We start from the raw sequence: 248,128 nt of genomic DNA on the forward strand, positions 1-248,128 counted from the left end.
AACTGTCCAGAGACCTAGGATTGAACCACACATGACTTGAAAAAAGGGGGGGAAAAGTCAATGAATTTATTCCTAATGATATCCTGCTATACTCACAGGTCATTGCCTAGTCTGATTGTCATTAGAGAGGCTTCACCCAGCAACTGATGTAACAGATGCATAGACACAGCCAAACATTAAGCAGATCTAGAGAAATACCGTGGAAGATGGAGAGGAACCATTGTGGAAGCTAGAGGGGCCAAGAACACCACTAGAAAACCCACAGAGTAAACTGACCTGGGCTCATGGAGCCTCTCAGAGACTGAACCACCAACCAGAGAACTTGCATGGGACTGATCTGGGCCCTTTGCGCATGTGCTACAGTGTAGCTTGGTCTTCTTCTGGGACTCCTGGCAGAGGAAGCAACAGCTATCTCTGACTCTTTTTTCCTACTGGGCTTGCTGCAACTTGATATGCCATGGCTGGCAGATATACACAGGAGGCTTGCCCTTTTCTGAAGGGAGAGGAGAGGGAAAGAATGGGGGAGTTTGGGGGAGGGACTGGGAAGAGAGAAGAAAGGGAAGGGAAACTGTGATTGGGTTGGAAAAAAATTAATTTATTGATTAATTAATAGAAAAGTGTATCTGGCATATTGGCACAGCCATATCTGATGGGTATGGCAAAAGTCACAAAGATCCAGCAAAGCTGAGCCACATGATGGCTGCCATGCCAATTTTGTTTTTGATCTCCACATGTTGCATACTTGGGGGGGCTTTTGATATTTGTACAACTTTGAGATATTTGGATTGATGGGAAATTTCTTATGAATCATTTATTCCTTCTTCTAGGAGTACTGCTTCTAAGTTTCTCCAGGAAAATCCTGAGCATACTATCCCTCCCTCTTTTAGGGAGATATCCTGATCTACTTGAAGGACTTCCTTATATGCCTTGTAGATTGTGACACATATAAAGAAGTCAGAGATCTCTTTATGAGGCTATGAGATATTCTTAAAACATCTGCCCTTGTACTTACTCAGGAACAAGATAATCAAAGCAAAGTAAAGTTTAAAAGGTCAGAAAGATTCAGTAGGCTAGAGGAGTTGACCCAAGATCAGATTAGAATTTTCTTCCTGTTATACATTCAGGAAATTATATGGTATATAAAGCAAAAAAGTTAGATTAGCTAAAGTTGCCTCTACCCTACACAGGGACTTGCATTGATGAGCAAAGGATAGCATGGAAAGATGATAAAAGAATAAATGATGATCAAAGATAAAATGAGGTATCAGAACCACCCTTTGTTAGAAAAGTTAACTCATTCAGAGCCATATGATGTTGTATGACCAAGGAACAAAAGAATACCAAGATTAGATATATAAACAAATTCTATGAAGATGTAAACTGTAAGCATTGTATTATGCCAGAAATTGACTAATAAATGTAGCAGATTTGGTCTGAAGATTTTTCTTGGGCATTCTGACCAGTAAGAATTAATACATTGTTTGATACATGGCAATCTGCATAAGCTGGCTTGGAAATTTTCTTCTGTCTAGTGTCCTTGAAGCTACAAGAGCTACCAGCCTGAGAACATGCTGCCATATACCTCTAGGTTCTTAAAAATTAAGTTATGGATTTGATGAATGAAATGATTATAAAAGGTAACTCTGTTCATCAATGATGACTAAACTTGAGGGAAAAATGATTGTAAAAGGTAACTCTGTTCTATCACAGTTTACAATGATGACTAAACTTATGACCCTAGATGTACAAGATAAAAAATTAAATATGTGTCTGGAAACAAAAATTATATGATCTATGCTTTGGAACTATATCTGCTTACTGAATTCTGTATAAATAAAGATGCACTCTGACTGCTAGTTAGTCATGCTACAGGATTCTTGCTACTACCATGGCCTGGCTCACTGCTTTTCTAGTCTACTCCTTGCCTGCACTTTGAAACCTATCAAACACTATGGAATACTTCCAGCAGAATATAGTAAGCAGTTATCTTTACTATTGAAAAAAGAAGAAGAAGGAGAGAAACAGCTTCTCAACCCAACTAATGATAGTATATAATGTTGATTAAAATGAATAGAATATTCACCCTTAATTCCTATCTCAAAACCACACTAAAATAACTACCTACATAAATCAGTTGAGAAAATGCTATAAAAAGTCCTAGTAAATATAGAGGCACATTAACTGTATGCCAGAAGCACCAAGGAAATTCTCAGCATCAAGAGGGTATCTATATAATCCTAATCCCATTGCTTGTCTTCTAAAGAATTCAGTAGAAGCAAGAGGTTGGTCACACTGGAATTCGAACAGAAGTTCTATGTGTGTGAGCCCAACAGCTATGTGTATGAGCCCAACTATATTACTTCTTACTTCCATATCTACATCCCACAGGATTTGCTCACAGTTGTTCTCAGAACTGCTACTGTTAAAGAACAACTATTACAAGAAACTCTAGATCATCTAGAGACTAAAGCACTCTATAGTGAACCCACAGCCCTGGATCTCTCAACAACTGTGGAGCATTGACAATATAAATCGATAATAGATAGGAATAATATTTTCTGCCATTTGTATGAATTTAAAAGACTATGTCATAACCTCTGAAAGATCCATTGTGTACATGAGCAAAATGATCTTTTTTTGTGGTCTATGTAGTGTACACAAAAATCACCAGATATGTGAAATTATATGGACATTCAAATTCAAAAGAGGGCAAGAACAGCAGTCAAGCTAGTTAATTTTCCTTATAAGGCCCTTGTTTGTTAAACACAAATCAATGTCTCATTATAAGAGTCAAGCTAATATTGGCAGCAGAAGATAAGCATACAAAGGGAAAATCCCAAGGCTTGAGAAACTACATAGAAAACAATACAGTAATCAAATTAAATCTTCAGTGAGGCAGAAATCAGCAGATTGAAGAGAATAAACTGATTGATAATCATTATAAACTTATAGAGTGTTACTCTAAGCCATATAATCTTCCAGACACAGTGGTTATATTATAAATGAAATTGATTATTGGTGGAAGCATTAAGGCAACTCTATGTAGTTAAAAGGGAGGTTTATTTTGTGGGGTAACTTACAAGTAAAGGGATAGGTTACAGGGTCCAGGAAAGGTGTAGTGCAGTCCAGCAGTGTTCTCTGGAGAACTCTTCTCCATCTATCTCCAGCCTCCAGGATCCAGGAACCAAAAGAACCGGCACATCCAGATCTGGGTCTTAAGGACTACGCTCTAGGCCCCACCTCATAGGTGTGATGGTTACCAGAAGCCTCAATGAGGGTAGTACTTCCAGGACAAAGCTGGAACAGCTACCCACTACAATTGATGTCACCTTTTCTTTTTCTAAAGTCTTTTACATTCTAACAAGGAGAGATAGACATATACACGTTGCAAAATTAAACACTAACCAGATTAAAATTGGAGATTATGACAGATAAACAAAAAGATAAAGAAAACAAGGAGCAAAGACAATGGCAAAGAGCAGTTGTTTGGTCAAGAAGGGCAACACTAGACTTGACATTGTTGAAGACCTAATGTGTGCCTTCTGAGGCTTAGTCATAAATGACATTGCAGCTTCAGTCTCGATTTCCTAGATAGCTACTCACTGTGGGGATGGACTGCTGCCATAGCATGAGGATAATGAACCAGTATATGAAAAGACTGTCATGAAATAATAATATAGTCTTTGACTAGTAGGTAGCAGTGGCTTCTTACACATAGAAGAATCAGTTTGGGATGCGAATGCATCAGGCTTAATAAACATTTGTGGTGGCTGCCGCCCGAGTCAACCTCATAAAAAACAGAAATAGAAATCACGATGAAGGTATCTTCAAATTTTGAGTCTAAAGAAGCTTACCTGTGAAACATAATTGACATTTTAGTGTTTAAACCTTAAACTGTGGAAGAATTTGTTCTTTACCAGCAGATAACTGAGACGCATGCAGCTATCCAGGGAAGAGTATTCGCAAGCGAGCACAGCAAGCCCAGGGCTCGGATAGGGGAAGCATGTATGATGTGGTTCAAGAGGAATGACATCTGCATGGTTGAACTTGAGTCAGCAAAAAAAAAAATCAGAAAAATACGAGGTAAGTGAGAAAACAAGCACAAGATGGAATAATGCTATAAAGGTCTTTCCACTTACATATAAAATCAATATAATGTTGTACCTTTGATGATATTCACTCTGTCATGGGAAATCCACCAAGAAAACAATGACTAAAGCTGGAAGTAGAGAGAGAGAAGGTAAGGGGCGACTGAACCACCCTGGCATGAATTTATAGTATCATGTACTAGTGGCTAATGAATGGTGTTAAAAAGTAGGTAAATAATGTATGCAAATTTAAGAAAAATAAAAAAAATAGATGAGGTGGAGGAATAAATGAGAGGATGGATCAGGGATACCTTCTAGCTTTACATAGATTGAGAAATGATCTGAAAAACACCATGCAACGAAAATGTATGATATTGCACAAGAAAATTATAGTGCAGTGTAGTAAAATACTTACATTGTAGAAAAGGTCAAGTGCTTCTACAATGTGGTTAAGTTTGACTGCACGCTGAATATGTATGTGTAGACCCATGGGTGGGTTCTGCTTTCACCTTTGGTCAGAAAGGCTCCTTTTTTTTTTTCTTTTCAGTGAGTGGTAGTTAATGTAGAGATGTATAACATGTTAAAATGTCAAATGCAAGTAGCTCTGAGTGCTCACCTGTGAGTAGATCATCTATATCAACTTTCCACCACCCAATGTTCAGGGAACTTCGTAAAAGAGGCAAAAGAATGTAAGAGACATTAAATAGGGAGGAGAGCTTTGGAATGCTTTCTTCTGGACATGACATGATGGTTGTATGTGTCAACTCAGAGTACCTGTGATTACCTGCACAAGACTGAGCCAGTCAAAATTTCAATAAGGACAGGAGTGGTCCTGAGACCTCATCCTATAGGAATGGCTACTGCAGTTGTGGTTTCTAAGGGTGACAGTCACTCTCCTTTGAGGATATGGCTGCTGGTAATTAATGCTCCTGAGGACAGCCACCCATGTGCATATGTGCAGCATTCATTGTGTTTGGAGGGTTATTACTAACAATGAAAAAGAAAACTTGAAGTTGGGATAAAAAAAAAAAGTCTGCAGGAAACCATGACCATGCCTAAACAGTGACTTTGAAATCTTCAAAAAGATGACAGGATCCTACAATGATGATTCCACATGGACTATGATAAAGCCATTAAGCCTATTAACACCATGGAAAAATCGACTTTGGACTACAAACTGGTCAGAACAATTTCGAGAGGACTAGTTGAGATGATCCAGCCTGACAGACTACTCAAACAAGGACTTGAAACAAGCCCTGAACTTTCCTATTATGCAGAGACTGGACAAACGATACAGGACTTGATGATTAACCCCAAAATTTTCTTTTCAAGATTCCCTAAAGATATCTTCACCCCTAGAAAGCAAAAAGAAAAAGAGAATATAGATATGAGGTAGATCATCGAATCTACTCTGAGAAAAAAGATAAAGAAATAATAGGATAAATAGGTGGATCATTGAATCTACACTGAAGAAAAAGGGGAAGATATAAAAATGACAAAAGGCAGACTACTGAATCTATTATGAAAAGAAAAAAGAGAGACTATGGATATGATAAGATAAAAAGGGAGATTATGGAATCTACTTTTTAAAAGGAACTACTTGTTTTAAATAAGATAAGTAATGAAAATTTTTTGGTCTGAGTTTATCAGGTGTTACTGGACATTGTTAATATATATAATGGAGTTTTTTTGTCTGGATCTGTCAAATGTTAATGGACTAGACATTGTTAATGTAATCTTGACTGTATATTGCATATACTTATTGAAGATAGTTTTTCTTGTATTAGTTATAAGCTTTTTTAATTTTAGACAAAAAGAGAGGAAATGTGGTGGTATTGTGTTCCCCAAAATATTGTGTACTCTAATAAATTTATCTGGGGTCAGAGAACAGACAGCCACTAAATACAAAGGCTAGAAAATGGTGGCACTCACACCTTTAATCCTAGCATTCCAGAGATAGAAATCCCTCTGGATCTCTGTGAGTTCAAGGCCACATTGGAAATAGCCAAGCATGGTGACACACACCTTTAATCCCAGAAAGCCAGCCTTTAATCCCAGGGAGTGGTGGTAGAAAGCAAAAAGATATATAAGGCGTGAGGACCAGAAACTAGAAGTTTTTTGGCTGGTTAAGCATTTGGCCTGGTTAAGCTTCAGGCTTTTGAGCAGTAATTCAGCTGAGACCCATTCCAGATGAGGACTCAGAGGCCTCCAGTCTGAGGAGACAAGACCAGCTGAGGATCCAGCGAGGTGAGATAGTTGTGGCTTGTTCTGTCTCTCTGATCTACCAGCATGGACCCCAATAACTCGCCTCAGGTTTGATTTTATTAATAAGAACGTTTAAGATTCCTGCTACAGGGATGGGTATCAGGTAAGGTACAATAGAGGCCATTAGAAGAAGTAGCAGTGGGTGACTATGAGAAAAAATACATGTACTATTCCAAATGTTAGAAAATGATTTTTAAGATCCTTCGAGGTGTCTTCAGCAATAAAGTCTTACTGTCAAGTTCTAGGGAACAACCAAGAGCATTGTCAGTAGCTTACTCTGTTGCAAGTAGATAGTCTATGGGATTTCACTGGCCAACAAATTCTAACAGATTTCTGATACTGGGCTTTTTATTTGTTAGCCTGTGGCCTAATAGGGGCATTATTGTCTCACTATAGGGTAACTCCACTTAAATTGTGTGTGTGTGTGTGTGTGTGTGTGTGTGTGTGTGTGTGTGTGTGTGTGCACATACATGCAAGTGTATATTTGTCTGTGTGTTGTGTGGTTGGAAGACAACTTGCAGGAGTCCATTTGCCTGTTCTCTCCTACTCTGTAGTTTCTGGTATCAAACTCAAGTCATCAGGTTTGGGAACAAGTACAATTACCCACTAAGCCTTCTTGTTAACTTTTGGTTATTAAAAAAAAAAATCAGAATGATTTTGTGAGAAATATGTCAGGAAAATGCAGAAGAATATTATGAAATTACTAAGAAAAAATTCTTAAACAACAAAGCACGAGACAGGTCAAGGCTAAATTAAAAACAAATGCAAATTCAAATACTCATTTAAAAACTTCTTATTCAAAAAAACAAAAGCAAGAGATTACTGAATGTGAAATAGTAGATTCAAATCAGATTATTTTTAATCAATAAAGTACCGGTTGAAGATTGCAAGTCCAGATAAACTTTTGAAATTGAAGGGGAAATAACAGCATTTTCTGAGTCAGAAGCTTGCCTTCACAAGTTCCTATCAGAGGGCTGCTAGAGAATATTTTTAATCAAAAATAGGTTAAGACGATGATTAAGAAGTTGATTAAGCATTTTATGTCAATAGATGTACTCTACTCATGCATTCAAATACAAGGTAGTGCTTCGTCAGCAAAAAGTAGAAGCCTGTTGTCGAGGCCTGGCGTGCTAATGTTGCAGCTTTTCCTAATGCACACCAGCAAGCCTTTGAGCCGTTTTCAGCCCTGACCTTGCTTCACCGTGCAGTGCACTTTGTGGACGTATTCCTCCAAAACATGCTGTGCCCAGAATTATAAGTTTTGCTTTCAAATTCAGACCTAATGAAGTTATACAAGACATGCATGCAAACTTTGGTCCAGCTATCCTTTCCTCGGGATTTTAAAAGAGTCACATTTTATAAGCTAATAAAATATATTTAGGAAGAAAATGTGGTGATATATATATATATATATATATATATATATATATATATGTATATATATACATACACACATATGATAGAAGTAATTTTAAAGTAAGGTTTCTAGAATACACCATTACCTATCTTTAAAATGCAAAATAAATCCTTACAAGTTTAATTATAATGTAAATAAGATAATTCTATATGTTAGCTGTGAAATATAAATATTGGGGATCAAATGTTTTCTTGGATACCCAATAGCATATAAAATGTTAATACCTACAACAACCAAATTCTAAAATAAGTAGGAGTAACTAGTATAAGATATGTTTACACAGAATGTCAAAACATCATTAAACATGTTAAAATATAAATGAAGTGAGAGAGACATTCTATTTTGAGGTAAAAAAAAGAAATGGGATGCTACAAATGTGTATATTTTCCAAAACCTATCACTGAATATGATATGCCAATTAAAAGTCCCAAATAATAAATTTTGAACTTTTAAAAAATAATTTTATCTGAGAAAACCAATTGTTTTCCTTGTGTGTTCTGCACAGACAAGGCTGTATTTAGCAAAGCCTTAGACTATATTTCATACTAAACAAAGAATACACTGAGCAAGTGAACGACTTTAACTATTGTTAATAAACTACATTTCTTGACAGGCCTAATGTTTTATATTTATTGTAAGATTACTAATTTGGCAATTTGAATTTCAAAATTTAATGAGCATATATGTATTTTTGAACTACAATTACAAATAATGAATAAAGAAAAATCACTTGGCCAAAGTTCAAATTTTAGTGTTTCACAAGCTAGAAGTAGGTCATACATTGACATGCTCAGACACTTCTCAATTTTAGGACCTTTAAATGCATTTCCTCACTTAGTCTTTACATCAGCATTATGAAATACATATACCAATCATCCCTTGAGAAAATTAAAGCTCAGGGGAATTAATAACCAGATATACTGAATTACTTTCTGGTAAACATATTCAATCTGGTCTCATTGTTTTGGTATTTTTATTTTAATCTTCTGAGTCATTTTTACCATTCCTATTTAAGTGTGGCTATTTCTAGTATGCCCATTCTTCTCTTTCCTGGGTCTGTCCATTCTCATTTTGGTTTACTTCCTAAATATTAGCAACTTTTAATTAGTTAGACTACTTATGTAAATACATATCCATTCATGTTTGGAAGCCTTGTGCTTGTGCAAATATTATTTCAGATCTGCTTCTAGTTTGTTTATTTGTGAAATTTCAGGAGCCCCTGATCCTGGCCCAGTTTTCGAGTTGAAGATTTACAAATTTGCTCTGGAACCACCCAGGATATGTGTACTATCGCTCTATTCTCATCTCTGGATTTCCAACTTCTCTACAGTGACATTCCTCTTTAAAGTCAAGAATGAGAGTCCCTTACTGATGTCTGGAAAGAGAAGAGGAGAGGAAGGTTGTGGGAGATGTGCAGGGGTTACTTGTGGCTGTGCCACATTCCTTCTTGCACTTCTTCAAAGGATTCAGTCTGTCCATCCCTCTACAAGACACTGCAGACATTCAACCCCTATAACCCTTAGCCACAGCATCCATTCACCATTTCACACTAGTTTCATAGCTGATTTCACAAAGATATGAATATAGTGCTTAATTACTTTAAGGGCAAATAAATATTCAACTGTTTAAGTAAAGCACATTTACACATATTTGCAAGAGACCTTCTTCTCCGCTTCCCCAAATAAACTGGGTCCCAATGACCCATATTCCTCTCTTGTTCTTGGCTTTTGTTATTGGGGGAAAGGGCTAAGAGCCATTTTTCTCTGCTTTCACCTCTTTGTCTTAAGATTCCCACCTAAACATATTGTACGTCTTCCCTTTCTTTTTCTTCCTTGGTGTCTGCTTCCTTTCTAAAGGGGTGAGTCCTCCTCTTTTGTTATCTCTGACATTAGCTACCCTTCCATTTCTCATATGTAGTCTTGGCTAATCATGGCAGACTTTGTATGATTTTGATGCATGTAAAGATATATGTCAAGCAGGAATAGTGGACTATTTTCATGTGTGTGATTCCTTGGTTAGTTCAGAACACCATAAGTGGTTATAACAGAAATGGGATTTAAGAGATCAAATTATGGAGTATCCATTAAGTTGATCGACTGTAACTTGGAGTTATAATGCACAAAATTTTTCTGTAGTCAGCATTCCTGTAAACCAGGGGCTGTGTTGTTAATCATGAAATAAAGCACAAAGTTTAAACTGAAATCTGGTAATTTATGAAAACCCTCCTTCCCACCTGTAAATTCTATGTAAAAAAAAAACATGAAATTGACTTTAAAGGTAAGATCAGTCAAACTGTGGTATGGCAGTTTCTAAGAATGAATATGTTCTAAAATGTGGTTAAACTCCATGCCAATAAAGAAAGATTGTTAAAATTCTGGAAAAAATATTGACCTAGGAATGAAGTTATTCTCAATATTTAGACATTATTTAGTCAAGATTTTAATCTGTAAAACACATATTATGTTATCTCATACCCATTACTATGTGACCATTCTTGTAGTGGGTAGCCATTCCAGCTTTGATCTGGAAGTTCCAAGCCCCATTGAGGCTTCAACAATTGTCACACCTACAAGGCAGGGCCAAGGGAGGTGGCGAGAGACCCGAGATCTGGATGGGCCAGCGTGCTCTCTATTTCTGGACCCTAGACGGTGGAAGTTGACTGAGCAGAGCTTCAGAGAACACTGCTGGACTGTGATACATCTTCCCCAGACCCCGCGACCTACCTACCTATCCCTTCATTTGTAAGTTACCCACTAAATAAATCTTCCTTTTTACTATGTGGAGTGGCCTTAATAATTTCACCAATACATTCTAAGTGGCAAATAATTCATTATCTCTGTGTATCAGTCCCCAGAAATTATACTGTTGTTTTGTTTTGCATTTGAGGGAACCAAGACATGGAAAACTTGTTCTTGTCATTGGATTTCAGAGTTGGGATTAAAGTTACTCAAGCTCACTCCAAAATCTAGGTTTGCCGTAAAATGAAATGTACTTTCAGAATTTTAAGACAAGAACAACTATATTAACAAGAATGATGGACTCCACTAATAACTAACATGAATCCAAGAAACAGCAGAAAAATGTTATTTGCAAGTCCAAGATAAATATCCACGCAGATAAAAAAAATAAAGACCTGATTATATAGATATACACGCAAGTATAAATATGTCTGTATATTATGCACACCTTCTATCTCCTAGCTGTTTTACTACTAAAGCCTGTCACCCAAGTAGCAGTAATTATATCTGTTGGCTCAGTTTTCATTTTGTCAGTGATACCACTGTCAAAAACACCGGATGAAGGACTTCCTGATGAAATGTTTGATTGATGGGTGAGTATGTTATCTTCTTGTAATTTCAGCAAGCTAATTCAAACTCATTGTATCACATTTTAGACCTCTCATCTACATTCTGGCTTCTAGTAATTATGAATAATCAATGTAATTACTTGTTTTAAAGAAAAATTGATGCTTATTAAACATTCTGAGGATGTATTAAACTTGAACACATTTTTCCAAATACTCGTGTGGCCAGGGCAGTGTCGTTTCCTTCTCATACAATCTACCCTGGCTTATCCACCCCCCCAATTTCATATATTTCCACTATATAAGTAGTAAATTTCTTATTATCTGCTTTGTTCCTGTGAACGAATTATTTAAAAAGCATAAGAAGAGATATGTGTGTTTCCATACACCCTTATTCTCTTCTACATCACATAGAAAATTGGAAATTTGATTTTTTTAAACTTCTTTTCTTTCCATAACAATATTTTTTGGAAATTAAAACATGTTAGTTCTAGAAAATCTTGTCTTTTCTTGCTCATATAATATTACCACACACATGTGTCATAATGTATCTATCTGCCCTTGCATTATGACAATTTAGGCCCTTTCTGGTATTGAGCAATAATTATGATGGAAATAGCCTGGAATACACTTTTATATTGTTAGAAGTCTATTTTCAAAGTGATTCAAAGTGTAATGGGTTGATGGGTGGCTTCAAAACAATATACCCATGTTCCAACAACCAGGACCTGTGAATGTTACTTTCAGAAAATGATCTAGTATAATTATAATTAAGGATGAATACACTTTATCCAGGTAGTCACAGACTTCCTTAGGAAGATGTATAGGGGAAGAGTCAGATAAAGTGCGAACAGAAAAGGCCTCATGCTGGTCACAGGAGCAGGGATTGATGAGGCCCATCATAGAATACTGGTGGTAACTGTGGCAGTTTGAATGTATTTGGCTCCCCTAATCTCATAGGGAGTGGCACTAGTAGGAGGTGTGGACTTGTTGGAGGAAGTGTGGTCTTGTAGGAGAAGGCTAGATAACACACACCTTTGATCTAGACCTTGAGGCTACAGGACACACCTTTAATCTGGGCCACATCTTCTGTTGGAAGTGTGTCATTGGGGAGGAGGGCTTTGAGGTCTTTTTCTCAAGCTTCACTCAGTGTGACAGTCAATAGACTTCCAGTTGCCTGCAAGATGTAGGACTCTTGGCTATTTCTCTAGCACCATGCCTGCCTGCATGTCACCGTGCTTCCTGCCTTGATGTACTGAACCTCTGAACCATAAGTGAGCTACCGCAACTAAATGTTTCCTTCATAAGAGTTGACATGGTCATGGTGTCTCTTCACAGAAATATAAACCTAACTAAGGCAGTAACTGTGGAAGAGAGGAACCATCTCTTTCCAGAATCTTCTGGAATGTGGTTCTGTTAACACTCTGATTTCAAAAGTCTGTACTTACCATCTCTTAAAATTTTTTTTCAAATAAAAATTTAAACTAAAAGACTATTGTAGATGGCATGATATTAAGATAAAGATATGACTTCAATTTTCAACAAAATATATTGTTAGTTTTTTATATTTTTACCAATTGTGACAAGAAACAAATGCTCCCTTGTTGTTTATTTAATTTTCACTTCCCTACAAATAAGGCAATGTTTTCCTCACGTATTAAAGGGGTGTTTTTCAATAAGTATCTACTTACAGCAGTGCATGGCATTTTCTAATACTTTAACCAAGGTTTTTGTCTGTTAACCCCAAGTTCTTAAGAAGTTCCTGTACATTAAGATTAACTCTTATTGTTTTGGATATGTTCTGGAAATATTAGAGTTTGCTTGGTCACTTTTGACTTTGCCCATAGCATTTTAAGTTTTGTGGGTTTTTTTTTTTTCATATTCTTCTCTTGTCAAGCTTCTAGATTTTTTGATGTACTCTTTTGAATTGATTCATAGTTAGAAAAGTGTTCCCTTCATCAGGCTAAAAGGGAATTTGCCACCAGACTCTAGTTTTCCTTCAGTGTCCTCTGTTTTCAAGTTAAATCAAAAGTATTCTTTTGTATAGCTTTGTTTCATTTTGTTGCTCTGCCTTCAAAGTAAATAGTGGAAAATGTAGGCACAGATATTTGACATGACCCTAATGCATATTCACAAATTAAAATTTTATTATTATTTCATACTGTATTTTATCTTAGGAAGGATATAAACATAGAATCACTGCCAAAAATTGAGGCCTGTGCTGGTAAGTATATAGTGTTTAATCATTCATTAATAGTCTCATCCTATGAGATACAGTTCCTTGACCAAGATCTGTTCTACTTAAGCATGATATGGCTGTCAGAATCATAGTGTCCCACAGGGATTCCTAGCAGGCACCCTGTGGTGTGGACAGACCTATAATAGAATAATCCATACTTCACTTAACTATTTGCTGTTGCTTACTTCAAATTCTAATTGTTTGGGACCATAGGTCCCTAATTTTTGCTTTGTCTTTAATCATCAAACATGCAGCAGCCCTGAATCTTAGTATAGGTATTAATATGCTCTTGTTGATAGCCTCCAAGTCTGTATCCTACAGCACCTCAGAAGAGCTGATCAGCTCCACCACTCCCTCACTTCTTAATCTCATTGACTACCCTTTCTGAGGGGATATGTATTGTCCAGTCAGTAAATTTAGTTTTCTAGAACTTGTCATCCATTGAGTACTTCACTATTTCGCTCTCACTGATTTTCTCAAACAAACAAACAAGATGTGTGCCCATAGAGCTAACACTCTGGAAATAGAGAATCTATTTTTAATATTTTAGATTATTAGCTTCTCACTCTTTTTTTTTTGTTTTTTTTTTTTTTGTTTTTTCGAGACAGGGTTTCTCTGTGTAGCTTTGCGCCTTTCCTGGAACTCACTTGGTAGTCCAGGCTGGCCTCGAACTCACAAAGATCCGCCTGACTCTGCCTCCCTGAGTGCTGGGATTAAAGGCGTGCGCCACCACCGCCCGGCTAGCTTCTTACTCTTATATTACAGAGTTTTCTCTCTACTAACTTCAAACTTCCTTTTTTTAACAAAAAAGAAAATCTTTAATTCCAGTTCAATGATGTTCTTTTGCCAAAATTAGCACAACTTTCCATACTTTTCTGCCTTGTTCTTCATGGCATCTTGGTCATTAATTCACATTCTATTTGGAAGTTTCTTGTCTATCATCTTCACACCTGTGTTGGTGTATACCTGTACACCTGATCTTCAGTCAAACAAAAAGGAGACGAAGAGGAGTTGTAGGGATAAAATCAAGAAAGAGAAAAAGGTTGTTCTGACCCAAGAGGCTTTCAGGAGCAGTGACATAAAATTGAGAGCCTTGTTCTGTTATTTTGCTATTCAAATGATTCTGGATATTTGTTGTGGATTCTGATCCCCAAAAGGGCTCTGACTGAAGATTTGAGTCAGTTGTCATTGGCTGTGTGGATGACTGGAAGTAGAACCATGATCTTGGAGCTAGAGAATCCTCACCTGGTGTTTAAGGCAGCCCCTCCCTGTCAACATCCACTGCACTACTTCAATAAAGCTGATATTTCTGTTTCTTCTTCTTCTTCTTCTTCTTCTTCTTCTTCTTCTTCTTCTTCTTCTTCTTCTTCTTCTTCTTCTTCTTCTCCTCCTCCTCCTCCTCCTCCTCCTCCTCCTCCTCCTCCTCCTTCTCTTTCTCTTCCTCCTCCTCCTCCTCCTCCTTCTTCTTTTAAGACAAAGTTTCTTCATGTAGCCCTGACTGTTGTAGAAATCAACCTGTAGACAGGCTAGCCTCGAACTCAGAGATCCACCTACTTCTGCCTCCCAAGTGCCGGGATTAAAGGCAGGTGCCACTACTGCCTGGCTCATACAATGTATTTTAATCATGATTTTCCCACCTCCAACTCCTTCTAGATCCTACCCACCACTGTACTCACCAAAGTACATGTCCTATCTTTCTCTCTTTAGAAAACAAACAGGGAAAAAGAATTAAAAAGAAACAGAAAGAAATAACACATGAAACACACACAACCCATTAAACCACAAAATCTGAAACTATAATATACAAGCAAAAGCCCAATAAGACAAAAAAAAATGCCCACCAAAAGCGTTATGAGTCAAAAGTCAACAAAATCACCATTGAGTTTGTTTTATGTCAAACATCTACTTCTGGGCACGAGGCCTAACTTTACATGTTGTTAATATACCCAGTGAGGCTCCACTGGAGTAAACTAATTTTCCCTCTGCAAATCAATGTCAATTGGAGATAGCTTCTTGGTTCGAGGAAGGATTTCATATCTACTTCCCTCTCTTAGTGCTATAATTCTATCTGGCTTGAACCTGTGATGGCCATATGCATGTTGCCACAGTTTCTGACTTCACATGTTGATTAGTGTACCTAGAAGACTCTGTTTTCTTATAGTCCTTCCACTCTGGCTCTTGCATTCTTCCCACATAGCTAACTAAAGATGAAGGCATTTCATTTAAGATTGAGTGTTTCAAAGTCTCTCACTCTTTGTCCATTGTGAATTTGTGGGTTTTTGTGTTAGTTCTGGTCTATTAAAAGAGGAAGCTTGTCTGATGATGGCTGAGTGAGGCAATGATCTGCGGGTATATCTGATGTCATTAGGAGTCATTTGATTGTTATGTTGCTTTAACAATCAGTAGGGGTGAAGGCTCTTGTCAGGCACCACCTTGACTTCTCCATGTTCAATAAGATGAAAATTCATATCTGAGGTAAGAGTTTTAGACACAAAAATGTATAATAATTGCTTTTGAATATTTTGAAATAATTAAGAGTTAGAAAAAAACAATTATCAGAGCTTCAGGAAAATGATGATCATCGAGGACAATATATGTGTGGTCATATTTCGGAAGCTCAAAGTAAAGAGGTCCATTTTAAACATTATAATTTTTCTTTAATAATGTTATGAGAATTTAAGGAGTCAATAAATATTATGAGTGTAGTCCAAATTTTCCCTCACTAGAAATGTCCAAACTGAAGATTAAGATTTAGAAATCCACAATAATCATTGCCAAGAATATCATTATAAAAGGATGACACTGGAATGTGTCTTACAGGATCTACTCTACTTCCAAAATTCTATAAAGGCACAGTGCAAATTTGATGTTATATTTCCATACTGTAGGTTAGTCACAGAACCAAGGCAGAAATGCTGCCTCAGAGTGTTCCACAAGGCTGGAGTGGTATGCATTTGTAAGGAACAGAGAACAGAGATGGCAAGCACAAACACTGGTTAATCTTAGTCCTTAATGTCAAAAGCTGTTCTGACAGCCCAGCTATAAAGTCTGCCAGAGCACTCAGCTCTCGTGTGAGGAAATAGCCTGGGGTAGCATTCTTTTCTATCTGGTATAATAAAAATGTTTACATAATTTTTAAATATAAAGGTAATATAAACCAATACCCCAAATCCCATAAAAGCAGATGGAAAAGAATTTCTGATCATTCCCACACAAATTACTTTGTTAGCCTGGCATTTTTAACTTTAATACTTTTTTATTTATCTGTTTTTCATGGCTACATGTTCTCACATATATGCACAATTCACATATATGTATAAATGCGCTATGTACATATATATGAATTTAAGTAAAAGGTTATATTTGCACACATAGGTTTATATGTTTTTGCATCTCTGTTACTATTTTTCTATATGCTCTTACACTATGTAGTAGTTCTCTACTTCCTTAAGGGAGTTACCAAAGAATTTTGGTAAGGACGTAACATTCTTAACAGAATATAAATTTTTTAAGGAAGCCAAAATATAGTGTAGCTTATCTTTTGTGTAAAACAACTTTCCTGTGTACATCTTCAATCCCATTTTTAACTTCAGACCATTCTCCCACCCTAGAGAGCAAAAGGCTGGTCTTTCCTCTACATTATTCCCATCTGAACAAAATTCAAGGTAGAGAAATTTTAACTCAGAACCTTTGACAATATCTTGAAGTATATCAATTTTTTTCATGGTGGGCCATCGGTTTCCCTTGCATGGTGATACATGGGTACATTATTTATTTTGATAAATCAGATTTGTAAGTGAATATAAAATATTCCACTTTAATGGCAATGTACATTGAAGACTCATATAAAATGCTTGCGATTTTTTTTTCCAGGGGGATCTGGAGGAATCCTTTTCTTCAAGAGATGTGTTTATTTTGTTGGATTATTTTAAGCTTTATAATTAATCCCTTACTATATGGAAGCAAGGAAAGCAGAGAAGTTGCCTGTGGTGAATGTAAGTGCAAGCCCTAGAGGAAGAGCTGTGATCATTAAGAACACAGAGATGTAGCCAAGGAAATATTGAAAAAAGAGGGGGCAATAACATAATTTTTAAAATATTTATTTTAGCTTTAGTTACTAGAATGTGTATGCATGGGGTGGTATGCAGCACCTGAGTGACAGTACCTGTGGAGGTAAGAGGTGTCAGATCCTTGGAGATGAAGTTACAGGAAGTTGTGAGCCACCAGATGTGGGTGTTGGGAAATGAACACAAGTCTCTGCAAGAAGAACACCTGCTCTTAACTGCTAAGCCATCTCTTCAGCCCCAGGATTATCTCATTTTTAATACTGTTTGTATTCCCATTTTAAATCTACAACTGGAAGTAAAATATTGAATCTTTCACAGTTCCTTAAATATTAAGTGTTGCATGTGGAAATATAAAGTCATTTTTTGACCCTATTTACTATTATATTACTTGTGTAGTCAGTGATATGATTCATAAGATTCATTTATGCTATTCAGATCTACTCTGCTACTCACTCACTGCCAGGAATTATAAATAATAGCAACACTTGCTTTAGTCTCATCTAATCATCTTTCAAAGCTTTGTGTGTTAAAGACTTACTACCCTTAACATCCTAGTAACTTTTCTACTACTGTGATGAAACACCATGAACAGGGAAAATTTTAAAAAGAAAATGTTTAACCGGAGGTCTGCTTAGTTTCATGGGGGTAGTCAATCATCATCATGCAGGATGTGTGGAGGCAGGCAGGCAGGCATATCACTGGAGCAGTAGCTGAGAGCACATATCTGATCCAGAAGTTGCAAGTAGAAAGTATGAGAATCAGACTGGACCTGGTCATTCCCAATGACACACCTCCTCCAAAAGGCCACACTTCCTTTAACAAGGTCACACCCACTCCAACAAGGCTACATCCACTCTAACAAGGGTATACCTCTTATTAATCTTTCCTAAACAGATCCACTATGAGCTCGGCATTCAAATGTATGAGCTTACATGGGCCACTCTCATTCAAACCACCACAGGGGTTTAACAGATACAAAAGTGGTGTCTGTTAGGTCTTTATGTTATTGAGGACAGGGGTTTATAAGGGGTTATGGGATGCCAGTCACCTTCTCTTCCTGCCTTTCATTTCTTTGATATGAAGGGAGGGGTTTTAATTCACCATAGCACTGTCCTACTGTGATGTATGTTCATAAAGCCAAAGCAACAGGGAATTTTCATCATATACTAGAATCTTCTGAAACTAAGTCTTTTTAAAGTTGATATGTCAGCATTTTTTAGTGATGGCTGTTGACTGAAACATTCCATAAATTAGATATTTCATAGTGAAATAATCTCTTGTGGGAACAGAAGTATTCAGGTACAAAGGAGAATTATCTGCAGTAAAGAATATTCACTATGCCTTGGGCATTGGTATCACATGACATTCTATAAGCCTATCCTCCCCACCTAGTCCTGTGAATTAAATCTAGGACCTTGTGCTGGTTAGGCGAGCAGTCTACCACTGGGGTAGAACCCCAAAACTTTTTAAACTATTTTTTTTTTAAGGCAAAGTGTCAATAAATTATCCAGGCTGTGCTTGAACTTTCTTTGTTATACAGGCGGGCCTTGAATTTGCAGTCTACTTGCCTGAGCCACCTAAGTAAGTAAGTGATGCTACATGTCTTTGCCAATAGGGTCTGCTTTGTGTGTCTATTATTCCAGCAGTTATACAAAGCAGAGGGGTGAATGAGCCAGCTTCTGCAGTATTAGGAAAAAGCTAACATGTTGATATAAAAATAACTGCTATGACTTGACTATGATTTATTGTGTGCTGAAAAGGTACATGTATTAGATGCTGGAGTCCTCAAGTCACTGTAGTGGGATCATTAACAGGAAGAGCACAAAGGAAGTTCTTAGGCAGATCATTGGGGCATGCCCTCAGAAAGTGTTAGCATAGTCCTAATAGGAGCTCCGGGAGTTGCTCCTCTTTAGCTACTCTCTCACAAAGTGAATCCTTCCACTGCTGGAATGTTTGTATCCCTGTGATATCATCAGTCACAAGTACCTTACCAAAGCTATGATACTGTCAGTGCCATGTCCTTGAGAACCTCCAGAACTATAAAACTAAACAAACACTTTTTTCCATTATAAATTACACATTTTGAATATTTTGTCATAGTAACAACAGATTAATACAAGTGTAAGAATTAGGATAGAAATCAGCACGTAATTATATAAATGCAGCATCTAGTAACTATGTTGATAGCATATGGTAAATCATGAGTTCAGAAAGAAATTTAAAAGTTAAAAATGTCAACATTAAAGAGTTCCTGCCTGCTCCTAGCTTTATTCTTTGTAAATCAGTAGGTGTATTAGTTGGATCTTCCTGTTCTCACTCTGGCTCTTTTTGTCTCTTTCCTAAGAAAAAAGGCATGCTTTTCCACATTTCTTCCTTCTCTGTCTTGAGTGGACCAGAGCTTAATCTCCTAAGATTAAGCTTTACCTTAAAGAATAAAGGGATTTTTCCAAGGAAAGAACTACGTACAATTTGAAGTTGGACAATAACAGGGTGCCTACTTGCAGATCTCAGCACTATTCTTCAGCCTAGCTTTTGTCAGTAATGAAGATGATATTTCCATTTCTTTCTGCTTAGCTGTTTTCTATTATTTTCACATATTCCAACACTTTAGTGAAGAGCACTGGAGTTAGTGAACACTTCAAAGACTTTAGGAAGTAGATAGAAGGTTTCTTGAAGAATATAGGGCTTCAGCGATGTAGATGAAAGAAATGTTAAACATCCCTGTTGTCTGAGTGTATCAGGATCTGTTGACTCCCCATGGGAGGCCTTGCCTTGGAGGAGGTGGGAATGGGGGTTGGGATGGGGGAAAGGCTGGGTGGTGGGAAGAGGGAAGGGAGGGGATCTGTGGTTGGTATGCAAAATGAATAGAAAATTTCTTAAGAAAAAAAGGGAAAAAATGTTAAACGTTAGAACTGACCAGTTTTACTGAATTGCTTTTTAATAATTTTGCCACTCACAAAAAAAAATTATTATGGGTACCTCTTTCTATTCCATTGTCAAAATAATTTTAAAGCAGTTACTTAAGCTAAGACTGCCAAGAGTGGATCCTTATGTTTTATGCAAGGCCTTCATATTCATAACGGTCAGAAACACTATTTAGGAAGATTCCTAGTCACATGTATTCTCTCAGGGTAGCTATGTATCGGATCCCCTTCTCACAAAGTGGTTGTTAAAAAGAAAAATGACATTGTCAGTGTATTTATACTTTTTCACTGTGTACCCATGCATGTATGATGTATGTGGGTGTGGGCACACCAAAGTGCATATGTCGTGGTCAGAGGACATCTTGTGGGTGTCCTTCTTTGCTTCCACCATGTGTTCCAAAGACTGAACTCAGTTCATCACGCTTGGAGGCTAGTACCTTTACCTGCTAAGCCATCTCACTGACCTGTTATCCTCTTCCTGTTTCTACTTTTCAGTCTTCTCTCCTACTCTCTACCTGGAGTTTGCCTCCACTCAGCATGACTTAGTCAACAGCTTCAGCAAGTGTGTGTGTGTGGGGGGGGGGGGTTCTAATCTATCTGCTGCTTTGATCTGCAATGTCTGTTGTCTTTTCTTTCTGAGTGTACTTCTGCTCTTCCTGCCCAGATCCTGTCACTGCCTTGTTGAGTGTTCAGGATTTCTCTCAAACTGTCTGAGTTTGTCCTCACTCAATATTTGTCACTTGAAGAAAATGTTGGAGGCTTTAATCCACTAGCATATTTTGACTGGTATATCTTATTTCAAATTTACTAAAACACAGACTGCCTGATGCCAACACTGCCTATGGAGTGAACATGGAAATGAAAGTATCTTTCTCTGTTCAGAGTTGAATAGAAAGAGTTAATTTGAGTTTAATGTTGCTTGGGTAAGGACAGCAAGCTCAGACTTCTGAATGCTGTCTCTGCTGGGATGTAACAGTCCTGTTTAGATGAGCAGTAAACAGTCCCATTCCATCAGTGGCCTGTGTGAGAGAAGAGCAAGTCTTTTTATGGACACGGTGAGACGTTGTTATGCAGAGGTAGTGATGGCTTTGTAATTACTGCTAATGTGTTTAATGTTATGTTGGATCTTAACAACTTTGTACTGTCAAAAAAATCTGTTATTCAAAGGTAGGCTGCGTTGATCGTGTGGAAAGTTTCTGGCACAGCAATAATCAACACAAGCTCTGTAAAAAGTCCAGGGAACATACCCTACCTTACCATAGTAAATACGACCTTACACAAATCATTCAAACTAAGTTGAAATTATTATCATTAGAAGGACCACACCTCACTTATCTCATAAAGGTAATTGCTTTGTATTTCTAAGGAACATATAAAAATGCAAGTTCAATAGATAGCAGTTGCCTCCACCAGGAAACTAGTTACGTTCTCCTCTGTAGTGATATGGAAAGAACTGATTGAGTGAATCTCAAAAACACAGTTTGTTCATTTTTCTTTTGTATACTTTGCCCACTTGCCCACCTACTAAAAGCCACACCTTTTCTTTCTCTCTCTCATTATAATTCAAAGGCACGTGTTTGTTTTCTAATGAGAAACAGAGAGAGCATGGATTCAGATGGCAGGAGAAACTAGAAGGAACTGGGAGGAGTTGAGGTAGGGAAAACCATAATCCAGATATATTGTATGAAAGAAATGTATTTTCAAGAAAAGAAAAGAGTTAAAATAATAAAACAAATAGAAAAAAATGCATGCAGGTATCTAAAAAAATCATAATACAATTAAGTAATACAAATAAAAACAAAGGAGCCAAGAAAAAGCACAAAACACACACACAGATGCAGATACACTTACGTTCAAACACAGAAATCCCACAAAAACACAAAATCAGAAACAATAATATATACACCAAGGACTTGCAATGTAAAAAATTAAATTAAATTAAAAAACAAAAAAGTCTTAGCAAAGCATTGTGAGACATGGAACCTCCAAAGGGCCACTGAGTTTGTTTTGTGTCATACATAGCTTTTGATTCCTTATGTGAGTTAAAACTACACTTGTCTTTATCTGATAGACCGAAAAAAGACTGTGCCGTGGTGGACGTCCAATAAGAGAAAACACACAAAGAAAAGATGGCGCCAAATTTGTGCTGCTGCCAAAGTTTCGTGGAGAATGATCCCAGAAATGGACAGCAATAGTTAAGCTACTTCTAAGCCAAAAACCTAAGATTGGAGAAAACAAGAATATAAATGAAAATTGTTCTTCCTTAAGAATGTGGAGCAAAGCAACTTTATCAGTTCAAGACAAAGACGGGTACTTTATCCTAAGAAATTTAGGTCATGTCTAGACACAATAATTTGATGAAGATCATGAGTAAGCCTATACTCAGGATTCAATTCATACGAAATAACACGCTGAAAAACAGCAAGAAACATAATTTTAACCAAAAGGGGCCAAATCCATTAATATTCTTTAGGAACCAATGTTATGTGACTTCATAAAATGATGACTGATGGGAGCAATGAATTACAATAGCTTCCTATGAAGGGATTTTCTAATACTCAACCAAATAAGAAAATATTTCAATGATATTTTTATGGTGATTGCTTAAGGAGCCTTTAGATATCCTTGACATATTTGAAAACCTGTGGGATGAATTCTGTTGAAGCTCCATGGGGAAGAACATGTACCTTTACTTATGACAATGCTTGGATTAGTATTAATGTTGATAAGCCTTGACTATGTCTAAAGCAAAGGAAAATTTAATTTTAGCCTAATTTTTAATCCAGAAGCAATGATTTAACTTTTTAATCTAAAGTGAGTGGTGATTGTTGGAATTTATAAGACATAGTACATTGGCAAGAATAAGCATAGGAGATATTTTGAAGCCAAATGGTTTTATTTTCATTGCATCTTTTTAAACCCCATCGACACTTTTGTGTGTCTAGGACCAGATGTTTTTTGTTTTTGTTTTTGTTTTTCTTTTTGGTTTTTCGAGACAGGGTTTCTCTGTGTAGCTTTGCACCTTTCCTGGGACTCACTTGGTAGCCCAGGCTGGCCTTGAACTCACAGAGATCCACCTGGCTCTGCCTCCCGAGTGCTGGGATTAAAGGCGTGAGCCACCACCGCCCAGCCTAGGGCCAGATCTTATCATAGGCAACATTTTTTTAATAGAAGATTGTGGATGTTGCAAGAAATGTTTAAAAAAAAAAAAGCAAAAAAAAGTACATAATTGCAAACAAACAAACTACAAAAAAAAAAAAAAGATGTATGAACATTGTAGTCTAGATTCTCTAAGGAAAGAAGGCAAGCCACTTGAAGTTTGTGGAGCCAACATCCTGTTACTATGATATTTTGAAACAGTCACTAAAATTCTGTTATGAGATCATATGAGCTTTAAAGTTTTGTAAATTGGAAACTAGAGGACACATTAAAATTTTTATCAAATGAAATAAGGATAAAGGGACTGCTACCAAATTGTACATGCCTATATAAAAAAACAAATGTATATTCAACTTGACCAAAAATACATACAAAAAACTTTAAATTTTTGAGGAATTTAAAAAATGAAGTTCAAGGTTACCTGAGAAAAAAGACATGGCTTTATTTTCCTCATATTTTAATGTAGCTATCAATATCTTTAAAAATAACTTCGAGTTCTTTGAACTATTTTGGATTTAACTCAAATTTCTAATCTCATTTTTACATTTTACACAGTGGTTTAATAATACAGAGTCTCAGCTCAAAGAAATTGGGAACAGATGGTGAGAATGGACTCCTTCCCATTCCTGATGTGCACTTTATTATAGTGCTTTCAAAGAATGACAGAAGACACATTCCAAAATGCACAGTAGGTGTGTGGACTGCAGCTCTAGAGAAAGGACAACTTTCTGCAGTCCACCATTAACTGTAACCACTCTTCACTCTTTGTAAATAAAACAAGTTTATATCAGTGAGATAAAGCACCAGCACAGTAAGTCTTAGCAACTAATGATCATCAATATGGAGTTTGTTAAAAACTAAAGTCTTTAATACTTTTTAAAGTATCTCATGTTTTTTTTAAAAAATATATAAGGATATGTAACACCTAATAATAAGACATTTTTTTTAAGATTTGTGACTTAAAAATAATTTGATTCATAGCAGAGTAATACTGGCTTCAGAAAATGAATTCAGTAGTATTTGTGGCCTTTGTAATTGAAAAGTTTGAGAATCAGTGGAGAATTCTGGGTTTAATTAATCTGAGCCAAGATATTTTTAGTTGGAATATTATTTTATTATGACTTCAGTCTTCTTGCTTTTTAAAGACTTGTATAACCTGTTTGTCCCAACTTGGCATTGAATTTTGATAGGTCACTTGAGTCTAGAAATTCATCCATTTCTTCAGGTTTTCCAATTTAACAGAATATAAACTTTTAAAGGGTGTTATAAAAATTTAAAAACTTCAATATTACCCATTGAAACGTCTCCATTGTCACCTCTAACGTAGTTAATTAGGGCCACTCCCTTTTCATTGGTGAGTTTGACTAAGAGTTTGTCAATCTTATTAAACTTGTCTATTTTATTTTTTAAATTAAAATATAACTACATTGTTTCTTCCCTTCCCTTTTGTCTTTACAACCCCTACCAAGACCCGCAATTAACTCTCAAATTCATAGGCTCTTTTTCTTTAATTATTATTGGTATATATACACACACACAAACACACACACACACACACACACACACATACACACACAGAGAGGCATGCAGATGTGTACACACATAAATATTCATGCACACATTTGCATGCACATATAACCATATATAGAGATATATATAGATATAGAAATATTCATAAATATTGAAATACAACCTTTCAGGTTCATTTAATGTCGCTTGTATGGATATGATTACAGGGATGACCACATGGTATGGATAACCAATTGGTGAACTCATCCTTGGGGAAGACTAAATCTCCCTCTCTCAGCATTCCTTGCTCTTAGTCTATTGGTGGAGCCCCATGAGATTTCTTGCTTCCATGTTAGTATATTTACCATTGTGGTCTTTGTTAAGGTCTTGTTTGGGCAACTATATGCTAAGGTATCATAGGTAAAGACTCCCTGTCATTTTTAAGAGAGACATTCTCACAGAAGACTTCCTGTTCTTCTGTCTCTTACAGTCTTTCTGCCACTCTTCAATAATTTCCTCTGAGTTTTAGGTTCAAAATTTATCTTGTAGATATATCTATTGAGGCTGGGCACCTTATCTTCAGTTGTTCTCTGTATTTACTTTTTTATGTTTGTGATAATCATTTTTAATTGAAAAAATTTATACAATGTATTTTGATCAAATTTTTCTGCTCCACCAATTACTCCCAGATCCTCCCAACCTCCCAGGTCTTTGCCTAGGTGGTATACCAGACACCTGCATGTTGTTGGCATTTTTTTTTTGTCTCTTTGTTCTTTTGGGGGCCCACTACCCAGCTCCTAAATAAATCACATGGAGATTTATTCTTTCTTATGAATGCCCAGTCTTAGCTTGACTTGTTTATTGCCAGCTTTTCTTAACTTAAATTATCCTATCTTTCTTTTGCCTCTGGGCTTTTACCTTTGTCTATTTCGGTATACCTTTCTTTACTTCTTACTCTGTGGCTTGCTGTATAGATGGGTGTCTGTATGATCTCCGTAATGTTTCCCTAATCACCCAACTTAATGTTCCTTTTCTCCTTCTCTAAAACAAACCATCAAACAAAAAGAAAAAACACAAATGAGGAACAAAACACACACACAAAAAACAAAACATGAAGACAAAACTGAAAATAAATAAACAAAAGACCAAGAAGACAAACTTCTAAGCAAATCAAAATGGGACGAAATGTCTACAAAAATATCGAGTTCCTTTTTTGTTAGCTAGCTACTCCTGGGCATAGAAGTACCCTGAAGTGTGGTTATTATTCACAGTGAGACTCTACTGGAGCAAACTAATTTTCCCTTTTCCATCATGAAACAGTTGCAGATTGATCACTTTTTGGTTAGGATTAGGAGCCCATACCCAATTCCCTTTCTCGGTACTGGAACACCATCTGGATAGAATCTGCACTGCCTTGTGTGTGCTTCCTTAGTCTGTGAGAGTTTATATGTGCCGTGCCTAGAAAATACTATGCCCAGGGAGTCTCCATCTCTTTGACTTTGAAGATTTTTCAGGGATCTCTTCTGCATAGATCCCTGATCTTTGAGGGAAGGACTTTGATGAAGACAACCCATTTAGGACTGAGTACTCCAAAGTCTCAATTTTCTAGTTGTGATTTTCCATATTAGTTCCCATCTACTGCAAAAAGAAGTGTCTCTGATGATGGCTGAGCAAGGCACTGATCTATGGGTATAACAGAATGCCATTAGGAATCATTTTTATTGCTGTGTTTCTTTAGCAGAAGAAGAGTACAAAGTTTTCCTATTGGCCCATGACCTTTCTAGTTTCAGGTTCTTGGCAATGCCAAGCATGGGTTCCATCTCATGGAGTGGGCTGTTAAGTCCAGTCAGTAAGTGGTTAGTTATATTTATACAGTTACATAATATTTGTGTTACTGTTACATCAGTTATCTTGCAGGCAAATCACTGTTGTAGGGAACAGGGTTTTTTAGCTGTGAGATATTGATGATTACCTTACTTATCCAGTAGTATGAAGAGCACCTTCCAGTATAATAGCAGGTTTGACTCTCCTAACTAGGCCCCAAATCAACTTCTCCATATACAGAAACTCAACAAAATGTACCTTATTTGGGGCACTGGGTGTCTTATTTGGTAGCATAAGATGTCTAGTCCAGGATATATTATATATATATATGCTTTTAGAATAGTAGATCTCCATATGGATTTTCAAATAGCCTTTGCTGTTAGTTGTCCCAGATTTCCTCCTTTTTTTTCTCTTCCATCCTTCTCCCTACTCAATATTCCTATTCTAGTTTCCCATTTGTCTATCCATAACGCTATATTCTATTTCCCCTTCCTTGGGCGATCCTCTCCTGTTCCTTAGTCCCTGACTAGGTACCTAACCTCTGTGGTTATTAGGGTTACAGCACATATTTTGAAGGCTTATGAGATTTATAATAGCTACATAGAAGAGAAAACAGACAACATTTGTGTTTTAGAGTCTGTGCTACCTCGGGAATATTTATTTTCTAGCTTCATCCTTTCACCTGCAAATTTCATAATTTCATTTTTTTATTAAAATCTATATAATGTTCCATTGTGTAAATGTACCACATTTTCACTACCCGTTTATTGATTCATGGGCAGTCATGCTGATTCAATATTGGCTGTATCAATTTGCACTCCCACCAACAATGAATAAGTGTTCCCCTTTCTCCTTGTACTGAGCTATCGTTATGAGCTGTTGTTTGTTTTATTGACCTTGGCCTTTCTGACTGGTGTAGAGGAAATTTCAAAGTAGTTTTAATTTGCATTTTAATAATTAATTTCTTTAAGTAATTATCAGCCATTTTGTTTCATATTTTAAGAACTCTCTGTTTATGTATGTACTCGATTTTCAGTTGGGTTTTTTTGCTTTTTGATATCCAGGTTTTTAGTTCTTTATATATTCTGTATACTAATCCTTTATCCGATATATAATTTGTAAAAGTCTTTTCACATTTTGTAAGGCTATCCCTTTGCCTGAATGATGGTATCCTTTGTCATGAAGATTTCACCTTCATGAGGTCACATTTATTATTTGTTAATGTTAATGCCTGTGATATCTGTGTGTTGTTCAAGCAAACCTTTCCTGTGACAATGAGTTTAAACCTGTTCTACATTTTCTCTTCTCTCAGATTCAGGGTTTCTGGTCTTATGTGGAAGTTCTTTATTTGGAGTTGAGTTTTGTGATAAATATCAATATATTTACCTTCTTTCATATTCAACATATCGGTTTAACTAACATCATTTACTGAAGATACTGTTTTTCTCTCTGGTGTGTATTTTGGTTTCTTTCTCAGAAATTGAAATAGTAATATACTATAATATAACATGAAACATTTCTTCCTTCCCTTTCTTCCCTGCAAACCCTCCTATATGCTCCTCCTCCTTGATCTCTTTCAAATTCTTAGCCTCTCTTGCTCCAGTAATTGTTGTTGCATACATATATGTATATGTGTGTATGTGTATATTTGTGTGTGTATATATATATGTATGTATATATATTCCTAACTATAAAGTTTAGAGTATATAATTTTACTTTTCTTAATGCTTTTCTTTATTTTTTTTTAAAGCTTGAGGCAATTTATTTTGTGAATAACTATTAAAACAGTTCCTGGTTCGTTTGAGATAGGTTTTCTTTTCTTTCTTTCTTTATTTTTTTTTTATTTTACAATACTATTCAGTTCTACATAACAGCCACAGATTTCCTTGTTCTCCCTCTTCCTGCCCCCCTCCCCTTCCCCCCAGCCCACCCCCCATTCCCACCACCTCAAGATCAAGGCCACCCCCGAGGACTGAGATCGACCTGATAGACTCAGTCCAGGCAGGTCCAGTCCCCTCCTCCCAGATTGAGCCAAGCGTCCCTGTATAAGTCCCAGGTTTCAAACAGCTATCTCATGCAGCGAGCCCAGGACCTGGTACCACTGCCTAGATGCCTCCCAAACAGATCAAGCCAATCGACTGTCTCACCTATTCAGAGGGCCTGATCCAGTTGGGGGCCCCTCAGCCTTTGGTTCATAGTTCATGTGTTTCCATTCATTTGGTTATTTGTCCCTGTGGTTTATCCAACCTTGGTTTCAACAATTCTCGATCATATAAACCCTCCTCTTTCTCGCTAATTAGACTCCCAGCGCTCCACCCGGGGCCTAGCCATGGATGTCTGCATCCAGATTCCTCAGTCCTTAGATGGGGTTTATGGCACAACTATTAGGGTGTTTGTTTGGCCATCCCATCACCAGAGTAGGTCAGTCCCGGCTGTCTCTCGGCCATTACCAGCAGTCTTTTGTGGGGGTATCTTTGTGGATTTCTGTGGGCCTCTTTAGCATTTTGTTTCTTCCTTTTCTCATGTGGTCTTCATTTACCATGGTCTCCTATTCCTTGTTCTCCCTCTCTGTTCTTGAACCAGCTGGGATCTCCCGCTCTTAATGCTTTTATTATTCAAGTCTTTAACTTGTTTGGTAAGTGTTATGCCAAGTATTTTGTTGTTTTTATTTTATTTTATTTCTTTTTTTATTATTTTATTTTTTATTATATTATTTTTCTTCAAAGTTTTGTGAAAGCCACTGTTTTTAGGATTATTTTCTCAGTCTGTCACTTGTATATGAGAAAGCTTCTGAACACTGTATTCTACAACATTGTCCGAAGGGTTTTTCAGCTGTAGCAGATTCCTGGTGGGGATTTCTGTGTTTTTGCTGTGGATACCATTCTATATAAATAAAACACTGATGGCCAGTGACCAGGCAGGAAGTATAGGCGGGACAAAGAGAGAGGAGAATTGGGGAAACAGGAAGAAGGAGGTGAGACACTGCAGCCACCGTCAGGACAAGCGGTTTGTGAAGACGCTGGTAAGCCACCAGCCACGTGGCAAGGTATAGATTTATAGAAATGGGTTAATTTAAGATAAAAGAACAGTTAACAAAAAGCCTGCCACGGCCATACAGTTTATAAGTGATATAAGCGTCAGAGTGATTATTTTATAAGTGGATTGTGGGACTGCGGGGCTTGGGGAACCTGGAGAGAAGCCCTCCAACAACAGTTTTTGTGTCTAAAATCATATCATCTGAATATAATGATAGTTTGACTTCTTCCTTTCATAATTATATACCTTTGAACTCCTTCAGTTTTCTTGATGCTCTAGCTAAGACTTTAAGAATTATATTAAATAGGTATGGAAAGAGTGGACATCCAGTCCTATTCCTGGTTTTAGTAGAAATGTTTGGATTTTCTCCTTGTTTAGGTTGATGTTGGCTGTGGGTTTGCTATAATTGCTTTTATTATGTTGAGGTATGTTCCTCCTATCCCTAGTCTCTCAAAGATTTTTATTATGAATTGGTGTTGGATTTTTGTCAAAAGCCTTTTCTGCTGCATCTAATGAGATAATCATGTACTTTCTATCAGAAAGGAATGGAGATGGGCTTGGAGGAAAGGCTGACAGGGGCCACAGGTAAGCACTAGGAAGATCCTGGTCTGCAGCAGGTGGTGGAGTCCCCAGAGAATGGAGGTGGAGTGGGAGCAGGGGTTCCTGCAAGCAGGTTTATATAGAACTGAAAGTAAGGATGGAAGGAGCATAAGGGAAGAACGATATTTAAAATCACCTAGTTAAGTCCCAACTGGTGTGACTACTGGGGTCCCCTGTAAAAGTATTTCTGCAGATTGGTAGCTTCGACTGGAATGGAGATGGCCTAGAAGCGTAGGTGGGAAAAAACTAAGTTGGGTTCACACCAAGAAGCAGATTCCCAAGGAAATGAAGGTTGGGTAAAAAGAGGGGCTCCTGCATGTTGGTTTATTAGTCGTTCAAGCAACCATCTCCTTTTCCTTTTTTAACCTTTTTAATAATATTTATTAATTTTATTTCTATTAGTTCTTTGAGAGTTTCATATGATGTATTTTGATCATATTCCCCCTCCACACCACTTTCACTATCAGCCCAACTTTGTGTCCTATATTTTTTTTTTTTATTCATTAAGCACAATTTTTTTGAGGGGAGGGGCAGGGAAATGTGTTGTATTCCACTGGATCTTGTTGGATTTATTGTCAGGGACAATATTCTTAAAGATAAGCCGGGCGGTGGTGGCGCACGCCTTTAATCCCAGCACTCGGGAGGCAGAGCCAGGCGGATCTCTGTGAGTTCGAGGCCAGCTTGGGCTACCAAGTGAGTTCCAGGAAAAGGTGCAAAGCTACACAGAGAAACCCTGTCTCAAAAAAAAAAAAAAAAAAAAAAAAAGATAAGTGGCCATTATTCATCCAGCAGCTAGGAATTGCCAATAGCTCCTAAACTAGAGGTGGACTTAGATGCCTACCTCCTTTTTCCATGCAGGAATTTATTTTAGCTTGAGCTTACACTATGCATGCTGTCATAATAACTTATTTATACGTGAAGCTGAATGATGTTCACTCTTCCCTGTCCTTTTCAATATAACACTTGAAGTTTTAGCTAAGTCAAAAAGACAAGCAAAGGAGGTAAATGAGATACAGAAAGAAAAGAAAGAAGTCAAATTATCCATTTTTCATTGATTATTTATATTTTTATATTTCCATTTGAGAAATTTTTGCCCATACCTTACATATTTTTTATCTACTTATTTAGGGTCTGATTTGTTCCTGTTTTAACAGTGGCTGAGGTACATCATTAAGTTTATAATTTGTGATTACTCTGTTTTTTTTTTTCAATGTGGGCACTTGTATCGTTTCAAAAAACTATCATGGTATCTCAAAGTTGTGATATTATTTTAATCCAATTATAAGATGCAATAATATCAATGATTTATTAATCATTCAATAGTTAGTTTCTCAGACTTCATGAGGTTCTACGCGTTCTCTACTTTTTCTTGCCACTGATTTCGAGTTTTATTCAGTGTTGTAGGATAGAATATAAGAAATTAAGTTAATGTTTCTGTCTGATAAGAATATAATTTTTATCCTGTTATATAATTATTTTAGAGAAATGTCCATGGGCTTCCGAGAAGAATGTATATTTTGCATGTTTGAATGCAATGCTCTATAGATGATAGTTTAAGTAGAGTTCATGATCTCTGGTATCATTTAAGTATGTATTTCCTTTTCTTCAAAGCTGAACACCTAACCTAGGACCACACTGAGTTAAATTCCCAGCCCTTCAGATATATGATTTATATAAGTTATTCTTAAAAGTTATATGGAAGCACAAAAGACCCATAATAGACAAGACAACCCTTAGCAAAATAAAAACTAAAAAAAAAAAAAAAAAAATGGTGCACGAGGCCAAACATAGTTTCAATTGTATTACAGAAACACAGTAACCAAAAAAAAAAAATATGGTGCTGACACAGAAAGAGACATGGAGATCAATGGAACAGAATAAAGAATCTCACATAAACTCACACAGTTAGAACCATCTGATTTGACGAAGATACCAAAAATGTATGTGAGAGAAAAGACAGCCTTATCAACAAATAATGTTGGTAAAACATGATTATCTACATTTAGAAGACTGAAACTAGGTCCTCATCTCTTATGCAGTATAAACAGCAACTTTAAATGGATCCAAAGTCTTAATTTAAGACCTGAAACTCTAAAATTGAGAGAGAGAGAGAGAAATGAGAACACTCTAAGATGTTAGCATAGATCATCACTTTCTGAATAAGATTCCATCTGCTCAGGGAACAGCAGAATTTGTAAGTGGGACCTCATGAAATTTAAAGGCTATGAAGCAAAGGTCTGCAGACAGGGAAGAAAACCTTTGCTAACTATAGCTATGACAGCCATGTTTGACTGCAACACATTTCACCATTGCTAAGCTGTAGAATGAACTCATGTGTCAAACATAGGAGCAGATAAATATATATATATATAATGATATTTTAAAGCTAGAATGAATAAAGATATGTCCTTTGCAGCAAAATGATGTAGATGTGGATTATCATATTAAGCAAATTAGGTCACTTAGAAAAGCTAATAATGATGTTTCCTCCCAATTGTGGGCCATATAGATATATAAAACCTTATCTGTACAGACGAGAGTAATCTGAAGTGAAACTGTGGAGAGGAACAAAGGGGCCAAAGGAAAGGGGATAGTGGCATTAAATGGATGGTTGTGGAATATGGAGCAGAATATGCTCAAAGTAGTTTACATACTTGAGTGGATTAGATCTTATATAACCCAGAATGATATATTTCTAAAAGAATTTGAAATAGTGAGGTTAAAATTATATTACATGATTATTATTGTATATATAATTATATACTAATTTAATTGTTTTATATTTTTAAATATACTTTTGGTAGATGTACCCTATTTTAAGAAATAGTATTTTAGGAATACACATCACCAATTCATAGGTAGGAGAAAAATATAAATATATAATGCCTAAGATTGTAAAGTATTTGAATAACATACTGATCAAAAGCAATCAATATTAACATTTGACTGTCAGTAGAATAGGAAGCATTTAAACTTACACCTAGCCAGAAAAAAATTATAGTTTTTTTAAATATATTTATGACTAGACTACATTGTAATCTGTCTGCCAAAAACAAAGTTTCTGATGATGATCAGTTCTCTATGGAATATATCAGTCACTCAACATACTCCCACCAAATTCACTAGCACATGAATATTGAGATTTAATTGTGTACTTCTGTCATAGTTATTTTTTCTGGAAAGTAGAGTACAAAAGGATGAGGAGGCAGATGCACATATACAGTGAAGCCTTGGTGTGAGCACAATGGACTACTGCAAGATAATCTAGGAGGAGATCAATAAAATCACTGATCCTCATGTGATTCTTTACTGAATTCCCCATAAACATAGATAAAGTGGCCATGAAGAACTATATGTCAGTGTTATTGGGTCATATCTTGTTATAGAGACATCATAAAATATCATTTTGTATTTGAAGTATAAATATTTCCAACATATAACAACAACATTACTTTGCTTGGAAGAAACCTTTATCTTCACTTTATCAAGTAAACAAGGGTCAGCTTACAAATCCAGCTTCCTCTGGACTGAAAACTTTGGAGCAGAGCAGTGGTTTAGCGTTGAAAGCAGATCTCAGTGTGCATACTGTATAAAGCAACAGCTTGCAAAGGTTATGATTCACCTGATACAAGGAGGCTTATCTTAAACAGTTCATTGGAGACCCCACAGCCCAGAATTTCTGATTATTAAATGTTCAAATGGGACCCAAGAATCTGCAGCTCTGATGCAAATATTGATATTTTGGAGACAATATTGGAAACTCACAATATTGTATATGCTATATGCAAAAATTTTAGACAAAATTTAACAGTTTGAACTTTTTAATTACTTTTTATTTCATAATTCTTTCTGAGAGATTGCTGATAGTACACAGATGCACATATACACACACACACACACACACACACACACACACACACACACATACATACACCACCATTTGCATGTACAATGCACAGACCACTTTTCCAAGGATGATTGCCTTATGAATGTTTCTTTCGTAGATTCTTAAATTTTAAATTAAAAACTTTGAAATGCAAATTTTATGGAGAAATACACATACATATGTAAATTTTTCTTCATATATTCTTACCAATTTCAAGTAGTGTTTTCTGTCAAAGAAATTGAATTACTTTTTAGTCAAGAAAATGGTTATGTGCTGCAAAGTGATCTTCTCTCTAAAAAGATATTAGCAGAAATAATCACCTGCTTTTTACCTGGGTACAGGCTACACAACATGAAGTGTTATTCCAGATCAGCCCTACTAGTTTCTCTTTTATAAATAAGCATTCTATTAACATCTTAAGTAAAATCTTATGTAGCAGAATTCTTGTGGGTGTTGAGAGCAATTTTTGACAATGCTTAGACATGTCTTTTCATTGCAGTGAAGATCACTGTGTAAACTCAACAACCATATGAAAGATGATTGTTGATTACAATTGTAAATAGAACACACATTGAAAGATAGTCAAAAATTGTTTTTCTTACTTTATTAAATTTTAATTTTTAGTCACTGCCATTTATTCCCTAATATTGAACTCACTGTATAAATGTTGACAAGTTATTATTTATGTAACCTGTAGACATTCTATTCAGTCTTATAATTCTAAGCAAAACTATGTTATCTAAGTACAATATTTAAAGAAATACTTTACAAACTTAGAAAAAAAAGGAAGCTGAACATCTGTTTGCAAAGTATTTTTGTAGTCACTAATGGCAGAAGCACATTACTACCAGGAGACACACACAAAAGAACGGGGGAGCAGTATTTTCTCAGCTTGTTTGCATTGTGAAGCACAGTTAAACAAATAGTGCCCAGCTTTCACAGGCTCAGGAGCTCGGCCAATGACACAGCTGAGGCTGCAACTGTTTGAAAGGGATCAGTGCCTTTTGTGGGGATCTGGCTAGATGGCATTGCTTGGTTGAAAGCAAAAGTGTTCTCACTTTACCACAAACACTTTACAAGGCAGCAACTTTAGAGAGGAGTGACAAAACAAACTATTAGAAGATTAACAAGGGTCCCCACAGTCTGTCCTTTCATGAATTGCCAGGGACTCTTTCATCAAACATATTTACTGGGCTAGGAGATCTGGGATGTGTGTGTGTGTGTGTGTGTGTGTGTGTGTGTGTGTGTGTGTGTGTGTGTGTGTGTGTGTAATTGTGTGTGTATCTGTCTCTGTGTCTGTGTAAATTGGTTTTCTGTAAAGACTCCCAACAATGGAGTCAATAGTATTTTGTCAAAATTGAAAGACTCAGACTTGGAAAGAAAACAAATACTAGGAAAACTTCCATTATGCATGCCAATTAGCCATCTTGCTCACCAAATGCCAACAAGTTTCTCCTGTGAGATTTCTCAAAATCATAAAGAAATGTAGTGCAAAAGTGAAGTAAATCAATGAACAATGTACATGCAAATCCTTTCAACATTATCATTACATAAAATTACAAAACAGAATTTTCATCATGTTTTCTAATTGCAAGAAGTTTAATATGTAATTTATGCTTTCTTTCATCATTAACAGATTGAATGGACTTTTATCTGCTTTATGGTTTAGTGCAACAAAATAACCTTCAACTTTACATTCCAGTAATAAATATCAACATGCAATCGTCCATTGTATTTCAGATAAACCCATCACTAGAAAAGAGGGTCTTCATCTTTTACAGCCCCTGTAACTTTTTGACTCCTAAGAGGCATGTATTTCTGGAAGAAATATGAGAGATAATCTAAACAGACACATGGTGAGTCACTCCTAAGAAAGAGTGTGCTCTATCCCATCCACAGGGACAGTTGCAACAAAGCTGAACTACATCCAGACAGATGCCTAGCATTGCTAGCCAGATTTTTATAAAATTTAAGATTAATTTTAGTTTGCCTCCAAATTATTTTAAGAATGTGAAAGTACCTGTCATCAAGAAAAGCATGATATAGTGAAGCAGGGTATGTTTCATTTAGTGCGAGAAAGGAACATAATAGAGTCAGGACAAATGAATGTGCAGAAGTCAAGGTGGCAGCTAGCTTATCACACCCCATCTGTAGTCAGAAAACAGGTGAATGCCGTGCTCAGGTCCCTTCCTCATTTTATCCATTCCAGTTCCCTAGCCAATGGGATGATTCTGTCTATGTTTAAAGTGGGTCATTCCACCTCATTAAACAAATCTACAAATGCCCACGCAGACATGCCAGATATTTGTCTCCAAGATCATTCTATACCCTGCAAACCAGAAACTATCACATCCTCCAACTTCTTGCTCTGTTTTCTCTAATTTTTTGAAACTGGCATAACAAGTATTGCAAAATGGATGTATTAAGACCCAGAAACTTGGAGATCTAGAAAGCAGGAGCTCAAAGATAATGTGTTGTATATCTGCATTTGGCCACAAGCATGACCTCTTCATTGCTTCTTCTAGCTTCTAAAGGCTCCATGAATTTTGTGACTTGTAATTATTCCACCCTCCCACTCTGCCTTTCAAGAGCCTTATTTTAAATCTCATTGTATTTTCCTGTGTGAGACTCTCATGAAGACTTGTAAAATTCAGATTGATTTCATTCTGATCTTAATCTTGGGCCTATGAAGATCATTTTCCAAACCAAGTAATAGTCACATGTCATTCAAATTGGAGAGTATAACTATTGTTCTACCCAGTAGAGTTTTATACAGGCATTCAGAGAGTGTTCAAAGAAAACTGTATATGAGATAGAACATGAGGAGAAGATAGAAGGAAAATAACATAGTACTCATCACTTTCTCAATTCAGCAAGTTCTTACTGAGAATCTACAGTTTGCCAAGAGTGTAGCTAGGAAAGGAAATGCTAGGAACACACACAAGTCAAAACAAAACAGGAGTATGCCAGTCTTCACACATGAAGCTTCTAAATTAGTAATGAAGACAAATATTAAACACATCATTAATTTATCAAGGTTTTGAACTGAGCTGTCAAGAAGCTCATTCTAATAAACTTATCTATCTAATAATTAAGTTAATGAACTCAAATTTTCAAACTATCACAGAAATGTATACTCTAATTTATTTATTTCTCACCTACAAATTCTCGGTTCATGCTTAATACTTAAGTTTGCTTCCTGTTGTCGATTTTATGTTTGCTTTGTTTTTATTGAAATGCAAACCCAGCATGCCATACATGCTTGGCAAATATTCTACTGTGGAGCTTACTTTCTAGTCCCTACTTATTTGTTTAAAAATAGTACAGAACAGAACATGGGGCTGGAGATATGGATCAACCATTAAGAGCACTTGCTACTCTTGCACAGGACCCAATTCAGTTACCAAAACTAACAAAATGGTTCACCGTTATTTGTTATTTGTAACTCCAGTTCCAGGGGAACTGACTGATGCCTTTGTCTAACCTCTGAGATGACCAGGCATGCACATGATGCATATACATACATGCAGGCAAAACATTCATACATATAAAATAAAAGAATCTAAAAAAAAAAGATTTTTAAATACCACAGAAAAAATTTCTAAGAATGTAAAAGAAAGTTGTAAGGACATCGACAGCACCATGTTCTGATACACATTCTTAAACTTGAATGTTCATGAATTAGTTCTGCTTTGGATGAGTTGAATTTGTCAGAAGCAATTCTATTACCATTTAACATAACTAGCATTAAATACAAAAGCAAAGAAGGAACAGAGACCTTTGAAAATGATCCATCAAGGGGCTTGGAAGCAGTACTGTATTAGCATTCTAGATCAATTTGTCAAAAGTAACAATATTACATCAGTTAATACTTTCAAGTTTCTTTCAAGAAAATGGTAGAAATAGAAGCGAAAATAACATCTGGAGTTCAGTAGGCTTCCTTGGACATAGCATGACACTTGGAAATGGGCATACCCAGTTGAATCTTTAAGCTCTAACATCATGAAAGTTCGATCAGAAGCACATCTCTGTCATTTTACACATTGGGGAAATAGTAAACAAATCGCAGTCAGACTTTCTAAATCTTTGCACCTAAGGATCATCACATCTAGTTGTTACTGATGATGTTCCTTATCTTTCTAAGGATTAATTGATACAGTTAATCCCCAATGAATCCTCATTGGTCATAAGCATCTCTTTTGTCTGCTATACTGAGGCAGCCTTCTAACTTTTTTCCCAGTTTCCATCAGCAGTTTCATGGGGCTCAGATTCAACATAAATTGTTTTATTCCTCTGATTAAATATGACTAGTGGCATCTCATTGTGATTAGACTGAAATCTGAAGTGATGATCTTAGCAAGCATACTTCCTCACTTGGTTTCTCAAATCCATGCAATCATTTTCAAACCTCAGCCAAATAGTCAAACTTCATCTGCTCAAGCTGCCATCTGGGACTTTCAAAATCCCACTCATTAGCACCCCCATTCCTTGATCTGGTACTTTAACATCATGGCCCTTTGTTATAATGCAGGATTCAATGAAAATAGTATTCCATCAAGACCTTTACTGGCCTGACTACTTATAGTAGCCCTTCCTTTCCACTTCAGGCACTTCTTTTTTTAATTGTATCATATTTATTAATTTATCATTAATGTAGGTATACACATTTACACAAATGTCATGGCACATATATGGATGTGAGAGAAAAACTTGTGGGAGTCAGTTCTCTTCTTCCATAAATAGGGCCAGAGTATTAAACTCAAATTCTCAGTCTTGGTAACAATTGCCTTTACCAGCTGATGCAACTTACTAGCCATATTTTAGGTACTTCTGATTCTTTATGCTGTATTACTGGGGCAAAAATTGCTACAATATGAAAGTGTCTTGATTATTTGAATATGCTGTTTAGTTCTTTGAATCGTGATCCTAATTAGTCTTATTAATAAAAAAACAGGAGTCAGATATGGGGTAAAGCTGAAAGAATCAGAGAAGCAGAAGAACAGTCACCAGTGACTTCTTACTTCCCCCTAGTCATTCCGCCAAAAGGACTGACACTCTGTCTCTGCCCCACCTTATCACTTCCTGTTTCCTGTCTGTACAGACCTCCAGACCTCTACATTTAACTAGTGACTAGCTATGCCCTCTGATCTCCAGGCAAGTTTTATTTGTCAGAACACAAACAGAATATCATACAACAGTTCTTTTTTCTTTGTAAGAAGGTAATATCCATGAGAAAAATTCTTTTATTGTTTCTTCCCTCTGACAGCATCTAGTATCAACCATCAGACACCTAGTAAAATACTCATGTATTCCATTAAACAGTCCAAAATAGAACATGACAATAAAATCATAGAAATATGAAAACTACAGTAAGATACCCAGATGTTACTGGATATATTTATGTGCTTTGATTTTTTTAAAAAAGTAAATGCAATAAAATGGTTACTTTAAAACTAAAAATGGGGGGGGGCAGAGATCTTAGTATTTTGAAGAACTGATGTAAAGCCTTTATCTTCCTTTTTAAAACCCACTTTCCTGCATACTGAAAAATACTGCAAAATCTAATTGCCAATAATAAAGACATAAATTAAGCAGTAGTAATGTACTTATTATGAATCAATTTATAAAAGAAATATAAGGAAAATGTCTCTAATAAAATTTTAACTCACATAAACATTTAAAGATCCTAATAGCCATTCTGTAGGCTGATTCATTTTTGAGCAGTGTAGAGAAATTCTAGCATTAATATATTAATAATAGTCATTGCCTTTAATGAGGGTCATACAACTTTCTTTGAGTCAATATAATAATATTTGGGGCTTTATAGCTCAAGAAAATGATATAGGGCTCCTTGAAATTGTTCAAGTAAGTGGTGAAAAGCAAAGGCACACACTACTTTTAGAGAATTTATCAGTGTAAAATAATCATGATTATGGGGTTTTATTTATGCAGCCTTGTAACTATGGATATGCTAAATGTTACCGATTAATTCTTAGAGTTATGTTAAGTATGCTCAAAAAGATCAGTGAGTGTCCTTTGGGATCTCATGAGAAGTAAATGTCTTCTTCATTTGGCTCATCAGGTAGGAAAATATGAATACAAATCAGAGCTAACACAGAATGCTGCACCACTCCTGAGGCTCAGGAATGTGCATTTTTGTACTTTACACTTTGCAAGTCACATCACTGTAGTGGGTAGCCATTCCAGGTCGGGAATTTCCAAGCCCCATTGAGGTTTCCATAACTGTCACGCCTACAAGGTGGGGCCAAAAGAGGACCCTGAAGACCCGAGATGTGGATGCACCGCCTTTCTTGGTTCTTGGACCCTGGATGCTGGAGGTAGACAGAGAAGAGTTCTCCATAGAACACTGCCAGACTGTGCTATGTCTTCCCCAGACCCCACAACCTACCTATCCCTTCATTTGTAAGTTACGCCACTAAATAAACCTCCCTTTTAAGTACATGGAGTGGCCTTAATAATTTCACCACTACATCACATATGTTGCCTCACTTGAGCTCCATAATAATAATGGGAGTGAAACAAAGCAGTCAGTCTATTGTTGCAGTTCTGTGAATAAGAATAAATCTAGGCATTACAGATGTAACTTCATAGTTGCACATCCTGAAAGTAGACACACAGACTTTAACGAAGAGTTCAAATTTCTATCCCAACGCTCATGTCATGGTACCACCCACTTCTGTTGATCACCTTCCAGGAATACCATGAAAAAAATGAAAATACCATGCTTTGAATGACTGCTATCCAAGGAAGCATCATGACACCATGGTTCCCTGTAACAGTAGACAAATACTGACATCCAAAGCAGGAAGTGACTCTTCACTGAGGATAATGCAAACCACTCTTTCATCATCAAAATAAAGAAGAAAATGCTAATTCTGTGAAGAGAAAGCAGCTGCCAGTAGACACAGCACTCTCAGAATAAAAGAGCCAAGAGCAGCTGGAGTCTCCTCCCAGACAGCATTTTCCAGAACATACTGAAGTGAAGTACAGCTTTCTGGAGAAAGCAATTGATAGAGATCCACTATTTAACATCACATTTAGAGAGGAAAAAAAAAAACAGTGAGAAAGAGCAAGACTTTGTGTGAAGAAGACTGTAGATGTAACCAATCGTATTATTAAAATAAGAAACACAGAGCCAAGGTAAAAGAGAAAAGCCGAGAGGTCAGAGCTCAGAGATAAAATCTTACCTCCTGCAGTGCTCCTAGCTTCCCCGAGAGAGGGAGGTACTTCCTATGTCCCTGTTTAAATAATCTTTTTGTTCTGTCTTCTCATTGGTTGTAAACCCAACCACATGACTGCCTCATCACTGCCTGTAAGTACCGCCCTCCAGGTCTTAAAGGCGTATGTCTCCAATACTGGCTGTATCCCTGAACACACAGAAATCTACCTAGCTCTTCTAACCACCACGCTCTTACTATGGCTCTAATAGCTCTGACCCCAGGGCAACTTTATTTATTAACACAAAATTAAAATAACATTTCAGTACAAATAAAATATCACCACAGAAGACTATAGCTTGCTCAAGCAGATTTGGGCAAGAAAGATGTAAATCACAAAGATCAGAACACATTGTGCAATCATTTTGTGGATGCCCACAGTGAGTTTTTAAGTGATGGGATTCAGAAAGTGACATGATAACTTAGTCTGGCTGTATTGTCCATTATCTTGATTATATAGATTGTCTACCACAGAGTAATCATATGGTGAACTGTCTTAGCTTTTGGACTATTTGTATGTAAATAATAAGATATGCTAGTGATATGATTGCAGTCTACACACAAAATTTGTTTCATACAAACTTTAAACACTATATACACTGATGACAGTTTCAATTTCTCTTTATTTCAGCCTGTCATACAAGCAGGTTTGGGATTGTCTACTTGTGGCATCATGTGGGCACTCAATATCAGATTTTGAAGATTTGGGATTTTCAGAGAGGAGATGCTCACCCTGTACAACAAACTAGAAGCAACCTTCCTATCATTCTGAACTATGCTAATACGGGGAAATAAAACAAATAACTTAAGTTGTGATATGGAATACCTGTCATTGAATACAGTTGTATGAAAGTACCTTAGAGCATAGGCCCTATCACAGTTATCACTTTGGAGCCCAGATTAAGTTAAATTAATCAGCATACATACAGTATATGATCCAAAACGGATACATAAAAGGAATAATATATATTCTCTGTGTTTCTTATTAAGCAGAGCAATGTTATTCATTAAGCAGCACTCTTTACCGTGCTAGAAAAGCCATGAGGTACAATGAAGCTCTCAATAAGCATTTATTAAGGAAAGGGAACAGAAGAGGGTGCTTAGGCCTATGGGAATGATCCTGTAGGAAGAGAGGGGACGGATAGGTGGAACCTGCTTTTTATAAATTCTCCCTGTACATGCGCATATGGGCTTATATAGCTATGTCATGCATGCTCATAGATTACGTGATCATGCTGCATGCTAATAATGTGATCATGCAGTGCATGGATTACATAGGATGTAAGACCCTGGGATGACTAAGCTTCTTGCCTGACTACAGGACAGCACATGTACAGTCATGTAGCTGGGGAAGTGGCTAGAAATTCTAACACTCTGCACCTTAGGGAGGTTTCATTCTTCTACCTATGGTCATCAATTTCCCCCAAGGACAAGATTATGTGACTGTGTCTTTTCAGGCCCCCCCAAATTCCTCTAGTCCCCTTAGGTATAAATGTGACAATAATCTGGATGCTGACAAACCTCAGATTGCTGAGCTATGCTGTGTGGTTGCTATACACCTTTATAATCAGCACCTCTACATATAACTGTACTAGAAGTAATCTTTATTTGCAGATGAGCCTCTTAGCAGATACAATCCTTCATGGTACATGGTTATTTGTAACTATATCTTTATTACACCCATGAAAGATTAACTAATATTTATCAACAAAGTCTTATAGAACTAAAACAATTAATATAATATAATTCTTATATAATAAGAATTAACTTGCTTATTTTCTCCAAGAAAATATGTGCCCTAAACTTCTAAAAGTTCATTGTAGTCTACTGAATACATGAAGGAACATTAATGTAAAACCCAAAATATTTCTAGATAAGAACTCAAAATAGGAACCAGAGATTTGACTCTGAGTAAATATGTCTGCTGCTGAGCGTGATGACCTAAGTTCTTTCCCTTGGACCCACATAGTGAAGGGAAAACATGATTCCACAAACAGTTTCTTGATGTGGCATATGCATACATGCATACACACACACACATGTGAATGTACACACATACAAACACATACACTAAATAAATAATTGTAATAAAAGAATACAAATAAATAATAAAAAATAATACTAAATACCTCAAACTTGCAGTACAATTTTAAAGAAAACCTTAAAGATATTTTATCTTTCTTTCAACAAAATTAAAATTTAATAGACAACTAGAGTTTTAATTTTTTTATAATTTTAGAGAAATAACAAAATATGTATTTAATAGATTAAAATATATATATTTGATAAAGTAATTATCATAAGTAGACCTCAATATTAAATAGTTTACAAAAGAGAATAAAGAATTAATAAGTGGGAAGAATAATAATATACAAATAGTTCTGAAAAAACCTTGAAAAAATTGACAGCTCATAAGATATAAGCCATGATTATACCAGGTATCAGCATGCAGTATAGAAAATTTGAAAGTAAAAATAATAAAACACCTAGCCTCAAATACTGAAAACTGTACCCTAAAGTTTCTAAGACTAAATAATAGTCATTATAAAAAACATAGCACACATAGTAGATTGACAACATGAATGTTCTTTCTATTGCTGGTGATGGTGGTGGTTTTTCAAGACAGGCTTTCTCTGTGTAGCCCTGGCTGCCCTTGTTACTCCCTCTGTAGAACAGGCTGGCCTCAAAGTTAGAGATCTGCCCGCCTCTGCTTCCTGGGAGCTGGGAATAAAGGTGTGTGCCACCACAGCCCAGCAACATGAGAGCTTTTAATGTCAAGTGTTGTGGAATGTAACTTTAACTATGTAAAGGTGTGTTACATTTGTTTATGCTGCATTTGCTTAATTATGTAAAGATGTGTTGCTGTTCTACCTTGCCTGCCTAAAGCACCTGATTGGTCTAATAAAAAGGTAATAGATAAACAGAGGAGGGATAGGCATGGCTGGCAGGCAGAAATAATATGTAGTAGGAGGAATCTAGGCTTGAGAAAAAGAAGAGAATGAGGGAGAAAGAGAAGGATTCCTCTGGGGCTAGTCAGCCAGGCAGACACCAGACAGACATAGAAGCGGGAAAAGTAGGGCATACACAATGAAACAAAGGTAAAAAGAACCCATGAAGAGAAACTGGTTAAATTATGTAATAAGAGCTAGTGGGACAAGCATAAGACAAAACTGAGCCCTCATAACTAATAATAAGTCTCCATGTCATGATTTGGGACCTGGTTAGAGGACCAAAGAAAGCTTGCTACAGTCAAGTATTATAAATATTACAAAAAAATAAGCTAAAGTTATAATTACCTTGCCAAATAGCTAAGACTTTCATATACAGATATAATTCAAGTATTCAAGAAAAACTGAGGTAATGAATGCATAGGTAACATGAGAGCAAATTCATGAAAAAGGAATTTTGTTTAGCACTTGTATAGAAAAGCTGACTACCAAGAATAATAAGATATCTTACTGAAAATTAAAATCAAGTGTCCAACAGGTAGACTTGCAAATTTAAATGTTAATACATAGTCTCATTGATTGAAATTGTAAACAAAAGACAAATGGAAAGCAATGTAAAATTATTACATATTGCTATTCATATTTCATTCATGATTATCCACAACAAGGACATGATCTAAGACACAAGTATTTATATCCTAAATTATAGCAAGGAGCAAAACAAGAATTACATTGTATGTGTAATGTCATGTTAAATGTGAACAACTTGGCAGGAAAACAGTTGGAGGTTTTATAAATAGCACTTTATATTAACTGATTTTTGTGTGAATCAAAATACATATAGAACAATTTGCATTGCTCCAATGCATCATTTTTGTAAACATTTTCATCTGTATTGATTCTTTATTGAAGTGCATATTTTAATGTTTTCCTCATTTTTACTGAGTTATTTTATTATTACTGAAGTTTTAGAGTTCTTTATATAGTCTGAAGAATAGGCACATAGTTAGGTACTACCTCACATATGTTAAAATGCCTATCATCAAGATGAATGAAAATATCCAGCATTAAGAAAATACAGAAGATCCAACATTATTACAAGCTGTTGTTGGTAAAATAGTACAGCGACTTGAAAAAATAGTTGGACAGTTTCTTGAAGTCATTACAATATTTCCCAGCCACATTTCTGAGTTTCTACTCAAACAAATGAAACTATATATGTACAAAGGCTTGAACACTAATTCTTAGAAACACTACATTTCATAGGAAAATTTTGGTTGTTTTCATCTCCAAGAGATGAATGCATAAGACAATTGTGTTAACTTCATGCAAGTCATATACTACTCAGTAAAAGACATAAATGAACTATTTACTAACACATACAGCAGTGTAGGTGACTGTCAAAATACACTGAGATTTAAACAAAGCACATTTTATGATTCAATTATTGTAAGATTCTTTAAAATGCAAGATCATTTACAGATTTGGAAAACAGATGGGAAATGTGTGGGATAAAATGAACACGAGAGGAATGTGCAAGGCTGGAAAATAAGATTTTAAAGGGTCATGTGATTCACTTGGGGATGAGAGATATCTTCATTATGTTCATCCTGTTGACAGATTTACAAGTGCGTACATATATCAGAACAGATTATGTACATTGTACATATTTAAATTTTACTGCATGGTGTTGGTTGTATAGTATATCTTAGTTTTTTTTTCTTGTTACTTTGATGAAATCTCTGACAAAAAAAATGTCAATGGTAAAGGATTCATTTTGGCTCACAACTCAAGGATGTAATCCATCCTGGCAGGGGAATCCTGGTGCAGGACCTTGAGGTGGCTGGTCACATTACACCCAGTCAGGAAGCAGACAAGGATCTACATTTGTGCTCAGCTTACTGTCTCCTTTTCATGCAGTCCAGTATTCCATCTCAGAGAACAGTGCCACCCACAGAAGGCAGCTCTCATAGCTCAATTAACCTATTCAACATCTCACATGCATGCCCAGAGACTTGTGTTTCAGGTGACTCTCGATCTCATCACACTGAAGAATGGAATGAAACATCACAATCATTTACACCACAGTAAAGCCATTAAAACATAGAGTGTCCATGTATTTTTAAATTATTTTTCTTGATTCTGGTTATATTTGTGCCCAGATTCTTATCTGTGTCAATTAAATCCCTGGTAAATAAATTTCTTGGTGGAAACCATTCACGGAGGCAGGTTCTACCTAGGCCACCAAAGCTGAGAGTATAACCAAAAGGCTTTTTGTAGAAGCTAAGCTTAAGAGGATCAGAATATTAACATAGTGGAAATTAGAAAAAATACCCTTGGAAAAGCATATGGACATGAAAACCATGCTTAGTTACTGAAAACATAAGGAACTCTCCTGTAGAAGGCAGAGGCAAAGGCCATCCACCCAGTCAAGTCTGGAACGCCTTGTTAGATTTGAGGAGAATCTAACACTTTTTATTAGGCTTAGACAAAACAATGATGCTTGCACATGAGCTGTATAATGAATCCAATAATCAATGAAAACAGCCCTGATGCTCCTGTAATTGAGGAAAATTCTCCTAATTTGAGATAAAAAGTGTTCACATTATATAAAAAACCATGGTTTTTCTAACAAAGTTGAATTGTAGATAGGAGGAAAGACATTTGAAGACTTTCTTTTCCTACTGTGTATATAAAATAATTGCTTTTCATAAAAAGGAAAACCTCAATTTGGTGATAATGCTTAGGGATTAAGATGTTCCTGTTAATTGAATTTCTTATTTATGCAATCATTGATGACAATCAGAACTTCAGAGCTGGAAAGGACCTCAGAGATCAGTTTAGTTCAACTTCATTTTATAGATTAAGTAACAGAGGACCAAGAGGTTAAGCAAATGGCTCCGGGTGGCAGTCAACTGCTAACAGAACTGGGATTCCTTGGAAGAAATGTAACTACAACATTCTTTTTGTTCCAATGCTTATGATTAAAATCTCTGCCTAAAGTGGATTCAGCTACTTAAATGTCTTAATATGAAAATCTAGGAACAGGGGCAGTTCAACAGTAGAGTGCTTGCCTACCAGGTGGGACACTTAACATTCAACTACCACAGACAAAATATCACAAGAACTCTGAAATGATGAAGATGCCATGCCTCCATTTTCTTCTTTTCTTAATGCATTTAGGAAATATTTATAAAATACCTATTGTGTTCTGGGCATTGATTAAGTTCTGGTCATTATAAAATATAATATAAATGCATCACATAATCTAAAGGAATGACAGAAAGTAAATGTGATAAACTCTTGTGGTTCAAGGGCTTAGAAACCAATTGTATGGAGAGCCTACTACAGAGAAAATGGTTGAGACAAGTATCACCTTAATACCGGCAGTATATTAATTAGTGATATAAGAGAGAAAGGGGCAGAGACACAGAGACTGAGACCCCATAAGAAAGGAGAAAAGTCTACCAGTGGCAGAGGCTAACAGTCCAGGTACTTGGACCTCTCTATCTGTTTATCATCTATCTATCTATCTATCTATCTATCTATCTATCTATCTATCTATCTATCATCTATCTAATCTATCTCTATACAACTCTGTCTCTTAGAAGGACGTTTCATATGGCTTAAGGTAGAATAAATAAGCATATTTACTGTATCTTTTTAATTTTTAATATAATTTTATATAGGCTATATTAAATAAATTAAATTATAAATGGCTCAAACATAAAGGCCTAGAATTCCATGTAGGAAAAACCCCAAAGTTGTCCACCTGTCTATCAGCCATCCCACCCACTATGTGGCTCTGAGACTTCATTAAGCCTGATCAGAACTCCAAGTAATTACAAAAGACTGATCAACAGCTACTCTCTTCCATCAGCATCTCACCTACTGTGCGAATCTGGGAGTATATAGAATCAGGTAGGGATTCCCGGATGAAGTCTGTCCATCTGCCTACCTATTGGCCACCCTAGCCCTTATGCTCCTTCAGGACCACATGGAAAACAACCCAGAACTCCTAATGTAGACCACTGGAGCCAGTACATCTACCTTCCTGACAATCAACCTTCCGACCCACCACATTGCTCTGCAACCACATAGCATACTGAAACCTGGATGACAGATAAGGACCCCTCCCCAATCCCTGCAACCTGTCCTGCATGAACCTACCTCCACTTGAGGATGTCGAGATGTCCTCTACTCTTCTCCCACAAAGCACAGTCCATATCTACCATAGGCCCTGTCACTGCCACCCCAGAACAACCTAAAGAATCCAGTGAGCCATCCATCGACTTGTGAAGGTCATCAGGGAGAGTCTTTTAAGCCACAGAAAGTGCTTTCCTAGGCCCAGAAGTTAAGCCTATCCCTAGCTGAGCAAAGACTACTTCTGACACCCTAATCCCCTATCTTAGTAGGTTTCTATTGCTGTGATGAAACCATGGCCAAAAAAGCAAGTTGGAGAGGAAAGGATTTATTCAGCTTACACTTCCATAGCATTGTTTGTCATGCAAGGAAGTCAGGACAGGAACTCAAACAGGGCAGAAATCTGGAGGCAGAAGCTAGTGCAGAGGCCACGAAGGGGTGCTTCTTACTAGTTTGAGCCCCATGGATTGCTTAACTTTCTTTCCTTTTCTTTTCTTTCCTTTTCTATTCTTTTTTCTTTTACCTTTTTTATTAAGAGATTTTTCTATTCATTTTACATACCAACTACAGATTCCCCTATCCTCTTCCTCCTGGACCCACAGCATTCCCCCCCAAACCACCCCCTTTACTGCCTCCTCCAAGGCAAGGTCTCCCATGGGGAGTCAGCAGAGCCTGGTACCTTCTGTTGAGGCAAGTCCAAGCCCCTCCTCCCTGCACCAAGGCTGTGCAAAGTGTCTCAACATAGGTTCCAAAAAGCCTAGCCTGCTTTCTTTATTTTTTTCCTGTTTTTAGTTTTTTTATTTATTTTTCTATTATCAGCTTGATACAATATAAATTCTTGTCCTAATTGTGAAATGTTTCATTGAGGCTTGCCCAGTGAGTGAGTAAAACCAAAACTTATTATAAGCCATAGTCATCCTAGAGTCTCCCCTGCTATATATCCTCCCTGGTTCTGTGGCTTGCAGTCTGATTGTTCTTTGCTTTATATCTAGAATCCTCTTATGAATGAATGCATACTATGTTTGTCCTTCTGGGTTTGAGTTACCTCACTCAGGATGATATTTTCTAGTTCCATCCATTTGCCTGCAAATTTCATGCTGTCATTGTTTTTCTCTGCTGAGTAGTACTCCATTGTGTACATACCACATTTTCTTAATCCATTCTTCAGTTGACGGGCATCTACCTTGTTTCCAGGTTCTGTCTATTACGAATAGTGCTACTATGAACATAGTTGAGCATGTATCTTTGTGGTATGATTGAACATTCCTTGGGTATATGCCCAAGAGTGGTATGGTTGGGTCTTGAGGTAGATTGATTCCCAATTTTCTGAGAAACTGCCATACTGATTTCCACAGTGGTTATACAAGTTTACATTCCCACCAACAGTGAAGGAGTGTTCCCCTTGCTCCACATCTTGTCCAACATTGACTCTTATTAGTGTTTTTGATCAGAGCCATTCTGACAGGTATAAGGTGGTATCTTAGAGTCGTTTTGATTTGCATTTCTCTGATGATTAAGGATGTTGAGCATTTCTTTAAATGTCTTTCAGCCATTTGTGATTCTTCTTTTGAGAATTTTCTGTTTAGCTCTTCAGCCCATTTTAATTGAATTGTTCAGTATTTTAATGTCACAACGATTAATAAATGGGACCTCTTGAAACTGAGAAGCTTTTATAGAGCAAAAGACACAGTCAATAAGACAAAAAGACAGCCTACAGAATGGGAAAAGACCTTCACCAACCCCACATCTGACAGAGGACTGATATCCAAAGTATATAAAGAACTCAAGAAAATAGACATCAGAATATTGAACAAGCCTGCTTTCTTACAGAATCCAGGAACACCAACCCAGAGACAATATAATCAACAATGGGCTGGGCCATTCCCCATCAATCACTAATTAAGAATATGCACTATAGATTTGCCTGCCACCCAACCTTATAGAGGTCTTTTCTTAATTGAGGTTCCTTCCTTTTAGATGACTTTAGCTTTTATCAAGTTGACATAAAACTATTCAGCTGACCTCCATTCAACAGAGTGGCCAAGACAGAGAACCAAGCACAATTCAGGTGGCCAAAAAGCTGATAAACTGAAATAATACAAACAAAGACCCAAATTCCCACTCAACAAAGGTGAAACCAGATACATATACAAACACCATCAACAACTTAACTGCAGGTGCTTAGATACCATCACAAGACAACAGACAACATGAATAATCAGGACTATATGTCTTCCCCAGGACAATCAGCACCACAACATAATTTTCCCCAAAAAGCAGTTTAGCTGAAAGACAAGACAATTATTTAAAAACATAAATCACAAAAATGTTCAAGGAACTCAAAGAGAATATAAATGAAGACATGAAAACACAAATAACTACATGAAATAATGAAAACAATTCAAGATATGAAAAGAGAATTTAATGAAAAAGAACATCTGAAGAAAAGTCAAACTGAAATATAATGAGAAATTAACAACTCTGGATGTTAAACAACAACAGCAATCTCAAATATCTTGCCAAGATAGTGGATCAAATGGAAGAGAGAATGTCAGGTTTGGAAGACATGGTAGAAGAACTGAGTTACTCAGAAAAAGGGGGGAAGGGATGGATCGAAAAAAATCTCAGGAACACAACACTTAAAAACTCTGGGACCCTATGAAGGACAAACCTATGTATCATAGGTATAGAAGAAGGACCCCAGGCCAAAGGCACAGAAAGCATTTTCAACAAAATTATAGAAAAAAAATTCTCTAGTCTAAAAGAAGAGATGCCTGTCAAAGTATAAAAGGCATATAAAACACCAACCAGACAGAATGAAAAAAGAAATTCATTATCATATAGTAATCAAAGCACTAAAAGGACAGAACAGAGAAAAATATTGAAAACTGCAAGACAGAAAGATCAAGTCACATGCAAAGGTAAACCTACCAGACATTTTCAATGGAGACTTTGAAGTCCTAAGGAGACTGGACTGAAAGTTCTGAAAGACGACTGATGACAATGCAAATTATAATATCTAGCAAAAGTATCGATATAATCAAAAGAAAAAGTGTTCCATGATAGAAAAATATCTCATGAATTTTAGTCCACTAATCCAGCTCTAAAGCTGATACTAGAAGAGATACTTTCATTTAAAGGGAAATTAAATACACACAGCAGGCACAAGGAATAAATAATCCCACAGCAATTAACCAAAGGTAGCCTACAAAAATAACACTATCACAACAAAATAAAAGGAAATAATAAATCTTGTTCAATAAAAACTCTAAATACATACTGTTTCAACATCCCAATAAAAACTCACAAATCAACAGATTGGATGGGAAAACAGGATCCACCAGTGGAGGGGGGAGTTATTTGTTATGTTCTGTTTTTAGTCTTAATTATTTATTTTTTATAAAATTATTTTTGTTTTTGAGATTGTATTAAAATTACAACATTTCTTCCTTTCCTTTCTACCTCCAGTCCTCCATTACCCTTCTTTGTTCACTTTCCAATTCATGGCCTCTCTTTTCATTAAATGATACATGCACATATGTATATGTTTATGTCTATGTATATGTACACACACACACACACACACACACACACACACCACACACACACACACACACATATATATATATATATATATATATATATATATATATATATATCTTTCTTAGTCATTGTAATGTTTATTGTACTCTGTTCTCGGGGCTGACCATTTGTTACTGTATAACAAATTCGTATGCTCTTTCCTGGGGAAGACAATGTGTCTCTTAGTAATATTAAAAGCTACATCCATAAAGTCTCAAAGCTATGATTCCCTAAACACGAGCTGAACAAGGGTGACACCAATAGACATGCCAATGAGGACAGGGTAAAGCCCACAAGGCCTCAGCATACACCAAGAACAATAGACAACTAAGGAATGCTGAGATTTAGAGGATCCATTCTTTTGTAGCCTTCAAAAAACATGAATATGATCAGTGTATTATTCAGCCACCATTAAAGAAACTTCTCCTGCAGCAGATGGAAACAAATACAGAGAGCCAAAGTCAGACATTATGCAGAGAGAGAGGGGACAAGAAAGAGTGAAAGAGGAGGGAGAGAGAGAGAGAGAGAGACAGAGAGAGAGACAGAGAGAGACAGAGATACCTTGGAAGACACAGCTCTAAACAGGATGTCTTCATCAAATCCTTCCTCTTAGAGATCAGGGAACCTTGCGGAAGAGGAGGCAAAAATAATGTAAGAGCCAGAGGGTATGGAGGACATCAGGAGAACAAGGTCCTCTGAATCAACTGAGCAAAACTCATATGAACTCTCAGAGACTGAAAAAGCATGCACATGATTCGTACTGGTCTGCATCAGGTTCTTTATGTATGTATATATTATAGCTTTCAATTATGCAGCTCCTGAGTGTGAAAAAGTGGGTCTCTGATTCTTGTGTTCTCCTGGAGCTCTTTTTCTACTGGAGGTCTGTCTGGTCCAACTTCAATGTGATGGCTTTTGTTTTATCTTACTATATTGTATTTTGTTATATTTGGTTGTTATCCTCTAGAAGTCCATTATTTTCTTTTTTAAAACCATTTATTTATTTATTATCAAGAAAATTTTTATTCATTTTATATACCAATCATAGATTCCCCTTTTCCTTCCTCCAGCCCCTCCCACTTCCAACCCCTCCTCCATTCCCTCCTCCAAGAAGGTAAGACCTCTCATGGGGAGTCAGCAGAGCCTGGTAAATTCAGTAGAGGCAGGTCTAAGCTGAGGCCGGGAGTGGAGGGGGGCTTAGATCTACCTTTACTGAATGTACCAAGTCCATTGTTTTCTAATGAAAGACAGAAAGGGAATGGAACTGGAGGGGAGGGAAAGTGGGAAAGAACTTGGAGAAGTTGGAGGGGAAACTATTCAGTCAGGACAAGTGTATGAAAAATGAACCTATTTTTATTTAAAGGGGAAAACAAATTTAAAAAAAATGAAATACATCTCAGCATCAACAACAGATATCACCTTCAGGTAAAGTGATAGTAAACGGAATTCCAAGCATGTGGAATAAAGAAACAAGGAGGAAAGACTATCAGAATATCTAAATAAATTAAAAAAAAAAAACTTCAAACAAAAACTATGCAGATGAGATAGAAAAAGACATTTCATACTCATTAAAGGAAAACTACACCAAAAGAATAATTTATTCCTAAACATTTGCATAATAAGCACAGGGACATCTAATTTTATAAAAGAAATACTACTATATCTAAATCCACAAGTTGACCCCAAAGCAATGATAATGGATGACTTCATATCTCATTCTTACTGATAGACAGGTCATACAGACAAAAAGGAAATAGAGAAAATCTGGAGTTAAATGACATAACAAACCCAATGGATCTAACAGACATCTTGAGGACAAATTCTATACAAATACCAAAGAACATATCTTCTTCTCAGCAGCCTATGGAGCTTTCTCTAAAATTGACCACAAAGTAGGACACAAAGCAAGTCTCATCAAATTTAGAAGAATTAAAATAATATCTTGCATCCTATTGATATAAAAGAATGAAGCTGTAATCAATAGCAATAAAAATGGCAGAAAATACAAAAACTCATGGAAACAAAACAACACATTACTCAGTAAAAACTGGGTCAAGAGAAAAATCAATAAAGAAATTGTTAAATTCCTAGAATTGAAGAACATGAAAATATAACATAACAAGGTGGTCCTAAGGGGCAAGTATATTGCACTGCATGCCTATAGACAACACAACTAGTGATATCTCATATCAATAATTTAATTATGGACCTGAAGACCCTGGTAAAACAAGAGCAAACAAGAATTTAATAATACAGAAATGGAAAGAGTAATACAATGAATCAATTAAATAGAGCTAGTTTTGGGAAAGGATTAACAAAATTGACAAACATTTGGCTATATTAATCAAAAGAAGAAGAATACCCATATTAATAAAATCAGAAATTGTAGGGAAACATTCCAAAAGATATTGAGAAAATTCGGAGACTCAAAGTGTAATTTAAAAATGAACACACAACATGTCTTGGTTTACTTTCTATTGCTGTGAGAAACAGGATGAGCAAAAGCAACTTAAGGAAGAAGTAGTACTTTCATCTTACTGTTTACAGCGATGTTCAGACAGTACTCGAAGCAGGAACCTGGGATCAAGAACTGATGCAGCAGTCATGGAGGAGTGCTGCTTACTGATTTGCTCCTCATGGCTTACTCAGCCTGCTTTTTTTATACCCAGGAATAGCATAGAGTGAGCTGAGCCCCTTCAACATCAATCACTAATCAAGAAAATCCCCCCACAGACTTATCTACAGGGAAATCTGATGGAAGCAATTCTCGAGTTGAGAGTTCCTTTCCCTAGATAAATCTAGGTTGTAACAAGTCTTTCTTTGTCCTATCAGTCAGCTCCCAAATAATGACAAGGAGACATTATTAATTATGAAAGTTTGGCCTTATTGCAGGCTTGTTTTTAACTAGCTCTTATAACTTAAATTAATCCGTTTCTATTATTCTACATTCTGGCAGGTACCACCCGCCCTGCTGCTTCCTTCTTTCCTGGCATCTGTTGCACACCTGGAATATCTCCTCCTGTTTTGTCTCTCTGTCTGGAAGTCCCACCTATACCTCCTGCCTAGCTATTGGCCATTCAGCTCTTTATTAAACCAATTATAGCTATAAATCTTCACAGATTGTACAAATATCCTACAACACTATGTTATTATCATGTTGACAAAACTAACCAGCACAGAATTAAACTAGAAATTCTAAAATAAATGAATAGAGTTACAAAGATATATGACCTACCAAAAGCAAATCAAGATTGTTGTAGAATATTATTTTTAAGAAGTGTCACTTTTGTTTAAGTTGCATTTGTTTAACTCTGTGAAGCTATGTTACTTTGCCTGTCTAAAATACCTGATGATCTAATAAAGAGCTAAATGGAAAAATAGTAAGGTAGGAGAAAGGATGAGCAGAGCTGACAGGCAGAGACAATATATAGAAGGAGGAATCTGGGAAGAAAAAAAAAAGCAGGAAAAAGGAAGGAGGAGGAAATCAGGGGCCAGCCACCCATCTACACAGCAAGCCACAGAGTAAGAAATAATGAAAGGTATATAGAAATAGAGAAAGGTAAAAGCCCAAAGGCAAAAGGTAGATGGGCTAATTTAAGTTAAGCAAAGCTGGCAAGAAATAAGCCAAGCTAAGGCCAGGTATTTACAAGTAATAATAAGACTCCATGCATTTATTTGGGAGCTAGGTAGTAGACCCCCAAAGAGAAAAGGTAAAGAGATGAAGAGTAAAAGAGAAAACAACAACAACACAAGATGAAGTAAATAATTTAAATGGATTCAAAACAACCAATGAGACAGAAGCAGTATTTAAATATTCCACAACTTAAAGTATCCTGAGACCAGATGGATACAAGTGCAGAATTCTAACAAACCTTCAAATAAGAACTAACATCAATACTCCTAAAATTATTCAGTAAAGTATAAAAAGAAATAGTACTTCCAAATTCTTTTATGAATCAAGTATTAGCCCAATATTTAAAAAAAAAAAAACAGAGAAAGACACACACAAAAAAGAAAATTATAAGCTGATGTCTCTGATAGACATAGCAATTCTGAAAACAAAACAAAAACACAAACTTGCAAACACAATTCAAGAACACTTCAAAAATATTATCTACCATGATCAAGTCAGCTTTATCCCAGAGATGTAGGGATGGTTCAATATATATAAATCAATGAATGTAATACACCACACAAGCAGACTAAAGTACAAAAGCCACAGGGACACTGCAGTAGATATGGAAAAGGCCTGAGTCAAAATTCAACAACCATTCATGATAAAAGTACTGGGGACTCTAGCAATATTGTGGACATACCTCAATACAATTACAGCATTGTAGTAGAAGCCCACAACTGGCATCATGCTAAACTCAGAGAGAAACTCAAAGCATTTCCACTAAAATCTGTAACAGGAAAATGATGTCCACTCTACTCCCTCCTGTTCAATGTGGTACTTGAAGTCTTAGTTGTAGTAATATTCTGTACATAAAAGACCATAAAGATGCCACCAGAAAACCTTTGCAGCTGATAAATACACTCAGCAAGTAGCAGGTTATCAAATAAACACACATACAAAAATCAGTAGCTTTCCTATATGGAGACATCAAACACATTGTAAAGGAAACCAGAGAAACAGTAATATCCACAATAGCCTGACAACTAACAACCTATCTTGGAATATGTCTAACTAAGGAAATCAATTATTTCTATAGCAAATCCTAAATTGGTGGATCTTAACCCATGGGTCGCAAACATTTAAGGGTCAAATGACCCTTTCACAGGGGTCACCTAAGACTATTAGAAAACACAGATAATTACATTATAATTCATAACAGTAGAAAAATTAAGATTATGAAGTAGCAACAAAAAATAATTTTATGTTTGGGGGTCACCACAACATGAAGAACTGTATTAAAGGTCACAACATTAGGAAGGTTCAGAACGACTGCCCTGAATGGGCATCCATCTACTACCCCTCTCTCTACACCTTAGGGATCTTTGAAGAAGAGAGGGCAGAAAGCTTGTAAGAGCTAGAGTTGGTAGTTGACTTCAAGGAAACAGTCTTTTCTGGACTCAACAGCAATATTAAACATGAACACGGCAACTATGGTAGCGTCCACAAGACCTGTGTGAGCTCAAGCAAGACAAAGAATTCAGGTGGAGGTGGGCACCAGGTTCCACCCTTAGCTGAAAAGCTATTTGCATTTGATTGCTATTGGGGGCTGGAGGATGGTCACTTTTTCTTAAAGGTATGACCCTGGTAGGTTGACCACATCTCAGAGCAGGCCGCCTCCCAGGAGGAGTTGGGCAATAGAAATTTAAGTTGTTGCTGCTTAAAAAAAAAAAAGAGAGAGAGAGAGAGAGAACATGATGTTGCGTGGATAGAGAAGACTATCTGAAAGGGTGGATCTACGAAGTGTTAGAGAAGGAGGGTTAATATGATAAGAATGTTGTCTGAACTTCTCAGAGGATTAATAATATTCTTTTGTAAAAAAACTAAGAGGAGAATGAGTGAAAACTCTATTTCCTCTTAGCAGTAAAAGGTTAAAAACAAAAGATTTCAATGGGCACAAGATGTAAAGAGGAAAACAGTCTATCATTCGACTGAGGTGAAACTGGTTGAAAGTTAAAGGATGGTGGCTATAATAATAAATATAATTATAAACACTGCAGAATAAAAATGTTCTTAGAAATTCAAGACAGACATTTCTTTTTCTTAAAACTCCAAATATACACATTCACACAGAGACTGCATATTTGCATGTACATGCATCAAAGAGATAATTATGATAAATTACATTTATAGTCATATATATATACATATATATATATATATAACTTTATACACATAAACAGCTAAAGTTACTTATGAGAAATATTACACTTGCATTTCAAGATCCCCTTGGATGTTCATGGTCCTCTTAGAAAAATGAAAAGTATATTCCATGTTTTGAGAAAATCACAGTGTGAAATGGTAGAGCACCAAGAGAGTAGGTCCAAGTGTGGCAGAATCTCTATTAGAAACAAAAAGGAAATGAAAAAGGTGCTATAGTCTCTAATGGATACAGAAATCACTCTCCAAGTCTACCATTTGAGAAACAAAGAATCAAATGCTGAGTGCTTTTGCAAAGTCATGATTTGCTTTGTCTGGTTCTTTTTAGCAGTGATAGAAGTCTGATAGAGCAGTGAGCTACGTGGGCAGAAATCAGAGTATGCTGTGGAGTGGTCTGAGAGCAACGAAATGGTGAGTTGAGACATGTCACATTTGAACTGGGCTGTGATAAGTCCCAAGGAAACAAAACTGTTGAAAGAATGAAGTCACTTAAACTTTAATCTAAACTCACCAGGAAAGAACAGGTGTGGAGAATATGCTTAAATGCAATAGTTAAATTTATTGTGAGACTAACTCCAAAGAGTCAATTGAAAGGAGAAGAGAGTAGGATGAGCCTGGAAGAGTGAACAAAAGGATGTGCGAAACTCTATTTGGATTCAGACAAAAGTCAAAAGGGGGTTTTTAAGAGCAGGTGTTAGATCCCAGCAGGAAGGGTGGGCATGGCTATAATCTGGTTAATGGTCCAGGAAATTTAGGAAGAAAGAAAAAAATAGTAAGGTCACTCACTATTCAGAAACAGGTCTGTAGGTGGGGAAAGGGGTCCACTTAGTAGGTGGGTATTCAGAAATAAGACATTTGTACTCAGCTAAAAGGAATTAAATTATTATTTAGCCCTTCTGAAAACTGGAATTGCAGAGGTAACAATGAGTTTGATTCTGAGGTTTGTACACCAACGTTTCTGGGTACATGTGTAGCTAAGGCTAAAAGTCTCCAACTAAGGTATTGAGCTGTTCAGTAGCTCTTTCATAGCAGCATAGTGGTCTCAGAAGTGGGCTGACGACACAGAGGATGCATATGAACTCCAACACTAATGTAGGTTCTTCGAGGAGTGTAGTAAATGAGGCTGGGACAGCATCAGGTCTAGTACACTGTCAGAATTCAGGGCCTCCAATCAGTGAGTTTCTCTAGTTGTGATTGATCCTCAGTGTTGGTTGTCTGTATCTCTACCAAAGTGGTACCAAATGATTTATAGACGTTTTATATTTTCTTTCAGATGGACTTCACTACCGCATTCATCAGCACATCTGTCACATCACTTTCAAAGGCTTGTGCTATGATTAATAGAAGAGTTTGCAAAACCATAAAAGTACCAGTGCTGTCAGAGCCACTGTTGTGGGGCTGAAGAAATGGCTCTGTAGCTAAGAGCACTTGCTGTGTTTGCATAGGACCTGGGTTTGGTTCCCAATACCCACATGGTAGCTCACAACAATCTGTAACTCCAGTTCCAGGTGATCTGATATACTCTCCTGACCTCTGTGGGCATACATATATGAAGGAAAAGCATAAATATAAACTAAAAATAAAATTAGTGTTACATATGAAGGACACACGCACACACAACAAAACCAAAAAATATCTGCCTCTGAAAAGCTCAATCAGTTTCCCCTGTAAGCCACGCTGAAGTGAATGCCAACAAGTTCAAGTTGATAATCTTGAGACAATGGAATATGGTCAATCCTTTAGGATGGTTAAAAAGGAGACAGTGTATGGAGAAGGGTCTGCCATGTGGAAAGTGAAAAGAATGAGGCTGAAAAACTGCAGAAAAATATATAAGATAGAGAGGTTAAAGGTGTGTTTCCATTTTTTAATTTTTTCACATTGTAGGTCAGTATGTATTTTAAACTTTGACACATTGCACCTTTTTCTTTTTTCTCTCCTATATTACATCCTGGTCACACTTTCCCCTCCCTCCTCTCCTCCCTTCCTCTCCTCAGGTCCCCTCTCCCCCAGATTCACTTCTCTTCCTCCTTTTCCCTTCAGAAAAGAGCAGGCCTCCCAGGGATATCAACTCAACATGTTATATCAAGTTATAATAAGACTAAGCACATACCCTCATATCATGGCTGGATGAGGCAACCCATTTAAGAGGAAAAGAGTCCCCAAGGCAGACAAAAGCATCAGAGACAGCATCCTCCTTCTACCTTACCTCAAACAAAAGAGAGAAAAGAAAAGAAAAGGTGTGCTTTCTTAACATAGTTTTTTCAAGTTAACTTTATTATGAAAGGAATACATGTGAAATTTTCGCTGTGAAGTCCTCCTTATAAAGCAGATGGCAGGAGTAATTCTATTTGAGCATCATTTTGAGAAAGATTATTTAGGAAAATGGAAATTTTTTAACATCTGTATCATAAAACATAAACTCTGAGTACAGAAAAATTTAATGTATATTTTTATTTTACATTATGTAAGAACGCATGATAATTTTTCTTATTTTACAGTTCATTGTTCTTACAGATTAATACTTTATAGGTATTAGTTGTCATATCTTCTGTTTTAAACTTTTATTGGAGTATTTATAAAAATGTTCAAAAATATCCAGATTATTCATATCTTTCTCACTATTGGTATCAATTACTATCTGCAGTAAATTTTCAATTTATACTTTATGTGTTTTCAGCACAACATTTTCATAAAAGTGTTTTATAGAAAACTATTTGGAGTTTTGTGGCAGGGCCTCTCAGTGTAGCCAGACTCCTGCAATCTCCAGGTCCTGTCATTACCAGTGTGCATCAACACATCCCACCTCAGTAACTGGGTCACCCTGGGAAACATTCCGACAGAGTTTAATTCATTTATATTCTTGAATAAATAGTCTCACTTAACAGGAAAATTTCCTAACACCTCAATCTATACAATTACAAGCTGTTTCAGGAATAAGTTTACATTCTGTTAAAGCACCCTTTTTACTTTTAACTTAGTTTTGCGCACACACTTACCTCAAGGAAATACACCTTTACTATGTAGGAAAAAGAAAAACAGACAAAGCCGTCATGACTTTGAATTTCTTCTGTAGAATGAGAAATCATGAAGATAGAAGAGAATTCTCTGAGTCGGATTCTCAACAAGAAACAGATGACGTGGTCAAATCAGAGAGTTCAAACTACTCAGGCATGGGGCTAGTTGCAGACTCGGGACAGAGGGAAGCCTCAAAGCCTGTGCAGCCGCTCTGACCTAAGAATGGCAAAGTTGCAGAACAGAGCCCAGTCTAAGGGAACAGTGGGAGCAGTGCAGGGAGAGAGCTGGGGGAGGACTACCCTGAGCCCACTGCCTTCCCTCCTTGGGATCGTCTTGGGCTAGGCACAGGGGTCAGCTTGTGGCTGTGCCGCATGTTCGTTCCTTCAGACTGACAGCAGAGTGGAGCGGGGCAAGCAGGGGATGTGACGAGAGAACCCAAGGGACATGGCCAAGACTTTTCTTCTCAAGTAGTGTAAGATGTTTACATCATCAAAAATATTCAACCATGTAACTACTTGCAGCCAATAATTGCTTTGATTGAATTCTCTGTTTCACTATCATGGTTAATAGAGTCCATGATCTGGTTTAACAGAAATCTATCTCATCACCAAATCATAATCACAAAAGATAATTACACACACACACATTTTAAAAATTAATATATTCAACAGCTAGTTTCATCATTCATTCTTTCAATCATTTACATGCACTCTGCTAGTCACTAGGGATTTCAATCGAGGGAAAGTCAAGGTGTGATGAAGGAGACAAATTTAGCAAGTAATTAGAATACAATGTAAGTCAAAAGTAGTTAAAGACCTCAAAACTGGCAAACCTTTACAAAAAGCTAACTTTTGACCTGAGGCTTGAAGAAAGCCTTTCTCTGGAGAAGAATGAGAACTTTTGCGGAAGCAAGGAGAGGGTCTGGTGTATTTAGGAAACTACAGAAGCCCCAGAAGTTTGTGAGTGAGAGACAAAGACGCAGGCACGGCAGGGAAGTTGTGGCTGGGAAGCTGCAGCGGGTCCAAACAGCAAAGGCTCTGTCTCAAGAAGGCGGTGGGAGCTTTGTCCTGAGGGTAATTCTCTTGAACTTTTGCCAAAATACTAATGCAGAAACTAAAGCAGATTCTGACCCTGTGGGTCTATCAGCAACACCTGCCTCAGAAGTCGGCTCCAAACCAAAAGTAAAAGGTCAAGTATTGTACTTCATTTTAAAACGAATGAGAAATGTGTATTCTATACTTTTCTAGGCAATAATGTGAAAGAGAAGTTTTGATCTATGTAAAAATTAGTAAAATAGATACTAAGAAAATTTCGGCCATACCCAGTTTAGAAGCATCTAAAAGACCTTTGAATAATCTAAGCATTCCTCCCCAGGCGTGTGGCGAAACACCTTTGTCAAGTTCTAAAAAAGACAGAGGACCAACTAAAGTTGAAAAATGCAAATAAATATAGTAAATAAGACTTTTGGGAAAGAAATAGTTTGATGATAGGAAGGCTACCTGAGATCATATTAGACTATTAGGCTCAATATAGGGACAGTGGTGGTGTTAAAAACAAAAACAGAAACACAAACAAAAATCTGATTCCTGAAATGTAATATCTGGTGTCTTGAAACTCTGGGAAAGATGGCGGTAGGGGGTGGGCAGACGGGGAAGGGAGAGAATAATGTTTTCAGTGTTGCTAACTCAGGCAATTGGTAGATGTTTTGGGAAAGAGTAGGATTTAGAAATAAATAGTGACTACAGTGTGGAGCATATTGAACTCATATTAAGAGAAAGTTACACTGAAATTACAGCTTCTGCAGGACTAATATTAAATCAAGTATACAATTCTAAAAAGAAAGGCTTAAATGAAGAGTCAAAATTGACTACTGTTAAACTCAGTCTGGTCTGTACAGTTATCTCATGTGGTCTTCAGAATGTTAAAATCCCTTATGAACAAACATCTAAATATCTGGAGACCAACTTGAACTCGTTCTAAAATACATTATGTTCGGACAACCATGGACTAAGTCACACCATAACAAACGGCCTCCTAATGAAGGGAAGGCTTCCCTGTAAGCCTTCCTTACTTCACTGCCCATTCCAGGAGGCACAAGTACTTAATGTCAGTCTGCCTCACTCATTTGTGTCACTTTTGGGGCCCTTGGCGATATTTAAATTCAAAGCCTCTGTTCTAAAGGAATTTATTGTTTTCATAGTTGTAAAATCCCTTAAAGAACAAATCAATTGGGCAACAAAATGAGAGAAAAAAAACAAACACAGAGAATAGAGGCAAATAAGGGCAGATGGGGCAGGAGGAAGGCTGCGAAGCATACCTTCCCCTAGAAATAATTAAGAATTTGAATTTAAAAAAGAAAGTGTCAGAAAAGGATTGTGAGGATGGCCACCAAGGTAGAACTGTGCTGTGATAAAAGCCAAAGGTAGTAACATTTCCCACCAGGAAGTAAGCAGTCCCATTAAGTCAAGGGTCTATTCAAATGAATTTGGAATGGGGAGATCACTTTCTCTGAGGAAGATTGCATTATAGTTAGGAAACTGGAAAAGGATAAAGTAAATACATGTAATAAAAAAAATCTTTGAATAGGGTTTTGTTTTTTTTTATTTAGGATTTTTGGTTCACAATGCACAAAGAATCCTAAGATAATTTTTTCTAATATTTCAAGATTAAAATTGTGTAAAACACTAGAAATCTATGTCGCCAATAAGACACTTTCCTTTAAACTTGTTTGGGTATTATTTTGAGATAGGTTCTTATTCTGTAGCTTCGTCTGGCCTAGAACTCCAATTGTAGACCATGATGGCTTTAATTGAACTTTTGCCTCAGCTTCCCAAGTGCTGGGGTTTCAGGTGTGTCCAAATTTGACTTTAAATAAATCTTATTTTCTGGGTGCACATATCATAATGAGAAATTTTTGCACCAAGAGAAAAATGAAGTAGTTTATTTTGAAGCATTATTTGAAGATAAGGATGGGTGAAGACTTGAAGGGTCTTGACTTCCAGATAAGGGTATAAAGAATTTTTTTAACATATTTCTGATACAGACTTCTCATTATTTTTTGAGAGTTAAAAAATATTGAAAGCCTATGTTTTGCCAAAGAGTTATCAAATATTTTTTCTAACTTCAAGTGCCTTCCTCATATCAAGGCTGATCGTTAGTCTTATCGCATCTTGTTAGGCAGAGTTTGGTTGATATCACTGGTAGCTTTGCTTTTTTCTAAAGGGAAATGGAGGAGCAGTGGAAATGGGGGAGAGGGGATGAGGTAGGGATTTGGAGGAGGGAAAGGAGGAGAGGCTGCAGTTGGCGTATATTGTATGAGAGAAGAATAAATAAATAAAATAAAAAAAAAACAAAAACCCACTGTCCTTCCTATCTAGTGGCCTCTTACAGCACTCCCAGTGCATCCTAGTTAGGGCAGGGGGAAAATAGTCTCATTTAAAGGGAATATATAATTGAGAAGGATTTACCGAGAGGTATTTTGCAAAACTAGGTAGCTAGGAAAAGAAATGGGGCAGAAGTGTGTTCTTCATGACATGATAGCTGTACCCAACCAGGGAGCCAATGAGTCAGATACTTCAGACACATTGCCTTTCTGATGTCTTCTGGACTTTTTCTCCCGTTTTCTGAGCCCTCCTTCCTCTAGAAAATAAGCAGATACCAAATGTTGTGAACATAAAAGTTAGCCTGCCCTAACACTAAGCAAGATAGTAAGGGGAAGAAAAATATGCTCCTGTAAAAAAAAATAAGTGCATTATCCATCAGTCAGTTGCCCAAGGCCTACTTTAAAGTGTGTTCTTCAAACTAAAATGGAATGGTTATATATCCCCTACCCAGATGCCAGTCATTTTGCTTTCTTTCTATTTGAAAGACTTTCACTGTATCCATATGTTTGTAGCAGTTTGATGTACTGTATGCTTCTGTGTGGTCAGTTTTTAAATTTTTAAATTCGAAGGTTCTACCCTCTTCAGGGCCACAGGTAAGGGAAAGTGTCTTCCTTTCTCTGACTATACAAGGGTGAAAAACAAACTACCACCTGCCCTTTATATCAATTCTCCAGATATAAAAGAATTCATTAGGGTATGGAGATGTAGCTCAGTTGACAGAATGCTGGCATAGCATTCATGCAGTTCTGTGTTTGATTTCAGGCACCCAGTAAAGCAGACATTGTAGTATATACATAATCTGTACACTGGGGAGGTAAATGAAAGAGGATTGGAAGTTCAAGGTCATTTTTGGCTAGACAGTAAGTTCCAGGCCAGCCTGGGCTACATGAATCCCTATTTCAAGGATTAATTAACTAATTAATTAAATGAAATGAGTGAGAACTCTCCATTCCAACACTCTTAACATAGAGAATGCAAACAAAATTAAGAATAGAGCTCTGATTTATTCCGGAGTGTGCCCTCCCAATATACATCCTTTTGTAGTAGCCTGGCCACATAATCCCAGCTAACAATGTTTTACTACTTTTAATGCTAGGGAGCATTTAGTCAAATCTGTTCCTCCAAACCAGCTATTCAGGTTCTCTGCACTTATACAAGCACTGCAATCCTCCCACAGAATGCTCTTGCTACCTTCTGTTCCTTGTACTGAGGGAATCTTACATGCAGGGGCTGTTTGCAGGGTTTAGCCACAATCTGGATAATACTAACCATGTGAAGCCTTGCTCTAGAAATGATGAGCTGGATGCATCTTCATTTGTCACACCCCTTACACTCTTCCCTTCCTTTGTCTCTATCTTTTGTCCTTTCCTATGTATTTGATTCTCTTTCTTTTTTATTTATTAGCAGCATTTTTAACATCCAAATTTCACTTTGGGGAGTATATTCATAAATTGATTTACATGTGAGTAACTGATAGAAGCTTGATCAGAAGACAAATCCATCTTCAAAGAACCAGGTATTCTCTGAGCTATATGGAAAATTAAGGATACTCTGCCCTAAAATACTTAGCAGTTGGATGACTGCTCTGCCCACCAATCTTCATGCAAGGGTAGGTGGGGAAATACGTTTTATACTTGCCAATAGCAAGTCAACAGCTCTGTGTTTTTAAGACATTCCTTTGTTTCATACACGAAGAGAGTTCAGCCAACCTCCCCAAATCCTCGGTATCCCGTGACAGGTTTGAGCCCTAACATCCCACTTCCCCCCTCAGCTCCTGCTATACCACACTGTCTGAAAAATGACAGCTACCACCTTACAGATCTCAGCGCTCAGATAGGAATGTGAGAGATTAGTGGCAGTAGTCAGGTCAGTGACAAAGGTACAAGGAACTACATAGCACTTCAAACTTCAGGCTAAGGTTTTGACAGGATGAGAGGTGCTTTATTAAGGAGCCATGACTCTGATTGGATTATGCTTGAAACATCTACTGGAACACCTCCCCCCTTTTCAATTACCATTTTATTTTTTATGGTATCGAAAGAAAGGAAACTGTATAATTTGCTCATGTGTCAGAGGTAGTCTGCTTGTTTACTGTTAATGATAATCAAAATAGCTGACATTTAATAATGTTCTGGTAACACTTAAATCAAACTGATTATACTGGAAATCTAATAAAGGGTAACGACGGCGTTTTTTAATATGCTTCTGGCTGTTGAAGTGCTGCCAATCTGTAAAATATTTGAATTCCAAACCGCAAATGGATGTGTATTCAATTGTATAATCAAAATAGAGGAAATAAAAACACAGCTTTGACTGCACTGGCTTTTAACATTAAATTAAAGGAAAATAACTGAGAATCATAAAAATATGCTTCAATTTTAGATGTTAATTTGGGGGAATTAATATTGTCTCGTGAGCAAGATGAGTTTCCCTGATGTAATTGAATTCTTTTTGGTAATCGGGTTTCATAGGTGTGACTAAAAGCAGCTGCGAAAGCAACTGGAGTTCGTTCAGAAAGAATATTAATAGCATTCTGAAATTCTTCATTCCCATGAGGAGAACAAAACTTTAAACTAAATACTTTAAAGAATACACATTTTACATGTTTCTTTTATTAGTTATGCGAGTTGCTTATTAATCAATGTTTAACATTGTAATTACAGCTGTTTTAGTCTCACCAGATAACACAGATTAATAAATGACCTGCAACTAGTGAAGTGTACAGGAAGGGTAATGAATGCTTCCATCGGCACAGTCATTTATTAGTAATAAACAAAGAGCATGATGAAGTAGGAGAATTGCAGGGTTTCTGAATGTTGAAATCAAATTTCCAGATGAAAGCGTTTAATCATTCAGTTTTCCCTCATTTCTTTCTCTTCATGTTTGATAATGAGTTGGGATCTGCCTTTTTGGACTGTGTTAAATAGTTCATCTGAGGCTCAGTCTCTTCTATTATTTTCGAGTTTACATTGATCCAAGTTTCATTGTTATATATTAATTTCATCTAACAGTAAATCTAGTATAAATATGATTTCAACAAATTGAATTTCATACACTGAGAACAGCCCTGTGTCCAGTTCTGTAAGCTACTATGGGATTAACAGTGATCTTTCTAAAGTTTATCTTTCACATTGAATCAAATTGTCTATATTATTCTAAAAAATCCTCAAAAGCTGAAATAAAGGAAAATTATTCATCATAAAGTTTTAATTCACTGTGTTTAAAGTATGCTTTACAAATATTTTTAAGTATAACTTTATTTTAGAGTTAAATATTTAAGGTTATATTTAAAATATAACTAAACATTAAAGATGTTTGAATACTAATTTTTACCCCATGGTGTTCATAGGCATGATAATAAATGTTCCTTCTATTACTTTAATTTGGAGCTAGAGGTTAAACTGCAATTTTAAAACTGAACTTTCTAATTAGAAATGAAATCTTGCTCTCAAAGAAAACAGAAGTCTGTGTCATCACACACTTTTTGAATGTGTGATTTTTTTGGAAATTTCAAATCCCTACTTATTTTCTTTAGTTGTATTATGAGGTTTAGATCCTGAAAAAAAATGTTATAAATTCCTTCAGGTATCAGGAAGGAGTGGAAGCTAGACATTCGTAGATAAGAACTGCAGCAAATGAAACTTATGATAATTTCTCACTCAGGTGGAAAAGACCTGAGCAAGAAACTGATTCTCTTTTGATGAGGCAATGTAAATTATAGAATTTTTGAATGACCCCTGGAGTTACAATGCTTGCTAGCTGTACCCGCATGGAGTTAGTTCTCTGCTCTTGTCTCCTTGTCTAGCTCATCTAGCCTGCTGCAGAAGAAAGGTGTTTCTTCCACATAAATGAGGCAACAAACAGAGGAACTAGTTGCATATGATCAAGAAGTAATTTGGTGTTTTTCTTCTAGACCTTGTAGGGAAGAAAACAAGAGTGTCTTTAAGATTGGAGAAATAGCTTATGAAGACATTTAGTGACAAAATTATCCTGAAATACAGATGTGTTTGAGGGGAGAAAGTGATGTACTTTCATCTTGGAATGTTATTGACTCAAATTATTTTTTAAAAAAGTATGTTCTACTCTTGTGTATTTTTTCTTTTCTACACAACAGCAACAAGAACACAAATCTTGAGTTTCTTCTAGTACTCCCTGGCATTCTAAAGGACACTATGTCAGTTGTTCTTGTGACTTCCCCCTCTGAGATGCCCAACGTATTTGCACTTAGAAATTACATTTTGCTTCATTTAAAGCATCTCTGGTGTCATGTGTGTGGAGGGAGCATCAACAGGAATTGATTGAAACGAGGTTGTCATACAGCCTAGGAAAGTGCTTTCCTGCTAGGCTATATCCCATACTCTCCACACTCTCGTTTCCCCCTCTATATCTTTGATACATGATCTCATTAAGTTATCCAGTTTGGTATGGACAAACTTCATACCCAGTTATGTCTTGAACTTACCCTCTTGAGGACCTGGGATTCCAAGCCTGTGACACCAGATAGATTAGAGGATTGTGAACTGTCTTATAGTTTTTCCACATGCACCAGCTACAATAGTAACTTCTAACCAGACAGTACAGGTCTGCTTTGCTTTTCTACTGTTTCTATAAAATGCCATGGCCAAAGACAATCTGGAGAAAAGGGCTGCTTCTAGTTTACAGGGTATAGTCCATCCTTGAAGGAAGCTAAAACAGAATCTCAAAACAGGAACCTCGAAGCAGGAAATGAAGCAGAAATAATAGAGGAACACTGCTTACTACCTTGTATTCTAATACAACCCAGGACCACCAGGCCAGGGACCCACTGTCCATAGTAAGCTGTGTCCTCTCACAGAAAAAATTAATCTAGCAAACGCCCAACAATTATGTCCAGAGGCCAATCTAAATGGAGGCAATTCCTTAACTAAGGTTCTTGTGGTGGTATTGTGTTCCCCAAAATATTGTGTACTCTAATAAATTTATCTGGGGTCAGAGAACAGACAGCCACTAGATACAAAGGCTAGAAAATGGTGGCACTCACACCTTTAATCCTAGCATTCCAGAGATAGAAATCCCTCTGGATCTCTGTGAGTTCAAGGCCACATTGGAAATAGCCAAGCATGGTGACACACGCCTTTAATCCCAGAAAGCCAGCCTTTAATCCCAGGGAGTGGTGGTAGAAAGCAGAAAGATATATAAGGCGTGAGGACCAGAAACTAGAAGCATTTGGCTGGTTAAGCATTTGGCCTGGTTAAGCATTCAGGCTTTTGAGCAGCAGTTCAGCTGAGAGCCATTGGGATGAGGACACAGAAGCTTCCAGTCTGAGGAAACAGGACCAGCTGAGGAATTGGCAAGGTGAGATAGCTGTGGCTTGTTCTGTCTCTCTGATCTACCAGCATTGACCCCAATAACTGGCCTCGTGTTTGATTTTATTAATAAGAACTTTTAAGATTCCTGCTACAGGTTCTCTCTTCACAGATATTTCTAGGTCTGAGAAGGTTAACAAAAACAAACCAGCACAAGAAGAATAGTAAATATAAGACATGTCTCTTTGAAAGTTCATAAAACCCATTGCCAGTATAGCATAGGCAGCAGAGAAAAGAGATGTTTTGTTTTCTCTACACTGCTATGATACTTAAACTCAAAGGACAGAATAGGTGAGGCCTTTGGAGAATTTAAATATCTGAAAGGCCTGTAGAACTATTAGTGGCAGGGAAAAAAATAACATTAAAATTCAAATGCATGGACATTTCCTGTGTCAAACACTTTACAATGTAACAGGGCATTTTGGGGGGCAGATCAAATAACAAATGAAAGAAAAGGTATTTAATAACTATGGGCAGTTAACTGAAAAGAAAAAAATAGCAATCTGGAAAGTCAGCAAGAGTAGAAAACCCCAGACATAAGCAGTGAGACATTGCTGTGCATACAGTGTAAACAATGCAGGACAGAGAGTTGTGCATATAGATATACTTTAAGAAGTTTACTTGTATACTTTGTTCTTCATCTTTCTAGTATTTTTCAATTCATAATAAAAAAATTGCTAGTTCCTTTCTAAGAGGTAACGTTTAGTAAGAGCTAATTTTTCCTTGAAAATTCTTTATAATGTATATAAATGGAAAATATAACTTAGTAAGTTGTAGATTTCACTGGAAAAAATAATGCAGTCAATGATGTATGTATTAAATGCTTCTGGGTTCTAGCATCAGAGCCACACAAATACTGGCTCTATTAACATTTTCTAGTGATACAATTTCAACATTGACACCTACAGGACCGACTAAAAAGGTGACAAGGACTTATACATTTGGAGCCCTCCATTGTGATTTAAGGTTTCCTTGTAAGAAGTGAGTCATGAAAAGTGTACCCAAGAATTGCCTATGAACCAGTTGATAGGCTGTGGGTGGAACCTGCCATTTTCATTTAAATTGAGTTGTTCACATAAAATGATTGATTTTATATTGCTTGAATTTATCCTCAGTATAAATAAAAACTTGCAAGAAGGAGACAAAAATATTACAAACCACAGCCAAATTTATTGATTTTCAGAAAAGATGGCCAAATGGGGCCATCTACTTAGGTGAAAAGGCCACAGACTTGCTCTCTTAGTCCTGTGTGTGATGCTCTATATCAAAATGTCAGGAACCACATGAATTATAAAGAACAAATGTTTCTTTTTTTACTGACCTAGAGGCTGGGAAGTCCAAATTTAAGGCCCCAGCACAGGGTTAATAGGTGAAGCCACGCTGATTTGTTATTACCTAGTATAAGAGGCATTCATGAGGGCCAACCCAAAGAGCCAATCTCTCAATTCTGTGTCATTGAGTCAAGGTTAAGGTCTTCCATTTTGAGAGTACATGATAATCAAGACTAACTGTTGATTATAATTCAAATAAAGTTTAACAACACTCAACACTAATAAATACTGTAAATAAGACAGAAAACCCTAACTGATAAACTCAGCACAGTTATTCAAAATTCACAGTACATAGCATAATACTAAGATTATATTATAAAATACATGAATCAGACCTATTCTGTGATTGAATATTATTTTGGAGAGTGTAGTTAATGAATAGAACATAAAAGACTAGAAATTTCTTTTCATATTGGGAAAACTACTTTTTAAAAATTCTCCACTTATACAGTAAATAACTATCCAGATAATCTAAAGAGCACTAAAATATAAAGTTAAAAATATAATTTAATGCATTGCTAAATACTTTATAAACATTTAAATTTCTTTGATAATTCTCCTATAATGAAGTTAGAGAGAAGGACTGAAGCATGACTATGTCGTCCCCAAATTAAAGACTGCAAACTTGGGACTTGAAAGAAGGGTCAGCACTGGAGAGTACTGTGTTGGTTGGTGTTCATCATTTTTATTGACAACTTGCCACAACATAGAGTCATGTGGGAAAAGGGATGCTCAATTGAGGAATTGCCCAGATCAGATTGGCATGTGGTCATATCTGTAAGAAGTTGCCTTGATTGATGATTAATGTGGAAGGCTGAGCACATCGTGGGTGGCTCCAAATCTGAGCAGATGGGCCTGGGCTATGTAAGAAAGCTAGCAGAAAAGGGGAGAGAGAGGATACAAGCGAACCAATAAGTTTCATTATTGCATGGTTTCTGCTTAATTTTCTGCTTAGGTTCTAGCCCTGCTTCTCTGAGTAAATTACTGTAACCTGCAAGTATAAGCCAAATTAACCCTTTCTTCCCCAACTTGGTTTTGGTCACAAGAGAAAGCAAATTAGAACAAACACATGCTGCTCTTAGAAAGGGCCCATGTTGGTCTTCAACACTCCTATCAGGTGGTTCACAACCACCTCTATATTCAGCTCCAGGGTACCCAACACCTTTTCTCATCTCTAAAGGCATCTGCATATACCTACACATAGAAGCATACACATATACATAGTTATACACATATACATGATAAAGCAATTGAAATCTTCTTTTTCCATTAAGAGATTTTCTATTCATTTTACATACCAACTCAGATTCCCCCATCCTTCCTTCTCCCACCTTCCCAGCCCTCCCCCTACCACCCCTCATTCCCACCTCCTCCAAGGCAAGGTCTCCCATGGGGATTCAGCAGAGCCTGGTACACTCAGTTGAGGTAGGTCCAAGACACTCCTCCCTGCACCAAGGCTGTGCAAAGTGTCCCACCATAGGCACTAGGATCCAAAAAGCCGGCTCATGCACTAGGGATGGGTCCCATTCCCACTGCCTGGGGGCCCCCTAAGCAATTCAAGCTAAACAACTGTCTCACTTATCCAGAGGGCCTAGTCTAGTACCATGGGGGCTCCTCAGCTATTGGTTTACAGTTCATGTGTCTGCACTAGCTTGGCTAGTTTTCTCTGTACTTTTTTCAATCATGGTCTCGATATCTCTTGCTCATAGAATCCCTCCTCTCTCTCATGGACTGGACTCCTGGAGCTCCACCTGGGACCTGGCCATGGATCTCTGTATCTGTTTCCAGCAGTCACTGGATGAGGGTTCTATGATTACAGTTAGGGTATTTAGCCATCTGATCACCAGAGTAGGTCAGCTCAGGCACCCCCTTGACCATTGCCAGTAGTCTATAGTGGAGTCATCCTTGTGGATTCCTGGGAACTTCTCTAGCACTCTGCTTCTCCCTATTCCCATGGTGCCTTCATTTATCATGGTATCTCTTTCCTTGTTCTCCCACTCTGTTCCCATTCTAGCTCAAAACTCCCGCTCCCCTAGGCTCTCATTCCCCTGTCCCTTGCCCTCTATTACCCCCAGTTCTACCCCCAGTTTGCTCCTGTAGATCTCATTCACTTATCCATCACTGGGAGATCCTTGTGTCTTTCCTAGGGTCCTCCTTACTAGCTAGCCTCCCTAGAGCTGTGGGTTGCAGTCTGGTTATCCTTTGCTTTACATCTTGTATCCACTTATGAGTGAGTACATACTATATTTGTCCTTCTGAGTCTGGATTACCTCACTCAGGATGGTTTTTTTTCTAGTTCCATCCATTTGCCTGGGAGTTTCATGATGTCATTGTTTTTCTCTGCTGAGTAGTACTCTATTGTGTATATGTACCACATTTTCTTTATCCATTCTTCAGTATTCAGTGGAGGGCCATCTGGTTTGCTTCCAGGTTCTGGCTATTGCAAATAATGCTGGTATGAACATAGTTGAGCTTGTGGTATGATTGAGCATTCTTTGGGTATATGCCCAAGAGTGGTGTAGCTGAATCTTGAGGAAGGTTGATTCTCAATTTTCTGAGAAACCACCATACTGATTTCCAAAGTGGTTGTACAAGTTTGTATACCAACAGTATAGGAGTGTTCCCCTGCTCTGCATCCTCTCCAATATGCGGTCTTCACTAAGAGCAACAATTAATAAATGGGACCTATTGAAACTGAGAAGCTTTTGTAGGACAAAGGACACCATCAATAAGACAAAACGACAGCTTGCAGAATGGGAAAAGATCTTCACCAACTCCACATCTGACAGAGGGTTGATTTCCAGATTATATAAAGAACTCAAGAAACTAGACATCAAAATACCTAACAGTCCAATTAAAAAATGAGCTACAGAGCTAAACAGAGAATTCTCAACAGAAGAATCTCAAAAGGCCAAAAGACATTTAAGGAATTGCTCAACATCCTTAGACATCAGGAAAATGCAAAGCAAAACGACTCTGAGATACCATCTTTACCTGTCAGAATGGCTAAGATCAAAAACACTGAAATCTTCTAAAAAAATATAAACTACAACATTTTTGAAAGTGTAACACCCAGGCAAAGGAAATTATAAATCTCAGTCATCCCTCAGTATCTGCAGAGATTCCAGGATGCATAGCAACATGCTTGAAAGCTTGCATCTTTTAGGTAACATCCACTCTATTTGCATATTCCTTACACATTGACCCATATTTTTTCATCTCATGGTTTTGTCATATTTCCTGAAAAGCACATATGCTCTGTAAATAGCTGTTGCATTGTATTATTTAGAACAATGACAAGAAAACAAATATGTGTACATGTTCAATATAGATAAAAAAAATTTTGAGTTTTTCAAAGTGTGTGGTTGGGTGAACCAATAAATACATAACTGGTAGATATGGAGTATCTTGCCTGTGAGAAAAAGACCTGAACAATGAATGGAAGGAATAGATGGCAATTTTTATAAAGTTAATGCAAAGTCAAATGAAATCCCAAAAGTTTCTTTGTCTCTGTCTCTGTCTCTCTCCCTCTCTCTCTCTGTGTCTTTCTCTCTCTCTCTGTCTTTCTCTCTCTGCCTCTGTCTCTGTCTCTCTCTGTCTCTGTCTCTCTCTGTCTCTCTCTCTCTCATGTGTGTGTGTGTGTGTGTGTGTGTGTGTGGTGTATCAGCAGATATACTCATTTGTGCACAGTCAAAGGCCAGAGGTTGATGTTGTGTGCTTTTCTCTCCATGGTTCTCTGCCTTCTTTTGTATTTCTCTCTGATCCTAGAACTCACATTTCTCAGCTAGACAGGTTGGACATCAATCCCCTGAGGCATTCTATGTCTGCTTTGCTCTGTACTGGTGGGATAGCAGGCATGGTGCACCCCGCTTGTTACATGTGTACTCTGCATCTGTATTAAGGTCCTCATACTTGCACCAAAAGCACTTTATGTATTGCACTGTCTTCCTACTCCTCTAGCACAACTTTTTTTTATTTTATTTTATTTCATTTTACAATACAATTCAGTTCTACATATCAGCCACGGATTCCCTTGTTCTCCCCCCTCCCCTTTCCCCCAGCCTATCCCCCATTCCCACCTCCTCCAGGGCAAAGCCTTTCCCAAGGACTGAGATCAACCTGGTAGACTCAGTCTAGGCAGGTCCAGTCCACTCCTCCCAGACTGAGCCAAGCGTCCCTGCATAAGCCCCAGGTTTCAAACAGCCAACTCATGCAATGAGCACAGGACCCAGTCCCACTGCCTGGATGCCTCCCAAACAGATCAAGATCAAACAGATCAAACTGTCTCACCTATTCAGAGGGCCTGATCCAGTTGGGGGCCCCTCAGCCATTGGTTCATAGTTCATGTGTTTCCATTTTTTTGGCTATTTGTCCCTGTGCTTTATCCAACCTTGGTCTCAACAATTCTTGCTCATATAAACCCTCCTCTTTCTCGCTAATTGTATTCCCGGAGCTTCACCCGGGGCCTAGCCATGGATCTCTGCATCCAGTTCCCTCAGTCATTGGACGGGGTTTCTAGCATGACAATTAGGATGTTTGGCCATCTCATCACCAGAGTAGGTCAGTTCGGGCTGTCTCTTGACCATTGCTAGCAGTCTATTGTGCGGGCATCTTTGTGGATTTCTGTGGGCCTCTTTAGCACTTTGCTTCTTCCTATTCTCATGTGACCAAATTTACATGTTTACATAGTTCATAAATAACAAAATTAAGATCATAACTAATGAATTGACAAAACAAATGTTATAATACCTAGTAGATTCTTTATGAAAATTGCTTAGCAGAAAGCATTTCTAGTAAAAATGTAGTTTTGACATCAGAGGAGTAAAATGAGTCAGTGAAACAGAACAGAGAGTTTAAAAGTAGATAAATTGGAATACTCACAGTAGTGTATAGCTACACAGTCAAATACATACTCAAAGAAAATATAAACATGAAGTATGATTAATCACTATATGCAACATTTATTTTTAAGTGGCGTTAATGTTTGAATCATAAATGTAAGTAAAATTTGGAACACATTTTACATAAATAATTTATATTTGAAGAAGAATTATTACGTCATTAAGCAATAAGATGTTATGTGATTATTAAACAATTTTGTAAATCTAGGAATAGTGAGGCATGGTGGCATCCTCCTATAATCCCAGTACCTAGGTAAGTGAGGCAGGAGAACTGCTGTAAGTTTGAGGCCAGTCTAGGATATAACATAGTAAGTCCCTGTCTCAAAAAAGGGAACCGAATGCTTCTTTATAAGTGTTTGCATTACTTAGATCACTCAGTACACGTTGGATTTCATATTATTTGAAATAAATTACAACAAAAGAAGTTAACATCTTTTTTTTTTCAAATCAGCTGTGTGGCTTGGAAACCAAAACAGAAGAAAGTATAGAATGTATAAGAAAAACTATTTTAAGAATTGAAGATCTTCAGTCTTAAGAAAACTTTGATAAGTAAAGCATTGAGAAGAAATTATTGTATGAAGCAGGATACTAAGCTACAGAATGATCATTTAGATATTGCTGTCCATATTGAACTAGGCTAAGGAGTCATTCACAAGAATAAGCAATATATACAATTAATGGTAGTTTGCTCAAAGACTACCAATTTGATTGTTATCATAGTGAATTTTTTGTCAACTCTCCACAAAACTAGACATACCTAGGATGAGGGCGCCCTGAAGATTTGCCTCTGTCTATTGGCCTGTGGGCATGTCAGTTGGCCATTTTCTTGATTTTTGGTTGATATGGGAGGGTCCAGCCAATTGAGAAATGTGTCATCCTTGGGCAGATAGGTCTGAGCCATATAATAAAGGCACCTGAGGAAGCTAGGAGAGCAAGATAGTAAGCAGCATTTCTTCATGATCTCCTCCAGATTCATGCCTTGGCTTCCTTTGATGATGGACTGTATCTTGTAAGTTAAAATAAAACCTCCTCTCTAAGTTGGTTTTGATCATGGTGCTTTTCACAGAAGAAAATGCAAGCTAGAACAGAAGTTGGTACCAGTGAGTAGTTGATTGCTCCAATGGGCCTGATCATACTGTTTTGGGGGCATTTGCAACTGAAAGAGGTATTTAGTGCTTTGAGCTTAATGAACTGTTTTGTTTGTTTGTTTGTTGGTTGGTTGGTTGGTTTTTTTTTTATTTTAGATACTTCAAAGATAAACTTAAGAGAAATGAAGATGATAGTATCTGAGCTTGAGACATTTCAGAAGGATGTTTGAGAGTGATACTTTGAATTGAGATTCTGTGTTTCCTCAAGGCTGGGGCTTAAGAATCAGCTGTGATTAACAAAAGTCAGCATCACTGAAGTAAAATATTTGCTTTACTGGGATAATGGATGCTGCTTAGTTCATGCAGAAAAGTCAGCTATAATTAATAAAAGTACAGCACCATCGAGGTGAAATCTTCTGAGAAGTATTTCCTCATCAGCAGCACATGAAAGCTGTGGCCCACAGAGAGGCAACAGCTGACACTGAGCAGCTACTTGGCCCACAATGTGTAAGAGTCTCCCATACGGTGCTGGTTTGAAGGGATGAATATGCCATAGAGAATAACTGTGTCTTGTTACTCTAGCAGGGTTAGAGTTATTCTCTGTAGAACCTTCTGTCGCTATGAAAACTGGCCATCAGCGAGGAATTCTCCAGGTTAGTTCTTACTTAATTTTTCTATGCCCTATAGACAAAGTATGTGGTGTCTTCAGCAATGCCATCTTACCTAGTTCTTGATGACCAAAAATAATGGCAAAAACCTAGAGAACATTTCCCCAAGATTTATGCCTAAGTTAAAAGCTTGACATAGTACAAGTCACATCCAGTTAATGAACAGGCACCATTAATTCTAACCCTTTTATGCATTTTTTTCTAACAACAAAATGTAGAACGTAGTCAAACCTAAGATATTGGAGCTGTAGCTACTAAAACCTTTAAGAAAACTAGATGAAAGGAAATACAGAGATAGTAGAGATAATGTGTTAGAAACTTCTATACAGCAGCAACAATGGAAACTGAGAAAATAGAATTTATTGCAACAGTGTTTTAGGAATGCAACTTAAACCTCAGTAGACAGAAAAGGAACCTGATAATGGAAATATCTATTGTCTGTAGAACAATTTAATACAAAAGCAAAATATATATCAAATGCAATAAGTCCTACTGGAGATTTCATTGAAATAGTGTTTCTCCAGATTCTCTACATAGTGTACATGACAGATCACAGAGAATTCATGATTCCTTTCCCCAAAGGTTAAAAAAGCCTTTCATTACCTTTGCTTTTAAAAAGAACTAGAGAGTTTTTAATGGATTATGACTATATTCTAACAGTCCTACTATGTGTAAGCAAGGAAGTTGGGATGACTCATAAACTAGCTGATAAGCAATAAGTAAAGAGAAATTATTTACCACTTAGCTCTTTAAAAATAAAGAACCACCAACCTAGTGTAAGTATGTTGAAAATATTTCTCTGGTCAACTATGGACACATTAAGTGTGTGTGTGTGTGTGTGTGTGTGTGTGTGTGTGTGTGTGCGCGCGCGTGCGCGCGCGCTCATATGTGTCTATGTACACACATATATGCTCACCTATAGCTATGTACATATATGTATATGTACATGGAAAGTAAATCATTTCTTCTGAGGCCATGTCTCTGTGATAAGCTAAAAAGACACTGCTCTGTCCGGTGTGGGCAGGTTGTTCAAATGGGAGCATAAACTTCTCATGATCTCTTAAGATGTTTTCTTTGTAAGAACCTCAAACTTTTCCTAGCAGTTAAAGAAGGTTTGCTAATGTTATTTGACCATAAGTAGAGAAGGGCTTAGGCAAGGGCTTAGGAATTGAGCTTAATGCAATTTTAAATAAAAATATGTTTTCAACATGGTTTTAAATTAATTTTATGGTTTATCTTTTGTGTTTGTTTCTTAACTTTTTCTACTACATGTTAAGAAGAGGAACATGAGACAGTCTAATAGTGAGACCACTTTAAACACTGACAGGTAAAGTCAGACTTCCATGAGTAAGAAAGCAGATCCCTCAAACACGCCTCTGATTCTGGCCTTGAATATGTTCCTAAAACAGGTATATATATATATATATATATATATATATATATATATATATATATATATATATATATATATATATATAAAGTAATAGTACACAGTCTTTTAAGAAGGCAGTTAGGCACTGTGGTGGTTTTAATGAGAAATGTTATCCCAATGCTTCATTTGTTTGAAGACTTGCTCAGCAGTTGGTGGTGCTCTTTAGGGGGTGGTGCATCCTTATTAGAGGAAATATGTCATTGGAGGCCAGTTTTGAAATTTTATAGCTTTAGCACACATTCAGTGTACCCTCTCTGCCTTGTGCTTGCAGATGAAGTTAAGACATCAAAGCTTTCTGCTTCTGCTCCTATACCTGCCCCTGGCTGCCATGCTTTCCCCTTGCCAGGATGGCCTCTTACCCCCTTGGAAACTGTAAGCCTAAATAAAGCATTTCTTCTATAAGTCTCTTCTGGTCATGGTGTTTTATCACAGCATCAGAAAATGAACTAATATAGGCACTTACTTGAATAATATTTCTACCTCTTTCCAAAACACTATATATTTTTATTTTTAAAAAGCCTCAGAATCTATTACCTCTTACAGAAACCACATATACTTACACTAACTGTAAGCTTGTGATGTACACAACATTTGTGCATAAGTATGAATGTTTTTATGTATATAAAGGTATACAGCCAGGCTCTACTCACTAGCAGCCTTTTTGATGTGTGGAAGGGAGAAATAATCAAAATAAGTTTTTAAAAATCAATTGCGACCCATAACACCCTGATTTTGTCTAAATCTAATCCTATAGCACATCTGTCACACATCTGCCTTTTCATAGCTGGATCCTATAGCATGAAGACATTATATTGATCCCAGAAACAAGTACTACCCAGTAAAACAGGGATAGAAAGATATGGGCAGATTATAGTATCATGATTACATGGGTTATTTTACAATTGCTCACCTACTGACTTACATGGATGCTAACAGAGCATCATCAGTCTTTGTAAAGTATAGATTTTATTGCAGGCTTACCAATAAGGAAAGAGCTTACATCAAGTGTCTTAATAGGCCAGTAGCAAAGGAATTCAAGCAACTTGAGGTAAGTGGAAATAGAAGGCTAATTGGTTATAATAATGAGCTGTGTGGAATATGTGTGTGTGTGTGTGTGTGTGTGTGTGTGTGTGTGTGTGTGTGTGTGTGTATGTGTGTAACTGTGTGATAATCCTGACATGTCTGATAGCTGCTGACTGTGGCCTTCACCTATAGCTGGAGTTTTCTCCAGTCCTGCCTGGCCTACGGTCAGGACAAATCTCTCTCACCCGCCAGTCCCGCAGCTGCTCAGATCCAACTGAGTAAACACACAGAGACTTATATTGCTTACAAACTGTGTGGCCATGGCAGGCTTCTTGTTGTCTAGTTCTTATATCTTAAATTAACCCATGTCTATTAATCTATACTTTGCCACATGGCTCGTGGCTCACCAGTATCTTACATGTTGGTACTCATGGTGGCAGCTGGCAGTATACAGCCTTCCTGTTCCCCGAATTCTCTTCTCTGCTTGTCCTGCCTATACTTCCTGCCTGGCTACTGGCCAATCAGCATTTTATATATACAGAGTGATATCCACAGCATTCACCACTATGTCCACACTGCCTTTCTTATTCTTCAGGTATTCTTAATGAGGGAATTTTTGTTCCTCCACTATCTTGAGATCATTTTACATCAGGTCCTAGGGTTCTGAATCTTTGTCCTAAAAAATAAATCTATAACAGATTTTAGGAACTGGGTAATTGACATTTTAGGTTCAGTTTAAGAGCCTCCCAGTGACTGGTTCCTTTGTTCCAGTTTATCTGTGAGGCAGCCCTGGTCTTTAAATCCTTTATATAAGTGAATACATTTTCAACTAGTTTAAAATATACTGCTGTTACTGCCCAATCTTACATATTCCACATGAAACTTACTAAGTAATTACATCATTTATCTTCTGTTTCGATTCCCCATTTAGATACTAGACCCTAAGGTGAAGCCAACTGTAGAGTGTATGCCTAGTGCATGCAAGGATCTAGGTTGGATGTCTAGCACAAAATGAAGGGGAAAAAAGATAGTTCAAGAAAGTAACTTAAATTTCTGTTTTTTTAGTTTCCTCTTAGGCAACCCAGGGATAATTATACATGTTGCCTTTGATAATGTTCCAGGGCAAGAACCTTCCCTTATCTTCATGCTTCAAATTCTCATGCCTGTCTGGTGAGCTTTTGGCAAAGCTGAGCTCTTCTTTTCTTGAAATGTTTTATTCTCTTCTGGGACACCATGCTCCCCTGTTTGGTGTTTCCTTCTGCTATTTATTGACAAACTCTGAATAGTGAGAGTCTTAGGTACTTGCTGTTGTTGTTTCTCTATGTCTCGTTCAATGCATTTGTTATCATGGTTCTTTTGATTTTTCATGTAACTTTTTCCTTGATTCTGGTAAGATGTATGGCAAGCATCTCAAAGTTAATATATCTAAAATAGATACTGGAAGTCACCTCACCTGACCTGCTTTGCAAGGATTTTTCCATTCTTAGTAAACTCAACCAATTTCTCAGATAAAATAATTTATTTTTATCTTTTTACAGCCCAATACCTCCCTACATTTTACAAGTCATGTTGATTCTACTGCAAAATATTGGTTGAAATGCAAGCAGTTTCCTTCACCTCTACTGCTGTTATCTTGGTCCATGTTTCCATTATCAGTCATTGAGATGTTTTTAAAAACCCATTACCTATTTTTCACATGTTGTTTTCTCCATTATCCAAAGTCACAACTTAAAATGGGAGTCACGTTACTTCCTTATTTAGAACTTCAAATTAAGAATCCTTCCCATTTAATCAGAAACTTCTTTCTAGGCTTACAAGATTCACCTAACCTGGCCTCTTGCAATTAACCCCAAATTAGTATTAAACTCTCCTTTTCAACTTTAGTTGCACTGACATTCAGTGTGTTCTTTAAAAACTATCAACTTCGGTGACAAGGTAGAAACTTGATATGAATAGTACTGTTGACTTTGAACAATCTTTCTCTAGATTTTAGCCTAGTTACTTCCATCATTTCCTCATTCAGAATTTAACAATGAATATGACTTCCTAAAAGGATTTTTCTTGTACTTTCATTTAAGAGTTTTCCAATCAATTTTATCTTATTAACAACATTTAATTTCCAAGAATGATTCTCTGAATCTTCATTTTATAATAAACTCTTTTTTCAAAATTTGGCCCTACATGCAGAATTTAAGGTCTGTGAAGACAAAACTTATTCACTCAGTCCATTCTTCTAAAATCTATAACTGTTGTGAAAATAAAGGAGAAAGAATAAAATACAAGCAGAAATAAGAGAGCATTGAAAGGTGGAGAAGGAAGTGCAGTAACATATTTGTCTACCTAAACCTCAAATCAGTTGATATCCAGAGGCATTAGAAAATCTGCATCCCAAAGAACTTGAGATGTGTTTTAGTGATTTGCAGAATGCACCAGAAAGTAGAAATAGACAAAAGGGTAGTGTGGTGGTTTGAACAAATTCCAGTGTACCCCAAAGGGAGTCACACTATTAGGAGTTGTGGCCTTAGGAAGTATGTCACTGTGGAGGTAGGCTTTGAGATTTTATATGTGCTCAAGATACCACCGAGTGTCTCAGACCAATTCCTATTACCTGCCTATCAAGATGCACGACTCTGGGCTCCAGCACCATGTCAGCTTGCATGCCACCATGTTGCATGATGATAATGGACTAAACCTCTGAAAATGTAAGCCATCCCAATTAGATGTTTTTCCTTCATAAGAGTTGCCATGGTTATGGTGTCTCTTCACAGCAACAAAAGTTCTTACTAAGACAGAAGTTGGTACCAGGAGTGCTGTATTACTGTGATAGGCCTGTTCATGCTTTTGTTTGAAGGAATATGGACTTTGAGACTATGGTTTAGAAAACAGTTAAGTGTTTTAAGTGGTGCTTAATGGGCCATTCTAGTAAGAACATGGAACACAGTGGTTCTGAGTGTCATTTGAACTGTGGGTGCCTGGATCAAGAGGTTTCAGAGGAAAAGAATGTTAGTATATGGTCTAGATACTAAGCTTGTGTTATTTTGGAGAAGAATATGGCTGTTTTTTTCCCCTTGTCTGAAAAGTCTACCTGAGGCTAAAGTGAAGTGTTTTGGATTAATTCCGCTGGCAGAGGAAAGCTCTAAACAGCCTAGCATAGATTCTGTCATATAGTTATTAGTGGTAATTTTAATGAAGATTTAAAATGAAAAAGAGCAGGCTGAGCAAATAAAAACACAAAATGTACAGATTGAGAAAAGGGACACCAAGAAGTGGAACAGAGCCTTGTATAGACTCTGTTGGTGGTTACTAATTTTAACTCTAATGGAGATATATAATGAAAAGGAGCAAGTTGAGCAAGAAAAAAAATACAAGATGTAGAACAATTTGAGGAGAAAAGGAACAGGGGGAATGGAGATAAGTGGAATGGAGTTAAGTCCTGTTTTCAAGAAGATAAACCGATTAAGAAGTGGAATAAAGAGAGTGGTGGCCTCAGGGCAAAATCCCAGCCAGGTAAGTTTCTAACTTGTGAAAGGAAATTAAAGAAAAACTTAGAGTGATGTGAAGCTGCATGCCTTTAATCTTAGCACCCTAGAAGCAGAGGCTGGTGGATCTCTAAGTTTGAGGCCAGTCTGGACTATAGTGCAAATTCCAGAACAGTCAAGCCTAGGCAGTGAAGGAAACCATCAAAAACAGAAAGCTATTGAAGAGATAATTGAAGTATCTCTGAGTTCAAGGCCTGCCTGATCTACAGATCCAGTTTCAGGACAGCTAAGCTTAAGCAATGAAGGAAACCATTGAAAACAGAACGTTGGTGAAAATGTAACTGTATTAGGGGGTCATGTTCCTGTAGTCCAGGCTGTCAGCTGTCTTGGTCTACTCTTGCAAGATTCCCAAAAGTTGCTCGCATCCATCTACCATTTCTCAGGTACCATTATGTTCCTTCTCAGGTCTTTGATGGGATTTAAGACTAGCAGTTATAGTTACAACTTAGTATATATAATATCTTAGATAGAACATATTAAGTATTAGATTCAGGTTCTTTAGGATAGGACACCTTTGAATGATCTTTATAACATGCCATTTACCTATGCTCTATAATTCTCTGGATATTAGTATGTGTTTCTTCCTTGATATTGTTTGCATTGGTTGTAGTTACATCTTATCTAGGTCATTATCCCTCATTATTTCTGGACAATATTTGATAACCATTCCTTTGTATATAGTCTTGTATTAGTTTAGAACCTTCTTATTTAGACAAAAAGGGGGAGATGTAGTGGGTAGCCATTCCAGCTTGGATCTGGAAGTTCCAACCCCCCATTGAGACTCTGGCAACTGTCATGCCTACGAGGCAGGGCAAGGGGAGGCGCCTGGAGACCCGAGAGCTGGATGGGCCAGAGCTCTCTCTGTGCACTCTCTCTGTGCCAGGACGCTGAACGGTGAAGGTGGATTGTGCAGAACTCCGGAGAACACCGCTGGATTGCAATACACCTTCCCCAGACCCTGCGACCTACCTTTCACTTAATTTGTGAGTTACACTATTAAATAAATATCCTTTTAACTACGTGGAGTGGCCAAAATAATTTCTCCAATACGTTCCAGCCCTAATAAGCAGCAGAACTTGGCAGCTTCAGCCATGTGGTTCTGTCTTTAGAGTCAAGGGTAGAAAAAAAGGATTATAGAATCTTTCTATCTGCTAAGGAAAGGCTCTGGGGCCAGGAATGTGTCAGGGGTGTCTCTGAATGTAGGCCTAAAGAGGCCATTGTGTGAAGTTGTGATGTTGAAGTCTGGATATCCTTTGAGATCCCAAGATGCTGGAGATGCCAGAGTCATGAGGTACCTGCCAAGGAGAGCTGCTAACAGGGAGTGGAACCAGCCCAAGAGAAAGAAGTGTTTTGCAGTTACCAAAGCTGAAAGGAGTTGGAGATTTGAAGAGCTTTTTGACATCAGATGCAGAGATGTAGAGTTTGGAGTTTGCTCAGGTGATTTCCGGTTTTGCTTTGGTCCAGTATTTCTTCACTATGTTCCCTTCCCTACATTTTGGAATGGTAATGTATATCCTGTGACATTATTTTTGGAAGTATATAATTTGCTTTTTGATCTTGATTTTACAGGGGATTACAGTTAAGAGATTGCATGAATCTCAGAAGAAACTTTGGACTTTAGACTTTCAAATAAGTTTGAGTCTGTTATAGACTATGGGGACTTTTGAAGTTGGACTGAGTACATTTTTGCATTATGATCTGACTTCAAGCTTTTGGGGACCAGGGAGCTGAATGTGGTAGTTTGAAAGAAAATTCCTATCTAAAAGGAATGACACTATTAGGTGGTGTGACCTTGTTGGAGTAGGTGTGGTCTTGTTGGAGGAAATGTGTCACTGTGGAGGTGGGCTTTGAGATCTCATATATGCAAAAGATACTACCCAGTATCTCAGACTACTTCCTGTTGCCTGCCTAACATGATATAGGACTCTCAGCTCAGCTCCAGCACCATTTCTCCCTGGATACCACCATGTTGCACTATGATGATAATGGACTAAACCTCTGAAAATCTAAGCCACTGCAATTAAATGTTTTCTTTATAAGAGTTGCTATGGTCATGGTGTCTCTTTATAGCAATAAGAACCCTAACTAAGATAGGTAGTAAGTGAGTTTGCAGTAATTTAAAACTTTGCTTGCAAAATATTTTAAATGAATGGCACTGGGCCAGCTGGTGTCTGGGGGTGATGGGAGAACCAATATCTAAATCTCATATCTATAAAAAGTGGATACCAAGCTTAAATGGCAAATGTAAAATTGCCAAAATTTAGTAAAGAAATAAGGAGAAAATTTATATTATCTAATGTGAAGAACTGTGTAATCAGATGTTTCTCCCCGACCCATCAATTCCCAAATAACCACTCAAAGGCTTAATATTAATTACAAATGCTCAGCAGATAGGTCAGGCTCATTACTAGCTAACTCTTACACTTAAAGTAATCTATATTTCTTATCAATGTTTTACCACATGGCTCATAGTTTATTACCTCATTTTTTTTACTTTTTTTAAATTTTATTTTACAGTATAATTTATTTCTACATATCAGCCACAGATTCCCTTGTTCTCCTCCTCCCGCCCCCCCTCCCCTTCCCTCCTCATTCTGAGTGAGGTAACCCAGACTCAGAAAGACAAACATGGTATGTACTCACTCATAGAAGGATACTAGATGTGGAACAAGGATGACTGGACTGCTACTCACATCACCAGGAAGGTTACCTCATTTTTTATATGCCCAGCTTCCTTGGTGGCTGGCTGGCATCTCTTCTGACTCCTCCCTTCTTCATCACACCATCCTAAGTTTGATTGTCCTGCCTAACTTTATCCTGCCTTGCTATTAGCCAATCAGCTTCTTTATTAACCAATAAGACTAATATATATTCACAGTGTACAGAAGGATTATTCCACAGCAGAGTTGACAACCCATAAGAGCATAAACAAAATATTAAATTGAGCTTTACCAAAACTCCCCTTTTCCATGTACAAGATTCAGTGAAGAGAATGAAAAACTAGAGACCAGCAATCTCAAAACTCAATATTTAAGACATCCAGTAGGTAAACAGGGAAAAAAAACACAACAGAGACAGTTCACCAAACAGTATATACAGATGGCAAGATATAAAACTGAAAGTTATCACCATTATTATTCACTAGGGGTATGAAAATTAAAATCCCAATTTGAGATCACTTGATACCTACACTGAGTGGTGAGAAGTAAACAGCAATGATTGTACATGTCAACAAAGACGCAAAGAAACTGCACTTGCTGGACAGAATGTAACATGGTGACTTGAATGTACTTTGGTGATAGTTTCAATTTTTTACTTTCTGACACACCAATTATGCTATTGGGTGCTGTTGTCAACAATGCTTAGAGTCACCTGTGAAAGAAGTCTCAGCTGAAGGATTACCTAACTTAGAGTGGACTGTGGACGTGTCTGTAGGGAATTGTTTTGATGGTTAATTGATGCAGGAGGGCCCAGTTTACTGTGGGTAGCTTCATTCCCTGGGCTTCTTTAAGAAAACACGCTGCCAGGCAGTGGTGGTGCAGCCCGCCTTTAATCCCAGCAATCCAGAGGCAGAGACAGGCAGATTTCTCTGAGCTTGAGGCCAGCCTGATCTACACAGTAAATTCAGGACAGCTAGGGCTATGCAGAGAAACCCTATTTTTAACTCCCCCTGGGGGAAAAAAAAATGCCAAGCATGGGTTGGTGTGTGAGCTAGCAAGCAGCTCCTTAATGGTTTCAGTACTAAGTTCCTTCTTCAGTTCCTGCCCTGACTTCGATCATTGGTGGACCTGGAAGTATAAGACAAACAGATATTTTTTTTTTCCTTAGGTTTCCTCCTGTCAATGTTTTAATCCCAGTAAATGAAAGGAAACTATAATTTCATTTCCAGAGAAATGAAAATACATGATCCTACCCAAGCCTGTATGTTTGAACACTGCAGCAGCATTGTTTGTAATAGTCAAAGCATGGAGCACTGGGGTGCAAATCAGAGGTAGAACAGCTGCCTGGAACAGATGAGATCTTGAGTAAATCCCAAACACCCAAACAGTAACAACAAATAAACTAATGAAATTTAAAGGAAAAGATTTAAATGTCTTTAATGAGCAAGTGGGTAGACAAGTGTTTTTCAGTGTAAGTCGGTTAATTGGCTGTGGTCCATCCTTACAGTACAATGCCATTTTCCAACTGGAATAAACAATCAGCACAATAAACAACTTGCAGGAACATGAAGAATATTTATGGAATAAAACCAGCTAGTCTTAAATGTTGCATACTATAATATTTTATTTGCTTAACAGTATATTTGTAAAATTAAACAAAATAAGTAAACGTATTAGTGGTTGTCAGGAGCAAGGGACTTTGAAAAGAATGGGCAGATGTAACAAGAAGATAGCATGTGGGATCTTTGACATAAGCTATAAATTGATGGTAGTAATGAGTATATTAATCTAAACATGGGATAGAATTACACAAATGCAGACACATACCAGTATATGTGAAACTAATGACACCTGAATATTCTGGAAGTATTGTTCCAATATCGGTTTCATGTTTTTAACTCTGTACAATAATTTGATAAGATGTCAATAATGAAGGAAATTAGATGGGTTGTTGTATAGTCTCTTCTTGCATATATACGTATACATAAAATTTATTTAATGTAGTTGTATTTTTGCAATTTCTGTGCTTCCACAATTCTTCAAAAATGAAGGCTAGTTTTTACATTTTTTTTTCAAGTTTTAGAGTATTATAATCATTGTAAAAGCATAAGCCCAGGCCTCACCTCAGATGAATTCATAAGAATCCAGTGTGGAATCCCTTTAGCCTCATGGGAAAACTTGTCATGTATTCCTGTTGAACACCAACAACTGAGAGGTCATGCTTCACAGTGGTAGTTCCCTTCATGTGAGTTGTGGACCAGAAGTCTTTGCATCACTTTGAAATATGTTAGTTATGCAAACTTTCAAGCCCTGCTCCTTGTGCAAGATGTGATATAAGAAGATTTTTGGGAAACTGTGACATATACTGTCCAGTAGAAAAACCATTAGCCACATGTCATCCAAAGAACTAGAAATGTGTCTATTTATATACTTTGAAATTACAGTTTTGATATACTAGATGAGACAAAGATAATTATGAAAATAAATATACCTATTAATTTCTATTTTAATGTAGCTGTTACAAAACTTTAATTATGCGTAAAGTTCACATTGCATGTGTATTGAACAGTGGTGCTCAATAGCAATTTTCCCCAACTGTGAGTATACATTATAATGATTAAATGAATAAGTAAACCAAATGGCTGCTAATGAAGTCCTAAAAAGGTTCCTGAGGGGATTTCAATGTTCTGCCCATATGAGAATCATGGACCTAAGGGTAGTTTTGAATGCTTTCAGCCAGGATGTTTCTGAAGGTTGGGTTTGGAAAATGCACCAGAACAATGCTCATTCTAGAGGTTTCTAAAGAGCCCCTACTCTAGGGCTTTTATGAGATTTATTTTTAAGAAAATGGGGCGATAAAGAATAGTTTCTTTGAGCTAAGATCTATGCCTTTGTTATCACCCTTCACTTCTAAGTAGACCAGCTCAAATTGGGATGTGCTGCCTTGCTTCATACTGCCAGATGACTTTTTTTTAATTAATGCACTAAGCATTTATAATGAGAACTTATCCTGTTTAATTCTCCCATTTCCCTAATAATTATCTTCCCTGTTTTAATATTTATAGCTCTCTTTAAAAATGAATATACATCCTCGGATATATTTTCTCTCTTTTGAACGTTACATATTAGAGACTCTAGTAATCTGCAGATTTGAATTGTTATTACTAATGGCGCTGCCAAAAATCTTGCCTCCAGATAATCTAAATGGGAGGAAATATCTTTGCCAAATATTTCGGTAGAAGTAACCTTTCAGTGATAATGATAAATTACATGGAGAAACTAATTGAAAATTATTTATTAATTTATTCAACAACTTGGTAGTTAGTGTATATTCAAGCAGTGATGTAGGTACTACAGAACTGGCATTAAAATTCCTCTGTCTTTATAAGTCAGACCATCAGATTAGAGACACAAGAACAGTGCAAGTGAAGGTATGAAAACTGGTTAAGAACAAAAAGGACGTGAAAACTGGTAACAAACAAAAGGAACAGAGGAACCCAAGGCAAACCTGAGCAAGCAGAGGCAACTGATAGACATGAGAAAGTAATGGACAGAGGCGCCAATCATAATCTCAAAAGACAGTGGCGAACACCACACTTCCAACAGCGTAATCCTAAAAGATCAAAAGACCTCAAGTCCAAATTCTCTAAGGCTTAAAATCCCCGAATTTACAATCCTGAAAGTTTAAAACCCCAAATGTTGAAATCCTGCAAGCCGAAATCCCACAAACTGTAATTCCCGCTGAAAGAAACCGGCAAACGGCTCCAGAAGACCCATAGAAGGAATCTCTAGAAGCAAGTATTGTGTTTTCAATGTGTGCACCATTGTTACATCATGGTAGGCAGAAGGGATACTTAGAAACTGGGAAGGCGTTATTTTTGTGTGTGTCTCTGTGGGTGTTTCCAGGAGAGATTAGTGTGTGTGAGTAAACTAGGTGGGAAAGATCCACTGGATAGAACAAGAATATGAACGTATTGTCTGAGGTGAGCCATGTCTTAAGACAGAGACAGGGAGAAAAGAGCAGCCATTTACCACAGTGCAAGACTTCAAAGCTTAGCTATCATGGAAAGGGCTGTTTCTTTAGAATATGTGTTCCTATGGTGTTCCATTATAATATTCTTTTATGTGAGTTGAATTTTCTTTCAAGTTTTTTCCTCCAATTTAAATCGGCAGCACTGTCTTTTAAATTCACAATGCTATGACTTTCATTTTTACACAGTTTTTAATAATGGCAAAATGAACTGTGCGAAGACTTCGAAGTTTTAATTTATCCTATGGATTGTCTTGCAGTACACATTATTGGCTTGTGTGTAACATTGTGAATTTAGGTAGAAACTTTTTCAGTAAAGAATATATTTTTGTTGCACATCTTCAGTCTTAAGATCTCTGTTCTTTAGGCATCTGCAAATGAGGCAACAATCCAAATGTCATTTTCTGGTGTATTTGGTCAAAAGACCAGGGAAGTCTCATCCAGTAGTTTGCATGCCCCATAGTTATTATTAAGCTGATAAATACAATTAATAAGTATATGGAAATGCATTGACAATTTTTACCCTTTGACTTTTTTCAGTATGAACACATTTTACAAGTTCATCATTGTTGTATTCATGAGCTTGCTGTTGATGTGCCAGGGTATTCATGTTTAAAAACATATATGATTGCCAGTTTTGTTGTATAAAGACTTCTGAAGTGTTTTGTCTGTCATGTTTTGTTTGCCAAATAAATGAAGAAAAGGAAGACTAAAAAAAAGAGCTTGAAAAAATAGTAAAAGAAACAAAGTAAATAATGGATTAGCAATAATAATAATAATAATAATATTAGTAACACTAAGAACAGACATTTTTGTTATATTATGATAACTATAGAATGCAATTCCAAAATCTGAGGGATAACACTTCTCTGGCCTCTGGTCTCTGGCAACAAATGTTGAAAACAGTGGAAAAGAGGAACAGACTAGTTGCTAGGTTCTGAGGCCTTGAATCCAAGATTCAGGCCTTTAGCCAACACATTTTAAGCTTAGTTCTTTTATTTTCCCTTGCCATGAATACCTTTCTCAGGTATTTGGGATCATTTCAGTCTCAGTCAGATAATTCTGATCTTCTGGAACTTTGAACACTTTGAAATTCAAATGAATTTGGGTCATAGTCCTCTCCTTCCAGGAAGGTTGTTTTGTCTTAATACAAATGTGACCATTTCCTTCACAAAGGATAGCACATACCAAGTCAATGAAAACAGTGAGGCACAACCTTCTGCAGAAAGTAGATTGTTCAGAGGAGATCATGCCAATGAGTTTTCAAATTTGCAACTAGGGGGCACCATGGATGCACTTCATGCTTCGTAACAGAAACTTTTCTGCACTAAGATGCCATGTGGAATTCCCTTATTATTTAGACCTCTTCACAGAACCCTTTAAAATTAGCCAGACATTCTTGAAAATTCCAGTAGTAGTATTAAATGTGAAATATGGTTAGGATGAGAAGGAGTCTCTGATATATGCTTCAAGTTAGAGCTGTGGGATCCTTAAAAGTTGAGGATCTGTTGAAAGGTCCATGCCCAGAATACCCTTTCTGAATAGAAAGGGGGCTCGATTTCTCAGGCAAAAGATTTGCAGATAACTAGGTGGAAAGTAAGAAAGATAAATACTACAATGAGGTCGATCTGAGGTTCAAAGTCCTCAGATGTTTACTTTTAAAAATCATTGAGAGATTTTTCTGAAACATATTTTACCTTTTAAGATCCCTTTTTGAGCCTGTTCCATTATCTTGGCCTCTGCAAAATGAAGTTGGTTACATCACAATATTTTTTTATGAAGGACTTTGGTAAATATAGAGATATAAATATAGAGAGGAAACCTAAGTGTATCAATAGTGTTATATTCACATTATACATATATACACACATGTATTTCGTAATTAGTTAATTCTTAGTGTGAACTTGATTGGCCAGGACACCCAGAGGACCTGATGCCCCCTGGTGGTCACTGCATTATCACTGCTCTCCTTGACAGCTAAATATCATCTGGATAAAGACATAACAAATTTTAAGATGGGAAACCATGAAAGTGTGGAGAAGTATTTCACACTATTTCATATATGTCTTCATATCCACACTGGTGATTTATAGAAAAAAGAGTGTGAATACTGGATAGGAAGAACCTCCTCAGGCAAAATTACTTTAGAAAAAAAAAAAAACCTTATTCTTAAGAATACTAACCACATGTAAAGTGATTTTGAGTAATGTGTAACACATTTTTCTTCCAATAACCAGTTCTCTTGATATTGCTCAAACAGTGGTACTTTTAAAAACACTTGAATATTTTTATCAGAGCATTTCAATGACACCTTAGCAATATTCCTGTTATCTCTTACTAGCTAATCTTTATTAAATTAACTCAGTGATTGCAGGTGAAACATTATGATTATGATTTTTTTGAATTTTGCCATTTATCTAATACCCCAAGTGGATACAATTTCATAAAGATGCAAAGCATATTCTTGGGTTTTTGCTTGCTGAGTCTGATCCTGAGATGACAAGATGAAATAATTTTCTGTGTTTTATGTTTACATTACATGGCAAAGAAATGTTTTTCATACAGTACATAAATCATGCTGATGTAAATATATAAATGATTTTCCTAGGCAGTGGAAAAATGGTTACATTTGGATTGAAACCACAAGTTGAAAACTTGGTTTTCGCTATCTACTAACCTAGATACAGTGTTTCTTTTTTTCTTAATGATTTTCTTCTACAGATTACCCTTTCCAATTCTCTTTAAATAGTCCCTTTTCTTTGATGAATTTGCATTTGGGACAAAAGTGAGACAGAGGTGTGTCCAGAGGCAGCTCGGTGGCAATTCCTTGTTGGTGGTCAGTATTCTGTTTGCCAGCCAAGGCACAGTATGGCGCTGAGCTCTCCAGCTGTTCTCCTCTAGATGTGCACACACGAACACACAGAGCCACTTTTGTGATTAGAAAATGCATAAACCTTATTCTCTGAAGTTATTACAGTTTACTCCTAAGTATTTCTCTTTTTAAAACCCAAAGCTATTTCACAGAGGTAAAATACTAAGGTGAGTATTAGTATTGTGGAAAGCTAAAAGAAAATAACAGCTGCCTCTCTCACTTAGCAATATATGACTTAAACTGGCATTAATTTTCATGTATGTATGATTATGTGTGATTACTAGTAAATTTTAGAGAAATGATACAAAGTGAATAAAACTTCGCTATGTCCTTGTATATGAAGACAGACATTTTTCATCTTTTCATTCTGCCTTTATTAGTAGATGTTTCAAAACAGAAGATATTGAAACATGAGGTTTTAGTATTCATTCCTATGTATTTAAAGTTCATAACTTAAGTAGGTTATTTTTATCAAGAACAATGCATAATCGTTAAATAAAAACAACAAAGTTTTCAAAATTTCTGCTTTTTGGTCAAACGTGTTGATTTTATATATCATTTGGTACTGCTATTAGCAGAAAATGAGCTAATTTCTAATTCACTTTCTATATGTACATTACTTCCTAAAAATTGTTCAAGAAATAATATTCATAAAGCATACCTATCTGACTAAAATGAAGTATTTTTCAAAAGCTGTGAGAAAATTTATTATTATATTATTTTAAAACATGGACTCTTCTGTTACTGTTTAATTTCAGTAGCTTTACATGGAGGTAGACTTACACATTTTCTACTGCTTATAAAATATATTCTAATATGAATTTAATATTAAGACATACTATAAAACATTATACATTGAACATGTCCTGACTTCCTTATCAGTACACTTACATATCACTGGGTTGGTGATCCTAGAAATAAACATCTTTGTGTTGACCTTCGGGGAGAATGTCACCAGCTTGGAACAGGAGCAGTTAACCTGAAACTTTCATCTCCAAAAATAAGGGTGTGACTCTAAGTGTGCCTGTGTCTGATGGGAAGAGGGTCACACTAACAGCAGGCTCCACAATAACTTGCACTTCCCTGAGGAAACAACATGTTCCTTCTGCAGCTTCCTGGTTTAATTGGGAAGTGTTTGTATTCCTATCACTTAGTAGAAGTCATTCAATAGATGAAAGGGATATTTAAATTGTCAAGGCTATCTCGGGGACACTCTAGGAGGATGAGACCTCAGGGAAATTGTTGAAATCTTGGAAATTTTATTTTGACTATTAGAAATTGTTCAACATTTGTGAGCTTGTGATTCTGTGAGTTTTAAAGCTTAAGTGTAGAGATTTATATTTTTAATACTGAATTTGAGCTTCCAACTTTTACCCTGATTGCATCTGTCTGGCTAAATAAGGCTTCATCTTCTCTGTAACCAGTGTGTTTTGCCTAAATTGTTTTGTCTCCTTCCAAGATTAATCTATTAAGCATTTTACATTTTCTATGCATCTTTAAAGGGCACTTAAGATGCTTTTAAGCATAATTTCTAAAATATTTAATAGATCTAATGGCTAGCAATATGTAACATTTAATAAATAAACTACAGAAGTAAAGTGGAAAAGAAGGAAAGTTCATTTCTGTCTTCGGCATAATTATATCAGGCAAGTAAAAAAGCGGAAGAAAACCATAAAAACAAAAGAAAAGTGTCTGGGCCTGTTGTCTCTTAGAAGTCCCTAGTGCACACACCAGAGGACCCAGTGTACATTTCCAGAGAGGTCAGCTAGGAAGGCTTAAGTCTGAGGTCAAACTTTTTCTCCATCAGGAATAAAGGCTGATCATCAAGGAGATTTTTTTTTCCTTAAGAAAGAAATATTGAGCAATAAGAAAAAATGTTCATCTTAAATATGTGACCTATCTACTTAACGTGACCCTTGAAATACATGATTTGGCTACTACGTTTTTAAGTTTTTCATTTTACAATGTCAACCACCTTTTGCTTGCAACACTGCCTAATGGAAACCAGATTTCCCCATGCACTTATCCTTGCAGCTCGGGTTGGAGGAATTCAAGTGGAAATGTTGGTTACATTTTTAGTCTTAGCTTCCCTTCGAACGATAATTACGGAATAATTATGGACTAACTGCAGAAAATAGTAAATGTTTGTCCAAGTAGAAGGAATGGTTTTGTGAATTTAGTACCTGGTGGCTTTCTCTAAAACTCAATGTTATTTACACAGGGGAATGGGAAACGATTGGAGCGGGGCAATCTATGCAAGACCCCAGAAAATGAGAAGCATATAAGAAAAACGGCAGGGAACGTTTTTCTAAGGTCCCACTTGCCGAAGAAAGTAACTGAAGATACGGCTAGGGAAGAGGCAAGCATAAAACAAAAGACTTCCTTTCTCTAACCCCTCTTCCAGGATTTCTTTTGTCATAGGTTCTTGCAAACTCTGGCAAAAAATGGTTTGGAAGAGAACACTTTTGGTTAATTTTCTTCTACCAGAGATTGAGGGGAGTGGTAGCCAAAAATATCTCCTGAGTTGTAGAACAGAAGTTGAAACTTAAAAAAAAAAGAAAAGAAAAGAAAAAGAAAAAAGAAAGAAAGGCAAAAAACCCAGTGTTACCCAACCCGCAGAGATTGCTAACAAAAAAGTAACAGCCACTCCAAAAGCATAGGCTCAATTTCACTGTCCCGGTCGGGGTCGGTGATTGGTAGGTGAGGAAAGGCTTGTTTCGCTTCTGCCTTCTAGAAGGCGTGAGCCGCACTGCTATATACAAGAGTGTAAGTCGGGAGAGTTATTCTCGGGTTTATCCAGCTCAGTGAAGCTGCGGTAGCTAAAAGCCAAGTGCTCCGAGCTGCACGCCGCTGGCCTAACGCTACCCGTCGCCGCTTTCCCAGCATCCGAACTGGGAGGGAATCCTGGACTCGCAACCCGACTCCGCTCGGCGCTGATTGGCTCCCGCTCAGGACCCCGCCCCCGAGGTAGAGGCGGCCACTTCATAGGGACCCGCCCCCCGGCCCTGGGAATCGCCGCCTGGCAGGCGGGCTGCGTCTGCCACTCAGTTGGAGTGGCAGAGGCTCTCGGCTCCGAGCCCCGCCCCCTCCCCCCTAATTGATATTATTGGAGTGTGGAGCAAGCGGCCGGTCTGCAGTCGGAGACTTGCAGGCAGCAAACACGGTGCGAACGAACCGGAGGGGGGAGAGAAATCAAACAGCTAAGCGTGGAGCAGCCGGCCTGGGACCCAGAAGGGAGATCGATGCGACGAGCGCAACAATAACAACAATAATAACCCACTTCGGAGCAAACAGCATCTAAAGAGCTGCGACCCAACTGCAGCCTAAAATCAAACCTGCTCATGCACCATGGTTTTTCAAACTCGGTACCCTTCGTGGATTATTTTGTGCTACATCTGGCTGCTCGGCTTTGCACACATGGGGGAGGCGCAGGCTGCGAAGGAAGGTAAGGCCAGAGGAAAGCAAAGTTTGTTCTGACTTATTTATTTCTCTGTCTACCTGCACGAACCGACGGGTCCGCGGCGCTGCCGGCCGCGCCTCCGGCGCCAGGCGACCCTCCCCCGACCCCCGCCCCCTCCCCGCCGGCGGCTCGGAGCGACCAGCGGCGACCAGTCGGGACTAGTCGGGCCCTGAGCTCCGGGGGTGGTCGGGGACCGGCGCGCGCTCTGCAGCCGGGGCAGCCCGGGGGTCCGGGTTGGCGAGGCTGGCGGGGCGAGCTGGTTCTCTTGCATCCGGCGGCTCGGGTCTTCCGCTCCAGCCGCCGCGCCTGGCCATTCTTTCGCGATCGGCCTTTCGCGGGTGCCTCGGTCAGAGTTGGTTCGAAAGCTGGGGAGTGCAAGCTCGCGTCGCCCCCCCAGCTTTCCCGGAGGGGCCGAGACTTCCGAGGCTGCGAGCGCACCGGCTCCTGCCGACTCGCTCACTGCGGCGGCGGCGGCGGCGGCGGCGGCGCGGGCCTGTGGTGGGCGCTCGGCTGCCGCGCGAAACAATGCGGCCGCAAGGGGAGGCAGCACGCGCGGGGCCCCGGCTCGACCTGCCGCCGGGAGGGCTGGCCGCAGCCCGCAGCCTGCCATGAGAGGCCACCGAGTGAGAAGTCTCCAGTCACTTGGCCCAGGTCCGGTACTCCGAGAATCCGAATGGCCAGCCTTGGCGAAAGCGCTGGCCTCCGGGGACCAGTTTTGGTAAGGGAGGGGAGGTTTCTTTTGACCACAGGATACGCCTGTACGTGGGTATTTTTCCCTGCGTCTCCTTTGAACCACCGGCAAAAGGTAAAATACCTTTCGGTGCCTGTAGTTGGAGCTGGGGAAAAATAAATCCTGTCAAAGGAAGTGTTTTGCTGCTAAGCGGTCTCACAATACCGGGACCCGATCTGACAACCTGCGTATTTAATGTTGATTTTCAGATACTTTAGGGGCCTGTTCAGAGCTGTAAAGGGAGAGAGATCTGTTAGATGTAGGTCATGGTACTACTAAAGGGAGGGAGCGTATTGGTCTTCGCTTCTTCTATTTCTAAAACTTAGGATTTCACGGAGCTTTTCTTTATTCTCTTCGCCCACCCTTCTCTGTCCATTCAACATCCCCAACCCGATGCAGTATCCTACTTTGGAACAGGCTGACCTTCTGACCTCACTTTGCACATCTGCAATCTGTGTTGACGCTGAATCCATTCAGAGAAAAACGTGTCTCTGAGCTGATGGTTGTGTCTGCAGGTGGACCTGCGTCTGCTAGAGACACCCACCCACCCACCAAACACACATTTCGAGCCTCTTGACTTTGGCGATCAGAAAGAGTCACCCTGCCACCTTGTCCCGATTCCTCTGGAATAGCGGGATCTAAGGAAAAGTTTGCCCCGCACAGCGAAGCGCCGCGCGCGAGCTCTGGCAGACTCCAGCAGGAGTTTGAGCTATAAATAACAGCATCACTAGGGGGAGAGGTGCTTGCAGCCAGCAGGCCTCGCTCGCTCTCCTCCTCCGGTGCTACGTGGAGAGGGTTCTGATGCTCCAAGCCCGAGTTCTTTAGATGCAGAGGAGATGTTTAAGAGGCAGGTGGAGGGGAACGCGCCCATCTTCTCGGTGGCGACGCTCGGGGCGCTCAGGCGCAATCAGGCGATGGCGTTCCCGGAGCGCTGCTACCCGGAGGTGGCCCGCGGCATCGCCGCACCTAAGGCGCACGGCCAGCAGCGCCGCGAGCAGGTGCGCGGCTTCTGGGGCGCCTGGGGTGGGGGCCGGCCGCCCGAGTCCCCTTCCCGGCTTTCCTAACGCCGGCAGGAGTGGCTGGGGAGAGCAGAGCTAATTGCGGCTGCTGCTTTTCCTCCGACAGTACAACCGCCGCCGCGCCCTCAGAGGAGGCGCTTCCCGAAAGCCCGTCTGTTCCTCCCGACTCGTGCCCGAGCTGGGCGCCACCGGCTCCCTGGAGTCCCGGGTCTGGAAGTGTAATGGACGCTAGGTTGGCGGGCGCGGCCGTCTGGCTGCCCCGCCCCGCCCCGCCCCGCCCCGATGCTCGCTCCGGCTGCACTGGAGCCCAGCGGCTGGCCGCAGAGCCTCAGCCCCGACCCCTCGTAGCGGCCAGCTGCCCCGTGCCTTCTCCCGGAGCGGGGAGAGGCCGACTGTGTGTGGTGAGCCCAGAGGGAAGAAGCACGCGGGGGCGATTGCGTTCAACACCCCAGAGCCGCCGAATGCATCACCGGCTCGGTGGTCACCTTCCATGGCTTCTTGATTTGCTAATTTCGCTGCTAACTTGCTGGCCACCAAGTAGCCCAGGGGTAAAGGCGCAGCAGAAAAGGGTAATTGCAGTGTTTATTTCATTCTTAAAATCAACCCCAAAGGGTCACGTAGGTTTAAAATCCACTGGGTGTTGTCAGTAGAGAAGCGCCCTCCCCCACAATAAATTCCAGAAGAGAGTTGTGTGGCTTCAATTTGTTTCTTTGGGCTTGCTTCATCGCTTCATCAGGATTTAAAAAAATAAAAAATTAAAGAAAGCCTTTAAAAATTACTTTCCTTGTAATTAAGCCAAAGACTTACTGGTATTCCAAGTTAAAACATAAATTGAAATTTTACAAGTGGCGTGTGTTTTTAATTGAAAGGGAGTCAATTTTTACTCCTGACGATCCTAAATATAAAAACACTAAAACCAAGCAATTCAACCTCATGTCTTTGTACTTACCTGTTTCCAGTTACTGGGGATAACTGAGTTCTGTAAGGGAGCTGAGCGTATAGTCAATTGTTTGCTCTCTTAACATTAAAGACACTGTTTTCTTTACCTTTCAGAACACACACCTTTTAAAACTAGAATCTGAAAGTGATGTTAAGAAGTTTATGTGAGGACATATTTTTAAGTCAAAATGTGAACATTTTCCTCAGGTTGATATTAAGCATATGTAAAGAATATTCACAATGACTTCTGGACCAATAGACCATTTGTCAAAATGCTTTAGGGTCAAGTATATTGTTTTAAAGCACCAGAACTTTGTAACTCTAAAACCAGTTTGATCAGTAAGCATTTTATAAGAATAATTATCTTAAAGCAACATCTCCAATTGAAAGGATAATGTGTCATAAAAGTACCATTTTAATGAATTTTTACATTAATACTAATAATACTTTAATCACACTTTTCATAAATATTAATTATGCTTTTTGATAGTCTAAAGATGGAATACAATTGTTTGGAGAAGTCAGTTTAGAGTTTAAGCCATTTAGAGAATAGCTACTATGTTGAAATGTTTCCAGTTTAAAAAAAAAACCATATGGAAGCTGAGGCTTGACTAGCTTAAAAGCACAAGTTACAGATAACAGGAACTTGTTTCTCATGGTAACATTGTTTAACGTGGATTTAGCTTTCTAAATTCACTTTGGGAGAAGGCAAAGTGCTGTGAGTTCTTTCTTCTTTAAACATGAGATTTCAATCGTCAATAGATGATAGAAAATATTGCTGGCAGAATATTAAAAAGTAGAGCCTGGCTGAAAAGTAGTGAGGAATTCTATGTTATTATGTTCATGTCGGTATATGTTGTGAAATGTGGAGCGCTTACTGACTTCCATTGTATGTTATTATTGCACAATCACTTTATCTGATTTTAGCTTTTTACACCCACTTTCATGTTAATATTTCACTGAAAATTTATTTTTACATTTTAATTGAAGGATACCAAGTGCATGGATATTTTAATATGTTCTGCCCTCCAGAAAGTGTAATATGCTTATACAATGTGGCTATTCATTGCACCCTTCATTTATATAAATGGGTTGTCATAAAGTAATAATTTCATAAAAATTAGATTTATCTTAAAATATTTAGAGATGTGTTTAAAATTTTCTTGTAACATTTGGAAATAAAACTTTCTTTTTCAGTACTATTACTGGACTCTAAAGCACAACAAACAGAATTGGAATGGATTTCCTCTCCACCCAGTGGGGTAGGTACATTTCTCATACCATATGATCATATCTGTCTTGAGTAAGAAACTGAAGCTTCCCCCTAGGAAGACTATTCACATGCATACGTTTAAAATGTTTAAAACTTCAATATATTGTTCAGTGTTTTGTTTTCTCATGATATATTGAATTCTCAGAATATAGAAAGTATACTTAGAACTCCGGGAAATGGAAAAAAAAAAATAAACCAAACCCATGGTCTTTGAGTTCTTCCTGTGAGTGGCATCAATCATGCCTGCGCATTCAGGTTATAAATGCTAACTAATTGCAGGGAACAATCTTTTCACAAACTCACTTAAGCCTCTGCAGTTGCCTTATGTTCCTGTGTAATAATCACTGGGTAGAAACTGTGTAATTCTTTAAAACAGTATGAAACCTGTTTTCATCTTTTAAAAATAGTTCTAACATTGCCCAAAGTAGACTCCAGAGGGTAACTGAAACTGTAGGACAATATTGAGACATAAGATTTGCTGCAAAATGTTAGATTCTTAACATTTGTGTTGTGCTATCTGCTGTTAGTGATCAAAAGTGATGACAGAAATATATCCATTTTACAGCAAAATTCAGCTGCAGTAAATGTGACTGAATTAAGACTGCCCCAGTCTGAGTAGAACCTTAAATGTTTTCTTTTTTTTTTACCTTTTTCATATATTCAGAAAAGTATATTACTCAAATTTAGTTTGATATCATCTTTATGTGTCATTTCTGATGGTGAGATAGGATAAAATTTTATTTCTGATAAAGTAAATGGACTCTGAGAAAGGAAAAAAATCTATTGTAACTTAAATTTATCTTTAATGCATGAAGAAATGTGGAGTTAAAGGGGCATTAAATATCAATGAAGATATAAACACTTTCAACTGATTTTACAATGAGAACGAAAGTACAAGAACAAAATCATAGACTCAACATAGCATGAGCAGAAGTCACTTAGAGAACTTCTCATTTAATAATAAAATGAGACATCTTAAGTATGTTTGAAGTATTCAGAGTTTTTGTTAAATTAAAATTTCAGAAATTTTCTCTGAGATCATATTGTAGTTATCTTTATTGGCCATAGAAATTCTGTGAAAGTGACAAATCATTTATAAATTCAGTCTAAAAGTACACTGAATTCCTTGTATGTGAAATTGTTTCCATTAGAAAATGTACATTGTAGAAAGATATTCATGGTTAAAATAAAAAAAAAAAAACAGCTTTGCCAATGACAGATGCAACCCATTTTCTACCATCCATCAATTAAAATAAATAGATACAGAAGATGGTTTTATCTCTGAGAAGAAGTAAACTGATAAATGATTGCAGTACTTCATCCATGTAATCCACAACATGATAAATTATGACTGTCAATGTTATCTTGGACTCAAATGGGCATTTCATCAGTCTAGAGAATCTCAAGTTAAAGTCTGAATATATATATATATATATATATATATATGAATCAATAGTTCGTGTAAGAAAATATGTCCACAGCATTTTCTTTACATGACACAGACTTGCTCACATGGGTTTACATAGAGCAATATTGTTGCTGAGTAATGAGAAAATATTTTATAACATTATAATAATACCTTATAATATTTATAAAATTCATTGTCTGAATTGAGACATCTCTCAATAGTGTCATTTGTGAAATACTTTCAGTCTTAAAAAGTGTGTAATAAAAACAGTGACATAAATATCAAATAGTGAGACTATTTGCTTTTGTGGCTTTCTTGAAAAAGATCTCTTTCATGGGTAACAAAATTTATTTCTCATATCTGGAATGACATAATTACTCTTAAAATTAAATGTGTGAATTCTTCAGATTAGTCTCTCAGAATAATCAGCCTTGATTTCTCTAAGCTGAAGTCTGGTCAGAAGAGCAAGCACATTTCGCTTTGCAGCTCTTGCTTTTTGGTAGACACCATAACTGTTTCCTTCTTTTTAATAACTTCAGTTCATTTAGGAGACAAAAATCTATTTACCAGTGGAGGAATCTGAGATATTTGCCTTAGTTACATACAAATAGAATATAAACAGCTACCTCAAGAAATAAATGGAAAATATATACAGTGTTACACAGTGAAAAAAAATGTGTGCCAAGAAGCATACATGAAAATCAATTTCTTTGCTGTTTGAGGACATTTGGTAATATTAGGCTGGTATAATAAATTTGTAGTAAATACAACATGACTAATTCTTTCATGAGACATTTCTGAGTTGCAGTATTCTTCAATTCATCAGTTCTTTTAATTTTATAAGAATGATTTTAAAAATGCATGCAGTAGTTTTAAATAAATTGATACTTTGATTAGATTTTACAAGTGAAAATCATTACCCAATGTATATTATCATATTTTCCCATCTACATTTTTTGAATTAATAGTTTATCAGATGCTATAGGACTTGCGATCTAAAATACACAATATTTTACATCTGGCATTTCTAATTGGGAAAGTCAGAACAAGTCGATGACAGTTTCATTATTAATGTATCATACTGTGAGCTGGGAAAAATCACAATAATAGTAAGAGAGGACATAAAGAGCTGTTACTGAAGCCTTTAAAGCTGTTAGATATGCAGAACTTGTTTGCTATGAGCAATAAGTAATATACATGATCCAATCATCTCTGAATTTGTTGCTGATCTGCCTCCCCTTTTTTGTGAAGTAGTATAAATGAGTTCACTTGTACTACATATTGTATCAGAAGATAAATGGGCATTTTAAAACAATTCATGCATAGCTTGCTAATTTGACATATATATTTGGTTGGCTACTTAAAACAATTTGTTTCTAAGGGTGAATTTTACTGTCAAAACTACTTGATAATTATATATTGCTTTATGTACAATTTTATATATGATGCTGGAAAAATAAGTAGCTCTAGGAAATGTTTCTTTTTCAAAAGATTGCAAACTATTCCACATTATAAATTTCAACACATTGTTTCAGGTTTTTACATTCCAGTATTTTTGGAATCTTGTTCTACATGTTTGTAGGCATCTTTGTGTTTAAGAACAAAACAAACCCTTAAAATGTCAACTGACTTATCAGGAGTTCTGACTGGCATCTGTACACTTTGAGGGCTAATTTTAAGAATCATTAGCCTTAGCCTGTTAAAATTGCAGTCACACTAGAGACTACAGACTTACATATGAAAAGAGATGTTAGAACTCTCCCAGCAGATGTGAAACAATAAAATGTCCATTGTATGTCCAAATAAAAATGATGCTCTGTTCCTAAAATGCAGAGTGGGATCCTACCCTCTCTGACTTTCAGGAATCCATACTTGTGGTACTGTGCTTATTCTTCATATTATTGGGGAAATACGATTTCATTTTATTTTTATTTTTATCTTTGCTGAAAGACTAATGGACCCCCCCCTTTTTTTTAAAAAAAAATTACAGTGGGAAGAAATTAGTGGTTTGGATGAGAACTACACTCCGATAAGAACATACCAGGTGTGCCAGGTCATGGAGCCGAACCAGAACAACTGGCTGCGGACTAACTGGATTTCTAAAGGCAACGCACAAAGGATTTTTGTAGAATTGAAATTCACCTTGAGGGATTGTAATAGTCTTCCCGGAGTGCTGGGAACGTGCAAGGAAACCTTTAATTTGTACTATTATGAAACAGACTATGACACCGGCAGGAATATAAGAGAAAACCTTTACGTAAAAATAGACACCATTGCTGCAGATGAAAGTTTTACACAAGGTGACCTTGGTGAAAGAAAGATGAAGCTGAACACTGAGGTGAGAGAGATTGGACCTTTGTCCAAAAAGGGATTCTATCTTGCCTTTCAGGATGTAGGGGCTTGCATAGCATTGGTTTCTGTCAAAGTATACTACAAGAAGTGCTGGTCCATTATTGAGAACTTAGCTGTCTTTCCAGATACAGTGACTGGTTCAGAATTTTCCTCCTTAGTTGAGGTTCGTGGGACATGTGTCAGCAGTGCCGAGGAAGAGGCAGAAAATTCACCCAGGATGCATTGCAGTGCAGAAGGAGAGTGGTTAGTACCCATTGGAAAATGTATCTGCAAAGCAGGCTATCAGCAAAAAGGGGACACGTGTGAACGTAAGTAACATTTGTTATTTAAATATGAAATTTTTAGTTACCAGATACTTTATACAATGACGAATATTCAAATAAGTAAATCTTAAGCCAGTTACCAAGTTCATTTTATCTTAAAAGTCACTATTAAATAAAACAACTATGTATGGTGGTGTCTTCACTAGTGATATGCAATAAATAGCGATGACGACAACAATTGTTAGTAAATTTTATTTTTCCCGTCCAACACGTTTGCTAACCTGGAAGGAAGCAGTTGCACACTGGGCTGTGAGGTTTAAAAGGAGCAACCAGGCAAGTGGACTTCAGCCGGTGAAGGGAATGCCAGCAGGGACTCGGGAAGATAGGTTTCTTTCAGCTTCGAAGCCCTGATCCTCTGAGCTTTTAATGAGTGCAAAATTGAAGGAACAGGAACTTACAGAGAGGAACCCTATTAATGGTCAAGTATTAACAAATAGAGCACAGATATTTACAATTATCATTCAAAAGTAAGGGAAGTTTGATGCGAAATTACCATCTAATTTCATATGTCTCTGTAGTTACTTTTCTCAATGGTGCCCTTCTTTTCTGGAGTAAAGAATAAAATGGGTGTTCTTCTGATAAGTCATGCTGTAGTGGATCATATCTTGTAGAAGAGATCTGAAGTAAAGTTTGAGTTACCACAATACAGCAATTGAATTGTTCATATTTGTTTTTGAACAATAATAGTGTATATTTTCAGGAATCCTTTTACTTCTAAAACTCAGTTTTCTCTTAATTAGCATTATGTGATTAAATATTGGCCAATTTTAAAAATTCAAAATAGCAAAATGTGTACCATCTTTTGCAATGTCCTGAAAAATATACAAAATTATATGACTTATGAACATTATTTTACAAAGCATAATATAGTCTGTAAAATGACTTTTAGGTATTATTACTTAAACTGCTAAAGTAGCAGCATAACTCTGATATTTACAATGACTAGTTAGGTTAAAGATAGCTGCAGCTAGTAATTGTTATAACTATCTGCATTGTCTACTAGATACTCTGAGTACTCACCCTTCTGTTTTCTATGTACCTGTTTACTGATGTAGGTGGACTTGTCCTGTTTCACACAATGGAAAAGGGTGCCTGTGGAAAACAAATAGGTCACTTACTGTTACAGTAGTAATAATTGTGTTAGTCTAGATTCAGACTTCACATACTCGTATTCTTGGGCCTACATTTTTAGTAACATTACTATAGTAATCTCCTTCACAAAGCAAGTAGAATCCTAACAAATACTACTTTTCATTGTTTAATCTTAGTGTTTCCTGCATAGTAGCAAGCGGTCCCATGTCCCATGTGAATTACATTCTTACTTTCCAATTTTATAAGAACATTGAAAGAATAAATGATAGTTTAAAAATACTTAGATAACTGAAACAAGGAGTTGTGGTCTGCACCTTTAATTCCAGTGCTCTGGAGGCAGAGGCAGATGAATACTCAAGTTCAAGGACAGCCTGGTCTACATAGTGAGTTCCAGGCCAGTCAGAGCTCCCTTTTAAAACCCTATCTCAAAAAAAAAAAAAAAAAAGAAAAAACAGACAGTCAAAACAAAATTTATATTTCTGACAATTCATTTAGTTACAGTGTGGTTCTTTGGCTTTAAAAATGGCCATTCTAAATTGAGACCTGCTGTGAGTAGAAATTGCATGCTGAGTTTCAAAGGAATAAAAGAAAACATACACAATTAGAAATTATCAATATTCAATATGGTCTGAAATAATAATTTAAATTTAGGTGTGCTGGGTTAAATTTAACATTGCATTAAACCTATACAGATGTTACGTAACGTGCAGTTGTGTATGTCTGTTATTAAAGCGCTCTGAGGGCAGAGGCAGGAAGTGACAAGACTAAGTCCAGCTAAGTCTGCATCAGCACTCAAGGCTGTACAGTGAGATACAGTGAGACCTTGGTTTTTTAAAGAAAAAAAACTTTAAATGTTTGTTTCTTTCCTTTTGACACAGCTAGGTGATATGTTAAAAACTTACATTTATGACTCACATTGTACTCTTACTGGACACACGTTTTGGATGATAAAGCTGAACTCTTTGTGTTTTTCAGCCGTGTTTGAAGAGCTAAATCCATGATGTGGATTACCAGGACGGATATAAAGTAGTCCTTCCCCAGCACTCAATTATTATCTGCACCGTAGATAACACTGTAAAGTGAACTCTGAGCAAACGAAAGGAGCTTCTGTAGGCTTAGGTCCCATTAGCAAACACAGCATCCTCTTATGCCTCTCCCATATACTTTCCTCTTTCACTTCTCATGATAGTAGTCAGTTAGAAATTCTTTAGGATTCCATATATGCGAACTAGAACAATGGTACAAAAATTTGCCATCCTCCCTTGGCAGAATGTGATCTTCCTGAGGAAATATAATCATTTGCCCAGTGACCTACTAATCAGATGAACGGCCATGTTCTTATCCAGGAGGAGTTAGCAACAGCTACTGGAAAGTAATGTTGAGTCCAGCTGTACCAGTTATTTAAATATTTGGACAGCAACAGTACAGTTTTTTTTTTCTGTAAAATAAAAGCTAATGCTAATCATTGAATTGATGTGAGAGAAGAATTTCAGATTTGCACAATTATAAACGGGGAAGAAGTAGCAAAGCAGGAATGCATATGTACAAGGTCACAATTAATTTATCCGATAGAAGACTAGGAAATAATTTTACAGGTTCTGTTCTTTTAAGAATTAAGTTTTTTTTTTTAATGAAAAAATGAAAATGACAGTTACAATTTTTGTTTTTTTGTTTTTGGTATAATTTAGCAGGAAATATTTTAATTGTACATATTTGTATGAAGAACTTAATACATATCTCTACCTGTAGTTTACAGGTATGTTTTACCATGAGAAAAGGCCTCTATTTTTTCCAAATGACCAAAATCATTCTGCTAAACATGGTGCTATTATAAATAATTATTTTGGTTTTAAGAAATTAATACAAAATTTGAAAACCGAAATTACTGTCACCTGTGAACTCCACAGTAGTATCTAAAACTAAAGTAAAACCCATCTGCCTTTATCCCCACAAAGTCCTGACGTGTCATAGGTGGAATTGCATTTTGACAGTAGGCATTCATTCATTTCTAAAAGCACGAAGAAGGGAGATGCTTCTATACGCCCTTATATTGGCCTCATTCTAGATGAGTGACCTGTTGTTCAGGACAAAACTTTCTTAGGTTTTATGAATTGGTGACATACTTGATGAAGGAACTACGCTCATTTGCAAAAACACTCTGCTACTTGGCAGGGTTCCAGCGCATGGCTGTGAGGGTGCCTGGTTCTGGATTTGATCCAGGCTTGCCTTTATAATATTCCTCCTGTTCCCTCTCAATGATCCTGTTAGGAGTTGGAAAACAAATCCAGTCCCGTATTGAGGAACACTGATGTCTTGAGAGGGGATGCTGGCATATCCCTAGCCAAATGTGACTGATTAGCCACTTAAAGCGCTGTTTATCTGGGGGCTGTCTAGCACATCATTGTGATGCTTATTCCGGGATAATGAGAAAAGTGAGTAACTGTGCAAACTGATCACAATTTTTGTTAATTGATATAAGAGCTCATTTCTTGACCTTGAAGAAGGTAATCCTGTTTCTAAAGCCACATGTTTCTTAAATCTATGAATACATGATATATTTCACATAATTCTCTGAGTACATGAAGAAATTCTAATAATTAAATAATATAGTGTTTTAAAACAGACCTTTGCAGGTACTTTAAAATATATAATTCTGATTTCTTGTCAAATTTAACTTTTGAAAATTTGTCTTTAACTTAGAACTTGAATGAAAACTAGCCAATGTTTTTTTTCTAATTAAAGAAGACAGTCATTTAAAAATTTAGATTATAATTTTTTACAATATATGTGGGAAGGTTAGTAAAATTATATCCTGAAATGTTTTACATTTTTAATTTTTTGTATGACTTTGCTTTATGCACATGTGTAGCTGAGTTTCACCATAGATCACTGTAGGTAATTTTCATTAGATGTTTAAAAATGATGGCCCTTCACTTTCTCATTTAGTCATTTCAACTTTGCTAAGAAGCTGAATCTCTGAGATATTAAGTCAGAGAGGTTAGACGAGCATGTTGGATCTTGATATTACTTTTGTCTTTCCTCCACTATCCTACTTGCTTCTTTAAAGTCTGTTCTGGACTTCAGTGTATAGATATTAGTTGCTGCAGAACTAATCACATTTTATTTTATTGAGGGTGTCTGAATTTTTGCTTCAAAATGTTCTTTCTGGTTGAAAGCATAGAGTTTATATCATCAAAACTGTAAAAACATGATGATATTATAGAAATGTGATTTGCTTGCTGTGTTTATATTGCTTAATTACATTTTCTGAAAAGAAAAATTTAGAAATTTTCTTCTGATTATTTGAAATACAAATTCAACTGTTTGATTCATAGTTTTTATTAAGGGGATTTTATTCACATCTGTATCTTATTATTTCATTTGATAAGTTAAGAGATATTATTTTAGTGATAAATGATTTATGAACTTTTAACATATACCATTCTAGAACTTAAAACACCCATTTGACTTAAAAGCATTAACAATATTTAAAATCTGCGTTTTATGTACAGTTCTGATACTATGGCCATGCTTTAATATCACAGAGGAGTAATACAGGATTTATACCATCAATTTTCGTGATATCCAATGTGTCTTTTGAAACGTATTGTATTGCTAAGTAAATATTAAGAGAAATATACTTTGTATTACAAAGTAAATTGCTGTGATGCGGAAATTGTAGAATTCTGAAATTCTGGATCCACACCTTACCAGGTGCTTAAAGTAGGACATTCTAAACCTTAATTTCCTTAAGTTTAAATTGGGGCTAATAAAAATAGTACTTCCCTCATAGGGTTCTTGTCAGAATTGAATGAAATAATGCACGTTAAACCCTAAGAATAGTATCTGGGACATAAAAAATAATCAATGAATGTGTAGTGTTATCTTATTATTAATAATGCAGTATGATGTATTCTTGGTAAAGAAATCTTTTGGCAGTGAATGAGTGTAAATATATAGTGCAGCCCACAGCCAGTGAATTATTCTTTAACCTAGCATTGTAACTCAGATAACACAGCAGAGAGCATTTAAATAAAAAAAAAAAATAACTCTTACACAGTCATTTTCCTTTCAAACAATATATGTATTTGAAATATTGGAAGTAACTTGAGTGGCCAAAGTTAAGGCTTCACACCACAATTGAACTTGGTTATTATAATATCAGTGATCCTATATAAAAATTTTGAGTTGTCTTTTTAACAATTTTGAATGAAAACTCAAGTAAAAATTTATATACACATATTTAGGGAAAAAATAGCTGGAGCTATAAATATACCTATGATTTTGATATAGTGATATTTTGTTCTCTCTGCATTAAAGGTATCTAGAACACTAACTTTTACATATTATAATTAGCATACTTAATTATACTATAATTAATTATGATTATTAGTTATAGGAAATCATATAGTTCACACAAGATTAACTTAAATTGTGTCTTCAAAATATGGTCTTAAAACGACATTAGCTTCTGCATAAATTCTGCAACATTGGCAAATGGCAATTATTTTTTACATGATGTAAAAGGAGAAAGATTTGGGGTTTTTGGTAAAACAGCTCTTAGATTTTGTTTACTTAATTTTTAGTTAGTAATAGTCCGCAATTCACATGTACTAATTTAATAACGTAGAGAGATGTCACTGAATCATTCAGCCCAATAAACACTATTACCTAATGTGAAGAGCAATGTATATATGGAGAGAGAGAGAGAGAGAGAGAGAGAGAGAGAGAGAGAGAGAGAGAGAGAGAGAGAGAGAACTGAAATAATAACAAATTGCTTCAATAATATGTACATGATGTAGATATACATTTTATTTATCTTGTGCACCTCTGGGTATATGCTCATGTCTGTATCACTGTGGGATCAGAGGACATCTTGCTGGGGTCAGACTTCTTCCACCTCATGACCGCAGCAGGTTTAGTGCAGAGAATCCTTACCTGCTGAGCAGACTTGCTAGCTCATACACACCTTTAATGCAAAGAAACAGGATCATGGTGAGGCTGGGATGAATACCCACTATCACAGAGTGTGGAAGGCTGCTCTTTAATCAGGTTGCTGAGTCTTCAGGATCCCCAGAGTACCTGAGTAATTATGGAGGACCATCTCAGTTTTATCAGTTGCATGATCATGTTAATTGACTTTCAGAATATTTGGAAAGGTGATATAAACCTGAATATTTTCTCACATTATGATGATTTCTAGGTATTTGTTCCTATTTTCTTAAGCACACTGCATTCCAATTCGGTTTCATCTCTCTCTTTCTTTTTTTATTCCAGTTCTTCAAATGGCAGTCTGAGTGTGATGTGTGAAGTACTGATATACAGTATTCCTTTATTGTTGAGAAGCTTCATGCTCCTAATTGCCTACAGAAAATCCCTATTTTTTTTTTCAGACTGGCACTTAAATCTTTTCATCTTAACCATGGTCTTTAAAAAAAAAATATCAATGCATATGTATCATTGTTGAAGTCCTGTTTTCCTTGCCTGATACTAGTCTACTTAGCTTTAAACGTTGGTCCATTCCCCCCTTCCCCGCAATGTCCCACTATTTAATAATATCTGACCTTAAACACAAATATAGTTCTCATTGCTACTTCTGTGACCTTACTGATCACCTCCTGAAGTTCCATTCGTCCTTGAAAAAGCATTTGGGGCTCCTTCTGAGACCTTTCGTTATGACTTTTGACAGCCGGTCACACCCCACCCCTGACTGTGCCTTCCTTTTTACCATGCACTGTCCTCTCCTTCCTGGCCAGGGAATGATGAGAAAATACAAAAAAGTAATGTGCTTCGTACTCGAGGAAGTTGTTTTTATGAAAACTGTTATTTCTTATTCCTTTTCACTTTCACATTCTGTCAGTCTTTTTCTGTCTTTTTTTTTCTTTTCCAGCTTCCTCATTTCTTCTCATTAAATACAGGCCTAGCCTCCTCTTCTCTATTATCAACCTAGGGAGAAGGAAGGGGCTCTGCCAGCCTGAACAACATTTTCTAAACTAAGGTCAGAAGTGTGTTTACAGTTACTGTATACTGAAACTGTTCTAAAGGTAGATGGCTTTGCTTTCAGTTTGTATGTTTAAAATACTAGTTTGAATTAAAAAAAAACAAAAAACAAAATAAAACTCTAGAATGTATTACCTGAGCCCTGTAAATGGAAAGATATCTATAGCCCTTATTATGTGAGAATATTTCTCATAGTGAATTTTATATGTGTATTATCTCATACTTTTAATATTTTAAAATTCTTCACATTCAGAAACTTATAATACTTCTTAAAATACATAAGAAAATAGACAATTACACAGACATGTAGTGAGTACCTCCATGGTCTCCAGCTCCTTTTTTTTTTTTGTCTGTAAAAACAATCGTTGTCTATGCTTGCCAAACGTGGATAAATATTATAATATGTAAAATTAGACTCATCACAATTTCAAACTAGAACACAGGTTTTTGCTTTTCTTCGGCCTTTTCTGTTTGTACTCATAGTACCTCGAAATGTCAATTTTTCAATAAGGAGAAGAGTAAAAGTAAGTAAAATGAAATGTAATGAAAGGAAGACAAGAATATGGAGTCAATAGCTCTGTTTCAGGTTTTAGTTATATGTGCATTTAGTGTATAATTTTTTGAATATTTTAAATTAAGCTATTACTAACATATATGTGGTCTCCTGTTACATTTCTCGTAGAAGTTTAAATTGGCATGAATTTCTGACAGGCAGTGTCATAATATAAATTGATGATCTTCTGTTTAGGATGACTTCCCTATATAGGTCCTAGCCTTCTTCTCTAAGATAATTATAACTAACCTATAAAATAATTTCTTCCTAATGATTTCTGTTTGATAACCATTCTGTGTCAATAATATTTTATGAGAAATTTGACAGCTTTATAATATGTAGTTTTCTCTATGATTATAATGTATGAATCAGAGAGGAAAATATCAGAAAAATATGTTTTTATTAGCATATCAACTGAAAGGTATCTTACAAAAATTAGATTTATAGGTTGGACATGTGTCCTAGGGTATTCCTGTAAGTTAATTGTGTGAAAAGCAGATATTTTCACACATATAGAAATTAAAATAGAAGATTTATTTTTAAATGTGGAAGTGTCTCTGTGTCTGTCTGTGGGTATATTTGTGCGTGTGTCTGTGTGTGGGTATATGAACATGATTGCAGTTGCTGGTAGGGTCCAGTGGCTTCAGATCCATAGAAATTGGAGATACACATGAATGTGAACCTCTTAACATATGTGTTGGGAACTAAATGTGAGTCCTCTGCAAGGGCAGTCTGCTATTAACCACTGAGCTATTTCTTCAGCCTCATGCATATAGAATGTTTTTTAATCTAATGAAGTGTTTCTCAACCTGTGGGTTGCAACCCCTTTGGGGTCAGACAGTCCTTTTATAGGAGTCACATATTAGGTATCCTGCATATCAGATAGTTGCATTACAATCATAATTAAATTACAGTTATGAAGTATCAACAAAAATAATTTTATATTTGGGGGTCATCACAACATGAGGAACTGTATTAAAGGGTCACAGATTTAGGAAGATTGAGAACCACTGAACAAATAGTAAAAACAATTCAACCTTGAATTTAGTTCAAATTAATGATCTATAGACCTTTTTATTTCTTATCTATGATAAGAACAGTTAAAACTTATTAAGTATGCATAGGTATTTTATAGCATCATCTCAAATATCAGCATTTTCTAGGAACCAGAATTTTGTGTATTTAAATGATTTGCTATTGATGATGATATTATGTATCACTGCTGATGTCTTAAAAATTATAGCAGCTATGAAAGGACCCATAGTGTGCTATATTCTGCTTAATGTATCATCTAATTAGCTCTTAGTTTTGTACCTCACCTGTGGGGGTTTGACCCTCAGTCCTCTACTGCTCTACTGGAGCCACAAACAATAAATTGCAGGGGATTTTTGTTTGTTTTGGTTTTGTAGACAATCTAAATCTTCAGAAAGGAACCTATGATGGTTCTTAAGTACAAGAATTGATTGAATATAATATTTAGCTACATATCTGCATTTATCATTGAAGTTGAGTAACGGAAATCTATTATTAAACTTACTCTACTTAGTAAGATCATTCTTTGTAACAAAGAATAGGAGAGAAGTTGGTGTAGAAGTGGCCACTTGGAGAAGGGTATAATGTCTTGAAAGACTATATTCCTATCAGTTATGGGATAAAATAAATGTTTGTTCTGAGAAAAAAATTGATGAACTATTAGGCAAGCACAGTAAATTCCCAGTGCTTTAAATGTTCTGTGTTTATTTAAATAGCAGTTTACTGTTATTAACTGAACCACTTCCCATGTAGACAATTACACCTAATGATGTTAATGACATTAATTTAAACTAATAGCTGGGTTAAACAAATAAACCTAATGGATTCCTTAAATATTTCTTTGTGTCTTCTACTTTTAACAAGATGAAATAACGAACGTTTTATAGCTTGTCTAAGTTAGATGCCATTTTGTGAAGGTCGTCTGTCTCCTTGAAATGAAATATGAGAGAGCATATACCCTTTACTCACTCAGATAAAATACATTTTTAACATAATGTTTTTACTGATATTTTATTCTCTAGGGGCATAGTATCTTACAAGACAATTGGAATAATAAATTCTTGGAGTTTGTGTCCTGAAGATCATCAACAGTATATTAGAAGAATATATTAATAAGTGGGACAAGTAAATCTTCATGCATAGAGTTAACATTTTATTGAAGAGTGTTCCAAAGATAAAGTCACAGCTTGCTGTTGAGTTTCTTTTTCTGTTTATTTCAGGGATATACAATTTATAAGTGTATACTGCTATAAATGCATGCACATACACATACCCTCACACAGTTATATGTACATACATAAACACACATAGCTCACTTGTATCACACCAAGAGAAAATAAAATCATAACTCAACATAGTGGAACAGGAGAAAAAGATTTTTCTTTTTGGCTCATTATTAGATGTATGAATTGTTATGCACCAATTCACTAATTTAAAGTGCCAAATAGTTACATATTTTCTCCTCTGGAAATCACAACTACCAATCACAAACAAATTGAAAAAAAAAAAACTCCTGTAGAATATGCTTGAAGTAATAGATGTTTTAAGAGAAAAAAAAAAGCTACCTCAATAATATAAATCACAAAATGGAAAGTTTATAAAATAAATGTTTTCTTCATTTTCTAGCAGCTTATGTAACAGATCAGGGCTGATTAGGTCTTGGATAAAAGGGAAAGTGAATTTTATGCTTACATATTCTGCAAGTTTCCTCAGCATTTTGATCAAGAGAGGACAATGTTAGTAATTAGCACATCATTATTATTATGTCTGTTAGATGCAAATGCACTTTAAAGTAAAATCAGTGGATATCTCTTATAGTATTAGTTACCTACGCTTCAGCAGAAGCAGTTGCTCTGCCATTTATCACGAGGTTTCACACTACATGCACTTCCTCTGCAAATCCTTCAGACTTTACCCCTCAGCTCTTTCAGGTCAGAAAGGCAATTTGGCATTTGAAAAATCTCTTCCTTAAAACTGACTGTTAGAATCTATTGCTCACAACTGACCATGTAGGCATGCAGTTTCTGGTTTGCAAACAAAACTTAACCTATGCACATATACAGCCCACTCCTCTACTAAAGTTTTTAGTTTGTAACATTTATTTCATGTAAAGTTAAGTACAGGAGTTCTGTGTTGTTTTAGTTCTGGTTTCTCATTCAGTATTTTGCCCCAATAAGATAACATTACCGTTCCTAGCTCTCTATGTACAGATCATCACTGCATATGCATTCATCCTTATTTTTAGTATACCTCATTCTTCATTAAGAAAAAGTGAATGCTCCTTGATAATGTCTCCTCCCTTTGATTTTTCTTTTGTTCATTCCTGTTCTTTTCCAATGTTTTAAACTTTAGCAGTTGCTTTTAATTTCCTTACACTATCACATGGCTTAACACTTCTAAAAAATACTTCACCATTGTAAGTGTGTATGTGTACATACGTATATCTATCTATAGATATATAAAGATAGTTTCTGGGTTTTGTGAGACAGGGTCTCATTGTACAGCCGAGGTTGGCTTCGGATTGCCATGTTGCTCAGCTTTGTTTAAACTTAAGGTTTCCTGCCTCAGCCTTCCAAGAACTTGGATTATACCTATATATCACCAGGTCTTACCTTTCCTATCTATTAAATGGATAGGAACAGTAAGAGTACAACTTCCTTCCTCTTTGTGTCCTTATTTATTAGATATAAGTATATATAAATATGGCACAATTTTAGGTTTTGCTTTCCTTTTATGCCAATAATTTTGCTTATTATAACCTAATGCTGGACATGCTAGCATTTAAATAAAATAACTGGACTCAATTAATCCATATTGCTTCTGAGCTTTACAAAGTTGTGATCTAACGGTGATATATCTGTCGAGTTGTTTTTATGTTTCCTTTAAAGTGCTAGAGACTGAACTCAGAGTGCTGTATATGCTGGAAACATGCAGCATCACTGAGCTAGGGATAACTACTGAGCTAGGGATAACTACTGATCTTTGTTCTTAGATAGTCTTTTCCTGCTGCCAAGGCTGACTTCAAATTAGCAGTGACTGCTCCCTGAATGCTGGGATTGCGTCTTGTACTGTCATTCAATGCACTGTGTGCCTTTCTGCTGTGAAAAGTAGCTCACTTCTTCAGGATTCTCCTACAACCCATGACTTCTTTAAATCATTGACATCATTTTTTATTTATAAGATGTTATGATATTAAGCTTAGAAAGACAGTTTAATAAAGGAAAATAAAAATTACCATTCTATCAGCATGAGGAAAACCTTCTGTCACATGACTTCTAACTGTTTTATAACGCTAAGAAACTACCAGAATTGTTCTCTGCCCTGTCGGTTTTTGTCCCTTATGTAACAGCAGGAATGTTCTGCTGTTCTGTGCAAGCTCAGAGTCCAAATCTTCAGTAAGGTACCCTGTCAGGATGGGCAGATGAGTGCCTAATCAGCAGTGCTGTGAGCCTTCTGCTTTCTAAAGCTGTAACATCCAGCCACCACGTGTTTAAATTTGAAAGAGAAATAGATGCTAACAATGAAGATGACTTTAGTGATGAATTTAGAGGGTTTTTCTTTCCCCTGCCGAAAAGACAAAAGAAGAGTGAGTGCCTGGGAAGGGCTGAGGTTGGAACACTGACAGCTTCTTCTGGCCCTTCATTTTTGAGGCATTCTTGCCATTATATACATTTGCATAGACAGCAAACAGTGTTATTCCTTTAATAGAGTATAAATATTCAAGAGCCTGTAAATATAGCTCGTTTAAATTCATATAAGCTAGGACTCGATCACTTGTTGAAAATGAAATATGGGTGTAAACCAGCATTCACATTTAGTGTGATTTTTCTCTACTGTCGCTGCTTTAATTTTTCTTCTTTTCCTTGTTCTTATTCAAATCCTCATTCTTCCCCTCCTCCTCTTCCCATCCTTATCATTTATTTCCTAATGTATAAGAAAAAAAATAATCAGGTCACATTTCACACATGGGTAATCTGTACTAGACATAATGCACATTTATTCATATAAATTTGCAGGGCACCTTTATTTATTATTCATTGATGCCAATAGATAACTGATTGTCACTTGCTACTCAAAGTAGAATCTGATAGATTGTCGCTATTGACTGATGGACATATTCATAAGAATGTGTATTGGCAGACTCCTTTGGTCACCTGAAAACAAACAGTCAACCACCCTGTTCCATCCAAATTTGGAGATGAGAATTTAATCATCTCACCATCCTGTCTTTAAAATTTATGTATTATCGGTATCTCACTTGATTCACAAGATTTTTAGACTTTTAGCACCATAGTTATAAATTAGAGAAATGACTAATTAATTTTTTTAAGGTACACAGGTTCCTGGTGTCTGAACCACATTTTAAGGAAGAAGTTTTATCTGTTCACTATATTTTATAGAAAGACTACTATGAATAAAAATTTATAGTTGTAGGCCGGGCGTTGGTGGCGCACGCCTTTAATCCCAGCACTCGGGAGGCAGAGCCAGGCGGATCTCTGTGAGTTCGAGGCCAGCCTGGGCTACCAAGTGAGCTCCAGGAAAGGCGCAAAGCTACACAGAGAAACCCTGTCTCGAAAAACCAAAAAAAAAAAAAAAAAAAAAAAAAAAAAAAATTTATAGTTGTTTTGCATATACATACACAAAACTTTTAGAAATTTCTTGAGGAAATACTATTAAATGTAAAGAATAAAAGTGGAGAGTCTTTATGCATGCTGTGGCATTAAGAGAAATTATGCTCTTGCATTGCTCTTTGAGTAACTGTCCGTATTCTTTTGAAAGGACTGCTTCATTCTAGTGAGCATACTTATAATTCCATTTGTACTTACAGTTGATATAGAACAAAGTGTCTAGAAAAATTTAATTGGCAATTTCAATCATAATTTGCTAATTTTCTGAACATAAATGATAATACAGAATTTCAGAATCTTTTCATCTAGGCTTACTATCTTTGTTTCAAGTAATGGAAAGTGATTACATTATATTGTTTTCTGCAACCTGACAAAAAGGTTAATATGGCTTAGAATGTTAACAAAAATTTTAACATTCATCATTCTTTGTAAAATACACACTTACTATCCTATTCCACTTTATATTGAGTATCAGTATATTTATGTACGAATATACTTACTACCAAATATGTTAGGCAGAGTCTTGATAATTACACTGATTTTTCTGGAACATTGGAGCTATAACTACATTTTTTATCTAAAACAATTGTTTCTTCAAATTGGGCTCCATAAACTCTATCTGCAAAAATTCTTCATAGTCTTTACAATTGAAATTTTGAATATTAGAGGTTATGGTTATATAATTCTCTTCACATTGTTCAACTTTCAGTAACAAATTTCAACATATTAAAATTGCTCATGGCCAGAATCTCAACGCAACAAGCAATTTTTGGACCTGCTAAAACATCTTCAGTAGAAATTAAATATTGTTTTTATTTTTTTTTTTTTTTGTGGCGGGATCTGGGAAGGCTGAATTTTACAGGCACATCAAGTGGGAGAAAGCAAAAATGAATTCTAGAAATTTTGTAGAATTTTCTCAAATACATGCATTTTAAAATAGAAATGGAATTGCTGCTTTCATGAAATGACTGAAGATTTCCCCCATATATCAAATGGTTTTTTATTAAAGTTTTTATATTAGTTACTCACGAAGCGACACAAAATTTGATTATCAATTTAGAAAGGTGCTATGAGATCATCCAAGAGTTACTTTAAATAGATAAATGACTTTGATGTTATTATAATGACATTAGAAAACTGAGATACACAATTCAGTATTTTCTTGGTTGACCTAATCTTTGCTTGTCTGATTACATCCTTTCTAAAGACAGTAGAGATGCAATTAAAAACAAAAGACATCTGTGCCCAGCTTTAGCTAGCCAAAAACGGCAAGACCTTGTGTTTAAAAGGTAGAGAACCCAGTTGATGGAAATGTCTGGACTTGTTAGCACCAGTGAAGCTGAAGGCCACTGAGAAGCTCAGAGGGATATTTTGCTTTGGAGATAGAAAGAGAGGCAAACTGTGGCACTTGGGGAGGAGGTCAGCAAGAGAGATCATCCATCATCTTTCCTGGCAGCTTTCTGTCAGAATCTTGTTCTGTCTAGTGGAGGAACTAAGACTCTATGTTTGATACTGATCAATTGTCAGCCAAGTGTAAGTGAAGCTAATAGTCATTGACCCTATGCATGGCCTGTGTGTCATCTGAGAAATAATGTTATAGAATATGTCAATATGTGTGTGGTATGCAGAAGGAGAAAAAAGAGGGTAAACGGTGTTAGAAAGATAGGGAGATTGATTGATTGTATTGATCAAATAGTGAAGATTTAGCCTTCAGCTGCTCCATATCATTAGTTGACTTTTTTGACACAACTTTAGCAACTGTGTTTTCATGTTCTTATCATGACATTTCTCATAGAACTTGACCATGCTGCAGGATGACTCCTTGCTTGGGTTCCTTCTGTCTGTACATGCAATACCTAGCCACAGAGACAGGATTCAGTTTATACTAATCAAAGCTCAACATTTTGAAGATGACTCTGATTTACTGGGTCACATTTAAAACAAAGCAAAACAGAATTCTTATCATTAAAAAGTGGAGTGCTTCCCTTAAAGAACATGGAAAGGCTGTATTTTATCGATTGATTTTAAGGCAGTAAGCACTTTATTTTCTAGTTACTATTGTCTATTACTCTGTAATAGACTTGTTTTGTTGCTGAATCAAGATTTTTCATGTTTTTCTTCTTGAAGGTTATATTTTAATAACATATTTTGTGTTCTTATACTGAAGGAATTTCCATTAATACATTAAAAAGTTCTCATAAAAATGACTATTAAGATGTAGCAGCACTCATAAATACCTTTTATATGAACAATGTAAAATGGATGGTCTGTCTAGGTAACATTGCCACCAGCCTAAATCAAAAGATAGCTTTATAATAAAAAAAAATGATTTCTAAGAGAAGGTGGAGTTTCAGATTTGCAGAAAAATGTTAAATTAACATAAATACATTAAATTATCACCAAGGGTTTCTGAGTCAGGGAAGATGATTTTCTGCCCTGGTGGATTCTATGAGAAGAATCACCAGGACAGATCTGCATCTCATTGACACCAACCATGTTTGGACTGCAAATAAACAGTTGTAAAATTTTGGAATCCCCTCATCAAAATTTTTGGTTCCCCTCATCAGTCGTGTTTATTTGTACTTATTAAAGGAGTGAACATGTTTTTTGTTCTCCCGACATGAAAAGGCAGCATCTGACCAGTCAGATATTTTTCTTTCAGCTTTTTCTCAACAAGTAACTAAAATCAGATGCGATCATGCCGCTTGCTCCTGGCAGCACTCCTCGTTGGTGCCTCTGAACCTGCTCATACAAAGACACGAAACATGTGCTTACTGACTTCTTAATTCTTTCTTTTTTTAAGCTCTCAACATTCATCTCAGTTGAAGCACCCTTGAAAGTAAAATGTAATTTCACTGAGTTCTGATATTTCTCTCTCGTTAGTTGCTTATGCTGTAAAGAATTCACCAATTGTGCTTTTGGACCTGTGTATAGACCTACATTTGTGTGGCATTATTAGAATTTTATAGCTTTTTTTGTAGTAGTTCTCTTTTTTTCAGCATTTCTTTTATTTCTGAAATTATAATTTAATCACAAGCACTTCTCCTTTCTCTTTACTTCCTCCATACCCTCCCACACATCCCTGTTTGCTGTCTTTCAGATTCATAGCCTCTTTTCCCATTGGTTGTCGTATGTATATTTATATATTAATACACACACATATGTATATATTCATAAACCCATAAATACAACCTGTTCTATTGTCACTGTCTGCATGTAGAGAGTAAATTCAGTCAACAAAACAGTTACTATTTTATTTTTTTCAGTTTTTGAGACAGGGTTTCTCTGTGTCATTTTGATGCCTGCCCTGGATCTCACTCTGTAGCCCAGGCTGGCCTTGAACTCACAGAAATTCGCCTGGCTCTGCCTCCCGAGTGCTGGGATTAAAGGCGTGCTCTACCACTGTCGGGCTAAAACAGGTATTCTTGAAGTCATACCAGGACAAAAATTAACAATTTTTTTTGTCATTGTTTTTCTTTTCTTTTCTTTTCTTTCTTTTTTTTTTAGTGGAAACAACAGTAATTATTTGGTAACTGTAACTGATTTTCAAAATTTTTGAATGACAATAAGTTTGTATAGAGTCTCAGACATAAATGCAAGCAGTGCAGAAATGAGAGGCATCTTTTCTGGAGGTTTGTTGAGTAAGTAACATAGATTTTATCATCTAGCTTTCCACATAAAAATTGTAAAAGCCATTTTAAGTGTGTGTGCTCATGTATGTTTATATATGTATGTATGTATTTTTATATTAAGTTTTATATTATTTCACATGGATTTTTCTCTATTTCTTCAGAAGCATCTTAGAAAAGATTTCCATAATAGGGCACAAAAAAAGACATGTTGCTTAAGATGTTACTGCATCATGGAGTCATTAGTTAATGGATTTAGCCGGGTATTTCACAAAAGTGAAGGATTAATTTTCCTTTACGATATGTTCACTTAGATTAGTAGCACTAAGGGTTAACACATCAGTGTGTCATGTCATGCTATGGTAAAGTAAGTTGCAGCTCTGTGCCCTGCACTTATACTTCCTTTAGTCCACTCAGTACTGCTAGCTCACTATAGGGCTGTTTGGTTTGTTTCTTTGTTTTGTTTTTTAAAGTGCAGATCAATAGATAATGGTGTCAAAAAAGGCTTTTGATAGATATCCAACATTGTTTTTGCTGGACCAGTGTTGTTATCTCATGGGACTTCTTAGTTTATTCTTAGATGTGTTGTTTGGAAAAAGAAATTGGAGTCCAAGTATGATTCACGTCCTACTGTAACAATCACTTTGCTACAATGCTCCTGATTGCTAAGGCACTGAGCTCCTGAAGCCCTTGTCAGTGCTGTGGGTTTGTTCATGCTGCCTTGTGGCTGATGGCTGTGATTCGTGAAAAGGGTCAACAGAAGGTTATTAAAGATGCCTTTCAAATCCTGCAACTTCCATCTAGACTGTGATCTCCTAAGCAAGTCCTAAAATGTGTTTCCCGGATCTTTAAATTAGGTCAGACTAGAAACAAAGCGCCCTTTTCAGAAATCATTGTAACTATTAACTATTAACAAATAACGTTTTATTCTAACTGGTATTAATTCCATGATTCTGAATTGTAAGATTATTAAAATTTATTTAGAAAATCAATGTATATAAATATTAAACATATTTCCACTAGTTTGTCTTGATTTATCCTTTAAATAATTTTCTATATAATAATTGGAATAAGTTAACCTTTAATTTATCTTTTGAGCTTTTATCTTTAAGTTGTCACATAGAAAATTTATGTCATCAAAATAAACATAAGTCTGTAGAGAGCCTGCTTAGTGATGCCATGCACCAATACCTAGTACTAGAGAAATAGGAAAGGGCATGGAGAGAGAGAGAGAGAGAGAGAGAGAGAGAGAGAGAGAGAGAGAGAGAGAGAGAGAGAGAAAGAGAGAGAGAGAGAGAAGGAGGAGGAGGAGGAGTAGGAGGAGGAGGAGGAGGAGGAGGAGGAGGAATGGAGGGAGGGAGATTATCCTTGTGTTTATTGTTTTTACAATAGTAAATAATGCTGTACTGTATAGCAGATAGGTTTGACTTATTTGGATTATTAAATATGGAAAAAGTTATTTTGCATTTATGTAAAAAGGAAAAAAATAAACAATGCATTCCTTGGTGCAAATTTTTCTCTGTTCATGTATATTAAGCATGATTTCATATCTTCAAGGATATTTATGGGAAATCATGGCAAATGGATAGCATTCTGTCTTGAGTATGTTTTCATTTCTTATTTAAAAATAGAGAAAGAATGTGAGATAGATTTTGGTAGCATTGTCAACAGGGGAATAATAATTGAAGTCCCTCACCTGAAAGTGGCTGTTTCTTCTTTTGTGACAGTGGGGAGAGAGAATTAGCAGCAGTTGCCACATATCTGTAGGGATATTTTTCCCCTTCCCTGTTCAGACAGCCAGGCAAAAGTGCACACACTGAAAGGTGACCGTTCCTTTAGGGCTAGAGGGGTCATGGATTTCTGGAGAAGTCTAACTGCTGTTTGATGAAAGGAAACAGGAGGGACTTCCTCCTTCCAAACTGCAGCTCTCCAAGGTGATGTGGAGACCAGAGTTGACTCTGCATTGCTTCGTCAGCAGAGTCCTGGCTTCCACTGACATTTGCTAAAGAATCCTGTGATGGAAAGAATTAAGTGTAAAATTTGCCTGCTATGGAGAGAGCAAGAGATTGTATTTGTGTGTGCGTGTGTGTAGGTATGTGTCTGTGTGTTATATTGTACCACATATATATTTAAGTTTAGTTCATGCCATTTTATATTTAAAGAAATCTATGCTAACGCGGTCTCTTATGTTTCAAAGTTTCATCATAGAATGAATGAAAAATCAACTGAACTTCAGATTGTAGATATTTTCTGCTATGTCTGTTCTATCTGTGGAACCACAAAGATTTTAATTTTAATTTTTAAGTAGCTGGAATATAAATTGGCAAGTAATATGTTTAAAAGAAAACCATTAATTTTATTCTGTGCTCTTAATTTTTGGCTAGTTGACTAAATAACTCTCTTCCTCTCTATTTCTGTCTCACGTCCTTTCTCCTTCCTTTCTGTCATTTAAGCTTATAAATGGAAGCAGGTAGCTCATCTGCATATCGGCAGGTTCATAAATATGCAGAGCATCTCTGAGATCTGTTGGTGCTGCTGTTGTCGCCCCTTTTGACTGAGGAATCTATCCCTTGCCTTGTTCTGCCTGTCCAAAATGCCTTCCTTTAAACATCCTCCACCCGCTCCATACTCCGTCCCCCTCTGTCCTCCCTCCTAGAAGCACCGTGCTGGAGTGAGAACCACCAACATGGTGCAGTTTGTTCTGAGTAAAATCAAATTACGTTTCATCTTATGGCTGTCAGGAAGCCTGTTCCAGGTTTCTCTGTGTCTGGGTTTTCTTGTTTTTACACAGTGATGTCATTGAAACTTTCCCAGAAGATGAGGCTGGTTTCCATTCACACTTTTATAATTATAGTGACCTTTCTTTCTCTCAAGGTAGAGACACATGTTTCAGAATCTGTTCAAACCCCCAGGGAGGTAGAGCCTGGTGGAAAATTCTAGAGAGATTGCTCTCAGTAGATATACTCATATCATGTTTGTAAGGATGCTTTGGTTAGATTTAAATAGTTGCCAATAATTTAAATTATTATCAGAATTTAATGGATTTTTACTGAGGAAAAAATGCAGAAAGTGACAAGAATATAACACGTGAAGAGGTTAGGGATTCTTTTGAGTCAAACACAAGGGCATTAGCAAACATTCGATTAAAAAGACTGCCGGGAAAGATGTTTAGAATATAAAACAATTCCGTTTAGCTCAAGAAACATTTCTTCAGAGCCTTTTGTCTATAGAACACTATAATAAATGTACAGAAGGTAGATAAACTTGCATATGCATTCCTAAATTTAATGTTAACGCTGCAGACTTTTATTTTATCAGTGTCTGGAAAATTTGCCTTACAGGATCAAATGTAAAATGTAGAAAGAATAATATACTGTACACCCAAGTATTGTCAAACTCCCTAATTCTTAGATTTTGCCTCATTGTAATTAAAACTGCCCATCCTCTGTATGTGTGACTGAACTATAGGGCAGAAAGTTACAAACATAATGACAGTTAATTTCTCAATACACCTCCTGTACAAACACAAATCCATATTTTAAACAGAAACAATTTAACATACTTTTATCCATAGCCCATTTTGCAGATGCCTCAAACTCTCCTTATGCCTTAAATCCAAGATCTGGTTAGGAATCACATATTTTGGCCTCACATTTCAAAACCTGTCTTGTGTGTGTGTGTGTGTGTGTGTGTGTGTGTTTGTGTACGTGTTTGTGTGTGCTTTTGTGTGTGCTTGTGTGTGTGCTTGTTCAAGACAAGTTGTCTCTGAGGATATTCCATATACTATATCTGTTTGGCTGTCTTTCCTAATTCTTTTACTATTAGATCTAGAGGACAGTTTTGGGCAGAGACAACCCATACCTACCCAGCCACACCCTCCTTCCCTGCTTCCAACTCTTTCCATGCCACCTCTTTCTCCCAGTACTCCCTCTTGAATTCTTGACTTCTATAATTATTGTAGATGAAGTCAATTAAATGATGCTCATATTTACATGTTTTTAGAGCTGAAAATTTGGAAGTGGATAACCTATCAGGGTTCTGGTTCCTGAAGAAAGCTGATCCTCACCCTCATCAGCCGTTGATTTCCAATAGCTCTTCAAGTAGGGGTAGGGCCTTGTGAAATCTCTCCTGTCCACATTGACATGTCAACTGGTGTAGTAATTCTGCAGGTCTTGTTTAGGCAACCATATTAATATTGCTTGGGGGCAGCATCTCTGTCAAGTCTAGAGGACACTGTCTTTCAGCAAGCCTCCAGGTCCTTTGCCTATTTCTATGAGTCTCTGTGAGCCGTAAGTGTATGAATGGCATTGTAGATGCACAAGCTGGGATCTGGCACCCACAATCACTTATTCTTTCTGTGTTGAGCAGTTTTAAATGGCTGCAATTGCCTCTATTGCAAAAAAGAAGCTTCTTTGACAAGGGGTAAGAGCTACATTTACATGCAATTTTCAAAAAGAAATTCCATTTGGAGAAGATTATATTTGAGTATTTACTTTTCTTTTTGCTATTTCATAATTTGTTATTGCCACAATTTGTTATTGCCTCCTAGTAGGACTAAACTGTAGAGTATTCCAACCTTTTGTTTGTAACTTTTCCCTCCTCTGGATTGATCTTTAATACAACTTGATTTTTTTTTTTTTATGAAGGCATTGTTATAAGTAGGTATTTCGTTTCCTGGAAAGTTTTTGAAATGGCTTTCAGATTTACATTCTTATCTTAGGAAAGTAAGTAACCATTTTTTTTTTTTTCTGAACCAGAAGTAGCAGAATCAGTCTAGAATTCTGTGCCTAATTAGCCATGTGAATGAGTAAGTTACTTAGTCTCTGACAGCCTTCATTTTTTACATTTACAGTATTCCTTTCCCGAAGTTGAGTGTGGATTGAATGATCTAACATATATGTGAGAGTAACCTATGACAAGTGGACAAGAAATATGTGTGAAAATGAAATTATATTTGTAAAGCACTTAAGGACTCTTGAGCACAGGGAGAGCAATTGATAAATGTGAGCTATGATTGTTATTATTCTGAGAGTTGCTTTCAGTGTTTGTATTTTAGCAAATTTGTCTGGAAATGTTCCATAAGTCTTTTTGATATTTCCCATATACTTCCCCAGTCTATGTGATCAGTTAATCTTCCTCCCGCTGCCATTATTTATTTCCAGTCTCTGACCTAGATGAGAGACATCAACGATCTCTTAGTTATTGGTCTACATGTGCCTTGTTTCTCACCAATGTTTTTTTCTAGTCCTTTTTCTTTTTACATTTATTGATTTACTTATGTGTGTACTGCATGGTGTGTATGTATGGGTGTGTGTGTCATTCACCGGAGTCAGCTCTCTTCATCCACAGGGATGAAACTCCAGGCATTAGGCCTGCTGGCCAGTGCCTTTACCCTCTGATCCATCTTGTCAGTACCCTACTCAGACTTCTTAAATGTAAGTTAAACAGTCACTTACTCTAAATGTACCTTTTCTTTATGACATTTCCAAAGTGTTTCTTAATCTCTAATTGAAAGTCCTTTTTAACCTCCCATGCTTACCTTTTCTCTGACAGCCACTGACACCACGAATTCTTAGCGCTTTATTTCCCTCTTTTGACATTCATATGTTGGACTTTTCCTCTGGATTGTGTCATTTCTCCTGAGATTTTTCTGGTCTCATTGTTTTGTTCTCTGGTCTCTTTCCAGCAAGAACACAGTTGTGCCAGTGAGATAGACTTGCAGTTATCTTCGTTAGATTATAGGTTACTAAAGAAAAATGCTGTTTCTCTAGAGTTTTGCACTTCATATTCTTCTTATCTTACCTATTAGAAGTGGAACAGTTAAACACCTAAGTGAAGATATTTAACTAAGGAAGGAAAGTGAGGTTCCATTTTCTTATCCCCAATGCAGTGCCTACATGAAAGTTTGATGATACTAATTCAGATGATAATTTTTGAAAGCCCGTTGACTTTAAAAAGGACATTTCAATTAAATGTACAAGAATGATGGTCTGAGATGATTGTGCATCTCCATGAGGTATTTCAGACCTTTAGATCATGTCATTAAATTATATTTAGTTACATAAGAAAATGATAAAAATATTAAAGTAGTTAAAAAGAAGTTAGAAAATTCTGTGATAGTTTGAAGAAAAGATGAAAAGATACAAAGAGTATTAATGTGGCTCATGGATAGCTAGTGGGCCATATGGATTACCATGTATTTTTCTGTTGTTTTCTTTGTGGACAATGCATAAAAACATATGTCATGTACATCTCTATCCTTCCAGCTAGCCTCCTACTTATAACTTTAATTCAAAAATAGTTTCATGAAAATAAAGTGTGAAACCACTAGCCACATCCTTTCCTTGATTTTCAGTGCTGTTAGCATAAAACTTATGTGCATTTTTTGCCAGTATTGAACAAATGTGGGACACTATTGCTGTTAATAAATGCAATAGTTTTTATTGCCAGAAATATTTCAGTATACTTAAAAATACAGTTCTGAGCAATTTAGTAACTATACTATTGATATAGAGGGAATGAGCTTTGTAAAGCTAGACGTATGAGACATTTAATTATTCATGGTACATTTTTAGCTACTGGAAGGCATCAAAATTGTATTATTTAAAAACCTTACTATATAAGATATTTAAGAGTTTGTATATGTTTATAAATATATGTAACTTTTCTGTATTAATGATCTTTCAGTTGTAGCTATCAGCATATAGCTATAGCATATAGCTATAACATGCCATTATAACTTTGATATCAGTTATATTGTTTTTTTGGCACTGGATATCATTTATAAAGTAAGCCACAAATGAGCTACAGACATTTTATTAGCTTTTATATAATAATTACTAAAAGGCATTTTTCCTTAAAGAGGAGATGGGGATATGATTGCATATGACTTCTAAAAAGAAAACTTAGTGAATTATATGACATAGGTACAAATGGAAGGAACTGCAGTGTTGAAATCTTCACTGTGTATGTCATGTTGCCATATTTGGTGTATTACATATGTGTTCCTATCTGTGGCACAACTAACTTATGCTTGTCAGATATTGTATATCATAATCCCTGTCAGTCTTTGTTTCCCAAAAGTACAGATTATAACTTTTGTGATACTCCAAAAAGTCACCACGTTTTCTGGTTAGATTACTGAAAACATTTTGCATAAAGCATCACCTTTGAATTATACTTTAGAATCTAATATGATGTAGCATTTTAAAGAACACAGTAACTGTAGCCTCTTGCCTTGTTTAGCTCTATGTGCTTTTTGACCAATCAGCTTTTTCTATGCGAATATTCATGACATAGATATTATTTCAGGGTCCGAATCCTAGCAGCTTTTGCAGCACAACAATCTTGTGATTAGTAGAAGTATGGAGAAGTCTGCCCACAGCTTGTGTTTTCCCATCACCACAGCTGTTGCCCAACATGAAACTTCCGTCAGGAAAACTTTGGCTTCCGCTGATAATCTTTACAAATTTATCTCCTTATCCATTAAAAGAAATATAAACCAAATCTGAAAATATACTGCGTATGTATTCTGCACACCTCTGTTAGAATTTGTATTTTCATCAGAGCATATGTGTATAAATAACAAAATGCAAAATATCTTAGGGTACTATAACCTAATTGTAAATTTTCATTTTTATGTTGAAGTAAATTTCAACCAGAGCAAAATAAAGGCTTTCAGAAGATGGTATAGTAAGTTTCAATAGACAAAGATGAGATCCTACAAAGACGTTTTTAGGCATTGTATATATTAAGAGTGAAATGGATGGTTGCGGTTCCTGTGAGAAAAATTGTACTGCTAAAACTAAGAAAAATGATCTTTTATTTAGCCATCATCAGAGAGGGTGCCTCCTGCAGTGGATGGGAACAAATACTGAGACTCACAGCCAGACATTAGGCAGAGAGAGAGAGACCTTAGAACATGCAGCTCTAAATGGGATGTTTCCACCAAATCCCTTCACTCAGAGCTCAGGGAACCCCATAGAAGAGGGCACAGAAAGAGCATAAGAGCCAGAGGGGATGGAGGACGGCAGGAGAACAAGCCCTCTGCATCAACTGAGCAATGCTTGTAGGAACTCACAGAGACTGGAGCAACCAGCATGGCCTACAGGGGTCTGCATCAGGTCCCCTGCACATATAGTGTGGTTCTCAGTATATCGCTTTTATGGAACACCTGGATGTGTGAACGAGTGGTTCTCTGATTCTTGTACCTTCTCTTGTGGCTCTTTTATTTTTCTGTTGGCTTGTTTTGTCCAACTTCAATATGATGGTTTTTGTTTTCGCTTATTGTATTTTATGTTGTTAAAAAAATAAATACCAAAAGAAAATTGATCAGTTAGATTAAGCTCTTGTGGGTTTGCATTAGAAGACGCATCGAGAATTATTCAGGATGGCATTTACTCTGAGCTGCAGACTTGAAGAAGAATGGAAGACATGACTAGCAGTCCTGGGGAGAACCTAGTATAACCAAACTGGGGGAAAACTAAGCAAACACTCTGAAGAGGAGGGTCTTGCTGAAAACAGGAGGGAAGGGATACATTAAACTGTGTTCTTAGGAAACCGGTTCTTAGGAAAATGGTAGGATAGTGAGGGTTTCACATGACTCTAGGATTTGGAGTTTTTCATTTACTGTTCTTTTTAAGCTTGATAGTTTAGCCAAACTGCCTCCACCAGTGATGTTACTAATTCAGACTGTGTTTTCCTAGTATAATGAATGCTTAGATTTTGTCTTCTTGTGAAAGCTCATGTGTTCACAATTCTAGAACTCCTTTTTTTTTTTAATTGCCATTATTGGTACCAGTGTCTCCCTACCTAGAAGTCTCTGAATATTTTATTTTAATGTTTTAATGAAAGTTGTAAGTTACAGTTCTCTGATTAGGAGCTGAAACCCATAACTTCAGTTCTTTGTTTTAAATTAGGACATTATGATAGAATCCATCCTGAGAGATACTCAATATTATTATTAAGATTAAATTAAGTAACATGAACATGTAACTAACAGTCTTGAACAAAATAAGTAAATATTAATCTAAATATCAGGCTGTTTTTAAGCTGATATTTGAATTCCATACATGAACAGAAGCAATGAAGGGTGAAACTCCCTACCAATTGATGTTTCATTCAAACCAAGAATCTTTATGCCGGCCTTCTAGTGTAGGATTCAGACTTCTCATTGCGTCCAATAGAGAAGAAGAAAGAACTAAATTCAATTATCCATTTTTTTCCAAGATCTTAACGTTGATGACTAGATGTGTCAGTTTCTTACTGAGAAAGAGTGCAGCGATAGATGGTGACCATGTACAGTATTGGCGGTACTGCTGAAGTGTGGCTTAGGTGTGCTGAGAATTTTCCAAGGTGTTTTTGAAAATAGTATTGGTAGAGAAAAAGAACTGGGAAGACATGTCAAAATTAAATTCCAGAGCAGTTTTCCTGACACACATGGTGTAAGGAGAGCCTCATTCCATCACCTACAAAGTGCTGAAGGCAGGAGATTTCCAGGAAGCAAGGTTTAAGTGATGAGGTGGAGAGCTGGGTGCAGAGACTTTGTGTTGGTCTTGGGGAGAAAGATTATCCACTGAAGCTTCAGCAGAGTGAGGTTGAATTATTTGTATGATCCAGGAAATACTTTATTCTTTTTTCATGGGTTTAAAATATGAGATAAAGGTTTGAGAAAGACCAGTTTTAAGTAATCTTTCTAGTTTTCCATGCATTTCATTGATAGAGTATAAAGAGTTAAACACATGTTTTTAAACTGTTACTAGGAATTTGGAATAGTGTTTTTGAATACCTTTGGGGAAATCCTGGCACTCTCAAAGAAGAAAGGTGTAGAAAATAGTATTTAAAAGGGAAGAAAACATGCTTCTAAATTTGAAATAAAATGGAGGATTTCAATTTCTGACTGGAAAGTGAAATTTTTGATTCCTGGTATTTTATTCAATAAGTTGTGTCTGTTGACAGATGGACAGGCTATCAATTTATCTTGGCAATACTAAACAGAGGTACATGGCTTTGAGGATCACAGGTATTAAAACAATAACCAAAACAAACAAACAAAAAAAAACAAGCATTTTGTCAAAAGATTCTTTTTCTCTCTCATGTATTATGTCAATAGATTCAGTTTTCAATAACAATATAAGTACAGGAAGTTTCTGAGCACTTGTAACAAATTTTGATTAATTTAATTTGCAATTAACTTGCTGATTTTGTTAACTGTTGAGTTTATTATCCCAAAATACATGTGTTAACAATAACAGTTCTGACAGAAGTGGGTTTTTGTTCTGTAGAAAAATGCTTTCAGGACATATTTTGAAATGATAACAATTTTCTGAAATCATTATTTTCAGAGAAAGTAGTAATACAAAAATATCACAGAAAGTGGTGATACAAAATATCACAGAAAGTAGTGATACAAAATACACTCTTTGAAAGGCGTTTCATTTGTTCCTGCAAGTTGCCTACCTTTTCTTCTCAGCTTTTGGTTAAGGTATTCCTGGAACACCTAATAATTTACAGTAAATGTTTTTTTCTTCTTTCAAGTTAAAGATTTATAACATTGCATGTTTCTGTGCTTGGAACTATGCTGCCGAAGGCAGGTGTACAAGGAATGCCCAAAGAGGATGCATGTTCTAACGAACAGTTGTGATCCATTGAAATGAATACATACCTGCACTAAAATCTTAGAAAGCCCTGCCAGATAGTGTTTCCAAACAAGGTGTCATTGTTCTTCCAGAGGCTCCCCAAAAGTTTAGGGGCCATTGCCTGACACAGATAAAATAAATGCAAGGGAGGTGGGGACATGCAGTCACCTTCTGCAGAACGTTTAATAGCGTCAGGGAAAAATTAGGGGCCACCTGCCATGTTGAATTTTGTAAGTATGAGTGATGCAGAAGTGCTTGCCAGGACATTCATGAATAAGTTAAGAAAAAAAAAGAGGGGCTTTATATAGTAACAGAAACCTTCAAATGGAATTGGAAGACAAGGCGCTTCTTTACTGGGTGAAAGTTATCTGGTATATAGAAAGGCCCACTGAATGAAACATTTGTCCTCAAATTCCTTTTAATCTGCTCTGGGGTTCTGCCTGTTACCTCACTTGGAATAATGTGCCAATTTTGTAAGGATGAAGAGAATTTTATCCGTGTTTTGTTCCCTTTGCTTTTTGATGCAGGTTTCCTTGAATTTCACAGTGCCTGCATATTCTTAGCAGCTCCCCTTTCAGCCTATCACTTTCTTGGACCAAAGTGTAAGAATTGATATTCGCATCTACTTGATGGAGAATATTCAAGAAATGCAATCCCAGTGAGAATGCCACTTACTAATGGATATTTCTTTCCCTGGGCATCTTAAGGAATTCAGTTATAGCGTTTCAACCCTTTAGTGCTTTTCATTCTTTACCGAAATAGTTTAGAGCGTCTGCTATCTTGCACGATGGCTTATGTAGGAATATGTTGCTCCTATATTGTTAGTAGTTGTTGTTCACAACTCAGTTTTCTTAATTTACTTCAAACTATTTTCCTTCTCTATCAAAATATTGACTTTGTCTTGCAACAGTTTGGAAGTGATGTGCAGGAATCATGATGGGGTATTTATTTGGATTGGATTTGTTTTGCCTTCATTCTTAACTTCCCCAAATTTAAGGAGCAATTAGGTGGAATTGGTAATTGTAAATATTGCTGGAAACGGAACCTTTTTAATAACTAGGGCAGAGAATTCAGCTCCTCCGCTCTAAACGATAGCTTTGGTTAATCTGAGGACGTGTGCAGACTGACAGAACAAAAGTGCAGGGCTCTAAGCATAGCTTCAAAGGAAGTGTTGCTGTGCAATGTACATGAACTGGCTGCTCAAATTTGACAGAACCTCCCAATTCAGAGCATGGGTACATAACCTAAAATACGGTTACTGAGAGACTTACTGTGGCAATTTTAAGATCCCTTAGGAAGCCCTGTCCCCTTGCTGTTATCTCCTTGTAGTTCATGGAGTGACACTTGAGTGTAGTTATTAATAGCTAGCTTTTTTTCCCACTCTTGAAAGGTGTGATACATTATATAATTACCTCCCATATAAACCATTTGATTTCTCTGCAATCATTTGTCATTTCACAATAATTATTTTAAATATATTACTTAAAATAATTACTTTAAAAATCGATTTTTTTAATAAAAATGTTTTGTCTACCAACCTTACCCAAAATCCAATTTACATATGTGAAATGGGTAATTGTGCCCAGTAACAAAAGTTAATTATAACACCCTAATTTCTTAAATTGTAGTCCACTGTTGATACTTCTCTATAGGAAAAGGAGTAATTATAATGTTTTGGTCAAATTTAGAGCTGAGAATGTAAAGACTGTAAAGTTGCTTGGCAAATGGAACTGAATGGAAAAAAAAAGTTTTAGTGGAAAATGCAGCTCAGTTGTTTTGTGTGTCTTATAACCCTCTGGAGTCGACTCACATTCATGAGAATCTATATTAACAGATACTGGGCTTGCATGCTATATATCCATGTTTGGAATACACTACCAGGAAATTTTAATCTGAGAATACTTAGAAATATCACTTTCCTCCATCAGTCATATTATTATTTATGGTACTAGACATTTAATCTCAGGCGTTTCAGATGCTAGGCCAGCACCTTGCGTCTAAGCCACATCCCTGTCTCTTCTGGTGGTACTTAGAGTGATTAAATATTTGAGTATGATTTTATATTAGTTATATATGATATATGTTTGTGCTTTATCTACGTTTCAATGTAGGATGACTTGTCACCTCTTAAGCAAATGAATTTGTGCAACTACTAGAAAATTTCACCTCAGGAAGTAGATACTGGATTGTAAAATAAACATGAAACAGCATAGGATTTTGGCTCTGGTCCAGAAGCGGAATCCAGAATCCAGTATTCTATACCCTGAAGCAAGAGACTTTACTAGAACCATGAACAGACATGGAAACAGATGTCTGGTTGCTAAACCGATTTTAACTACCTATCGATATCTCACAATGGTGTAAGTTTCTTGCTCCTCTGTGCTCCCACTCTGACCTGTAGGACGCTGTGAGATCCAATTTCCTGCTGTAAGTCAAGCAGCACTCTAGGCTCCACTGGTTTGGATTTGAATCCACTGCTGTGTGATGTGCGCTTGGAAAGCTCCTATGCTTATGTGACGGGGATGTACATAGTCAGAACTGTGGTGCTCTCTCTCCAAGCACTCCGAGGGTTCTCTGCTCGTAGAATAGCCACTGTGTCTTGTCTGCTTTGCGGTCATCGGCCTGCATGGATTTTTGCATGGTTTTCTCCCTCCCCCCCCCCTTTTTTTTTCTTCCCGCTGACAGTGTCTTAAAGGCACTGATTGATTTCTCCTTCCATTGGAATAAAACAGAACTCCTGACGCGTCTCGACCCCGTTTCAGTCTGGTTTTCTTGATTCTCCTATACTTTTATTCATCTCCTGAGCCACAGCATCATGGCCTTGGGTAGGCTGGTCTTTTCATTGTCTGTGCATTTTTTCCTGTTAGTTTTTGTGTCTTTCCTTTCTTGAATATCTTTTACTTATTGTGTGGTTTCATTACACCAGAGGAAAGCCAACTACCATATTCTTGCGGTGATCCCCTTTCTTAGCACGTAATGCTTTATTAGAATTGCTTGTTTGATTGCTAAGTGTCTGCATATGGAGGACTCTCACAGCAAGAACTATGTCTGTCTTCCCCGTGTGCCTTGTTCTTAGCTTAAAGACTACAGGAGAAGCTTTATAGTATTTGTTGAATGATTAGCAAATTATTGAAACAATAAGGAATATATTTGAGTTGAGTTGTCATAATACCAGATAAAGGTATATAATGGTGAGTTTCAAAGGAATAATGGAAATTATTTAACTTGATATGGGAGGTAAAGTAGAGAATACATTGTCTGTTACTGAAAAAATGATAAATTCAAAGTTTTTTTTTATCTTGGAATTTAAAATAGAAGATAGATCTCTAAGGTAAGAGAGGTGGTGATAAAAATGGCCCTGGACTGAAAGATGGCTAAATCATCATAGTGCCTACATAGCAAACGTAAGTGCCTGAATTCAACCCCAGGAACCCATGTAGAAAAGCCAGATGTGATAGTCTGCTCATGTAATAGCAGTGCTGGGGAGGCAGAGATAGGTGGATCCTTGGGAGTCAATGTCCAGAAAGCCTAATTGGCGATTGACAAGCTTCAAGCCAATGAGAATTTCCCCTGCCCCCACTCCCAACCAAAAAAAGGGGGGATGGGTAGAAAGCACTGAAGAATGACACTGGAGTTTATTCTCTGGCTTCTACCTACATTTCTGACTAGATTTCTTTTCGGATAATCTGGGAATTTAGAAGAAAACTTGCCTTTTCTAACATTATTATGTGGGGTTTTTTTTGTTGTTGTTTATTGTTTAAATAGTTTTGAAAATTCAGCTCTATTTTCTTTGTTAGCACTGGGCTTCATTTACAAGGCATTAGCTCAGTGTTTGAAGTAAAACTGATACTCACTGGCTGTAAAGAGGATTTGTACACAATGGTACATTTGGATTCCATATATGATAATTCTTTGCTGTTCAAAGTACTTTTCTTTAGTGGTACCAGGAACAGAACCCCTTTCATGCTCCTACGCCAAAAATATGTGCAGTTACAGATGTTTCCAGGCAGGGTTAGAATTAACCCCCATAGAAACTATTTCAGTGGAAGGCTTCTCTGCTAACTTCTTTCCTGGTAATTAGAATGTAAAGCATAATTACTCCCCAGTATCATCAGGAATGTGGAATTATTAAGGATCATGCACAGCTTGTCTTAGGAAGCAGTGACACCCAAGAAAAAGAGGAGATGAAGAAAGAAGGGCAGTTAATTTGTAGATTATTTTAGAGCAGTGTTTCTCAACCCTCCTAGTGCTACGACCCTTTAATATAGTTTCTCATGTGGTGACCCTCAATCACAAAATTATTTTTGTTGCTCCTTCATAACTGCACTTTGGTACTGTTATGAATTGTAATGTAAATATATTTGGAGGTAGAGAGTTGGCAAAGGGGTCATGACCCAGAGGTTCAGAACCACTATTTTAACATTTATTTTAAAGGTAGAAGGAAGAAGTGCAGAAATATGCCTGAATATATGACTGTGGAGGGGAGGTTGGTCGGGATAGATGAGCTAAGCCGCCTCCGTGTCTCCTAAAATGTGGACCTTCTCTTGCAGATGTACCTTTATACACATGCTCTGATTTAATTTTTTCAAACCTATGGATTTAACTATCTTTTTTGTAATAAAATGATACAACTTCCTAGAAAATCAACTCTAGGTGGGGGAAGGATCTTCTGACTTATGTTCTCAAAAATTATGGTGATAAGGTGTCTTTTGGAATGATTCGTGGTAGTGTGGTTGGAAGAAGCCAGTGCTGACACTGAAAGGAGAACATGTCCCATGGTTCCTGGTGCTAATTGTGTAGCTATTATCTTGAATATGGCCCCTCTCTTTGTGTCTTGTCTTAATTTCACTATTTATAACAGAATAATGCTCCCCTTCTATCTTTTCTATTCTCCACTACATCTATTTATACTTAATCATTTCTATTGAAATTCTTGTGCATGCTAGTGAAGACAAACAACAATGGCTAAAACCCAAAAGTATTTATTTAATTATTTATCTGCCTCTTCTATCTTTGAAAGAAGAAAATGGGAGTTTTCATTTTCCTTAGTGTTTTTGAGAGAAAAAAAAATCATGTTCTCCAAAATTGTATGGAATGATCCAAATTGTTCATCTATCACTCTTAGCAAAGAAGAAACTGAGATGATTCAAACAGAAGTGGTGTTCTCACAAAAATTCATTGAATGTTTTATTTGTACTAGTTGCCTCCATCATGGTAGAGTATCTTAAGAGTTTTAAGTCTCTGAGATTGCTCCAACTTTGCTATGTTTTTTTAGCAGTGTGTAGCAAAACACATAAATTTAAACATGTGTATGGCACAATTCGTCTATTGTGGAGTAATAGAATTGTCCCACTGTCAATATAGCAGTGTATTAGGCCAACTAATTTTGGTCAGGGAAAATAAAAACTCATGAAAACAGAAGGGATAATGGGTGAACTTTCACATACTTCTTTAATTAATTTGCTATTATTGAAGGGATCCAATCCTTCAACAGGGCCTAACTCTTTAGATCTTGCTTACCCAGAGCTCACCGAAATCCTCCTGTCTCTTCCTTTTCAGTGCTGAGATTGAACGGTGTGTGCCACCAAGCCTGGCTGGTCCACTCTTTCCATAACTTTCTTGTGCCAACAGTTTTGACTTAAAGGAAAGTTTGAATATGATTGCTCCTAAAGGTTTCTGTTAACTTTGATTTTTGCCTTTTGGTATCAAAGTAAAGTATAGCAATCTGTATTATTATAATAAAATCAACTGTAATATATACTACAGAGAATGTATGTCAAAGACATATCTATCTGTATGTTTGTGTATCATAGACATTTAAATAGATATTATTGTATTGCCTCCTAAGCTATTTTGACTTTTGTTTTAATACATGCATTACCTGATGAATATGATAATCCAGAAGAGACCAGAATATTTACAGAATTTGCAATTGTCTTGAACATATAACTTTATTTAAATAGGTTCTAGATTTAGTAAAAATTAATGAGTTTGTGTTATATGTATCAGGATGAGGCCAATATATATATACATATTTGAATATTAAATTTTCTATGTGGAAAGAACAATGCTCAACTAAATATACATACACTCAGGCTATTTGGCACAGGGCCATGTAGTTAGGTGCATGAATTATTTCATAAATGAACAGAAAACTGTTTAAAAGTTGAATAATTGCATGGCAGCTAAGTGTTGAACTTAGATGACACTTTATAAGGTCAGTGTTTCATGCAGATAGTAAAAACAACACATTCTATTTAAATGACATGATTTCCTCTGAACTCTAATTTTGTGAAATATTTTATGACACTCAACATTATTTGTATAAAAAGTAGAATATAAGTCTGGGGAAATCAAAGAACTTTGCAACCTTTATTGACATCATGTCTAGACATAGTTCTTTAACATCTATGGCTTGAAAGGATTCACCCTCTACTCTATTTCTTAAGAACTTTATTTAAAATCTACTAATTTAAACTACAAAATAATCGTGTTGAGAAATGGCAGAGGGTCTGTCTGTATTCTCATAGCTCTAGAACTCTTTCTCCTCCCTACTCAAGCTGATTCACCCTTTGTCTTTGCCACTGGTATTATGTTTGCCATAGTGAGATCGATGCAGAGTGTAAAATGCCTAGTGTTGGCTTCCTTGTTTTCCCCGTAATGTCCATTCAGTCACGAAGTATTTATTTCAGAAATTACACAATTGGATTTTTTTTGCTCCAATTACATAGTACCAAATCATTCACCTCTTGGCCTTGATATATTCTGTTTCTGTAGATACTTTTATTAATTTCTGATTTCTGTATTTGCTTGAATATTGACTCAAAAATAAAATTCTTAAGTGTTTTTTAAAATCTATCCTAAAAATTTTGCCAAACCCATTCTACCCAGCATCTTCCCTGTGACAGTTTTGTACTTATACTCTATCATTGATTGTTTTTTAACCTTAACTTCTTCATCAGAGTGCTCTGTCTTAACAGCTTTTAACCTATCTTCTCTCTTCTAGGTAATACAGATGGACATTTCCAAATTTTTAGTCAGCTTTCAGATTAAAACTATTAAGATAATTTAATATACTCTCAGCTCTCTATCCATGATGCTCTTTTATAACACCATTAGTGCAGAGATAAAATAAGTCATTCTGTTCATTTCTCCTATTAATTATAGGAATGATCAATATAGTTTTCATTTGGCTATATACAGTACACATTATTGTTCTTTCCCATGAGAAAACCTGTCAGTTACTCAGGTCGCTCTGCATCTCTGGATTGGTGCTGAGCACATTGCTTTGTAGAGCTAGCCATTGCTGTCTGTGGGGTCACTAGTAATATTAGAGTTGTTTTATATACTAATTTTATGCTTTTATGCTATCCTTGTTCAAGCTTAATCCTGAAAAAGATGAAAAAGCCGGTGGACCTGTAAATAGGTTTTAGCTCACATTTTGTCATACCTGTACTGTAGGTCAGAGAGCAAATTAATTCTTTCACCACAGAGATATAATGGTAAAAATGCAAATATATAAAAGGGCAAATTGATGTATTGTGTGTTTGTGCCTATAACAAATGGTAACAAAAGATGTAATGCCCCATTGTATTTAAATTAGCCTTTGTTCACTATAATACTTGCTTTAAAGAGAGCCAGTAAGAAATAAATTTAAAGGGTTTCCATAACAAAGGGCCTCAGTGATATTTTGTAGTTTCTAATAGAAACCTTAATTATATGAATTTATTTTAATAGTGGCCTGTCTAGTTCCAAGTTTCTATTCAAAAATGAAAGTTTTATATACTTATTGTGTGACAATGCTAAGTAATCTAAAACTAGATCACTTCCCCTCACATTTGGATGTATTATATTTGTAGGAAAATAGTCTTTTTTTATGAACCCAGAGCCAAGGAAAACTGTTGCTCTCTCTTACTATTTGGCTTTTAAATAGAGCCCTGAGCCAGAGACATTCTTCTTGTTATTTACAACTCAGTTTCTCTGTCTTGATTCCTCTATTCCATGTTGAAGGGCCTGTTATATTTATCAAATTTTTTCCTTGTCACTCCCACATTTATTTATGTCACTCTATTAAATGTACTTATGGAGTCATGTTAGAAATCATGTAAGACACATGCTCTGTTGTGGCTGGCCTGGACAGTGTATCAGGAATTGTCATTGGAAACAGACCCCGGTCAGAGGGTCCCTGCCTGTGGTAGCAGAGGTCTTGTTGGCACCAGTCAGAATGTTACCTCCTAGTTCCATTGATCGGACTTATGAACTATTTGGTCAAAGGTGTCATTGAATTAGTCTTTGAAGGTATTTGGCATTGAGGTTTGTGGTAAGAATGCAGATTTCTTGCTGGGTCGAGGTTAACCAGCGTGTACTTCAGGAATGCATGGGTACATGTGTCATAATCCCACCATAGGGCTCACAGTGAAGTAGAAGACACATGCATAAAGAACTAGTTATAGCCCAGTGAATCCTGTGATTTTGGTAGTTACACAGTAAAGTCTCAGGAAAGCAGAGATTCTGCTTTTAAGTCATTGGCGATTCTCACATCCTTGACTGCTATTAATTTAAAAAAGAATGAAGCTGTCGGGAGTGCCACTTTGTGTGTCTAACATAAGTACTTTTTTTTTTTAAAGCAAGTTGAAAATAATATCTCACTTATACCTGTATTTTTTTTATTTGCAAGTTGTTGTGAATATAGAGTCCACAAGAATTGAAAAGAAATGGGTCAGGTATTTGCTAGGTGTGGAGATAAACATAGCATTTAATTACCTACTTTGAATTAATTATCTACTTTGCTACTACAGGTTCCTAAGAGTGGGACCCAGACAGAGAACACTTACTGTGTGTTCTTCATTTTGTTTTTCTCATAAATATACATGTGTATGGGTTTGTGGTCATGTTCTTTTTCTTTCTTTGCTTTTTTTTCTCTAATTTTTTAGCTAGCTCATTTTTTGCAGAGAAGAAAGAAGTATCGAGTCAAGCAACATCATTTTTTTGTAAAGATTTATTCTGCCTTTTATTTCCAGGAATTAAGGATGAGTGAACCTCTTCACCATCCTGACGCATCTTTTTCAAATGTCCTGCTTCAGGGTAAACGAATTTCTTTATGATCTCCTGAAAATTTTCCCCTGACATAACAGAAATGATTATTTATCTCTCCACATGTTCAGACAACCTTAAACTGCTTTAGGGTTATTTGCTTCACAAGGCTTAGCATTGATTCACATTTTTATAACCGACTAAATAAGGTAAACATAGACTGCACAAAAGAGCTGTAAAGATAGCTTCCATTTATGTTTTGTTTTATTCATTTTTTTGAAAGTATTCTAGCAAACAGATTATGAAAATCTCATGTTACACTGCTTTGTATCGATCTGTGGTCATTGGGAATTGCTCTCCTTTGGACTTCATATTCTGCAAGTATGTTCTGTGAATATGCATAAATGAAATATATCACGTGAGGACAAACTGTCATTGAAGAATAGTCACACAATACTGTAATTTTAGTTTTTTCTATTGAGTTAATTGTTTTCTTCAACTTAAGCAAATTACAGATGTTTGTGTTTAGGCATTTATTTCTCATTGAGTTGAAATATAAACATGAGGTAATCTGCCCTTATAGACTCTTCTGCTATTCCTGGTCACATCAAGAGCCTCTTTGAAAATAAAGCTAGTAGCTGTCAGAAATAGCTTGCTGGTTTAAATATAAGTGGTCAACTAGAGTTTTTCATGTGCTTCCGGCTTGGCTCTTTGCACTCTTTCTCACTTCATATGGATGAAACACTATGGCTTTGGCAGCAAAGGCAACTTTACTGTCTCAGTTCACCACTGAAATCAGAGATAATTCAGCAGTTGCAAAATATGCATTTTAAGGTACAGTATACATAATTTATAGACTCTATTTCCTATGCTTATTAGAATTCCAGTGCACGTAAACTCATTATCTGATTGTTCATTCCATGTGAAGCTAGTCAGTGTGGTGGTGAGTTATTTTTAGAGGTCATCATATTTGCTCTTTAAAGATATCCTTCATCTCCATTGCCTAGCACAGTAGTGGATACACAGGTGGCATGCACTAATTATTCAATCAGGGGACAAATCAGTTGGCTGTATTTGGTTAACTATTTGCATTTCTTGCTGTGCAAAATGAACATCTGGTAGAAGACATGCCTCACACTTGTCACATACATAAATTTGAATGGGATCAAACACTTGTGTAGAAATTGACGTTGCCGAATTGTAATTGTTGTCTATTTATTATGTGCTTATTCCGGCAGGCACCGTGCCTCGCCCTCTACTTCCCTCTCTCTTCTAATTCACGATGGTCTTTTAAAAGCTGACTGTTCTTTTGCACTGGAGATTAGGAAACAGGACTCCAAGAATTTGTAAAGCGCACATAGATAGCAAATGCCACAGGATCCAAACTCATAATGTGGAGGTGGTCCATGCTGAGTACTCAGCCTCCAGCCTGACGTTATGCCTGGCAAGCACTCAACCCTGAGTCAAATCCCCAGCTCAGCTGACATCTATACTGCCTTTTAGCCATGGAAACAATAATGAATGTAAAATTTATGTCAGTCATTTAAAGATTTTCAAAAATTTATTGTTTATTTATTAATTGTGTGTGTATACGTGTTGTGGCACATGTGTAGAGGTCAGAGGACAAGTTGTAGGAGTTGATTCTCTCAAGCGGTGTGGGTTCTGGGGCCTCAAACTTAGGTCTTCAAGCTTGGCTGCAAATGCCATTCCATGCTGAGCCATTTTGCTAGTCCTAAAATACAAATTTTATCTTTTGAGACATGTTTTTATGAAAACTATTATGTAATGTGTTCTGCTTTTTTTAAATCGAGGAATTCTCACTCATAAAAGTCAGATATTTTCGTGTGTAGTCTATGTCACCTTACCTTTTCTCAGTATTTTGTAATAAAATGAACAATATACCAGAATTTTTAAAATATGTGGTAGGTATTATAATGAATGTAAGAAAAATATTTGAAAGTAACCTCGACAGTAGCATAAATGCTATAGTACAGTACATTATGTCCCTGACTAGAATCCTCCCTACTATAATGAAACCTTTTTTTCAGCCTCTTGTTCACTCACATGTAGCAAAGAAAATCGTTAAGTGAATGAAATAAAGCTATGTATCCAATAAACCATATACTTAGTTACTACAGATGAATATTTGTGTTTGATAAAATAGCTGCCCTAGTTTTAGGAATTTTAGCCCATAAGAAAACCACAATAATACCGTTTTTTCTTTTAGCACAGTTACCAAATCCTGAGAGTTCCTGGTTAACTAATTTTAAACACAGGGGAGCAAAATCAGGGGGTGGGGGTGGGGTGATGGAAGAGAGGGAGGGAGGGATGGAAGGAGGGAAAGAGCCAAAGAATGTGCAGTCCTAGACTATGGCATACAGATGGTATTCAGTGGGACTCAGAATGGTAGGACATATCATTTTCAATCTTTCTTCATATGGGGTCTGATTTTTTTTCCTTTTAGTACTTTATATGATTTTTAACAAGACATTTCTGCACATTTATCTACACGAGCTGATAAGAGTATGCTGAATTTGGAAGAGGATTTTAAATAGTGACTCAGGAGAGCTAGATGTGATAGACTAGAAGACCTGATAGGCAGCCAGGGACTGTAAGGGAAACTGGTGTGTACATGCAAGACAGACCTTCTCTTCCACACTCTCCCTGAAAGGCTGAGTGAATGCCCTGCATTTACAAACCACTTTTTGTGATGTGTGTGGGGGATGTACTAGAAATATGCATGGTTTTAAAAACAGCATTTCAATTAAATCTGTGTTGAGTCACTTGCAGCTAGGTAAATGATTACTGTGCTATTCTTAAATGTTTCCAAAAAGATACGTAATGTAATAAAAACAAATCCAAACAAGACAACAAAACCCACAAATATTTAGTACATATTACTTTAGAGTTCATAACAAAGCAACAGAGGAAATTGAAACCTACTGTTAAATGACTTCCCCTCAAGTACATACTCTCATGTGGTCGAGTAAGATCTGAACACAGGTGTTTAAAATCGAATTCTCTTTTTCTGCGTCACATTACCTCTCTGTCATGGTCCAGCATTTATAAGGAAAACAAAGACGACAAAAAGAAACTAGAACATTTTAACCTCACATTTTTTTATTCTATTTTTCTAGAATAAATAATAAATAAATTCTATTTATTCTATTTTGTGATGCCCTAACTAAGATGTTATATTCTGGTAAAAGGAAGCTTAAATATTGCAACTTATCATATCCTATCCAAATCAATAATTTAATTAAAAATGCTTTACATAAGTATTTCATTTTATATCATAAATTTTATAAATTTATATTATGAAGCTTTATTTTTTTCATTTCCACCTTATAACATAAATACAATAAATATTCAATCAAATACATAAAATAAATAACAGACATACATGCACTCACTAAATCCCCTGCAATGAATTATTCTTTTCAGTCTTAAAAAAAATCTGAAATTGTTTCCAGACACTTGAGTACCTGCTTTCTCGAACAGAATATTCTTCATGGTCTCTTTTCTACATTTTTTGCAAGTTAGTTATAGGGTAATGTGGATGCTGCTTCACAGACGGTAATGTGCTCATTACATCATGTTGTTTTTATCCTCCCTGCCCGCTGTTCATTCTCAACGTGAAAAACCATAGCCTATCAGTGACAGGAGGTCTGGATTCCAGACTGACTTTTGTAATTATTCCCACTGCGGGCCTGTCAATAGGATTAAAATACAGATTCTGGATCTGTCTCTCCCAGATGAGGTCAGCACTTTGAGCAGGGGGAGGACTGTTTCTGCAGGCTGTGCTTCCCCTCTGCCTTATGGAAGCGGGGATATTAACGTGACACAAATATTTGAAAGCTCCTATGGAAACAAACTCGCTTGTCCTGAATTAAGCAAAATATCCATCTGCAATAAATAAAGTGATGGCATTCATTAGAGTGCCGACTATGTATGTACATCGCTTCTAAAATAATATTAAAGCCCAGAAAGTTTCAATTACAGAACAATCCTTTAGTTCATAATTAATAAACTCTTTGCAGCTGTGTTACTGTGGCCGGAAACATCTGCAAAGCCTCATATTTAACACACAGACACACACCGTTCCTTTAGAAAAATGTTCAATTGTGCTTAAAATCACAGGTCTAGAAATGAAGTAAGACCGGAGGAAGAGAATCTAGTTTTATTCAATTAACTCATAGGGAGATGGAGTGTGGATGATGCAGGAGAAGCAAACAACCTCTGCCTCACAAAGTAACAAGGGTAACAATGAGAATGTACATGATGTGGTCAGTAGCTCCCTCATAGCTCGCTATATTTGATGTATCCAAAGATTCTCCTGCAGCCAGGCATGGTGGTTCACGATTGTAATCCCATCATTGCAGAGGTGAACGCAGAGGACCAGAAGTCTGAGGCCACTCCAGCCTCAGCCTCTCAGTGAGTTTGAGGCTAGCCTGACCTTCATAGACCTCATCTCAAAACAAATAAATAGAAATTAAATTTAAAATACATTATAAAATCATAATTATAAATTTGGACTCTTAATTATTTCTATTACATCACAAGTTTCTATTCAGATAAGATCTAAGCTATGTAACTGTATACTGCACACTGAATGAGCATATGGGGAACGAAATCAATGATATAAGATTTTAGTAATTTGTTAGTAATTTCTTATATCTAAATATACTCTAAAATATTTGCATACAGGGTATATTTGTTGAAAAGAGTTTATATGAACAGTTAAAACAAGATTTTCCTGAAGTTTGCTTGCTGGAACATTGAGACTTGAAGTTGTATTATTATTAGACTTTTTTTTAAACCACAGCTATAATGCAATACATTATACATTATAGTTCACATACCATGTAGAACCACCGTTGAAGTTCAGAATTTAAGTTTTTGATCTAGTCACAGCCACTGCAAATTACTTTTAGGTCCTTGGCATTAGCACCAACAAGAAGCAGTTCCCACTAACAGCACTTGCTTATTGCTCCTGCTGGTGACCATAAATCTTTTCAATGTTGATATTTACCAGGTGTTTCAAAGAAATGGAGTCATCTATGTAATATGCTGTAACTTTATTCTTTTGTGTTATCAGGTATCGTGTATTATTTTTACTGTCCTCTGTGTCAGTATTTAGTGTTTTTTTTTGATGAATATATAGTATTCCATTGCATTTCATGGTAACTCTGTTTACCCATTTAAGGAATTAAATACTCATTGGCACAGTAGAGCCACTGACTCAGTTTCCCATTTATTTTCTAAAATCTGTTACTGTTTTGTTGCTAATATTCTCCTGGTAGTTTTAAAATATTTTATTGTATCTAAACACAATGTATTTAGATGATATCTACCCCAGGTCTCTATCCTCCTGGATGCCCCTTTCGAAGACCTCTCCCACCCTCGTACCTTTTTCCAGCTGCTTTTTAAATAGCCTTTCCAATTTTAGCCTCCCTCTCCAGTGTAGATGGGTTTCAATATGCCTTTACTTGCTTTACTGCAGAGGCTAATGCTGTTGTACATCCTTTTTTGTGCCTATGAGCCATTTATATATATTCTGTGAGGAAACATTTATTGTTTGTGATTGGATTAAATGTGCTTTAGTTTCCCTGTATTTATTTATTACTGTTTTTGACTGGCTTATATGTGTGTTTTAATTTTGTAATATTTCTTAAAAGTCTCATTATGCTTTTGGTAGGATCTTATTTTAAATCATGATCTTATAATTTGAGATAAGATTTTTTTTTATATTTGTCATGCATTTTACATGAACTTCCATAATTTTAGGAACAACTTAGGACCTTCAGTATGCAGGCACTGAATATTTGATTGACTTTAAAAAATGGAAATGTCCAATATGAGCAAAGTTTGTGAAAAATGAAACTGCCATAAACGAAATCTGCCACAGTTTTCCTTTTTTGATTTTATGGTATTTGCATGTGTGTGGATACCTGTGTATGTAGAAGCCAGAAATCAGTAATTACCAGCATCTTGCTGGACTGCTTTCCACATTTTTTTCTTATTTCTTCGAGACAGTGTCTCACTGAGCTTGCCAGTTTGACTGAGGTGGCTGGCCAGTATGCCTCCTGTCTCCACCTCCTGGCGTTGGGATTATAGGTGGGTGCCATCTTGCTTGGCTTTTTTTATGGAAATTCTAGGGATGAAACTCAGGCCTATATGCTTGTTCAGGAAGGCCCTAAGACCATTTCATGTAGTGAATATACATTAAGAATTTCAAACATAATAATATCTAGGTCCCAATCATGATTCAGTAACTGATTTAGTCAAGGCAATTTTTTTCAAAGCTTTTCTGATATCCAGTCAGTGGAAATCCCCCCTCCAAACATACAGATTTTCAGTCTAAATATCAAGGGTGATATCAGTCAAGTATGCCTGAGATAAAAGGTAGATGAGCCCACTCACAAGCAGGAAGTCATTCCTGACCATAGAGGATTCTTGAGTTCTGGGATTTCCTAGGACAAGATTGTATAAAGAGGGTATTTATTTATTTGTTCATTTATTCATTTAAATATTTAATTGAAATAAAATTACATCACTTTACCCACTCCCTTTCCTTTCTCCCAATTATTCTCCCTCAATTCCCTCTCCTCCCTTTTCAAGTCAATAGCTCTCTTTCCTTTGATTTTTATTCACACACATACATACATACATACACACACACACACACACACACACACACACACACAAATTCTAAATACAACCTGCTGAGTCTGTTTTGGGTGGTTGTATGTTTCAAGGCTTTTTACTCTGCTTTGGACAGCCAGTAAAAGTGCCCATCCGTGGGAAATGCTGATCTTCCTTCTCCCAGCAGCCATTAGCTCCTGGTTGTTCTTTTGTCCATGGATGGCACACCACGGATGTCCCCATTCAACTTTAACATATCCCTTGATATTGCCATTGTTCCGGTCTTGTTTATGTGCTAAATAATTAGATACATCTTTCCCCAGGTTTACATGATAGGTCATAAACTAGAAGAACCAAGCCCATCCTTATATTTGAACACTATTGTGGAATGGAGATGAGCCATTTTACCTTAATACTTAGCCTGGAGCTGAGTGAACAATGCTGAGTGTCTTTTTTTTTTTTTTTTTTTTTTGGTGGACTTAAGGAATGTTCATTTAGAGCACACATTCTTTAAAACAGAGCTACGATTGTTCTGCTCTCTGCATTAAACAGAAATCAACTCAGAGGCCAGGGCCCTCATTGCTCCAACACCTGGAATCCAGCGAAGGCAACTGTGGTAATGTGATTAGTAGGAATGTAGAAGCAGAACCAAACACAAAGCTTTAGAATCAACTTTTTAAAGTATTTTTGTGTTTGGAATTTGAGTGCATTATTATTTTTTTATGTAATTATTTTATTAATGGGAAACTAAATTGCCTTTTTGTACTTTGTTAAGGAATTTAAGTTGAAAATGTTATTTGTATGAAGTTTGTTATATAGAAGAGTATATTGTCATTAAATATAATTGAATATTAAAGTCTAGTTATGTCATGACAGCAAACAAAAGATCTTATTGTATGCCACCATAAAATTTTGCAGATATATTGTAACAGAAAATTTTTATAGTCTGGTATATGGAACTTTTCTAGACTCTTTCTTGGTCTGGTTTTATGTTTAAGCAACAGACTAAATAAGTAAAACTCACTTAGCACACAGAAATTGAATTAGGATGGTAAACTTATTTATTCATTAAAGGCCAAAGATGGAAAGATCAGTCAAAAGAATCAAGTTCAGGACTCTGCGGTAACATAGAAAACTACCATTAAAATAATAGGTGAGAGATTATTTTTAGAAAGGCAATTAAATATTTGAAACAATTTTTTTATACATAACTTCATTCCTCATGAGTCCCACACTATGCTACTTTTAAACCCATGTTCAATTACAAAATGCCAAGGCCTAAAAGAACATTAAATTTGTATGTTCATTTACTGTTTTAATTTATTCATTTATTTATTCTTCTCCCATAGATTACATCCCAACTGCAGTTTCCCCTCCCTTCTCTCCTTTCAGTCCTTCCCCGTCACTTCTCCTCTCCCCCTTCTCTGTTTCCCTTCACAAAAGAGCAGGGCCTCCCTCCCAGGGATATCAAGGAAACATGGCATAACAAGTTACAATAATGCACACCATATTCATTAAAGTCTGCTTCGAGTTCAAGTTCCATTGATCAAACTGAGCAGTAAAGCAAGGGAGGAAGCATCTCTAAGTGATTGTTTCACAGTTCCCAGGACGTTTTCCTTCTAAAATACCTTGGACATTTGCAATGTGTTTACCACTCAAGTCATCTTCCTAGTGCATGTTAGAAAACCACATGCAGTTGTAGAGAGAAAAGTTGCCAGAGGTCCTGCAAGACATTTTCTAGTAGTCAGGATATGGGATTCTCTTTCATGTCTATTCCAGAATAAGCTACTTTATAAGTTTATCTCATTGAGTGTTTGACCTTTGCCCTTTTACGTAGATATCTTATCTGAGTTTCTAATTTTGAGAACATCGGTTGCTTCCTCCCTAAGATTTTTCTATCCACTTGCTCTCTGTTATCCCAAGAGATTCAGGTTCTTCCCCCACATGCTCTTGCTTGTATTTTAATATCTTCTCCTAAAGATTTTGTACTTATTTTTAATAACTCTAAATTGATAGTTTCCTTTGAGATTAAATGAACTTAATTGCCACAACTTATAATTTTCAGGGTTACCTGCACTATAACCAAATATTACTTCAAAGGAAAAAAATATGAACCCTTTGCCAGAATTGCCTCTATTTAATTATAGCAATGCATGCATTCCATAATTGTTCAGTGCCAGAATTCATGGTAAAGTTGAGATCATTATTTAATATTTCTCATTAAAATGTTTTGTAGTATTGTTACATATACTTCCAAACTAAAAAAATGGCAATGATTTAATAGTTGTATATTAAAAACAAGATAATAAAGGTCTATTGAAAATTACTTAGAGTAACTAAAAGCCTTGAGAGCCAGCACCAAAATGAGACTCGTGTAGTGAACAACATACGGTTTTATGTGTGCAGACCTGTGTTCTAAATCCAGTTTTAACTTAGGCAAGTGGAATTATTTGAAGAATTCAGGTTACTTTTGCCTCAAAGCTGTTTTCCCATCTGTTAAAAGGGAAATAGAATGTAATGAAATTTGAAAGATGAGCAATAAGACTTTTAAATTTCTCAACGTTAGACTATTATAGATACATTCTCAACATCATGAATGTTCATGAAGAAACTCACTTTCTAATTTGGGAGCTGCTGGGGGTTTCCCTTTATTAGAAAAATGGGAGAAAAATTCTTAGAGGTTCTACTATTTAGCTTCAGTTTGCTACCTGAAAGCCTGCATCTGCTAAGTGTCAGATTGTAGTGCCACCAGTCTCCCATAGTCCTTTCACTTCCCACTACTCTCTGTTAAAAATAATAAGTGACAATACAATGTCGTGAAGAATTCTCTTTCTGACATTTCTAAATGATGATGTTTCAAGGTGTAGGTTAGGATTGAAGCTTTTTCCCACATCATCTTTTATCTTTATATACCGATAGAACATGTAACAAGATGCAGTGGGTATTTTTAAATAACAATAATAAGTAACAATTTGTGTGTGTTATCAGTTAACATCCTTTAATAGGGCACAATCAAATCTGTACTGGTTGTGAATTTTGCTATAGTTTTGTGTCGGAGGTTTTTCTTTGTGCTTGGAGTATGTAATAATCGCTACTGACAATATGTAAGGATGCATTGTCTGTCTTTGTCTAATGTAATTGTTCCCATTTTCTACTTGTATATACTGGAAAACACAATTTAGTGGAGCAGCTTCTGGGGGCAGTGGTGGATCTTATATTTACAGTGAGATTGTGGTGTTCCTGATATCTCTCTGTCGAAACATAGTGCATCTATAAATTAAATTTATATTATATAAAATACCTATCTTGTAAACAGTGTTAATTTCTTGAATCTAAATATTATGCTTTCATAAATTTCAAAGCTGCACATGAAATATTCACCATGTAGACAAAACCAAAGAAAGACAACATCTCTGAAAATTATTACACCCCAGCAGGATAGTTACCACTTTCCGCTATACAGAGAGGCAATTTTAATTAATTTTCTGATTAGCACCCAAAGAGAGCAAACTAAACCTTTAAATGAGGGATAAATTTTAGAGCTGGGTGTGGTGGCACATGCCTTTAATTTCAGCACTTGAAAGACAGAGGAAGGCTGATATCTGTGACCTCGAGGTCTGCCTGGTCTACATAGTGAGTTACAGGATAGTAAACACTGCACAGGGAGGCCCTGTTTTAAGAAACCAAAAGCAAAAACGAAATTGATGAAAAAATTTTAAAATATGTTCATTTAAAATAATACCTGAGTACTTTAAATGTTACTGAAAAAAAACACAGCTGTATCTCTAAAGAAGATTTAGTGGATATTTTATATAAAGAATGAATTGGATCTGTTTAATATATTTAATGTAGAGTACCCTCAATAATAACATTGCTGAAATAAAAAAAATTCAACTTGCAAAATTTTAATTAGGGATAAACATGAGCATCTAAAAGACCCAAGAATATTAAGTGGTGCATGGGTACCTACCTTCCATAGTTCTCTGCTCTCTGCCTAGCACAGTTGCTGGCTTCTTGAGTATAAACCGTATCGGAGCAGAGGAGAAACAAGACCATCATCCACTCCAGGCCACATCTCCCCTTCTCCCTAATGATCAGTCACCCTCCGTTCCTAGTACTTAAGTATTTTTTTTAACAAAAACATTTGTGTCATGGGTTTGGGGAGCCTGCAGTATAACTTTCATGTATTCAATTTGGAGTACCTGGAAATTTGGGGCAAGACATTTCAGCCATATGCAGATGAAAGTTTCTCTATCATTATTACTGCTATTCAGTTCCAATGTTGATGTAAACGTCCTTTGAGTTTCCTTGAATCAGTCATCCTGCTCCTCAGTGTCCTAACAGAGCACTGAGCCCAGCTGCAGGTGCAACTCTGCTGTATTGTTTGTTTGTATCATTTTGTTTTAAAGTGTGTCCTGATATTGAGCTGCTGACATCCAGTGTCTTATTTTTTGCTGACTATTCCTCGATTTATCAGTAACGGCCCAGTAGTCCTCACACTCTCACCACTTGTTTCCTTCCCAGCCTGTGGCCGCAGGTTCTACAAATCTTCCTCTCAAGATCTTCAGTGTTCTCGTTGTCCAACCCACAGCTTCTCTGACCGAGAAGGCTCCTCGAGATGTGAATGTGAAGATGGGTACTACAGAGCTCCTTCTGATCCACCATATGTCGCGTGCACAAGTAAGTTCAAGCCGGGAAATGAATGGCTCCTATTTCCTTTCCATTCATTTGCAGAACTCAGTAGAGCATCAATCACCATGGCAGGCTTTAAGTTTGAAACTTTCAGTTCTTCATATCTGTAAACTTTTCCACAAGCAGATTCAGTGAAGCAGTGTTGTTAATATAATTTCATCTCTCAAAATTAAGTCATTTAATAATGACTCTTTTATATATGGTATTTTTTAGAAATCATTACAAGTTATTGGCTGTCCAGTATAGGAAATGTGGCTAAACAGTAGTGTTTTCTGAACTATAATCTTGGTGATAAACAAAAGTCAATCTTGCACATTGCTGCTTCAATTAATGAATGTTGGAGAGGCCCACGTAAAAAGCAGTTCGACTTATTGCTGTTAGTCACTCTCAAGCATATTAGGATGAAATGTGTGTTTATTGTTATATGGTTCAAAGAAGAACTATTTAACAATCACACAACTCTTTTCCTTGAGCATGCTAACTGTTTCTATTGCTTAGAAGAAACATGTGAATGACTGCGGCAAAAGTAGATCGGCAGTGTTACCCTGGTCTTGTTCAGCATTAAATGGAATGTAAATCCTCTTGTCAACTCAGATAGCTTCTCTAGTGAAGATGTGAGAGAAATCCTGGTAGCCAACCTCTGGCTGTTCTATTTCATTCTAATATACTACATAGATGCTATCGTTGACTTTGTTTGTACACATTTTTCTTCTTCTTTTTTGCCTACTTGCTTATTTATTTTTGGCTTCCAAAGGGCCTCCCTCTGCACCACAGAACCTTATTTTCAATATCAATCAAACCACTGTAAGTTTGGAATGGAGTCCTCCGGCAGACAACGGGGGAAGAAATGATGTCACCTACAGAATATTGTGTAAACGGTGCAGTTGGGAGCAAGGAGAATGTGTTCCATGTGGAAGCAACATTGGATACATGCCCCAGCAGACGGGATTAGAGGATAACTATGTCACTGTCATGGACCTGCTTGCCCATGCGAATTACACTTTTGAAGTCGAAGCAGTAAATGGAGTGTCTGACTTAAGCCGATCCCAGCGGCTCTTCGCAGCGGTGAGCGTCACCACTGGTCAAGCAGGTATGTGCTGTGTGTCTTTACTGAGTTTTCATTAGTCAGTGGTTCTGCCTGAGTGTTTGCTAACACCACTGCACAGAAATTTATGTTGCCAGCTTATTGATTTAACTTCTACTTATTTCTCCTATTACCTGTGAAGTGACATTTATACTTACTAATAACTCCATAGTTCTGGCAAAGGAAGTAAAGGCAGAAGCATTTTAAGCCAGTTTAAACTGCTGTACTGTGAACTGTTTTTTTTTTTTTGTTTGTTTTGTTTTTTTTTTTTTTTTTGAAAGCTCAAAAAGAGGAGCGAGAAACTACAGGCCAAGACGGTCAATAGTATTTGCCCTTTTAAAATGTGGTTTGTGCTCATGATTATAATCTACATGACAGTTAAAAGTAATGGATGAGATTGTTGTGCCATCATATATTTCCTAATCAAATTTTTACCGTATAGAATATGAAGCTTGTAACAGCTGAAAACTTTGCTTTGTTAATTTGCACTAGAGTATTTTGAATTCATCAGTAGATGTGGGATCCTGTGAATGTCCCTAATTTTGTAACACATACTTAGCAAATTTAATGAGTATTTCAAAAGAAATGATAATTGTGAACTTGTAGATTAGTCTAATACTAGCTTGAATTATTTTTTCAACTGATAATTGAAATGTTTTCCTTAGTTTTTGTTACAGCTAATAGGTCCTGGAAAATGCATGTAAGGTAGTCGGAAGCTAGACATTTCTGAAACCACCAGAAAAGTCTTATTACTGGAAAACGTTTCAGAAATTGGAGCTTTTCTCAGCTGAAGCTGTTGAAAGATGCTCTGCAGTCGATATTTAGTAGATGTAGCCAAGGACTAGGTTATCACCAGTACTAAAAGTGGCCCTGCACTAGATGATGGAGTTTTGTGAACATTGCAATAAGCTTATAAGAAGGTGCTTGTGGTCTTTGGCTGACTGTCTGAAACTAATCAGCATTCTACCTAAGAAGAGCCTGATCTGGCCTTCCTTTCTCTGTTAATGTTAACACTGCATTGCCTGTTTAAATTACATCTGTACAATGACAGCTGCATATGAACTGGTGCTGCAGATTATGTGTACATTATAGTTTTTTAAATATGGTCAATGGACTGCTATTGTGCTCTGGAAATCAAACTGGGAAGGGATTAGGATATAAACTGAAACTACTTGAAGAAGAACTGTATTGTTTCTCAAACTGGCCTCTCTAAGAAGCAATCAGCAGGATGGAGTTTGGTGTGAGGAACTTGATTCAGGGTGGAGTTGAAATTAGACAGCCAGGGAAGGGAGAAGGAAAGGAAAGTGGGCAAAGGGGCAATTGAGCTGTGAGGCAGTCTGGTTGGAATCTCCTTCAGTCTCTAGGGAGTGGCCTCCATTGAATGGACTTCCATGTTATCCTTTGTGGAAATGATTTTACACTTTGGTGTTTCCCAGATATTGACTCTGAGTTTCACTAGGAAGGAATATGGTATCATTTTTCAGAGAAAAAAAAAATTCTTACGGAGGCAGGGAAGGGAGTTCTGCTTCTTGGCAGCTCCCTCAGCGGCTGGTAAAATAATTTCTTTCGTCCTTCACCAAGGGGACTGTGACCACCACATCACACCATCCATTACATAAAATTAAATCATAAAAAAAAAACAGGGGAGCAAAGTTCAGGCTGTGTTTAGAGAAAGACAGGGGTCTGGGCTGGGTCAGTAAAGGTTTCCCTGAAGGGCTAGTGGGAGCTTCCTTGTTGGAAATAAGACCTGATGCAGTGAGGAGAGCTGGGTCTGGGGAGGAAGCAAGTTGGTGTTGATGGAGTTTTAGTTTTTGTGTACCCTCCACAACACATCTTCCCTATTAATTGTAGTTTCTTCTGCTCCCTTTTCATTGAAAATACATTTTTTAACTCACATAATATATCCGATTACAGTTTCTCCTCCAAGTTTCTCTCTCCTTCCCTCACATCCAGATACACCCCCTTTCTGTTTCTCATTAGAAAACAAACAGGTTTCTGAGAAATAATAATAAAATAAAATGTAAGATAAAATAAAAAGTAATGTATTGGACAAAACAAAAGGAGAAGTGAAAGAGCCCAAGAGAAGGCATTGGATTCAGAGACCCAGTAATTTGCACACTCAGGGTGCCCCCGCCTGACTTCTCCATGTTTTGTGAGTTGTGCAGGTGTTGTCCCCAGTAATGCAGCTGTGGTGTCAGAGTGTGAAGAGCAACCTCTAGTCTTGACAACAGCCTGGGTTGTTAGAGGATACCAATGGAACCCCGTTGGCTACCAACTCTAGTAGATGAGACCTAATCCCAGGACTGAAAGCTTCCTTTGGTGAGGAGAGATGGCCAGGTGGGGCTCTGTCTCCCCCGTTCTTTAGCAATTCCTGTTAGATTGCCTTAAGCACTTCTCTAAGTATGAAGCAGCTGTTTTCTAGAGACACAAGGGTGTACCTGGGCATCAGTCAGTGTGGGGCAGACATCCTGATATCACCTATCACTGATAATTTAGTCTCTTTTCTCTCCTTTATTGGAAGTTTTATTGTACATGGGTGAATGGGTTTCATAGCACTTCTGTATCATATCTTTAAATGTTTGAGCAAATGTGCTAATGTAAAACATGAATTTAAGAATATGACTTTTAAATGATCACCAGTAAATTGTTTGACACAAATTATTGCCATTAATTATACTATCTCAGAATTTTCAAAAGCGTGTATATAATCATATCAAAGATTGTTTCTTAAATCGCTTAGTTGTATAATCTATTACATGAGACTTCTCAGGTTAAATAAAGTAAGAACTATTGAGAGAAAGAGGATCTAATAATGTGTTGTTATTATTAATTACAGAATAACTTTGAGGGATAACTTTGATAAACAGTATTATCTCTGACTGCCATTTCATTCCCTTTCTTTAAGCAAAAATAAAATTACATTCTTTAGTTTAATTAATTTCATGTTTTTCAATGCCCAGAACTGATCTCTCAGTATAAGATTTATTTCAGTGTTCCTTTAGTTTGATTTGTGATATATATGTAATGTTCCAAATAAAATATATTAGTGAGGTCATATAATATAGCATAATATATAAGCAAAGCTATACTAAAAAGATGCTAGGACAAGTCATTTTATTTAATTTTCAGAAATAGCCTTATCCACATGAATTAATGGGATTCAGCTCTAATACTTTTCTCAAATATTAACCCAAATTGTTTCTTCCCAGTGATTTAAAATGGACACAAATCAACTTACATGTCTGGTATTTAAAATAAATTATTTCCATTTATGTTGGTATATTTTTATATTTCTTGGAAATCTATAACCTTGGCTTATATTTTAAGGAAATATGCTCTTAAGAAAATATATCTTCTTGTTCTAGAACATTTACTGATTATGTAAAGAAACATTTTATTTGGCAGTCTCCAAAAGATATCATTAGTTCACCAATAGGTTAAAAAAAGCCACAAGTACAAAAGAAATTGTAAAACATGATTTAGAAAAAGTGTTAATTTTATTAAAACTTGAAGGCATGAGCACGTCTATGGCATCTACAGCAGAAGATCCAGACTCTGTCCTTTCCAAATTCTTATTTTGAAGCTTTGATCCCTAGTATGTCTGTCAGGTGATGGGGTGTACAAAGAAGAAAAAGGAAGTTAAGTCTTAACAGTAATCTGTCCCCTCACAGTCCGTGACGTTATAGGTAGTGACCCCAGAAAGTGCCCTTCCCTCCTCCTCTCCCCTCCTTCCACACCCTGGAGGACAGGCTGTAATAGTAGCAGATGGAAAGCTGTGATCTCTAAGCCTGAAAGTGAAGCCTCAACAAAACTGAACCCTGTAGGGCTTTGGTTCAGGGACTCCCAGTCTCCAGATCTGTAGGAAATGACTAAGTAAGGCTACGGTATGTTCTAGCAGACCATGCTGATTAATGTAACTATTCATCTGTGAAATAATTGGACTTCACTATAATATGCTGAAAGAAAGTATTTGTTTTCTATGAACATGAAGCTAAATAAGGCATCTGCCCCTTTGTATCCTGAGCAAACTGAGGGTTGCAGATATTTGTATTGTTTGTGTTTTTCATGCTCTAAAATGTTTGAACTTGTTTAGTGAGGAGCCCTAGGAAAAGCCAGTGACCTACAGTCATGCTTTCTTTTCTGTACACAAGACAAGTTGATTGACTTTCTAAGGAGATATGGAGGCTGTGATGTGATGGTGGCACAAAACTCCATGGAAATTAGTTATGGATTTTTGTTTCAGTTTTCAAGCTTGAAAAAGTTTGTCATATTCTTGGCAATTTTAATCTAGCAATTTACACATGATTAAGGAGTAAGTGCTGTATATAATATTCTTGTGAAATAATTTTTATAACTGTATTTTAGAGAATTAAATTTGTACCTTACTAAATTTAGACCCTTTCTTTTAAACAAATACTGGATTATTACCCTTGAGCAGTCAATAATGATAGTATTATGTAAAGTAATTCTTATATGATGTACTACCCTTAATAGAAGGTCTTTCATTTTGCTACTGAAATTTTATTGAGTCAAGGCCTTAGCCAAATTAAAGGCATCCCCTAAAACAATATTTATAAAAGAATAACCACTTCACTTTTAAATTTTAAAAGTTCATTTAATTGAGAAATAGAAATTAGGTTTCACTAAAATGTGCCTACTTGTTCTTTTCTTTTAAAGAGAAAAAAGTACAAAAATCATTTTCACTTAAGGACCTAAAGGTGCAAAAAAATATGCACGATATAATCTTTGGTAGATATCTATTGAATTTATTATCTATTTCTGGAGATACTAAACAATTAAGGGTATTAAAATAATATATTTATTAATATGTTAGTAATTCAAATACACAAATGTTTCTAGTATGAATTAATCCATAATGTACTTTTGATTATTTTTAACCAGTTATCTCAGTGATTACGATCCAGTTTACAGACAGCTTTGGTGTGGGAGTCATTAATCTGTTCTTGGGGGAGCCAAAAGCCATTTCTGTTACTAAAATATGAGCATTATACAGAGAGACATCATTTCAGATCATGAAAAGCCAGAAAATATTGCTTCATATGCTGTTTATGTGTGAATGAATGGATATACATGAACAGATGATGATGGCGATAATAAACATTTTGGTGCATGTTTTAGTAGAACATGGTTCTCCCGAGCTCCAGTTCCTATGCATTGCCCATCTCACCCATGCAAGTCATTTGAGTTCCTGAACCTACACAGTGGCATCACCTTGAGAGTGGTAGGAGGTGGTCTTTACTTTGATAAGCACTTAGTTTTTCCGTTTCAGTACCAGTCTACTGAAAGAGAGAGTAAATGTTGATTATTTTATTCCTTGCTTTGTTGGTGATGAATTGAAGCAAATTTGATTCAGACAAGCAATCTAGTGGAATGATGCAGAGCTATCCAGAAAACATCTGTACTTATCCACCAATGCAGTAGATTAGAGCTACCTAGAGAAGACATTGATTCACGAGGATCATTAACAGTTCTAACCGACTGATCCAAGTAATAGGGTAAAGGAGAGAACACTATCAAGATCTTGCTTCTCAGATCTGTCAATTATAACTACAACAGGTTGATCTTTACTTGTTTAAATCTGTTTTTTTATGACTTTGTTCTTTTAGAAGCAATGGACAGAATCAATTAAGAGGTGAAAGTTCCATTAAAAATTATCCAGCTTCCCTGCACTTCATTTACAAAGAGGTCAATCAGAAAGGGAGAGATAATTGCTCCATCCCAACAAAATTAATCCGGGACACACAGAGCAGATGATGGATGCTCTGTGACAAAATCTGTGACAGAGATGCACATATAGACCTGTAGATACTTGTCCTGTTGCAGACAAGGACCATAGAAAGAGGTGTGTGAAAAACAATTACCACAGGTTTAAGGCACGCAGATCTTAATTATCCATTGTATGTTGACATCAGATAATTAGCGTCTCAAGTTTTGAAAATATCCGGTCATTATGTTCAAGGTATAGAAGGATTCAGAACATTGAGCACAGCATCCATAAAAACAATTATATCTGATAAAAAGCAAACTGAGGTTTAGTCATTGCTGCTAATGTATTATAAAGTGTTTTTAATACTTTTAGTCACAACTATTAATTCTAGATGTGTCAGGCTATACCATATATAATTTATTGTACAGACGTGAATATAAATAACCACAGCAATATACATGTGCCAAAAAATGCTTTTAGAACTCCCAGTGTTAGGAGTTGGTAGAATAACATTACATGATGAAAATGTAAATGGAGTGGCCCCCAAGTTCCACAGCAAGGCTGCCACAGCAATGCCGTGAAGGGATGCTTTTCAGCTAGGGACTGGTAGATTCAAATTTCTTAGACGGTCGTCTGAATGAAGACAGAAGAAAATCCACTGGATCTGAACATATATTTAAGCTCTGAAAATCACTTTGCCGGGAAACTTGAGGGAGAGAACATCATAATCCTATTTCCATGGTCAGAAAGAAATACACTGTGGCATATGCAGCAGGCAAGCTCACTGGTGGCTCAACTGAATTGTAGTAGATTGCTTTTTATGCTGATTTCATACAACATTTATCAAACTGCTAAAGACTGCGACCGAAAATGGGGCTGAGTTTTGTTTGGAAAGAAATGGCTGCCGTTGTTCTTTTCTACTGCATCATCATAACCTTGTTTTCTCCTTGTTTTGACATTTCATTCTATTTTCTTACATGCCTGACATCACCAACAACCCAAATTTAGCCTCACATAAATTTTATTGTTGAGAACCCTATAATATCAGATAGAGGTCATAATAAAGGAGAAATGTTAATTTTATAAAGAAAAACTTTACGTGTATTACCATCATTTCTGTAATATGTTATCATTCTTAGGGCTGAATGCTCTAAAATCAGTATACATCTTACAGAGTGCCTTGGTTTGTAACTATACATATGTCGCTATGGACATTAATACAGCTTGTTGTTTTATAGGGTGGTTTTATTATACATTTTGTTTTTATCTTCTGTTTCTCCTCTTCTCCCATATATCATAAATTTTGCCCCATAATGCATGCACTCCTGAATTTAAATGTGGAAAGATTTTGCTACATATTTGTGTGATAGTGAATGGACTGGTTACATATCTGTATGGTAGTACATATTTGATGCTTTCTGAGCCTGATCCTCAGGAAAACATATACACACAGAAATACACACAAATAGACACCATAGTGTCATACACAAACACACACACACACACACACACACACACACACACACACACACTAAGCCAGAAATGTTTTGAAATTATTCCTGCTATTTTCTCCATTTGTTAATACTGAATAAACCTCATTTTAGTCATTTTTTTGTTTTTAAAATTTCCATAAACAAACAGAACACCATGAACATATTTCAAGACTAGGATATCGATATAATTATAAGGTATACCTGCTACACTGAATCCTGCTTTGCCAGACAAGATTCCAGCTGCCTTAAACTGCTGCCTCACTCTTGAAGTTTCATTCTTTTTTTAAATCTAAGGTGGAAATGGGTGAGTGGATTGTAATTATTTTATCCTGTGACTCTTCAATCTGTTTTCTGGACAAACCTCAGCTAATCTGCTGAAGCAGGAGCAGTTGACTTTATATTTTGCTTGGGATTAAGTTACTAATTAGGGTCCTCAGTGGATATGAAAAGCACTGTCTTCTGACAAAATGCATTGGCTGTCTGTAGAGCCTATTTCAACTTTAATCCAGGACTGGAGAGCTATAGACAGGTGGTCTGAGGATGTACTTTTATATTTTTGCCTTAAGCACCCAGATACAAGCTCGGTGATTGTGTTTCCACATTGAAATCCCCTATTGTCTGTTGGCCTCTGAAGTTTCCTACTCCTGGAACTAGAAACCAAACAAATTTATTTTTATATGTAACAACTTAGAATATATCTTCATTAGACTAAGTTAAAAATTTATATTTCACCTATTAAATTCCGATAGATTAGTGCAAAATCTATTTTGATTGCATTATGTTTTAAAATCTTGAGACATTTTTATATTGGGGACAGATTTTTGAGCATATTTACATTCAGAATTTTCAAATTGTAATTTAAATTATAAAATTTTAGAAAAGTCATACAATTATGTTTATAAAGGTGAATCAGTAGTAATTGAATTTCTTTATTTTTTGTGTATCCACGCTGAATATATATTTTTTCTTAAGAGCTGTTTTATTTATTTTTAAATTAATTGTACCATCTGCCAAATAGGTTCCTTGTACAGTATCTAGTTTGTTCTTGAAGACAAGAAAACTGTTATGTGCATTCTTGATGGATGTCACTAACAGAAAGATGCATTTATTATTTTGAGCAGGCAAATGAGTAGCATATAAAGCCATATTTTCCAATAGCTATTGCCTAATTGGACATTTTGTTTTGTGTATCCACTCTTAGGTGTATAATAAACATATCTAGGAGAATTCAACATTGAAACTAGATTTAATGTTCCTCTGGGTCATGGAAATTATCCTGCCCTTGTTATAAAACATTGTTTTTTTTTTATTGTTCTTGGGGTGTAAATAAATGTATTGACAGTAAAGAATTAACAGCACATTCAGGAAGACTTTATTTAATAATAATGATGCAAAATAGTTTTACGCCATTCGATTTATCTAATTTATAACTGTTTGATTGCCACAGCATGCCTTTCATCTGCAGGAACTGCACCCTAGGGAGTAGTCAACTTATTAATTCATCACTTGCCTTTCTTTATGGTTGCAAGTCCCATTATAGTATAAGCACAGAGTGACACTCTCTTCTGAAAGCTGCCAGCCAACTGGTTCCAGTCTAGCTGACCTTTTGTTTGTAACCATGATCCTAATGGTTTTCCTATTGGCTTCTGTTTCTCATAGATTACATTACAATCTACTCTTTTGTCTTATGGTATCTTGATGGGGACAGAACAGTCAGAGTGAACTGCACACCTGCAATTACAGAGCTTTAAAAAGAGGAAGGACCTGCCTCAAGTTAACCTGTAGGCTCTTTTTAAATGCCTTTTGATTTATCTGTCACTTGATCCATCAGCAATGAATAATTTTCATGGAAGGTGCACTTTAATTACATTCCCATTTGACTTGCATTATCAACCCCTATCTAGGTAATTAATCTCACCAAGTATCCAATTTCAGCCTTTATTGCTGGCAGGCAGACCTTCTGAATTATGTGTGCTTGAATGGGTCTTGGGTCTTTTCACCAAGCAGCCCCTGAAAGAGATCTAAGGCTCTCCAAATCCCAAAACTATGTCTTGGATTTTTTCCTCATAGATACTGTGAATAAATTATATTTTGTAACATGCATGTACATCTACAACTTATAGATTATTACAATACTTAAAATTAAGATTAAAACTAGGTCAAGTCTCCCTCCCTGGTGTACCCATACTGTTTGTCACTTTGTCACGGGAGGAAGAGTGCTAAGTTAATAAATACAGCTAACACTTGTGTCTCTCTGCTGATGTTGGGTAATAACCATCTAAACTTCAGTGGGCTATTTTACTTTGGGAATTAGGTTTTCCTGAATTAATGTGAACAGTTAGGTTGAAGATAAATCAAAATCAGAAAGACTTAAAACTATCTTTCTACTTCATACTATTGTACTCCATTTTTTACAGTTTTCCTTATTCTCAGTTTAAGTACTTGACCTTCTGCCTACCTCTGGAATTTAATTGCTAAATTTCCACATTGAATAATGCCAAAGATAATTTTGCCATTTTAGTTTATGTGTACATATATACACAGACACTCTGAAATATTCAATTGTCTTTTTTGCCCAGAAATGTTTAGACATTGACAGTTTTTAGAATTGGGAATTATGCAGTATTTTACTTCTCTATTCATTACACTTCAAGAACATGGAGAACTCTTTGGGAGTGAATCAAAGCATGGAGGAAAATAGGTTGGGTCCCTGAAAATGCCCTAAATACATGACATGATTTTAAGGGGCAGAGTTGTCTGTTGTGTGGAAGAGAAGGCCATCTGACCATCTGGCACTGAAGAGGTTAATGTGTCACTCAGGAATATACCTTGGAAGACAGAGGTTGGAGACAGTAGGGGAAGAACAGTACTTTCTCATCATATGCACAGTTATCTACAGAATACGAGCTTTGTATATTTGAAACCTTTAGTCAGGTGTGAACTTATATAAAAATTAAAAATTACGTTGCTGTCTTTACTGTGTGGGTTGGCCTCTTATTGCTTGCAGTTTATATATGGGTACAATTACAAGTTGTATAAGTTTAATGACTCTGTGTCTTTAACCTCTCTCACAGCATCGTACTTGTGTATCTCCACAAGACCATATATTATGATTATAATATCAAGTACCATACCATTAAAATATAATTTCATTTAATATTTCAATGTGTGTGTAACTTTAATCTGACCACTTTAGTTAAAACAACTGAATGCATTTAAATATATAACTTTACATTCTTAAAATATCTAATATTTCTTTATAAAAATCCTATTATTCTTAATCCAAGCATTGTTTCTCTTTTTACATTTGGGGAAAAAAAATCTCTTCTTTCCCTTAGTTCAATTGCATATTTGCTAAACCAAATACTTCTCAAGAAAAATTAATTTATTTGTTTTTACTAAATATGATTGCAATAATTATTTACAAGCTATCCAGAGGAATCATTTGCAGTTGATATTGTTCAGAATGAATCATTCTACCTGATTTACTATTATAAATTTTTCAGTAAATCATATGTAAGGCATGTGTACTCACATGTTCTCACTAATATACACACACATCTACATTAATTTGTATTACACATTTTAATAAAAAATAGTTCCCCAAAATGTAATATTACCCCATACATATCCTGATAATCAGATGTAAATGCACAATGATTTTGTAGTTTTTGTTTTTAACATGTGACCTTATGGTAATATGTTTTGGGAACTTTGAATCATGAAAGTGTTTAAATTATAAATTGCTTAAGTCTTTAAACAATTGTTTTTCTTCCCTAGAACACCATTTGAATTAGAATATGGTCATATAATTGATATTTAGAGGTAAAGGAATTGATGTTAAATAATAGAGACTCTATATACTGATTCCAAAGATTCTTAATTAGGATTTAAGAATGATTCAAGAGCCAGGAGATTTCCTTCTGAGTTATCTTCTTTTCCAATATATACCCTCTAGACATACATTTCTTCAATGGATTGTCCTGTAAAAACATGTATGACTTTTGTTATTGAGGCAATAAATATCCTCAGCTTATATTATATTCCTACAGAAAAATAAACTCAGTTTCTGTGTAGTAGTGCATTCAAGAAAAGGTAGACCACAGAGACACAGCAGACCAACTGGCTACTGGATTTATAATTATAAGTTTGTACTTCAGGTTAATCAAGTTATTTTTGAGCTTGGGCAAATAATCTAATTTATCTCATTAGTTAATCACCATGCTATATAAGCATTTATGTTATGTAATCACTTATGTGCCAGGCTGAATTTTTAAAAAGCTGTGGTATAAATGTAACTATACCAAAGCAGAATCTTGTTAAAATTAGTAAAATAATGCTGGCAATTTTATTTTTGACTAAAGTTGCTTTCACTAATCTAGTACATAATATTTTCAGTAATCTTTTAAAGAAATAATCCTTTTTAAAAAGATTCTAAGTATGCATGCATTTTATTTCAGTGATCTTGACAAGCTGTGTGACAGATGTTGAGTCTTTATGATACTGCATGTGAATGTACATATATGTGTACAAATTTTAATATTTATGTAATTTAAGATAAAGTTGATTAACCTATTTCTCTAGAAATTTGTAGTATATACCATTATCATACTATGTATAATTTGACAACAGAATACAGGAACTTTTCTACCTTTCTACTCACTTTTATTGTATTTTGAAGGATAGACAAATGGCATTTAATGATAATGATTTTACAGGAATGTCAGTAGAATCTTCTGAAGTCCATAATTTGGACTTGTTTAGATTTGTAAAGAAATATTCTTTATCTCTTTCCTTCGAACAGCAAGATAGTTCAAACTGATGTGGTTTTGATTTTATTCCTATTGAATATTCAGACAGTTAGCATCCCTGAGAAATTTTATGTATTTGCAAACATGTATATTTGAATTGAAATCCCACTCCTGGCCAGACTAAGAGAACTATTATTTGCTAGAATGCTAGTCTGGAGAGAGAATTGGATTTTGATGATTTGATTCAGATTCTCATAAGCAGAATATTCACTTTCCTAGTTCTCTTTGTATTTACAAGCTACCTAAACACTCCTCTTTCATTTAATGTATTCAATTGGTTTCTACTTGTATTAACTCTTTTTCTGTTGACCAGAATGAACACTTGAGATTGCACATTTACCTCCATGCATTTTTTTTTTTTTTTTTTTACTTTTCAGAGTGTTGATTAAGAATTAAGAAGCTAAAGTGTGTAGAGTAGGAAGAAAGAGGAAGGTTTGGATTGGACTTCCCATGTGCTCTTTAGATTAGCAAGGCATGACAAAGTCAGTGTGTTCAGATCCTCCTTTGCATAGAAAATTGCTTTCTCTGTCTTCTCCTTTACTCCTCTGGCTTGTCTTGTTGGTAGGATTTTTCCATCCGATTACATCCTTAGACTGCTCATCCCCTGCTTTCATGTTACTTGACCAGTTCTGTAGCTGGAAGTTTTCCTGTGTCCTTCCACGGTCCTGCAGCCATTCAGACCCAAGTAAACATACAGAGACATATATCAATTGTGAATTGCATAGGCATGGCCTATGACTCAATCTTCTTGCTCGTTAGCTCTTACGACGAAACTCAGCCCATTTCTATTAATCTATTTGCCGCCACATGTTCCATGGTTTTACCTCTGTGCCATTACATGTTGCTCCCTGGATGGCGGGATGGCATCTCTCTTGCCTCTCCTTTCTCCTTCTGAATCCTCCTGCCTAGCTCCATCTTGCCCTGCCATAGGCTAATGCAGCTTTATTTACCAACCAATCAGAGCAATACATATTCACAGCGTACAGAAAGACATCCCATGGCACATTTCCCCTTATTCAGTCAATTTCTTCTTCACTTTTCTTTCTTCTGCCTCACATTCCCTCTCTTCTTCCTCCTCTTTTCCTTCCTTGCTGTGTGTTTTTATAGAGAGAGCAACTAAGTGCAGAGGGAAAGGCTTATTTATCACAAAGCTGATATTCTAGTATGCCAAAAGTCCTGTGGACAGTGAACACAGGGCCAGTGTTACCAGGCAATTTGTTTCTCTTCTTTAATTTATTTTGAAATCATCATTACGAAGAGAGAATATTGAATCTGTTCTCCCCTCCTACTCTGTGTGAGTTCCAGAAATTGGACTTGGACGCCCAGACTTGGGTCCCAAGTACTCTTACTTGCTGAGCCATCTTGCTGGCCAGAATTTATTGGTTTGTGCCCTACCCCTATACCCTGTGATCTTTACTTCTTTGAGTGTCTTCCAACTTAGAACTTCATTTCTTAGATCAGTGCTAAGAATAACAGTAGGCCAGACTGTGATATTTTTATTATTTGATACGAAAAAGGAAATTTTTTACCAGCTCTTTATGAGAGAAATCTCTCACCTCCTGAACATATTTAATATAAACCTGAAAACTTAAAAAATAGCTGTTTGAGACTCTTTGAAACCAGTTTCCTATCTTTCAACTTATAAAAAATGCAATGCAACAGAATAGTCAAACTGCTTTTATATTTGGAAAAACCACTATTTTTATGAATAAAATTGGTCAAAAACTTATAGAAAAATAGGTCTCATTTCTAATCTATATTCCAAAGAATATAACTGTTCTCCTGTTACTGCCTTGTTATGGCAGTGTAAATACATTTACTTACTGAATGACCTTATGATTCTGACCTTCAGGAAATGGTGTGCAATCCTTAGAACCTTGCTTTTGGCCACTGGTAATTGCTGACATTTTTGAGCAACCTTATCTGTGAAGATCATCCTCTAGTGTTCTGTATCTCTCTCATGGGGGAAAAGTGAGTCTTTGAATTGTGCATTTGAAAACAGTATATTATATTCTGGTGTCCTAAAGATTCTTTCTGTGAGGATTTTCACTATAATGACTGTACTCCATCAAAATATAGTAAATATTAACATGAGTTCCTTTAAATTACTATTTATACTTCACTCATAGGTTTTTGTTTTCTAACTGCTTCCAACCTATACTGCTATAAGTGGCAAACCAAAGAACAGGTTAGCAGATTCAAGTCTCTTTGTTCTATCTTTCTTATGCTGTTTTTATTACTCTGAACATCCTTCCAGAATATGCTAAAAATGTGAAATTGGGAGAAGGCTACCATACAAAGCAAGAAGGTGCTTTTGTGAACCTGAGCATACTGGGGACTTGCTGGAGTGAAGCTATGCCATTCTGTTCTTACAAGGTGACAGAGTTTCCTGAGAGCTGCACATTTAGCTGCCTTTGTGGCTCTCAATGTGATGGCACCTGATGTGCAGGCCACTGTAACAAACGGCTTATGAGCAGAATCCAGAATGTTCATATATCCTCTGTATTTGCTCAGATTTCTGAAGCTGACCTCATCACACACACACACACACACACACACACACACACACACACACACACACACACACACACACACTCACACACACACACACACACACCCCACACACAAAAATGTAAGGACTGTTTCTCTGGTCATCCTTAATGGTCAAGTGTGGTGTTGTACATAAATTGTGTGACAGTTGTGCATTGTATTCTCTTATATTTTAAAGCTTTAGAGTGAATGAAAGACTTGAAAGTTTTGTTCAACATGTGAACTGGTTATCTCTTTTTAGTAGGTAACTTTAAAGTGATTTCTTTTTTTCAGTATTTTTGTGTGTGTCTTTGTGTATGTGTATCATCCACATGCATATGTGTGCACATGCATTTGGAGGCCAGAGGTCAACACTTAGTTGTCTTTCCTCGGGTGACATTCACTTTGTTTTGGGGACAAGGTGTCTTTGTCCTGGAGCTTACCCAGTACGCTAGCTTGACTGGTTAGTGAGCCCCAAGGATCTACCTGCTTCCTTTTTATTGGTCCTGGAACGCAGGATGGTGCCACTATACCTGGCCTTTTTAAGTGTGTTCTAAGAAAACACAGTCCTCATGTTTGTAGGATAAACATTTTACTGTATGGCCTACCATATATGAGTTTAAAAGGTAAATATGACATTTAAATGTCATCAAAATTTTGATGGATAGTATCTGTTTCTTTTTTATATTATAGTTACAAACATACATTGTCCATCTTTCATATAGTATGTACAGCTCCAAGAAGCCATCTTTTTAGACTATCAATGAGAAGTAATCAAATTTAACAATCTGTGATTTGAATGTAAACAATCTCACTTTCATTGCTGAATATAAAACATGGTTACTTTTAAATTTCACAAAATATCAAGGAATATATGTTAATCTATAGTTCTTCATGTCTTGATAAGAAATATTTTTATAAACAATTAGAAAATATGGTAGTTTCCCAGTATATATACATATATATATATGTGTGTATATACACACACACACACACACACACATATATATATATGAAAACTCCAACACTGTGTGATATTTGTATTACCAATTATTATATCACCTGGCTCACTTCAGGTTCAGTACTCTTCCCTTTGTGCCTTTCTTTTTTCTTACTATTCCATAACTAATCTGATAGTATTTCTTGCAAATCACAGGTACTTTTTAAAAACATTTTTATTTCATTGATTTTTCTCCTTATTCTTAAAATGGAGTTCTTTACATCCTGCATGATGCCCTAAACTTCAATAAATCCTTTGGAATTATAATGTAAATACCAAAGAAACTGTTAAATTTTAAATAGAATTCATGTCTCAGGATTGATCAGGGAAAAAAGCTTATGTTACAACTGTAGACAGATAATACATCACATGTGTGGGTGACTGTGCTGCACATTAGCTGAATACCTCATGCTTTTCTAATAGTAAAACCAGAAGGAGGGGATTTTTTACAGTATTTCTTGAGTATCCCCATATGTTCTTGAAGGCAGAGAAATTAAGCCTGGAGTTACATAAAAAAGTTTCAAGGAGGAGTAAGTCCTTCCCAGTGTTAACACTTTAATGACTCACTAGCAGTCAAACATGCATCACTGTTTTTTTTTTTTTTATAGGAAATATATTATTCAGAATGCAGGTAGAGGGTAAGCAAATTGCCAGGGATGAAGTGACTGGGAAAATATACAGGATGGGGCATGGGCCTCGGGCCCAGCTCAGTAGTCCCAGGTGATTTATCTTTTCCTGTCCTTATATTTCATGATTGTCCTAAGTCTGAAAAAAGTCAGTTCTGAAAAATATGATGCTAGTCATACTGGAAAGGATTTGAATAAGGGCACATATCACAGTCTGTACTAGTTGTATGTTGTATTAAGTGTAAAGGTGAAACATGCAAATATATTCATGGTTATCAGGGAAGGAAATGAATTTGCATCAGACTTTTAACCTTGGTATTTATGATTTGATTCAGAACATCCTTGTTCTAATGCATTGAAAAGCGACAAGGATACAGGTTTCTGTGCAGAACAACAGAAATGACATATTAATGTGCTGCTTTTCACGATGTGCATTAAGTTCACCTGTTGTTAATTGTACAGGTTTTAAATTATTTTGTCGATGAAAATTAAATTTTATAAATAGAAATGCAGAAATATGATCTGAATAGTATTTTTATATTTAATTTAATTGTCTTAAATCTTTATGATCATACCAGTTTGTATTTTTTATTTCTAGATTTAAAAATTTTCTAAATAATAATTTATTCAATTACACTGAATATTGAAATGTTTGGTAAAATATATTTTACTTTTGCCTTTCAAATTTAAGCTATATTGGCAGGAGGAACACAAAGTCAATAGTAATGGTTACATAACTAGTCTATTTCTGCTGTAAACAAATGTGTCATATTAGAACATAGAATAAGGCTTTATAAAGGTGACAGTTATACCTCTCTGTAGAAACTGCAAATAATTCAAAAGGTAAGCCACATAGCAGAGAAAGAAATGGCATTTTCTAGTGTTCTCTAAGTTCATACCTGGTTTTAGATTTCAAATCTACAAAGCCCTGATTCTTCAGTTTGTCTGTTTATAGTGTATTCTCTTTACAGTGTCAGGTAGTAGAAGTGCCATTGTTAGCGTCGAGGTGAACATGACCATGGGCTGGCCATGGAGCTTGTAGCATGTGTAAGACTCCAGCACCATAACAAAAAGACCTATGTTTTCCACTATCATGACTATTTTATTTTGATAATATTCTTAATTCATGAATTGTTAAACATTTTGTTTATTTGGTGCCTGTTTGATTCAGTTCTATCATCTCCCACCAGGCCAAGTACTTGTCCTGTGGTCAGTTGGTCTTAACCTAACTTGAGGTAAGCAGGGCAGTTTCCTTATGTTGAAACGAGTTATAATTTATGTGTACACATAGTAAAATGCTTTCAAAGTCAGGCTTCTAACAGTGTAGTTGAAAAGAAGTCATGCACTATGCATTTCTCTAAAAAATAAATTGATAAATTATTTCTCTTGAATTATGTGAAGAAATGAAGCACACTGTTGTCTCTGTTTGCCTTAAGGCAAAGTTGTATAATCAAAGCTTGTTCATTCAGTCTTGGCTTCAGGATGCAGAAAATGACATGATGGTTTATGATAGCCACCGAATTATATAAAGCAGCACCTTTGAAGAAATAATTATTGATTAACAGGGTATACTGTGTATAATTGTTTTCTATGCCCATAAGGATTACACTGTGGAAGGTCTTGGATGAGAAGGGAATGTTGCCTTATTACACAATTCATTTGAAGTACTTCTTGTCCCTTGTTGTTCTTATCATTTCTTTAATCCCCCATAATAAAGAAACATTATATATGCATATTAAATAAGTTTACCATTTCTTCTTGGAAAAAAAAGGTATTTTTTTCCATGTAAGTCTTTTTTTCAGAGGCTTCTGATTTTCTTTGATATGAGGGGTTTCAACTCCAGTGACCTCATGAAGACAGGTTCTAAATATTTAAGGTGTACTTAAAAAATAGATGTCTTTTTCTTATAGCTATATAAACTGTATTTTCAGAAGATACGTTGTTGAGAAGTTGCAGAATTTTAAAAAGGTTTAAGGATGAAGACAACTGAGGAAAATCCTTTGGATTTCTTAGAATATAATTTTATTCTAGAGTGTGATTGTACATATAGGAAATAAAACTGGAGGCCATCTATTAGGCCATCTCTGCTCGTTGCTTTTCCTAAGATGTTATGGTGATACACTTTCTGTAAGGCAGATTTGTACATCTTTTCCCAAGTTATATCCAAGGTGTTACAGGCTTGTGGCCTTCCATGGTTTTAATTTAATATTCTAGTATTTGTAGTATTTTTATCTGTACAGCCCATTGCTTCATTGAAATGTTTCACATATATGTCCTCTTTTATTGTTTTCAAAAGGTTTGACTTACTGTTCTTAGTGTAAAATAACTACTCTATTTACCCACAGTTAACGCACCTCATTTCACTATGACATTTGTACCCATTCAGTTCTTGTAAGTAGCAGCACTGAGGAATTGCTCACACTTGGGCTTGTGTTACTAAGAGTAGTTATTAGCATCATTGCTCAGCATCTTCAGCCCAAGCATATGCCTTTATATTTTCTAAGTGTCACTTCAGCTGCTGTGCACTAGGAAGAAGATTGCACATTTAACAACATACTAAGTTTCACTTTCCAGCTGTGTCACATTTTTTATTATCTGAGGGATGCCACACATGGAAAAACATTTTAGACATTACCACACTGTTTGAAATGAAGACTGTTATTTAAGAAAATCCAAAATATTCTAAAGTTTATAGAAATTTATTCATGCTGATCAGTGGACAGAATGTATTATTTAAGAGTTATCTTTTTGTTTTTAAAGTGTATAACAAATAGCTACTTTAAAAATTATTTAAATAACAAATATAATGGTATTATTATTTGCTATAGCTGTTTGCTTATTAGTTGTAGATATGTTTTTGGAAGACTTTTGGACATGCGCTGTGGCTCTGCTAGGTTGCATAAAAAGAACATACTTGTTTTCATATTTTCAATGATCTTGCTTATACTCTGGCTTAGACCAAGTAACAACAAGACCTTTCAACCATGTTTGAAGAAAAGACCGCTAATGTTTGACAATCAGAATGCTTATTACTGCTGTTGGAGAGAAGTAAGATAAATGCTTCCTGGTTAGTATTTCATTCAGACCTGTGAGCATACTCTGCAGATGTTTATATTAGTTATATTACTTTACAACAGATCTGCAGAAGAAAAAAAATTCATTTAACTAAACATGGTTGGAAGTTTAATGAAGCAAAAACTGAATTGCTGTATTTACTTCAGCTCCATGGGTATCTTAGCTAGTGTTTCCATTGCTGTCGTAAAACAGCACAATCCAAAGCAGCTCAATGTGGAAAGGGTTTGTTTTAACTTATAACCCTCAGATTACACTCCACCTTCAGGCAGCTGCTCAAGGCTAGGATCGGGAGGCAGGAACTGAAGCCTGAGAAGCTGGACAGTTAAAATTACCAGTAACTTACATGTGGAGGTCTGACAGAGACACAGTTTCAAAGGGTTTTAAAGACTCCATTGGGAGAATGCTAAGCCTACAATGTATTGCTGCCTCCTGATTGGTCATAGCAGTCTACAGGGCAAGAATGAAATCAAGTTAAATATGTAACATTGTCTTGCAGTTTACATCATAAATCTAAGGGACATAGAAAAAAGATTATGAGTATAAATACATCAAAAAATTCAGATCAAATGAGAATGCTCAGGGTGATGGACAAAACTCAAGAAAAAAAAGAGTCAGAGCAACAATGAGCAGTGAAACAGAGGAAATTTAGAATTCGCAAAGCATTAGTATTGCAAGAAAACCATAGTGTGTCCAATGATGTTCATGGAAACTTGTGGTAGGAGGGGTGAGAGCAGAGTTCTGGAGGTGATCAAACTTTAAATTCTGGTGGTCATCAGACTGTCCTACATCTCTTTAGTCTGTCATAACCACTGCCCAGCTGTATCCATATATTTTATATCAATAGCAATTTCATTTAAAATTGTAGCTGATGACCAGAGAAATGGCTCTACAGATAAGAGTTCTTCTTGCCATTTCAGAAGATTAGGATTGGATTCTCAGTACCACACAGCTGTTCACAACCATCTCAGGGGATCTGATTACCCTCTTCTGGTCCCCATGGGCACTACACACATGCTTGAGATCATACTGAAATACTAGCAGTGCTATATTCAGATTTAGATTTCAGTTTTACTCATTTGAAAGACGTTTATTGTGTTCTCATGGTGTACAGGCAACCTCTGAGGGAAAGAGATGTTAATTCTTTGGTGCGCTAACTAGTGGGAGATGCAGATATCACTTTCTATCCATTTCATGTCTACTAAATACTGTGTTTTTCTTGAGAGATTTCTATCACATGAACTAAGCTTGTAAATAGATTGTGTTGTGTGGCTAGTATTGGTGACAATGTCAGGTGGTGTATAAACATAGAAATATTATTCCTGAGTCATTGATAGATCTTATTGATGGGAAGACATGTCATTGTATCATTTGCTCAGTGAATTTAGGCATTAGAACTGTATCTCTCTTGAGATAGCAAAGAAAACAATAATTATTTAATTTAATGTATTTGATACTGACTGCTTTTCTTGACAAATGCTTTCATTTAGCATCTTTTTCTCATTGATATTTTCTTGACTCAAACTTATTCGTGTAGTCATATATCTGTATCTGTATATCTAGATAATACATGTTCATTAATCTATGTTTGAGTAAGAAAATAAAAAATAAACTAGTAAATTGCTAAAAATTTATTAACATAGTTGACATTTTGTAAATAAACATTTATCTTCCATATCCAGATAAGTGATGGCTCATTTTGCTAGAATGTTTTAAAGATTCTCCTCATTTACCTCCCCATTTGTTTTAACCTGGGTACTCTAAGTAGTTACATGGTATGGTAAAGGCTAAGTACGGAGGGTGGGAAGGAAGAAGTACACACAGGAATTATCTTGATTTCTACTGCTTTGGACAATTTTGTAATTATAGAGAATTTGACATAATTGTTCCTAGAAATAGTTCTTTCATGTCACTTTCCTATGGTTGGCTTTGCTTACACTACAGCTTAGGGGGGCCGAACATCATTTGGAATGCCTTGCCTGCTTTTCTGGGAGACAGGAAGTAAGGATGTGTATTTCCTTGTGTGTATATTGAAATCACTGTTGACTCCTTCTTTTCCCGGTTTTCTGCCCCAGTTTGGAATAATGACCCACATAGTGACCTGTTCCAGTATCTTGTACATAATGTTTCTTTACAGTGCTGGTGATGGAACCCAGGATGCTATGCATGTGAGGCGAGTTCTCTGCCTAGAACTAGAATGCCAGGTCTTTTATGTGCATTGAGAAAATGTATGTGTTCATCGATGTTCTTTGGAGATAATATATGGCGTATTGATAGAGTCCAGTTCCCTAAGCCTCTTGCACAAGTTTCCTCGGGACTGTGTTGTGAGTTCTGGAGCCTGTGTGCCTTTCACTCCTGCTTGGTCATTGTACTTCAGCCTCATCTGTTCTGATGATGACAGGTGATTCTTTTTTCAAATGATTCTTCTCCAAGTGAGAAAGTCTAGGAGCCACTAAGTTAGGGCATATTCCTCGGCACTACTTTACTAACTTATTTTGAACCAAAAGATTGTTTCATTATTTGAGATTTCCTTGGCCATTAGGTTGGGCCTAATTACAAAGATTTTGATCAATATGATAAAGACATAAATTTATTGTAACTGTTGGCATATTCATCTTCAGCAAAGGGAGTTATATCAGGACAAAAGTTAAAAGATACTTTTAACTTACTAGCCATCACATTAATTTTGTATTTTGCTGTTCTAAGCAAACATATCAACAAATATTAGGTAACAGTTTGGCTGTGGTGAAATCTCTCAAAACTGTTTTCTATGTTCTAGTCATCCTGACTCTTCATGGGTGATCTAAGATAATGTTTTTGATTTAAAACAGACCACCAAGGATACTTGGAGGTAGTTTTGTTTCATGATGAAACCCATGTGAAAGATGTAAGTGGAAGGACTCCTGGAGTTAAGATTTTAATATTTCAGTTGTAGGGAGCTCTCTTTGAAAACATAGCTTTTTATACAGATTTGGTGTGAAAATGTTTAGTGGAGCAGATGGAGATCCAGCTGGTAGAATATATGTTTGTCAGGGTATCTGGCATTTAGCTACATCCAAAAATGCTATCAAACTGAAAGACGCTAAAGAGCAGCGCTGTGTGGAAGCCAGTGTGATCAGCCAGGGGTAGAGTTCTTTCATTTCGATTCCCTAACCTTGTAGGGAGTCATTTTAACACACATGGAATTCTCAACTTCAAAAAAAAATCTGAGAAAAATATAAATAAAATTGTCAAACAGCTGCCTTTCCAAAGTCTTGATTGTTGTAAACCAAGAAAAGCATGCTTCCCTGTGTTGAAATGTAGTGTTTAATGAATAGTCTATATCTCTAAGTGTACAATAAACACGTGCACTTCCCAGGACTTTGAATTCTGTATACTGAAAACCATTATTTTGGCTTCCTTCTTAACTGTAAGAAATGGTAGATGATAATCAATAAAGTAGTGAGCAAAGAGAGATAAGTATCCTAAATATGTTTACAAATATTCTAACCAACAGGATGCTTAACCTGTTTTGAAGTGAATGGGGGTTTGGTTAATTAGAAAATAATGTGTTTACTATTGAGTCTTAGAGCATACATACATACATATGTATATATACATACATAGCTATAAATGTATATTTGTAATGTATTACACATATGACATTGAAATTGTTTACATTTAGAGCATCTGGACAAAGGGAATAATAATTCATTTAGTGAAAGGAACTCACCTCTTGTTTTTGTTTCCATTTTTCATATTAATAAAATTTTGATTCAACCTCTCAAATTATACTCACTAAAGGGGTCCAATTTAATTCACTGCTGTTGGATTGTAATTTTTACTTTGTGCTGGGGGTGGCACCCAGGTCTGTATACAAGGCAGGTAAATGATCTACCATTGTCTGTATCCTACATTCTTATTTACTGCTGCTGTGGCAGGAGATTCTGCACCCCACTGAATGATGAAATTCCTTACAGCAGTGGACAAAAGTATGTGTGGAATGTTTGCAGGAGTCTTGTCTCGGGAGTCTGAATTACTAAATCCAAGCAGAAGTTTTAATACTGATATTATCCAATGACCTCATAAAGACAGGTTTTAAATATTTAAGGTGTAATAAAAACAAGATGTCATTAAGGTGTGTCTCTCATTCAGTCACTGATATTAACAAGAACTCTGAGTACTGCTCCAAAATACCACCTTATGAAAGTCTTGAGCTATGAGACGCATGCTCATCAATGACCATACCTGACTGAGTTGGGTATGCTCAAAAGTGTATATCTGAATCCACAGATATTTATCAGAAAAGCATCCCTGTAGAAATAATAAATTTTAGGAGTCCCCAGGAAGACTCGTATTTCATAGAGTATGGAAAAATGAAATATACCAGTAGACTACAAAAGATAATTGCTTCTGAATTCATGGGGAAATTTTTATTGGACTATCTTCTCTAATATTTAAAAAGAATATTGATACCATATTTCCCCTTCACAAATATCTTAAACTTCACTTGTTTTATAATACTTTCATACAGTTAAATATGTATAATATGAATTACAAGCAGTCTAAATTATGTATGTGTGTATATCTATCTCTATGCATATATTTTTGAATACATGCATCTTTGAGGTGTAGAAACCTGTGTGCTTAGTTTGTATCATACTGAGCCTGGTAGCAGAGTCAATATAGGTTTTATTTTTGTGAATCCTCGTTAATTAATGTTAACTTGATTAAATGTAGGGATGAGGAAGTAAAGGCTTAGGGAATTTGAGTAACCTAAATTTGTACAGAGGCAAGAATAATGTATGTTCCTTTGAATTTTTTTTAATTTATTTTTTTTCATGTATATACAGTATCCTGTATTAGCTTATACTATATAAAAATTCTTAAAGGACTTGTCTAGATGTTTACCCAAGGAGCTGACTAATTAGTTTAACAAATTTTTGAACACCTGACTGACTATGTTGAAGCAAATGTAGAGTTGTGTGGCTGGTGCTGGCTGGCCTGAGGGGATTGCTGCTATGAAAGAAACAGATTCTTTCTGTTCTTGCTGAAGATGCTTTCTTGCCCTTTGGAGCCAGATATGTAAATTCTAGAAGACAAGGTGGATTTTTTTTTTCATAGAAATCTCAGGTTTTACATTTCTTGATATATAAATTTTAAAGTAAACAGCATTCTCACTGTGTCAAACAACTGATCTAAAGGAAAAAAAATGTATATTCATTTGTGAGATCAGCCATAGGCAGGCATTGCTGGCTGAATTCCATGCATAATGACAGTCTGAGACAGACAGGTATGGAGGCACACATTTTATTTTTTGGTTGTCCGATCAACACCTTTCCACTGTGATTCTGTGTGCATGACTGATAATTAATATTTTACTCTTGCTTAATTACTTGATTGGCAAAATTTTATCCCCAGATTTCATGTTAGTTACTAGTTACAAATGTGGATCCTGTGGATTCACATTCAGGATGTTCTGATTTTGCTGGTAAATTTGGCTAAAACCAATTATGATCAAGTTTACACGTACATCTACACTTCTAATGATTTGATATATATCAGATATTTAGTGGAAATTTGAGATATACTGAATTACTGACCCATAAAATACAAATTCATATTTCCTTCATGACATGCAGTATGTTTTGAAGAGCTTTAAAAAAATTAGATGCCCATGGTAACATTGCCTCTATTTTACATAGGAGTTATTAAATGAGGACAAAATGTACACAGATCATTTTTTCAATCATGGAACATTTAAGAAAAATTCTATCTTTATTAATCCAAGTCATTTTTAAAGCTTCTAATTAGATAAGCTCTTGAAACCCCACATTTCACTAGGTTAATTCTGCTTCAGGACTTAGCTAATTGGGTTAGACTGCCTTGTCTCTAAAACACTAACAAACAGCAAACCTGTTTAAGCCTTAAGTACATTTCCCTAAATTATAGTTTCTAATGGAATCTCATGAAATTTCATTTATTATAAAATATAATCAATATATTCAGTATAAAATCTTTTTCTTTAATTGTGCATTTGATATGTGTCTAGTAGCATTTTAATGAAAAAGAATAATTAATATGGTCCTTCTATAATGTCTGTTTTCTTAGCTCCATTCTTTTATCTATTTCCTCAATATGTAAGTGAATTGTTTTCTTCGCAAGTGAAGTACAATTGCAGTACAAATTATTTTGTGCTGGTGACAATATTCCTTTAAAATAGACAGCCAGGTTCAGTGTGAACACTTTGCCTATCACTGTATTGTATTTCTATGTAACTGAATAGTGAAGTTTTGTTGAACTTGAGACAGTCACCCTTCATGGTCCACATTGAAGTAGAACTCACTATGTATCCTTCTTTCTGTGCTTCCCAAGCACTGAGATTTCAGGCACCCACCACTCCACCCTCCTTATGTTGTCTTTATTTGAATTTTACGTGTATATCAGAATGTTTTTCTAAGCTTCTGTCAAGTCTGGATAATATTTCAGCATACTGAAACTTCTTGTGGTTGAAGGTAGACATTTATTGAAGCATGTCTGAGTGAAATGAAAATATACTATCAGGTGTAAATTCTATACTTTTGCAAGAAGATTAGCTAATGAGAGAAATGGGTCTATGATTTCTCCTTTAAATGAAAATTTCAATTAAGGCTATAAAATTCATTCCAGAGATTTGGCCACTGAGCCAATCTTTAATTATCTACTGTGTTTTTATTATTAAAAAATGTCATCCCATTTAATGTTAAATATCTCATATATGTTACCACCACACCTGATTTAGGTGGTGCTGGGGATCAACCCCAGAGCTTCATGCATGCTATACATGCTCTCTGACTAACTGCAAATATCCCCATTTCTCGGTATATATGTTCAATAAAGTTGTTGGATATGTTAGCAAAGTGACTTTTCAGTGTATTTCAGATACACACACATATATAGTTTATTTATATCAGTTTATAGGCATTATTTCTACGTGGGTTCACAATTGTCAGTTATGGATTACTATTTTTATATATGGGTACATGTTCATGTTTGTGTATGTTCACATGTATGCAGGTAGGTGTGCATGTATGTGTCCACACGTGTGGAGGCCAAAGCACAGCCCCTATGTTGTTCTTCCTGTGCTTTTTATCTGTTTTAAGTACAATCTCTCACTGGCCTGATGGTCACCAGTAGTCAAGCCGTAGGATTGTATGTGACTGTGTCACCAGCCTTGGATGGGTATCATTCCCAGCTTCTGTTACTTCTGTTCTGGGGATCCACTTGAGATTTTCCTGTTTGCAAGGCAAACGCTTTACAGAGTAAACCATCTACTCAGCCAGTAGCAATTACTACACAGTTTCATTGCCAATCTGTACACTGCCTTGTAAAAGTCTACTGAATCTGCCTTCAACCTATTTGTCGTATAGATATAGGCAGATGTATTTCTTCCAGACGAACCACTGTTAGAATTTCTTACTTAGATTTCCACAGCGCTCCATTCTAGACTTCAGCTCCTTACTACCAGTTCTGAACAATTTTATAAAGAAAAGGCTGTTTCACGCCTCAGCTCCTGAAGCCACCCTCTCTGATTCCTATCCCACTCTAAGAAAGAATGAAATTCTGTTGCCTGTGTTGCCTCGTTCCCTAACCATCTAGCCGCACCATCTGACTTCCCTTGCCCACCCAAGTATTCTGACAAAGTCAGTTTCTTTGTTGATCTTAAACACACGAAACAAAAGCACCTTGGCTCCAGTTCTTCCTTCTATGTTGCTCTTGTCTTCCACTGAATATCTGCTTGGCTGTTTCATGGCCTTCAAGTAATTGTTCAGATCCCGCTTGCTCAAAGAGCTCTCTCCTGTCACCCTCAATCAATGCATACTTTAGAGCTGCCCTGCTCAGTCAGCTTTCCCTAGCTCCTTCCTTTGGGAGCTTATCAGCATCATTAGGAAAGATGCTTCTTTTCCTTGAGTTCACTTCCTCAACACTTCAAGGGTGCTGTGAATATATGAAGCTCACAGTAAGCATTTATTGGAGTGAATTCTAATTTGTGGCATTACTAAGAAGAAAAAAATATTAAATGTATGAGAGTTGTACCTACAATTAAAATCTGATTTAAGTCACAACAGAGTGGGAGACTGCAAAATTAGTTGTATCTATTAAGAAAGACCACTATATTTTCCTCCACATCTGTGACCATATTTTTCTTCTTCTAGATTTTTAAATAGTTTTAAAAGTAAGAAACCCCATTTTACAAACAGAAAAAAGTAATGAGTGGCCAGACTTCCTTTTAACATTTCCTTGAAAATACATGAAAGTTTAAGAGCCAAACTCAACTATGCTGTCATACAGTAAGAGTAATGGTGTGTACAGTAAAGCAAAACAAAAATAAAACGGGGACAGCGGAGTGAAATTGCTAGAGTTTCTTGAAAGCAGTCGTATTTAAAACTATATAAGCGGGAGATATAATTATAAAGCTAAAGATATGTTTTATGCTAAGTACTTGCATCTTGTTTTTAATTCTCTAATTTACTGACTCATTTGTCCTCTTTTCATTTTCTCATGAAAAATGAAACAAGAAATGGTACTTGTATGTCAACCTGAACTTGGAGGCTATGAGTTCGTGTACTTTTCAGCTCAGTGCCTGCCTCCAAGGAGCCTCTTTCTGTACACACCTTTCACTTTCTCACCAAGCAGATGGCGGCATGATGGCAAGCGATGCAGGCATGCAGGCCAATTTATTCTGCCACACAGTGGAAACTGTGCTAGAATTTGTGGGCAAAATAAAAACAAGAGAAGGAAACTAACGCTTTTAAGAGCCATATTACAAACCAAGCACGATGTTGTTATTTTCATACATACACACACACACACACACACACACACACACACACACACACACACACACATATAATTTTTTTCAAGAAGTCTTTGCATTAGCAAGAGCCGTATGTTAACACACAGGAAGGGTACCGAAACTCTTATGAGCCCAATTTTAAGAAGTACACAGCCATCATTATTGTTCTGACTTTATGCAGTATGATACTTCAATCTTAAGGAAAGGGTATGTTCTAGGTACACAGTGTGGTGATGGAGAGGGGGTGGAGGTAAAGACTAGAGCTGGAATTTCCAGGATGATGGAGACATGCAGCTCCTATGTAACTTTCTGAGATCAGCTTCTTTCCCTTTGTAGCCTGTGTTTCACCAAGGGGTTCCTCAGGCAGCTGTGATGGCAGCAGCAGCCAGGGTCCCGCCATGGAGGTGGTAGACAAGGTCAAAGATTTCTGCCCAACAACAGCTGAGGAGTTTGAAGAGGAGGCCAGGTGGCTGAAATGATCTGGAAAGAGAATACAACTTAGCTGTTTTTTAATTCTATTAAAATGGATCTACCCAAGGAGTTCATACTTAAAAGTGTGATTATGTATAATCCTGTGACCAAGTTTAAATGCAGTGTAAGATTAAATCTATAGCAAAGCCTCATTAAAAGAAAGTTTGTAGCTGAATTAATCACTTAGCTGCAGTAAAAGGAAATGCCTGAAATATATGTCAGATAATTAATTCATGCATTAATAAGGACTAAGGCCATCACAAAACTAGACCCTGATAAAAGGTGCTCTCAAAGTGAATGCCTTTACTTCATGAACAGGCGTTTCCCCTTAGATTAGTTAGTTATTGTCACTACTTCTGCTATGAACATGATTCCATTTACTGTTATACATTCCCAAGACAATAAATAGGGAGTTTCTCTCAAATTATTTTATTTTTTAAAACGCACTCTAAAGCATTTAATTGCTGCCCTTACACTAGAGCACAGGGGTGGTGAGGAGAGAGAAGGGAAAGCCCCAGTGACTAGCATGTTGTTGTATATTAAGAAGGAAAGTGCCAATAGGACATACAGCAAGTGCCATAAGGACATATATCATATATGTCCATAAGGACTTATAGCGTATTTAAAAACATATCAAAAGAAACCACTGTATCCCATATGACTGTGGTTTAGTGGTTTTCTGGTCAAGTGTAATCAAATTCTTTCTTAGCTTTTAAGCATACTTAATGCTTTTTGTGTAGTCATATCTCTTGTACACTTAGAGGATACATATGTATAAATGCACTGGAAGTTCTTCAAATGAATATCTTCAATTTGCACAGCTGGCCATCAGATGTTAATGAAAATATATAATCTCCAAAGGAAATAATCATACATCGTAAGAATTAATGCCTTGGCTTATCTAGTTTCACTTATTAGTATATAATTACACAATTTATACTTTATGTACATGTTATTTATTAATTAATGTATATATTATATAAAATTGTTGGAAAGACATTTAAATCTGTAGACTTTAAAGAGTAACTATTTGACCTGAAATTGTAATATAGGCACTCCAGAAAGTATGCAATTATAATATCTAATTGAATACAAGTAATGTTACATTATTTAATCATGGGAAATTTTCCTTTCTCCTTCAATTACTACTGATACTTTTGCTAGGTATAGAAGTCTAGACTGGCATCTGTGCTCTTTTATAACTTACAGAACTCTGGCCTCAGTCTTTCTGGCTTTTATGTTCTTCATTGAAAAATCACATATTATAGTTATGGGACTACTGTTCTAAGTGATTTAATATTTCTGTCTGAAGTTTTCGATATCCTTTCTTTGTTCTCTATGACTAGTGCTTTGACTATTAGATGACATGGGGAGTATCTTTTCTGATTTTTTTTTCTGGTATTCTGTTTGTGTCTTGGCCCTTGATAAGTACCTCTTTTCTTAGATTAGGAAAACTTTCCTCTTTGATTTGTTGAAAATATTTTTTGTGTCTTTGACCTGTGTCTCTTCTCCATCTTCTATATCTATTATTTGGAAGTTTGATCTTTTTACAGTGTCTCAGAGTTCCTACATGTTCTATTAACAGGTTTTAGCTTCTGGGGTTAACATTTTATTTGATTGAGTAATCTAGTTCCTTTATCTTGTCTTGAAGACCTAATAATCTGCCTTCCATTTGATCCAATCATTGATGAAAATGTTCTCCAAATTTTTTCTTTGAATTCTTCAGTATAAGTTTTATTTAATTTTGGCTTTCCCCCCAATATTCTCTTTATTAAATTCTCTTTTCAAATATTGAATTGCTTTATTATTTCATTCAACCAGTTCATTGTTTTGGTTGGTTTGGTTTTGTGTGAGTGTGTATGTGTGCGTGTGTGTCTGCTTTTCATTCTGGTATTTATTCATTCTTTTTTAGTTCTTTGATCATAATTATTTTTATTATTTTGAAATCTTTGTCATGTATGCCATCTCAGCTTCTTTGGGGGACATTACTATTGGAATATTATTTTTAAAGAGACCTATTGTTTTATTATTCATATTTGTATTATTGTGTGAAGCCTGAACGTCTGGAGTTAGGTTGTTTTATAGTTTCTTTAGGTATGGGATTCTTACATATACTTTGTTGAATGGGATATTGAATCTCTGTTTTCTACTACCCAGACCTGGCATGTTTTAGACCACCTGAATGGGGTTTAGGGATCAGTCCTCGGGCAATTCAATGTAGATGTTTAAATAAGGCATCAGTAGTGCTAGAAGTCCAGCCTAAACTCAGGCTAAGTGAGGTTTATAAGACCAGGATCACAACTTCTGTAGAGCTGGGTGATTCTCATAACCACTGCTCTGTAGTCTGTGTGGGTGCTCCAGAATTCTTTTGAGGAAACAGGGCCAGTTAGAGTGGGTGATGGTAGTTTAGGGTTCCTACTTGTAGTGGGGAGACTGGAGGACAGTCCTCTGAGATAGGCAGAGTTGGCAGCATGAGTCTAAGGTTCCCTACCTGGAAAAGGGACAGGATATGTGATCCTTGGTTCTGATGCCTTGCCAATTTTGATGAAGTTGGCTTGCTTTGGTCCGTTTTCTTAACGCGATTGTTCCTTGCCTATAGCCTGCTCATCTTTATTGTGTTAGCATAGTGAAATCAATTGTTTTCTTTAGCCATATGTCCTCATTGTACCTCTATTACTTTCAAAAACCAGACATTATTTATTTCACTTAAAGCAATTCCATTTCCACAACAGCAACTATAACATTTTCTAACCACTCAGGTCTGTTTTGGGCCAGAGGTGAAGTTCTCTAAAGAATATCAGAAACTGAGAGGGAATGATTAGCATTTGTATTGCAAGAAAACATTAAACATCCTCATATCCTGAAATCTGTATCACAAAACATGGTATTTCCTGGCTATGAACTTGAGTGAGGAAAAGGGTCAGTGTGTTAATTTGTAGATCAAGGACGGACGCTGGAAAGTATGCAGGAGTCACACAAATTGTGTATATAAGAGGAAGACCAGAGTTACATTTGCAAATGAAAAAATTGACTTCCCTTTGTTTTAACAACCCAAGAAATCAGATGGTATCAGAGTAGCTTTTTGTTTAAAAGGGAGACAGGAAATTTTGTGTGCCCTTTTGAGTTGTTAGAGATGTAGTATTTTCTCCTTACGTTTGTTTTCAATTTGCATGAACTAGGCCCCCCTGAATTGGGGATGATCACAAAATATGCTGAATACTGTCATGATAAGCTGTTATTCTAAAGATAGGTATATGTCTTGGATATATTTGATAATTAGTTTAAAAGAAACTAACATAGTATTACTTAAGTTTCCGTGTCTAAGCAATACATGTGTTAAAAAAAAGTATGCTGAGAACAAATATGTAAAGAAAAGAATGAGGAGTTTGTAATAAGAAATGAAAGGAGTAGATTACAAGGTGTGAATAAAGTGCTGAGCTTGAGAACATGAAAGCCAAAGCTGATCACGTCCGCATAGCACTTCACGCAGTGCGTTTGCTGCCATGTTTGGCTGCTGAGTGTGGCTGTCAAGCCGTCATCCTCTAGCCTCACTTACCTCCCTCCTGGCCTGAGGCCTCCTTCCTGGACTGGACTTCTTAGCTATGTCTTTGAGTCTTTACATATTGATGCTATCTCTTTAAGGACATGCTTAATGATTACTAGATTTTACAATTTGTTTTTGTTTCTTTTATTAAAAACAGAAGTCCTATGCAAAGTGTCTTCAACATAATATAACAGTATGAAAGCATGTCTTATTTGATAATTATTTGCAAGATGAATGTATTTTATTCTGTTTAATTATACATATCGAATTCCATGTCAGATTATGCAAAATAGGGATGTTTTACTGTTTAGGGTTCTCTTACGTTAGAAATTCTGGTTTCAGGAGATGCAGATAAAATGAATTTGTATAGAATATAAAAAATTCAGATATATACTGTGTTAAAACATGAAAGAAAATTGCCAACTACTAAATACTCTCAAATTTTCATCAGATTCTACGCATTTGATTGAACTCATTATTTTTCTCAATACTATGTAGTATTATTTTCTCATGGAATTGGAACTTATTCAATATCAATATCAATAAAGTAGAACAAATATCATTTGCACTGTTTTCATAATATTTGAGGGGTAGGATTTTTAAGCTGTTTTTTTTTTTTTCTACTTTATACTGCTGCTGCTAACTCCTTCATTTTTTTTCAGTGCACACTTAAGATAACCGTGGTTTCTGTTCAGGAGGCTTTAAGATCCAGGTACTCCGTTGGAGACTTGGTGCATAGTGGTAAATGACTTTATAATGAGAGTAGCTTTCTGCCATTATAGTGAGCAGTGTGTGGGAGAACCTTCTAGAAGGCTTTTTGGCTTTTGTTTTAAGTTGAGAGAATAAAGCAAAACACTGTACAAATAAATTCCATCCATTTGGAGGATTTTTCTCTTCACTTATTTTCATAAACTGTCACAATGAAGCGGCAAAGTTGGTTTTAGTTGGGAGTTATTACAACCATCACCATTGAGACCATAAACTGAATTTATGTGAACGTTACATATGACAAAACACGTGCAGTTTATTCTCAAAATTTTATCATAACCATGTAAATTTAATTCAATTAAATAATTCTTCTTTATTGATGAATGTGAAAAACCATAACTTCTTTTAGTTTCAGTCTTTTTAAATGCATTTTATAGATGGCTGATACAGCAAAAAAGCAACCAGGTATTTTAAGAACTGTGGCTCAATAATAAAATAAGTAAACTATAAAAATCCACTCCTTAAAAAGTAATTGTCCATGCCTCTGAACTCCTTTTCTGCAGTTGCCTTTTAAAAATGTAAAACCAGAAAAGTTCTATCTTCTGTTAGAAGTTAATGCCTTAAGTTTGGTTCATAAGGTTGCTGACAGAGGCCTTGCCTCTGATATGGTTAGCTCATTCTGCTGACAAGCATGGCTTCCACCCCAAACCTTCTACTAAATGAGACAATTCAGGTTCACATTCCCTTTATTCTGGTGGCAATGGCATCTGAACAAAAATGCACCAATTCAAATTCACTGGGAAAAAGTCTTGCCATTTGAAAACAAACTAAAGGTCGTTTGCTGCTGTCACTGTTGTTAAGTGAAGACAAGACTTCGCTACTGCGAAATCGTGTTTCATGCAGACTCAAAGCATATATGACAAGTCTCTTTCGACAAATGAAAAGGACAGACCATGTCCACAGGGTCACCAGGTGACATAGAGCCCAACTAGCCTGCAATGATGGATAGCCCATGCTCTCATTCACTCCTTCATCCATTGTCTGCACACTGCTTGATCTTGAAGCTGTGGCATTTGTATTTGGCTTATTAACCAATTTGTGCTGACTACAAGTAAATGACTCAAAATTGTGTGCTTTAAAATATGAAAGTTAGTGCCATGTTTATTTCTGTTGAATAGATGAAGCCCATCAGAAACCTCTTTTGAGAAGAAAAATAAGTGGGGGCCTAAGCAGACTGCTGTCTTCATGATGCCTCTTCCGAAAGGAAGAGTAATTCTTTCACAAAAATATTTGGTAATTTAGTTCAGAAATATTAAGATAATTATTGTAAAATTCTATCTTAAATGTTACTTTAGCCAAAAAACTAAACTTTTAGGCCTTATAACAGTCAGAAAAATCTAAATTCATTGTCTAAGATAGTTTTCATTGTTATCTCTTATTTATGCTAAGTATAATGTACAGCATATTATTAATGAGAACTTTGTAATAATGCTCACCATGATGGGGAGTTTGTAATTTCTGATAACATATATTCTCACACTCCTTGATTAATTTCCTTAACAGAAAAATCTGACAATTGTCAATGCAATGTTGTCAGAATTTAACATTTGTATCATAACCAGGTGCAACTTATATAGGCTTGCTAATTAAACATTAATTTAATGTGTGTTAGTTATGTTTAGGTCCTATGTTCAGATATGATTTTAATTTATTGGAAAGCTTTTATATAAAATAATGTTCTCTTAAAATTAAATGAAGATATAACTGTACGTCTACCCTTTACAATATTTTCTGTTAAATTTAATGTGCTTCTAATAATCTATTTAGTGTGTCTTCATAGAGTGATTTTTTTAATCTTTGTTGTATTTCAAGAAAAAAATTCATTTCTCTCACCAGATTCATAAAAACTTGATGATCATCTAATCAGCCACACAATTCAATTTGACTTTTATCCTAATGGAAATGGCACTGATGGTAGATGGGCTAATGTTAGTTGCAATATTCATAGATGACATGTATTTACATATTTTTTAATAACTTGGTTTGAGCTGCTCATTGAACTTAGCTTAATTTTTTAAAGTGAGAAAACCCACACTCAATGTAACAGCTCTCATCCCGTTAAATAAGATGTGGACTTTTTCTGCATATAAACAAAAGAAAATATTCAAACTGGATTCTCATGAGAACTTTTTGAAGTGTAAAAACAGTTATAAGCTGATTTTCAAACCCAATATCTAAAACATATTCATTTTATAATTATTTTATTTTTATACTTTGTATTAGTTCTTTTGTTTTGAGTTTTATAAAACGTTTTGATTGTATTCACCCCCAAACATTCCTGAACCACCCCCTTTTCTCTATCCTTTCACATGTTTGTCCTTTATTATTATTTTTTTTTATAAATCCTTCAAGGCCTGTTTGTTCTGGCCAAATAATCTTGGATGTGTGCATATATTAGGGGGAAAAACAAACAAACAAAAACCCTGACCTTTACTTTCCTAGTAGCTAACAATTACCAATCACTCCATGGCTAAGAAATGAGATTATGTGTCCAGTTCCCCTCTTCATCCTGGAAATTGTTGGTTTGGGTTTGCACTAGTTTTGTGCATGCTGTTCATATAGGAACCTCTGAGTTCATATATGCAGCTACCTTGTTGTGACCAGAGTTGATTGCTTATTTTCTATAAGTCATCAACCTTCTTTAGCTCTTGTACTCTACCTACCTCCCCTTTCCAATGTCCAGTGATCCCTTAGCCTGGGAGAGGAAGGTGTTTTTTATATATATATATATATATAAATTCCTTTTAGAGCTGAGCATTGTATAGTCTCTTATTCTTTGTATCCTGACCAGTTGTGAGGCTGTGTGTCACACCAGCTAATATAATTAGAAACATCTCAGAAGAAAGTTGAAAAACAGGTTTATTTATGGTTATAATAATAAACCAGTAGAAGTCAGTTTACTACTATGCCCATTTAGCAATGTAATAAGACTAAGACCTGTCTAGCCATAGATTTTTGTTCTGATAATCATGCCATGTATAGGTTTCATCCTATGGATCAGGACTGGTTACTCCAATGGTGTTCGTGCCACTATTGCATCAGTGGACATATCTCCCAGTACAGTCTTTGTTGTATATTACATTGTTCACAGTGGGTATGGCTGATGATTACATTTCATAGCACCTTCCAATACCCCGAAAGCTAGCAAGGAGAGGTGAAGACTCCAGGTCAGTACCAGGTTTATTTCATCATGTACAATGAATCAAGTAGGTGGTGTCTTCAGCAATAAAGAATTACCATCAAGTACTGCAGAGTAACTAAAGGTAGTGACAATAGGCTATAATATTTGGGCGTCAATGGGATTTCATTGTGCAACAACTACAAAAGAAGTAACCCATTCCTGACACTGGTCTGTTTATTTGTTAGCCTCTGGTGTCTAGTGAGAACATTGTTCTGTTTTATATATATATGGAAGCTTCTATATTACTGGGTTTCCATACATCTTTTTCTAAAAGCTCTTTAGTTTTATCTATTCCTCCCTATATTCCTTCCTCATCTTTTAGAGACATATTTGGACTCAAATAAGTACAGTTTTTGCATAGTGATTTCCACATGAGTTTTTCACTATTAGTATAGAAATATTGACATGTATTCTATTTTGATAGATGAAAATAGAGTGTGTTCTGCTATATTAGTGTAATGCCATACAGGTCTAACTATTTTAAAGCAGTAAGATTCTCAATCATAAATGTGTGTCAGTTTATTAGAATAATAACTCTATCAAATATTGTTATATATGTGTAAAGATTCTGGATGCCTAAGAGGAAATTTTTTCATTTTTGTATTTTCTGCTGAAATTGTTTACAAATATGACACTTAATGGTATTGACAAGAAACAAATTCTCTTCTCATGGGTAATGGAATAAGTTAATTATCTGAGATCTCCTTTTACTTGGAAATACAATATGTAGTACTTTCACAATGCGTAAATATGTCAGGTAACTCTAAAATAGCATTAAAATTTATTAGAGGATGAGAGAGAAAACTACTTTCAGAAAAACTCAATTCGTCAGTGTGCATGCATGTGTGCATGCATGCATGCGTGTGTGCGTGTGTGTGTGTGTGTGTGTGTGTGTGTGTGTGTGTATGTTTGTGTTTTAGACAGTTCTTTCTCACATGGGCACCTTTAGGTTCCAATTACTCATGTGTCTTTTTAAGTTTATACTAAACAAACAAATATGGAGGTGGAATGATGCTTTGAAGATGTGATTTGCCGTGTCCCATATGGACATCTTGGAAATCTCTGCAGTTTTGTGCACCAGGGCTGGTTCTGTGTGCATTGCATGCCTCTGAGTCTCCTTAGCCACTGTCTTTTCTCAGTGCCATCAGCTTCTAATTCTCTTGCCTTGCACTTCTTTTTTTCTTTTCTTCTATGAACTCTGTCTATAATGCACTGACTGGACACATATAGACATAATTTTGTCAGAGAAACAAGTTGCTTTCCTCTTGGAACTGACATTCTGTTGAGCTTAGACAGTTGTCTAAGCATTTAAATACCTTAAGAAGTTGCATTTTTCTTTAGAGAACAATGAACAGGAATGAGGATCAGAATGAAGCAGTGAAGCATAGCAATTCATTGAGAATTTTAAGCCACAGAAGTGGGGCATGTATGCATCCAAGGAAAGAATTTCAAATACAGAACACTGTGTACTACTTGTAAATAGTCACCAGATCATTGCTGAAAAAAGCAAGAGGGAAGGAAACAGGCCATGGAGCCTAGTGTCTACACTGGGAACTTGTGCTTTTTCTCCTATGTAGTTGGAAAGCCTTCGGAGGGTTTCAGAGAGCTTTGATATAATCTGAGTCTAGAGCTAGGACACTGTGATAATTGTAATCATATTGTCTGGACCTGTTTCTTACACTCACAACTTGACTATCAGCTCCTTTTATTCCAGGAGAAGAGATAGAATTGATTCTACTCTATCATCCAAGTTTCCCATAGCATCTAGGAATGAAGAAAGTAACATAACAGCATTAGTCAAGAATTATTGGTTTGACACGGGAAACTGAAAATAAACCCTGCTCTCTGCGCTGGCATATCTTGAAATATTTCTGCACAGATCTGTTAGTTTGCCCATAAATGCAAACAATTCAGTAAAACTGCCTCTGTCTTCAATCTAAAACTAAGAATAAATCTCAAATTTTTGGATTCCCTCTATTGTCTTTCAAAATATGAAAATTGAGCAAGCATCCAAAATTCAGGATTTAGACAGCAGCAGCCCTCCTTCTAACATGCCTGTTCTAGTCAATTAAAATGCTTCCTCGATGCTCTCATTCCGTGGATTCTCAGATTCTATCAGAACATTTCCATTGTCTTCTTCATTTGAATGCTGTGAAGGCTGTCTTAAACAACAGATGCAAACCATCTTTCTCCTATTCTCTCTTCAGACATTTATGTCTTGCAGCGTGTGAGAAGCATATTAAGTGGGAATCAGGTAATAGAAGTAAGGTTTCCAGAGATAGTGCTTGACAATTCAATCAAAGAAAATCAAGGGGAACGATTTATGGAAAGGGGTGGCTTACAGTTGGCATTCCTGAGGACATTTACAGAATAAAGAGTGGTCTCTTCCTTGCTTGTTATAGTAGAAAAATTCAACAGAAGTATAAATCACCTGTATACAGATGAACTTGAAATATTAAAATGGCTGTGAAAAGCCTACTCAATTTGATTTTTAAGATTGAGAATAAATAAAATCTATTTTAATATGTAGGTGTACTTTTCCTGTTGTTTTAAAATTGAGTAAAGTAATGAGTTTTATATACTTTACAGTGATCTAAATGCTAGATCTAAAGTTGCAGACCTTGTTCACAATTCCTACCTCCATCTCCAGCCTTATTTATTCTTATTAGTATGTCTCACTATTAGCATGGGAAGGACTTTACTTATTCATGTTACTTCTCTGAATTTGATTAGTTCATAAGCTCGCGTACGTTTACGAGAGGAGCCTGAGTGGGCTGAGAGGGTAATAGCAAGACAGCAATAAGCACTGAAAAGGGTGCTGTGCTGTCTCTTAGGTGACAAGATTAGAAAGTCTGCTGCTGTTTTTTTTTTTTTTTTTTGAGACCATAATATAATTACATAATTTTTCGCTTCCTTTCCTCCCTCCAAACCCACCCATATAACCCTCCTTGATCTCTTTCATACATACATGTATATATAATATATGAACTTGGAAATGATCAAGTTATTATATGTATAATTATAGATTATATATAAATACATATTTATATTCAGAATTAGTTTTCTGACTAGGTCTCTACTTGCCCAAGAATTAAGGCCAAAAAGTGACAGATAGGAATTCCTGAACTGAAAAACTTCGCACACTAATGAAACCATCAGCCAGGTGAAGAGTAAGCCCACAGAACAGAAGATAAACTTTTCCAGCTATCCCTCTAAGATGGGGCTAATGGCAAGAATATATAAATAACCACAAAAAAAAAAACCATTCTGCATTTTGAAGATTGAGTCTGAAAGCTGGATTCCTTGAGGTATAATAAAGAGAGGTGTTGAGTACAACCCCCCCATTTCTGATCTATGCCACTGCAAGCAAAGTTTCACCTATAACTGCACTGACTGTAAGCAAATCTGATTTGACTTCAGGCATCTGCAGTTCCTTTTTGAATGTGGTAAGTCCAAGAGAAATTTTTGGTATGTATGCAGTTTATGACCTATGATCTCTGCTCCATTCTGCATGGTTCCCTTGCTCTGTAGGAGACGTGGGGCCATGCTGTGCATGGAGTTTTTCTGAGGCTTGTCCACAGGCAGCTGGCTGCTTATAGCAATGATGTTAACCGGCAGGAGATGGCATTAATCAGGGAACCTCACCCTTTCTATCTATTTTAGATGTATTTCTTCTACAGCTACATCTCTTCCATGTCTGCAAGCCCCTCTACGTTACTGCAGTTTCTTCTTACAACTCCCTTCCAGGAACTATTTTCCCCCTTTTCCCCAACAATCTAAGGCAGTGCCATGACCCCTTTGGGGGTTGAATGACCCTTTCACAGGGGTCACCTAAGACCATCCCCATCAGAAAACACAGATAGTTACGTTACAATTCATAATAGTTATGAAGTAGCAATGGAAATAATTTTACGATTGGGGCTCACCACAACATGAGGAACTGTGTTAAAGCATGGCAGCATTAGGAAGATTGAAAAACCACAAAAGAAGGGCCATAACTTCATTTTATAAGCTTTTCTGACACCTAAAATAAGTGATCCTATGAATCAGAGCCTCTCGTTTCAAATACAGACTTTTCTAACTTGCATCCAGATTTGTACAATTTACAAGAAAAGCTATCAAATGACACGGTCCAAGTCAGAGAGTTATATGTCAGTGCAGACGACTAGTCACCACCATCAGAATACAAGGAGTGAAATGGAGTAGTCGGAAGTAAAGTCAAAGGGGAGAAATAAATTAGGGTTCGTTGAGTACAAGTGAAGCCTAGGTTGTACCATCTGATACTTAGAAAAGTGAACAGTGGAAACCCAGGGATTGAGAAAGTAAGGGATCATGATTACTAAAGAGTAACTTGCATGGTAATTAATGTTCACATGTATTGTGACAGACAGAACATGACAACTGGAGTTTGTAGATGGGACTTAGGCTAGAAGTCACATGACCTCAGTATGACTATCATAGCTGATATGTAAAATATAAGCCTGATTTTTTTTCGTTGTGAATGAGAGGCCCAAGGAACAGAATTCCCTACCATCAGGATCTGTGACCTGATAAAGACAGTGCAAGCTGAGAAATAAGCAAATTTTCAGTTTGCAAGTGAAGAGCTTCAAATTACCATTTTTTTATATTCTTGTAATTTATTAAGCACATTTTTATATTCTTGTAATTAATTAAATAAGCATTATGAAGTTATTTGTTAACAACTCACATGGATTTATAACATTTTACTGTTTGAATATTGCATATATTTACCCATTTTTAGAATAGATTTTAATGTCAGAAAATATGCATAAGACTCTAAAAATTCCTGACCTGCTGTCTAAATTATAGGATTCACCTCATTAACTTGAGAATATACTCATCTCATACGACCAGAGAAACTGAGAGGATAAGTTACCCAATTTAAGAATTTTCTCATGTTTCCTGACTAAAGCATTTTCATGAATTTGCCGTGTTTGCATAATACACTACTAAAATTTAAAGTTCAGGTGGGATCAAGTTTTAAATTTGTGTGAATCTGTTTTGGGCTTGCTGGTTGATGGCTGTGAAGTGCTGGGAAAACCTTATTCATCAGTAAGTAGGGACGCCTGGCTCATATGTTCTTCATTTCTTAAATGGCTTAAGTTTTATGTTAAAATTTTAACTTATCAAGATGTGTATAACATGGAAGTGTTTCTGACTCTGTTCCCACTAATCTTTGCAAGCTCTTTGATGCTATTTACTGTAAAATGCCTCCTTCCCACAGTCTTTTGAAATGCTAATTTTTTCCCAAGGCTATATAGAGATGAAGCCAATTTCTAGACTTTCTGATCTTATTTAATTCTTCATTATTTGTCTTGTTTGCCAAATGACATTGTTTTTCTTATCAAAGATTTAGATGTTTATATTTTATAATTCGTGTCACCTAATTATACTTATCTTAGTTTTATAAACTTTCATGAACTGTTCTTTTTTTAACATCTGAATTTTCACTATTTTTCTTTTGAGGATTTATTATTTATTTTTACCCTGGAGACTATGTTTAGTTATCATCTTATTGAAGTTATGAATTAATTTGGGTACAGTTGATATCTGTCCAAAACCAAATTTCCCATCAAACAACATAGGGCATTGCTATGTTTAATTAGACCTATTTTTTGTAGTCAAGTAAATGACTATCATTTCTTTATATAAGACCTAAGAGGTTAAAGACAAATAATATAGCTTGTAACTTTAAGGCTGTAATGCTGAAGCATATAAAGTGAAAGCTAAATTGTCTATTGACAAAAATTACAAATATTTGCTTTATTTTGAATATTTTAACAAACTATGCCATAACTGATCAGTCATGCAGTCTCGCACATCCCAGCCATTGTTTTCACTAGGAGTGTCTTTAAACCACATCAAGGGTTTTCTACTCTGAATGGTGACTTAGCCTTTTAAACTCTCCAACAAAAAGGAACCTTCCTGGTTCCAAAGCTGAAATCACAATTTGACACACTAGAAAATCCAGTGCCCCCAATACAAGAAAAACTAAGTTCTATGGTACTCTTACCAAACTTCTATCTGCCTTTTTTCCATTAATCATTTCAATTTTAATTAAAATTTAATTACATCATTTCTCCTTCCCTATACTCTGTCTGACACGACCCCTCCCATTTCTCCCCTCCCTATTATTCTCCCTCAAATCCACGGCTTTTTTTTTTTTATTAGTATTGTTAAATATATATAGGTATAGATGTAGCTAAAGATATAAATGCATAAATGTATAAGTAGAAGCTGCCGAGTACATTTAGTATTGCATGTATACATGTATATACATGCTGACTACTTGTATTCGACTCAGTTAAGGAGCTAATCCCTGGGGAAGTCTAATTCTTCTCAGCAGTCCTTAGTTGCCTTAGTTCTTAGCAGTTGTCCTTAGTTCTTTGTCTAGAGGTGCGGCGCCTTGGAATTTCCCCCTTCCAGTGTTAGTCTATATATTAGTGCTACTGTGTGGATTTTGTTTGGGCAGCCATAGTTGCATATTTTGGGTGTAGCTCCACTGCTGTTTCTAGGAGACACAATCTCACAGTTTCTTTTTTCATGAAGACTCAATGTCCACATATATTTTTCTTACCTGCCTTGCCCATCCTTAACTGAACTAAACTTTACTGGATAAGATAAAGGGTCAGCAGCTCTTAAGTTTCTCTGTAACTTTAGTAGAAGTTGGAAATAACCCTGCCATGAGTTATAATCATCAAAAGTATTATAATCACTGAAACTCAATTCCAGATGAATTTGTCATATTTCCTAAACCAAGAAGCTGTGGTTCATACAATATAGTAAGGTGTATAACCTGCGCATTTAAAACTGTACCCCAACCCACTTCTATGTGACATGAGCCAACTACCTTATCTTGGTTGATTTTTAAATACCCTTGCATAAAAAAGGCTATGGTAAGACTATTTCACTGTTTATTTTAATGACTAAAACATCGTGTGTGTGTGTGTGTGTGTGTGTGTGTGTGTGTGTGTGTGTGTGTGTAAAATTCTACATACATATTCTATATATGTGTGTATTGTTCTATATATGTGTATCACTGCTCATACATGTATAACTTGTCATATATATGAGAAAATATGTATATATATGATAAATACTAAATAATAGCCTGAAATACCTTGTTCAAATGATCATTTTTATCTCTGTTCAATATACCCTGAATTTTTTTCATCTGTGAATAATAGTATTCTTAGCTTAACACAGAACTGACAATGGGTTGAAAACAGAGGAGATGTAAATCAAAAGCAATACCTGACTAACAGGATGCTCAGCTGCCACATGTTTCTTTGAAACATAATGTTTTCAGGGCCTTGTGTGTCAAGCTAACCTTTGTTCAGTTGAGGAGTAATTTTGTTCATTCCCACCCAAACTTCAGAAAACTGCTTTCTAAATCAGTGGGGAATTGCGTGCAAAATATTAATATGGCAACAGGAATGGCTCAGATATTTTTGACAAGGATGTATGGTAAAGTAGAAACTTTAGTGACTTACAAAACAATTAGCTCAGTCGTTTGTAGTGTGGCCTGGTGCAGGCTTGGAGATGGCAGTATATATGAGCTTTGGTTACTGAGTTCCTGTTTTTAGTAAATAGCTGCCCTGTAGGTTGCTAAGTGCTATGGCTGACAGGCTGTATATGAAAAAAGCTTTTATTTTAATAACCAGTGGCAACTTGCACTTAAAAAAAAACCTTTCATTTCTCAAAATACTTCTTTGGTTCAAAACTGCTAAGAGAATTGCAGTCACCTCTGGGAGAGTAGACCTAAACCGGTTATTAACAAAGGACCAAATGGGACATCAAAGAACGGGAGTTTCTAATACTGGAGTCAGGGAGCAAAATGTATCTATGAAATGAGGCTTGGGGTATGTATGTCTCAGTTCCAGAGACAGGAACCAGAACATTTTCATGAATGAGCTTGAGGTTTGTATGCCTAATATTTAACAAAGAGACATTATATTTCAAAATGCTGTATTTAAGATCACTACACAATAAACTGGAAATAAGTTAGCTCATTTGTCTCAATGAAAAGTCAAATGTCTATGCAGAACTATGTTGGAGATGTGAGCTTTTAATGCCATGTATTTAGAGAGCTTAGAAATGATTTTCACCTATCTCTTAGGACTAAAATGGTGAAAGTACCTTTGCTAAAAGCTGTCTGAATTAATCAATTAGGAGAATATTTTTAAGACATTATCAGTGTGTAGCATAGGGAAATTAAGAAATAAATAGTAATTGGTAAGAATGTATTTTAGAATAAATTTTTAGTTTTAGAATAAATTTTGTGTATTCAATTTGTAAAACATGTTATGGGGTATAAAAATATAGCCATTACTAGTGTGAAACAATTTGATACATCAAATTCTTACAGTTTCCTTTCATTTTTTTAATAGCAGAGGAAGATAAAATCTATTTGTTTATTAGAAGTCCCCAATACACTACAGTTATTCACAACACACACATACAGAGAGAGAGAGAGAGACAGAGAGAGACCACTTATATATAGGATCTGTTTATATGTTGTGTTCATGTCTGCTTTTGTGTGTGTGTTTATGACTTAATTTGTTAATTTCTCTGAATAAAATAGAAAATAAAAATGACTAAGGATAGCTAAACCTACTTTGAAGGCAACAATGTGATGTATGCAGAGGTTGTTGACTTCAGGGTATTTATTCTGATGAATGTGAAAGGCAAGCAACATAAAGGATGGAAATTTCAGACATTAGAGGAAACATATTCAGTGAATTCGCTAGTGTAGACACAGTAAATAAAAATCAATTTCATAGAAACAGTCATAAAAGAAATACAGAGTGTCTCTCTGACATGATTCAGTAAATACCTTTTAGGAAATACACTTTATGAGGAAAGTTTTGATATAAGTGACTATAAACATAAAATATTAATATAAGCTACTTTGTTGGAGAAAATATCCAATATATAATATATGTTAAGTATATTGGCAGTCATATCATTTATATATTCTAAAAGAGTTATAAAAAATCATAAAACAAAAAATGGTATTATCAAATCGGTAAAACAGAACCAGCAGAATTGCTCATAATTCAATAAACAAATAAAGAGGCAAAAACAGCCAGTGTTGAAAGACCAGGTTGGGGGTCTGGGGAGATGGCTCAGTTAGTAGGAAGCTTTCTGTGCCAATGTGAGGACTTGAGTTGGAATCCCTAGAACTCTTTGAAAGCTCAAGTATCTCAGCACAGCACATGCTTGCAATCCCAGCACTGGGATTCAGCAAGTTTCAGGCTCAGTGAGAGACACCCCCATCCTCAGTCCCTGTCCCCCACAACCCCATCCCAGTGTTTTTCTCTCCCTTTTCCTTCTTCTCAGTTTCAAAGTGTAATCAGCACTATAGGATTTAGTGAGCTGTTTGTGATTCCACAGAATAAAAGTGAGGTCATAACCTTTAATAAAACCCTTTTAAAAAATGGCCAGTAAACAGGTTCATCTAGCTTAAGACAGAGTTCTCATTTTCTATGTGAGTTCATTAAGTTGTGTCCAAGCAAAGTAACATAGATTAATATTCTATATATTCTATATTCTGTAGCTCTCAAATGTGATTTTTTTGGCAATTCCTTACATGAATTATAATTGTTTATTGTATGAAAATATGCATTGAAAATTGTATATTGAAGACAAGCTTATAGAAAGGAATAATTTATAGGTAAAATTAATGTTGTAAACTGATAAATAATAATTAATAATTATAATTAATCATAATCATAATTTACTACACCGACATAAACTTTATATTTATATAATGCATTTTAAATGAAACAGGATGCTACTAAAAATTCATATCATTGTGATGATACTTGTGTTAAAATCTGTGTACTTTGGAAAAATCTCTTTAATGATATCACTTTAGTTACTATTAAAAAATAGAAATTGTTAGTTATATGTTGTGATATATGTCTGTAATACTTGAGAATATTACATAGAACTAAAGACCAGCCTGATATACATAGCAAAACCAGTTAAATTTTTTTTAGAATATCTCCATATAATGCATAAATATTAATTTTTAGAATATATATACTGGAACAAATATTCTTCAGTTTTAGGATGTTAGAACTTATATTTAAATTAATATTTATCACTTCAGAATATTTGTACTTAACCAGAAGTATGAGTAGACACAGATTTAGCTACTTTAGTTTCCTAGATATATCAGGCAAATAAAAGCCTTATGTATGTCAGTATGTATATCTGTATATATATGTGTGTATGTGTGCATATATATGTATATATAATGACGTGGAGTCCACAGTTAAAACCCAGGCTATATTTTCATCTCTACTTTCAAAATCTCAGAGTATTAAGACTCTCCTCAACTGACATCCTTGAAGTTGACATCGTCTTGTGACTGAGTAGATAGCAGCAAGAAATTCAATTACGGCAAGTCAGCTCTGTCATTGCACCTGTCGGCTTGCACGGAAAATGATTTGTAAATTGGGCTTTATCTTTCCCATCCCATAAATCTGCTGTCCATAATTGACACTTGTCAACATAGATGAATAGTAGGAGAAAGAAAACAGAAAGTAAATGAGTAGCCCACCTGGGAAAAGGATGTCTTGCTGCCCCTGGGAGTCGTTTACAAACAGCAGTACCCGGAGACCAGAGTATGCAGCCACAAGCAGGTGGCAAGTGTGTTCCTTGTCAGAAATGCAGTCCAGGGCTGAATCATAATGAAGACAAGATGCAGTAATGACAATTAACACGCGGGCTTTGCATACGACGTAAACACCCCTTGCAAGGAAAGAGAGAGCTTCCTTACAGTGTTGAAGCTAAAGGTTGTTGCACATTTCTAAGTACCGGCTTGGTGTTTGACCTGTCAGAATGTTTTCATGAAGCAAGCATTTTAGCTGTCTGGGGAGTTGATATTGTCACTTGTTACACAATTCAGCATCAGTTCAAAGTTGTTTGATACCAGTGTTGACAGATTGGTTTTAAAAAGACATAAAAACGATGATGTTTTCTTTCAAATGTCAAAGAAACAGGGTTTCATAAAGATGATCTTGGGAGCAAGAACTAACCACAGAAACATGACAGAAAAGCCTTCAGGTTTCTTTCGCCTAAATGCCTTAATTTGACTTCACATCTTCTTCTAATGTTTATCTTAAATTTTGAAGCACTCAATTTTAGACAACTGGAAATATTTAGAATGTTTTAATAATCTTGATGCTAAAACACATGATTCTAAAAAATAACATTTTTAAATTGCCAGCCCAACAATATTGTGATCATTTAAAATAAAAATGTAAGTGCATAAATGTAAATGATAACAGAGTGAGTACTTTGAAACCTAAATTAGCAAGCCAAATTATGGTTTCAAATCATCAGCTACACAACATGATTTTATAGTCTCTTCTTTATCATACCCAACTTATCAACAATTCAGTTCTTTAAGTGTGACTTTTTTATTTTAAAAGATTCAATTTAGTATGAAGCAATTTTTCAATTCCTGTGAGTAGTCCATCTCAATATCATTATCATTTTTCTAATTTATAAATATCTAACTTGAAGTGTAGCATCTTCCTTACCCTCTTTGCTTGTAACAAGCAACATGAATATAAAATTTGCATCTCCTACAGACTTAGATCCAAGTGTTAGCAATGGAGCACTGGGGGGAGGTTTACTGATGGTACACCTCCATCCATACGTTCTTCCCCATTACCCATGGCTCAGCACAGTCTTTGTTGATCTAGCTAAGTTTTGCAGAAACTAAGTGTGGTTTTATTTATGATATGTTATAGGATTTGGGCTGAGAACTTAAGCCACTTCTCTATGGAATTGTTGTGAAGTAGCTGTGTATAGATGCTGTAATGATACACAGGATTTTCTTGGAGCGTGTTAAAACAGTATATATTTACAGTATAATGCAGAGGTCAGCAGTCAGGGTCAGTTGCCCTTGAGCATCTGGTCCTCCTCACTCTACCTTCCAAGTGTTCCAAATGTTCTTGGTTCTTACTACAACTCCTGAAAGTTAAAGTACTCCAAAGCATTCAAGCAACAAAGCATGGAATATACCTTTGAAAAATTACTATATTGAAATTACAAAAAAAAATGTTTGAATCACATTTTTCATCACTTAGCATAACAAATGTTTTCACAAAGAAAATTAACTATAATCAGGAAATATCAGATTATAATAAACATTCAGCATTCACAATACAATATATAAGATAGTAAGTATTCTTACACTAGAATTTGTTTTTATTGGTGATTTGTAATTTTATATACTTCCTACAAAATCATGTTCTAGGAACAGTGAATTGGTTCAGGAGGCAAAGGTACTTGGAATTATGACCTTCTGAGATCTCAGGATACCACACAGTGAAAGGAGAAAACTGATTCTTTGAGTTGTCCTCTGTCCTCCATGCATGTGCCATGGCACAGGTATCCCCACATACACACACATGCATGACATGCACAACTAAATATAAAAATTCTAATCATGTTCTGTATTAACAAAATGAAATCAGTATGACTACAGACATTTAGCTTGCATTAGGATGAAATAATAGAAATGGATTGATTTAAGTATTTGTTATATATTATAAAGTCAGTTTTACACATTAATTTCTTTTTTCTTGATGATTCAGATTGTTGCTGAACATTGCTTATTGTTCAAAAATCATTATTTTTGTCTTGCATATTAAAACATGTGGCTCACAACAGTTTAGCAATTTCGGTAAGATGCCACAATTAACAAGTGAGAGTGCAATGCTTGAACATTTTGTTCATGACTTCAAGTCCTGTGGAGACGGCAGGAAGCACTTCAGCCACACTACACTGACTTGAAAATGTGATCATTTCATTCTGTGGTATAACAGAAATCTTAAAAGATCTTATTAATAAAAACCCGGAGCCAGATATTAGGGTGAATACTGAAAGATCAGAGGAATAGAACAAGCCACAGCCAACCTCACCTTGCCAACTCCTCAGCCGATCCTGTTTCCAGGAATCCTCAGGCTGAAAGCCTCCGAGTCCTCACCCATGAGGGTCTCAGTAGAACTGCTGCTTAGTTCCTGTCTCCTCACACCTTATATACCTTTCTCTGCTCAGCCATGTCACTTCCTGGGACTGAAGGTGTGAATGCTTTCCAAGCAAAGGCCTGAGATCTCAAGTGCTGGGATTAAATTTAGGCATGTGCTACCACTGCCTGACTCTGTTCCCAGTGTGGCCTTGAACTCTGCCTCCCAAGTGATAGGATTAACAGTGTGTGCCACCACTCTGGCCTCTATGTCTAATCTAGTGGCTGGTTCTGTGCTCTGATCTCCAGATAAGTTTTATTGGGGTGCACAATATATCAACATACTGGGGTGTTATGGAATTCAAATCCATATTTATTATATATGTTGCTCATGTGTATATAGCTGTGTGTGTGTGTGTGTGTGTGTGTGTGTGTGTGTGTGTGTGTGTGTGTTTGGTGATTGGGTGCTCCGTTAATTCTTATGTGAGGAATAATGCATCATACAGTACTCCAAACTGGCCAGTGTGATAGAGGAATAATAATTCCTAGTAGTTTCCAAAATACTTGATGCATTAATATATAAATATTTTATGGATATTATATAACATTGTATGGATTTGTGTGTTCAACAATTGCCATTTTTAGTAAAAAACAGTTTCATAATCTTTTTATCATTTTGAGTTATTGAGTGTGTTGTTATCAAGAGTCACTTTTGTGATTATTTCTTAAAAACAGTAGCCTAGCAGCAAAATAAGTACTCCTAATATGTTTTTCTTTTTTGGTGGTGGAATTATATATTTCATCTTTTGTTAAATTTTTATTTTTTAGCTATGTGATATGCTGAATGTTAACACTCGTTTGCGTCTGAATTATATATATACATATATATGAACTATAAGTCTCTTAATTTCAGAAGCCCTTACTTTAAATTATAATATAAAGAACTTGCTATTCCAAATAAATTCTTAATAAGTACCAACCACAGAAAATATGACTTTCATTTTTCATTGATATGAGCAGTTTCTAAATAAAGTATGTAACACTATTGCTTTTGTTTGCCATCTGTGACACATTAAAACTGAAATGAGAGATGTTTTCATAAGTATTATAGAATTTCACAGAGAGATGTACTGCTGGAAAAAATATTTATTACTGGGCAGAATGGAATATGTACTCATTTGAAAGAGCAATTGAACATGTGTTGGTCAGCAACTGAGCAGATTAAGTGCACATCTGCACAGTGATAATTGCAACATCAGTTATAGGGATATTTCAGGGCTGTAGCTATGATGTACCATTGTGGGTTTGTGTTTTTATCTTTCCAGTAATAAGAAAATGAAGATCAGATCTGTGATATGAATCGCCTAAACACTCATTTTAGTTTCTGCTAAACCATTAGTCTTAAAATGTGAGGACATTGCTCATCTTGAGAAGCCCAGCCAGCTATGGCATCAAGTGAGTGAGGTCTTATATGTGAGCATTCAATGAACCCACACCGTTTCACATCTCAGAAAACAGATATTGCCAAAGCTTGGTCATAGCTTGTGAGTAGTCTACTAATTTAAGGAAAAGGATCTCTAAAAAGGACACTTAACCTAAAATAACACTAAAAAGTGAAAACAAGTTTTTGTTCCTATCCATAGGAAAATCCAGTAGGATTTAATACTATAAATCTGTCCCTAAGTCCTGATTTACAAAACTTGGTATATCATCCACAACCCATGGTCTTTACCTACTTAAGGAGTCTTAGGCAATTATGTTGCTTCTATAGGACACATTAGTTTTCAACATGTTTTTGGTGTAACTATGATAATTTAACAGTTTTCTAGATCAAATAATTTCTCAGCTAGTCAAGCAATCAGCTTTTGAAGCTATTATTTGTTTAGAAAAGTCCAAACTAAAAACAATTAATTACAAATTAATTTTTGAAACAAAACTTACTCAAAATTGATAACTTTCCCTTCCTATACCTATTCATTCTAAGTTGCTTTTTCAGGTACATAAAAATGATATAAAGAACAATCTAAAAAGCTATATTAATCACTTTTGATGCTAAAATATATTATATAGAAAATGAATGCCACATCACAGCATTGGTTTCATGTGGGAGAGGAATTCTAATGCAGTTTTTGTTCATGACTTTCTCGGTGGAAGTTTTTGCTCTGTGACACAACAACATGAAACTACAGACTAAATGCAATGTGTTTTCCAGACTGTTAAAAGCAAAGGCTTTATTTTGCACTCAGTTTTCATTATAAAGTCTTAAATCTGGACTGGTATCGAGAACTTACTATTGAGCAGTATGAATTCCGCAGGTTTATGTTTTTAGAAGACAATAGAGCAGTTGAGATGCTAAGTTTTCAGTTTGTCTTTTTAATGGATATCAATGTTGAGGTAGCTTTCTCTCCTCTGGGTCCCTTGACCTTTTTTTTCCTGCCCCTCTTCCTTCTTTCCTCCTTTTTCTTTCTGACTGAGTAATCAACATATACTTGGTTGTGAAATTAAAATCACATGAATTCTGTGAGGATTTTAAAATAAAATAAGTTGGTAAACAGAAGTGAACAATACTGCAGTGCTCTATTTGATTATTGAAGTATAATCCTCTCTCATTTATAAAACGTGCTTTCAAGTCAAAGAAAATGTCCTCAGCTGAAAATGTTACTCTGGCCTGTCAGGGGTCATTATCAGTGTGTGTGTATACGTGTGTAGGGTCCATGTGTGTTAGTAAAAGGGGCCTTGCTGGGGGACATGGCTTTATATACTTGCTGAAAAAACTCATTCTGTAAATATTCAGTCCTTAAAGCAAGGCATAGTCGCATAGTTAGCCCTATAAATAAGGCCGCGTATAGCTATAGTCTCACAGAAAGTTAGCAATGCACCCAGGTTTGCTGACATACCAAGAAAAAAGGAGTGGTTTGAAAACTGGCTGAAAAGTTTCCTCAGCATGGAAAAGTGAAATTGCTGGGTCTTCATTCTCCACACCATGTATTGTAAGGCATCTGATGAAATGGTGTGTCTTGATGGTCCTCTCCCCATTCTAGTAATTTAATTTACTTTTTACTATGAAGTAACCCTTTTAAATGACGTAAAATTTAGGTTTTTAGCTTTCTATCTTGCTGTTACTTAAAAAAATTATATATTTTGTTCATTTATTTAATAAAACTATGAATGTATTATTTGCGTATCTAATATGATCAGCATTTATTATGAAGACTCACACCTTAAAATGACAGTATAAGTTCCTAAGCAAACTTCAGAGGAATCATTCTCAAACCCAGCCATGGATCACTTTAACATGCATGTGCAAGATACCAAGGCCGGAACTGCATTTTAGAGTTTCCAATTTTAGAAAATAAATTCCAGAATGGGTCCCAGACGTCAGTTATTTTAATACAGGAAAAAATAAATAGTTTTTTTAACCACATGCCAGAACTGATTTTCAATATTTACTGTTAATACCTATATACATTTTTATTACCATCTTTTTGTGAATTGTGCACTATGGTTATTCCCCTTTTGGATCTCAGAATCCCACTCACAGTGCAGTTTACTTTATTGCTTACATTCACACTGCAAAGGAGCAGTGGACCCCAGTGAAAAGCCACTGGTTGTTTCTTAGGCTCATCCTTCTGCAGTCCACACCAACAATCAACAAGCATCAGAAGAACCAAGGAGATTAAATATAAACTCACACGATGTGTACTTCCTAAAATAAAAATAATGAATTAGCTGAAGTAGAGGAAAAACGGTGTTTTAAGTAGTTGTTGCTGAGGCTGCTGACAAGACAAATCATGATTGCAATCTTGAACCTGTGTTGATATGATCTAACTACAAATTGTCTCTAGATATGATACATATGTTAACTGATAGATGCAGATTATACTGGTCAAACATGAAGTTACAATTTATAAGGCTAAAACCAAAATGTTTTGTTCTTTGCTTCTTTACTGTCTCCTCAAAAATTTGCTAGCACCTGGCTTGCATTGTATCAGCTGTTTAGTTTTACATTCAAATTGTGTGTGCATGTACCCATTTTGACTTTGTGTGTGTGGGGGGGGGGCTAGTTAGGAGTTATGGTTTCCTACTTGGGTGCATGAATGTCGCTCAGTTGCTGGAGTGTTTACCAATGGTGTTTGTAGTCGTGGCTTCAGCCCCGAGCACTGCATAACCTGGATATTGTGGTGCACAACTGTGACCCCAGAATTCAGGAAGTGGATGCTTGAGAATGGGGAGTTCAAGGTCATTCTCAACTACATAGGAAGTTTAAGACCCACCTAAGATTTATCAGGCTCTGTCACAAAAAAAAAAAAAAGACATTTTATTTTCTAGAAGGCAGGAAGTAAGACTTTGTTATCCATCATCTCTGTAGCCTGTAGAATGCTTTATTTATACTATAATCCCTCATGAAAAAAAGGGTATGCTGAAGTTCTGAATGAAGAGATCTCTCATAAAAAAAAGTCAATAGAAATGTTATGATGATCTTCTTTCTGGGCATTTTAGTGTAATAGTGAGGGGTACTTGACCAATACTGTAGTTCTTTGAAAAGCCTCTGCTATTCAAAATGTCAGTATAGAACAGATAAGTAGCTTTTCTCAGAAAGGAAGCATTCAAGGAAGCTGTATAGGAAAATAAATGCTTCCTTCACAAGATATCTTGCTTAAAAAAAATACCAGTAAATACACAAAGGGGACTAAGGGTGTGGTTGATATATATCTAAGAGGAGCCCCTTTTCAGCACTGTCTGGAAGCTGTACTTGAGTAGTCAGTCTGCCTTACAGGGTGCCTGCTCTCCAATACTTTAAATAACAAGGACCTTAGTCTTTGTTTTCTTTTATAACACTGACTCTAAATTACTCTTAACCCTTGACTCATCTTGTCTCTAGATCATAGGTCCTTACCCACTTTTTCTTACCTGTAGACAGACACTCTGAAATATTTCATTCTCTTTGAAAATTTGTACTAGCTAATTGGTGCTCAGGCAGTTTTATTTGTCTTATTCTATCCTAGAAAGTGGTAGGAGGTACCCGTGCTTATCAGTGAGTACATAGTCAAAATAAGCATGGCACCTCGGTGTAGGGGCCCCAGCCTCTAAGAAAAGAAACTGCAGCTCTCCAAGGGCTAACTGACTCAACTCCTGAAATACTGCAGCAAAGCAACAGCAAGGTACAAATGGCCATTAAAATAATACCTTTAGGATCAAAAACTCCACAAATTTGGGTTTACTTTGACTATTTCAAGAAGTATATCAAAAAAATTATTCAGAGTAGTTACTTTAAGAGAAACATCTTTGAAACACGGAGTGTGTCAGGGAGAGGGTTTCACTTTTACTTTTGTGCTTTTAAAGTTGTATAGTGTGTATGTTCCCTCGCCATTTTAAAAAAGGTATAAAAAGTTCTCTACTTGGTCTACCCCCATTCAGATGCCAGTAGATTGTACCATCATTTTCCTGCATGGTAGATATCTATTGTCTTTCCACAGCCCCTTGTTAACTTCCTCCTCACTGGGGCAGAACCTTTTATGTAAATGAATTAAAAGAAAGGCAGATATTTTGGCTCATGGTTTCTGGGGTTCCATCCCATCATGATCATCTCTGTTGAATCTGGGCCTGTGGAGAATCATGGAATTATGGTGGTGGGAGCATGTGGTAGAGGCTTCTGAACCCATTTTGGACAGGAAACAAAAAGAAAAATGTAGGTGTAACCAACCATCTTATTAAATAAGAAACACAAAGCCAATACAGAGATGAAAGCCAAAAGGTCAGAGCAATAGCTAAGAGCTAAAAACCTTACCCTTCACTCTTGCTGTTGCCCTACTTCTCCGAAAGAGACCTACTTCCTGTGTGTCTGTCTTTTTATAGTGTTTCTGTTCTGCCTTCTCATTGGTTGTAAACCCAACCACATCACGTCCTAGTCACTGCCTGTCTGTACAGATCTCCAGATCTTCTATGGTTGGTATTGAGATTAAAGATGTGTGTCTCCATGCTGGCTGTATCCTTGAACAAAGAGAGATCTGCTTAGCTCTGCCTCCCAATAGCTGGGATTAAAGGCATACACCACCACTGCTCAGCTTCTGCTAAGGCTTGCTATTAGCTCTGACCCCCAGGCAACTTTATTTATTAACATACAAATCACATTTTAGTACAAATAAAATATCACCATAGAAAAAATATACCAGGGCCAGGTGTAGCCTTTAAGAGCATATACCAGTGACCTACATCATCCAGAGATGACCCACCATATAGTTTCCACCACCTCCCAGAACAGAGCCACACAGAGCTTTAATTATTTTTCTACTGCCTACTCTCAGGAGATGAAGCATCTAGAATTATTAGTCAGGTAGAGTGAAAAAAAATGAGAAATGGGACTTGAAAGCATAGACTTACCTGAGACCTGCTTCTTTCTGATAGGATGCTTCATGATGTCTATATGACTCCACTTCTCCACAATAAAATAGAAATGACATTATCTCCCTTGTAGTATTATAATATGAAAAACAGAGTTCAAGATGAAAACCACAAGACTCATATGAATGTGTGTAATATATGAGCAAAGAATTTTCCAAGTTCCTAAGGATCACAGAAAAGTCTATTCCTCATCTAGTAAGTGCCAAACAAATACTGGGTGACAGCAGCTAGACCAGCTAAAGAATGAGTCTTAAATACTGATTGAAAAGCAAGATCACTCCTCTCATAAGGCTCCTTAACCTTTCCTCCATTGTCCTGTGAGGCTGTTTCTGAGTTCCTCTGTGAACAGGGCTATGTGAAGAGAAAGTCTCATTAAAGGAAGTTACCTGATTTATACCCAACATGTTCAGACATTTATATACAGTGGGTTTTTTGAAGATTGAAAATGACATGAATGACAAATTAATTTTTTACCAATTGATGTTTTGATAGTTCTTCAGGCAACATGGGCAGAATCATGTGTGTTTGGGAATTCCGCCAACAGGAATCTCCACAACTCACCGCACTGACCCTGACACATTTGACTGAGAAATTTTGCTGAAAAGCTTGGACACTTAAGAACAATTTTACATGCAAACAGTAGTTAATAATGACCTAGTGATTCTAGAGAAGAAAAATTTATTCCTATTAATATATTGACAGATTGTTTCTGTAACTGTTACTTTAAAGAAGTGGAATTCTGTTCAAATGGTGGAGCAGGGATGTTACCAGGTCTGTTTTCTAGTCTATTACTGGGTTGAAAATATGCTATTGTAGCTTCCACATGCACTTGAGGAGGGGTCTACCCAGGATGCTTTGTCAAGTCTACGTCATGACCACTTTTTCATGGAACTTCATGTCTTAACAACAGCACATGTGAAAAAGATCAATTCATTTCATACTGATTTTTTGTTCAACTACTTGGTATAAACTGACATTTGCTTTATTTACACTACAAAGAACCCTTTCCTCCAACTAGATTTTTTTAAGGACTCTGTTATACTTAGGGTGCTCTTGATTGCTTCCAACTCAACTGCCTTTAGTCTTTTTTACGTGCTAAAATATTTTAGTTATTATTTATAATACGTTGTTGACCGTTCTTCATAGGATGTTAGAGCTTAATGAAATTGTGTGTTGACATTTTACACAATCTCCTACTTGTCCCCCAAATCAAATTGCTGTATTGCACAATACCACACTGAAACAGTACTTAAGGACTAGTACTCTGTAATTGAAATAAACTGTATGTTTTTGTTTATTTTAAAATGTAAAAACAAAATGCTGTTAGGGAATAGTAAGAAGGCTAAATATATAGTGAAATACTATGGTACTAATGATTCATGAACCTTTTACTTCAAAAGATGCTTAAAATCAAATATTGTATTGGTAATAAATAGTGACAAAAGTGTTTAGTGATAGAAAATTATGTTATTGTAGAATATGTATTGCATAGTGTTATAAAGAATCCTAATTTTTACCTTTTGCAATTATCTAATGGAAATTTACAACTGCCAAAATAATTAACAAATATGTATGCAGGCTCATAGAACATTTCATACTTGTTGATCATTTTTCCTCATTGCCCTGCTAGAATTAAGGATAAATGTCCATTCTGTTCTTTGAAATACAGTTAGAAAATCTGTTTAGGTAAAATGATGACTGCTATAAATAAAGGATGTTTAAAAATTCAGAAACAAAACAAAATTTAACAGCTTCACTAAAGTTCTACTCTACATATACAAAGCTTCTTCCTTATGTTGAGTAGTATTTGTTCCTGTGCAATACTGGGGGGGAGGTGCTTAAGATCAAAATTATCCACATGCCATTTCAATATTGTGGCTGACAGATCACATCATGATATAGGGGGGGTGTATAAACTTTCTTTAATATTGGTGTGATAAGACCTTACCCTCAAACTGAATAACTTAAAACAACATATATTTATAACCCACGATTTTGTGAATCAGAACTCTGGGCAGTGTATCATTCAGCTCAGTTCTTTGTACACAGTTTCATCAGGCTGCTAGCTGATCTGGGCTAGCCTTCACTCCTCCTTCTTTTCTTTTCCCTTCCAACGTCCCTTTTATTTTATTTTATTTTATTTTATTTTATTTTATTTTATTTATTTTATCTTCTTGTTTTTGTAATTTTGGAAGCTTTAGGGAAGAAATGCCTCCAGACTCACTACGTTCTTTGGTGATTCATAAAGAACTGAATTATTCACCTCTCTGCTCTCAGCTAGGGTCAGTGTTTAATACTAAAGCCTGCCTCCATATCTTATTGTGTTTCCCATAGGACCCCTCGCTAAGACTGTACTGATTCTCCTTCAGGATTCAGATCCTTCAGTTTTCTCTCAAAGCACATCTCCATCCCTAGATGGAGCATCTTCCCACATTAAAGTTGAGTTTCTCTTTCATCTGCACTGTCCTCTGTGGGGTCACCATATCTCCTACACTGTCTTTTCAAATAGTCCCTTTCTCTACTTCACGCAGGAAAATTTCCATCTTTGCGCACACACACACACACACACACACACACACACACACACACACACACACACACAAATAAGCATACTTAACATTTTAGGAAAGAAAAATGGAGGCCTCGTTCTGTTCTGTAATTTAAATATAACTTTGAAATTGAATCGGAAACTAAGATAAAAGATTGTGTATAGCCGTATAGAAGTTCAAACTGTGTAAACTATCTCTTGCTTTAGCTTTATACATCATATTCATCCTGGTTATAGATTATAAATCCAAAGCTCTGTCTTACAAAAACAAAACCAAAAATTTATTTTTCACCTCTTATTTGACTTTTAATTTCTAGTTTCATAAACATTACCAACTTTGTTAACATGCTGTTGTCATTAAGCATTTTCAGCTGTGGAAAGCATGTCTTAATTTCCTAAGATCATATTTTACCACCATTTAGTACAGATTCCAAATACAATTAATCTAACCATGTATGACATGGCTTGGTTTTACATGGCACTTTTTATGTCCCTCCCATGGCTTGGAAGAAATTTTAAAAATCAAGGAAGTCATATCTATTCATCAAATTAAAATTACTGTATTTGAATACTTCTAGAAATATAGGTGAGAAAAGTATATTAATCATTCAATAGAAATTCTACTAAAAATATATGTTAAGTGGCTCCATGATGTGAAATATTTTTTCACAAATATTTCCCAGTTAATATTATTGCTTACTGCTTATTAGCTTCACATCAGTTCCAATTGACTTATATATTGATTTCATTTTAATAAGTATGGACGTTATAAATTAATGCTATAGCATATAATTGGTTGTTAAATGTTATGTAATTTAGCTGTTAGATTTCATTTTCAGAAATGAACCATGGGTCATAATTAACTGAGCATTTGGTGTGAGTGGAGTCTTAGTGATAAACTGCTACAGTGTGATTCATAAAGTAGATCAGATATGACAAGGTAACCATGGAGAGCATTATGTTTTAACATCAGCACATCGAGGCCACTATCTGAGCTAACTTCTTTTGTAAACTGACGTTCTTGGAATCTGACAAGTTTAGAGATCTCTGTGTTTATAGATGGTATACTTCTAAATATTAAAATTCAAGAAAAATATCATCTTTTTTTAACCAAAACCTTGTATTCGAAGGGCCTTTCTATCCTACAGCTCACTATTCTCAAGGGTCAGTTGGTTATACTCCTGTCTTTGCCATCTAAAGTATGTGCCTGTATACACTATCAACAAGAGTTTAAAGATCAAATAAATGCCCCAAAAGAGCAGTGAATCCCTTATGGACATGGCTTCTCCGATGTGAAGAGGAGAAATGTGTTGTGGCATAGTGCACCATTGGAGCTATAGGATGAATTTCAAAATATTACAGATTTCAAATGGTTTTTTGGCACCCTTTTCCCCCAAATCCTCAATTATCATAATTATATCCATGAAAGTTCTTTTACAGTTTCAAATAGTGAGCTTAATTTTAGTGTAACTTTCAAATATCAAGTCTTGTTTTACATTAGAGTTTGCTCTATGTAGCAGAAACTCAGTGAGGTGTATTTATAGCCCACATTTTCTCCATAGCTCAGAGAAGCCAAGGTTTCCTGTCTTATGTTTTGAGACAGCAACTGAGCAGAGCTTGAACAGTTACTGAAAACTGCAGTATGTGATGTGTGTTGTTTGACAGCGGCCTGAAGACTTAAATGTGTTCATCTCTGTCGCCTATTTCTTCTCCAGCGGTTTTCGCAGTGCACACCTAAATTATGTGCCTTGAGCGGGGAGCAGCAGCCCTGTGGTGCATGCCACTGTGCTGCCCCTTGCAGTATTTCCATCAGGGCTGTGTTCTAGACTTCAGAGTAAATGAGACTCAGTGAAACTGTTCAATACACTGAATGTCACCTTATCTTTGGTTGGAGTTTATGCTTCCCAAGGCTATGGAGACTCCTCACATATCTCAGGCTGTGAGCTGGGCTAAGCATGGTCTTCATGATTTCAGAGATCAGTTTGTACAGGTGCTATGAAGGAATAAAAGTTGCTGAAAATGGTTTTGTATTGCAAATCAGCTTCACTGCTATTGTACTAGATAAGCATTTACTGGTAAACACAGTACACTGAAAACATCACCTGAATTCCCTTCGAGAGAAAATCTTGATCTGTTTAGTTATTTTTTTGTTAGTAGTGTGGGAGGAAAGGGCTGTCATGAATCTTCCCTGCCCTTCCTTCAAAATTGCAAAGCAAGGACGATGTGAAAATTGTGTTTTCCAGACATTGATGCAAGAAAGTATTAAGAAGTAGAAGAAACAAAATAAAGCCAAAGGGATAAACATCAGAAATTTGCTTAAATGGCTTTGGTCCCATATAATTGCTTTTCTGTCAGCAGGATTATTAACAATTTTGGACATCTGAAAATTAAATTAACAGCCTGAAAATATTTTACAAAATGAGATAGAGCATGATACATGAAACATAATGACCCCACTGAAACTCAGCCAAGCCGGCTCAGCTACTCACTGAGGCTGAGTAGACCACTAGTTAATCATCACCAAGCAAATTGGACAGAGCAAATTAGCTTACTGAATTCCAAAGCCTTAGCTACAAGAAAGAGGATATGCCACTAATTATAATGAAGGAACTCTACGCATACTATTATCAGCATAAAAAGAGAAAGCAAGACTTTAGCTTTGAACTGCCCCGACCGAAGCTCTTGGAGCCTGGGTTTCTCTGTGTGCATTCCATATGCCAGAGTGCAAAGCTGAGGACATGCTATGCCCAGCTCGGCACGGGAGAAGCTCAAGCATTTTCTAGCATCTTCTCCTAATGAAGTGTAAAACTTTTCACCAAAGTTAATTGGTATTCTTTGAGAATTACATACACAGGGACAGAGAGCCATATATGCGCGCGCGCGCGCACACACACACACACACACACACACACACACACACACACATGAAAGGACATTTTAAAGTATGTACCATTTAAGTGAAAAATTTTAACCTATTTCGTGAACTTTTTTCTCTACAGTATTTAGATTTTTATTTCTCTTGAAAAGTGTATTTCTGTTTTATGTAAAATAAATATTTGGACTCAGTTTATCACTGGAGATTAATCATAAATCATATTTTCTAGCCTTAATTAGTATTCGTTTGCTTAATTGTCATTCTCAGCCCCATCATTTCCATTTTTCACTAACTTGAACAATGCTATCTTCTGCTGTTTGCACTTTAATTTAAATTTCTATTAAGGTTTATGAACAGTAATAAGGTCCTGTTTGAATATTCATTAGCTTTTGAATTGTGAGCTATGAAAAGGTGCTTTCTTTTACCTTAATGAAACTGGCACAGCATGGGACTGATCAGTTGTGACATTTGATTGGAGGCACCCAGTGAATTTTCTCATTGTTTATTGACACATCTTGTCCAAACAGCTCCCTCGCAAGTGAGTGGGGTAATGAAGGAGCGAGTGCTGCAGCGGAGCGTGGAGCTTTCCTGGCAGGAACCGGAACATCCCAATGGAGTCATCACAGAATATGAAATCAAGTACTACGAGAAAGTAAGTGGGAGAGAACTGTGGTGTGAACAGTGCCGTGCCTGATGCCATCCCACCGCGCTGTAAGCTAGTGCTGGTCGTCACACTACTGTTTGGGGCTACTTCAAACTTCCTACTTAGGATTCGCTGTGTGTAATAAACATCTTCACCATCTCTCGTTCACGATTACAATCAGTATCTCTGTTCATTAGCTTTCTGTGTCATACAAGTGAGAATATTTCTAGTATATTTCTCCAGTTATTTATATAATAATTAGGTATGGGGTGCTTTAATATCACAGAAACTAATCAATCCAATATGTTTTGAAAAGTGTTCCTATCAGTGTATCCGTGTGTGTATTGACACTTTAATTTAGGATTTTCATAGGATCCATGTCTTCAAATACTGTTATCATACATAGCTAATGATATTGTGCATAACATGCTTATAATGTCTTCCAGCATTGGAATTAGGAAGATGTTATTTCATTCTTTTAGATTCTCTCTGAAAGTTATAGCATACATATGAGATTATTATATCTCATGCCTCTCCTTCTATAGAAATTACTGTCTAAAATTCATGTTCTGCTGCTGGCCTCTCCTTAGAATGACTAAATATCAATAAGAAATATCTCTCTATATGAATATATTCATTAGAGGCTTCTTTAGAAAGGAAATGGAAATATAAAGCCTATTTATAAACAGTTCTTTGAGTTCCACCACACGGAAAGACATCACCCAAAATTTAAAACACAGAACCTACCATTACTCAGTATTATGACACTGACTGTAATAAATGATACTTTATCAATTTAACCGAGTTAGGTGAATGTTCTAATACATAGAACTACTTCAGTCTTTAGATATGATTGTGAAATAAAGTCCTGATATTTTGGCAAAATTTGGGATTGTGTTGACTTCATTGAAATGTATATAATTTATTGGCAATACCCCTCCACCCACAGTGAGGAAAAAGAGATGGCTTAAAATAAGGGAAGTGTTAATGTTCACATTTGAAATACTTTGGCTTACTATTTTCATTCTAATTTACTTTCTTCTTGGCCTTAGCTGCATTTTTATGCCTCAGCTTTGTACCAAAAAATAATTTCTTTTCCCATCAAACGTGCTTAAAGGGGATCATTGTTTTAACGCTGCTTTTGTAATATCTGTTTCGCTGTAATCCCTAATAGTTATGGTCCTTCTAGAAATTGGCAGATTTTAAAGTCAATAAAGCACATTTTACAGTACAAGGTGGCAGAGTTTATCACAGGGAATCTGCAATCTTTTGCAAATCTTTACTTGGAAATAAGTGCCATTCCAATTGCTGGGCTTTATTTGCATGACAGAAACAGAATGCATTTACAGGCAGTAATGTGTAAAATAGGCAGTTATTGGGATGTAGTACCGGAGCAGTGTGAAGGCACAGGATCTGTGTTCATTGCTCGCCCACTGTGAGTTCTTTCTAGTTTTGCTCAGACTATACTTCAACTGTCTAGGATTGCATAGATAATGCCCATGATCATTTTTATGAATGATTATGCTGATGGCTATCACAAATCAACTCCGTAAAGTGAGTCCAAGTGTTCATTTCCCCTTTTAGGAGTATCAGTCAGTGTAAAGGCAAATAATCAAGGTAATATGTTCAGATTTCAGTAAATAATTTTAACACTGATACTTACAAATGGAATAAAAAACTACCCAAATATTTATAGTTAGGCAGTATAACTTTTTCAACATGTCTTCATAAATGGCTTAAGAAAGTCACATCAATGAATACTTAGGTGTTGTGCTTTTAAATATTATTTTGAAGAATTTTACATGCTTGAAGTTTCATATTTAATTAATTCTTAAACTTATTCCACATATATGTAAAATTTCATATATATATATACATACATGCATATTATAATATGCTTAACACAGGATATTTTACAAAAGAGAAAAAAATATAACATATTGCTTTAATGAACTTTTCAAGAATTGGTATTTACATTTGAAAAGTGAGTAAATAAAGTTAAATTTAAAATAATGTCAAACCACAACCATAATTCCCGTGTATTTTACTCTCAGACTGAAAGCTGTTATTAGAAATTCTACTAAGTACTATTCTGTGGATGTAGTATTCTTCCTTTTTTATTGAGAGTAAATGACATGTCACTGTTGTAATGTTTAGCTGAATTTCTTGGTTTAGTAGCATGTTTGATTTTTGGCACGTGAATTTTCTCTGATAAATATCATTCAGAAAAGAGTTTGAAGAACCACGTAGCCATATGAAGTCTTCTACTAATAGAGACATTGACCAGATGTACTTGTATTTTGGTCAAGAGAGAAATGTAGCCAAAAAGTGATAACCACTGTGCCCTGTTCCAACACAGCAAAAGCCCAAACGCTGGGATCATTTTAATGAAATTATTTCTCTTTGAAATGTATACAACAAAGGCATGTTTTTCATTGCATTTTGTGTTATCTTGGAAGCACTCAGGGTTACAGTATTCCAGAAGGTACAGTGTAAGCTCAATTAAACAAAAGCAATGCAGCAAATCTAAATCAATTACCAGAATCAACTGTCAAATCAATTTCCCCTGGAAATGTCATTGCAGGATCAAAGAGAAAGGACCTACTCAACACTGAAAACCAAGTCCACCTCAGCCTCCATTAACAATCTGAAGCCGGGAACAGTGTATGTTTTTCAGATCCGGGCTTTCACTGCTGCAGGTTATGGAAATTACAGCCCCAGACTTGACGTTGCCACTCTAGAGGAAGCTACAGGTAAAATGTTTGAAGGTAATTACCATCTTTGGTTCAAATTCTTCACTTTATAACTGTCACTTGGTTTTTGTTTCTTGTTCTATTTCATTTTTATATTGAGGGTGATGATTTTGCATCAAAAATAATTTTTATATCTACAAATGAATATGCATGAACATAAGTGAATCCATTAAAAGGTCATCTCTTTATTCAATGATATCAGTTAGTCTTTTAAATGTAAAAATTATTTTAGTAAATAAATACTGTATTTGTTTACTAAAAGTGAAATTGGAAACAAATGTAGGAGTGATTCAGTTTAATGTTGACACAAGGAGTTTTTGCAGACCTTGGAGTGTTCTAACTTGAATTATGTTCATCAAATAGCTTCCTTTACAGTCACACTGGTTAGGTAATAGTATGCTATTCATGATTTTGAGTTAATTGAAGCTCTATGCTTCTAACAATAGTCTCAAACACTGAGGATTCAGAAAGATCTCAAAGCTTGTGTTTCTTTTATTTGGACTTTTCACTTTTGTTATGAATTATTACAGTTATAGTAGAGAATATTAAGTACATATGAAATATACCACTCAACCTGAAAATAGATTCTAAGTTTTAAATCCTTTTAACAAATGTTTCTATTTCACAATGTTAATTTGTAGTTAGAATAAATGACTATGTTGCATGTAATATATAAGCAGTTACATCTTGAGATTTGTGTTTCCCTCAGACTGTGCTCAGAACACGATGAGTTCTACTGCTGGTCATCCTTCAGCTGGCCTAAGCCTTAAATATATTTCCACATTTGAGAGTTTCTGATTCCTCCTGAAGTTACTGCTTAGACACAAATTTACCCAGTGGCTCTTTCCTTTTCTCCATTAGCATTCTAGTGTTCTATAAAATTTTTAAATAAGTGAATAAAAATTTTTGCATGATATCACTTTCTTTCTCCACTTCTGAAAAAGCTTTTAATGTAATGAAGCTTTTATCAGAATTATTTTGACTTCGGAAAAACATTTATAGTTCTTTTAAATGATAGAATAAATTGACAAGTATTCTTTGTGTTAACCAAGGCTTGGTAAATTTGTTAGCGAAAATCTTCTTTCAAAATATTGTTATGTTTTCAAACAAACAACAGAAATATATATGAAATCAATATATATGAAGTATCAATCATTTGCATAGAATTTTACATGTATAAGTATCAGTTGAAAAATGTTGCCATGCCGGGCGGTAGTCAAGCTCACCTTTAATCCCAGCACTTGGGAGGCAGATGCAGGTGGATCTCTGTGAGTTTGAGGCCAGCCTGGGCTACAGAGTGAGTTCCAGGAAAGGCGCAAAGCTACGCAGAGAAACCTTGTCTCGAAAAACCAAGAAAAGAAGAAAAAAAAAGAAAAATGTTGCCACAATGTGGAATGATGGGATGAATGCCCTTTATTTTCATTAGCATCATTAATTATGGGATATATAAGATCGAAAATAAGAATATGTTTAACAACTCCCAAGAAGCTATTAAAGTAGATATTTCAATACTGAAAAAAAAAGTGGTTTAGTATTGAGGTGTATCACCAAGGTTACCAACTGGCGACATTTTCCTAACATCAACTTATACTCTTTAATGCAATGAGACACTTCAAGTTTTGTTATTTCCTCTTTAGTTTTGAAAACTTTGGAAATGAATCTTTATCCCTTTCCTGACATTGTAAATTGGGACAAACTCTTTATTTGTTGAATTTGAATGTTTATAAATATTTTTACTGTTTCACAAGGAAGTAGCTAAAACTTCAAGATCAAAGTCAAGTGTCAGATCCTGAGTGATCACATAAAATTAATGTTAAAATGGTATTTTGTATTAGAAACCATATGGTAATTTTTATTATTAGGATACATCTTCCATTAAGATGTAAAGTTAATGAAGGAATCATTCATATATTTTTTAAATTTCTTTCAGCCTTTGACTTGCCAATGTCTACTGTAGTGCTTGATACATAGAAATCATTTAATGAATAAGAAATGACTAGATCACACCAACACAGGCTAGGTTATCAGGATAAATGAATAAGAAATGACTAGGTTCAAACACAGCATACTAGTCTCACCTCATTTAGCCATTAATGTGATGTCATTAGGTCATGGAGCTTCTGAAAAACATGATATTGCATTTATAAGCAAATGAAAGTGTAAAGAGAGAACAATATGTTTATAATATGAAAAAATAATATTGGTCTTCCAGATTCCCTGGAAAGCTCTTGAGGATTCTCTGGGATGTCTAGACTAGTCCCCTTTGAGATCTGATGACTCAGCCTGTGTGCTTCTCTTAGAATTAGATGCACATAGAGATGTATGAGGCATTCTAAGTGTCCTCAGTCTAAACTTAGTGAAAAAGTGTGCCACATTCATGAATTCTGGCCATATGGTTAACTATGGCAGAATTCATGATGCAGTATTACCACCCAAGAAATGGTGATGTACTGAACTTAGAAGTGAGACAGATGGGAAGATTCTCTCTGGAAGAGGTCACTAAGGCACTGTTCAAACACAAATTAACAGACTATCACATATCACAAGCATTTCCTATTCACCTTCTGCTTGGTCAACCTATTGGTTTTGCAGTTTTTAAAAGGTGGTCTTCAGATTATAGCGTCCAAAGTTACTTATGAAATGTTCTCCCTTTGACATAGATGAAAATATTGATAATATAGGTCAACTATTGTAAGGTTAAAGTTCAACATTAAGCAACCACATACAAATAAACATTCATGAATGCTGATTCACCTTTCAGCTGAGCTCAGTGTTTCCACTGGAGCATTTGCCTCTGAAGCTCAGGGAAGAACTGAGCCTTAGACAAGCAGAGAATTGACCCCTGGGGACCGCTGAATGAAAAGCATTTCTACACTTGAGTGTATAATTGTTTCCTTTCTCATGAGAATTACTCCATTCTGTATCTTCTCTGTATATATAAAATGACAGATAGAAACAAAAATAAATAAATAAATAATAAGGAAAACAGCAAAAACTCATGGTTTCTTAGTCAGATGTCTATGGCTGTAACCAGAATTTAACACGTCAAGTTTGTTCGGAAAATCTTTCCTATGTTTAGTTCTCTCTAGAGGCAGATCACCAGGTGACAAATTAAGGAGAGTGTGTAATGCAAGTGTTCAGGAACTACTGGGCTAGATATCTTTATGGTTTTCCTGTATAATACAGGAGCTATCTCTTTAGTAAGAGTAAGTTGTCAAAGGGAGACAACATGGGTAAATTTGACAATGTCCAGTTAGGGTTGGGATGGGTACTGATGGCTGAGGCAAGGCAGTTCTACATAGGTCAGATTTTCTACTCTAGAGAACCAGTCCCTTGCCACCAACAAGAAAGAGTAATATTTTCCATCATGCCTGGTATCACAGATAATAGTTGTTGATTGTTTTAGAAGTAGCTAAACTATATTCATTTGACTTTATATGCTGCACATTTGTTAACTGATTAATTTTGGGGTGTACATTTTCATTGTATCTCACATGTAGTGATTATATCTATCTATACTGATAATGAAAATATCCTATAGAGAGGATATAACAACTGTTATAGAGCTGGAAGTGATGAACTTATGTTTCTTGAAGCAACTTAAATCACAAGATGCTTTAGGAGGCATGATTCATGGATTTATCCATGTAGATACTGTAAATAAGCCCAACTGATCTTTCATTAATAATCTTAGAGGAATTATGGCTATGTAAAGGGAAGACTACAATTCAATACTTGTAAGACATTTTTAAACTAGTTGGAAAAGTTTGCTTTTCATAAATATAGCATCTCCTGTCTAATCTTGCCACTTCCTTAAAATGCCCAAATAAATAAATATTTGTTTAAATGTATACTGTCAATTAAAATGAATTTATTTGAAATTCGAAGTAAAGTAAATGATCTGAATTGTTTCATGTTCAGCCTCTAATGTTCCTCCTAGCAGTGAGTGGTTCTGAGCCCCTGTCCTCTGTTTATAGCGACAGCAGTCTCCAGTGAACAGAATCCTGTTATCATAATTGCTGTGGTGGCTGTAGCAGGGACCATCATCTTGGTGTTCATGGTGTTCGGCTTCATCATTGGAAGAAGGTAGAGCATAGAGTTCTAGGAATTTTATTTGTTTGTGTGGTTGGTTTATTGGTTTTTCAAGACACTGGGGGTCCTGAAACTCACTCTGTAGACCAGGCTAGCCTCGAACTCAGAGATTTAACTGCCTCTACCTTCCAAGTACTGGCATTAAAGGCTTTTTGCCACCACCGCCTGGCTTAAGTTCTTCAAGTATTTGACATAAAATATGTTGATTTCCCAAAAGTGCCAACCAATTATATACTCACTCTATTAGAATGTTATTAGTAAATATGAACACTTTTTTCTGATATATAATATTAATCAGTGCATTGTTTTTATTCTCCCCAAATCAAAACACACTATGAATTTGATCACTGCCTTCAGCTTAAGGTGAATGAGTGCTATAATTAAGAATAGGTGAATGTGAATTGATTACCTTCAGTTACTTTTCATAATAAATGCAGAAGAACCGTTGGGGTTAACTCTTTTAGTTTTTTTTTTCAACATTTGAAAAAAAAATAAGATTTGTGTGCTTTTCCACAAACACTTATTGATAGGCAAATACTCATTGATAAATTTAACAAAACAAAACTTTTCCTGTCTTCTGATCTTACACAGACTCCATTTACTGTGCATATTTTGATCATGTGCATTGACACATTATCACCCAGTGGTTTATAACTGTGGGCAAAATATATTTGTGTTCGTTTGTACCTCTAGCTAGCATGTTGCTACATACCATTGCTCCTGATGCTGCATGCTAATCCATGAAGCAGGATCATCCAGTAAACTTGCCACAAATTTGCTTTTTTCCCCAAAGGCACTGTGGTTATAGCAAGGCTGACCAAGAAGGGGATGAAGAACTCTACTTTCATTGTAAGTGTTTGGCTTTTCTTTCTATCAGTATACCCCAATTTGAACAGAAAGCTGACTGTCTCTATTGGCTTGAGTGAATCCCTAATGCATCATGCTTGAGATTCTGTAATGAGCTCAAAAGTGAAAATCTATGCAGAAATGTCGCATTGACGTTCAGAATATTGAGCCACTTCCGCATCAGTTTTTGCCTTTAACAAACCCTGCGCAGATGTTTTCATCACTCCAGTGGTGAACCGTTAAATGCAGCACCCATTTTCTAGTGAGGAGTGTCATTGTAAGGCGAGGTGGGCCCTTTCTCCCTCCCAGTGAGTGATGCACCCTAGAATCACAGTGCTCAGGAGACTAATTACCACTGAGAGATACTTCCTAGGAAATAAATAGTATAATGCCCATCTCCAATCTTCTGATGCTTTCCTAGGAATGTGAGCTACTTGGTTCTTAAAAGCTCATGTTAGAAATCAATTCTGAAGGAGGCCTATCAAGCCAAATAAAATAGGAAGGAAAAAAAACAATATTTTTGTTAAAAATGAATGGCAAATGGAAATAAGGGCTTTGACAATAAATGTTAATGTATTTTACTGGTGAAATAAAAGCCTAAGAATTTGTTGTTTCAGTTCTAAAATTGATGACATTCTTAACCAAGCATAGTATTCCTAGTCTTAAGTCTTGGAAATAAAGAAAACAAGTATTTTTGTTCTTTTTTTTTAAATTGATTTACATTTTATGACATCTCTTATACATAGATAAACTTCCTGAAAATGATAAATAGTTACCTATTATATAATTGGCCATATTCTTCTTAGAGTATCTAACAAGCTACTACAATGTACCTATTCTAAAGTTTTAAGAATGTCCAAATGGCATCCAGGAATTTCTAACCATTTTAGAATGTCCTCATAATTCTTAAGGAAAACAATGCTCACGCTGAAATGTATGGATCAAACTGAAAATACTCTTTTGCATTTGTTGAAGCAGCAGTCACTTTGACTTCCACTTCTTTTAAAGAGGTGGTTTTACATAACAGTGATGAAATTGAATGTGAAGCTCTGTAGAATTCTAACACAAAAGCCAGGAGGGCACGTTCACTACAATTGCTAAAGTAGAGGGAGAGATGACTTCATCATGAGACTTAAGCTTCAAGTCCTCTCACTTTTATCCAACCCATTCCTAGGCTCTGGGACGTCCCAATCCTTTCTCTATATAATTGTATATGTATTCTCTTTAAGTGGACATCCCATGTCATATACAGTTCAAACCTTACATGCCTTGAGTCTACCTGCCTTCATGTGATTCTGTTTCCTCAATCTGGTCCTTTGACTAATTTGCCAGTGAGTTCCCTATAAAAAGCATCGTTAATTAGAATTCCATAGCCAGTTTATAGGTAGAAGAGAGGGAAAGTACAGGGCTTTTTGCCCTCCTTTGTGATAGAAAAAATAAATAAATAACACTTCCAAAACAAGGAAGAAACCATTGAAATCTGAGTTTCCTCAAATTTTATTTGTTCTGTAAAACACGTATAGAATGAAAATATAAGACCCGGAAAAGATTACTGGAATCTTTGATCATACCCATATGTGCATAACTTATTGGTGCAGTTACTAAATATCACCCCACCATCAATATGTCATTTTTCTGTCATTTATTGGATTTATCTAATACATTTTCAAATTATCAAATATACACTAGTCTATTTGCTTTTAACTTGTAGCATGATGCATAATTTAAATGGAAACATAGCTTAACCAAAACTCGTTGTATAGCATTATGTTTAATTGTCATCATTCAGTTTTAATATTTTGAAGCCATCAACCTTTTTCATATTTTACATCCAGTTTTTAATCAGAAGCATTCAGAATTGAATGTCATACTTGTTTATGTAGACAAGATGAACTTGCTGTCTATAAACAGTTTCCATCTCTCTGGCAAAATATCTGTAGTGGTCTTGAAATATTTAACATTCATGAGAAATGTAAATGAGGTATCAAAACACATACACACACACACAAACTTAGGCTCTTAGACTGGACAAAGCAATAGACTAGAATATTCAGAAATTGTGTCAATATTTTCTTTTATTTAAAGCATACACTTTTAAATAAATAATAAAAAAGTAAAGTGTGCTTAACTGCTCTGTCCTATTCAATCCTATGTATTTTTGACATTCTTTTTACTTCAGTATCTTGTCATTCAGTTTGAACTCAGCACTGTACCCCACTTTATGGCTTTATCTAAAAGACCTGCTGTTTTTTACGCTGGTGTCCTTTTATTACCTCAGCACATGGGCAGTCTTGCAGGTGCAGAGACACCAGATTTGAGTTTTCAGGAACTTGGAAGCAACCACTTAACTGGCCCTGAATTTAACAGGCTATCAGTGATTTGTAGCAGGTGTCCTGGGCTACCCAGGGCCTCAAGCCTCACATTTTAAGATATAAATACAATGGAGGAGTTTGGTGAAGCAATTCCAATTTACATTTTGTTTCCTCCTACCATTTCTTCTAACAATGTCTTAGAATCCAGGCTGGGTTGTATTTCATGTTTTTATGCCAAAACAGCTTTGGCCTGTCAAAATGTTTTATGACAGCTTGAATAAAGAACCATCAGAGACCCGTTTGAGATGCAGAAGGCTACTTCCAATCTAGTCTCCTTATCAAAAACAAAAACAAACAAAAAGTGAGAGAAAGAGAGAGAGAGAATAAAAAGGGAGAAGATGGCTCTTTCTCCAACTGCCTGACAACCTAGGAGGTTAACCTATTGTTTTCTTCCCTTCTCTCTCTTTCTCTTTCCCCTCTTCCCTGTACTCCTCTTTTTTCTCTGTCTATCCCCTCTCTCTTTTCTTCTTGTGTTTTTTTTCATGTTCAGCTTTAGTAACAAATGAGCATCTGTCAGTTTTATAAACTGCAACAATAATTGTTTAAGACAATCAATTTTGGATAAACAATCAACTACAGCAGAATAAATCAAGATTTTTAAAGCCCAATTTTCCTTTATACATTCCGCTTATTTTGTTGTTCTATGTTTCTTTTTTAAATCTGATCTAGATTTAATGTTATGACATAAGCACAGTTAGGCTGCAGTGTGATATATAAACACGTTGTTCTGAGAGTAGTAAGATTCGATGGAAAGACTGTTTGGTGGCTTTGTTAAAAAACAATAAAGACTTTTTAAGGATATAGTGTAATTTTCTTCATTGCATTAATATAACCAAATATGCCTACCTATCTTTGTCTTGAACCAAATGAATAGATTTGGAATACTTTATTGTAATTGAATTTGATATAAAGTTGACTTAGCATTATCTGTTACCTGCATGCTTCTGGGTGCAATTGAAGATTTTAACTTTTAAGATGATACTCTGTTGTTTGACTTTTGACTACCTTTTGTGAGGCATACTGGCTACCTCCTCGAATTAGCTAAGATCTTCCAAAGCCTTATAATGAAAAGTTCATATAAATCATTTCTCTTTCAAATCACTGTCATAACTTGGTAACAGATCCCAGGAATATTGTAAATTTTCTAATTTACTCTGCACTTTGTATATCTAGCTTCTATTACCCTCAAGGTGAATATTAAACTATGTCTTTTTGAATATTTCTCTTTGATTTTGTGATAGCAGTCCCTCATATCTTGTACTAATTTTATGTATATGTCAACAGTGGTTGGTCTTTAAAAATAAATCAAAGAATAAGTAAGATGTCTAAATGTTTTTTAATATTGCTGTCAGTGTAGTGGTCTACCTGTAAATGAAATGTCTTATTTCCCTGGTGTATGAATTTGATGGATTGACTGATTGATAGGTTTCTCAATGTGTTTCCAAGTCCATTCCAACCTGTGGTATGGCTTGAAGTAGGCTATGATGGCTCTGAGTTTAATCAAACCTCTGGTCCGATAGGCACAGGCACGTCAGAAATTTCGGTGGATGTCTTTTTGATTTACTGGAAAAGCAATTCAGTTAGTAACCTAAGAGTTGGATCCTATGCTACCTATAGAAGCTTGCAGATAATACCTAGACGCCAGCAGACTGGAGTAGTCTGTTAAAACTGCTGTGAATGAGGTGATGTGGAAGCAAGGTCACTGTTCCAAGGAGCACTCTGCATAATGACAGTCCTGGGCTGACTGCACAATAAGTGCTTTGCTTCATCACAGTCATGCTTTCTTACATCATTACAGTTAAATTTCCAGGCACCAAAACCTACATTGACCCTGAAACCTATGAGGACCCAAATAGAGCTGTCCATCAATTCGCCAAGGAGCTAGATGCCTCCTGTATTAAAATTGAGCGTGTGATTGGTGCAGGTAAGGCTGTTGTAGCTTCCTTATTCAGCTGTTCTATTTAGCCAAGATCGAAAGTCATATATCATAATGACAGCCAAATAATTATACTTCAAGTGTAGAACTCTTGCATTTACCTGAAAGATTGGAAGCAATGAGGCTATACTTGTTTATGAAATCTTAAAAAAGAACTGGGAAGGGAGCACATAGTAGAGAGTCTGAATATATGTTATTTCAACTGGGTTCTTAAGATGCTATGTCATTAGCAACTTCATAGTCCCTCTTACTGTGTGACAAGAATAGCTTAGACTTTTAAACATGAAAATTGTATTGAATCCTGATGGAATATGCATTCCTATCTTTACAACTGCCTTTTTTCTCTTTTATTTGTAACAATTACCCATTGTACCATTTACATTAATGTGGAAAATTGTATATAAATTAATTAAATGGAACACTATCAAGTTTAACTTTTTTCACCCCAAGGTGCTTATATATAGGAAGTGTAATGTGTAAAATTCCATACTTTAAAAATCTCTGATATATATTGTTCCTTAAACTTTAGAGGCAATCACAATGGTTGTGATTTGGTAATGTGCCCTGATGCTTTCGTGAGTAGATACTTCTGATCTAAAGGTTGACTCTGAAAGAGTGTTTGTTCATCTCACTGACAGTGACAGCCTATGTAACAGATATTTAGCGAAGCTTAGCTGCTATGAATGAACAAAAGTGTGTCTCCAATTTTAATTTTGTTTCACCCTTCATTTCATAAACTGTTTCATTGTGGGAAATAAAAATTCCCCATCAATTTGAATGCATTCATTTGCACTTACAAAAAATGCTTTATTAATTGAAAACTTATTTTAAATATTTTAATCCCTTTCTTTGAAAACTTGAACCATTTCAGCAATTAAAACGTGCCTGCTTGTTCTTTTACTTCAGGAGAATTTGGAGAAGTTTGCAGTGGTCGTTTGAAACTTCCAGGGAAAAGAGATGTTGCAGTGGCCATAAAAACCCTAAAAGTTGGCTACACAGAAAAACAAAGGAGGGACTTTTTATGCGAAGCAAGCATCATGGGGCAGTTTGACCACCCAAATGTCGTCCATTTGGAAGGGGTTGTTACAAGAGGTAGACACCGGTGATATGCTTCACTTATTACATAGAATGTGCTGGAAATTAGAAACATGGCACATACAACTAAATATCAAGTTGTGAACACACTGTATTTCTAAATGATTTTTATTAGTGTGTAACTAATAAAAAACAATTATTTTTGCTGCTACTGTAGAGTATAATCAAGGAAAACATGGGATTAGATTTGAAGAATAAATTTCAGGGCTAGGGTGACTGATTAATGTTTGTATTTACGTTCAAAAACCATAAAAGTGATGTAGCTCCTCTCCATTTTATATAAAGTTTTACTTTTATGTTTGTTTGCTTTTTATTATTGTTGCTTACAAGCTAGAAATGAAAAGGGCAGGCAATGCCTGTGGCTGAGTGGATTGTGACCACATTCCACATTGCATGCCTGCCTGAGCTTAGTCCTGTGATTAGAAATGCTCCCTCCTAACCCCTTCAGTTTCTCCAAAGTGGACCATGGGTTGGTTTGGGGAAACAGAGTGAGAGTGGGGTGAAAGAATGAGAAATTCTCAAGTGTAGGTCATAGATTGTGAAAAACCTTTTTTTTTTTCCTATTCTTTACTTTATTATTAGGGAAGCCTGTCATGATCGTTATAGAGTTCATGGAAAATGGAGCCCTGGATGCATTTCTCAGGGTGAGTTCTCACATCCTTCTCCCATGCACGTAGATTTGTGCCCAAGAGAGGTGCAAGTTGGTGAACTTTGTCTCACAGTATAAATGTGTAAACTGTATGAAGTCAGAAAATTATCTTTGAAAAATCACAGTTCTAGACTGGGTTAAATCAGAATATTTAATAAAATGGCTTATTAATATTGTTACTTGAAGTATAGAGGATATCCCAAAGCTGTGCAACTTAAGTGCCTATTACAGGGCAGCAAATAATTTGTAATGAATGGTATGTGATGCTTCTATAAATCCTTAATTATGACCAAACATAGTTTTACTATAGGAAGCTTGTCTATTCGGAATATGGGCGTGTTAACATTTTCCAAATAGAAAGAGAAAATAGCTAGAATGAGAATTCTTTTCATGTCTTCTTTATGGGATCTGCAATGGCACATTTAACTCACAATCATAAGCGATGAAACGAATTAGAGGGATCCTAATTGTCATGTCACTATAATATGTGAAGTATCCAGTTTTCAGAAGTAATACCCAGCAAATCCACATTTTCAAACCCACGTCCTCCATGTAGCATGTCTGTATCTGTTTAGGACTGGATGATGGCTACTTTGGTTGTGAAGGTCTCTCAACACTGTAGGCTTGTACACTGTTGTGGGGTAGTTGTTGAGAGTTGTGTGCCTACCAGCAACACTACCAAAGGGATGAAAGAAAGTAAAATCAGCCACTGCTAATCATTTTCTTTCCTAATTTTTCAATATTTTAAATCACAATTTGACCCATTTTCTCTTTTGCTATTTGGAGAATAAACAATACATGTAGATCCCTTGCTCTATGCATTCTTAGACTGTTTATATACATGTTTTGGCATGTTGGGATCACTTACCTATCAAAGTTCATTTGTTGGAAACTCTATTTCCTAGCCTTGGCTGAAATTTTAGCAGATAAACAAGTGGATATTTATAATAGCCAATTATTATCAGTTATCATGAAAATAACAAATGATCTAAATAACTAGGTATTACCACAAATCTATCAAATTATTGACTATCATCTCAACCAACATGTGCTATTTCCTCAGTAATTATCCATAATATACAGAAAATTAACTAACACTTCCTATTATACAGTGGTAAATTACAGGCATGCATACATTTTTTCCTGGTGATTTTGTTCCCTTTAAAGTACCACTAAGTAGACTTTTTGTTTTGTCTTCCTGCAGAAACATGACGGGCAATTTACAGTCATTCAGTTAGTAGGAATGCTGAGAGGAATCGCCGCCGGGATGAGATATTTAGCTGATATGGGATATGTTCACAGGGACCTTGCAGCTCGCAACATTCTCGTCAACAGCAATCTTGTTTGTAAAGTGTCAGATTTTGGCCTGTCCCGGGTTATAGAGGATGATCCCGAAGCTGTCTATACAACTACTGTAAGAAAACACCCATTATTGTACCTTTAATACCTAAGATATTCCAAGCAAGCAAGAAGGGCTTAATGTAAAACTAAACCCCAGGGAACATGCACATTGACCTCAGCTTTTTGTGTTGTTCTCTTGAGGACATTGGTATTATTATTACAATCTACACATAAAACCAGAAAGTGAAAGAATGATAGCACATCTTATACTGGTGTTTTACTGCATTGGACTTACACTATGTAAATATTATACAGTTAAATTCAACAACATCTAGATACTAGCTTATTATCACAACAGTAAATATAATCATATCTAATAAAATTTCCAAAAGAATGAGTATGCTAACTCATAACTTTTATGGTATCAGTCAAAAAAGAAGGCTTATGTGAAAATTTACTTAAATATCCCATTTTTCACTCCACTTTCCTGGCAACGTGCTCTAATTTATCATTATCTATTCATTAGACTCTTAGCGTGACACCACACAAGGTCCATTAAATACAGTTGCCTTAGAAATGAGCACGTAATGAGAGCCTAATAGAAAGATTGGTAACTTTGAGTACAGAGAAGTTCAAGGTTCACAGACCTGCTGCTGCTGGGCTGTCAACTCATGTAGAAACATTTAACATAGCTGACGGTGAGCCCATAAATGATATATAAGCTACTTGTGCATATTTAAAATGTCAACTTCTTTTTATAACAGGGTGGAAAAATTCCAGTAAGGTGGACTGCACCTGAAGCCATTCAATACCGGAAATTCACCTCAGCCAGTGATGTGTGGAGCTATGGGATTGTCATGTGGGAAGTAATGTCTTATGGAGAGCGACCTTATTGGGACATGTCGAATCAAGATGTAAGTGATTCCTTGTACAGACAAGACTCACACTTTCACATCCACTTCTAGTATAACACAGTTGATGGCTCATCAGGGATAAATTTCTGTAAATTTATAAAAACATAATTTCCTAGCTTGCCATCATTGTTAGTGCTAATGATGATAATAATTTTCATGAATTTGAGATTCTCTTGGTTTTATTATGTTTTTTTATTTAGAACGATTACTTTCTCTTTTTTTTCATTTTAATTCTATCTGAACAATAGAATACTAAAAATGATAGTTCCTCCTTAATGATGATATTGGTACAAAGGGAAGTTCTTAAAGAGTTGGGTAAAAACACTGTAGCAGAACAGGAATCTCTCAACTGCCGTTTAGAAAAAGAAAGCCACTAGCAAATGAAGTAGTGTTGTATTTCTTAAGGTGATATAGATAGAGGCAAGATTAGGAATCGGCTACAGCTAAAATTCAGGTATTTTCGTTAAATTGGTATCTTTGTAATTTCTAGTTACCTGTAGCAAGTTTCTGTGGCTTTTAAAGTCACATGCTGTACATGGGGGTGCTTTTTGGTGCTTCAGATCTCTGCATTAACTTAAAAAATGTATGCCTGAAAAGAGGGAGGCTTTTAATCATTTATAGTGTTTGGTATTTTGAATTGAGTGATTAGCTTTTTCCTGGTTTTGTTTTGTTGGTAGTGTTTCAGAGACAAAATCTAAATGATGTTTCCTTTTGGCAGGGGCAGAGTTGCTAATATTTGACAGGTTTCAGCGTCAAAGATTTCATGGACTGTCAAAATATGGCAAACAAATCCTTGGGGCAGAGAAAGGGAATATTTACATCCCTAGATACTCCATAGAGTTTCATCTCTTCTGACACCTTCCTTTCATACTTCTTTCAAATGGAAAGGGATTGACAGGAATGTAAGATGACTTAAACTCAAAGTTTACCTAACTTACAAAAATGACAGAAGTACTTGAGAAGGAAAAAAATTCAATTTTAAGTTTAGAAATTACTCTATTTTTTGTTTTTCTTTAAAATAAACATCACAAATAAAGAATTGTTTTAACAAAAATATTTTTGTTGATTAAATAATATTATAGCTGGAGTGTGGTTTAGTTTTGACTTCAGCATTTAGCAACAGCATTTTAACTTTTTCATCTTGAAAGTCTGAATTCAATTTGGGCATAGGTTTTTGTAATACAAAAGATGATCTACATACTGAGTTTATAAAGAGAAATTTATATTCATATTCTTATTGGAGCATTCTTTGTCTTAAAGTTAAACATTGATATATTATTTAAGCAATCATGCTTCGTTTTCAATGTTGAAATAGAGATAAAATAGATTTTATTTTTCTTTTCAAGACAAAAGGTTCCCTTCTGGAGTCTGACCAAAGTTTTTAGCCAGTCGATAGAACTGTGGATTCCCGCTGCATGAGGGACCTTCTCTGTGTGCAGGAATATATTGCATTTCCAGAGATGGTTGCTCTAATCAGACTTTATCATATATTCAAGTGTCCTGCCATTGATAGTTAATTCCACAGCCCTCTGGATAGATTTAGCAAATGAACTGAATTACTTTGCATTGCTTAAAGTTATCAGCTAGGCAACTGTGAGGTATTTTAGAAAGGCCACAAATTTCAAATGCATTGGATTTTAAAAGACTTTTCATAAGACACCATGAAAACAAGATGTAAATTTACGGTTATATTCCTAGGCAAAATCTACAAACATCTAGACTGAATGTGATATGAGATGAAGTGACGGTACTCACAATAAGGAAATAAATAGGGTGTTGGTGGCAAAGGAGTCAGTGGTTCTTGTAGCAGTCTGATGTCCCTCTCGACAGAGAAAAAAACAAGAATATGGAACAAAAAATAGGTGTATACATGGCCAAATATAGTCAAACAGGTTATCACTTCATATGCATTTGAATAACCTTTTTTTATGTTCAGATAACTATAACTTTCTGGAACTTCAATGCAATGGAAGCAGTTTAACATGTGTTAATGAAATCAAAAGTTTAAGCTATCCCAATACATTTCCAGCTTTCATTTTTCAGAGCAGTATATAGACATTTGACTGTTTTATTTAATTGTCTTTCAAAGAAAAATCATTATGTGTTTACAGGTGATAAAAGGATTCTTGCAAAGTTTGAAAACATTCTCTTGGCTTTCATAGAGCCGCCTTTTAAGTGGACTTATTATTGATTGGTCAAAATGAAATATTTATTTTCAGATAATGAAATTTTAATATTACTATGTAATTCTTTTTCTTTTAATAGTACTCAAGTAAGTTTTGTTGGTGTTGTTTTGTTATTACTTTAATTAAAGCACAAGGCAGATAAATTATCCATTTCACTGGTAGATAGTTGTAAGTGTGGTTTGAAAATAATTAATTTTCATAAGTGTGATTTCTTAAATCCATCTGTTATAAGGTCATCTAAGGACAAACAGACATGCCTCAGAGGTCCAGAGCTCCTGACAAGCTTGCAGAAGATCAAGGTTCAGTTCCCTACAAGCACATAGGGCAACTCACAAACACCTGGAACTGTACTTCCAGGATTCTCACATCCTCTTCTTGCCTCCACGGATAAATATTGTGCACATACATACATGCAGAGACATGTTCATACATATAGACTAAAAAAAATAAGAGCTTTGAAAATATAATATGCATATGCCTAAATTTATTTGGGAGAGTAATTTATGCCCCTTCAACTTTTGCCTTTTAAAAGTCACCACTGATTTTATGGCTTTATATTTTTTATGTTAAAATAGAAACAAAATTACAATGTTGACCAGTTCATTGCCAAAGGTTAAAAGTTGAATGATGCCAAGCTGCTCTAAATGGAGATACATCCCACAGAGAGTCTCTGGTGCCCCTCTAGTAGTGGCCAACATTGTCAATGGGAACAAAACATCTAGGTTCAAAGTAAAGTCTCATGCTAGGACATATTGAAGTTTTGTACTCTGCTACCACTGCTCTGATATATGTAGCCCACTATATCTTTAAACATTCAAAGATATTTTGTTTCCCACTGATGTTAGTGTTTTTTTTCTACTACAACAGTAGACTTCGTAAGTTTCTAGAATGAATGGGATACCTACAAAAGTTCATTAACTTTTTCCTTCCTGTAAGGGATTTAGTAGTACTTACTTCCTTGGCCCAACGTACTGAATGTATGTGGGAGCCTAAGCTCAAGAATCCTAAAATACATCATGAAAGCTTGGAGCCCTGTTGAAGAGTCTCATGCCAGAAGGATCATGGAAGAATTTTCGTTTAAAAGATAGTTTTGAACATAAGGAAAAATAGATATTTCTTCCTATAGTATTCTTGTGAGGCAGCCTAAAAAGTGCAGATGGGGAAACGGATTAGGCAGTAGAGGAGGTGATGAGAACTGACCTAATGCTGTAGATATTGAAGTGAAATTTTGTCAAATTAGAAGAATATTATACGTGTTCAATATAAGCAACCTCGGACATATGGGAAGCCACTCTTCCAGTGGGAAAAATATTTTCCCAAGTATTAATTATGTGGTCATTTTAATGCATACAATTTTGGAAGTTATTTACATTTCAGAAGTTATGCCACGGTTTAAATCACTTAGCCTAGATTTTTTTCAAAAGTACATGTACTTTCCTCTAAAGTGTTTTACATAGAACACTTGAATCCAAGAACAACATTGTTACTTGAATGTTGGGTAACATTTTGTTTAGCCCAGTGATTAATTACACTTACAACTCTTGAAGAGGACCTGGGTTCAATTCCAAGTACATACGTCTCACAACTCTCCATATCTTCAGTTCCAGTGGGTCCAACACCCTCTTTTGCACACACAATGCTACTCATACATACATGCAGGCAAAACCCCCACCTGCATAAAATAAAAAAATAAATAAAACCTAAAAATATGATTCCATGTGTATATGTACATATATTTGTTATATATACACATATGTGCCATCTGTGTAGAGATACCATTTATGTATGTTTGCCTATGAGATAAATAGTATGATAGAGATGTAGTTCTGAGGACTGTTTCCAGTGTACTTGAAGTTGGGAATCATCAACTTTCATATAACCTCTGTTAGTGCTCACAATCATCACTGGTTAATGTTTTCCCCTTTATTGTTGTTCGGAAATAATCAGTGCTTACAGAAACAAACGAGACTTTGTGAAGACTTACCCTGAGACCATAATTGTACTCTACAGGAAGTGAGCAATTATTTTCTTAGTACTTAGTGTATACTATTTCAGGACTCAGAACCATGAAAAAGTGCTAAAGAATTGCCTATGCATAGAAGAGAAAATACAATACCATGCTCAGATTTCTGACTGGGACAACTCAAAGTACTACTGGATGAAACAGAAAAAAATTGAAGGGAAAGTGATACATTCAATTTTAAATAAATAGATTGTGATAAACATATGAAAACTGTGGGCAGAGATTTTTGGTAAACTGATAAAATGCAGACAACTGTGTAATTTAAAAAGGTTTGACACTAGAATTTTGTAGTTAACACTTTTTAAAAATTGACCAAATTAAGTTTATTTATTTACCATTTTACCTTATAATGTACGCATGCATATGTCTCTTAAATAACAAAATGGACTCATCTTTGTTTTTCACATGTATAATAGACTTTTCTCCTAAAAATGTTGATTCTAGCTATCTCATTTGTTTTTACGCACCAATTTATATATGTTTTAGTGTGCTATTCCTAAAAGAGAACATACATCTTGTGGACAGGTATCCCTAAACCTGTCAAGGTCATTACCATTTATTGACGTCAGTTATTTGTTTGACTATATCTGCCTTTATTTTCTTCAAAAAACTCAAGGTCAGTTTTGTGAGGTTTCATTTCCAGAAATTCTTTTTTCTTAAAGTTTTAATTTTGTTTGGGGGATTGTAATGTATTTACAACATTTATTGCTTTTCTTTTCTTCCTCCAAATCCTTCTCTATAGATCTCCACACTCTCCTTCAAATACACAGCCTCTTTTTTATCAGATGTTATTGCATGCATATATGTATAATATATACACATGTATTCCTAATACTTGTATATATGTTTCCAGGCCTGACACGGTAGAACTAGACAATCAGTTGGTGTGCTCTTCCCTGGGCAAAGCCACCACTCACACTCTTGGCTTTCCTCTGTTGCCTGTAGTTCTTTGTGTAGGGCTGGCGACTCACAGGCTTTTGCCCGTCTGCTATAGCGTGTTTATTGATGTCATTCTGGTTCAGTTCATGTTTAAGGAGCCACGTTGGTGTAACTTTATGTGGGGAACTACTGACATTATTGGGCGAGACAATCTCCCAGCAAACTCCTGGGTCCTCTGTCTCTTACAATCTTTCTTACCCCTCTTTCTCATGTTTCCTGAGCATTACTATGGGAATGTCTTGTAGCTGTTGTATCCTTGGTGACTAGGCTGTACAACTCTGTATTTTGAATGGTTGTAGTTTTGTATAGTGGTCACCGTCTGATGCAAAAATAAGTTATGGTTATTGGAGGAGAAACTACAACCAATAATTTATTAAATCAGCATAATCCCTAAAAGCAATCTATAAACATTTTTCTTTACACCCACAGATTTTTTTCTTAAATTTTTAATGCTATCATGTTAGCCTGTGTAAAGGGATTGTATTTCTCCTTGGGTAATTTGTTTATTTTTTAAAGCCCTTATTGGTATTGCTTACATTCCTATTATTTTTCCCATGTTATCAGATTAATAATGAATTTAGATTTTTAAGATCTTTTTTCCTTTTCATATAACTAAGAACATTGATGATAAGAAACCTAAGCTCTCCAATGTCTTTACAGAAATGTTTTTGCACACCTATTTTATGTTTTTAATTAATATTCAAACTTAATGCAATAATTCCCCCTGGATGTTATTTATACATAAATTGTCTGTGGTAAAAAAAAAAAAAAAATTTAAACCAGTACGCTGAATCATTAAGCCTTGACTAAAACCTCTTCTCGGTTTTCCACTCGGAAGCTCTCTCTCTGCTTGTTTCTTTCCACCTTCTACTGGCAGATAGGTGAATGTGGAGAGAGGAAGGAATCCAGCCACCTTTCATGGACCAGAACAAACTGTCCAGCAAGCTCTAACACCACATGACCCGAAACAGTAACCTTCACGGTTGTTAAGAGGACAGTGTGTTCAGTAGTATGTTCTGACATGGCACATTCTTTAGTGTGAACTCTTCTTCTACAAGTATCCTCTGCACTCATCAAAAAATGAAACTCTTTGGCTTACGTTCAGTAACTCAATTTCCTTTTCCACTTCCATTATCTTTTACTTCTATGCACATGTGTATTCTTACAACTATATTCAGCTAAGAGAGTTCCATAACGTGTCCCCTTTTGAAAACCTCTGGGGTGGCATTAAAAAATATTTCCATCTCTTGCACCCTGTGTGAACTTAATTGCCGTCCCCTGTTGCTGAATTAACTAGGAAATGTCATCATATCCTGCACCTCATGGACCCCATAATAACATGCTTAATATATCCATGACTGTTTTGGAAAGAAAAAAATGAATTTTTTTTTTTTGTAAGCAGTATGTCTCAATCTTATCTGGATAAATCATTTTGCCTTCCAAGCAATTCATTTCATTGCCATTGCAGCTCTATTGGTAATATTTTTAATGTCCTTTTGGCTCTCAGGTCATAAAAGCAATAGAAGAAGGTTACCGTTTACCAGCACCCATGGACTGCCCAGCTGGTCTTCACCAGCTAATGTTGGATTGTTGGCAGAAAGACCGGGCTGAAAGGCCAAAGTTTGAGCAGATAGTCGGAATTCTAGACAAAATGATTCGAAACCCAAGCAGTCTGAAAACACCCCTGGGAACTTGTAGTAGGTAAGAAATCTCCAGTGAGATGGAACTGAATGAAATTAAAATAGCCACATAAACCATTTGTCTCCTTAGCTTCAAGCCAATTCAAACTGATGTCTGTGTTCAACCATAAATCCATACTAAAATGCTTTGTTTACAAAGGTTTATTGGCTTTTTTTTCTTTTTCAGATGGTTTACCTTAATTAGTATTTACAGAAATCCATTCATTGTTATTGGACTAGCCTTTTCTTAGAACTTCTGATAACACCAGATGTCTTTCTCAGAAAATCTTTTGGGTTGGCTAGGTTTTGTGATCAGGCGAGAATGCATGATATCAGGCGTGCATTGTCATTATCTAGCTTTGATCATGTGGCTCTAGCTTTGGCATATTATTACATTCTAATTTATTGATTTGCTTTGTTTTTTTGCTAAAATGCTTCTGTAGAATTAGAAATTATAAAAAGTTAGCTGAGCATATGCCAGGCTAGATACCGATTACAAGCTGACCCTTCACTCCTAGCACAGGGCACAGCAGGCCATTTTTAGCGTCAGCTGCAGGTAAGCTTGCTGCTGTGGGCTGTACTCATAGGGGTCGATTATCTCCATGGGACTCCCAGTATGTCATCAAAACAGAGAATTTTTAATGCTCTGAATAGCACCCTGGTGTCCTGGGGAAGTTAGGAAACAGTCAGACATACTTCCTTTACTCTCAGCCACTTGTAAAAAAGCCACTGAACAAATAGGACTCTTCCGAGCATCTTCAACCTATATAGTGTTTATGAGCATGTGGCAGACACAGTTCAGTGAGCACGCTCACAGTTAAACCTTAAGTGCAGGTATTTATCATTTCTGGATAACTTACATGATGTTGGTTATTATATAGATCAATCAAAACATCTGGCATCATGTCCTATACCCACACTCCCTTTTTTGTGTATGTACCGAGACATCTTTCTTTGGTAATTTCTGAGAATATTTGTCTCTGTGTTTTATTCTTACCTAGGCCCATAAGCCCTCTTCTGGATCAGAATACTCCTGACTTCACTGCCTTTTGTTCAGTTGGAGAATGGTTGCAAGCTATTAAGATGGAAAGGTATAAGGATAACTTCACAGCAGCAGGTTATAACTCACTTGAGTCTGTGGCAAGGATGACTATTGAGTAAGTTTAAACTTATTACACTGTATTTAAGAATTGATTAGGTACAATACACAAATTCACATGCTAGGTCATCCTCTTTATAGTAAAAGGCTGTAGATTACAAAATTAGAAGGAAAAGGCATTTCTTTTAAAAATGCTTACATGTCAATAGTGCTTTAAACATAAATTCTCTTTTCAGCAGCATATTAGCCATTTCATGAAATCATTAGTCACGTGTTAATTTTGTAACTGATAAAGTTAAATGGCAGAATATTGAAATACCCTTTGCCATGACTCAGCAGGATTTTGACATGTAATTTGTCTCCATGGCCAGCATTCTGGATCCTGTGCAGGGGAGCTTTCTCCTTATGAACTACTGTATCATTCAGCTTCCTATTCACTGGGGGATATTCCTGCAATCAGTTTAAAATTACTATGAACTCGAAGTCAAAAGAACTAAGTTTTCTGTTCTAGTTGATCACTGATTAAATGGTCTTCAGAGCCCTCCTGACGACCTCTCAGCCTAGCAATCAAATATTTTTTTTTCTATATATGTCCAGAAATGACATGCATGTGAACTTAAGCATATCCATTCTGCCCCTTCCATTTTTTTCCTAACGGCCATATGGAGAGTGCTGACCTGTTTACACCTGGATTTCCAAAGCAATCTTTGTTTCTGTAAACCTGTGCTTTTGTAAGAACCTGCTTACAATACAATAGTATTATATCATTGTAATGTTTCAGCTACTTGTAAAAATCTACACTCAACATTTCCAGCTATTAGGAAAGACAATAGTATAAAAATAGTTATAATTAACTTATTGCACATTTAAGCTGTGACTGTAGCACTGTACATGTATGTAACAGTTTTATCCTTACTATTGAATTGAAGGAAAGTAATTACACAGTTAGGAATACATGCCCAGAATCACAGAATTCAGCTCACTCTGCATTTTTGTGTAACATTGGTCTCTGAGCTTTTTACTAGGTTCCAGCAAATATTTCCATTACCAGAACGCCCCATTTTTTCCAGTTAAATAACTTAAAACTTTCAACATTTCAAGTAACATTTAATTACCTTTTAAATCGGTAATAACATTTTAAGGTTGAAACAATTTTTATATAAAATTTCAGATTAGTTAAAAAGCAGCAGTATGGTGAATTAAAAGACAGCCTTGTTAATCCAGTTTCAAAGGAGACTGTTCAGATAGGTCTCCATATGATCTTTGGAGTAGGATTGCCGTACTCAAGAATACCATTGGTATCTGTTAGCCTAAAGTATACCGAAAACTTTATTGATAGTTGATGAACACTTAGACCATTCTCGATTCTTTGTAACATATCTAATAAGCATGCACTTGTCTTTTTCAGTGATGTGATGAGTTTAGGGATCACACTGGTTGGCCACCAAAAGAAGATCATGAGCAGCATCCAGACTATGCGAGCGCAGATGCTGCATTTACATGGAACAGGCATCCAAGTGTGACATGTAGTTCTCCCTCATGTGGGACTTATGACTGCAGGAGAACAGTTCTGGCCTTCAGTATATGCATAGAATGCTGCTAGAAGACAGTCGGTATACTGAGTCCTTCCTACAATAAAGAGAAGATTTTAGAAGCACCTACAGACTTGAACTCCTAAGTGCCACCAGAAAATACAAAAAGGGAATTTAGGATCCACCGCTGGTGGCCAGGAACACAGCAGTGACAATAAACAAAGTACTACCTGAAAAACATCCCAACACCTTGAGCTCTCGAACCTCCTTTTTATCTTATAGACTTTTTAAAATGTACATAAAGAATTTAAGAAAGAATATATTTGTCAAATAAAATCATGATCTTATTGTTAAAAATCAATGAAATATTTTCCTTAAATATGTGATTTCAGGCTCTTCTTTTCCAGAACCATCTGTGTTTCTTCTGCATAAGGACTTTGTTTTAGAAAATGATTTGTAGCTTTGGACCTTTTTAGTGTTAAATTTATGACACGTTACTACACTGGGTACCTTTGAAAGAATCTCAAAAACGAAACTACACACAGAGTTGAGGATATGACTTTGTCCTTCACGGCTTTGGTATCCTTGCTGTGTCATTTTGTTCTGTTAAACCAGTGATGTTTTGATATTGTTTGCTGATTGGCAGGTAGTTCACAATTGCAATTTGCCAAGAGCTCTGGTATTTTTTAATAGGATTTTTTTTTAAACCAGACAACATACTAACTTTTCAATGAAAAAAAAAAAGCAATAATGATCCATAAATACTATAAGGCACTTTTAACAGATTGTTTATAGAGTGATTTACTAGACAGAATTTAATAAAAAAAAAAGTCAAATTTTAGGTTTATGTGTATATGATAAAAGGCTGAGGCTTCATCCGAAGATGCTGGTGTAGGCAGGGTCTGCAGGCAGGAGTTCTCCAGCATGAGAGAAAACCCGGTCTGAGCACATCAAGAGTTTTCAGTCTTGTGACAGTAAGAAATTTAGGAGAAATAGTTGACCTATATTTTGTATTCTTTCTTGTTGAATGCAGTCCAAATATAAAAGTAAAAAATTATGTTTTCTATTGTTACTCTGGAGCAAGATCAAAGGGGCAGTTCACTTCTCACCACACAAAGACAAAATTGCCACAGAAACTATCACCATTGCAGTGAGAAGCAAAGCAAAACAGAGGTATTTTATCTATGAACACACACACACACAACTCTTTTAGATCAAAACTCTTTGACCACAGAAGGAAGAAGTAAAGGGTCTAGCTTTTCTGTTTCCACTTATTTATTAAACCATATTATTTGGTTACTGTGTTAGAATTTCATAAGCAATAATTAAATGTGTCTTTATAGATATTTCAGGAATGTATACATATTTGAGTAATGTTTTCAAAAGTTACAAAAATCATGAACTACCCCACACCAAACTGTCGTACTTCCAAAGAAAATTGGGCTGTTTATAATGATTTTAATAGAGAAGGACCCCAGGGACCGGTCCTGATTGGTGTTGTTTGGTAATGTGGGCATCCACAAACAAACAAACAGGTAACAAACAAAATCTGTAAATGTTCCTTTGTAAAACTTGTACATTTTATTTATACCGTCTTGTTTTGTATACACATTTCTCGGTAGTGGCTCTGAGTACATTGAAAATGCACTATATTTTTCTATTTTACTGGCAGAGCTTCACAAAGAAACAGGTATTTTCAGTGCTACATAATGTGTTTTCCCACATTTAGGACCAAAGATGGCTATAGAAATCTCAAATGGATTGCTTCCCAAACCCCTCCCCACCCGTTTTTGTTTTTGTTTTTTTTTAATCACTGTACAGTGTTATTTGATATTTTAATTTATTTTTTGATTGAGTAGAGAAACTCATTTTAATTTCACTAAAATGTTTTTGTCCCTAAGGAAAAATAATCTGTAAAAATAGTTTTAATTAGCATAATCCAGTCACCTAGACACTTCCATTTGTAATCTTTGTACTAGACTGTAAATATATTTTTGGAACTATAACACAATGTGCTTGAGGGTTATTTTTCAGTGTCTGCAGCGTATACAAGTGTTTCTACTAAGGACAGCACTTTACAATTCTAATCAGTAGCATTGGCCTTCGTGCGAATGAGTGAGAGCTTGAGTGAGTGTTCTCTAATTCCGTTCGGATTCTGGACTCACTAATAATGAAGTTCTTTTCTTGTTCATAGCTTAAGGTGCTTATTTTTTCTATTAAAATTAAATTAACAAAAAGCCATTCTAGAAATAGAAGACGCAGTATGGTACATGCAGACGAAGTCTTTCCTGCTTTTTCTAGTAATAGATTTATAGTTGAGTAGTCTTTCTTGAGTAGAAGGGCAGAATAAAAGGTTTTTTTTTTTAGTTCTTTTTTTCAAAAACAACTTTTTCCTTCAGCAATATACCTCATCTGCCTTAAATTTTTTACAGCTCTCTACAGGGAAAGGGGAGAAGGGATGGGAACGACACACAGCACAATAGGAAATGGATGATTGCATCGCGCGCTCTCGTTTGTAGGTTTCTCTTCCTAATCAAAAATATGATTTTGAAGTCCATGTATGTGAGACAAACCTGAGGAGAAAAGGAATTAACATTGTGAATCTGATTGTAATCCTCTCTTCAGGAAAGAGATGAGACGCTATTGCAATGGGAATGTACAACTTGCACCTTGAAATCTTTTTTGATAACTAGTGCTCAGGGGAGGAAAAGCAGAGAAAGCAAATGCCCAACAGAGAATTCCAAAATTATAAAACACACAACAGGAAATGGCCTCCTTGCTTTAATCCAGCCACCTTTGATAGAACACCGCCCGCCCACTTGGCCTGGTTTGCGTTCAGTACTGAAATACCAGTAACTTGTTACATTGGGAGCTAATGTTTTCTCAGCAATGGGTCAGGGCCTTGTTTACTAGAACCGGTGGCTCATGCTTGGCAGAGCACTATTAGTTGAATCATATTGTATACTTATGTAATCTACATTAGCTAGTACTATTTAGGACTATATTTTAATTGCTCCTCTTATTGGTGTTTTAAGACAAATGAAAGGGTGTAAGTCACCTCTCTTTTATTTAGGTAATGCTGATTCCCTCACCCCTCCCCTTTTGTTTCCTGAGCAGCCTAAAAGTGTACTGCTCATCTCTGTGCATGTTCCAATGAATTACTGATGTGTATTTTTTTTTTTTTGCTATATGTGGAGAAATCATGGGGAACTCGGGGCGAGATATGCTTTTTGTTGGTTGAATTTTGTCCCTCCTTGCCTAAGAATTACTACAGGGGTCATCCTTTTATAAGGACAAAATGCTTTTGAACAGTGTCTTCAATGTATCAAGCACAAATAACTCTTTCTTCAACACGAATCATAAGTCTCTTTTTACCAGCTTAAAATAATAAACAAGTCTATTAGACAATGTAAAGAAAATCCAGTCTCCAGTCATTGGCGGGTTCTTTCACATTTCTTATTCTTTCCTTTCTTATCTAATATCCTGGGAAGAGACAATATTTTGTAGAAATAGTTCAGTGTACCGATCAGAATATGAATAAAAATGATTATTCCTACTCCCCCTCTTGTATACTGACCTAATTTCACTCTAATCATTGATTATGGAATAACAAGACAGTTTACAAAGGGCCAGATTGTTGAACATTTCAGTTAAAACCTGGTTTTGTTTGTTCCTGAAGCTACTACATGAGAATAACAAGAACATTTGCATGAGAAAGGAGAGACTTTGTCTTTGGCCCTTGACAGACATGGTAAACATCTGACAGAGCAGATGACTCTGGGGAAGATTTGCATTTACACTACGGGGTGATGCAAACAGGAAAGAGCACAAAGGACAAGTGGGACCCAACTGGTTGTCAGATCCAGCTCTGTAGTACAGTTCCTGGCTTAGTGATGAACTTGCAAATGAAACTAAGAACATCAAGCCCTCTTACAGCATCAGTATCTAAAGGTGAACCACGAATAGCGAACAGGTCAAGAAAATGGTCCTTCTCTTGAAGTGACGAGTGCTTATGCAAGGCCATCATGTCTCTGATGATGCTCAAGCTGATCTAAAGCAAAATGCAAGGAGGATGGTAAAACTTAGGCCTACCCTGCCCATTCCTGCAAAGTGCCAATGAATAATTAATACAATGGCCAAAGATATAAGTTAGCAATGAAGACTGAAAAGCCCCATCATTCATTGTACAAGTGGATGATTACACAGTTCAGAACACAGAAGCAGATTCTGAAATGAGCAAATATTTCTTCAAGTTCTGTCTTCATATGTGGTATAAAAGCATCATGTTATCACAATGTCTTTTCCAGAATTATTAAGATATAATTTATAAGCATGTGACCAGTATGAAGCAAAAAAAAAAAAAAAAAAAAAAAAAAAACCTTCAGTATTTATGGTATTAATATTTTTTGGTGTAGCATTTAACTTTGTTCTTCCCCTTGGCTTTTCAATAGGAAATGCTTTTCAAGCATTTCCAGCTTCAACAAAAACTCAGTATCAGTTCTGAGGACAAAGTCTGAAAGAAGTCATGAAAATTTAAAAAAAAAAAAGTAATCAAGTTCCTAAACACAAACATCATAAGTACATATATTAACAAGTGATAAAAGCCAGCACATAGCACCTGGAATTTTAAAACTACTGAGAGGCAATGTGCCCAAGGCCCTGTCCTGTCCACAAGCTCTTCTCTGGGCTTTCTTGTCCATCTGCATCTCCATGTAGATCAGGGATATGGGCAGGATGGCAGCTTTGCAGTACAAATTCTGTGAGTCTCATTAGAGTTAAGTGCTGTAGGGTTTTTTTTCAAGTTCAATGATTGAATGTAATTAAATCTATAATTAAACAATAAAAGATCTCTTCTGATTGACCTTGAGGTTAAAATAAATATAATTAATTGATTCAATTTAATTGGGCCTATTGCACAAATGTTTAGTGGGTAAGGCTAAGGAACACTAGTCTAGTGTTTTATAAGTCAGTAACAATCAAAGGAATTCCTAAAGTATAAAATAGTTATAGGCATTCCTAAACTTGATACTTTGGCAAAATAATAAAGTGTGATTTGTTACAAGCCTCTATGGATAACTGAACTCCATCAAGCATGATCTGCACTTATATTGGATTACTTTGAATGTCCTAGATTTCTGAAGATTATTTTTGCTTTCCTTTTAAAATTCACCACCAGTAATTAGGTATCTTTATAGATTTTGTATATAACCAGAATAAGCACAAGATATCTTTAGTGTGTCGTTATAAACAGATGTGACTGTAGATCTTACTTGAAGATGCTCCTAAGAAGAAAGCAGTGCTCATTCTAGTTTAGGACAGGGAAGTCTCACCATGGCACCACATAACACAAACCACATAAAATGCCTGCCTAGAAAACAAACTAGAAAGATGAAGAGAAAATTAAATTCCATATACAGAGCTGGCATTCATTTAAGTGTTACTCTATTAAATATTTTCACAATTTGTGAAATAAGACAAACAGCTCAAGAACATTGTTTCTATGTGATGTGAATTTACATGCACATTATGTAGATACCATCGACTCCTGCACAAATTATAAAGGCAAGCCTAACCCTTGGCCCCGAGCTGAAGATAGACACTACTTACATTAAATGCACATGAATGTAAGTCTCAAATGAACTCCTTTAGGAAAAAGAAATGCATACCTTGAGCTCTAACATACACAGAATGGTGTTGATATGCCGGCCCAGCATTGATATGATACCATGTTTTTGTTTAGCTCCTTTGCATTCCCATGGCTAACCTCTGCATACATTAGCCAGAACTTGGCTTGACAGAAATAACAGGAGCAGAATGCTACATATACACAGTCTCAGCCGGACCTGAAATGAACATGAGCTAATGGTTACAAATCCTGTTCCCGATGACTATTGAGATATGTTTGGTGTGAGAGAGCTGTATAAAGCATAAACTTTTAGAAGCTGTAGAAGCTTTATTTTCCAATATCATAGTCCCTCACACTTTTTCTTTTTCTTAGTTTTACTATGTAGACAAGGCTTGTCTTGAGTTCATAGCAACCTTCCTACTTCAACTTTCTCATGCTCTATTAAATTGGAGGAATCCTCCTCTCACACAATATCTTCTCTAAGCTTTCTATGATAACATGAATCAGAATTAATGTTCTTTTTGTGCCATGCCACATTGCCAGTACTGTGATCATCCAATCCTGTTCTCCAGATGATTTGGGTTTATCTCTCCTATACTAAATAGACTAAGTGCTTTTGGAAAGTAGAAACCAAATGGAATTCAATGTCAGTTTTTCTTGTGGTCAGTATTTATTCTATAATTATTTCAAAATCCATGAAATATAAATTATATATATAATAGTAGCAGGTATCAGGTGCTCTGAATGATAAGTATGGTACAGTGAAGAGGTACAGTCAATGGGTGTTGAGAGAGAAAACTAATTTCAGAGCACGGATGGATGCTTCTGTGACTGGCAGAAGCAGTAGGCATGCCCTTAGGGACTGAGAAGAGAAGTACAGAGATGTGGAAGGTGGAAGGAGCTGATTAGCAAACAGGCTAGGATGCTCTAAATAGCAGTCTTTAAAGATGTTGAGAAGAAAGAGGAGATATCATTGGTTGCAAACATCTGGACAAAATTAAAAGAGGATAAAATCAAGAGGAGGAAATTGGACTTAATGAGAGAAGCCATGGACTATCATTATTTATTAATATCTCATTTGATGAAGCAAAAACAGAGAATCATTTTAAGGAACAGTAATATAAGATTTTTCACTATTTAAAAGCTAGAATAAGACAAGGGAATAGATTTTATTATTCTAAGATTTAAAAATGGCTTTAGTCTAATGTTTAAACTAAACATGTATAAGTAATTCTATAGTTATTTTAAAAAGTAATATAAAGCAGTGTAATTTTGTAGGACACTTGTAAGTACTTTCTATTTATTTCATAGAAGGAAGCACTAGCCAAGGGGAGATTAGAGAAGCTAGAATGAATGAATCCCAGAACATGTGGGGAGAGACAGTGATAAGTTTAAAATGAGTGATAATGGAGCCATCTTAGAAGTTATTAGATTGAGTCAGAAATGTCTCAGCAGCTGGCCAAATCTGATGACTTTTGAGTCCCTGAACCTAAGTAAAATGGAAAGAACCAACCCAATAAAGTTGTCCTCTGACCCTCACACACTCATTGAGAAGCACTATTTTACATTTTGAAAATTTGTATCTGTTTATCCATACATACATATTTATACATATATGTGTGTATGTATTATGCATGCATGTATGCATGTTTATGC

The 248,128-nt window shown here is 36.0% G+C and overlaps 1 protein-coding gene across 6 annotated transcripts; it reads left to right on the forward strand.

Moving 5' to 3' along the window:
* Window positions 1-96,445: 96,445 nt before the first annotated feature.
* On the forward strand, window positions 96,446-242,650 carry Epha7 (EPH receptor A7). 6 transcript variants are annotated; one of them, XM_006991267.4, is made up of 17 exons: window positions 96,446-96,791; window positions 100,692-100,756; window positions 104,166-104,835; window positions 152,624-152,779; window positions 153,546-153,881; window positions 215,275-215,399; window positions 217,975-218,158; window positions 222,121-222,229; window positions 223,029-223,084; window positions 227,252-227,377; window positions 228,296-228,481; window positions 229,067-229,128; window positions 230,338-230,547; window positions 231,239-231,388; window positions 238,044-238,237; window positions 239,217-239,372; window positions 240,723-242,650. In XM_006991267.4, the coding sequence occupies exons 1-17, from the start codon at window positions 96,695-96,697 to the stop codon at window positions 240,835-240,837; spliced, it is 2,997 nt and encodes a 998-aa protein (XP_006991329.1). In that variant the 5' UTR covers window positions 96,446-96,694; the 3' UTR covers window positions 240,838-242,650. The 6 variants fall into 6 exon arrangements, with proteins under 6 accessions (XP_006991329.1, XP_015865022.1, XP_006991330.1 ...); XM_016009536.3 differs by having other exon boundaries at window positions 96,475-96,791; window positions 227,264-227,377; XM_006991268.4 differs by having other exon boundaries at window positions 96,475-96,791; window positions 217,975-218,143.
* The last annotated feature ends 5,478 nt before the right edge of the window (window positions 242,651-248,128 follow it).

This window comes from Peromyscus maniculatus, chromosome 2 (genome assembly GCF_049852395.1).
Source record: "Peromyscus maniculatus bairdii isolate BWxNUB_F1_BW_parent chromosome 2, HU_Pman_BW_mat_3.1, whole genome shotgun sequence".
NCBI classification, from domain to species: Eukaryota; Metazoa; Chordata; class Mammalia; order Rodentia; family Cricetidae; genus Peromyscus; species Peromyscus maniculatus.

What these genes read in the sequence shown, in the direction of transcription:
- Epha7 (XM_006991267.4), top strand. Translation starts at nt 96,695, where the DNA reads ATGGTTTTTCAAACTCGGTACCCTTCGTGGATTATTTTGTGCTACATC. An exon ending in AAAAGGGGACACGTGTGAAC is followed by an intron (nt 104,836 to 152,623) that starts GTAAGTAACATT and finishes TTTCCTTCCCAG; the next exon opens with CCTGTGGCCGCAGGTTCTAC. An exon ending in TACAGGTAAAATGTTTGAAG is followed by an intron (nt 218,159 to 222,120) that starts GTAATTACCATC and finishes CTCTGTTTATAG; the next exon opens with CGACAGCAGTCTCCAGTGAA.